General features: G+C 44.5%; 9 protein-coding genes across 28 annotated transcripts; 6 read left to right on the forward strand and 3 right to left on the reverse strand.

The window, feature by feature from the left end:
- Window positions 1–14,679: 14,679 nt before the first annotated feature.
- ncstn (nicastrin) lies at window positions 14,680–35,234 on the reverse strand. The gene is made up of 17 exons (XM_088634020.1): window positions 35,081–35,234; window positions 32,845–32,949; window positions 31,330–31,453; window positions 30,365–30,483; window positions 30,112–30,257; window positions 29,520–29,670; window positions 26,974–27,083; window positions 26,030–26,188; window positions 25,570–25,674; window positions 24,362–24,439; window positions 23,558–23,727; window positions 22,935–23,037; window positions 21,967–22,065; window positions 21,124–21,214; window positions 19,945–20,099; window positions 18,312–18,524; window positions 14,680–17,994 (listed from the first exon to the last, which is right to left on the reverse strand). Exons 1-17 carry the CDS (start codon window positions 35,160–35,162, stop codon window positions 17,872–17,874), a joined length of 2,133 nt encoding a protein of 710 aa, XP_088490146.1. The 5' UTR covers window positions 35,163–35,234; the 3' UTR covers window positions 14,680–17,871.
- A 2,583-nt stretch (window positions 35,235–37,817) lies between these two features.
- copa (COPI coat complex subunit alpha) lies at window positions 37,818–61,662 on the forward strand. 2 transcript variants are annotated; one of them, XM_088634022.1, is made up of 31 exons: window positions 37,818–37,948; window positions 38,038–38,127; window positions 39,057–39,170; window positions 39,635–39,708; window positions 40,881–40,961; window positions 41,379–41,455; window positions 41,920–42,029; window positions 44,968–45,077; window positions 45,218–45,317; window positions 45,937–46,155; window positions 46,826–46,976; window positions 47,300–47,366; window positions 47,555–47,630; window positions 47,886–47,968; window positions 48,540–48,765; window positions 49,351–49,489; window positions 50,477–50,639; window positions 51,120–51,266; window positions 51,939–52,128; window positions 52,743–52,838; window positions 53,443–53,531; window positions 54,139–54,262; window positions 54,788–54,877; window positions 55,670–55,773; window positions 55,954–56,100; window positions 57,076–57,212; window positions 57,908–58,094; window positions 58,716–58,826; window positions 60,361–60,522; window positions 60,812–61,006; window positions 61,352–61,662. In XM_088634022.1, exons 2-31 carry the CDS (start codon window positions 38,088–38,090, stop codon window positions 61,409–61,411), a joined length of 3,669 nt encoding a protein of 1,222 aa, XP_088490148.1. In that variant the 5' UTR covers window positions 37,818–37,948; window positions 38,038–38,087; the 3' UTR covers window positions 61,412–61,662. The 2 variants fall into 2 exon arrangements, with proteins under 2 accessions (XP_088490148.1, XP_088490147.1); XM_088634021.1 differs by having other exon boundaries at window positions 37,887–38,127.
- Window positions 61,663–62,271: 609 nt separating this feature from the next.
- Window positions 62,272–75,185, reverse strand: pex19 (peroxisomal biogenesis factor 19). Its single transcript, XM_088634023.1, has 9 exons — window positions 75,018–75,185; window positions 74,470–74,607; window positions 72,213–72,316; window positions 70,644–70,809; window positions 69,260–69,345; window positions 68,516–68,689; window positions 67,302–67,457; window positions 66,214–66,258; window positions 62,272–64,663 (listed from the first exon to the last, which is right to left on the reverse strand). Exons 2-9 carry the CDS (start codon window positions 74,519–74,521, stop codon window positions 64,583–64,585), a joined length of 864 nt encoding a protein of 287 aa, XP_088490149.1. The 5' UTR covers window positions 74,522–74,607; window positions 75,018–75,185; the 3' UTR covers window positions 62,272–64,582.
- A 2,303-nt stretch (window positions 75,186–77,488) lies between these two features.
- LOC148660003 (uncharacterized) lies at window positions 77,489–172,853 on the forward strand. Of its 11 annotated transcripts, XM_088634024.1 has the most exons (33): window positions 83,284–83,396; window positions 84,645–84,749; window positions 85,492–85,602; window positions 87,216–87,341; window positions 87,465–87,590; window positions 88,179–88,304; window positions 89,286–89,411; window positions 89,559–89,684; window positions 89,999–90,124; window positions 91,902–92,027; window positions 144,394–144,519; window positions 144,666–144,791; window positions 145,106–145,231; window positions 146,077–146,202; window positions 161,579–161,704; window positions 161,851–161,976; window positions 162,291–162,416; window positions 163,264–163,389; window positions 163,944–164,069; window positions 164,217–164,342; window positions 164,657–164,782; window positions 165,630–165,755; window positions 166,310–166,435; window positions 166,583–166,708; window positions 167,023–167,148; window positions 168,003–168,128; window positions 168,385–168,510; window positions 168,677–168,802; window positions 169,394–169,516; window positions 170,100–170,126; window positions 170,728–170,754; window positions 171,472–171,498; window positions 171,672–172,853. In XM_088634024.1, exons 1-33 carry the CDS (start codon window positions 83,315–83,317, stop codon window positions 172,211–172,213), a joined length of 4,194 nt encoding a protein of 1,397 aa, XP_088490150.1. In that variant the 5' UTR covers window positions 83,284–83,314; the 3' UTR covers window positions 172,214–172,853. The 11 variants fall into 11 exon arrangements, with proteins under 11 accessions (XP_088490152.1, XP_088490160.1, XP_088490150.1 ...); XM_088634026.1 differs by lacking the exons at window positions 83,284–83,396; window positions 84,645–84,749 and adding an exon at window positions 77,489–77,582; XM_088634025.1 differs by lacking the exon at window positions 87,216–87,341.
- Window positions 105,244–113,679, forward strand: LOC148660004 (zinc-binding protein A33-like). 2 transcript variants are annotated; one of them, XM_088634036.1, is made up of 9 exons: window positions 105,244–105,395; window positions 106,403–106,507; window positions 107,790–107,879; window positions 108,251–108,376; window positions 108,709–108,831; window positions 109,297–109,323; window positions 110,734–110,760; window positions 111,922–111,948; window positions 112,127–113,679. In XM_088634036.1, the coding sequence occupies exons 1-9, from the start codon at window positions 105,293–105,295 to the stop codon at window positions 112,666–112,668; spliced, it is 1,170 nt and encodes a 389-aa protein (XP_088490162.1). In that variant the 5' UTR covers window positions 105,244–105,292; the 3' UTR covers window positions 112,669–113,679. The 2 variants fall into 2 exon arrangements, with proteins under 2 accessions (XP_088490162.1, XP_088490163.1); XM_088634037.1 differs by lacking the exon at window positions 111,922–111,948.
- On the forward strand, window positions 118,037–129,826 carry LOC148660005 (erythroid membrane-associated protein-like). Its single transcript, XM_088634038.1, has 9 exons — window positions 118,037–118,164; window positions 119,295–119,399; window positions 119,863–119,952; window positions 121,384–121,509; window positions 122,925–123,047; window positions 123,507–123,533; window positions 124,962–124,988; window positions 125,689–125,715; window positions 128,628–129,826. The coding sequence occupies exons 1-9, from the start codon at window positions 118,065–118,067 to the stop codon at window positions 129,167–129,169; spliced, it is 1,167 nt and encodes a 388-aa protein (XP_088490164.1). The 5' UTR covers window positions 118,037–118,064; the 3' UTR covers window positions 129,170–129,826.
- Window positions 172,854–179,494: 6,641 nt separating the features above from the next.
- On the forward strand, window positions 179,495–184,256 carry LOC148660006 (zinc-binding protein A33-like). The gene is made up of 6 exons (XM_088634039.1): window positions 179,495–179,649; window positions 181,024–181,146; window positions 181,652–181,678; window positions 181,921–181,947; window positions 182,506–182,532; window positions 183,440–184,256. The coding sequence occupies exons 2-6, from the start codon at window positions 181,089–181,091 to the stop codon at window positions 183,979–183,981; spliced, it is 681 nt and encodes a 226-aa protein (XP_088490165.1). The 5' UTR covers window positions 179,495–179,649; window positions 181,024–181,088; the 3' UTR covers window positions 183,982–184,256.
- Window positions 184,257–184,718: 462 nt separating this feature from the next.
- LOC148660007 (E3 ubiquitin-protein ligase TRIM39-like) lies at window positions 184,719–196,346 on the forward strand. 2 transcript variants are annotated; one of them, XM_088634049.1, is made up of 7 exons: window positions 184,719–184,929; window positions 187,078–187,182; window positions 187,952–188,050; window positions 189,133–189,159; window positions 190,610–190,636; window positions 191,810–191,836; window positions 192,675–196,346. In XM_088634049.1, the coding sequence occupies exons 1-7, from the start codon at window positions 184,830–184,832 to the stop codon at window positions 193,226–193,228; spliced, it is 939 nt and encodes a 312-aa protein (XP_088490175.1). In that variant the 5' UTR covers window positions 184,719–184,829; the 3' UTR covers window positions 193,229–196,346. The 2 variants fall into 2 exon arrangements, with proteins under 2 accessions (XP_088490175.1, XP_088490176.1); XM_088634050.1 differs by lacking the exon at window positions 190,610–190,636.
- An 869-nt stretch (window positions 196,347–197,215) lies between these two features.
- Window positions 197,216–254,043, reverse strand: arhgef11 (Rho guanine nucleotide exchange factor 11). 7 transcript variants are annotated; one of them, XM_088634040.1, is made up of 43 exons: window positions 251,508–254,043; window positions 241,435–241,467; window positions 238,654–238,668; window positions 235,320–235,411; window positions 234,577–234,675; window positions 233,847–233,896; window positions 233,611–233,668; window positions 233,323–233,522; window positions 230,278–230,349; window positions 229,284–229,391; window positions 226,237–226,291; window positions 225,816–225,853; window positions 224,668–224,760; window positions 224,410–224,478; window positions 223,735–223,839; window positions 222,601–222,699; window positions 221,236–221,278; window positions 220,749–220,845; window positions 219,345–219,467; window positions 218,987–219,010; window positions 218,337–218,472; window positions 217,478–217,583; window positions 217,292–217,321; window positions 216,655–216,778; window positions 215,278–215,472; window positions 214,681–214,728; window positions 213,236–213,390; window positions 212,327–212,467; window positions 212,099–212,175; window positions 211,617–211,742; window positions 210,238–210,355; window positions 209,242–209,420; window positions 208,441–208,516; window positions 207,920–208,090; window positions 207,363–207,444; window positions 206,475–206,555; window positions 206,264–206,322; window positions 205,886–206,077; window positions 205,133–205,381; window positions 203,942–204,061; window positions 203,094–203,404; window positions 201,869–201,998; window positions 197,216–201,162 (listed from the first exon to the last, which is right to left on the reverse strand). In XM_088634040.1, exons 1-43 carry the CDS (start codon window positions 251,540–251,542, stop codon window positions 201,104–201,106), a joined length of 4,473 nt encoding a protein of 1,490 aa, XP_088490166.1. In that variant the 5' UTR covers window positions 251,543–254,043; the 3' UTR covers window positions 197,216–201,103. The 7 variants fall into 7 exon arrangements, with proteins under 7 accessions (XP_088490166.1, XP_088490171.1, XP_088490169.1 ...); XM_088634045.1 differs by having other exon boundaries at window positions 241,328–241,467; XM_088634041.1 differs by lacking the exon at window positions 197,216–201,162 and adding an exon at window positions 201,194–201,426.
- Between the last annotated feature and the right edge of the window lie 1,674 nt (window positions 254,044–255,717).

The raw sequence follows: 255,717 nt of genomic DNA on the forward strand, positions 1-255,717 counted from the left end.
CAGTGTACCTGCCTGTGCCTGTTGTTTGCCGGGACAATGCAGTCTTTTTCTAATTCAGGCTCCGTCTCCCCCACTACCCTAAGTTTAGGCTCTGGGGTACTGGAAAATAGAACTGCAGAGGACGAGCCTGGGCAGGTGGATTTTCGACTCGGGATTCGGGGACACCGGATCTCAAGCCACAGCCAGCCAGCTCCTTCCACCCTCGCCGGACCTCAGACTGCCTGTATCCCATCCGAAACGGGAACAACGAGATCAGGGATGCGACTAGGCCTCATCTTTCTTGGGCTAGAGGGGAGCTGCAGTCAAAGTTGAGAGCAATATTTCTACTGAATGAAAAGAGATGGATTCACAAGCCTGCCTGTTTACAATGTAATAGGGCTGCAACATTACCAGAAGTTGGCTTGTTTTGAATCACAGAACATGGGCACGGCTAGTAATCGCAAAAAATGCATAGCAACAGAGATTTGAACCATTGGGTGATCATAATAATAAAATATGAATAATTGCTTACACCTATATAGCGCTTTTTCTGGACACTCCACTCAAAGTGCTTTACAGGTAATGGGGATCCACTCCTCCACCAATGTGTATCCCCACCTGGATGATGCTCCAGTACTCTCCCCACACACCAGCTCTCAGTGGGGAGGAGAGCAGAGTGAAGAAGCCAGTTCAGAGAGAGGGGGATTATTAGGAGGCCATGACTGGTAAAGAGCAGGGGGAAATTAGGCCAGGACACTGGGGTAACACTCCTATTCCCCCCCCCCAAGAAAAAACTTGCAATTTTTTACAGTATAGTGTCCCCATCACTGCAGGGTGAGCGCCCCCTACTGGTCCCTCTAATACCCCTTCCAGAAGCAACCTGAGCTTTCCCAGGAGTCTCCCATCCAGGTACTGGCCAGGCTCCCACCTGCTGAGCTCCAGTGAAACGCCAGTTGCGAGCTGCAGTTCCTGTGTACATTTTAGTTGCATCGCGGTTTGAAGTGCACTCACCAGTGCCGGGCTCTTTCGAACCCCAAAATACAAAAATAGCACTGCAGCTCCCCTTTAAAGAAAGACGGGCTGGAAAAGAGAACTGCCGCAAAGACCGCAGGGCGTGCGCCGTTGTGATATCGATCGGCTTGTTTGCGCGTGCTAGACGCGGAGTGGTTTTGCAGCACAACAAGCAAACCTGCACGTGGAGCCGACCTGGCGAAGGGGGGGAGGGGTTGTGATTCCGATCACAGCCACCTGTAAACCAGCACGCCTGCAAGGCACCGAGAAAACTCTTCTCGCGGGCTCCATCCGAGGCTGGAGATCTCGATCTGCAGCCCGTCATCTGCTACTTCAAGGGAGACCCCTCTGCTTCCCAGTGATCTAGACTGCACCCCCACCCCGGCGATTTGAATCCCAATAATGAGGGGTTTGCGGCCGCGGTTTACAGCGAACCGCGCGGCAGCTCTGTGGCAACGAGGCCGTCAGCTCTCACGTCCCACCCCGCCCCCCTGCAATTATCACACGGCGAGACGTGCAAACGGTATTTACCGGAGCTTTTTTTTCCCCCCCTCGACACGGCGACTAGACGACGCATTAAAACAAACAACAAACAACAACAACAACAACAACAACAACATCTCCTGCCTCCCGACGAGCTAATCCCCAAACAATAGGAATCACAGAGCTGACACGCTGGTAAACCCCTCTTTCAGAGAGCGGGCCACCGTGCCACCGCAGTGCCGTCAGCCCCAGCGCCAGTGGGCATGACAGCCGGATAATTACACGATCAGTCGTGCTGCCACCACCTCAGAGGGGCTTAGCCGATTTCCCCGACGGGAGCCGGAACGGGGAGACAAATCAAAATACTGACACCCCCGGGCGCGAGTTAAATCCTTCCCACCGCAGAGGAGCTCCAATTTAGGAGCCGGTGATCGGGCACGGCTGGGTTTAATTTGACAAGCCGGATGCTTTTATGGAAATTTGGCCACCACTCCTTGGAGTACACGGCACAGAGATATTAACGGGCTTCATGCTCCATCTACCAGTTCGCCTCCCTGAAACGGACCCCGGGCCTACGAAGACCCCGTCGTCTTCCAGGACATCCAAAAGACAAGTTAGTCAAAGGGAAGAATTTCCATCAACAGAGGTTGTTAAAGCCATACAATGCGCTGGTAAGACCTCCTTTAGAGTACTCTAGAAACGTGGAGTCACTGCCTTTCAGAAAGGGCTATTTGCTCACTAGAACCCATCAAGGATACATTCCTGGACTCAACGTTTGGCAGGTTAAGGAAACTGAACCCTTTCAGTCTTCAACAGAGAAGACTACAAGGGTACCTGCTCCGTGTAGAACAGCCAGCCTGGAAGCCTTCAGAATCAACTCGAGGGGAACCTACTGGGGAGTGCATTTCAAATACTGGGAGTCTTCCTTCTTTTCTAAAAAAAAAAAAAAAAAAGAGGTGGCAAGTTCTAATATGCCAAAGCTCCTGAAAATTTTGGATTTGCGAGAGGTCAGGAAGTTTGAGGACACTGGAGCTGGACGATTCGTCACGATGTGCTTATATACAGGGATACATTTGGATCTTGCTACATATCCCCCGATGTGTAAAGGGATAAATAAAACCCACTGTATCTGGAATAGGCAGCATTCGGGTTTATTGTGGCACTGTTGAGAACTTCCTATCTGGGGTCATCTAAAGCTGGGGTCTCCCTGCTAGGTCCTGGAGAGCCCCAGTCCATTACGTATTCCACCCATTCATTCTTCCAGCCCTCCAGTTTCTAACTGCTTTTCCAATACAGGGTCGCAGAGGCCAGAGTTTATCCTAGCATGCAATGGGTGCAAGGCGGTCCATCACAGTGCACACACTCCCCACCAGGGCCAGTTTGCCCAGAAGCCCATTAACCAGAGCATCATGAGGAAACCCACACACACTCAGGGAGAACATACAAACTCCACACAGACAGCACCACAGATCAGGAACTGAACCTGGGCCCCAGCACCAATGCCTCCCTCACCCATTTATCCCTCCACATTCATCAACTAAGCAGACCTCAATCCTTGACTGCTGGAAGGTGCACCAGCTCCCAACAAAGTAAACCACCCCTTTCACTGATCGGAAAGCGCCTCTAAACTGGAGAAAAATTAAATCGCTCCACTGGGGAGTGGATCGCTGTGAACTGAAGGCCTTGCAATCTCCTCACTCTGGGTGGCTGGAGATGGCTTGTTAATTAAAGCACTGAGCATAAAGGCAACATTGTTGCTTTCATGGGACTCACTGCTTGTCATTAAACTGGCCCTTTGTGGGAGGAGGGGTGAGCCTTTTGCCACTGATCACTGGTTTAAACTGCAGTACAGTTGTGAGAGACAAGGGGGCCGATTACGGGGGGGCACTGTCTCTGCACACTCAGGGATTTGATCCTCCTAGGATGAAGGCCTAGATCGGCACTCAAGGCAAGCCTGGGTATTTTCTCTCCAAAAAACTCAAGTGGTAAATGACTTAGGCCAGATCTCCACTTAATTAAGGCTTTCTGGATTAACAGAGCATGCGAGACTGTTCATTGATCAGCTGTTAACTAGAGGGGAAGACCTAAGACACCAATTCCCAAGCCTGGTCCTGCCGACACCTGCTGGTTTTCATTCCAATCCACCTTCATTAGATAACTGAAGCATCACCTGATCTAAGACGTAGCTTCAGTGGAATATTTGCATTTGGTTTCTCTTCACAAGTTTGGGATTTTATTTGACTTATGAAATACAATGGATAAAGCCCCATCATGCTTAAGAGCTGGGAACACACAGATCAAATGAATCTTCTTATAACTAAATGAACAGTGAAAGGTCTGGCTGTATAACTGAGAGCTCAGCTGGAACAAAACAATCCACAGGCATGTGGGTCAAGCAGGACCGGGAACTACTGAGCTAGAAGCTAAGGAACAGGGGATGTAAATGAAGGAAAAACTTCTCCTCATCTCCGACTACTGCGCAAATTCCCAAAAACCACACCCCAAAGGTGTTGAAAAGCAGCACAGCGAAAATATTTCCTGTGATTTCGTTGCTTACTCTTTGTGCAAGAGGAAGCAGTAGTACACAAGTTATTCATCCACCCTCTTTCGCCTTGGCTTTAACTGCGGCCTTCTGGACAGTTCCAGGAAGTTCCGGGGAAAAAAAGCGCCGTCTACATCGAGGACCGAAGCCTGACAGTCAAGGAACAGGCCAGACGCCGGCTCTTCGGAGCTGCGCCAGCGAGACACAAAACACAGCCACCATCACACGACGACACCCCCCCAAAAAATGTAGTTAAGCACCGCATCACAGACCTCAAGGAAGCACAAACACTGAAGAGCGTGCGCGTTCCAGGTCACCGCCACAACCGATAAACACCCCATCGTCCCGGTTGTGCGCCGTCTTTCAACTGTGTTCCTCTTCAATGGCACAACGCAGGACCGACGCACACCGACTCAAATGGCAGATCCCAACTTACAGGAACACAGAGCACGTAACTTGATTCGCTCAGAGGTCTGACTGGATTGCAAAGTCCGTTTTAGCCCTCCGATAGGTAAACAATGCCGCACGTCTTACGCTTTTCTGTTCCTCTTAAAAGTACCGGCATGAACATCGGCCAAATAGAGTGGCCAGTGCAGTGCTGTCTTTTTCCACTGGAAAAAAAGCATTTCATTGCACTTGTGCTTATGGCAAACTGAACAGCAGTAGAAACAGGCCCAGGGTCTCTGCGATAGCCTACCGTTTTCTTTCAGACACTGTGGGAAGGGGGATAAACTGCATGCCCAGGGCACTGGCAACACTGCCCTCCATGTGATTATACAGCTGCCAGGGGAGAGAAAAACTCTTCACCTTCTTTGGTATATATAAACTGACAGAGATAATTTAAAGTTCCTGTGAGTTTACAAAAGATTTTTAAAGGAATCTAAGGAGTTCCCAAATATAACTAATTAAACATACATTCGTACACTGATCATCATCGAAAACGACCGAATGTGACGTGTTTGGACGGTCGTATCTTTCGCCTCGACATTAGAGACGGTTCAGCATAAAACCTTTTGATCAAATTCACACACCTCTAACTCCCTGCTTGAGCCACCGTCTGAGTGTCTCGCAGAGAATATAGTCTCAGAACCAATTTGGCATTTGGCAAAACATGGAGTAATTTCGCCTTATTTATTTCGGAAGGACCTTAACTGTAACTGCTGTCTCTAATTACTTTGACAACATTTAAAAGCGGAAAAAAGGAGACCCTGCTTAACGGCTCCTTCCTGTCAACAGACAGCCAACACCTCTCCGAATCAGAAGGTAGGCAGCCCAGGAACAAGGCAGGTCGTGTGATGAAAATAAGAGCCGCGGGTATTCATTTGGGCACCCCAATGCCATCTACGTGCCCCCACAGGAAGCAGCAGTACACAAGTTATTCATCCACCCTCTTTCGCCTTGGTTTTAACTGCGTCCTTCTGGAAAGTGCCAGAAAGTTCTGGAAAAAAAGCGCCGTCTACAGCGAGGACCGAAGCCCGACGGTCAAGGAGCAGCCCAAGACGGCGGCTCTTCGGAGAAGCCGACTGCCCTTAATGAAGCGCTAGCGTTAGCCGAGCGTTTTCAGAAATTACAGGCTCTCTTGATGGGACCAGCGGTCAGCCTGTGCTGCGAGGGCAAGTGAAGAACTGCCACCTCCTTTGCCACCCCTAAAAAAAAGGTTGTGCTTACATCGGTGCTGCCGAGCTTCCCTTTCGAAAAGGCACGCCCTGATAGTTCGTACGCCACCGGGAGATGAACCTGCAGGGCAACGTGTTTCAGAAACCAACTGGAGCACGTTTACGGTTGGCACTTGACAAGAGCAGAAGCCCAGGGCGTAATTAAAAAAACAACAACAAAGATTTAATTCCCTCTCACCCAATCCCCAAGCAATTCTATCACTCACCTGCAAAGATGAAGGGCAAACGATAGAACCATAGCCTGAATCGCAAGCCCTTCGATATATTATAATAATAAACGTTATTTTATATAGCGCCTTTAAAGGTGGCTTCTCAAAGCGCTCTACAGGATGACAACAACAATAAATAAGAAGAATACACAAGATAAAACACAATTACAATACACAGAGGAGACCGTGGATGGTGGTACTAGGAAAAGCAGAGGGGTGAAAAATGGAACCAGTTAAGTAAAGGCTTTTATGAAGAAGAGGGTTTTGAGTCTGGATATTAACCTTAAATGATGCCCATGGGTGTGCCGACGCATTGGCACAGATAGAGGAAAGGAGACCGCGAGCGGGGTTTCATCTGTTTCATTCTGTACATCAACCAGGTCACACCCAGCCTTCCACAAACTGTGGTCAACGTACTGGACCGTGCAGTCACGACATAGGGTCACTGCAACAGACTCAGAGCCTTCTCTGGCAGGCGAGCCAATCCCACGTGCCTTTTCCACCTTCTTCTACTGTAAAGCCCAGCCTTGACCACTGAACATTGCAACTGACCGGATAGACATGGCTCATCATAGCAACGGATCATACTGACGGTTGTCAACAAGAGAGGTGGTCCCGAGAACTGCAAGTCTTTGAGATCATTCTGCAGTACACTGGGACAACATTCGCACTTTTTTGAGGAAGGGTGACACCTGGCAGCCGTGGGTTAAGGCTCCAGATTGCACACAAATTATTCCATCGACCTGGGGGTGGCAAGGCCCAGCTGACTGGAATGGGCCAAAACACTCCCGGGAATCATGAAGAAAGTGTCACAGACCATCCAATGGCATATTCAAACAGTAGCCAGGCTATTGTCTACCTTACCCATTTAAACTGAGAACTTACCCCCCTCCATACTCCACCACCCAAGCAGTGCACAAAGGTTGACCTTTGACCTCTGCAGGGCCCATCTGCTGTACACTGGAGAGCAGGTGGGGGCTGACAGAGGTCGCTGGGTCATGAATGTGTTTTTAGAAGCAAGGAAGGGAGGTAGGAGGTGGAGGCTTAAGCTAAAGGCACTGGGAGTCCTAGACAACCTACCTTGAGGCAGTGCTTTAGCCCGAGTGCCCTCATTCATACGCATGATTACACGTAGGACAGCTACGAAATCCGAGTATATAATCAGTGTCAGCGGATATTCTGACCAGCAACGGAATGGAACTACCCTGCAGACAACTATAATAATAATAATTAACTATTTTATATAGCACCTTTAAAAGGTGGCTTCTCATAGCGCTTTACAGGATGACAACAACAATAAATAAGAAAAATACACAATTACAATATATAGAGGAGACTGTGGATGGTCGTACTAAGAGAAGCAGAGGAGTGAAGAATGGAACCAGGTAAGTAAAGGCTTTTCTAAAGAAGAGGGTTTTGAGTCTGGATTTGAAGGAGTTTAGAGAAGGTGACTCTCTGATATCCTTGGGGAGAGAGTTCCAGAGCTTGGGGGCATAACAGGAGAAGGCCCTGTCACCCATACAATGTAGACGGGCTTGGGGGACAGTAAGGAGAGCAGAATTAGAAGAGCGAAGGTTGCGAGGTGGGGAGTAGGGCGATAATAGTTCAGACAGGTACTGAGGTGCCAAGCCATGCAGAGCCTTATAGGTGACCATGAGGATTTTAAAGTCCACATGGAATTTGACCGGAAGCCAGTGCAAGGACTCCAGGATAGGAGTGCTCCCCGTTTGTAAATCAGCCCTCCGTTAAAATGCACTACTTTCACGGGTCTTTAGACCTTGTGTGACCAGATTCAACACTGTCATTGGAAGCCCGGACTGTAGCCGTGTAGACACACAAGATGGGTGGGTCGGACCTGCCCAGAAGACCTCCAGCTTTCGAGAAATGAACGATCCCGTCACAGGCTGAGCTCAGGTTGAACCACCTCGTTTCATTCCCAGAAGCACGTGGGAGGGGCGCATTACTGTACAGAAGGAGCAATGAGAAAACACTGCAGACAAAACCTGTTGAAAAATTTCAAACATTTACAGCAATGCAAGCCAGCATGCTTGTTTGGCAGCTTAGGCTACGGTGCAGACGTCAAGACAAGAATCTGCAGATTTTACACTGGGCTTTATACTATAAACTAAGTAAGACATTAACTTATCTAATTTAGCACCCTGCTTACCCAAGTCTGACTGAGCACATGAACTCCACGTGGATGAAACTTAACTGCTGACATGGTCTGCAGTACACTGCCACCTCTCTGTATCTATTAAACAATGTTTCCTGTCGAATGAGATTGCAGCTTCAGACAATTTCCACTTACGCTGCACCCAACCTGAAGAGTATGACTCTTCAGAGTCACACAACTCTGCCACCACCACCACCATTAACCGCTCTCTATGAGGACTTTAACCAAGCCCATTTAAGAAAAGGCCACCTTTCAGCCTACATTGTTCCCTTTCTTCCCTTTCCAGCACAGGAACAAACCTTTACATGCGCCTCTGCAGCCTACGCCTGCAGACGCAGCTCCCTACTTGAAATATTTAAGAGTAAGCTGGAACGATGGGAATGAGAAAACTCCATTCCTCTTCCCCGCTCCAAGTTATGAACTCCTCGGTATGCCAGACTCACCACCAAGGAAGAAATGACGGGGGAGGTGACGAGCAAGGGAACGCATTTTTTGTCACCGGACACTAATACAATCCAGCCCAGAATAAACAGAAGGCAAAGGAGACGGGCAAACGAGCGAGATCCGGCGGCTTATGAGAACAGGGGAGAGCTGCAGGCACTCAGGGTGACAAAGATAAGATCTAGTCCCGCCGTTAACCACGCTGAGCTGATTCAGGCCAGGGCGGCCTGGATCAACTACAAAACCCCACAAGAACGCAGGTGCAACAGCTCAGCCACTGACTGCCCGGTCGAGTCTGACCAAGGTTACCAGTAGAACATTCTCCAGGGCTAAGGAAGATTAGCCCCAAAGGCACAAGATTGGTTAAAAAGAAAACCGCAGACCTCAAATGAAACTAGGAATGAACCGGTTTCCCCCCCCCTCCTGTTTGAAATCTCAATTCAAGGGCTCGAGGAGTTGTCGCACGTCAGCCAATCCAGTCTGTACCTCCGAGATACAATCATTCCTGGAATCCACGTTATGTGTAGTATTCGGCGCAAAGGCTCAGAAATAACTGCGTTATGCTTTGAATCAGGACGGCTTTTGCCTTATTTTTCGATAATGAATGCTAGATTTGCACCATGGGGCTGTTCCACTGGAACAGAGGCCGGTACGAACGGGACACCAACAGGCGAGACCGAAGTTTTGACGTTTAGGATACCAGTCCATCTCTCCGACGCTCGCGTTAGGGGAAACACAAATAAAGGTTTTTATTGCAGAAGACGAGACAATGGGAGAGCGGCGCCCAGTGATGAATGAGGTAACGACAGTGGTTAATGACGGGGTAGGAAAGTTAATCTTGAAATCCGGGCAAGCTGCATTTTTAATAAGAAGGAGCTCGAAGCAGATGAGGCCGGATACAAGACGCTTGGCGACAATGATTAAGCACCAGGCCAAGAGATGCCATAGCTCGACATTTAAGAATATCCCACTTGAAGGGCCCGGCAGGACAGGAGTGTGCCCAAATTGATCAGTTTTTTTTTTATTTGAAAAAAAAAACAACTTAAAAGGACCTTTGTTCAGTTTTGGTCTCTTCGGGAACCTGGGAAACCATTCATTCCTCTCCGTGCACACAGAAAACAGCTTCTACTTTGTCTTTCCCAAAAACCTTGCATCGACAACAGTAGCTAAGCCTGGATCTAGACACGTCTCATTTCTAGAGTCGGTTGGGCTCCAGACCCAGTGACTGGTAGCCTGGTTTACACCAGCAAACCACAAGCATTTTCATTAACCACAGTGTCATCAACAACCCCAGACCAATCGTCTCCTGCATCAGATTTAATAGCTGAAACGGTTTCTAGTTTTTTCTCAGCTGGAATGTCTTGCATTTTCAAAATCGAGGCCAAAAAGAACAAAAAGCGCGACGCTTCCCACGTAGCACGCAAGAATACTCAGAAGAAGCAGTTTGTGCAAGCTGGTTAATTCTCTTTTAAAGGCTACACCTTGCATGGAGGAAAAGACCCAAGTTAAAAAAAAACGAGTTGTATTTCATTTGAAATGTTATCGATCTTACCCTTACGGCCTGCCGATTTAAAGTTCATTTGAATCTGCTACTGCCTCTGTTTGAACATGCATAAACTATCACTCCGAAGTTACAAATGACACAAAAGGGCACACGAATCAAACGGTTTTGTACATGACTTATCTTTCTGCACGTCGAGGGGGAGAGCGGTGGGGGTTAAGGGACATTTCTTAACTTCAGAAACAAAAATCCCTTTTAAAAAAAAAAATCGTTCGGTTTTATAGCCAGACCCCCTCCAGCGATTCTCTTTTCACGGCTTTTCATTCACCCCCTCCTTCTCCTCCCCAAACAGGGGAGAGCCAAGCCTCCCGGAGGACGGCTACCCCCCATCCCTGCATCATCCACGGCGGCCACCCCCAGCTCGTCCGCCAGGCGAGCTCCAGGCTTTTGTGGCCTTTTGTTTATCTTGGAAACTGAAAAGGAAACAAAAGCCCGTCCCGAACCCGTCAACTCGAAATGAAATCAGATCAAACGTAACTCCGTCCCCACCACCCACCAAAAAATAAATAAATAAATCAAGGGAAGGAAAAAAAAACCTACAAGAAATAAGAGAACGTTTTCTAATGAGATCCTACACACACGCTTTTTCATACGAGCCAGGTGCTGACATTGTCTTAGCGACCAGAGACGTCAGATTTACTTTGTAGCGCTGAGCACCGCTTTTCAAACAATTATGAATTAGTTACAATTCTTGCGGCGTTTTCCCCCATCTCCTGGTTAAACAAGACGAACGTGCGCTGCCTTTCGTTTGATGAACTTTTATTTCGTGCAGGACGTGTTTTCTCACGGTAAAAAAAAAAATCTTAAAAAAAAAACACAGAAACGAAAACAGTACAGAACCGGATTCGACACCGGCGTACAGCATACACCGAAAAAGTCTCCCGAAACGGCGATCGCAACGTGAAAACGTTTCTTTGAGGGGGGAAGAGTAAAGATGAATACTTGAATTTCAACAGGATGTAATTCCTTGTCTCCAGTTACAGAGCCGCATCGATGCATACTAGGTTAACAAGATAAGGGTGTGTGCTCTTCTATATATTACTACGTTTCAAGCACGAAATGCAAACATTTTCGAGCACAGTAACAGGACAAGAATAGGGATAGAAATCGAACAGCTTGTTTTCTGGCTGGACGTTTATAGTGGGTACAAATCAACGAAAGCGCCCCGCATTCAATGCAAACAGAGACCCTTAACAATGAGGGGGGGAAAGGGACTCACCGTAACCTCAGAGCGCCCAGAGAAATCCAAAGGCGACAGATCTTTGACGTTTGTCTCCGAGAGGTAAAAAAGGCAACATTCGGCCACGATCTTCCTTGTACGCCTTAGTCAAGACGCCATACAGAAAACAATGGATCGATCCGGCCCCCCTCCTTTTTTCCCCCGTCCGGCTAGTAATCATATATCCCAGCCCGATCTCTTCTTCCTCAGATCCAAATGGATTCCTTTGGTCTCGCGTTCAAAACGCCGTGGCTTCTTCCTCCTCCTTTGCTGCCTTTAATGTTGCATGTGTTTAACTGTGTGTGTGGAAGGGGGTGGGGGGTGTCACACAATAAGCATTTGACAAGAAAGTCTTTTTTATATTCAACCCCCCCAAAAAAAGCTCGTTACACCCAATCCGACACGAAAAACACACACACACGTGTAATTCCCCTTGGTTGGTTTTGCCTGCCGAATATCCGTTTCTCACCTCCCGATTTTTTTGCCTCTCTTTAAACAACAGTGACCCTTCTTCTTCCTCCTCCTCCTGCCTCTCTTTCCCCCCATTCAAAAGCGAAGCCGGACTGTTCCAGCGTTTAATCCCTCACTCCCTCCCGCCCCTCCTTCGCTTTTACATTCACACGCTCTCCCTCCCCCCGCTCTCTCCTTTTTTTCCACGCGTTCTTCCCCCTTACTCGCTCCCTCGATTCTCCTTCCTCGGGCCCACGTCTTGCTTCATTAAGGAGCAAAGTCGTTTGACTCCGGCTTTGATTTTTAGTTTGTTTTGGCCCCGGCCTGCCCCCTTTATTTGCACCGCGGCGCAAAACTTCACAGCGCGGCTCTTTAAAAGCGCGTATCGCCACCCAGTACCGTACAAACCACTTGTCGTTTTTTTCCCCCCTCCCTCCCAGCGTCTGTAAGCAAAAGCTCGGCAATTCACATTTTGTTCAAAACGCCGGGCCAATTCATCTCTTCCACTTAACAGCGCGGCTCCACGTAACACTATTCAAAAGGCCTTCATTACCCAGCGTCGAATAAAGTATTTAAGCACCAAGTGGCTTCAGGCGTCAGGAGGGAAACGTATTCCTGCTTCTTTGGAATAATACGTTTCCAAAAGCTCAAAGCCACTGCGTTTTCTAAAAAAAAAAAAAAAAAAAGCCGTTCATGTTCTTCAGCAAACAATACAGCTGCACTAAACGAACAGACTACGTAGTGAGGACTGGTTTACATCCAGCAATTAAAATCTACAATTATATCGTATGTGAACTGAAAAAATGATCATTAAAGAACTCCCTGAACACATAAACTAGAACTACTGAACGGCGACTCCGTGTCCAAATTACAGTTTTCTTCTTAACTTATCGCATCCTTATCTGTTTGCAGTGTTTCGTTAGAAGTTACTACAGGGAGTGACTAGTTACCACTACCGGTGCTGATACAGGGACATTCAATCTATTACAAGACGTGCGTGTGTTTGGACTTACAGCATCGCTCCTCGACTGCGGCGTGTAACACCAGGCAGGCGACGAATGGGTGCAGCGGTTTGCAGAAGGGATCAAGTTTTCTTTCCAGTCGATCACACTTTCATGCATCAATGGCGCCTCTGAACCCACGTACTCCCACCCGGCCTGCCCGCAGACAAGGAAAAGGCCGGCGTCCGGCACTTAAAAAGAGTGAAAGTTGAGACTAATCGGTGTCTGCGCCGATCATCCGCAACACGGCTTGCTCTGAGGGTCGGGCTGATCGCCCTGCGAGATTGCGCCGCCGGAGGGGAGTCCGGCAGGAAAACTACAGGCGAGCTCTGTCCACCCAGATCCCCTCCCCGTTGAGAGAGCCGCGGCGCTTGGATGAGATCGGGCGGTAACGGGACTAGGAAAAGACACGATCAAATATTTTGATCGATTCTCCCCCATAAAAATAGATCTCCCCGATGTTTTTATAGGGAAATCGTTGGATATCATTTATTTTTTTATAGTAAACGACGTTTCCACGGGGATTAATTTCACTTCTGTTTGTAAAAACCACTAGGCCACCTGTTAAAAGAACTTTGGATTTCTTTATCCACCCTAACCGCAGGCTTTAAATTGTTTTTTTTTTCAGCGAACAAATTAGCCTTGCATTCTGCTGCTACTTGAAACCAGTTACATGGGATCAAGTGTTTTTTTTATTTACAAACTTGGATCAATACAATTCTTGTACAGGATCATGCCCCAGCTCGAAATTCGCGTTTTTGGTATAGTAACGCGAACATTACACTATTACTATTACGCCACATTGCTTTTGAAGTCTCGGCTTAATTGGGGCACAGCGTTTATGAACCTAATGGTTATTGTAAAATATGCCACTGGGCAGGAGCCGTTAACAGGTTTAAACAAGATGGATTGTCATTAATGCAGACCTATACAGTAATTATGAAGCAATCCAGAGTGGTGTATAACTTTTTCCGTGCCGAGCAGGGGTTTGGGCGCCAAACTCCTAACCAGAAGATTGCCGGTTCAAATTCCGGGTGAGACCTCTGTTGTAACTTTAAGCAAGGTATTCACCCAGATTTCTTCAGTACAAAGACCCAGCTTTATAAATGCGAACGAAATCCACGTAGCTTTGGATAAAATGTATCTAGGATGAAAGAACACATTAACAGGGTTGTTTTTCTGAATGTAAATGTGACAGTTTACCCGTTAAAAACAATGTAGAGGTTTTAATTGAGACGTTCCATATTCCCAGTTTATTGGGGTCATTTCTATAATAATAATAATAATAATAATAATAATAATAATAATAATAATTGCTTACACTTATACAGCACTTTTCTGGACACTTCACTCAAAGTGCTTTACAGGTAATGGGGATCCCCTCCACCACCACCAGTGTGCAGCCCCACCTGGATGATGCGAAGGCAGCCATAGTGCGCCAGAACGCTCCCCACACATCAGGTATCAGTGGGGAGGAGAGCAGAGTAATGAAGCCAGTTCATAGAGGGGGATTATTAGGCCATGATTGGTAAGGGCCAATGGAAAATTTGGCCAGGACACCGGGGTAACACCTCTCCTTTTTTCGAGAAACGTCCTGGGATTTTTAATGACCACAGAGAGTCAGGACCTCAGTTTTACGTCTCATCCGAAGGACGGCGCCTGCTTACAGTCTAGTGTCCCCGTCACTGTACTGGGGCATCAGGACCCACATGGACTGCAGGGTGAGCGTCCCCCTGCTGTTCCCACTAACACCTCTTCCAGCAGCAACCTTAGTTTTTCCCAGGAGGTCTCCCATCCAGGTATATAGAAACCTCCGTGTGCATCTATAGTTTATTTTGAAATGGTCTCACAGAGAAAATTCAGGGGGGACAAACCACTTTAAAGATGAAAATGTCAGATGACCGACCACGAACCAATAACGAAAAACGAAATGCTACCAGTCTTCACATTTTTATTCTCGTCAAAAAAGAAAAGTTGCCATCCTCACAAATATGTACACTCCTCTGCCATTAAACAAGTGTAAAGAAAAAAAAGTACAGTAATATAATCGTTCGCCACTCGCCTCATGTCTACCAGCTGGGGGTTAATAGCGCTTGGGCAGCCTCTTCAAGCGCAGGAACTCGGATTGCTTAATAATAATAATGACACTTAAAAAAAACCATTCGGCTCTTAAATGTTATTTTTTTCAATCAAAAAGACATATCATACCAGTTATCGGTTAATAGAGCCTTTTTCTAAAGATATTAGCAGCTCCGACCTCGAAGCTGTGAGCTGTGTGAACACTGCCGGCAGTCGGCGTGACGGGAGGACTATGAAGGCCGAGGCGAGGCGCTTTCCAAACGCTCCTTCAAGCGCTCGCCGCCGTACTTCCCAGTTTAGAAGCACCGACACTTGAATTGTTCATACACACCTGTCAGTGTAATATTTTACTCCTCTCCTTGTCCACATGCCCTAACCAAATCACTATAATTCGACCGTTTACTAACTGCTGGCGTTCTTTGGGCGAACTTCAACCCCTTTTTCGACCGGTTCGACTGTCATTTCTCAAGTTTTTTTTTCCCCGTTGCCTTTCTGGATGTTTCACACTGGTTGAACTTTCTGTGAAGACCTGCGACGTCCATTCAGCGGTGGAGCGAACAGGAGAAATAGCTGAAAACACGCTCAATCACAACCCAAATAGCTGCGGGCGCAGCTCAAAACTCGTTTTCGTCTGTGGTGTGCTTTGATTCCGCCTTCATCATTTTCCACAGGGCTCTAGAAACACCAAGTTCCATAAACTATAACTTCTAAAATCACGTCTTATGACGCTGCTTGGCCTTTCGGAATCCGCAAGGCTTTTTTTTTTTAATGTGGCCAAGCACCATGTTCGTGTTCATAAATTGCGCTTGAAACTTCCACCTTGAACACCAATTTCGGAAAACGAGCAAAGCCGATACAATCATTTTGGGTGGAAGGATTCAGACTAGTAAGTAAAGAGGGAATCTAGCACTCTGATTCCAAAGAGCCCACAGCCAGCATGGTGTTGGGGCCCACCAGGAAATCCCCAATTACTAAAGATAGTAAACAAATCAAGACAGCTTAATTCAAGACGTGATTTATTAATTTAATTAATTCCGGACATCATTTGAGACTAAAATCTAAGCATTCCAGCTCCCAAAGAACTGAAGCGTTTTTTTTTTCCCAATTGAACAGATTACTGCGGTCGATCCATCGATAACTAACAGGTTAATGTTAGTTGCCAGTATTTGAAAATGTGACCTACTAGATTACCTGGATTTGAGCTCCCCAAGGACCAGGGTTGGAGACCCCTGATTTAGAGTGACCCGTGAAATGAACTGGATTGGGGTTCTCCAGGCCTTGGGGGCAAGACCCCTATAGTACAGATATTTTAAACCGACAGCTTTATATGACTCCAATCTGGAAAAGGTGTGTGTACTTCAGGAGTGCTGAATCATATGTTCTCCGAGAGGAAAGCTATATCTTTCCTGCTTATCGATGGCATACCATCACAGAGGCTGGTTGAAATTTATTTTTACACAAATATGAAGGCGGCAGTTCTGATCAAGTAGTGCATTTTCCTAAGTAGTTCCATATTTTTTTTTTGGCATCCAGCTGGATTCTACTTTCAGATTAACAGCCCGGAGAATACAGAATTATCAGCACAGTGCTAGCGCCAAAATGAGGAGGAAAAAAAAAAAAGGTTGATTCTGGTAGTTGAAAAACATTTTCAAACATTAGTGCTTTACTTCCTCTGCAAAAAAAAAAAAAACAATAGAAGTCGTTGAGAAACGGCCCACTCAAGGAAAGAAAATGACGTTAAAGTATTGCACCAACAGTTTCTCGCACGGTGAGTGAGGATTGCTGGGATAGCTTAGTGCCGCCACCTCTTTTTCCCCAAAACAACAACAAAACATTTTTTCCCCCCCAACACAAACATTGCCAGCTCCATCAAAGAAAAAAAAAATCAAAGTCTCTGCTCACCCTACAAAGTCCTCTACTGTATACAGAAATCTAAAACCTCTTATTTTCCCCCCTCGATCTCGCTCAACTTGATTATTCAGTTCAGAGAGAGGATAAAACAAAAAAAAAAACCCAAGACGTGATCTAGCCCCAGGCTGGAACGCGGCAGTAGTCCAACCTGCTGCTCAGTGGGATTTCTTCAGGCTACGTTCAGCCACGGCGTTGAGGAACGCTTCGCACAGATTAGATCTGGGGACACAACTGCTGCAGGCTGTCTGTTCTAACCAGCTTCCCCCCCTTGCTGCAAAAACAAAAAGACTCAGCTCTGGTGACAGTTCTCTGCCAGGGCAAGTGAGAGATGTATAGATGAATAAATCCTGCACACAGCATTTCTCGGAGGCTCCCGCCTCCTAGTCACGGACGCTAAGAGCGTAGCAGGTGGGTGAAAGGCCCACTCTTGAGCGCCACACATGATCCAAAAACTCTTACTGTTATTGATACAAAAACTGTTCCGTTGCTGTCCAGAGTAAAACGGACACTGCTTTACAGGTTCGGACATGCATGGTCCAGGCCTGACAGACTTTATTTTCCTTTTACAAGAGATTTTCTTTTTGCCAATCCCTTCCACCCCCCCGTTAAATTAGATCAATGTGAGCCGCGGAGCAGAGCAGGAGAGACTTCTGGCATGGAGGCAAGGACAGTCACGACGGGTGGGGGAGGAGCCAAAGGGGAAGAGGCGGAGCCAGTGTAGGAGGGGTGGGCGGGGACATGAGAGAGGCACAGCTCTTTGTTGTTTTTTTTACATTTTCTTCAATTTCACCAATTCGTCGCAGTCGATTCAAACTTTTATCCCCCCCCTCCCCCTCGCTCGTTTTTGGGTCACCTGGAGAATCGCTGGCCAACGGAAGAGGGGACTGGGGGGAGGCGGGTGGGAAGAAGATGCCAATTCCCCTTCCCAGCCAAGATTTCCAAAAACAAGCCGGTAGCTCTTCCAGTGGTTGCCTCTCCTGGCGGCAGACAGTCCATCCGTGCCCCGGAACAGGATGTAAAATGTGTTTTCTTGTCAAGAGTCCAGAGGGATGTGCCCTCTTGCCCGGTCTCCAATAGGGAATGGAAACTCTAGGTCTGGGCCTTTGCTGGAAAAGAGCACCCTTCCCAGGGGCCCTTCAGTAGGCCGCGCTGGCCGGCTCTCTGGAGTTGGTGAAGATGACGTCGGCCTTGGAGCTCACGAAGTACGTCACCAGCAGCGACAGGACGAGGACGACGATCCCCACGGACAGCGTCGTCATCTGCAAAACAGCGGACAGAGGCAGGATTCGGTGTTACCGCGATCGACTTTATTGTTTAGTTCGGAAACTAAACGCATGGGGGAAAAATGAACATCAAAACGACTACCCCCGAATATCAACCCCTAAACCCCTACCAGGAGCAAACCTCATTCCCCCCTCTTGGTCAGAATATGCTATGCCAAAAGACGGACAATCCCAGGGATCCACCAAATTCTCCTTTCAACATGGCAAAGCGTCGCCCGCAAAACGTCCGTTCTGAAACGGATTGCCGGCAGGTTCCCCAGCCCGGAGAGAAGTGAAGGTCTCGCCATCCTTACCTCCAGTTCCCGGCTGGCCACGAGGAAGATGCGCGCTTTGATGAGCTTCCACCTCGACTCCGTCCAGGTGGAGTAGGTCTGCGAGCCGTAATCCTTCAGCTCGAAGGCCGGGGAGACTGCTTTCGAGAGGCGGACTGCGGCCCGCACGCAATGCGGCACCGCATCGGTGGCGTTGGGAGGCACCGAGCCCTGGACCCAAAGGTATTCGTACAGCTGGGGAGCAAAAAAACAAAAAATCCTTACTGGAATGAAAAGTGGGAGGACTACTCAAATCTTCAGTCTATATCCTGTACTAAGTCCAGGCAGTAGATGTCCTCAGAATGAATGGTAGAACCGGAGCATTCAAGTGGACCCAACGTGGATATTTGCCAAAAAGCAGTTTTGCCAGTAGCTCTATCACCCTGCAGCTCACAGCTGGCTGCCGCACTGAAGCTGGCCAGTATCTGGATGGCAGACCTCCTGGGAAAGCTATGGTTGCTCCTGGAAGAGGTGTTAGTGGCGCCAGCAGGGGGTGCTCACCCTGTGGTCTTTGTGGGCCCCAATGCCTCAGTATAGTGACGGGGACACTATACTGTAAAAAAGGTGCCGTCCTTCAGATGAGACATAAAACAGAGGCAGAAGTCCTGACTCTCTGTGGTCTTTAAATATCCCAGGATATTTCTCGAAAAGAGCAGGGGTGTTACTCCTGTGTCTTGGACAAAGTTCCCCCTGACCTTTACCCATCATGGCCTCCTAATAACCCCCCTCTCTGAACTGGCTTCATCACTCTGCTCTCCTCCCCACTGAGAGCTGGTGTGTGGTGAGAGTACTGGAGCATCATCCAGGTGGGGCTGTACACTAGTGGTGGTGGAGGGGGTCCCCATTACCTGTAAAGTGGGGTGTCCAGAAAAGCAATGAATTATTATTACCACTACTACTACTTTGGTAGGGGTGGCACGGTGGAGCAGTGGTTAGCATTGTTGCCTCACTTCGGCTGCTCATCTCATCATCCAGGTGGGGCTACGCATTGGCGTTGGAGGGGAGTTCCCATTACCAATAAGGCACTTGAAGTGGAGTGTCCAGAAAATAACCACATAAGTGTAGTGATTATTTACTAATAAAATCAAGAACAGGAGTCACTTAATTAGCCAAATGGCAGTGGGGAGTATGGGACAAGCTCACCAGCCATGTTGTTGAAGCAGATGCACTGGCTCATCTCATCGTAAGGAACGCCTGGATGAGAACTTTGCATCAATCTATCTGCCTAGACGGGCCAAATAGGTCTCCTCTCGTTTGTAACGTTTTGTATGCCTTCATACAACAGAAAGTCCTGTTGTAACTCCTTCTGACTGACGCTGCAAAGCTGCTGAAGTGAGAGGCCTCTGCATTTTCCCAGCCAAGTGTAGAGTTTATAATTGGTTATCCAATGAAACATTCATTCTATCTTACTCTTTCCAAACTAAGCTGGCACCGCATAATCATGTCACGCATAGCGTGACAATCAAAGCATTAGATCTTAACGCCGTGTTTCCCTTACTGGGAAAAGAACAAAAAACTTTTTTTTTTTTAACAGCATCCTTTGCTGTGAAAGCAAACAAGCACGCAGAGTCGCCAAGTCAAGACGGAGAAGAGCGCGGCACTGCGATCCCCTGACCTCTTTGCTCTCTCCGGTCCCCTGCTCCGGGCTCTGGCACTGCTCCTTGGTGAGGTTGGTCACGGTGCCGGTGAGGTTGGCCAGCACGTACTTCACCAGCTGCGTGGATCTCACCGGTGTGTTCACCGCCACATAGTACTGGGGAGCTCGGTCCTCTGGAACGCCATTTCGGTTTGGGAAGAAAAGAGGGGTGAAAAAAAAAAGGAACAGACTTGAGCAAGCCTCGTTCTCCACCTCTCTTGGGCGGAGTGGTGGCTCTCTGGCTAAGGATCTGTGCCCGTGACTGGAAGGTTGCCGGTTCAAATCCCGCAGCTGGCAGAGGAATCTTACTCCGTTGGGCCCCTGAGCAAGGCCCTTAACCCCAACTGCTCCAGGGGTGCTGTACAATGGCTGACCCTGCGCTCTGACCCCAAGCTTCTCTCCCTGTCTGTGTGTCTGTGTCTCCATGGAGAAAAGCTGGGGTCTGCGAAAAGACGAATTCCTAATGCAAGAAATTGTATAGGGCTAATAAAGCAACATTACATTATTATTATCATTATTCTCCGACTCTAACTAGAGAAGGAGCTTCTATCGGTAACATTCCCAGCAGTGAGGCATAACTGCGCCCAGCAGATGAGGAACATCACCAGCCAGGCACAGCTGCAAAAGGGAAGGTTTAAGATCCATTTAGAGGAACAGTGATTTTAGGGACTGACTTTCAGCCTCTTCCAAAGGCTTCTTCAACATCCCCAAAACAAAACAAAGATTTTCTCTATTCGTTTTCATTTCACGTTACCCCAGATCCGAAATAAGGAGATCACAGCAAGCCCTGCAGTGATGCCCTGATCCCACAACCCTCTGATTCAAGCTTCTCAGCTTCTAAACACCTTTCTAACGGCGGCCCAGTTCAGGCCCTGATAAATGTGGTGTCTCCTTTCAGCCGCTATATTTAATTGAACCATTAATTGAATTGACAGTTTGATTAAATCATACTTTTCTTATTTTCCCCTCTTAAGATTGCAGGTCATTTATGAAAAGGTAATATACCCACACAACACGTGGCACCTCTGGAACTGAAAACTCGGCACAAAGCTCCAATTGGTAAATGAAGTTAAATCTGGGGTTTAATGATCAAGAGCTTGAGAAGCTCTTGGATACAGACTGGGAACCCTGCTGGAGCAGTGAAATAAACTCTCTTACCCAGTATGTCAGAGGGCCGGTCAGGGCTGACCAGAGACCGGAACCATGAGTTGTTCGACTGAATGAGGAAGCCGTAGAGCATCTGGGTGACCTGTGACAACAAAAAAACAAGATAAAAGCAGGCAGCAGACTGGATGTATCTGCTTGATTTCTTAATATAATTGAAATTGAACTCGACAGCTCTACCAATTAGCTATAGAGCCCTTTACAACACTATGCCACAGAGTGCTTTACAGAATAAACAGCAGCTGTTGAGCATGTGGACATAGAGGAGAGGAAAACCCCCCCTATGGGAGAAGGGAAAGCTCTGGGGGTCCCAGGCCTGATGGTTACCCCCACTTCCAGCCAATGTGTTTCTGGCACCATTATCAGATGCATTCCTACAGGGGGAAACCGTGAAAGGTAATCAGCTCTTGTGATACTCCACTTGAGAGCAATGGAGAGGCTGCTGGTGGAACACGTCAATGAAGCTAAATCCATATCCTGCCCTTTAATTTTAGGCCATGTCTTCTGTAAAGAAAAACTCCTTAAATCCTAGGTTGAGACAACATGATGACATTTTACTACAAGAAAGATGTCGGCAACAACAGTCCCACAAAGCCAGGTCTTTTGAGGTTCTTTCCTCAGTATTACAGTATCGTACTCGCATGTCCGAAGCTTTAAAGGACAATGAACCCAACATTTGCATATTTGAGGGATTTTGCATGAAGCTAGGTAAAGAGCTAAGATTCTTACAGAAAAACAGATTGGCCCCGAACAAAAACAAATATAGGTTTAAGAATTAAGCTCCAAGATTGGACATATTTAAGGAAATCCGTCTCTTCGGGTTCCGCCCCAACTCACAGTTTTGGGATCAGCCTGGATGTTGGACAGGTCCGCGTCCGAGCCGCCAGCATGCTTGTAGAGAGCCCGGGCAACAACGGTGGCCACCTCGGACAAGGCCTGACGAGACAGAGACAAGGTAAGTGTCCTCCGAGGGCGGACACCTGGACAGGGTGCTTCCAGCCCGTTTCGTGGGGCCCGCCTCCCGCCACGACGCTCTCCCGCGAGGCCGATGGGCTGAGGAAACTGTTAAGCTTGATACAACCCCCGCCGAGATGCACACATGAGACACAGCAAGAAGATGCCAGCGGTCAAGTCCTTTCCCAACTCGCTGCTCCCAGGAAGAGGCAGACGTCTATCTGTTCCACTGTACTTTCTCTCACTGAGGTTCGAGAGCCCCTGCTTGGCAACAGGCAATGCGCACCTTGTTGTGGCACAATGGAGGACATAGAAACTGTCTCGAGTGCCCTTAAAGATGATTATTAGAGCGCACATCAGGAAATCTGGATCTGCTCTGCTTCTTTGAGGGAGAAACCCCTTCAAGGGCCCTTCAAGAAAATTACAGGGGCACACATCAGGAATCTGGATCTGCTTCTCTGAGGACTCCTAAAGTAGATTACTGGGGCGCACATCAGGAATCTGGATCGGCCTCTCCGAGGACCCTTGAAGACGACTGTTGGGGCGCACATCAGGAATCTGGATCTGCCTCTCCGAGGACCCTTGAAGAAGATTACTGGGGCGCACACCAGGAATCTGGATCTGCCTCTCCGAGGACTCTTAAAGAAGATTACTGGGGCGCACACCAGGAATCTGGATCTGCCTCTCCGAGGACTCTTAAAGAAGATTACTGGGGCGCACACCAGGAATCTGGATCTGCCTCTCCGAGGACTCTTACAGAAGATTACTGGGGTGCACATAAGGAATCTGCATCGGCTTCTCCCAAAGTCCTGGCGGAACAGAGCAGGCTTCCCATCGAGTCAGGGTCTTACCTGGGCTGTGTCGGTGACAAATTCCAGCTGCTGCTCTGGCGTCATCCCACTGGGGTATTTCAGGCGCAGGTTGTCCGCCGTGTCGTACGAGCTCTCGTGGTACCTGCAGGGGGGGGGGAGGTGGAAACAGGGGGGTTCACTCCTGCACCAGCGGGGCCATGGCCCCACGGGCAAGTCGTACAGCGGGGAATTTCGTGGGGAGGGGGCAGGGATGAGCTCTGGCGCTCCGGTCAGGGTGAGAATCTCGGGGATGGAGGGACCAGTAATTCCAGAGTTTTTGTTATTGGACCCGGTTGCCTTGTACAGAAATGAACTGCCCTGTAGTTCACGTGTCATCCCTTCTGTTTCTGTTCGCTTTGGTTTTCGATGGGTGACGAGAACAGATTATGGAAAACGTAAGAATCCAGAGAGCGAGCCCCCCAACAGATCACTGCAGATGATCTGCAATGGTGGATCAAATAAAGCCGAGCTCTGTAAAATGCTAACTGGTACTCAACCTCCCATGACGGTGGGTAGTGTATGAACGTCCACCTTCTTTGGAAAGCGGGTGCATGCCTCCGCGCGAGGAAAGTGACCCACACCTAATCGGGCTGCTTATCGCAGCCGAGGCCCTGCCCACTCACTTGTTCCTGAAAGCGGATTGGTAGTCGGTGAGGACGACCCCTGGGATTGGGCGACCCATGAGGAACCTTTGGAAGGAAGAAGGAGGGAGGGGCTGCGAGACGTCGGGCTGCATCAGGGTGACGTTGAGGCCCGTGCTGGAGCTGCTCAGAGACGACATCAGCTTCTTAACCTGGAGAGGACATGGAATGACTTCAGAGAGGCTCAATATCCCAGAATGCCTGTCTGTCCAGACAAACGTCAAGCTGACACAGTGCGAGGAAGGTTCCTAATCACAACCAAGTTGTCCAAAGTGGCAGAAGGTAACAATTGCCTATACTTAATTGCTTAATAGACCCTAGATCCTGAGACCACTTCAGGATTTAAGGGATCAGCTAGGACAAAGGCCTGCAATGGAAAGAAACAGGTGGTACATATCTGACGTGTATCAGTTTAAAAAAAATAAACCATCCTGGTTTTCAATCTTCACACTCCTGCTGCTTTTCACTGCAGCGGAGGTTTTGACATGAATCGTTCCTTAACTGAATGATCGAGTCTCTCTGGGCAAAAGTTTAGCTCTTCTGCTGAAAGGTTGGAGATTTTACATTACTTGAGAAAGGCGATAGTTAGGAGCCAGACCTCCTTCACGTTTAGGAGGTGAAAACAACCGAAGGGCGATACCTATTATTAGGTGTGATAACCCTTCTTGAATGGGGTGCCCGTGTGAAACAGAGAACCAGGATTGGGAACCCCAGTCTTTGCGTCATGCTGCATCAGGGTCCCATTCACAGCCTGACCACAGTCTTCATCTCCTGAGGGGGTCCTACCTCTTCACTGATGCTGCTGTTCTTCTGGGAGACAGGATCGCTGTGAACCCAGAGCTCGGACCCGCTCCGGAGCCCCACCTGGCCAAGAGAGCACACAGGCGCCGAGACGCCGGAGGCATGAGGCACAAGACAACAAAACAACAAACAGCGCCATCCCGAGCGACTCGCGTTTATACAGCGGGGTACTTGACTAACGATTCAGGCCGAGGACCTCGCTCAAGGTGTACAACAACAGGGTCTCACCCAGGATTTGAACCCACAACCTTCTGGTTACACAACCCTTACCACTGCTCCTCACTGCCATTCAAGCTGTATTAAATTCAGCCCAGGGCCCAGCGATATTTTTATTCTTTGATCCTGGACCAATGGAAAAGGCCTCAGGAACCCAAAAGCTCCACAAAGCATGATATGTATTTAACAATTCACTATTTCACTTGCCACGGTAAGAGTATGAGCCACAGGCTGGAGCTCACCAGAGGTTACCCTTAAATATCTTCAACAGCAGAGAAAAACCAAACCCGTCTGCTGCAGTTCTAGCATTCTTAATGGGGAACAAATTGTACACATGATCAATACAGAGCTTCATGTTCCCACCATGGCGTCTGCTAAAAGCATTCAAACAAGTTGAGAAATATACCAGCAGCCCTACCACCCTGCAGCTCACAGCTGGCAGCCCCACTGGAGCTCAGCAGGCGTGAGCCTGGTCAGTACCTGGATGAGAGACTCCTGGGAAAGCTCAGGTTGCTGTCTGAAGAGGTGTGAGTGAGGCCAGCAGGGGGCGCTCACCCTGTGGTCTGTGTGGGTCCTAATGCCCCAGTACAGTGATGAAGACACTACACTGCAAAAAGGCGCCATCCTTCAGATGGGACATAAAACCGAGGTCCTGATTATCTGTCGGCAATAAAAATCCCAGGGTGTTTCTTCACCTTTCTTGTTACCCCAGTATTCTGGCCAGATGTCCCTCTGGCCTTTACCCATCACGGCCTCCTAATAATCTCCATGATGCTCCAGTACTCTCCCCACACACCGGCTCTCAGTGGGGAGGAGAGCACAGTGATGAAGCACTATAGAAGTGTAAGGAATTTTTAAACTATTATACTGAGAAGGGATATCTCAGGAACAGACAAATCTCATAATATTTAGGCCAAGCATTTGTACGTTCAGGTTAAAAGCTTCCGCGCATGCCGCGCCACGCGTTAACACCGCACCTGTCCGATCTCCACCACGGAGTCCACGTTGTCCAGGCCGACAGGGAACTTCCCGTTCTGCATGTCGTACACCATCCGAGAGCTGCCGATGTAATCAAACGTCTCCTGGAAGAGAAGAGACCAGCGAGGATACCCCAGTGAGGAGCTGCCAGCCGGGATTCTGATGCCGTGAAACCGCCACTGTTGACGACCCCGTTCTTTCGCGCCCCCCGACATCTCAAGGAGCATTCGGAGAGACCGGGGCCGCAATCCCGCCCAGCGGACCCGCGCGCGTGACCGTCGCGGTTCCCCTCGCCGCCCCACCCCGCCGGTTCGTCACCGCAACACCTGGGCCGCGAACCCGGCTCTCCCTGGCGAACCAGCCGAGTGAGCCAAAGGAGACCTCCCCCAGCCCAGGCGGCTGAGGTCCCTGCTACCCGCGGATGGGCCAGGCAGGCCAGGGGGCGGACGGCCGACTCACCCCCTGAAAGAAGGCGAAGAGGATGTTCTTGGGCAGCAGGGTGGCGGACGTCTCGTTGACGCTGGCCAAGGCCTGGGCCACAGCCAGGAGGGTGACGAACCCCGACACGGTGCTCTCCCCACCGGGGGCCACCTCCCAGAAGAACGACCGGCTGTCCAGCTGCATCAAGATCATTCCAGTTAAACAAGATTTCTGTGCACGACTGATGGATTAGTAGTGCCTTAGCCCTAACAACGAGCAATTCATCGACACACGTTTACGACAATGAATTACTGTTGGTATAGAGACTCGCTCCCTGTTCCTCATACTGGGCTGACAGCTCTATTGAGCTCCCTGCCCCCTCCCCCATCTTGTGCTAGGAGAGACAGCTGTTATAGCTGGGGATCTATGATGAAGGATACAACTTCATCGCCATCCAGCAAAGACACCTTAATTGTCACCATATGTGTTTACTTAGAGATACAGCCAGATAAGGCAACCTAGAATTACCCCAAGAGGCACGAGATTGCCAGACTGCACATGGTTACATCAAAGATCCCATCCAAGAAGCATTTTTTTCCCCCTAACTTCTAAGCACCCTGCTCCGGCAAAACATATAATCAGGTGGAAATACAGCCTGAAGGCAAAAAAAAACAAAACAAATACAGGGCCTTAGGCTATGCATCAAGTTTAAATTGATGTATTTGTTGCACAGGATATTATTATTCCCATTTTATGCTATGATTGGTACTGTGGTGCTAGTACTGCCTCCCAACTCATGGGACTTGGGTTCGAGTCTGGCCTCCTCCATGTGTAACCTCTCGTGTCCTTCGATCTTGAATTTATCATTAAAATTAAGACCGTGAGCCTGGTCATACGTGTGTCGTGGTGAATGTCAAACATGCACATGGGGATACACCCCCCCCCCCCTTCACCACCAGTCCCCTTCGGCCGTGCCCACTCACCCTGGCGGCTGCCACGATGACCCGGTCTCCTGGCTCCACCCGCCCGGAAGTGTTGATGGGCCTGACGGAGCTCCAGACGTTGTAGTCGCTCAGGGGGTCGCACACCATATCTGCAACGGCACGAGTGACAGGGGGTCACACTCCCGGCCCCCGCCGGTATTCCACTCCATCGCCAGCGTGGTTATGGATCCGACCAAAATTTGGCACCGAGCTGCCAAACTGCCCGTTGTGGCTCTTTCGGGGTTTTCACTACCCCCCCCCCCCACCCCCCTGCATTGGACTGTCCCGTGACCTCTGCCCTTTCCCATGAGCAAGCTCACCATTTCCTCTTCCTCTCCTACAAAATGGATTGAAAGCCTGTATTCTATCCCTCTGTGCTCACGCCCATGTCTCTCTCAGGCATACCAGCTACAGTGCCTCATGAAAGTACTCCGATCCTCTAAAAGTTTTCAAATATTTCTGGCTGACAGATGATAATTGCACTCTTCCCTATCAGTATTTGTATTGCAAAACTCACATGCTCAAACTGATTTTTTTTTAAACAAAATTATTTGCCAACACATATCTGAAAGAGAGCCAAAAACTGAAATATACAAGGACTCAGACCCCCGTGCTCTGGATTAAAATTCAAATTTGAAAATTGAAAACCTTCTGTTTCAGCCTGTGAGTTTGCAGTAAAAACACTGGTAGGAAAAAGAAGAGTGGGTATCATTTGTCATTCATCAACATTTGAAAACTACAGGAAATAGGTTGTCTTTTCACAACACCATCCCTAGGAAACACCCGAGCTCGCCTCAATATGCAAAACTTTGGCCTGCTTTTCCCCATTTTTTCATACTCCAGAAACTTCTCATTAAAAAAAAAAAGTTTCCACAGCTAACATCTAAAAAAACAGACAACTCTGTTGTGGGGAAAATGACAAGGGAACATTTTGTGCTGCGGAGCAGACAGCAAATACCCAAAAGTGTCTGAACTGCTTCTCCTTTTAACACTGTCGGGTCCTAAAAAAACAAAATTACTGCAGGTGCCCCAAGAAAAGTAGAAGCAAAAGAAGTCACCGCTAGCAGGTGCTTTATCCTGTAAAGTCCTATATTAGAATTACTCTTGTACTTATAAACCTGTAGCCAATTGCTCCCCCTTGTGGATGTTTCCTCCATTTACCAGGTCCCGAGATCTTCGGGCCTACAGCTGTAAGATTTCTGTATTGGCCATATACAATTTCTTGCATTAGGAATTTGTCTTTTCGCATACCCCAACTTGCTCTCCATCAGACACAGACAGGAGAGAAGCCTGGGGTCAGAGCGCAGGGTCAGCCATTTATACGGCACCCCTGAAGCAGTTGGGGTTAAGGGCCTTGCTCAGGGGCCCAAGGGAGTAGGATTCCTCTGCCGACCGCGGGATACGAACCGGCAACCTTCCAGCCACAGACGCAGATCCTGAGCCACAGCACCACCACCGCACCACTAGTAAGCACTAGTCTAAACACTGGGGTTGGGCACCACAGGGCCTGGTTACAAACAAATCCCCTGTTTAGCCTTCCAAAATGGTCAAAATCTTTGTGCAGCACCCCTAAAATCAAGGAACCCTTGATTTGCACTCCCCCTGAACAAACAGCTTAAGTTACCTTTCCTCTTGAGTTACTGTCAGCAATGCAGTGGCCAGTGACATAAAAACGTATTGAAAATGAAACAATGGATACAGATACTGATACCTCTTCCCACAATCATTGGATGACTAGGTTTTCTGCATATTCCATCTGTGTAGCATCTTTAAGTCTAATGAATAATAACTGCAGAGGCAGTCGTGGTTTACATGTTGACTTGTGTATTGTCTACTGTTTGCTTGTATATTGTCTCAATGCACTGTCTGGACTCGAGAGACAATCGAGAGACTTTCTGTAAGTAAGAACTCCATTGTACTAGTACATGCACCGGTTACATATGGCAATAAAGTTCTAGTTCAAGGACGCTACAGGAAACCTGTGCATCCCGTAGATCAGGGAAAACACACCCATCCAGCCATTTTCTAACCCACTTCAGGGGCGCAGAGGAGCCAGAGTCTATCCCGGCAACCAATGGGGGCGCAAGGCAGGTTACACCCTGGATGGGACGCCAGGCCATCGCAGGGTACACAGAGACACACTCCCACCAGGGCCAGTCTTCCCACAAGCCAATGAACCTACCAGTCTGTTTTTGGACTGTAGGAAGGACCGGAGCACCCAGAGGAACCCACACAGATACCACCCAGGAAACTGAACCCAGGGCCCCTAGCACTGCAAAGCAGCAACGCTCAGCGCTGTGCCACCAAAGTTTTACCACCCAAGAGGTACCCATACCTGCTGTTTAATATCAAATAGTTTTGTATGCCATTGGCTGCTGAATCGCAGGCCCTTCTTCTACGAATCAGACCTCATACGCCAGCCATAGGAGAATCGGGGCTCTTTCCCGTGGATTCTCCCCAGAACAGCTGCCCCACCCATCAAGAAAGTCGGCCCTTTCCACCGGAGAGTCAAGGTTTCGGCCCCGCCCCGGACCCCCGCAAAGCACCTGGGTTCATGCTGAAGCTGGTCTGGAGGTTGTTGCGCCTCATGCAGGTGACGGTGTCGGTGACGGCGTGCATGTGGGAGTAGAGCTGCATGGCGCACAGGGGGAACTGGGGCTCCGTGCCGTTCGCTGCCACGTTGTGGTCCCGGAAACACTGCAATGCCAACGTCAAGAGAGATGTCAACCGCCGGGGAGCCGAGCATGCTGGGATTGCTCCCCCCCCCCCAAAAAAGGCAGCACTCACATCTCCCATCTGCCCCGGCCGACGTAAGATTCTACAGGGCCAGACAGCTGAGAGCAGCCGATGCGGTTACGTTTCAAGATCGAGAAAAGATTACAATACCGGAGAACAGAGAGCGCGAGAGAAGGCAGTAAAGGTGTTCTGAACCCATCTTCTGCAATGCCTCTTTATCACATAACTAATCTGGGAATCCAGGATGGTTTTGATTTGAGCAGAAATAAAAATGACATCCCAAGAAACCTCAGCTTCTACTCTCGAGCGACTAACAGGAGGTGGACCTTTCAATCCCATCTTCTGCCAAGGATTCTGGGATGCTCCCGCCCCCCTCCCCTCTGGACCGAGCAGCAGGCTCACCTTCTTGACGACGGCCGTCTCGTTGTCATCGTGCAGCATGAAGACGGGGAACGGGAAGTCCTCGTATGACAGGCCGTTGCCCAGGGGGTTCCAGACGGTCTGATTGCAGTGCGCCAACTCCGGCCCGTACTTCTCCGAGTACACCCCTGAACGGCAGGCCGCCGGAGACAGAACGCCAATGTTAGTACCGCCCGAACTGCCCCTGCTCCGGGCCGGGGGACCAACGGAAGGGAAGGGGCACGGCGGCTCCTACCGGTGGCCTCGTTGGGGCACTTGTGGTGAGGGGAGAACCCTGCCGCGGGGCCGGCTTTCGGGGTAACCACGGCGACGCCCGCCACGCGGGAAGAGCCCTTCATCTTCATCATGACGTCCCTGCGGGAGAAACAGGCAGGGGGACAGGGAGAGGAGGAGGAGGAGGAGGAGGGAGGGCCCCGTTCAGCTCTTTCACTCGACTCGGAAAGTTGCAAGGATGCAACACGAGACATCCCAGGGAGTGCAATTTCCCCAGCAGAACTCACTCTGCTAATCCTAAATCCTAAATCTAACAACATCCCAGGGATTGCAGACCCAAATGCCTGCATCCAGGATTGTGATCCCCTTGGCACCTAAACCATTAATAATCACAGAGGGCCCAGATTTAAACTAAACATCTAGATGGCTGCAAGAGGAAAAAAAAAAATATATATAAAAATCTTATATTTTGCCCGAGTCTCCTTGTTTCTTGTACAAGCTTTGGCCTTTACCAATCATGGCCTCCTAATAATCCCCCTCTCTGAACTAGCTTCATCACTCTGCTCTCCTCCCCACTGAGAGCTGGTGTGTGGGGAGAGTACTGCAGCATCATCCAGGTGGGGCTGCACACTGGTGGTGGTGGAGGGGAGTCCCCATTACCTGTAAAGCGCTTTGAGTGGAGTGTCCAGAAAAGCGCTATATAAGTGTAAGGAATTATTAATATTTTATTAATATGATCACCCAATGGTTCAAATCTCTGTTGATATGCATTTTTTGCGATTACTAGCCGTGCCCAAGCCTGGATCAGAACAAACTGATCGGTGGGACCAGATCTAGGAAGGGACTGACCCGTTCAACCTGATGAAATAATAAACTGGATGCATTATAAATTTAAGAAAAAAAAACAAGAGGCCTGAAGCAGGAGAGGAGCATCACTGGGAAAGAAGGAAGAGACGGAGCCGGAGTGTGGGGAGGGTGGACTCGTACCTGGTGAACAGGTGCGCCTCCAGCAGGACCATGTAAGGCGGGTTGGGCCCACTGGCCAGGACCCAGTTCAGATCCGATTCAGCCTCCACCACATGGATCACACCGGTGTCGCCCGAGATGGAGGCTGAGGGACAGGGAAGGAGAGAAGTCTCAGAACTAGTCTTATCCAACCTTGTCATCGGCATCGAACGCAAGGCGAACTATATAGGCAGCCGCCAGCACCAGCCACCTGACGAACAACTGGGCGACTTGTGTTCAAGGGGGGCTGCCACCCCAGTTTCTCGAACTGGTTATTAAATCTTGGTAAGGAAATAAATTCCTTGACCATACAGAAACAGATGTACAGATTCCAAATGAAAAATAAAATCGGGAAAGTACTGCAAGTCGCCGGGCGAGAGCGACAATTCACTAGAATTGTGACGTGAAGCGGCCCTTCCTGCTCACTAGTCACCGTAATAACTATTGAAATGTGATGTACGAGTGAATAAGTCCAGGTTGTGCAGCAGACATTTCACAGCAGAAATGTTCCAACGTGATCTGCAGGCAGAGTTGACAAGTAAGTAGTATTTGTTGGCAAAACCGTCTCAAAGTCGAGAGCAATGTTTCCGCTGGCTTAAAAGAGATGGATTCACAAGCCTGCTTGTTTACAGTGCAAGAGGGCTGCTTCACCTCACCAGACGTTTCGGTGTCTTGTTCTGAATCGCAGAACATGACGCTGCTCACACGTGGAAATGCTGTCTATTTTGCGATGTGAATTGGAGGTTTTACAAGTTACCGTGTACCGTTTACTCTTATGGTGGTTTGAAAGGCACCCATCAACGCCGATTCTTTCCAACCTCGAAACAGGAAAGGGGCGTTGCAGCTCCCCTTGAAACCCACGCCGTGTAGACTGACCCACCTCAAGCCCGAACCTGCCCAGAGTCAGATCACTCCACTCCGCTTGACAGACTCCTACCGGCAGATCGGCTCGGCTGACTTGCACGAAATGTGACTTGCGCAACGGTTTCCCGGATTAAGCTCTTGCGCAAGTCCGATTCCCCCCCCCCGAGAGCCATGCACGTTCACGGTTTCGCTCACTTTTACTCAGTTTTACGGTAGCAGGTTCCTACCCTGACCTATTCTCTACACTCCTAGGAGCGCATCGAGCAATATATTGAACGCGCTTGCATCCAGCAAGCAAATGAGAAGACAGACGTCAGTCATGGATTAAACAGACTCTGCAGCAATAAAAAGAAAAACCCCAGGATTAAGGTAGCGGACGTTATTTAGTTTAAATACATCAGTTCCGACATCCATTTCCATAAAGATGTCCACAAGCTGGAATTAGCTTGGATTGAATTCCAGGCCATTTTAAGTCAAGTGGAAGAGCCAGAGACCTAATTTTATACAGCGACCTGGAGTTTATACAGCGACCTGGAGTTTATACAGCGCAAACCGTGGCACACCCTGACCCCCCCCCCCACCTTCCTCCCACCACCCTCGCCCACCCGCCAGCCCCCGCCAACCGCTACTCACACTGGCAGCCGATCTGGTGGGTGGAGTTGAGCAGGCGCACGCAGGGGGCCGTGTTGTTCAGGAGCACGTAGATCTTCTGCTCCACCGAGTTGGCCAGGGTCCCCACTGGGGAAGAGAAAGAGAGAGCCGCCGTTATCATCATCATCATCATCATCAGCAGCAGCAGCAGCAGCAGCGCCACCACTAGGGGCCCAAGCGGCTTTGCTAGTGGAACCAATACAGATCCCAACGCCGCCGAGCTCCGCGTCCTGGCTGGAGGAGGGGTTGGGGGGGCTAAACAGGTCGCAGACTTCGAGCGCTTGCTGCACATAAGGGGGGACATAACCAAATACCAACGTTCCATCATCAGACTACCTTCTGCAACAGTTGTGAGAAAAGCTAGTTAATGGTTTCTTCTTCTCCCGAACCCGAACTGATTACTCCAACACCCTGCTTGCTGGGGTACCTAAATCCACACTGAATCAACTTCAGTATGTATTGAATTGGGCAGCCGGAATCCTGACCAGGTCCTGTGCAAGTGATCACATCACTCCTGTCCTGGAGTCCTTGCACTGGCTTCCTGTCAGTTTTCGTGTCGACTTCGAAATCCTCATGCTCACCTATAAGGCTCTGCGTGGCTTGGCACCTCGGTACCTGTCTGAGCTACTATCATCCTACTCCCCACCTTGCAACCTTCACTCTTCTAATTCTGGTCTCCTGTCTGTACACCAAGCCAGTCTACATTGTATGGGCAACAGGGCCTTCTCCTGTTATGCCTCAAAGCTCTGGAACTCTATTCCTAAGGATATCAGAGAGCCACCTTGTCTAAACTCCTCAAATCTAGACTCAAAACCTTCTTTCTTGAGAAGGACTTTTATTGAACTGGTTCTATGTCTGCCCCTTTACGTTCCCACTGTATTCCAAACCCTTATTGTAATTGTTAAAATCCTGCTGTATCCTCTCATTGTGTGCTTTTTTCATAGCGTGATGCGCTTTGAGAAATCACTTCTAATAGCGCTATATAACAAAGTTTATTGTTATTATTCATCCATCTATTTTCTAACATCTTCATCCAATACAGGACGCCAGTCCATCACAGGGTACACACAAATACACACACACACACTCACACCTGGGCCAGTCTTCCAATTAACCTACCAGCATGTGTTTGGACAGTGGGAGGAAATGTGAACAGACAGCACCCCAGGTCTTGAATTGTACTGGTTGTTGACTATTTATTCCCAACACAACCCATCTTCCCAGTCTCATACTGAAACCATAGGACCATTCTCGTGTACTGATTTACAAGAGGGACGGTGAGCTCTTTATAAATAAAAGATGAACGTAACGAGAGAGATTCTCGCCACCGCTCCAACTACGGTGCTTGCTATGTAATGACAGCCAGAATCACCCTACATTTGCTTAACGCTTTTAAAACAAAGCATTTCACATAGATTGAAGCAAAGTACATAAATTAAACTCGTCGCTGAAAAAGAGGACACTGAGAGCGCCTTATTTCAATGCGACATATTTTATTTAAGTATACAACCACCTCGGAAATAATGATTGGTTTGTTTGTTTGTTTGTTTTTTTGTAACGTTTGGATTAGCAGAACACTGCGAGAATTCGCCCGGTACTGCTACAATACTGCTACTGAAATTCGGGAACAGGTTCTCATGAGGCTCCGAGTTCGGGTTTGACACACAGACCCCGAGGTTTGCGTATGACTAAATCATATGACCACCGGCAGCGAGTGAGCCGGAGACATCGCCTCTGCTAAGACACAAAAAAACGCGTTTAATTGAAATAAACGACCACATAAAATAAACGCGGATACGACCAGGCATCTGTCCGAACTGAAGTACCGGGTGACCGAGAAACCAACACTGACCGCCCTGCCTATGTGAACTCTCTCCGGGTTAACACGGGCATGCAGCACGGATTTTAAACAAGTCTGATTTCCTGGTGTCTGGGGGAATGGACTCTAGGGATACACTCAGGGGTTATTAGTAGCAAGTAACTTTATTTCTGTAACAACAGTTGCTCAGCTTCGCACTAAACCTCGGTTGCGATAAATTCGGTATCGCTTATTTGTCGATGTATTAAAGTATACTTTTGTTTAAACTGTCTTGATTCACCTGTACAGAGACAAATGCACAATTTCTTTGGGAAAAACAAAATCTGACCCAAAGCTTCCTACTTCATTTCGCTTTCCAGTCTTTGGTCGACACTGCAGACCGCAGTTGATGCAGCTTACCTGAATTTAAAACGCAGACTACGATCAGAAATAAAATCCACTGTCGTAAGGAAGAAGCCATCTTCCTGATTTTTCGGACCATCAAACAATACACTCACAGGAAACACCAAACCTCCGACAGAGAAGGATGGGCGATCGCCTTTCCTTGTCATAGAAACGCGACGGAGGTGCTTTCCAGACCTCAGTAAAATGGCGGCACTCGCGAGACATCTGTACCCGCAGAACTTGACCTTACCAATATGTCAACTGGCTGGCACTATGTGTCCGGAACACTGAATGTATTTGGTATTTGGAGGTATTTAGGTAGGTCTTACAATAGTGGAATTTAATATATAAACATGATTTTCACTACATAAATATTATATTCTTGCAAACATGGTATAATAATAAGATTTGGTTAGATTAGTCAGATTATAGTTAAATAATTAGTATTGATGAGATGATTATATGTATTATTATTAGTTTATTATCAATTGTTAATTGTTAAGTAATTAACTGTTAATTAATTGATTGATAAACAAAGAGAGTATTCCTTTTTGACTTATGCTTCTTTTTTGGATAGATTCCAGTTACACCCAGGAATATGTTATTCCTGAGAAAGTGGTGAGTTTGTTCAAAGGTAATCGTAACTGTCATTATTGACCTTCCGGCTTTTACAGTGAATCTGTTCTTCAATGGTGTGGAGATAAAAGATAAAAAAAATGCAATAATAACTCCTTAAGGAATCCATTTAAACCCTGCTTCACTCCTCTCTGCATATCCGTCTGGAATTCAAGTAGGGAGCTGTGTCAGCTGGAGAAGAATATGTGAAGGTTTTATTCCATGCTGAAAAAGAAGAGATACATGTGTTCAGCATGGAATAAACCTTTACCCATCCTTCTGTTTGAAAATATGACCTAGAAAAGTAGTTTGGACAACCGTTGACAGATACTTCCTTCCTAACAAGATTAAAGAAATACAATTTGACACTTTTTCTGAGGTTGAACTAACACTTAAAAAGATTCAGAAAAGAAACTGAAGCATTTATTTGTCAAATTAATATATATATAAACAACTTTGTTTTGGATAGACTTGTGAAACATTATATGTAAGCTTTTAGATATGAATCTTAGAATTAAGGAGTTTGATATTAGGTTATACTTTGCAAGATGCAATATGGAAAATGAACCTTTTATTTAGAAGTAATATGTTAGTGCTGCTGGGTAAATCTCACATTTACAAGACAAAATGGTCTAAAGTAATTTCCTCTATAATGCTTATATGGAAGAAATTCAGTATTACTTCAATACCATTCAAAATAGAAAAACAACAAGGCAAAAAATACAGGTGATGTAAGTAAATATATAACATGGTGTTCAGATTTGTAATTACCTCTGGCAGCATATTGTTCTGTGGTTTTATTGATCAGTTGTCTTTTGCACACACCTTTTCACTTTTGTTTGTATTATTTGATGTTCAATAAAATGTTGACAAAACACAAAGATTCTCCCTACAGTGTTCATAATGAATAAATAATGGGTAATTTATAATTATTGATAGTGGGTTGCAATTACCTCCACAAAACACAATGCTCACACCCAAAGAAGGCTCCACAGCCGAAACTTTGTGTTTCCTTTCTTCTCTTTTCAGCAGAAATAAACCTTTTACTTGTTCCTTTATGGTCCCGTACTACTCCTTCTTTAAATGTTTATTCGATGGAAATGCGATATTACTTACTGTACACTCCATGAAAAACATGAACAATAAAAAGCCATCTTATCTTGTTCAGAGTTTTAAATATCTCAGGAAACACAGTTTAAGAGTCTCTTTTGTTGATTTTTCTTGTTTAAGATACGTTTTCTCCTTTAACTCATATTATCTAATGTTCAATAAAACTCAAGAAAAAAAGAAATAAATTAAATGAATGCCATGGAAGAATTTGCAATGTTTGGTGAGTAGTATCTTTGAATTTGTAACCCGTAAGAAAGACACTAAAATTTGAAAAGGTGTTTCCTTGCTTGTGTAAGATTTTCATGGTGTGCAAAATATGAACTAATCCTTACACTTATATAGCACTTTCCTGGACACTCCACTCAAAGCGCTTTACAGGTAATGGGGATCCCCTCCACCACCACCAGTGTGCAGCCCCACCTGGATGATGCTCCAGTACTCTCACCACACACCAGCTCTCAGTGGGGAGGAGAGCAGAGTGATGAAGCCAGTTCAGAGATGGGGATTATTAGGAGGCCATGATTGGTAAAGACCAGGGGGAAATTTGGTCAGGGTAACACCCCTACTCTTTTCAAGCAGTGCCCTGGGATTTGTAATGACCACAGAGAGTCAGGACCTCGGTTTTACATCTCATCCGAAGGATGGGGCCTTTTTACAGTATAGTGTCCCCGTCACTGGGGCATTGGGACCCACACAGACCACAGGGTGAGCGCCCCCTGCTGACCCCACTAACACTTCTTCGAGCAGCAACCTTAGCTTTCCCAGGAGTCTCCCATCAGGGTAGTGGCCAGACTCACACCTGCTGAGCTTTAGTGGGTTGCCAGTTGTACAATGCAGGAGGATTTAGCTGCTGGCCATAAATGTAAGAAGATTCTTCCGCTTAACTACGTGTTAACGTGACTAATACCCACAACAACTATAAGCACATTCAATAGGTTAAAAAAAAAAAGCAAAACAGGTATTCTTTATGTGATAATATACTGCACGGCAAATAACTTCGACCTTCTCAAGATGGCCGACAGCGGAGGTCGTTGAACGCCGGGCGCCAACGTGGAGCGTTTTCCGTGTTGTTTGAATCAGCTTTATTGTTCACAGGAAAGAGGAAGTGTGTGGCGAGGTGACGTGTCAAGGAGTCCGAATCCACTGATGCGGCCCTAGGTGGGTGTCAGGGGAACAGGAGAGGAGATTGAAGTAAAAAATATATAAAACAATATTAGTAGTGTTCTAGTCTTCTTTTTTTGCAATAGGATAGACCTTTGTTGGGCTTGAAGACGAGAGATCCGCGGCAGGTGCGAAGATGCTGACCAAATTTGAGACGAAATCGGCCCGAGTCAAAGGTACGGGGGGCGCTTATTTTTTTTATTTTTGCGACGTCGCGTTTGTCCTTCTTGTCCGCGCACATTTTAAAGACCTCCGAAAATAATCTAAATAAAAGAAAAACACAAAAAGAGCAGCGTTTTTCGTGGCGTGATGACGTGCAGCTGCTGTTGTCTGCAACCCAGCAGCCGGACTGGGTGTGTGACGACTGATTCAGCAGCAAACATGGTATAATAATAAGATTTGGTTAGATTAGTCAGATTATAGTTAAATAATTCGTATTAATGAGATTATTATATGAATTACGAGTTTAGTTTTTTATCAATTGTTGATTGTTACATAATTAACTGTTAATTGATTGATAAACAAAGAGAGTATTCCTTTTTGACTTATGCTTTTTAGTTATTTGACTTTGAATGATGCTTAGTTTGTTCAAAGGTAACCGTAACTGTCAGTATTGACCTTCCGGCTTTTACACTGAATCTGTTCTGTACAGCTTGACCGCAGTGTAAAAGATTCAGCATTTATAATGTAATCTTTCAATCACTGATGCTTTTACGGGGGTCAGCCGAGTGAAAACCACAGAAAACCCACATAGCCATCCTGTTTAGAGAAAACAAATCATTAATCATGTTTTTGATTGACCCGATTTGATGTTGGTGTTTTTATAGTTACCGATCCTTCCTGCAATCTTTCCTAGAACGCAACAGGTAGTTTTCGGCGGACTTCTTTTTTTTTCTCTCCCAATCCCACATGTATTTCTTTAAATAAAAAGGAACTCGGTTTTTTTTTTCTGCATTCGGGTTTAGTTGTAGCGTCAGAAAAGGAAACATTGACGATTAATAAAAAACAAAAACAAAGCAAAGCCGGTCGGAGACGTCGTGTTCTGGATCTTGTTTCCCTGTTGACTGAGCCAGTGTGTGCTCTGTCCGCTCCTCTTCCCCCACAGGGCTGAGTTTCCACCCGAAGCGCCCGTGGATCCTGGCCAGCCTCCACAACGGCGTGATCCAGCTGTGGGACTATCGCATGTGCACCCTCATCGACAAGTTCGACGAGCACGACGGTGAGGAAGGCGCTCCCTCGTAAAGGAGCAGCCCCATCTTTGAATAGTTCCTCGGTGATACTGCAGTAAAGAAGAAGCAAGCGCATGAAACAGATGAGGGACCTTAACAACCGTCACTCTAAGAAAATATTTCACACGTCTGATAAGATTCTATCAAAAAGCCCAAGTCTCTGTTGCACAATGTACAGTGTTTTGATCCCCATTTCTGCTGAAAAGAGAGAGGTCAAAGAAACAAAAAACTGTGCAATAAAGGGTTCATTTATCATTATTAATCCCTGGGGGATATTTTAATGCAGAGTCCTACACTACAATACAAATAATACAGTAGAACGGTGTTTCAGGGGGCAGGAGAGTTATTTCACATGAACAAGTAATCGGTTTATTCCCTCCTAAAAAAGAGCAAAAAGGAAACAACGTTTTGGCTGTGGAGCCTTCTTCAGGTGTAAGCTTCTGTTTTTGTGCAGGCCCGGTCCGAGGGATTGATTTCCACAAACAGCAGCCTCTCTTCGTGTCTGGGGGCGATGACTACAAGATCAAGGTAATCGTGTTGCTGCCACACTGCTATATATGCACCATGCGCGGTGCACGTGCAGAAAGCACTCTATGTGCAGACACGCCGTGTGCGTGCAATCGCAAACCTTTATCCACAGTCACACCATCTCCCCACAGTGTAGACCCACTCTGTTGACCCAAGTCCACATACTGTGAATGTGCTGGCATAGGTCATGTAGAGTCTACAGTTACATGTGTTCTTTGAAATTGTGTGGCAGTAAACCAAGTGGAGTTGTTGGAATATTTCAACTTAAAAAGTTTTCAAAGATCTTTTTCTTATCAGCCTATATTAATGGGAGTGCCTTTCCAGGTTAAGGTGGGCGTGAAGAGGAGAAGGTACACAGAATTATATTGGATGTTAATTAGGCCTTTGTCCAATCACAGTTCTGCCAGAAACATGATTGTCTTCAGTCTTCTTTCTCTGCCGTTTTGCTGCCTGCGTTGTCAGTTAGTTCAGTCTCCTGTAGTGCTGTGATTGGATGAAGACAGGCTGCACTCAAAGACACAGGAGTCATGTGGGCTGCGAGTGAAGGTCTTCAGGTTTGGTGGACGTGACGGAGAAGAACAGAGAATGTCTGAGAGCTCTGTTTCACCAACCCCCAATTCCTGCCAGGATGAGGCCACTGAGCGCTTTGAGGCAACTCAGATTAAATAAGTTGCAATAAGTTTTGATTATAGCTCCATCTATTTTCGAACCCCTTCATCTAATTCAGGGTTAGGGGTGGGGTGGGACTGGAGCCTATCCCAACAAGACATGCACACAGTCACACCAGGAAGTTTTCCCAGAAGCCAGTTCACCTACCAGCATGTCTTTGGACTGTGGGAGGAAACCAGTGCAAACCTTGGGAGAACATGCAGACTCCACACAGACAGCACCCCAGGTCCAGAATTGATCCCAGGGCCTCAGTGCAGCAAGGCAGCAGTGGTCACCATTGCTGCCCCTTTTTTTGTGTGTGATCAGTCAAAAAATAATGTATTTGAGCAGGTGATGTGTTTATGTGGGGATGGGTGTGGTGGGTCCCAAGATTTTGTTTTTTTCAGGGGGAGTGCCATGGGATGGAAGAAGGTTGGAAAACCGTTGTCTCTGTCAGAGTGGTGTGACTGCTCATTGCGCACTCCAATGTCATTCGGTTTCCAATTTCTCTTCCCTCTCCGTAGGTTTGGAATTACAAACTGCGACGCTGCCTCTTCACTCTGTTGGGCCATCTGGATTACATCCGGACTACTTTCTTCCACCATGTGAGTGTCTCCCCTCCGCCCAGCCCTGACATTATTCCCTCTGCCTGTCTGTTCTGCTCATGACCTCATTGAAGTCTATTTAAAACTGAGAACAGGAGGCATGTATTTACACAAAGGGTGGTGGGAGTGTGGAACAGGCTGCCCAGCCACGCTGTCGAAGCCAGTACCCTGGCTTCTCTCAAGAAACATCTGGATGAGATCCTCAGATCGATAAACTGCTAACTATCAACGGGCGAACCTCTGTTAGGTTGTCTCGTTCCTCTGTTTTAGAAGAGCCTTAATCATCTGCACTCGATCTGTAATGTATATCTAACTGGAGCCGACCAGCACTTTTTCTGAAAGAAGGGTTTGCTTGAGTGTTGAACAGGCTGCGCACAGGGTGAGAGTTTCTCTGACAGATGCCTCTTTGCCTTGAAGGACTACCCCTGGATTCTGAGTGCCTCCGACGACCAGACCATTCGCATTTGGAACTGGCAGTCCAGGACCTGTGTTTGGTAAGTGCATTAAAGACCATGAGATCAGTAGTCTGTGCTCTTAAAGAATATCAGCACCATGTTGATACGGATCAGTGGTCTATGCAGTTCTCTTAAAAAATACACGCCCCATGTTAGTGTCGATCAAGAGTCTATACAGCTCTTTTATCTGTCCACAGGTTTTGGCTATTGAAGTGGGCTGTAAATCAGAGATTGAAAAGAGCAGAGGGCACTACAGAACTTGGTCATCTGTGTCCTTATATGCTACAGTCATTGTTCTATTTCATGTGTGTGTTACATAGTACTCTGTGCACAGCTGAGAGGGTGTTTTAGTGAGTAATGTGATTTTTATGTGTGAGGGTCAGTGGGTTTTGCCTTGCTCTGCTTCCTGATGACATTTCCTTTGATACAGACAGGGGGCAGCGGTCAGAGAGTGCCCTTTCCTAACACCTAACCCGCCTTTCTCTCTCTCTCCCTCCCTCCAGCGTGCTGACTGGGCACAACCACTATGTGATGTGCGCCCAATTCCACCCTTCTGAAGACCTGGTGGTGTCGGCCAGTCTGGACCAGACCGTGCGAGTGTGGGATATTTCGGGTGAGCGTGTGGGTGGGGGAGAGAGGGCAGAAGGCCAAAGGGGAGGTAAAGGGGAGACCGGGCTGAGTTTGGGGTAATTTGGGGCTTGGGGGGGGGATATTAGGGTATGGACAAGAAGGTACGGACATCCCCCGTAACGCCTCCTCCGCGGGTGAGGTGATGGGCACCCCCCGAACCCCAGTCTTCCAGACTTTTGTCGCCTGAAAGAGACACTGCTGAGGTAACCTGCTCTGACGCCCCTGTGGGTAACAGGACAAGGCAGTCTTCTAAAGGAATTGAGCCATTCAGAGAGATTTCAGCACAAGGTAGTTGTGGCTTGCTCCATCTCATTTTGCTGTGGAGTCTTTCCACACAGCCCCTGATGGCACGCTGTAATTGGCTAACGATGGCTTCTGTAAAATGGAGCCTAACGCAATGCTTCTGAACATGCTTAATTATATACTAATGCTAATGTGAGACAGATTTAAAGAATCAAGTAATAGGTTTATTCCATGCTGAAAAGAGAAGAAAGAAAACGCAACGTTTCGACCAGACCTGAAGAAGACTCCACGGCCGAAACGTTGTTTTCTTTCTTCTCTTTTCAGCATGGAATTGTGGACTTTCCATCAGTGGCTGCCATGCACAACTGCCTTAAACTGAATGGAAAAATTGATAAAACACTGTAAAGTGGCAGTTTCCTTTTTCTGTCACCCCTTTCAAAAAGATCTACTATATGATTCATCCTTTAATAAGGGAGATATGTTGGTCTAACAAGTGGTTGGATTTACGTGGGCAGAATCAAGTCTGTTCCAGATACCATACGTCGTGTCTCTGGTGATCCAGTGAAGTACTCGCTCTCCGAGTGTGTATTGGAGCTACTGCCCCGTGCGCAGGCAGTGTCAGTGTGTTGTGACCGAAGACTGGGGCAAAGGGTCCACTCTCAAAGTCCCGCGGGAAAGGGGGGCGGAGTCGGGGGGTGAGGTTTTGTGTCGCTGCATGCGTTGTGATGTAACCTTCTCCCCTGCTTGCTGTGTGGAGGATGCTGGGAAGTGACTGTGTGATGTCATCGTAGCTCGTGCCTTCTTTATTTGCCTGCCTGCTTAACTGCTCTTAACACCCAGTGGAAATGGCATTCGGCTGCCTTCACACAGAACAATGCTTTGTACCACTTTTTCCGGAAATGACCAGCAAGGGCTACCACAAGCCTCTTCAGAAGCCCTAGTGACTACAGGAGAGGGCTTATCCTGGTTTGCTATGCACACTACCAGTACATTTGCACCCCTTGGTTGGGACACTGCAGTACTTTGCAGGTCGTCTCCTTCCCCCAGCAAAATTCTGATACTCATTCATACAGTAGCAATGGCGATCAGGGCAAAGTATATCACTTTAATCAAGGAAACTGCAGGATCCAAACTGACCCTCTGGGAACAGGTCTAGATCCCTAAATGCTGTTCTGTGTTACTGCCATCCCTTGCGGTCATGAGATTCTTCCCCCCGATTGAGAAACCAATTTTGTCATTAAGACAGATTTTCCTTCAAAGGATTGACAAGTAAGAAAATATGCTTCAGCGAGCTGGATTTGCAAAGAGCACTGGAGAAAAAGGATTATTTCGGAGAGTGCTCGCTAATGCGTTTCAGCAGGGCCAATAACCAAAGTTAAAATGTTCCTTTAACCAGAATCCTAACGCATGGGCTGCACTGTGCTTTAGAAACTTTGTGATTGGAGGCATGACTGATCACATGACCTTTTCTCTTCTAACATTTCCCCCAGTTATAATAAATTAGTTGGCATGCAGAAAAAGAGGGAATTCTTTCCCCCAGTTTTAGTTGCTGCGTGTCTAATACAGTGTCTTGAGTTTGGATTTGTCTTAACCAGCAAAAAGCCTCGATAGCAATATGTGAACATTGCAGGTACCCCACAAGTGCTCTGAAGGCTTCTTTCTTGTTTTGTTTTTGCGAGAGTTAAACAGTTTCAGGCTGTGCCTGATCGCTAACTGCATGAAATCCAAAACCTATAACTCCTGTACTGACAAGGCCGTCACACAAACCGAAGTCTGTCCTGATCTTAGCCCTATTCCCTCCCCCCCACTATCCACATCCCCACCAGCCGACGGTCCGGCATTGAAACTCTTCCCCCTTGCCCTTCTTCCTTCCTTTTACACCCGCACACCACCGGAAACATCTACAGTTGCGCTTTTGGTTCCTGTTCTACCTTTTTTTTTTTGCTCCTGTTGGAATTCTGTTTATAAATCCCTTTGGATGAACTATAGGCCTGGTGCTCTTCCTTTCCTTTTTGGGCTAGAAGGTACTTGCGTTAAAAGGAGTCAGGTCCAGTAATCTATTGTGTACAGTGGTAAGTAATACATCCTTAAAGCAGTGTTTCCCATCTTTTTATTCATTTAAATATCAATCCCTTTCATAAGGACCCTGTAAGTGTAGCTGTAAGTGTAGTACATAGGTGTTTAGGATTAACTTTCCCCAGTACAGTTTTTTGTTTTGTAAAAGGAAGAATATCAAGGTTCCTACAGCTTATCTGTATAAACAGGTTCCCAACAGGAGTAAAGCTGAGCACTTGATGTCCTGAATTTTTTTTGTTATATGCATTTGGAATGTGTTTTTTTTCCCCCCCCATCATCCAGAGTTTTTTTTTTAAAAGCTCTGCGTGTGCAGAAGGTATGGTGGGCTCGTTCGAGAGATCTCCACTGAGTTCTCATCAAAGCTCACTTGATTTTCTTCGCACGTGCTGGGCGTATTCCGAAGTGTCAATTACCCGATTCGGCGATTGCGTGGCGCCAGACGTCTCGAAAGCCGGGGGGGGGAGATCTGTGTGCGTCCTCGCTCGCCTTGTGCTTGGCTCTGTGTCACGGTTTGACTTCGGTCCCCTTCCCCGCGTTTGGTTGCCTGCGTGTGTAACGTGTATTTTGGTACCCTTCCCGCCTGCCGTGGATCTTGGTTCCAGGCCTCCGTAAGAAGAATCTGTCCCCCGGCGCCGTGGAGACGGAGGTCCGCGGGATTTCCGGGGTCGACCTCTTCGGAGCGTCCGATGCCGTTGTCAAACACGTGCTGGAGGTAAGCTTGGGTTGTTTCCACGTCTTTAGAAATACAGCAGAAATAATGCTGCAGCTTTGTCCCTCCTCTTCCTTGTTCCGCGGGGACTTGGCGGGAGATGGACGGTTGTGCCCTCTGACCTTTACCCTCCGTGCGTCTAGGGCCATGACCGTGGGGTCAACTGGGCCGCTTTCCACCCCACAATGCCTCTGATCGTGTCGGGAGCAGACGATCGTCAGGTGAAGATCTGGAGGATGAACGGTGAGCGGGCTGGGCAGCCTCTATAGCCATGCGTTTCAGCCGAGGGTGTGGGGAAAGGTAGAATTGTCATTTGGTCAAAAGCTCTGTGTGCGGCATGTCATTAACACGTCGAGTAGAAATCAATAGCAAGGCCTCATTTAGAAAGTGGTGTATTGGATTATAGCATAGATGTTACCGGTCTGGGATCAGTTCAGAAATGTGTAACCAGATACATCCTAGGCCTCCAAGGGGATACAAGTATTCAGAATCCCCAAAGGTACTGATAAAGTCAACCCAGCAGACATCTTCAGAATAAAAGAATAGAAGAAGAGGAAACTGTTAAAGAGCATTTAAAACTGAGAATGCGGAACACAGCTTGTCTTTACACAAAGGGTGGTGGGAGTGTGGAACAAGCTGCCCAGCCATGTTCTTGCAGCCGATTCCCCTGGCTTTCTTCACGAAACTGCTGATTGTGGTCCTCCAGTCGGGACAGGAGGCATTTCTCTACATACAGGGCCTGGTTTCTTCCAGGGAGCAGCCGGATGAGAGGCATCCTGGGATCGGTTAGCTGCTGACTAGCAGGCGGGCTGTGATGGGTCGCGTCCCATCTGTAACCATTCTTCTCTCCCGGCCGCCGCAGAGTCCAAGGCCTGGGAGCTGGACACGTGCCGCGGGCACTACAACAACGTCTCCTGCGCCGTCTTCCACCCCCGGCAGGAGCTCATCCTCTCCAACTCCGAGGACAAGAGCATCCGCGTGTGGGACATGTCCAAGAGGACCGGGGTGCAGACCTTCCGCCGGGACCACGACCGCTTCTGGGTTCTGGGGGCTCACCCCAACCTCAACCTCTTTGCCGCAGGTGAGAGTGCCCCCTTTGCCCTCGGCAGTGCACGCTGTTCCCGTTCACTGCCCGCCCTGTTCTTGGGGTGGACATCTGTTGAGCTCACATGGGTATTGGCATTTCTAACCGTATAATTCAATTGTAAATATTACATGTACCCGTGGGGGCGGCACCGTTAAACAGTGGGTTCAGTTCCGGACCTGAGGTACTTTCTGTGAGTTTATATATTCTCCCTCCATTCGCAGTGGGTTTCCTCCCACAGTCCAAAAACATACCGGTAGGTTAATTGGATTCTGGGAAAATTGGCCCTGGTGAGAGTGTATGTGTCTGACGTCCTGTCCAGGGTGTACCCTGCTTTGCGCCTGTTGCTTGCTGGGATAGACTGTGGCTGACCCTGCGCTCTGACCCCAAGCTTTTCTCTCCCCGTCTGTGTGTCTCAGGGAGAGCAAGTTGGGGTCTGTGAAAAGACAAATTCCTAATGCTAGAAACCGTATATGGCCAATAAAGTGATCTTATCTTATTTGCACGTCTCTGTCTTGACTGGAAAGGGAGCCATTTTTGTCTCCTCGGCAAGTCTGAGTGACGTTAACGAGCTCGGGCTGCCAGGTGGGATTATTTTGAGTGTCTGTGCTCCATGGTGTTGACCTGGAATTGACCGGGGTCGCGTCTCTCTCTCTCCTGTCCGTAGGCCACGACAGCGGGATGCTGGTGTTCAAGCTGGAGCGGGAGAGGCCGGCCTACGCGGTGTACGGGAATATGCTGTACTACGTGAAGGACCGCTTCCTGCGGCAGCTGGACTTCAACAGCAGCAAGGACACCGCCGTCATGCAGCTGCGCAGGTGCGTCGTCGCACAGCCGCGCGGGGCGCAGGGCGCGGGGGCGGGGCCGCCAACCGCCGGGGGGGGTCCCTCTGTTACGCCGGCGGATTGGCTGACAGAGCCGCGCGGGAGCTTGGTTGCTATGGTGCTTGGTCGCTAGGCCGCCATCTTGCGGTGTGGCTGATCGGTGAAATCGTCCAGCCCGAGGCAGACGACTCGACAGACGACACGAGTGCACCCCTAGCCCCCATCTTGGTGCCAGCAGTTTTGTTTGTTGTCTTGACCGTGTCTCTCCGGTTCTCCAGTTAGGGTTTTCCAGTAGTAATCGAGTTTCTTTCTTTCAGTGGTTCCAAGTTTCCAGTCTTCAGCATGTCTTACAACCCAGCTGAAAACGCTGTCCTTCTCTGCACGGTGAGCCCCTTTGTAGAGATGCAGGATCTCAAGTACCACATCCCTTCCGATTCGTTATTTCAGCAGCAACGATGAAATTGAAATTGTCGAGTGTTTAACGACCGCTGTATAATGTAGCACAGGATGTTTTCTGTTCATTGCTTTTGCTATTTTTTTTTTTAATTTCTGTCTTATTCCTTTGTGTACAGAGGGCCACCAATCTGGAAAACAGCACCTATGATCTCTACTCCATCCCCAGAGACTCGGACTCCCAGAATCCCGATGGTAGGTATCGGGGTACTCTTTCTGATGTCTCTTTCGGTCATAGACGCTGTGCTGCTGCAATCACTTTGAGACCCTCGTATCGACGTTCTTCGCCGAGAGGGGAGGTTTTAAATGCCTGAGCAGGGTTTCAGCTGCACGGGTTGCACCGGAAACGCGCGTTCGTACACCGTCAACTGCTGCTGCAGGCTGCCCCCTCACGAGAGCCGGAAAACAGGCCGTTTCTTCAATCATTCCGGTCTCCGGATCTCGTTTCAGCTCCAGAGGGCAAGCGCTCGTCGGGCCTTACAGCAGTCTGGGTGGCCCGGAACCGATTCGCTGTCCTGGACCGCATGCATTCGGTAAGTGTGGAACGTCCCCGTCGGCTCCGGGTTCGACAGCGCTGGTCATGAAGGAAGTGGCACGTGATAGAAGTGTTTGAGACCGTGGCTCTGCACACTGTACTCGTAAGACCCCTTTATTGAGAAATGCTAACTTTGAGCTTTATTGCTTTGTCTAACATGAATGTATTTCCACCCTGAGAAGTAGGGAGGTAAACGGTTTGGCTGCTGAGCCCTCTTTAGGTGACACCCGAAGGAGGCTCAACAGCTGTAATGTTATGTGCACTTGGTCCTTGGCAGCCAAGGTACACCACTTGAACCTCCCGAATTTTATTTTCTGTGATTTCCGGTATTTCATTTCACGTCGTCCTCCGCTTAGGCCAACAAGAGCCACTAGTAATCACATCTTTCTTCATTCCCCCCTTATAAAATATGGCATACGTCAGTGTAGCCTATTTTTATACATACAATGTCAGGGCAGATCTTTCCTTTCTTGGCGAACAGGTATGTATTGCCATGACATTGTACGTTCCACGGTTATAGCAAGATGTGAAAAGTCCCGTGTTAAAGTTGGCCCCATGCCTCGTTTCAGCTGCTGATCAAGAACCTGAAGAACGAGATCGCCAAAAAGGTGCAGGTGCCCAACTGCGAGGAGATCTTCTACGCGGGCACGGGCAACCTGCTGCTGCGCGACGCCGACTCCATCACCCTCTTCGACGTGCAGCAGAAGCGGGCGCTGGCCTCCGTCAAGATCGCCAAGGTCAAGTACGTGGTGTGGTCCACCGACATGAGCCACGTCGCCCTGCTGGCCAAGCACAGTGAGTGTGGAAACTGCGTTCTTCGCGGGCAGCCATCTTGGCTCCGCCGTCCCTGGGCTCGACTTGGTGCGGGGTGATTGCATGGTTCTGTGAGCGAGCCGAAATGGAGGTTGTTTGATACACGGCGGAAAATGTTTCTTTGTAAGGGTGGAGAAATGACAGGAGTCTGTCAAAATAAGAGGGTGTGTGTCACTTAATGCTGGTTACTGTTACATTAGATTCAAAAATTGGAATGACTGTACAGAAATGGAAAATCATTTTGTTGAAACGTCAAAACATAGCGCACAATTTCTAGAGTTCCTCTAGACCCTCAGCTTTTTATGCATTTTTTTATTTTACTTTTCTGCTTATATAGATTCTTTGCTTTAAATCTCAACAGTAGCATCAAGAAGGGTCTTTATTTTATAAATCTAAAGCTGAGAGATGTTTCACCTGCAAAAAGCTCAAATTTTCTTTGGGACAAACGAGTGCAAACAGATGCCGATTTACATGCGCTCATATGTGCCTGCTCCCCCTCAGAAAAGGGTGCATTATGGGGATTCACGCTCTTGCCTCATTTTTTTTCCCATGCTCCCGTCCGCCCAGCCATCATGATCTGCAACAGGAAGCTGGAGTCCCTGTGCAACATCCACGAGAACATCCGCGTGAAGAGTGGCGCCTGGGACGAGAGCGGGGTCTTCATCTACACCACCAGCAACCACATCAAATACGCCCTGACCTCCGGGTGAGACCCCTCCCCCCCCGCCCGTCCGCAGACACGCACTCGTGACGCACTCGTGACGCACTCGTGACGCACTCGTGACGCACTCGTGACGCACTCGTGACGCACTCGTGCAGGTGCGCACACGTGGACTCGCGTCCAGACAGCAGCGCTACGGCAGTGCAGGCGAGGAGGCTGGACACAACTACAGACCTCGCTGTCTGCCTTGCATCTTTACCTACTGGCGCCCTATCTCTGCTTTGTCCCAGTTACATACTTCAGGATTCTTATCCGAAGCTTTATAGGTTTCCAAGAAAGGAAGAATTCTTCTGGAGAGCCTAAAATAAAATGAGATTACATCTCTAGGAGGAATTTACATCTTAAATTTTAGGGATATATTATTTTTTAGTCTCCCGGATTGAATTAATAATCCTTATCTTCCAGAGTAACATTTGGGGAAAAATGTGCTTATTAATCTATAATATTGTTTGCGAGAGCTATTCAGGTTACAGCTGCCGATGAACATTACTAAGAACCGCACAGAAGAATTGCTTTCCTGTAGAAAACATTGCACTCAAGTTGAATTGTAATAGAAAAGTTTAACTGAATTAGAAAAAGAATGGGTAATGCTTTAACCCTGCCCGTCTAAAATTTGATTTATTCAAAATCCCCTCCTGTGAGCAGAAATGGTTCTTTTTTTAATACTTGAAGTTATACTGTGTGATGATTGCTTTCTTTTCCTGGTCTTCGTCAGCTAAAGGTTAAAAGAGTAAATACAAAAGTGTTCTGGATCTGTACCCCCACAACTGGAATTTGGGGACCCTTGGGTTTAGTACATCATAAGTATGATACACGACTCTTCACACCGTACTGTGCAGAAATAGTGCAAAATCTTAAACCAGAGACAGGTTATTTATTATTAGAGTGTATTGGCAGCTGTAGTTCAGTTTGAGAAACCGATGCCTTGAGGAGGTAGCTGGCTTTAATTGACACTGATGATTCCCCCCTCAGAGACCATGGCATAATCCGCACCTTGGACCTGCCCATCTACGTCACACGCGTTCGTGGCAACAGTGTCTACTGCCTGGACCGCGAGTGTCGCCCCAGGGTGCTGACCATCGACCCGACGGAGTACCGCTTCAAGCTGGCCCTGGTCAACCGCAAGTATGAGGAGGTGAGCCCACATCGTGGTGGCAGCGGTGGGGTTTGTTTTAGGAAACATGCTAATTAATGGTCTCACTGCTATGTGCAGTGACCAAGACAAATACAGCACAGTGGACAGAAATAATAATAATAATAATAATAATAGTTTACACTTATATAGCGCTTTTCTGGACACTCCACTCAAAGCGCTTTACAGGTAATGGGGAATCCCACTACCACCACCACCAATGTGTAGCATCCACCTGGAAATAGTTGAACAGGTGCTTTTATTTTTTTTTCACAGGGGATTTCAAGTAGGTCTCCAACAGCTCATATTTTAGACCCTCCTCACTTTCTCTGCACCTGTTTTTGTAGACAGATGCATCTTTGCCCCTTCAGCTTTTCAGTTCTTACCCCCCAGTGAGGGCACTACACTCCCCGGGGCGGCTGGCACGGCTCCCCCCTGTGGTGGGGCACGCAAGCCATGCGCCTGTCGTGTTGGTTTCCCAAGGTTCTCCACATGGTGCGCAACGCCAAGCTGGTGGGCCAGTCCATCATAGCCTACCTGCAGAAGAAGGGGTACCCCGAGGTGGCCCTGCACTTCGTCAAGGACGAGAAGACTCGCTTCAGCCTGGCGTTGGAGTGCGGCAACATCGAGGTGAGCCTTTCTCCATCCCGCCCCCCGGATGCCCGGGTACGGACGTGGAACTCCTGCTTCTGTTCCAGCTCCTGTCATTTCTGAGGACAGCAAACCAAAAAGAAGCATTTGGACTTTTTAAATTTTTATGTCCTCAAAGCAATGCAACTCTTTAAAATTAAGGGGTTCCCCTCCCCCCCAAATAATAAAAGACCGGTGAACTTCCTATGACGGTTTTTATGTTTTAAAAGTAGCACTGCAGAATCTTATTAGTCATCTGCGTACCATCATTTCAGCTTCTGTTCTGATGAATTTGCTGGATTCTTCACAGTATAGCTACAGTGGCATCAGTTTCCTAATCTGTCGTTGTCCCTGTGCTGTGGTGGGTTCTCATTTTTAATTCTACAGTTTTGCTTCTATAGCTTCTTAACCTAGGAGGTAATAACCACTGTCTTTACCTCACAGATGTAAAACCAAGAGTCAATTTACCTGTAAAATAATCTGGAAATAAGTACCTGTAAAAGTTATCTGGAAATAAGTCAATTACTGGAAAGTAAATACCGATTACTTGTCAGAAACAGTGCATTGTGGGAATGAGAATTCAGGATGGCTTCTCTGTATTTTGGCCCATTGTCACGATGACCCCAGTGGCATTGGGTTTCCTAAACTCTCTTGCTCTCCCACCGCCGTCAGGTGGCTCTGGAGGCGGCCAAGGCCCTGGACGACAAGTCGTGCTGGGAGAAGCTGGGCACCGTGGCCCTGCTGCAGGGCCACCACCAGATCGTGGAGATGTGTTACCAGCGCACCAAGAACTTTGACAAGCTCACCTTCCTCTACCTCATCACCGGCAACCTTGACAAGCTGCGCAAGATGATGAAGATCGGTGAGAAGCTCTGGCGAGTTCCTGTGTGACGCAGCCTGCAGGAGCTCTTTAAGTGATGGTCCTTAAAGTTTAGTTCCTGAGCATGTGTCGGTTACAAACGTTGGTGGAGGCTGAAGTCGGTCACTTTTGCGAAATGCCCAACCGTTTTTTTTTCTCAAGGTGCTTGGCTGCCTCGGAAAGCAGTTAATACTGCTTCGGTTTCTGCCTGGGGCTGTTCTCCAAGCACCTGCAGGCAATCAGGCAGATCCCCCAGGAGCAAATGCTGTCTCGTCCGTGCCGCCATGCCAGTACACTAGCAGCGTTTGAAGTGCACTGCATGAGGCGTGTTTTTAGGATTTCATTAACCTTGTTCCTTTTGCGATCAGAGATGTTTTTTTAACAGTGTAGATAGAAGAATTTATTTACACACGTGTCTAGAGCAAAAGACACCAGCAATAGCTTACTGCCAGTACAGCCCCAGTCTGTCTCGCCTAAGTGGCTTTGATTGTTTCAAGACGTGCCAGGAAGCTGACTCCCCCTCTCTCGCCTTCCTAGTTTTCCCATAATGCACTCCTTCCGTTGATTTTTTTTTTTTATTTTATGAAACATCTGACACAGAGATCCCTGTTTTCCAGCCGAGATCCGGAAGGACATGAGCGGGCACTACCAGGGCGCCCTGTACCTGGGAGATGTGAGCGAGAGGGTGCGCATCCTGAAGAACTGCGGCCAGAGTAAGTCTCGGACCTTGAAGAACATGTCAGGTTGTCTCTCCGGGACCAGAGACAGGGACCCTAGGTCCAAACGCATGCTGGCTGCATTGATTGGAGTCTCTAAATTGTATCCTGTGAGGGACCTTGGGTTTGCCCTATCTTGTTCACGTTGTCTGGGTTTGCCATTGGTGGACCACAGCCAGTACCCAACAAACCTTTTTCAATAAGTGGTTTTTGCGCAGGGATAGATGTTGTACACAGGTGTTTAATTATCCATCAAGTGCTTTATTAGTACCCACAGATATTGATGAAGCACTTCGACTGAGCTTTTTGATGTTTTGTTTTCTGTTAGAGACACCCATCCATTCCTGCTTTTCAACCAGTCGGATCTTACACCATAGTTTGGGCATGTTTAGAATAATACGAATGGTCGTACTACTCCGCATTTCCTGCGCGGTCCTGACAGGTGGCATGCAGGACTGTCTCTGTGAACATCAAAAGAGTATTGTTTTTCAGGGATCTCGGGTCTCACACCTGCAGCTTGGTGCGCCAGTGGTCACTCGAGCTGGACTCCATCCATTCCTGTCCAGTCCTTCACTCTTTCTTTTCTTCGTTCACCTCACAGAGTCTCTGGCATACCTGACTGCTGCCACCCATGGCCTGGATGAAGAAGCAGAAGCTCTGAAGGCCACCTTCGACCCAGAGAAGGAGACCGTAAGTCCCTCCTGTTGTTGGACAAAGAGAGAGGCCAGTTGGGTCATCTTGACCATCTCCTGGTCAAGGTCCTGACCACAGGTCTGACCACAGACTGGGCAAAGCAGATCTTTCCTTTAGAACAATAACTCCAGTCCTCCAGTGGCCACAGGTTTTCATTCCACTATTCAATGACTTAATAGAGCAAATTCTTTGAACGAGTGTAATTCTTTTTAATGAGGTCTTAACCTGTTGCTGATTGAAGAATACCTGTGAATCCTGCAGGTCTTTGGCCTATAAGGGCTGGAGTAGCCCTCCCCTGCTCTGGAATTTGTCTGAGGTTGAAAGTTTGTAGTTCCGTTTGAGTGAACAGCACTTTCTAACTCAACCACCAATAAATAATGCATTTGAGGCTGAGATCGGGAGGGTTGTGTGTGTCTGAAACTAACTATCCCAGGCAATGTTCCTGAATTCTCCAAGAAAAGACTTGGATGAGGTTGTGTGAGCAAACAACCAAACCAGGAAATCATACAGAGTGGCCTTTGTAGTGTTTCTGGGTTCTCAACACTGGAAAAAAAAATGCACTGTGTGGAATTGTGACAGGTATTTGTGCATTGTAACCAATCAGGTTCCGGAGATTGACCCTGACGCCAAACTGCTGCAGCCGCCCCCTCCCATCATGCCCCTGGACACCAACTGGCCCCTGCTGACCGTCACCAAGGGCTTCTTCGAGGGAGCCATCGCCACCAAGGGTAGGAGGTCTTCAGGGGACTGTGACCAGGCCTAAAACTACTGACTGGACTCTTAGTTGTAATTCGTTTCGAATGTAATTGTTGAATTTTCTTGGCTCTCTAAAAGCTGTAAAGCTGTGAGGATCATCAGTGGGTGTTTTTCTGTTACTTATCATTCTGCTGAGAGTCCAGTGGCACAGGTTTCATTTGCTTTGTCTCCCTTAGGCTTTAAAAAGGTATGAATTGTTGAAGACCTTTGAATTTAAGTCAAGGGTCAGAAACTGGTGTAGGTTTGTCGTGCACAATCATATAATTTAATTAAGTTAGTTTTATGCAGTGGAAAGAAGGAGGGTTCCCCATAGCTTCCTGATGTAGGGTCCCCTCTCTGGCACGGCGATAAGACCTCAGCAACTCCTGAGGCCGGGCCTTCGGAGATGGGGAAAACAAAGTCAAGAGCTCCGAACCGTTCAGTCACCTGAGGGGGCTCCAGCGGCGGCTGTGGGGTCTGCCCAGGCACGAAACGCATCTTCTGGGTCTCCCTCTCAGGCAAAGCGGGGCAGATGGCGGCCGACCTGGACATGGACGCGGCCGGCGGGGAAGGCTGGGGCGAGGACGCGGAGCTGCAGCTGGACGAGGGTACGTGCGGGTTCTGGCGAGTCCTTCGGCAGAGTCGCAGGGGAAACAGGCCTGCGCGGTTCCGGCCCGTGTTGAGCTCAGTTCCCGACGAACAGAGTGGCTGCTAGGGTTTCCCCACTCTTTCGTACAGTACGGTCCCACCGTGGCACATGACAGAGATTGGTGTCACACTTTAGGTGGGTTTCATCCTGTTCTCTGGATGGTTAGTGGCTTGTTTCCTGAACACCTTATTGCAGGAGAACATTATTGGCAGTTTTTGTATATCGGCCCTTATTTTAACGTATGTTAAGGGTATGGTAATTGGACCAGGCTAAGTTAACATATTCCAGCAGTTACTCTAATACTTTTCACAAAATAAAGAATATTTGTGATGTGAGGCCCCAGTCTGACTGCCTGTTTTCCTGCGTGCCGCCCCCTTTGTGGATGTGGCTTAAACGGCGAGAAGATTGCAGTCGCTGGCTGTGGGTGCGAGTCTGAGGAGAGCGATTCATACGGGTGTCTGCCTGTACCCCAGGGCGGGGAATGTGAACCCATGCCAAGACGGATTGAGGTCGCGACAGTCTGTCACAGCGGCTGAGCGAATGCACCAGTTCCATCTGTGTCATCGATGCTTGGCGGATGTAGTCTGTGCTGGCATTTGGAAATTTGTTGCGTGTATGTGCCAGCGTGCATTTGGGGAAATGTGGATTTGCCACAGGCGTGCTGATTTTGGGTCAGATTTTTATTGGCACTGCCTGCGTGGGAAGATGTTCTCATGCTGTCCCACTCCTTTTGCACTCCTTCTCCCGACAGATGGTTTCTTGGATACCCAGGAGGGTTTCGGGGAGGAAGGAGCTGGGAAAGAGGAAGGAGGAGGCTGGGAGGTGGAGGAAGACTTGGAGCTGCCCCCAGAGCTGGTGAGATTGAAGGGGAAGGGTAGCAGCTAGGATCGAATATCAAAAGAGCAGGGCGAGAACCAAAATAACGCGCTTTTCTGCAAGCATGAGTCAGAATCCTCCGTTGTATTTGTAAAATAAAGTCCTGCGGTTCCTTTGCAAGGTGACGTGTTTCACTGGGTCTCTCTTTGTGTCCAATAGGAGCTCCCAGCTGGCTCAGGGGGCGGGGTTGAGGATGGCTTCTTTGTCCCGCCCACCAAAGGCGTCGGCCCCGCCCAGGTGTGGTGCAACAACTCGCAACTTCCTGTCGACCACATCCTGGCAGGGTCCTTCGAGACAGCCATGAGGGTAAGACCAGACGAGCAGTGTCGATGCCCTTCAGAAGCCGTTCCTGCCTTAAAGGGGAACTGCAGTTCCAATTTCTCGGTTATTAAATCCCAATTAATACCGATTATTAAATCCCGGTAACAAAATAAAAGCACAAAATCGTGAGCTTTGTGAAAGTACTGTAAGTCCCCATGTTGTCGCAGACTCGCATTCAAGTTCCCACGAGTTGTGACGCAAAGCAGCCCTTCCTGCTCGCTAGTCACCATAATGACTAAAGTAATGCGATGTACGAGCGAATAAGTACAGGTTGTACAGCAGACATTTCACCGCAGAAATGCTCCAATGTGGTCTGTATGCAGACTTAACGAGTAAGTTGTACTCGTCAGCAAAAAATGTCTCGAAGTCAAGAGAAATATTTCTGTTGGATTAAAAGAGATGCGTTCACAAACCTGCTTGTTTACAATGTAATAGAGCCGCTTCACCTCACCGGAAGTTTTGTTACCTCGTTCTGAATCTGTGCATACCTGGAAAATTCATTTATCTTGTGGTGTGAATTGGAGGCTTTATGAGTAACTGTGCACATTTTACTTTTCTGGCGGTTTGAAATGAACTAATCAACGCTGAGTCTTTCTCACGTGTTGCGGCTCCCCCTTCACAGCGTCACGTTGAGGAGGTGTCTGACTCGGCGCTAGGATGAAATTGTCTCCATAAGGTCGAAGACTACAGCCAAGGCTTTACAGTTCACATGCCATGTTAGGTTTTACCATTTCTTTTCTGAAACTCAACCAAGCATCAGTTCAGGTGGTTAACCTGTGCCCTGGAAATCGTGAATTTGTACTCTGAAACATCTGGGTGATGCATTCCAAATGTCGCCGTGGTACAGATAGGCCATGCGGTGTTACTGTAGTGGTCTAGCCCTTGCTGGAACCCAACCGTGGCCTTGTCACTCTTGACCATGTATCTCTGGCTCCTGATGGTTGACTCTGTCCCCCACAGCTCCTCCACGACCAGGTCGGCGTGGTGGATTTCTCCTGCTACAAGCAGCTCTTCATGCAGACCTACGCCCGCGGGCGAACCTGCTACCAGGGCTTGCCCAGCCTGCCGTCGCTGCATGGGTACCCCCAGCGCAACTGGTGAGTCCTCTTCCCTGCCCCGGGGACTTCCAGAGGCTGTTCTCGAACCGGGGGGCTTTGTCGGTCAGCGTTGAAGGAACGATCGCGTGATTGGTGTACTTTGCCAGTAATCTGAAGCTTCATCTGGAAGGTGTTTAATGCAGTGAAAACGTTCTGGGGAGCGTGGATTGGAAATATTCAAAGACCAGAAAAAAGATGGCTCTGGGTCAGTAGGACAGGTTTTTCCCCACAAGAAAATGATTTGCTTGGGGCCTTTGTTCAGTCTGGAAACAGCGTTTATTACCAGCTGATCACATGGTAGGATGGAAGTTCTCAGTCTTGGGGGTCCTAACATCTGCTGGTTCTCATTCCGTCTCAGCTTAATTACTTCATAGAAGCCTGAATTGAACCGACAAGCTGTGTGATTGGAACACTTTCAGGTTTTAATCTACGCCGAAGTTCGGAGTTTTGTTACTTCCGAAACGCTAGTATGTTTTAGTGCTGAAAACAGTCGATCAGTTTAAACATAATCCTATTATGAAGTCAGCTGGAGGTTCAGTTGTGTTACTGAGAGCTCGGCCGGATGCACACACCAGCAGGTATGTTGGCCCTGAGGGTCAGGATTGGCAGCCCCTGTGGTCGGCCATCATGGTGGTAGAATGGCTTCCGTCATCGGCGCTGGTCAAGTGTTTGCAATTCTTCTTCTCTCTATGCAGGAAGGAGACCTCCCCCAAGGCTTCGCTCCCCGCCATCGGCCTGCGGCTCTCCGACCTCATCTCGCGCCTCCAGACCTGCTACCAGCTCACCACCGGCGGCAAGTTTGAGGAGGCGGTGGAGAAGTTCCGCGCCATCCTGCTCAGCGTGCCCCTGCTGGTCGTGGACAACAAGCAAGAGATCGCGGAGGTGCGCCCGCCGTCCGGGGGCTAGCGTCAGTTGTGCGGAGTCATTCCCGTTGCCACGCGTTGTCCCCCCCCCCCCCGAACAAAAACATCAGGAGTCTGCCTCTGCTTCGTCAGGCGTTTGTCTCTGTTGTGCCGTTTCTACAGTGGCGTTTCCTAATGTCTGACCACCAGGGGGCGCCGCACTACAAGTCAATCCTATTGAGAACTGTAGAGACGAGATCCGGGCATCAGCCTGCTGTACTTTTAATATTTTTCTTACCTGTGCGATAATCTCGCCGTCAAATTTCAACCTTCTTGCTAACTCGGAATAGAGAAAAGTTTCGAACGGGGGGCCCATCTAGCCTGTTTGGTAGTGGTTAATTCATCCCGGGATCTCTCCCAGCCATGTCTTGAAAGAAATCCAAGGTATCGACTTTGAAAGTGTGGCTGGGCAGCTTGTTCCAGAGATCAGGTTAACAAATCTGAAAACCAGGGTGGTTCAGCAGAAGAGAACTGGGGCTGCCGACTCGCACTTCAGGGGAGGAACGTTGTAAAGGGTTTTGATGGGGTGGGCTATTGGATCGTCGGGCTTGGCTTCACTCACGGACAGGCTGCAGTTTTAACCGAGCCGTTTCTTGTGCAGGCCCAGCAGCTGATCACGATCTGCCGGGAGTACATCGTGGGGCTGTCCATGGAGGCCGAGAGGAAAAAGCTTCCCAAAGAGACACTGGAGCAACAGAAGAGGCTCTGTGAGGTGAGGAATGGGCCCAGGAGAGATTGTCTTTTCTTTTCTGGTTGTCTTTACCTGCCACCTGCCAGATAGCCTTTTAACGTGACTTCTTCATGGCATGAAATGTGCTCTTCGGTCTTTTTTTATAACACTACATGGACACCATTAACGAATCATGTTTTCCCAACACAATTCTCAGAGGTGTCACACACGGCCATGACAATCGAGTACCTTGTGGTCCAGATCAAGCTGTGTATGTTTTCTAACCCCATCAACATTCAGAATATTCCCATACTTGCATTTCCAGGCTACGCAGAGAAGCTGCTCTCTGCCAGTGATTCCCGGTATAAGAATGATCGGTATATGATCTGAACATGAAGAATTCGTACCTTGTAATTCGATATCATAACGAAACTTCAGTAATCCGAACTTTGAAGTTCGAAAGCGACTTTGGCCGAGAACCTTCCGCGAATTTTTGAATTCAGAGCCGCCGAACAGCTGCTTGTTTCTGCACGGGTGCAAGACAGGATGCCGTGAGGCAGAAGTGCTTTGTTTACGATCACAGCAGAGCTTGTGCTCTCATTTTCAAATAGTTTTTTGTGTTTTGTAGTTGCTGTTTATTATGGGGCTTAAATCTGATATTGTACGTTAACGATATTGCAATGGTTCGGCGAGGATTGACAGTAATTCAGACTCTCGTTTAAAAGAAAAAACGGCGCTTTTATTGTTCGGACGGGCGTCCAGCAGAAAAGAGAGAGCAAAAGAGAGAGAGAGAAAAAGAGAGCACAACACACTGGGGTCTATTCGTGTATAGTTACACAGGGATAGGGTGGCAGTTGGGCACAACTATAAGAGGGGTGCGAAACCAGGGAACTATTTACACAAATCCGGGCGATCTCACCACTCTGTCCACCCGTTTCACGGTGGGTCAGCTGCACTGGTCAGCGGCCTTCCTAGTCCCCGCCCTGACCACTTCTACTCCCGTCCTGCCCCTCGCCGCGTACCCCAGCCGGCGCTCTTCGGCCACAGCGCCAGGCAAAGGCGCTACAATATCATTAATTATTTTACAGCTATAGTTAGTTTATTTGAGTAGAGCTGTGTTGTTCACTTATCTTGCTATAATGGTCTGTATGGTACTATATGTTTAGGGTGGTTTTTGAGTGAACTTGTCTTATTTATTTAAAAATAATAGAATTTTTATTTTCGATTTACGATCTCCCGCCTTTCCGAACAGATTTTCAGGAACGAATTAGGTTTGGATACCGGGGTGTATACTATTGAACTCTGTAGCATTTCATTATTAAAGTTGTCAGGAAAAATGTGGGAGCAGCATAGCTGGCTAAGGGTTATGTCTCTGGACTCAAAACTGACTCCAGGGGGGATTTATGTGCACTCTAGTCCACTTAACTCTTCAGAAACCGGGAAACGGCATTTCAAAAATCAGGTGGGGCAGCTAGACCTGGAAACAGGAACCAAACGATGGAGGGGGGGACAACGATAACCTCACACGTTTTTCAAAAGCTGAAAATCCCCGACCTTTGCCTCTTCCCGCGCGCAGATGGCGGCCTACTTCACTCACTGCAGCCTACAGCCCGTGCATATGATCTTGGTGCTGAGGACGGCGGTCAACCTGTTCTTCAAGCTCAAGAACTTCAAAACCGCCGCCGGCTTCGCCAGGAGGCTCCTGGAACTGGGACCCAAGCCGGAAGTGGCGCAGCAGGTATACCTCCATGTCTCCAGAGGGGCTTGGGTTAGCACCCGCAGGCAGCAGCTGTTGAATAGGCGGGGCCACGGGGTGACATGGGTCTTATTCACGTTCGATCAGACCCTCGGAAAGGTCACGCACAGCTGGAGCTAAACTCTTAAACCCGGCAGATGTTGAACTGAGCGTTATAAGATTACCGATGGCTGCGTGGCACAGACAACCGAATCTCGGCCAGGGCCAGCTCCGCGAGCTGTGACCGAGGCTCTGCCGCAATGTCACGCGCGGGGATGTGTCCCTTTTCCAGACCCGGAAGATCCTGGCCGCCTGCGAGAAGAGCCCGACTGACGCTCACCAGCTGAACTACGACAGCCACAACCCCTTCGACATCTGCGCCGCCTCCTACGTCCCCCTGTACCGGGGCAAGGCTGTGGAGAAGTGCCCCCTCTCTGGAGCCTGCTACTGCCCAGAGTACAAGGGCCAGGTGTGCCGAATCACGCAGGTAAGGAAGGGCAAGTTTTTCCTTTCCTTTGGCGCTGCAGTTGAACTCATTTTAGGTTTTACAAGGTTCCAGGTTCTTATAGTGCCAAGTTGTGCTTCCCGGCATTTCTTTCTTTTTTTTATTGCAACGTACAGGAACAGCACTCAATCATTTTTCTCACAGATGTATCAATAAATCCGGGCAAGTCAGAAAGTCTCAGCTAGTCCTATGTTATCCTATTAAATGCACATTTTCCAACGATGTAAGATCATGAGCTTGTTTGGAAAGAATTTCAAAAGAAACAGTGGGTTGAGGGCAGTTTTATAGCAACGGTTGCTTGGATGCTTGAAATGTTCTGTTTTTCAGGCCACGGAAATTGGCAAAGACGCAATCGGGCTTCGCATCAGCCCTCTTCAGTTCCGCTAGGGAGCTACACCACCAATCCCAGCTGATCCGATCTTCAGATTCCGGACTGCTTTCTCCCTTGGAACACCGCCTTCTCCTCAAGAAATCTCACTTGACTTCTGCCGCCGCAGTAGCATGTCGATAACCTGTCATGATATATTGTAACCGTATCGGATGTACTCAACATATTCAAGTTGTTGTAGAAGCCTATTTTCCGCATTAATGTTCTTGCTGTAATGCACAGTGAATTCAATAAAGTTCTCTTTGAACAACGGCTGCCTTCCAGCTGGTTTGTGTCAAGATGTAGACCTGAAATGGAAGTTTTTGTGTGTTACCAGCCACCACGATCTGTAAGACAGGTCATTCTATTTGAAACAGTTACATTTATTTTAAGTTGTGTCCTTACCTGAACGCCAAATAAAGATCATCCAGTGGTCCTTAAGGTTCCTCTGGGTCACCCCTGAAATTTGTGTGATCGCTGCTTTTCAAATTGCAATCCTGTTCTTAACTTAGTGATTGACCTGTGATCTATGAAGGGGGAAAAAAAATTGGACTACTGAAAAGCAGTGATTGATGGAAGAGGAGGACAGTGGTGCTTGTAGCTGAAGCCAAGTGCTCTCTGTGTTGGCTGTTAAGCATTGATGGAGGGTGAACGGTTTAACTCTTCCTGCTTTTTTGTTAAGGCTCTTGTCCGACCATCCATCGGTACATGCATACCAGCATTGCTGTGATGGACTAGTGTCGCAGTTAGGGAAAGCTCTGGCTTGATGAGAGTGCCTACACTCCGTCATGGACTTCACTAAAGGTCTTTATTGCAAGATTATCTCCCAAAGATTTATTGCCCATTTCAGAAGGATGACGGAAAAAGCAGCTCACAACACTTTAGCATTCCGCTGTAAATTTTATTGTAGTTTTGATACAGCACTGGGATCACCAATTGAAACTTGAATCTACTCTGGGTCCTACATTTTATATCCAGTACAGAAAAAAGTTATTTACAGATATTTCTTGGAGCCATTCTTAAGACACCCTTGCAAACCGCTGACATATTTGCTATCTAGCAGGATTATCTTAAGGTTTAAAACCATTTCATTTGCATTTAAGTGACTGTAACCTTTGCCCTAAGCCTTTGATGAAGTGCTCTACAGCTCGGGGGGATTTCTGATGAGGCACAGTTTAAGATGTATCAACCAAAGAAACATCCCAATGGTTTTTTTCTTCTGCTGTGCACATTTCAGTCAAGTTCCTGCAGTCGATCAGTCCTAACATTTCCTTTAATGAGTGGCTTTAACTAGTTTTCTCTTTCTCAAAGCCCTGAAATCAACCGTACACCAGGCATTGCTTTAGAGCAAAGTTCTCTTGAGAGCGTGGACTTGAATATCTGACAGAAATTGTGTGTAGTTTGTTCAGAAGGAAGGCACGAGTCCTTCTGGACACTTTAGTGACTTAAGTGTGGTCATTTTACATAAGGGAACAAGTAGAGGTCAATTCCACACTGACCACTGATTCTTATTCCTGTGGAGCCTTTTCTTTTTACTTTTCAATGTGACAGAGACTTCTACTTGTTCCTCTGCAGTGTGCAATTATCACAGCTCCCCAGTCCAAGCACTTGGATAACCATTTCCGCCAAGTTAAAAACTTGTTTAAAAAAATGAAAATTGATCCAGGTTTTGCTTCAAATAAGGCAATTTTAATAAGCAGCTTTAAACTTGAAACTTTCTAGTAAAAAAAATACTTGACCTCAAAGATACTGTAGAATGTAAGCAGCTTTTAGTGTTATAGTATATTATTTTCATTTCTCTCAAACCCTAGGTGAATGTTTCTATGTATCCACTATGCATTGAATTTGACTAAGAAATTTAGTACAATTGTTATTGCCGGCTAATTCCTCTCAGAATATATCACTGTATCTCTGAGAAATGATGACCTACACTGAAACATCACATTTCAAACTAGATCTGAAGATTTATGACTGCTGTCTCAAATGGCTACATGATGCCCTGTTTCGATTCTAAAATATCTGGAACACATTACCAGATCAGATTAAAAATGCAATTGAAAAATGCTTTTTAAAACTTCTTTTACTGAAATAGTGTCTCTTTCAGGCTTTATTACTTCATATTTTAGGCCTTTGATTTAATGAAGGCAACGTTTTTTACAATTCCCCTACCACAAATTTCTGAAGAATTACTTAATTTGTCATTTCTTTTCTAAAATACAAACAGGATTATCCTGGCAGAGATAAAGCGAGAATATTCTCACAGCCCCCGAAGGATTAATTAAAAAGACGTTTCTGTGGGAAGACAAGGGAGATAACTTTGTTATAGCAGTAGGATGTGGGAAAAGATTGTATTGAATCAAATTATCCATCTATAGAAACCTGGATGTATTATGGCTGTGGCAACCAGCTGTACTCAAGTGTCCTTGAATACAGGAACCCCCAAACCCCCAGGATTCTAAGTGCAAGTGTACCCATGTACTGTAGCATCATTTAAAATTGGGATCCCTACTGTCTCTGTCTCGCTGTACCAGTGGCCTTTCAGCTAACTTCTGTATCTGATTTTTTCAAATGCCTCTGAGTCTTTCCCACTCGCCTTGTATTACACCCTCAGACAGCACTGAACACAAAAAGTCTCATTTAATTTGTTTCATTTAAGAAACAGCTGGATGAGATCCTTGGATCAATTAATAACCAACTACAAGGACCATCGTCTCGTTTGTATCCTTTCTTAAGTGCCAACTGCAGTAGAATTGTAAACTCAACACTTCTACCTATACAGGAAGATCGTAAATTGACTCAGATTACCAGGGAAGCATCCTGGTACACACCACAGCATGGAGGGAATTGTAGTTTAGCTGAAACCTACCACACAGATAGGAACCGGAAACTCCATTTCCCATGAACACGCCATGGCTTCCCAATGCTGTGCACTGCAAGACAGTGATGTCCCCACCTAACTATAAATCAGGGGCTGGATTCACTCGAGAGGTATTCAGCGGTGGTCAACAGAGGAACACTGCACTTGACATGGGAAAAGAAGGTGGCTGTGAAAGTTCACCACGAGGGCGGCAGTCTGTTTTAAACCGTTTAATCTCCAGCTGGCCGAGAGAGAGAGGGCGAGCGAGCTCGTGGAAAAGAGTGGGCGTCACCCTTTCTTCCCTCTTTCCCCATCTTATCGCCCGTCCGGGAGGTCACATGATGGCGCACTGCTCGCCACCCGCAGTGGCTCCTGGGAGATGGAGCGAGTCCAGGTCAAAGTTCATGCCCGGGGGCTGTGAAGGGAAACGGGAGATGGGAGTCATCATCCTCGAGATATCTGGATTTCTCTCGAGCAGCAGGGCAGCGGGCGAGGCTGAAACCCAGGTTTGGATCACTATGACCAACCTGTGGGTAAAACCTGGCGCGCCGAAAGACATATTCCCCTGGAACTGGGGGGACATGAGGAGTCTTGAGTGACATAGTGACATAAATCAGTCTACCACTGAAGGCGCAAACGTTCTGACCTGGATTTCTTTGTAGAAGATCTCTCTATACTTTTACAGACCTCAACTTTCATGCCTCTCTCCCCAGATCTCCATTCACTGGGATACACAATCTCACGTACTTTCTTTTCCTGTGCTTTATATCCTACTACCTTATCTCTCCATCTCCTTCACACCCCAAAAAGGCTCAAGAGGCTTGTGTGTTTTTCGGCATGAGATTAACCTTTCCAGCCCGCACACTCGCACTGCTCCTGGCTGGAATATCGCTACCACAGAAACAGGCATGTTCGTGCAGTCTGTCCTATGTTGCATGGGTGCGACCTACTCATCAGACGTCAGAGGGTCCTCCAGTTCCCAAGTAACAAATGGCCTGTTCTGATTAAATCCACTTAAATCTAGATCTTGTGCAACTACTGACATGGGCACAATGCACAGAATAAGGTGTCTGTCGAGTACTGGGGCTCTTGGTCCAGGACACGCTAACACAGTAAGACCAGAACAAAATACAAGATACACAGCTTTGCCGATTAGTGGCTGATGATCCAGCTGGAGGATTAACTAAGAAACTAAAAATGTTCAATGATCTAGAGAGAGAATAGCCTCTCTCTAACCAGAGAAGAGCGGGACTGTATCTTGGTTTCTTTCAAGAAACAGCTGGATGAGATCCTTGGGTCCATTATCAACTAACTACCAAAGGGACCAGGTGGGCAAAATAGCCTCCTCTTGCTTGTAACCTTTGGGTGCTTAAGTTCTTTACATCTGTATGAAGACCAGGGGTCTCAAACTCAGAACAGGAATCATCCTGATTTTCCTATTGTCATCATTTTATTTAGCTCACAAAAGTCCTAGTTCTTCTGTTTTTTGTTCCAACCTCCAATTAAACAATTAACCTAATTAGTAACATTGTTAGACATATACAGGATTTAACTTAAAGTCCTATACAGTCGATTACGCAAAAGCTTTAACACTGACATTGTTAAAGGTACTGTTAGCTACAAAACACCTCAGAGCCTGGTTTAGTGTTACAGTTACTTAAATAATCAGACTAACAATGCAACTGATCCAAAGTGGGGGCAAAAAAACTAATGAAAAATGGGAATTTACAATGTCACATGGGCAAAACACAAGAAGCATATAATTTTAGCTCTTAAGAAGATGGATTTTCAAAATATTTGCAGTCTTTAAAGCAATGAAGCTGTAGTTAAGCCCAGTTCAGTCATTAGACAAGAATCCATAATCGTGCTTTTATCTTCATATCAGACAACTGAAGAACAAGGCCTACAAGGGCTCAGTTGAACACCCTGGTGCATAAGCAGAGCTATATGAAGTGACTGACTCACCGTCTCTCCTGCTAACTCTTTGGGAGGGTGACCAAGATCCTGCAGCTGAAAGAGAAAGCAGAGATTTCAACTGCTACACTCAGCAATGTGTTGATAAACAGGGGAAGCAACTAGAAGCTTAAAAAAAACCTAGGATAGAATTGGCAAACTATTTTCCACTGTCTTGTGTTAATATAAAAAAAGAAAGCCTTATTAAAAATCCCATCTTCCCTGTCTTCTGGGCCTTTCCTCTTTCTGCTAATCAATAAATACGATCACCATGCTCACAATCACGCTGCGTACAATGTAGAGCAGAAAAGAGGTGTTTACTGCCACATGTATATGCGCCGTTCTCTCGGGATATACACAGAACAGCAGACGATACAGTACGACAGACACCACCACACAATCTAGACAGTACATTACAAAAATGATCATTATTTATAAGGTACAGTTTGTATGGTCAATAAACAACCAGAACAATAAGTACGTGGTAGAGAACAATAAATACATGGTAGGGAACAATAAATATATGGTATTCCAAGTCAAAAGTGCACAGTGAAGAGTTCTGAGGCATAAGGATGCGAGCTGCTGTAGATTACAAACTGTTTTTAAGCCTAGTGGTCTGTGCTTCAACAGTGCTGTACCACTTGTCAAAGCAGAGGGGGGAGAACAGTTTGTGGCCAAGATGGTTGGGATCCTGAATGATGGATCAGGGCTTTATTGCGACAGAGGATGGTGTGAATCTCGCCGATTGATGGTAAATCACATCCTACAATCATCTGTGCCGTTGCCACAAGCCTTTGTAGTGTCATGCATGGTAGTATTGCTGTACCACACAGTGATCCCACTAGTGAGCAATGAGGTTTTACAATATGGAGTCAGCACACTGCCTTACAAAAGGAAAACGTTCGTTTTAACTCATTAACCGGACTTACTTTCCTGCAATCTTTATGACACTGGACTTACAGCTTGATCCAAAGTATTAGCTATAGAGTGAAGCTCATTATACAAGCACTGCTCCTGCTAGACATTAAGGCACCAGGGCCCAGAAACAAATCAACCCTCTTAGACACTGCAGGGCCAGGAAAAGGCACCACACGTCTCACCTGCTGCATAAGTTCCAGCACGGTCTCAAAGCAGCCCTGCTCACCCTCGACCTCAAACTGCCGGCAGATTTCTCCCATGAGTCTGTGCTGCTGCTCGTAGCGCTGGTATTGGTCAGGAGGGAGGGACTCCCGGTGGCAGTTCAGCCAATCAGGGTACTGCAAAGAGAGGAGGGGTGGAGGCGACAGAGCAGGAGAAGGGTCAGAAAGGCAGAAGCCCAGAACAAGGAGGAGAGAAAACGGACAGGAGCCATTCTCTGTTGACATCAGGTGTTTTTGTCATGCGGTTTCGATGTGCACTATTGTTTTACTGTATTTTTTGCACCTTCAAAAACTAACTGCCCAGAACATGCAGGACAAGTAATTTTCACGTCTTAGGTTCAAAGATATTCAACAAGGGATTTCTTACAAAAAACTGGGGCACTTCTCATGTCAAGTGGTTAAAATCAGGACACTCACACCATCTATCTGCTCTGATCTCGGAGAGGATCTCCTCATCTTATGTTTTTAATTCTACTATTAATCAATATAGCTGTTGATATGATTTTGTGCTTCAGATAAGGACTCCTTAAAAATACTCAGCAGCTATATCCCCTTGCAGCTCCCAGCTGGCAGCCCCACTGGAGCTCAGCAGGTGTGAGCCTGGCCAATATGGATGGGAGACTCCTGGGAAAGCTAAGGCTGCTGCTGGAAGAGGTGTTAGTGGGGCCAGTAAGGGGCGCTCACCCTGCAGTCCATGTGGGTCCTAATACCCCAGTATAGTGACGAGGACACCGTACTGTAAACAGGCGCCATCCTTTGTATGAGATATAAAATTGGGGTCCTGACTCTCCATGGTCATTATAAACCCCAGGGTGTTTCTCTAAAAAAGTAGGGGTGTCAACCTGGTGTCCTGGCCAAAATTTCCTCCTGGCCTCCTAATAATCCCCATCTCTGAACTGGCTTCATCACTCTCTTCTGCTCCCCACTGAGAGCGCTGTGTGTTGAGTGCACTGGCACACTAAGGCTCCCGTCGCACATTGGTGGTGGTGGTGGAGGAAAGTCCCCATTACCTGTAAAGCGCTTTGAGTGAAGTGTCTAGAAAAGCGCTATATAAGTGTAAGGATTATTTATTATTATAAGAGGGCACTCTAAACCATTTCCCCTTTAGAAAGAGGGCCTGCCTGTCTTAGGTCAGTCCTCCCCACAGTTAGGGGGCAGTGTGACAGCTGCTTTACCTTCTCTGTGATCTCTTTGAGGGAGGGGTACAGCACGTCCTTTGACAGCAGGTTCTGCATGATGGACTGCATGATGGGGAGGATGTTGGCATCCTCCCCGCCTCCTTCGTTGCCTTCCTCCAATCCCAGTCCTTCTAGAGCTTTGGCCAGGTCCTCCCCAGCCAATCCAGAGCTCTGAAGACAGAGTGCATAGAAATCATTAATCTCAGTTCTTCTTCTTCTTCTATTCAAGCAATCCGAAAAAAAAAAGTTAATAAAAAGATCAACTCAGGCTGTCAAGCAAGTTGGTCTAAAGACATTGTCCCTGGAGGTTGGGAAAAATCAGCAAATCAATACTCTTTAGCAACGCTAAAATGATGACAATAAAACAGCACCAAAACTGAATCTTTGTCAAATTGCACACAACAATAAAACACTATAAGAAGGTACCAACACACAAATCTCTTTATTAATAACTTTCCGACTTCTTGTGCACCCAAAGGATAAGGATCCATGGAAATATAATTCCACTATTATGGATACGACATATTGCTGTACAATAAAATGAGGAGGGATTAAGATAGTTATTTTGATGGGCAATTTGAAAACCGAGAGCTCTTCATAATGCATCATGTTAATTTTCTTACTGGAGTACCAAGCGTCTCCTAGTGGTGAAAAGGATGCCTTTAGCGAATTTCCATGAGCTAAAATTGCCTCTCTTAAGCCCAACCTTTGCTGTTTCTGTGTAGAACCCTGTGTGCCTACCTGTAAATCATCTGCATTTTTGGCCAATCCACTGAGGGTATCCTTCAGACAGGAAGTGAACTCCTGCTGTGACGCCGCATCTGTTCCTGTGAAAAGAGATTTATTGAGGGATGCAAAGCCGCAAATCACAAACAGCGTTGACACAAGCATCTAAAGGGCATCTCTAAATACTGAAACCTCCCACCTTTCACCTTTGTGGGTGAAATGTTCATTTAGATCATTTGAAAAGGGAGCTGGTATCCTACATATCATCCTCATTCCTCTGTAGTCCGCTACAGATGTTTTCCAGCCTAAAATCTGTTTTTGTGCTCTTATAGTGAGATGGCAATGTTTTAAGGCAGGCTGCAATTATGTCTTTGTAGAGGATAAGCAGAACCCCAAAAAGAAAACAGTTCCTATTATTGAGGCATCTCCCCTCATCCTGTGCACAGTTGGCTGAATAAAGAAGAGGCTTGAACCATCTCACGCCTGGCTTCTGTATTAACCTGGATCACATACAACAGTACCAGACGATGGACTGTGAGGGACCTTCGCTCATCTGGTCTGTTCCTGATGTGAGGCACTGAGCAGTGGTGAGCATTGCCGCCCCACAGTGCTCAGGCCCTGGGTTCAATCCCAGACTTGGTGTGCTATCTGCAAGGAGTCTGTATTTCCAATGGGTTTCCTACAGATGCTCCAGTTCCTTCCCATGGTCCTAAGACATACTGACAGGTTAACTGGCTTGTGGAAAAATCGGCCCTGGTGCAAGTGTGTGCGTCTGTGTCTGCCCTACTTGCCGATACAGGCTCTGGCTCCGCCCCCAGCCTGAACTGGATGAATTGGTTAGAAAACTGATGGATTGATGGGTTTTGTGTCGACTTCAAAATCCTCATGCTCACCTATAAGGCCCTGCATGGCTTGGCACCTCAGTACCTGTCTGAGCTACTATCGTCCTACTCCCCACCTCTCAACCTTCGCTCTTCTAATACTGGTCTCCTGTCTGTCCCCCAGTCCTGTCTACACTCTCTGGGTGACAGGACCTTCTCCTGCTGTGCTCCAGACTTCTGGAACTCTATCCCTAAGGATATCATAGAGTCACCTTCCCTAAACTCCTTCAAATCTAGACTCAAAACCTTCTTTATAGAAGGGCCTTTACTTAACCGGTTCTTATTTACCCTTTTGCTCCTACCGTATTCAGTACCCCGTCTATTGTCTCATTGTGTCTATCTTGTGTACTTTTTTGTCGTTGTCGTTCTGTAAAGCGCTGTGAGAAGGCACCTTTAAAGATGCTATATAAAATAAAGTTTATTATTATTAGATTCCCGATTCCCAGATTTCCCCACTCCTGGTGGGGGGGTGGGCGATCCCGGCCAGGAGGACAGGTGGGTGGGGGCGGTAGACGTACCCACTTTGCCGGCCGCCTCCGAGAGCTTCTGGAACTGCTCCACCAGGTGCGGCTCCTCCTGGGCCAGCTCCCTCATGGCCCTGTCGAACTCCTCCCGGGCCTGGCTGGCCAGCTCCCCCTCGAACAGCGCCTCGAAGAACTGGTTGTCCTCCAGCAGCGGGGGGCACTAGAGCAGCCGGGGAGGGGCGGGGAGACGGGACAGGTTGGGATCGACAGCTCCCGGTGCACACGGTTGCACGCGGCGACGGGAAACGGGAACGATGGGAGGCCCCGGGATCGGAACGAGCGTGCATCCTTTATCCAGGAGCCAGGGGCGCCGGCAGCCATGATAATTCCGGCTCCAACAGCGTATATTCAAGTGTAAGTCACTGGAATCTATTTATTCACTCTGGGTGTTGCCCTGTCATTAATATGTCCTTTCCAGCTGAGGGCTGAGAGGCGGGGTTGGATGTCTACAGCCACATCCTGCATTCTGCTCAATAAAGTGATCAGGAAGGCGGGCTCTGTGCTGGGGCTGAGCCTTGAGCCCCTGGAGGTGGTGGCTGAGAGGAGAATGCTGACCAAGCTCACAGCGATCGTGAACAACGCCTCTCATCCGCTTCATGGGACTGTTATTGGGCAGCGGAGCACTTTTAGCAACAGACTGCTCCAGCTACGGTGTTCAAGGGAACGTTTCCGCAGGTCTTTCCTCCCGGCGGCTGTCAGGGTGTATAACGCTGCCCTAGGCTACGACTGTCAGCCCTTCATTTGCTCCTCTATGGACAGCATGTTGCTCCATTGTACTTTTCTGGACACTCAATCTATATATACCTATGCACATTTTGCACATATTTTATTGTTTTTACAGTGACTATGATCTATGACTATGACTGTGCTTGTCTTGGGCTGGGCTGCTGTAACACATCAATTTCCCTTCGGGATCAATAAAGTCTTATGTATCTATCTTATCTATCTATAAGTAAGAGGGCTCTACAGTGTAAGATCAGCACTATCTGTGCGTGAAGAATCGTACAATAGAATTGGACCTGACCTGGGTTCACTCCTGCCAATGGTCTGAAAAATACTGGACTCAGAAATAACCCATAGGCGGTGATCACCTTATCACAAATAGCCACTGTGCCAAGTGTGGAAGTATTTTGTCTAGTTCTAATCCGTCTGCCTTGGTCACTAAACACCCATTCATAATTAGGGAGGTGACAGAAAATTCCTGCAAAACTGCTTGGATTCAGAGCACCACAGGCGAGACACCTTATGTGCGTCGTCTTTGATATTCTCTGGAAGTGGCCTGAGCTAACCTGGCCTCACTGAGCTGCGATCCGACTTCTTGCATCTCGGCATCACGGAAATGTAGGCCTGAGACGGACTGCATGAGCAGGAGTGCGTCATTTCAAATCTCAACATGGATCACAGCAAATTTATATACTAGTTAGTCTATCAGTTTAATTTGGGATCCTCTCATCCACTGGAAAAATGGCTGCCGCTTGACGCAAAACAAAACGGGGGCACAGGAGTAACTTTTACAGGACTAGATCAAGGTCACTTAAGCAAAGCCAGTGAAGACCGACTCACTGTCTCCTTGTCACTGGCAGCAGCAGGGGGCGCTGCAGTCGGCTCTCCCTCAGAGCTGGGGGCCGCGGCACAGGGCTTGGTCTTCTCAAAGTCGTCCAGGGCACCTGATCAAAAACGAAAATTGAAAACCGTCAATTAGGAACAGAATCTCATCCGGTCCCGACTCGGGTCGTCTCGCTGGCGGCTACTGGGATTATTCAAACGCAGACGCTGGCACACAGCTGGCAGGAGAGAAGCAGGTTTGCGAGGTCACTGTACAGCTGCAGCGCCCGAGCCGAGGGTAACTCTTCCAGTGGTCCAGCTAAACCAGTAACCAGCCAGTTCTGTTGAGAGCTGGGATGGGAACCAGTGGACACACCTGCACCAGGGATGGACCTCTCTGCTTGGGTCCCGCAGGAATTTAGCTTGAGACCCAAATTCAATTTGAAATGGCTTTATTGGCATCATGGATGAACTGAAGTGCTGCCAAAACTTTCAAGACAGACATTGAGTCTCAGACTGTGACAGGAGATCACATACTGGGCTACAGATCTTTTATTTTTATTGTTATTGGAGATGGTCACTGTCTGATCCTCACGCTGTTACAGGAGATCACACACTGTTTTAGTATTGAGAGACTGGCTTACTATCTGTTCCTCAGGCTGGGATATGAGAACACATTCTGTATTATTATTATTATTATTATTATTATTATTTTTATTATTATTATTTTTATTATTACTGAGAGACAGGCTCACTGTTCCTCAGGCTGGGACAGGAGATGACACACGGAATTATTATTGAGAGACAGGCTCACTGTTCCTCAGGCTGGGACAGGAGATCACACAGTGTATTATTATTATTGAGAGACAGGCTCACTGTCTGTTCCTCAGGCTGGGACAGGAGATCACACACTGTGTTATTATTATTGAGAGACAGGCTCACTGTTCCTTAGACTGTGACAGGAAATCACACACTGTATTATTATTATTGAGAGACAGGCTCACTGTCTGTTCCTCAGACTGTGACAGGAGATCACACACTGTATTATTATTCTTGACAGACCGGCTCACTGTTCCTCAAGCTGGGACAGGAGATTACACACTGTATTATTATTATTGAGAGACAGACTCTCTGTTTGTTCCTCAGGCTGGGACAGGAGATCACACAGTGTATTATTATTATTGAGAGACAGGCTCACTGTCTGTTCCTCAGGCTGTGACAGGAGATCACACACTGTATTACTATTATTGAGAGACAGGCTCACTGTTCCTCAGGCTGTGACAGGAGATCACACACTGTATTACTATTATTGAGAGACAGGCTCACTGTTCCTCAGGCTGTGACAGGAGATCACACACCAGGCTGCAGCTCTATTGAGTTTCCTCCCCCAGTAGGTTCAGAACTGGTTCGGATTCCAGCAGAATTCTAGGAATTCTGAGGATCGATTTGTTATTTTGGGGAAGAATGTACGTCTTACCCCAGGCCCTATCACTCTGCATTTAAACTACACACAGCAGTGGGTTGTGCCGGGGGGGGGTTTCCGAAAAGCACTCAAGTTTTGAGGTCGGATCTGTGATGGGCAGGAGCGACACGTTTTTAAACGCCGCGGTAGTGCTAGACACAGAACAGGGCTGCGAGTCGAAGGACGTATAGGGTCTTGACTGTTCAACATTAACAACAGCCATCATAACCACCAGCAAATATCGATTCCCAGTCGTCAGAGTTAACAATCAGGTGCATCAACTCGGGTGCATTTTACATGCTGGTGCTCCCGATTCCAAAACGGGACAGCGACACACGAGTGTAGTCTTATCTGACATGCATGCCTCACTTACTTCTATATACAGCAAGAGTATTCGCAATCTACTGAGCTGATATCGTTAAATGTGGTTTAAGTGTTAAAATGTTGAAATTCTGGCATCAACATCCGACTTGAAAACATCAGACACTTCTTTAAGTGTCATTTTCTTCTCAAAGCAATGGCAAGTATAATAATAAACTGCTACTACAGCTTCAACTGCCTAACAGAGATAACAATAACTGCGGCAATGCTGATAGAACCAGCTTTAAAAAATAGAAAAACCCTTCTTTTTTTCTCTCTTTCGCAAAACCACTCGTTTAATCATTCTGCGTTTCAACTGTCTTGGGTGACAGGTTACACCGTGTACTCTATTCAGCAGCCAAAATTTTCACACTGGGACGCCCTCTTCTTCACCGATGGACGCCAGCTACTCCCTTGAACATCCGACATTTACAGAAGAAGTACCGTCCTTACTGTCTAACAACTCGTCCAGTTCATTATCCTGCGCCTCTGCTGCCGCCGCCATCTTGAAAGGTGCCCTGGTTAGGTGATGTCAGCGCGGAAGTCCTTTGCCGGCCCTTTGAATTCTGGGTGCTGTAGTTTTTTTCCGATCTATTTTAAACGGGTTTTATTCCAACTGGGCATATAATGAACTATTAACAGTGCAATAATGCATAATATAAAATCTGCATGTATAAAACAAAGTATTCAATACAATCATACAGTACAAAGAGACAATAAAAAAAATCTAAAAATTGTAAGAGATCAGGATTACAAAATTGCAATCCGCAGCATTAAAATTCGTTCGAGGCAAAAACAAAAAGTTTTCACAGACTTAAAAATAAGTGGAGATTCCAGCAGTGTCATGAGCCCTTAAAGGAAGAATATGCAATACCAGTACTTAGTTATTATTTTTAATAATTAAAGTTATGAGGAGCTCCACTCTTTAAAATCCCCCCGCCCAAAAAATTACCTGGGAACAGGCTAGTTGGAAAAAAAAACAGTAACAACCCGTCCCTCACCCCTTCGTTTTTCGAGGATGTAGCGGTCGGCAAAGTTCTCATTGTCCGCTTTGCACCTAATTAGGAGTTTGGTTTTCCTGTCGAAAAAAAGAGAAAATGCTTTACGGATAAGGCGACTTAAGAGATGCCTGACTTCACCGAAGACCTTTCCCCTGTGTGAATGTGGCTTTTGTGAGGCTTCAAGTTCTGTTTCCTACTATTCATTTCCGTGAACGCGATGGCTCATAGCCGGCGACAATTCCCCCGGATGAAATTGTATTGGACGAGCTGCGATCCGTCTCGCTCTGAATACGGACGGTACAAACACAGCACCCCTGGTCGTATGACCACATACGAGATTAATATTTTAAAGACATTACCCGTGTATGAATACAAATCATCTGCTTTCATGAAATAAAGCGTACCGTTTAACCGCTGTTGCGTGTCTGGAAACAACATTTGTGTTCTAACGGTTTGTCTTATCAATAAAGTATTGAAGTATTCTGGCTTCATTAATTTATTCTTCAACAGTTTGTCTTGAATAAGGTACAGATAGAGAAACTGCGCGGGCTTCTTTTTACTGTCTCTGCTCTGCCTCATAGTCTGAGGGCTTTAACGGCATAAATGTACACATTCTGTACCTATAAATACCTGTGCTTCTCCTGAGATTTCACACTGGAGTACCTTGACAGGACTTGTGCAGCTAATTCAGTATACAGATTATTATTTGCAATAATGAAAATACTGTAGTGGTGTATTCAATACAAAAACAGGACAAACGTGTGAAAGGTATCTTGTTTATCTCCTTTACAAATTCTCATTGGAACAGACAACATATGGAATTTTCAAAACACCTTTCTCTTAGCGAGTTACTTAGGGTTAATGACCTTTGTGTTCTCCTTATTTAAACCCTCAAATAAAATTAAAGACATTTGAAGTAAATGAATTAATCGTAACTAATTCTGTGATCAAGCAACATTTTGCATCAGAGTAGCTCCTTCTTACTCCCAGCTAATAAGAGTACCAGGTACTTTTTTATAGACATAGGGTGCCTTCTGTGTGGAGTTTGTAGGCTCTCCCTGTGTTCACAGGCGTTTGCTCTGGTCTCCTCTCACAGTCCAAGGAAATACTGGTGTGTTAATGGGCTTCTAGGAAAGCCGACGCTGGTGGGAGTGTGGACGTCTGTGTCTGTGAGTGCCCTGTGACAGACTGGAGTCCCATTCAGGTTGTAAACCACTTTGCACCAGTTGCTCTCTGGGATGGGCTCCAGCTCCCCCGTGATCGTGGAGTGGATAAAGTGGTTTGAAAATGGATGGGCGATTCACTGGACACTCAGCCTAGGGGACAATCGTCCATTTTCAAAGTGGTTACTTGCCAACCACACCCACAGAATGGATCCAGAAAGAATCCAGAGCTAAACTCTGTGCTCTGTGGCTCAGGATCTGCGCCTGTGGCTGGAAGGTTGCCGGTTCAAATACTGCAGCCGGCAGAGGAATCCTATTCCGTGGGGCCCCTGAGCAAGGCCCTTAACCCCAACTGCTCCAGGGGTGCTGTACAATGGCTGACCCTGCCCTCTGACCCCCAGCTTCTCTCTCCCTGCCTGTGTGTCTCATGGAGAGCAAGCTGGAATATGTGAAAAGACAGATTCCTAAAGCAAATTCATATCTTATCTTATAATCCACAGAATGGATCCAGAAAGAATGCAGAGCTAAACTCCTGCCAAGGGGTGGCAGTGTCACAGGATTCGTGTGGAAATGACGGATGAGCGAAGATATTGCGCAAATGGAATGGAGATGTTAAAGACAGTCAGAGTTCCATAAGAGACAGCGGGTCTAAGCCGAGGGAGAGAGATGTAATGTTCCTTCTCAAGCTCAGGAGACACTTCCAGGCTGTCAGATTGTTTTCCTAAAGAAAATAAAAAAACTAAAGGAAGGGGAGAGTTCTACACATTTCCCCACAACAGCTCTCCCCTCCCCTTGACCCACCCAGGGATAAAAAACATAATTTAAACAAAAAATTACATAAACACATACATAAAAAAACAAAAAAACATAATTTGAAAAACAAACCATATTTCTAAAAATCCATTGCCACGGTATGATGTGTAATTTCTTGCACATAATTTACAGTTACAGTGTGGTTCTTTCTTTTTTGCCTTCTAGTCTCCAATAATATGAATATAAATGAAACATTCAACAATACAATAAAATGTACCAATATAAAATTGTGGTGATACTATAAAATATAAAAAAAATATCACTTTCTACTTCCCTCTTTGACAGCCCCAGTTGCACAGAATACAGAACCCAATTTGCTGAATGAGCGCAGTGCTGTTCCTTTGTTTAATTCTGACAGTTATCTTTAAGTTGATGACCTGTTATAAAAAGATAGCAATGGCAAAAGGACAGCTCTGGTGTTTTCAAGTACTGTACTGGCACTGAAGTCATCAAAGATCACCAAGTCTCTTCTTCCCATTCCCAGGGACTCAGCCGAGCTCAGAGAAGAGAGTGTCATCCTACAGGAGCCTTGCGCTGGTCTTTGCCATTCTGTGGATCAGCACTCGCAGTGCTGGAGTGGGTTTCTACTGTGAGTACCAGCAGGGAGCAGTTCAGTGCTGACACTGGGAAGAATGATCTCTATGGCATATTGGTAAATGTATAAAACAATGCATATGTACGTTTGGTTGAACTTTCTTATACGAAGAGTAAAGTCAGAAGTGTTGCAAAATGCTATGTTGATGTATGCAATATAGTATAGGACAAGCGTAGAAGTATGATGAAAAGCACTGCTCTGTCACAGTCCACGAGAGACTTTCGGCTCCCTCTACCATATGTTAATAAAGTTTATTGTATAACCCTGGAGGAGGGGGTAGCTGTCAGCCGTGGACTCCCGGAGGTTTCCTGACAGATAAATGAGGTTTTTCTTCCCCCCTGTGCTGTGCAGCTTTTTCTATGTGCGGTACTATCTCGGTCGACATCCTACCCCTAGAGGGCACTCTACTTCATTCCTTTTCCTAGTTTTGTGTGATTATTCATGTTCTTCCGGTGTGTCTGGTTTCCATTTCCTATTTAGTCCCTGTGTCTCCAGTGTTCCTGGCTCAGCATTAAGGTACAAATGTCGCGAGGCCCGCTTAGCACCAGGTCACCCCACGTCCGTGTCCTGAGGGCATATGCCTCATCCCCAACACCGCCTCACTCCTGAGCCGGGAGCTGTGTTTGTCCCGCTTTTTGCCGCTGTGCATAGGGTCCCTACTGCTCTTTTGTTCATTCCATGGCTGGCCTTTCCGACATCCATGACTGCTCTATCTGAATAATGTTGATCTCTGGTATAGTCTTTGATCTTCTCATAACACTGGAAGGCTATAGAAAATTGATGGCTATTAAACACAGGTCCCCATTGCTGCAGGCAAGCTTTTCTTTACATCTCCAAAAGGTCTGGATGCTGTCGTGGGTAGTGTGCAGCTTCTATGTATAAATGTGAAACTGTGTGCAGCGCTACCTCACCTCAACTACCTCAACAGCTTCCAGATGTCATGCGTTTTTCTGTGTCCACACCGATTGTCAAACAACAGGCTTCTCAATCCCATGGTTACCACCAATATAGTGCTTTGGCCCTGGCAGTGTGGGCTAGGACTTGAAACATAAATCTAGACAATTAATACATTTCCAGTTTGCAGAGGATATGCAATTTGTCAATGAATGTTTAGAAGAAAGACATTATACGAGCTCCCACCAATCACCGGATCAACAGTGCAGAAATACAAGATTTTTATCGGACAGTTCTGACTGCCACTTCTACATGGCGAGACTTGGGGGTCAAAGTCCCCAGGGTATTAATCAGAGAATGCCAACTTCTCATCGCGCCAAATTGTACTCCAACATCCTTTCAAAGAATCCCACTCTAACCACCAATGTCACTTCCTGGGGAGGGTTCTGACTGGTTAGTCAACAGGTTGGATTACCAAGCTATTGTTCCTCAAGCCTAGTGTAGTAAAGCCTTCATTTTTTGTGTGAATCATTCAACTGCAACACCTTTTAGGGTGACAGTGTGTATCTCTTATAATACCACATATAATGAAGAATCAGTATCTGCAAATGCTGCAATAGATAGATATTCTATTGATCCCGTGAGGGGAAATTGCTAAATGAAATGATCATTTGTGTAATTTGTATCTCTGAGGAGACAGATGATACTCACTTTCTTTTAATATTTTTGGGATTTCAGTCAACCGTGTTTTTGCTGAATTACATAAGTTTATTTTGATTTGAACTATTTTATTGTTATACTTAGTCTTAATACAGCTTTTATATTAGTATTATCTTCAACCAAAAACAAATGATAATAGATTCTTTCACCCAGTAGTAGTAGTAGTAGATTTGTTGTAGATTACAACCAACTTCATTTTAAAAAAGTAAACCAAAAATATAGAAAAAAGAAAGAAAAGCCTTTAATAATATACTGTTCAATAAGTGCTGATGTTCTTGCCAACAGGAAAAGAAGGAGTTGTCCCGACACCAGGTAATTTAAATTGACTATTTCCTACTGACACTTGTTTTTCTCAAAAGTCTACTTAATTATTGTTTGGAATAAAATTTAAGCACACAATTCAGAGGGGTACTAATGCAGATAATACATTAATGAAAATAAACTGGAAATACGAACAATATAAAAGGGATTGGACAGGATTAATGTGTTAAAAATCTATGTAAAAGAATGTGAAAATGACAGTTAAAATTAATTGTTTACTATGTTCAAAAATAGCAAAGCTATAAGGCATTTCAATTAAATTTCAAACTTACAGAGTAGCTACTGCAATGTTTACTGCAATCAGTTTGCTTTTCCTATAGTACAAAATTATTATGGACTTTTATAGAAAAAGTTTTTGGAATACTGTAAAACATTCTAGATTGCCTTAATAGATCATATGATTTCACAGAAGACAAATGATTGATCTTCCTCTTTTCCCCAGTGTGGAGGTGGCTTCGTATGGCTTCAGGTACAGTTTTCTAAATATATCTCTTGGTTAGTGAAATGGCTCACCTGTTTGCAATGAGCCTGGATGAAATCATAGGGTACCTGTTCCGTTTTCATGGGGATTGTAGCACTAGTTCATTCTTGAATCTTTGAAGTCCCAGGCCGATATTCACTCTGCACCTGTAACATTGAAAATGTTCTTTCCTCCAAAGTGTTTCTGATACATATATTAATATCACTCATACCTATATTACACCAGAGAAGATACAATGTTGTTAATCTGAGGTTGACTATAGTCAGGTAACACCTCATCTTATGAGGGTTTTCTAAAAATTAATAAAACTTTTTTTTTCCTGTAACCAGGAGAATTATTTTTAACAATGTAGAAAATCTGCTGGATTGTGCAGGTTTGGCGTTGCACACCTATGATCTAAAATCAGCAATAAGATACTGAGTGTTGGGCCTCATGTGACTTCAGGCTTGTGAAGATGCGAGAGATCTAGTGTCTTCTTTTAGTGAACAGGAACATGGCTGGTCATGTGGCCAGCCTCACCTTACCTCACCTCACCCGCGTCCCTTAGAATTTGGAGGGAAAAATGTGTTTGTGAAGTAAAGATGTAAAATATGAGCATGTGAAAATCTTTCAGGGTCTTGAGCAATAAAAAAGCATCATAAAAGATTTACAGTTCTCATTTGCCATTGTTCTTTCTTTTCTATATAGTTGATGTGACTCTGGACCCTAATACAGCACATCGCAGTCTCATCCTGTCCAAGGATGAGAAACAAGTGAGGCTGGGTGATCGAAGACAGACTCTACCTGATTCTCCACAGAGATTTCACCCTGTTGTTTCTGTGCTGGGCAAGGAGGGATTCTCCTCTGGGAGACTATACTGGGAGATGGAGGTGGGGGAGAAGACTAAATGGACTTTAGGAATTGCGAGAGAGTCCATCAGCAGGAAGGGGGATATTAACCTCGGCCCTGAGAATGGCTACTGGACTATGTGGTTCAGGAATAATGAATATAAGGCACTTGAAGACACCTCTGTTCTCCTGTCACTGAGTACAAAACTCGAGAAGGTGGGGATATACTTGAATATAAGTTACCATTAAATGGGCAATTTGGAAACACTAGAACACAACACATTTAATACTTTAGTTAGTTCTTAGGTTCAATTAAGTCAACCAAGCCAAATGCAGTATCTTAGAACTACAAGCTGCTTGCATTTTCATTCCTTATGATCTTTCAATTCAATGATCAAATTAAAAGCTTTAATGCTCAAACTGAAATTGTTCAGAGTGTTTAGAAATTGCTGATTTTAAGAGTGATCTGTGAAACCTGATCCAACTCCTAGGATGACCAATCCCTGCCTTATAGTAATTCTAATAAGGACAAAAAAACAGCCATAATGCCAAAATTAATGGGTACAGTGGCAAATAAATGTCCTTGTAAGACGGGTCATTTCAGTCTGTACCATAAATAAAAAGTGTCCATTTTATTCTTAATACAATGAGAGCTAAATAAAAATTATCTTTAATGCTAACATTTTAGAAACAGCATACAATAAGAGGGTCTATTAGATGTAAATGTCTATTCAACATCAACTCCCAACTTGGACCTCGTGTCCCACACAAAGAAAAATTCACAAGCTTCAACCCTGACCCGGTCTTCAGCAGGTGATTATTGTGTGTTTTTATCTTACTCGGTGGAGGGTGAAATAGAATATCTCTGGGATAACAACAGGAAATGTCTCAACAATGAGACGAAAACGTCTGACAAATTCAGTGGATATTTCACTCAGATGTTTATCAGGGAAGAAATCAGCAACATGCCTGAGGCTTAGGAAAGACAATGTTCCAAATGAAATAGCATTTGTATAGAAGAGGCAAGACATGCTACAGATACTAGAAGCACTCAAGATTAATTTCCTGGGTATGATGATATCCTATCAATTACTGAAGGAAAACAGAGATATTCCCAGGCTGTTATCAAACCTCTTCCAACAGCTTGTTGAAGTCACACCTAATTTCATTTTTACAGTGCCTAAAGAAAAAGTGGAGAAGTGACCCCTTAAACAGGAATTATTCCTGCCTTGTACTTGGCTAAGGACCTAGCTAATATCCTTACGTCCTTGTCCTTGTCCTCAGGTTGTTTTCATCTCCCAGAATCAGCAGTGCATGTACAGACCAGCAACAGATACTAATGAACTTGAACTTGAACTTTATTGCCATATGTAACATATGTACATGTACTGGTCCAATGGAATTCTTACTTACAGAAAGTCTCTCAATTGTTAAAACAAGTGTAAAAACACAAAAAGCAGACAGTGCATCAAGACAATATACAAACAGTAGACAATGTACAAGTAAACAAGTAAAGAGTTTGAATGTAAACAATGCAGACGTGTAAACAATGACTGCAGATGTGCAATCAATAAGAAATCATAATGAGGTAGATGGTGTAGGTGTGGTCCGAGGGGCATGGCTAAATGTGTTCGCCAATCGCACTGCTTGTGGATAGAAACTATTGAGGAATCTGGTGGTAAGTGTCCGTATGCTGTAAAAAGGCAGCGTCTTTTGGATGACACATTAAACTGAGGTCCCGACTCTGTGGTTCTTAAAATCCCAGGGTGCTTCTCGAAAAGTGAGCGATGGACCAGATGAAGCAGGGGAGCTGCAGGCAATTAGGAAACATCTTAGCAGAGCTGAGCTGAGCAGCTTCTCAGGAAAGCCTAATCTAAGATTAATTAGGTGGATCCTGCGCGTGGGCGGATGGCTGGTTGAAAATAAGGATCCGAAGGAGGCGACGGGATCCGAATCGTTAATCCAGAGAGCAGTCTAGGTCGTGAAACAAAAGGTCGTTATCGGAAGGTCGAGAGAGAACTACTGTAGAAGTCGAGATCTAAGAGGAGGGCAGCTCTTGCTGAGAAAGTCTCAATGATGAGTGAGGACGGATTGAGGAGAGAGGGTTTAAATAGAAAGGAGCGTGGTGTCAACTAGTGCATGAGTGGAGCAGAGTGTGTGTGGATACGTGGTGTTGCCTGCATGCTTGTGTGCGATTTGCGACACAGGGCTGAGCTGAGCAGAGCTGAGCTGAGAAGGGCTGAGCAGGGCAGAGCAGGGCAGGGCTGAGCAGAGCTGAGCTAAACTGAACTAAACTGAGCTAAGCTGAGCAGAGCTGAGAAGGTCTGCGCAGTACTGAGCACACAGGCAGACATGATGCAATAGCAGGCCAAGGAATTGGGTGCATTTCCACACAACAATCCTCCCCTCCCCCTGACCTAGCCCTTCAGAGATAAAAGAGAAGTCCCTCTTGAGACAGCCCGCAGAGTTGGCGCTCAACAGAGATGGGGAATCCTAACAAAGACGTGGAGCTTAAAACCATGAGGAAGCTGACAGAAGGGCCGTCACACACTGGGAAACTTGAAGGTACAGTCCGGACGTCAATCTGAAAAATAGCCTTAATTTCTGAATTCATGAACTAATCTCTGAGGACAAGTAACACTGTTCATAACCTGCATTTTATATAGCAGCTTTCATGGGCCAAATTGCCTCCTTTTGTTTTTAACTGATTCAACACTTATGTTAAAAAATAATTCTTACAATATTATTCACTTCACAAGAATTGTTTTTTTCAACAAAGGCAGGGGGGGCTTTTACTTACAGTTACCCAATGCCTATGTTTCCCATGTTAATAAATTATCATTCATCCATTTTCAGTCCATTTTCCTCATGAGAGTTGTAAATGCTCTTTATTTTCTATATATTAATAGTAATAAAATTGTTCATCTCAATTAGAAATGCCAACAGTTTAGTGTCCAACAGTCCTTGATTGGAAATATATGATAAGGTTCAGCCAGGGCAGAATTTCTGTTATCTGTATCTCATTGATTACAATATTTCAAAGACTTAATAAAGTTGAATTTTTGGATTGACAAAGTCTCTTTTCCATCAACAATAAAGCTCCTAGCTCTGAAATATACTCCTCTGAATATACCAAATTCAGTTTCAGTTTTGGTGAGTTCTCATGCCTGTATCTATCCATTCAGTTTACCACAGGTCAAAATTCTGAGGCAAATGTTTGCCTTAGTATTAACAAGAAAACAACTGGATTCATGTATTTTGTGAAGCATTATTTTTTGCTGCTGTATAGAAACACAAATGTTATAACAAAAAGAAAAAGCTAAAGTATGATTCAGTCATCTCAAGTAAAGTGCTTGAAAACTGGAAACATTGCAAATGAAGTGAAGAGAACTGTGATTATATATTGTCATATTATACACAGTGGAACTACACACGTGCAAAACCTTTGATTCCATTACTGGTACATAAAAATAATGTGAATCATAATTTGAAAAAAACAAGCCACATCTAAAAAAATCCATACTTACTTAATAGAGATTGGCACATTGCAGCGTGCAGGAGTTTTTTTTATATTTGACAATATCAGATATGAGCACTTTCTACTTCCCTGTCAGCCCCAGTTGCACAGAATACAGAACCCAATTTGCTGAATGAGCGCAGTGCTGTTCCTTTGTTTAATTCTGACAGTTATCTTTAAGTTGGTGACCTGTTATAAAAAGATAGCAATAGCAAAAGGACAGCTCTGTTGGTTTCAAGTACTGTACTGGCACTAAAGTCATCAAAGATCACCAAGTCTCTTATTCCCATTCCCAGGGACTCAGCCAAGCTCAGAGAGGAGAGTGTCTTCCTACAGGAGCCTTGCGCTGGTCTTTGCCATTCTGTGGATCAGCACTCTCAGTGCTGGAGTGGGTCTCTACTGTGAGTACCAGCAGGGAGCAGTTCAGTGCTGACACTGGGAAGTTTTGTATTGAATGTACTCTGCTGCATATTGGTGAATGTATAGCGCAATGTATATGTACATTTAAGGAACAAGTAAAGGTTAATTCCATGCTGAAAAGAGGAGAAAAGAAACACAATGTTTTGGGTGTGGAGCCTTCTTCGGGTATCCTGTAAAGGAATAGGAGTTGGTAAGAAAGCCTGGTCTTGGAACAGATCAGTCACTGTGAGGAGATAGAATGATGGTTTGGTGAGAAAAGGGGGCAAGTAGCTCAGGGAGGAGGAGAAGGGCTGACGAAGAGATCTAGAAAAAGATTTAGCAGAAGGCATAGTGGGTCACAGCAGAAGTAGGCTGAAGCAGTTCAGGTGGGGAGCTGTGTCAGCATGCCTAGGCTGCAAAGGAAGAAAAAAAATAGTTTTTTTTCCATGCTGAAAAAATGAAGAAAGAAAACACAACGTTTCGGCCGTGGAGCCTTCTTCAGCTCAAACCTGAAGAAGGCTCCACAGCCGAAACGTTGTGTTTTCTTTTTCCTTTTTTTCAGTATTGAATAAACCCATTACTTGTTCCTTTACAGCCTACGCATGCTGACGCAGCTCCCCACCTGAACTGCTTATCAGTTCTAAGATGCTTTTGCAAAAAACAAATACTCACCAAGCCAAGGAGAAGTTCTGCTGAGTTGTCAGTGAGTTGCTGGTTTTCTCCTGCCTGTTTTTGCCCATTTAGTTTACCACAGGTCAATGGAACATTCTGAGGCAAGTGGCCTTCCTGAACATCCACTAACACTGCAGAACCAACTGGAGGATTTCCGAATGAACACGTCTAACCTCATAACTGGTAAAGATTGCATTTTTAAAAGCTTTGCATTTAAAATTGAGACCTGAATCGCGAACGATAGAATTCAGTAGTCGGTTTGAAAAGGCGAAAAACCTCAGTTCCTCTTCAGAAACCCGCAGAGTTTTATTTTAGAAGCTTCTAAATCTGGAACTAAACCTAGAAGTAACATACATTACACAGTGACTCCATGTCAGTCGTTTCTCTGATCGAAATCAGCTATACCACACTGATGGGCAAAACAGCTATCCGTAGCTGATTATACTGACGTTATTAACTAAAAAGTCAGAAGTAGAACTCTCTTCAGATGGTTCTACCTCTGTCAATGTTGTGGTGTGAGTAAGTTATATTTCTAAAATACACAGTGCCAATATGCAAGCTTATTGGCACCCCCCCATCAACTTTGTAAACCCTGTGCTGTAACCCTATCTGCAGATGGCACTGTACTTGAACTTCAGACTAAATTGAAAAACTTGGGGGAGATATTTGATTCAGGCATGATATTCGACCCAGATGTGCAACATATTGTCAGAAAATCTTTCTTTCACCTCAGTCTGATCAGAAAACAGTCTACCAATTACCAGACTATGTCCTATGTTATCACTAACTGTGGCTGAAAAGCTGATTGCTGGGCTTTCTAAATTCACATTGAACAAACTCCAGAATATCCAAATCCTGAATCCTGACCAGGTCTAGTGCAAGTGATCTCATTACTCCTGTCCTGGAGTCCTTGCACTGGCTTCCTGTCAAGTTTTGTGAACCTATAAGGCTCTGCATGGCTTGGCACCTCAGTACCTGTCTGAGCTACTATCGTCCTACTCCCCACCTCGCAACCCTCACTCTTCTAAATCTGGTTTCCTATCAGTCCCCCAAGCCCATGTACACTGTGGGTGACAGGGCCTTCTCCTGTTATGCCCCAAAGCTCTGGAACTATATCTCCAAGGATATCAGAGAGTCACGATTCTCTAAACTCCTGAAATCTTGACTCAAAACCTTCTTCTTTAGAAGAGCCTTTACTTAACTGGTTCTGTTCTTTACCCCTCTGCTCCTACTGTATTCAGCATCCCCATCTACTGTCTCCTCTCATTGTGTATTCTCATTATGCATATCTTGTGTATTTCTTTATTATTTTTGTTGTCATTCTGTAAAGCCACCTTTAAAGGTGCTATATAAAATAAAATGTATTATAAACCCTAGAAACATCTAGATGTAGTGTAAGACATACAGTATTTTGAGCATATAAAGTATTTGTCTAATGTCTAAAATAATGTTTAGCTAATGTAAGAGGTCAGCCAGGTTTAAGAATTTTAAAGAGGGAGGAGCCACCAGGACATGGAAAATATACGTTTTACACTACATCTGTGTAAGGCAATCTCTATTGGCATGTTCTCAATCTTAACTTGACACCTGCTTAGGAATAACACATGTACAGATTTTCCTACCATGCTACCTAACGCAATAAAGTGTATTACACTGCTGTACAATTGACTGGTTCATATCACCTGATTTCATGTTTTTAAAACATTAAACATGTTTTACATTTTGACTGATCAGCTTTAGCTACCCAATAGTAACAAGATCAATGGAAAAAAACTATTCTTTTGTTAATTCTGCAGAACTACAGAACAAGCTACAAATCCTTCAACAAGAATATTCTGACCTTCAAAAAGACCATGCCGATGTAGTGAGAAACTTCAGAAATGTGACTGAAACTTGTCAGCTTACACTGAACTCCACGACAGGTGATGTTTACAGTTATAAGCCTCCCATTTGTGTGGCTTTTTAAACAATCATTTTGAGGACTTTCTGTACATAACCTCAGGTTTCAAGATCAACTGAAAATATCTCTTATGTGCTTCACCCAGAACTTCTGATGTCTCTGGAGAGCCTTCAAAAAGAGCACTCTACCCTTCAGAAAGACCACTCCGATCTACAGGAAAGTTACAGGAATGTGTCAAACGGCCAATTGCTTACCTTGAGATACAGCACTGGTAATTTATTCTCTAGAGTTTCTATTAACTAATGAAATAATGTAAACAAAAATCTATTAAGCAAATAATTTCTCAGCTACAAATACTGAGTGTGGAAGAGGAGCATGAGTGCTTTGCACTGAGAATATTATGTGTTTGTATAATACTGAAGTATACAGAGCATTCTGGGACTCTAGCAATAGAGTCTAATATAAATAGACATTATCATTGTTTACTTGTTTCTGTAAATAGTGATATGAATGATCAAATTACGACATCAGACATCTTGCAGATGTTTTAGTTCTTCATTTGTGGATAAAAGGAGATGTTAGCAGTTCTGCTGGCTTTTATTCTCCTTAACTTCAGAAGCGAATAAGGATGAAGCCAAATGTGACAATTATTGTTTCCATTACTGTATATCCAAATTTTGCAAAAATCTTCAGACCCATCAAAGGTAAAATGTTGATTTTCACCAAGATCATTCAGTGATGACCTACAACGTAATAGGTTCTGAATTTTTTCCACCATGGCTTTATCAATGATCATCCTGAAGATGTACGCCAACACAGTTTACAAAAGTACATGAAAGTTCTTGTGTTTGGCCTCCAGAACTACAGAATTCACTGAAGAACCTTCAAAGAGACAACTTTGACCTTCAGGGACGTCTTTCCGACCTACAGAGAGACTACAGCAATGTGACGGAACACAGTCAGCTTACACAACAAGCCAAGACAGGTGTAGAACTTTGTGATGGTCTAGATCACATCTCATCCTCTTTATCTACTGAGAAATTGTTATTGACTAAAAGATTTTGACTTACAGAGACTCCAAAATCAGTTTAAATAAGCACTGCATGTTCATTTCTTCATGACTGCAGAAGAAACTGGAGACTCTTCAAAGGGAACATTCTAACCTTCAGAGAGACCATTCAGATCTACAGAGAAACTACAGGAATGTGACCAAGAGCCGTCTTCTCACACAGAAATCCAACACTGGTGAAACGTCAAGTTTTGATATTCATACCTCTCTAGTGGTCACAGAACCTGCTTCCCAGCAGTCTATTGACAATTTCACATCTCAGCCCATGACTGGTTAAAGGGAAACCAATACAGAACTGGAACTGCAGCTACATTGAAGATATCACATTTAAAACATCAAATGTAATAGAAAATTCTTCTTCAACAAAGTGGGGAAAATCTATGCCTTGGTATATTTTTAGCAGATATTTATGATTATAACCTCAAAAAAATATATCTTCTTTGTAGTGACACTAGAGGGATGAATACTATTTTTCTGGTAACCGTGAAATATCCCATATCAAATGACTTCACACTGCCATACATTTTTACAGGCTTTGCCAGATATCGCACTCTCCACAAGACAAAGTTCTCTTAGTGAAAATTGACATGTAATGTCACACCCTTGTGCAGAACTACAGAAAAGGCTGAAGACTCTGCAAAGAGAGCATTCTGATCTTTAGGGAGACCTTTCGGGTCTAGAGAGAAATTACCACAATGTCTCTGGCACTTGTGAGCTTGTGCACAAATCCAAGACTGGCAAATGTTTGATTATCAGTTGCTTCTTTAATAATGACTTTTACATCACATTGAGCTATTTTATGTCTTATGGCTTTTTATTGCTGATCTTTTAAGGACTGCATTACATCATAATTTTTAGCTAAAACAAATTCAAATATGTATTTTCTGGAATATCCAGAGCTGGAGAAGAAACTGCAAACCCTTCAAACAGACCACAGTGACCTCCAGAGAGACTGTTTGGATCTACAGAGAAACTGTACCAATATGACAAGAAACTGTCGGCTCATACAGCAGTCAAAGACTGGTGAGTCACTTTTTGTGCTCTACGAAACAATACAAGGAGATTTCTTTCATGTTCCTCTCTTTACTTCTGTTGATCATCAACTAAAAGTTCTACTCTACCAATGACTCCAAGATTAGGTGAAATTCATTCCTTGTGTTCTATATCCAGAACTGCAGAAGAGCCTGGAGACTGTTCAAAAGCAACATTCTAACCTTCAGAGAAGCCTTTCAGATCTACAGAGAAGCTACATGAATGTGTCAGAGAGCCATCTTCTCACACAGAGAACCAACACTGGTGAAACATCATGTTTTGAAATTCTTACCTCTATAATGGTCAACAATCCTTCTCTCCAACAGTTTATTGACCAATTTCTGGTCTCAGCCCATGCCAGATGTTTATGGTTATAATCTCAGCAAAATATGTCTTGTTTGTAGTTACATTGGAAGGAAAATGCATTTACTGTATTATTATCCTGACAACTGTTAAATATCCATTGTCAAATGACTTCACAGTGTCATCCTCTTTCAAGGCTTTGACAGATTTCACCATTTCCTCAAGACAGATTTCTCTTGGTGAAACATGGCATTTAATGGCTCTCCATTGTGCAGATCTACAGAAGAAGCTGCAGGCTCTGCAAAGAGAGCACTCTGACCTTCAGATAGACCATTCAGACCTGCAGAGAAGATACAGCAATGTCACTGGTACTTGTGAGCTGCTGCACAAATCCAAGACTGGTAAACTTTTATAATTAAATGTTGCTTCCTTTCTAAAGACCTCACATCAAATTGGCCTTTATTCTTGACGCTTTATGGCTTTTCATAGATAATTATCTTGAAGATCGGACTATATCATAATTCCTTACTGTTAAATAGTGCTTTCCTGGACACTCCACTCAAATCATTTTACAGGTAATGGAGACTCTCCTCCACCACCACCTGTGTGCAGCCCCACCTGGATAATGCTCAAGTACTCTCACCACACATCAGCTCTCAGTGGGGATGAGAACAGAGTGATAAAGCCATTTCATAAATTAGTTATTAAGAGGCCATGATTGGTAAAGGCGAGGGGAAAATTTGGCCAGGACACTGGGGTTAACATCTCCATACTTTTCGAGAAATGCTCTGGGTTTTTTAATGACCACATAGAGTCAGGACCTCAGTTTTATGTCTTATTTAAAGGACAAAGCTTATCTTACTATTACGGGGTCCTCGTCACTATAGTGAGATATTAGGACCCACGCAGACCGCAGGGTGAGCCCCCTCTACTGGTTCCACTAACAGCTCTTCCAGCAGCAACCTTAGCTTTAACAAGAGGTCTCTCATCCAGGTACTGACCAGACTCACACCTACTGAGCTTCAGTGGGGCTGCCAGCTGTGAATTGCAGGGTGATAGAGCTGTGGGCTAATATATAATAATGTTTAACTAAAACAAATTCAAATAGGACAAATATGATGAAATATGACAATACAACGAGTTTTTTACAGTTCCTAGTTTCTTTACTTCAGTTGATCATTGTTACGTCCCAGTGTGTGATCTATATGTGTTTTGTTGTTATTTTCCACACTGTTGACCTTGATTGTTCTCCCTTCCCCAGTGGCCCACCATTTAACCACTGTTTCCATATGACATCATCATCAATCAGCCGTCAGCCAATCAGAACTCATCTTTTTCAGTATAAAACATGGGGGCTTTCAGAAGGAAGATGCCTTTTGTTTGACTTCGGTCCCGCTTGGTTTTGGTTATGGCTTCGCTTCGCTTCGCTTCGCTTCGCTTTTGATTTAGCTACGGCTTTGTTGGTTTCTGTTCGTTTCTTTGTACTTTAGTTTGTTTGTGTGTTTATCCTTGTTTTGCCATTACCTTGCCCCAACGTGTTATATGTTCAACCTTTGTGTTTTTTTGTACCCTGTTCCTGTTGATTACTCTCGTTTTCCCTTATTTGTATTCCTAGTTCACTTGTGTTTTTGTGTGAACTTTTGTGTATAAGGTTAGTTTAGGTTGTAGGGTACATTCTACACACTTAGTTGATTTTGTATTAGTAACAGTAGATTAGTATGGGTGAGTGCTGTTTGTCTTGTATGGTTTTGGGTAGTCAGTGCAGGTTAGCTAGGGTGTTGAAGACGCCGAAGACCGTGTGTTTCGGGTTTTCTTTTGTAGTCAGGTCAGCTTTCCCTCACTGTCCTAGCCAGCTCCATTTGTGTTTCTTTTCTTTTCTTTGGCACCACTCTAGTTCCCTTACCCTTGTTATCATGCTTCCTAGTCCCTCACCAGAACCCACATGCTTTCAAAAATTATCCTAAATGTTACACCTCTTTACCCCTACACACTTGGGGTAGTAACATTATCTCCAGTATCCCTCAATATCTGAGTTGACTTCTGATCCCCTAGACTAGTCTAGGGGTATGATTCTCGCCTGGGGTGTGAGAAGTCCTGAGTTCATATCCCAGACGAGCCCCCAATAATGTTATAACCCCAAGTCGTAGGAGAAATAAGTCCCTTGTGTTCTTTGTCCAGAACTGCAGAAGACTCTGGAGTCTCTTCAATCAAAACATTCAAGTCTTCAGAGAGAACTTTCAGATCTACAGAGAAACTACAGGAATGTGACAGACAGCCATCTTCTCACGCAGAGATCCAACACTGGTGAGCTTCATGTTTATCCATTCATAGCTCACTGGTGACCAACAAACCTTCTTCCAACTGTTCATTGACCAGTTTCAGGTCTCAGCCCAAGACTGGTTGCAGGAACCCAATTCACACAATTTCTTCTTTGTACCTGAACTGGCAAGAAAATATAGTAATCATATTTTGTAACTTTTAAAATATCCCTCATTACCCTCTCCTCATGACAAAGTTGCTCTGGTAAGAAAAAGTCATTCACCTTCTCTCCATTGGGCAGAGCTACAGAAGAAGCTGCAGACTCTTCGAAGAGAGCACTCTGACCTTCAGAGAGACCATTCAGACCTGCAGAGAAACTATGGCAATGTGACTGGAAGTTGTCAGCTTATGCAGAAAACCAAGACTGGTAAACATTTATGACTAAATGTTACTTCACATCCCACTGAGCTTCACACTTCAATCCTTTGTTTTTATTGACAACTTAAAGATGCCTGATGGTCACTTCAATGTTTATCTAAAATATATTCCTGTGTTCCATATGTTGATTATCCAGAGCTACAGAAGAAACTGGAGACACTACAAAGAGGACATTCTGACCTTCAGAGAGACCATTCACTCCTAAAGAAAAACTACAGCAATGTCACCATAAGCTATCGACTTACACAGAGCTCCAAGACGGGTGAGCCACATCCATCTTTTTTCTAACCACCTCATCCGGATTGCAGGGAAGCCGGATCCTATTTCAGCAAGCAATAGGCCCCAGGATACACTCTGTAAGGGACACCAGCCCATCACAGGGAAGACAGATACAAATACAAACACATTTCACACCTAAGCCAATTTTCTCAGAAGTCAGTTAACCTACCCCTATGTCTTTGGACTGTGGGAGGAATCTGGAGCACCCGGAGGATACCCACACGAACATGGGGAGAACACACAAACTGCACATTTGAATTCAAGACCTCAGCGCTGCGAGACAGCATTGGTCACCATTTGCCTCTGGGCTGCCCCTGGTGAGTAACAGTTTCTCAATATTCACCTAGTATATTTCGGCAGCAATTAATATGCTTCATACGGTACATACACATTACATCTATTTCCATATGAAGAAATACTTTTCATGAACACACTCTAAACAAGCATTTAGGTGCTACTTCACTCTTGCCAAAGTTACAATCATACTCTCTGCTTGAATAAAGGACTAAATTGAAAATATGTCTTATCTTCACTAAAATGTGGTTTGTGTCACCCAGAGCTACAGAAAAAAGTGAAGAATGAGGAGGCTGAAAACTCCAGACTGCAGAGTCTCTACACCAGCATGAAGGCCAGTTATCTCCCCATAGAGATGTGTTTCCCCAGTGACACCAACAAGACCGGTAAATCACTATGTTATTGATTTGCTCTGTACTACTTCATGTATTTTTGTGAGAAAGAGAATACCCCAACTCCCACCAGCTCACTAAAGTTTAAATACTAGTCTTCAGTCTTCTCTTCCCAAAATTCTTTGCACAGGAACCCTTCCAGCAATAACATCCCACCAATCAGTTCATTTTATAGGAGAGTTATGAGCACTTGCTCCGCGTGGCCAAGTTGCAATCTTTCAAGACAAGTGGGTTAAAGCCAATTGGGTATAAATTGGAGAAATCAGACCTTTCTTGACACCAGTCTTCAGCCAGGCATCCTTCTGCCTATCCCACTAGACCACCAATGTGTCTGTCCCATTGTTAATTTGTAGGAGAGTTCTGACTGGATAAGTATCATGGCCAAGCTGTTGTTCCTTAAGCCAAACATACTGTAGTAAAGCCTTAAAGCTTTGTGTGATTAATTCAAATGCAAGATTTTGCGGGACAAATATGTGTGTCTCCTGAAAAACCACAGGATGAACAGTCAACACCACAAAAACTGAAGTGATTTTATTTGTATTTTTGTAATTCTGAAAAGACAGACTTTATGCTCACTTATTGTTAATGTTCTTTTATTTCAGTCAGACGTGTGTTTTCTGAGTATTCAAGTAAGTTGGTTTTATTTGAAATACTTATTTTAATTTCAATTATAGTTGTAATACAGCTTTTATATTAATATTAGGTCTTAACCAAAAGCACATAATAAAACGGATTCAGTAAAACTAGGGTTAGGACATTTTTCCAGATCACAGCCATGTGGAATATGTTAGTAACCTCTCAATAGAAACATTGTACATACTGACTGGGGAGAAAAAAAGGTGTTGCTTTAAATGTTGAATGAGTAGTATCAGGATTAAATGTGTCCTCAGTGAATTAGGAAAGATTGTGAGATTTAATACTCAGAATTAGGAAAAAACACATCTTCAATTCTCATGTATTCATACTTAAATTGAAATAAAGTAAAGCTGCATGTAACTGCCAAAATAAAGGAAACACTTGAGTAAATGAGAGATTAGACAAAGTACATGGAAAGCAAGTGTTTCCACATGGGTGTGGATCCCTGAGTTAATCAAGCCAGTAACAGCCCATCAGGATCAGGGTCATGTATAAAAATGTAAGGCTGACCTGGTTGTCCATTGTTTTGGCTGCCAGGTCTTGAGAAAGAGATCTCAGTCTCTATGAGAGAGGGGTGATTGTTGGGGCTCTTTTGGCAAGAGATTAGTGATGAAGGCTGCTCAGCTTGTTGATGTTTCATGAGGAACAGTGCCTAAGGTGATGTTGGCATGAAGGTCTGAGGGAAAGACATCATCACTCTGGGGCAACTGTGGACAAATGTGCATAATCCTCAACAGTGATGTCCTTTCATCTGTTTGAGATGCGAGGCAATATGAAAGAATAACTCTGAATCATTGGACTGTAAATGGCAATGAGGCATGAGCAGGCAGTTTCATCAAGTACAGTCCATCAAGAACTTCACAGAGAGGGATACAGTGGTCAGATTGTGATGCATAAACCCCTTATACACCAATGTAACACAGGCAATGGTCAACTGAGATGGTGTGCGGTACATTTTCCTGGCATGGTTTAGGCCCACTCAGCCCTTTAGAAGGCACAGTGAATGCCAACAAACCATCCTGAGTGATCAGGTTCATCCAGGGTGAAGCATCTCTAATAGGAGAGAAATCTTCCATGAAGACAATGCCCCTATCCACAGGGCACAGGTGGTCACTGAATGGTTGGATGAGCATGAAAACGATGCCACTGCCATCCCAGTCACCCGATTTCAACCCCATTGAACGCTTATGGGAGATTCTGGAGTGAGACAGCGTTTTCCACCACCATCAACAAAAACATTCATCTCATTCTTTCATGAGAACACGATGGTTTTCTCTTGAAAAAATGGTGTCCAGTACAGTGCCATTCACTTGTAGAATCTATGTCAAGTTGCGTAGCTGCTCGTTGTTGGCCCAACACCCTATTAAGATACTTTGTCAGTGTTTCCTTTATTTCGACAGTGACCTGTAAGTAAAAACACAGATAGTAAAATAATGAAGAAGTATTATTAATATATTTAATAAGTGCTGAATGTCTTTACAACAGGAAAGGAAGGAGTTACCCACATACCAGGTAAATATTTGTCTTTTCATTTCCTCTTGAAAGGTCTAGTAAATATATTATTGTGAATAAAAATCATAGCATGTGATTGAATGGATTTAAATACATTGATAATAATCGATTGATTAAATAACTGCATTTCATGAAGATAGTTTGTATTAATATTTTAAATATATTTAATGATATATCCGAATATATATATATAATTTAGTTGTATATATAAATATGATTAAAACTTACAATCAACCTTCCCTACTTACATTTACTGTTCTAGGAAGGTCTAGTTATGATTCTGAAATACAAATCATAGAATATGATTGAATGACTATAAATGAACATAATAGTTTGTAGCTCATCAGGATGGCTGAGTGGAATTTAGAAGACAAGGGCTTAACTCTAATCTGCTGTTTTGTTTATAGTAGCATTACTTAGAACATTTGTCATTAAACTATTTTCTTTTTCTATCAGCCTTAGCAAAGTACAGTATTCAACCTGTAGGGCACTTCCTTATCTGTCAAGTTGCTAGACTTTGGAACTACTGCAAACCTTTAAAGAAAAATAATGTTTGTTTTTCTGATAACAAAAACAAATTTGTCATAAACTTTAAGTGCCAGAAAATGCTTTAGGAACACAGCAGTGTGGATTGTGTTAATGGACCTGACTTCACAGCAGACAAATAACTAAACTCCTTTTCTTCCCCAGTGTGGATGTGGATTCGTGAGGCCTCAGGTACTGTTTTCCCATCATCTCTCTTTAATAGTGTTTCCTGTCACCACCACACCAGGTCACACTCAACTCTGAACAGAAGCATTGTAAAAGAAGTAAAAATAGAGTCATAAATGTATGTCAAATCATACAGTACAGTATATGTACAGTTCTCATTGGTCATTGTTGTTTCTTTCCTAAACAGTTGATGTGACACTGGATCCCAATTCAGCGCATCCCAGTCTCATCCTGTCCGAGGATGGGAAACAAGTGAGGAAGGGTGATCGAAGACAGACTCTGCCTGATTTTCCAAAGAGATTTGATCCTGTTTCTTGCGTCCTGGGAAGAGAGGGATTCTCCTCTGGGAGACATTACTGGGAGGTGGAGGTGGGAGAGAAGACTGCCTGGGATATAGGTGTCGCCAAAGAGTCCATCAACAGGAAGGGGAAGATTATACTGAGTCCCAGTAACGGTTACTGGACAATATGGCTGACAAATGCAAATGAGTTTAAAGCTGTAGCTAACCCTCCTGTCCGCCTGCCCCTGAGCCTGAAGCCCCAGAAGGTGGGGATATACTTGGATTATGAGGAGGGACAGGTCTCCTTTTACAATGTGGAGACCAGGAATCACATCTACACTTTCACTGACACCTTCACTGAGAAACTCTACCCATTCTATTACCCTGGTGTCATGGATGGTGGTAAAAACAAAGATCCACTGATCATCTCTCATGTCAGTCACACGGACTGAACATGAAATTGGTATCTTAAGATAATTATGTTTGCATTAATACAAATTAACTGCTTTTATGAAATGAATGCTTCACTGCTGTAATTTGGCATTGTAATGTGGAATCATTTATAATTATTAGACTGCTTTGTAGGAAACATGATAAACGAATCCCCAGATGTGGTTTGTGGTGTGTGTGGCTGAGGGATGAGGTCTACAAGGGCTTTGATCTGTCCTACTTTCACACAGCCCAAAGCCTCAGAAGGTGGGGGTGTATGTGGATTATGAAGAGGGACAGATCTCCTTTCACAATGTAGAGACCAGGAATCACATCCACACTGTCGCTGATACCTTCGCTGAGAAACTACATTCACTCTATTGTCCTGGTCTCAATAAGGACCAAACTCCACCCAGTTGATCACCTCTTTCTGAGAGTCCCACACATTGAATGTATATATATATATTTCTTCTATACACAAAATCCAGGCTGTCTTTGCTCATTGATGTGAATATGGTTCTTGTTCCTGTGGATGATTCTGGCATGAGAACCCAAGCACCTCTGTACTTTCAGTTCTGAATGTTCTGTAGCCTTTGAAAGTGTCAGTATGAAATTTACATACAACATACAGTATGTAACAGCTTTGCAATAAACCTCTTTTAAGTTTGTGTTCACTGTATTTATTAAGCATTCTTACTCTTACAGAATTTAATGGAGTTTACAAGGAAAGTTCATGAGGAAAGCCAATTTCAATCAGCCTCTGCAATCCTAAATTGGGATCATTTCTGATTTATGTTAGCTGTATCTCATTTATATAACAATATTTCAAAGAGTTTTGAATGTACTCAAGAACCAATGTCTCTCGGAAAAGAAAACTTGCGGAAAAAGTAGATTTTTCTTCTAAAAAATGTGAGATTCGAGATTCAACAATAAGGTAGGATGATTGTAGGATTCTACTAATAAGAATCAGTAAAATAATAAGGTTTGTTCTATGTGTATTTATTTAAACTAAACTGTAAAAGTGGAAAAATTTCCTTTGAAATTCATCGTTGTGTTTAAGAGAGCTGATATCAAATTCTTAGCGTGATGGGGCAGAGAGCTTACGTATTTAGTAAACATTTTAATGTAATAACATTTACTCGACTTGAAAGCTTACTTACAAAAATGTATTTGACCTAAGCAGGAGAGAGCCACAGACTTTCTACATTTCTAAAAGTCTCTTTTACTTCAAAACAAGAAGAATTTAAGCATTTAAGCATTTAGCTCTGAAATATATTAATTTCTAGCAGTATGAACAAGAGCTACTAAATTCAGGTACTTTGCAAAGCATTCATTTTTGCTGCTGTAAATCATAACAAAAGAAAAATATAGTGTTTTATTCAGACACCCCACATAAAGATTTTGAAAAATGCGAGCATTAGAAATTATGTGAAGAAAAGTGTGGTTTTATACTGTAATATTATACAAAGTATAACTACACATACTGAAAACCTTAGGTTCATTTGCCAATACATAAAATAATGAGAAACAGAATTTGAAAAACAAACCACATCTCTAAAATCCATTATTACAGTACAATGTGAAATTTCATACACATAATTTACAGTTAGATTGTGGCAATTTCTGTGTTTTTCCTTCTGGTCTTCAGAAATATGAATATAAATTAAACATATAAAAATATAAGAAAATTTGGTTTTGCAGATTAATATAGTAAGACAAAATAGAGTTTTGCAAACAGCAGTGTGCAGATGTTTAATTTTTATACTATAAAATATAAAAATAAGCACTTTCTACATCCCTCTTTGTTCGTTGCACAGAGTACAGAACATGATTTGCTGAATTTTGTACCTCTGAGCAGACAGACTTTATGCTCACTTTCTCTTAATGTTCTTTTATTTCAGTTAATCCAGTGTTTGCTGAATGCTCCCATAACTTTCTTAAAGTCTTGACACAGCTTTTACATAAGTATTAATTTTGACCCAAAGCAAATTATGATACATTCACAGAAACAGTAGAAGTAGAACATTTCTACCAGTAAAGCAAGCCAAAAATCTAGAAAAAGAATGAAAGTGTTTTATAAAAATATTGTTCATTGAGTGCAGACTTTCTTATCAACAGGAAAGGGAGAAGCTGTCCCTGTACAAAAATAATTAAACCTGAAGAAGGCTCCACAGCTGAAATGCTGTCTCTTCTTTTCTTCTTTCAGCATGGAATAAACCTTTACTTGTTCTTTTGCAGCCCACGCATGCTGACACAGTTACCTACATGACCGTAATTAAAATTACCTACTCTACTATTTTGCAGTCCTTTTTTCTAAAAATGTCGTGAATTATTTCAAATTAAATTCATAGCACATGACTTTATTGCTATCAAAGCACATAATGCATACACTTTAAAGATTAAATGACTCCAAAGGAAATGTCAATACAATAATGTCTATTTAGAACGGGGAAGACTGGTTACCTGGTTTGGTAGGATTCACCATGTCTTATAAGTCATCATTGAATAAGCAATTTGGAAAAACGTCTATTTTATTCTACATAAAGTAGTAGCTAAATTAATATTCTTTTACTGTAGAAACAGGGCACAATTAGATGGACTACTTGTAGAGATCTCTATAAATAAACACAGCTGAATGAAAACCACATTCATAGAACCTTACATGTTGCCACTAACAAGAAAGCTACACAAGAACAGACCACAGACCACAGACCACAGACCACACTACGGTTCAGTGAAATCCAAATTTGTATAAGAGCATGACTATTTATACCCCAGAGAAACTGTGACTGTCTGCAGAACATCGCTTCTGAAGGTGGACAGCATTTATGAGCATTCAGAGTTGAAATCAACTGATGTCTATTCAACACTCTCCCAGATTGGACCTGATGCCCCACACAAAGGAAATTCACAAGCTACAACCCTGACTCGGTCTTCAGCAGGTGATTATTGTGTTTTTTTATCTCACTTGGTGAAGGATAAGGTAGAATGTTTTTGGGAATGTTTTTGTAGAATGTTTAGAATGAAAAACATCTTGACAATATGTGATTCATTCAATGTATATTTCACTCAGGTGTTTACCAAGGAAAAGATCAGCACCAAACTTTATCAATACTAGAAACAGTTAAGGTACAATGATGGTCTTCTATCAATTACATTGAAGGAAATGGAAGACACGATTTCCAGGCTGTTGACAAACCCCTTTGAACAGCTACTGAAGTTAGGGATGATATCTACAGTATGGATTAGAAAATTGCTTAAGCTATCTTTCTTTTGTATTTCTTGCCATCACCACCACTCCAAGTCACCCTCAACTCTGAGCAGAAGCATCGCAGTAGGAAATTAAAATGGACCAATACATTTGTTAATAAAAATTGGTTCAGTTCTCACTTGTCAAGTGTAACATATTTGTTCCGAAATACTTAATATAACTCTGGATCCCATTTCATCCTGTTCAAGGATGTGAAAACAAGTGACATTGGCCACAAAAGGCAGAATCTCCCCAGCAATCCACACTTGATCCTTTCGTTTGTGTCCTGGGAAGAGAGGGATTCTCCTCTGGGAGACACTGGGGAAGTGGAGGCGGTGGGGAAGATTGACTGGGATTTAGGTGTTGCCAAAGAGACCAACAGAAATGAGAAGGTTATACTGACCCTTAAGAATGGCTACTAGACTATATGGCTGTGAAATGGGAATGAGTTTAAAGCTCTGGCTGTCCCCTCTCTCCTCCTCCCTCTGAGGGAGATTTATGCAGATTATGAGGAGGGACAGGTCTCCTTTTACAATGTGGAGACCAGGAATCACATCTACACTTTCACTGACACCTTCACTGAGAAACTGTATCCATACTTCAATCCCAGCATGGTCTCACACATTGTCCTGGTCTCACACATGGTGGAGAAAATAGGGATTACAGATCATCTCTCCTGTCAGCCAGATAGACTGAATATAACATTTCTGTTTTAATTTAATTATTTTTGCATTAATATAAAAAAAACTACTAGGATACTACCTAATTCGCTATTGTGCTATATGTGTGTGGAAATGTTAACCAAGTAAAAGGTTTAATTATTGTAATTTATGGTAGGAAGGGGGAGGTTAAAAGAAGCCCAAGTGTGGCTTGTGGTGTGTGTGGCTGAGAGGTAATGCATACAAGGCATTCGGTGGCATCTGTGTCCTCCTTTCAAAACCCAAAACCACAGAAGGTGGGGATCAATGTGGATTATGTCACTGACTTTGTCACTGAGAAACTCCACCCATTCTTTTGCCCTGGTCTCACAGATGGTGGTAAAAACAGAAATCCACTGATCATCTCTCCTGTCAGTCACACAGACTGAACATGAAATTGGTATTTTAAGATAATTATATTTGCATAAATACGAATTAACTGCGTTTATGAAATGAATGCCTCACTGCTGTAATTTGGAACTGTAATGTGCAGTCATTTAGAATTATTCTGCTGCTTTGTAGGAAAGGAGAGGTTATAAAAAGCCCCAGATGTGGTTTGTGGTGTGTGGTTGAGGGATGAGGTGTACAAGGCCTTTGGTCTGTCTTACTTTCACACAGCCCAAAGCCTCAGAAGGTGGGGTGTATGTGTGGATTATGAAGAGGGACAGATCTCCTCGTCTCAATAAGCACCAAACTCCACTCAATTGAGATACATTTATTTAAACATTAAATTGTGCATATAAAAACATATAACAGTCTGCCTGGATACAGATGGCAGATCTTACTGTGAGGGTTACCAAGATATGGAATATATTACAAAAAATACAAAACACAAAGAGATACAAAACAAAGAATATGCATTCTGTATACCATTTGCTTTACCAAATCGTGTCTCACGAATACAAATTCTACATTAGATACTCATAAGTAAATGCATTACTCATAATTGAATTCAATTGAATTGATATCAACCTGTGTTGAGGTCGCAGTTGAATTCTTGAGATAGCCATATAGAATAGTGGGTTACTTATCCAGATATGGATAGCCTGAATTAGCTTTCTTGAAGGTCATCTGCAAATTAAGCAATTTACATTTGCCTATAGGTTCACATATTTCTTGTATTTTTTGTATCTTGTAATTTCTCAGTATTGGTCATTCTAATTAAAAAGCTTGATACAGCAGTTTTAGGAATCAAACAGTGGAAGTGCTAAAAATGTTCCTATCCACACAAAGAAGGTGTAAAACGCACTTAACTTTACGTTACAGTCTTATTTTACTATTAACGACGTATCTAACATGCATCAGAAGATTTTGTAAATCTTGTAAAAATTATGTAAATAAAAAAGACCAGTTTTTGTTACACTTTCTATATCAGTGTGGTTTTAATGACATGAGGATGGCCAACACTCATGAGAACGTGGAGATAAAGTCAGCTCTGAATCTGTCATCATGTTCAAGGCCTTCAGCTGCCATGCAAAGTCAAGGCAAATCAGTAGGTACAGTCTAGAGCTGAGTCAATACAGGCTGTAGACTCTTCTTACAAGTGATCAACAGAATGTGATTAGAGAACGAAAAGTAAACCCAGTTATCTAAACCCAGTTCACTGGGAGTACAGGAAAATAGAGCCGGGACCATGCTGGGAAAATCAGTGGTCCTAATGGGTTGGCTGGTTCAGCAGCCTCCGGGGCCTGAAAACATAAACACCCCTGACCCGCTGAGAGTCACTTTGAGAGGCGCTGCCTCACAACTGGGAGAGAATCCCTCAGAAGTAGGGAAGGAAGAGAGACAGACCCCTCTGACTTGCTGTGAGTCGCTTTGAGAGCCACGGCCTCACAACAGGAAATTGAGCCCTCAGGAATGGAGAAGAAAGAGAAAGATTTCCCTGACTCCCTGAGAGTCACATTGAGAGGGGCTACCTCACGACTGGGCTAGACCCTCAGGGGATAGAAAGGAGGAGATAGACCCCTTGACTCGCTGAGAGTCACTTTGAGGCACTGCCTCACCACTGGGCTAGACCCTCAGGGGATAGAAAGGAGGAGATAGACCCCTTGACTCGCTGAGAGTCACTCTGAGGCACTGCCTCACCACTGGGCTAGACCCTCAGGGGATAGAAAGGAGGAGATAGACCCCTTGACTTGCTGAGAGTCACTCTGAGGCACTGCCTCACCACTGGGCTAGACCCTCAGGGGATAGAAAGGAGGAGATAGACCCCTTGACTCGCTGAGAGTCACTCTGAGGCACTGCCTCACCACTGGGCTAGACCCTCAGGGGATAGAAAGGAGGAGATAGACCCCTTGACTCGCTGAGAGTCACTTTGAGGCACTGCCTCACCACTGGGCTAGACCCTCAGTGGATAGAAAGGAGGAGATAGACCCCTTGACTCGCTGAGAGTCACTCTGAGGCACTGCCTCACCACTGGGCTAGACCCTCAGGGGATAGAAAGGAGGAGATAGACCCCTTGACTCGCTGAGAGTCACTTTGAGGCACTGCCACTTGACAGGAAACAAATCCCTCAGAGAGAAAGAGAAAGAACCCTTGATTGGAGGAATCACTTTGAGAGGTATTGCTTGAGGAGGAAGTGAAAGAAGCCCCCTGACTCGCTGAGAGTGGCTTTCACAGGCGCTGCCTCACGACTGGGCTAGGCCCTCAGGGGATAGAAAAGAGGAAATAAACCCACTGACTCACTGAGAGTTGTTTTGGAGGCGCTGTCTCGTGACCGAGAGGAGGAGAATCAGTAGGTTAAAGCTGCTTGAGAACAGTGAGGCCGGGGGTCCCCTCTGACTCAGACTCACGCTGTGAGGACCTCCACAGGAGGGGTCAAGGTGGTGCTGCCTACCTGAGGTCAGGGAAGTGAGTTTCCCTGACCCCCAGAGGGAACCTGACTGCAAAGGCAACATGAAAGAAAGAGGAGGGGGAGGAAGGTGGAGGGAACTCAGAACTTTAGACGTGAGTGTTGGTGTGGTTAGGGTTTAAACAGTAAATTGAACGATAGGAAAGGGGAGGAGCTCCCCCTAGCATCTTCCCCCGAGCCTTCACTTATTTCCATTGAGAAATGTGCATTTCATGAGATAATCTGATGGTTGTCCGTTGTGTCCCGACGATGACGGTTGTACTTTGTGCAGCTCACCTGTTTGGAAAATGTGCTGCATGAAGAAACCTGTGCAGGAGAGCTTTTTGAAGTGGGAAAGCCGTTGCACTGGGGCAGTCCCACTCTCTTGACCTCAGAAGCCTGGCTCCAGTGGTACGGGTAGTCGTCCCAACTGGAGACTTCCTTGGTTGCAGTGGATGGCCATGACACCTTCCTGTGTCTTGTCATTCCCTTCTCTTTCCACGGAGCATTGCGACAGTATAGTGTCCCCATCACTATACTGGGGCATTAGGACCCACACAGACCACAGGGTGAGCGCCCCCTGCTGGCCCCACTAACACCTCTTCCAGCAGCAACCTGAGCTTTCCCAGGAGTCTCCCCTCCAGGTACTGACCAGGCTCATACTGCTGAGCTCCAGTGGGGCTGCCAGCTGTGAGCTGCAGGGTGATATGACTGCAATGAGATAATCTAAAAATATATATTTTAACGTTGCATCAAAAACAAACACGTTTAAAAAATATTGACAGAAAATGTTTTAATCATTATTTACTCTTGATCATTAATGGTGTCATGTATTCTGTGCAAAATTCAGATATGTTCTGATTTAGATATATTCTTGCAAAAGTGAACCCTGTACTTGGTCAAAGTCAGAAAAACAAAGAAATAGTCAAGTTTTTTATTTTTATTGGTCTTTTATATCTGTATTTGAAACAAAATATACAGAATTACTTTTTCATTTCATGGACATATTTTATTTAGAGTGAATTATTTGTTGTCTATTTTGAAGGCTGAAGTTAAGACTATTTCCCTTCATACTATATACAGTATAAGGTTTTTAAAATTCTATTTCTGTATTGTTATTTGTCATTTAAATTAATAAATTGAGCTTTATCATCAGCCTTTTGCAGTTCACAACTAAATGCAGAGATAACTTGCAAGTATCTGACTAACACAGACGTGGTGTAGTAACTCATCTGCCTCAAATCTGCAAATTAACCAATTTATACTCTCCTTTAGGTATACATATTGTAAAATTGCAAAATTGCACTGGGATGTTTAACCGTCTCAGAACTGGTAACTCTGATTTAAAGGTTTGATTCAACAGTTCTAGGATTCAAACAATGAAGGTGCTGAAGAAGTTGTCCTGTCCATACAAGGGAGATGCAAAACATCATATTTTACATAAGAATCTTCTTATCCTATTAATGAAAGTATCTGCGTCATAAGGCTTTACTGTAAACTTGTAAATAAAGAAAAGTTCCTCTTTCTGTTGCACTTTCTATATCACTGTGGTTGTGATGCCATGAAGATGGACAACATTTATGAGAACGTGGAGATGAAATCTCTGGATTATTCATCATGTTCTCAGCCGACAGCTGCCGTGCGGAGTCAAGGGAGTTCGGCAGGTACAGTCCAGAGCCATGACAATTTAAAACATCCGTGAGGCTGTAGAGTCTGCTAATACCTGTTTCATGTATGAATTGAGATTGAAGGACAAAAGCAAAAAGTGTTTTAAAGTGCTTTAAAGGCAATTGTGTTTGAAAAATACTGACTTAGAAAATCAGATTGATCATTAATGGTGTCGCACACTGTGCGTAATCCTCAGTTATGTTCTGATCTTCTTTCAAAAGCGAACCTTGTACGTCGTCAAAGTAAGAGACACACAGAAATCAATGAGAAAACAATTTCAAGTTCCATTCATTTTTCTTATTTCGCACCAAATAGTTTTTGTTGTTTCATATCTGTGTCATAAATTAAAATCCACTTTTTCATATTATGTACATACTTTTAGAGTGATTTATTTATGACTTTATTTTACCTATTTTTATTTTGATGACTGAATTTAAGAGTATTTGGTTTCCACTATATACTGTATGTAGAAGTTTTTCAAAGGTTCTTTTTTTGTAGTGATCTTTGGCAATTTTTTAAAGTTTTATTTGCAAATTTGGTTTCTCTTTTCTAAAGAGAAAATGCTAGTCTTTCATTTTTTAGGCAGACGCACAGTGAGTTCCTCATTTCAACCACTAACAGCACAACATTCAATATTCACTGTTGTGTGCTTTTTAAATTAGCTGTTGTCTTTACACCCCTGAATTGAGTGTACTTCACATTTCTAGTCTAAGAGAGGTTTTTTAATTACATTATGCCAGATGAGTTTCCTAGTGTAAAACTATTAGCACAATTGGTTGTGATAACACGCAGTGCACAAAGCTTATTCTGTAAATACAATGTCCTCAATTTAAAGTGCAAATCTTCTAAATTGAAATAAATGCCACCAACCTTCTGCTTTTCCCAGCTGGGAAATGAGGAATGTCCTTAAACTGCTATAGTAATGCAGTCAGCCAAACACAGTGAAGCCTACTATAGCTGCTGGTTTCTGAGAGCACACAACCTACTGTATGTTTATTTGCAGCATCCGAGGAAAGACGTGCTGGAAAAGTATCTTTCTACAAGAGGATTACAGTGGCCTTTGCTTGTGTGTGGATCTTCACTGTGATTGCTGGGCTGGGCTTTATCAGTGAGTATTAAAAAACTGTTAGACTGCATGTTTAAAATCTTAATTACTGGATTAAATTTTAGTTTATTTTTCATTTTTTCACACAGTGGCTGATGTCATTTCTGTTTACAATAATTTGTCGATACACATACAGCATTTCACCAGTGCCTTGTGTTTTGGTTAGAATGATTTGTGAATCTTTTCAATCAAGGAACTGTCAGTGACCTACAAGAGACTTTTCAACACAAACATTTAAGACAGCTCATATTTTCAGTTGGGTCCCGTTTTTAACCTCGTCTTGTTTTGTCTTGGATGGATCACCCGGTTCTGGACTTTTTTACTTCTCCTTGGATTACCCCCTGGACTCCTCTGGACTTGTTCACCATGGCCACGCTCTCCCTCTCCCCGAGCACCAGTGCACAGTCGTCATGCCCCCGTTTGTCAACCTGCCCAGTTCCTCGTCGTCTCCTCCCCTTGTCTGTTTCCACTTACTTCCGGATTATACCGTCTGCACAGGGTCCTGACCAACACATAGTTACAGTATGTTCTCCCCGTGTCTACGTGGGTTTCCTCCACAGTCCGAAGACATGTGCAAAGTATGTGAAACACACATACTTGTGTGTTTCCTGCAATGGAGTGGCGTCCTGTCCAGGATGTACCCCGCCTTGTGCCCACTGCTTGCTGGGATAGGCTCCAGCTCCCCTGTGACCCTGATTTGGATAAAGTATTTAGAAAATGGATGGAACACAAGTGCCTTGTGTTCTGGTCAGAGTGCTGTGTGTACCTTTTCAATCAAGGAACTGTTAGTCAGTGAGCTATACAGAGATTTCACAACACAAACATTTCGGGCGGCTTGTGTTTTCAGTTGGGCGTCATGGTTGTGCAGTCATTAGCACTGCTGACTTGCAGCTCTGGGATGCACACACTACTGTGTGTTCCTCATACTTGCATGGATTTCCTCTGACAGTCCAAAGACATGCTGGCAGGTTAATTGGCTTCAGGGAAAATCGGCACTGGTGTATGTGTGTGTTTGTGTTTGTGCCCTCCGAAGGATTGGTGTCCTATCCATTGTGTATCCCACCATGTGTCCTTATCTCACCACCTTGGGCTCCAGCATCCCCTGTGACCCTGTATTAGACAAAGGGGGTAGGAAATGCATGGGTGGTTGGCCAGAAGTCCTCAGTTAATTACAGAACCTTCACACAGTGATTTGTGAAGCTGCATTTGGAAGACCTTCTCCATGAAAGGCATGACAAAAACTTGTAAGTTTTCAAGAGGTTGAGCTTCAATTGCATCTTTTCAGTTCACCGCAGTTCATTGGAAAATAGACGTGTCTCTGAGCTTCAGAATGATTTGTTGGACTTGAAGATGAACAGCTCCTCACACATCACTGGCAAGTACTATTCTGGGTTTATCATTGTACTGTATGTCTTTTTTCTGGATAAAGTTAATAAATAATAGTTGAATAAAATCATATTAAAATTATGGAGCAAAGTTAAGATGCAGTTTTTACCTTCTGTAACACCCCATTTTCATATAACTCAAGATCTAGTACTAGATTTCCTTATTGGCCAGAGGATAGTGAGGATTACATGAAGACAAATATCTATATCTTTTATACAGTATATTGTTACACCTATAGGTGACTATTGAAGTGTCTCTAATACTAGATATTTTTATTGACAAATTTGAGTTGTCTGATGGTCACTTCCATGTTCATCTAACATACTGTATATTCCTATGTTTTATCTGTTGATTATCCAGAGCTACAGAATAATCTGGAGACACTGCAAAGAGAACACTCAGACCTTCAGAGAGACCATTCAGATCTACAGACAGACTACAGAAACATGAACAGAATCTGTCAGCTTACACAGAGCTCCAAGGCTGGTGAGTAACAGTGTCTGCATATTCAGGTTGCATGTGTGTTCGGCGTCACCCCGAACTGCAGAAGAAATTGGAGAAAGAGGAGGCTGAGAACTCCAGTCTGCCAACCTTCACCTTGTTTTCTTACTATCTTATTTGTCCTCCTTTTACAATAAGGATGTGCTTCTGATCTCCATTAATCCAGATTTAATTTACAGACTGTCAACTTTATTTCCATATGAAGAAATAGTTTTCCCATCTTCACACAAATAAGCCTTAAACAAGCACTTTTCAGCACTATGTGATGAGACAAAACATGCCAGACCCTGAACACAAATGTGCTCGGTGTCACCCAGAGCTGCAGAAGAAAGTGGAGAATGAGGAGGCTGAGAACTCCAGACTGCAGCGTCTCTACAGCAGTATGAAGGGCAGCTATCTCCCCATAGAGATGTGCTTCCCCAATGACACCAACAAGACTGGTAAATCACTACTGTATTGGATGTTTTGTGTTTCTAGAGCTCATTTGAATGCATAGGAGTAAGACAAGACACCAATTCACCAGCTCATTAGCCATCTCTCAAGACAAGTGGCATAAAGCATCTAAAGAATTTAGATTTCTCGTAGCACTAATCTTTACTCAAGCACCCTCCTGATCAATCCCATAATTACCACCAATGTGACTACCCATGGTCCATTTTAGGAGATTTCTGACTGGATGGTCATTATGGCCAGGATATTGTTCCTCAAGCCAAGCATAGTAAAGCCCAAAAGCTTTGTGTGATTAATTCAAATGTGACACCTTTTCGGGACAAATATGTGTGTCTCCTGAAAAACCACAGGATGAACAGTCAACACCACAAAATCTGAAGTGATTTTATTTCATTTTTGTAATTCTAAAAAGACCGACTTTATGCTCACTTACTGTCAATGTTCTTTTATTTCAGTTAGACGTGTGTTATCTGAGTATTCAAGTAAGTTGGTTTTATTTTAAATACTTATTTTAATTTCAGTTGTAGTTGTAACAGCTTTTATATTAGTATGAGGTCTTAACCATAAGCACATAATAAAACAGAAACAGTAAATCTAGAGTTAGGACATTTTTCCAGATCACAGCCATGTGGAATATGTTAGTAACCTCTCAATAGAAAAATTGTACATACTATCTGGGGAGAAAAAAAAAGATGCTGCTTTAAATGATGAATGAGTAGTATTAGGATTAAATGTGTCCTCAGTGAATTAGGAAAGATTATGAGATTTAATACTCAGAATTTGGAAAAAACACATCTTCAATTCTCATGTATTCACACTTAAATTGAAATAAAGTAAAGCTGCATGTAACTGCCAAAATAAAGGAAACACTAAATGAGAGATTAGACAAAGTACATGGAAAGCAAGTGTTTCCACATGGGTGTGGATCCCTGAGTTAATCAAGCCAGTAACAGCCCATCAGGATCAGGGTCATGCATAAAAATGTAAGGCTGACCTGGTTGTCCATTGTTTTGGTTGCCAGGTCTTGAGAAAGAGATCTCAGTCTCTATGAGAGGGGGGTGATTGTTGGGGCTCTTTTGGCAAGAGATTAGTGATGAAGGCTGCTCAGCTTGTTGATGTTTCATGAGGAACAGTGCCTAAGGTGATGTTGGCATGAAGGTCTGAGAGAAAGACACTATCACTCTGGGGCAACTGTGGACAAATGTGCATAACAGTGATGTCCATCCATCGGTTTAAGATGTGAGGCTATATTGGTGAATAACTGAATCATTGGACTGTAAATGGCAATGAGGCATGAGCAGGCAGTTTCATCAAGTACAGTCCATCAAGAACTTCACAGAGAGGGATACTATGGTCAGATTGTGATGCACAAACCCCTTATACACCAATGTAACACAGGCAATGGTCAACTGAGATGGTGTGCGGTAGATTTTCCTGGCACAGTGAATGCCAACAAACCATCCTGAGTGATCAGGTTCTTCCTGGGTGAAGCATCTCTAATAGGAGAGGAATCTTCCATGAAGACAATGCCCCTATCCACTGGTCACTGGATGGTTGGATAAGCATGAAAATTATGCCATGACCACCCCAGTCACCTGATCTCAACCCCATTAAACACTTATGGGAGATTATGGAGTGAGACAGTGTTTTCCACCACCATCAACAAAAACATTCATCTCATTCTTTCATGAGAACACGATGGTTTTCTCTTGAAAAAATGGTGTCCAGTACACTTGCATTCACTTGTAGAATCTGTCAAGTTGCGTAGCTGCTCGTTGTTGGCCCAACACCCTATTAAGACACTTAGTTACCCGTAAATAAAAACACAGACAGTAAAATAATGAAAAGGCATTATTAATATATTCAATAAGTGTCGATTTTCTTCACAACAGGAAAGGAAGGAGTTACCCCCATACCAGGTAACTATTTGTCTTTTCATTTCCTCTTGAAAGGTCTAGTAATATATTATTTTGAATAAAAATCATAGCATGTGATTGAATGGATTTAAATCCATTATATAGAACTGATTGATTAAATAACTGCAAAATCATGATGATACAGTTGGTATTAATATTTTAAATATATTTAATACAATATACAAATATATATACTGTATATAACATTTAATTATATATAAATGTGATTAAAATTTACAATCAACCCTTCCTACTTACATTTCCTGTTCTAGGAAGGTCAAGTTAATAATACTTATCATAGAATATGATTGAGTGGCTATTAAAGACCATAATATATAAATATTATAAGTGAAATAACTACAAACATAAGAACATTTATACAAGATGGATTTAACTAGAAAAAATATATAAAATAAATATATCAATAATATGTAATTTAGAAGTCAAGGGCTAAACTCTCATTTGCTAATTTGTTTATAGTAGTATTACTTAGAACATTTGTCATTAAACTATTTTCTTTTTCTATCAGCCTTAGCAAAGTACAGTATTCAACTTGTAGGGCACTTCCTTATCTGTCAAGTTTTTAGACTTTGGAACTACTGCAAACCTTTAAAGAAAAATAATGTTTGTTTTTCTGATAACAAAAACAAATTTGTCAGAACCTTTACTTGTCAGAAAATGCTTTAGGAACACAGTAGATAGATAGATAGATAATACTTTATTAATCCCGTAGGGAAATTGATGTGTTACAGCAGTCCAGCCCAAAACAAGCAAAAACAGACATCAGAATAGACGAAAAGTGATACAAAATAAATATAAAAAAAATAATACATAGGTATGTGCAAAATATGATGATCATAGTCACTGTAAAAACAATAAAATATGTGCAAAATGTGCATAGGTTTATACAGACTGATTGTCCAAAATGTACAATGGAGCAACATGCTGTCCATAGACGAGCAGATGAAGGGCTAACAGTCCTGGCCTAGGGCAGCGTTATACAGCCGCCGGGAGGAAAGACCTGCGGAAACGTTCCCTTGAACACCGTAGCTGGAGCAGTCTATTGCTAAATGTGCTCCGCTGCCCAGTAACAGTCCCAGTGTGGATTGTGTTAATGGACCTGACTTCGCAGCACACAAATAAATAACTCCTTTTTTTCCCCAGTGTGGAAGTGGATTCGTGAGGCCTCAGGTACTGTTTTCTCATCATCTCTCTTCAATAGTGTTTCCTGTCACCACCACACCAGGTCACACTCAACTCTGAACAGAAACATTGTAAAAGTAAAAATAGAGTCATATATTTATGTCAAATCATACAGTACAGTATATGTACAGTTCTCATTGGTCATTGTTGTTTCTTTCCTAAACAGTTGATGTGTCACTGGATCCCAATTCAGCGCAATCCAGTCTCATCCTGTCCAAGGATGGGAAACAAGTGAGGCTGGGTGATCGAAGACAGACTCTGCCTGATTCTCCACAGAGATTTGATCCAGTTATCAATGTCCTGGGAAGAGAGGGATTCTCCTCTGGGAGACACTACTGGGAGGTGAAGGTGGGAAAGAAGATTGCCTGGGATATAGGTGTTGCCAAAGAGTCCATCAACAGGAAGGGGAAGATTATGCTCTCCCCTAAGAATGGCTACTGGACAGTGTGGCTGAGGGATGATGCGTACAAGGCACTTGATGACCCTTCTGTCCTCCTGCCCCTGAGCCTGAAGCCCCAGAAGGTGGGGATATACTTGGATTATGAGGAGGGACAGGTCTCCTTTTACAATGTGGAGACCAGGAATCACATCTACACTTTCACTGACACCTTCACTGAGAAACTCTACCCATTCTTTTGCCCTGGTCTCACGGATGGTGGTAAAAACACAGATCCACTGATCATCTCTCCTGTCAGTCACGCAGAATAAGTATGAAATTGGTATCTTAAAATAATTATATTTGCATTAATACGAATTAACTGCTTTTATTAAATGAATGCTTCACTGCTGTAATTTGGAATTGTAATGTGGAATCATTTATAATTATTAGACTGCTTTGTAGGAAAGATGATAAACGAAGCCCAAGATGTGGTTTGTGGTGTGTGGCTGAGGGATGAGGTGTACAAGGGCTTTGATCTGTCCTACTTTCACACAGCTCAAAGCCTCAGAAGGTGGGGGTGTCTGTGGATTATGAAGAGGGACAGATCTCCTTTCACAATGTGAGATCAGGAATCACATCCACACTGTCGCTGATACCTTCACTGAGAAACGACATCCATTCTTTTGTCCTGGTCTCAATAAGGACCAATCTCCACCCAACTGATCACCTCTTTCTGAGAGTCCAACACATTGAATGTGTGTATATATATATAATATATATATATATTTCTTCTATATAAAAATCCAAGCTGTCTTTGCCCATTGATGTGAATATGGTGCTTGTTCCTGTGGATGATTCTGGCATGAGAACCCAAGCACCTCTGTACTTTCAGTTCTGAATGTTCTGAAGCCTTTAAAAGTGTCTGTATGAAATGTACATAAAACATATGTAACAACTTTGCAATAAACCTCTTTTAAGTTTGTGTTCACTGTATTTATCAAGCATTCTTACTCCTATAGAATTTACAAGGAAAGTTCAGGAGGGATGACTGCCAATTTCAATCAGCCTCAGCTTTCCTAAATTGGGATCATTTCTGATAGTATTTTCCTCAGTTTAAAAAATCTCTAAATATTACTCAGAAGTTTTTTTTTCTCCTTAATGTTTGACTATCTTCTGCTGCCTGCCTCCAGCCCATCTCCAGCTGCACCTTGGTCACTCCTCACTCTGCAGGAGGTACCAGCCTCCTCCTCCCATGACTGGGGGGGGCTGAGCCTCAGTAAAGCAGGTTAATCCAAATTGACTGAAACTGACTGAAACTCTCAATAAAAAAGTTCAGCACACTTAGTTTGTGGTTGTTGTTCATTCCAATGAACTGGTATACTGTAAATAACAAAATGCAACAGAAGAAGTTATTTTGGATGGTTTAGAGTTTCTTTAAGGTAATACAGAATTTACAGTGCATGAGGGCTCTGTTCTTTCTCTTATATATTCGAGTTTTAAAATCTTAATATGTTGTCAGGAAGCAGTTGTTTCCCTTCTTTAGAACCGTTTATAGTCACGCTATGGCAATTTCTCTGTTTTTCCTTATGGTCTTTAAAAAAATGAATATAAATTAAACATAGAAAAATATTATAAAATGTGCTTTGTAGATTATCATAGTAAGACAAAATAGTTTTGCAAATTTCAGTGTGCCTGAGTTCATTTTTTTATTGTATTTTACATTCAAGTCTTCTATCAACAACAGTACCTTATTGACATCATAAGACTTTACTGTAAATTTATTTGGAAATAAAAAAGAAAGCACTTTCTAGATCAGGGCAGTTCAATCGCCATGAAGATGGACAACATTTATGAGAATGTGATAATGAAATCGGCTGTGGATTTGTCATCATGCCCTCAGCCTACAGGTGCCATACAAAGTCAAAGGAATTCAGCAGGGACAGTCTAGAGCCATGCCGATACAACCCATCTTTGAGGACATAGACTCTTCTTAAATCTGTTTCATCTACGACATGTGATTAATGAACAAAAGTAAAAATTGCTCTAAGCCTAGTTAAAACTTCAAAAAAAAGTTTGAAAAATACTGACTTAGAAATTCTGTTTGAACATTAATAGTGTCATATAATGTGAAACACAACGTAAATGAGAGAGAAAACTGTCAAGTTTGTTCCTCAAAATATTTTTATTGATTTTTAATACCTTAGGTGTCTCATATGTTGTACATACTTCATTCTAAGTGACTCTGTTTAATTTCCTGGATGAATTAAGTCTCATATTATATGTAAGGCTTTTAAAGGTTCTATTTTTGTATTGGTATTTGTCCACTGTTTATTATTTTTATTTGTAAACATGATTTATCTGTCTTAAGAACAAAATGCTAGTATTTTGGGCTATCAGGCAGAGGTAGAGTTAGTTCCTTTTTTTGACCACTAAAAATACAACATTGTTCACTGTTCAGTGGTTTTAAAATTTCCTGTTGTCTTGAGTTGATTCTACATCTATAGATATCTGGCCTGACCTCCTCAATTCACAGCTTTAAAGTTACATTAAGACAAACTCACACAGTTAACATCTATTGAACATTTCAATTTAAGAAGTAGAGGTAGAATTTGGCAGTACAACATTATAGCAGATACATTTCCTAATGTATAGCTGTAAGCAATGTTCCTTATGATACTGTTAGCAATTTTGAATGCTGAAAATAAGGACCCTGTGCAGGTTTGAAGTAGGCTTATTTCCCGAGGAGTAATAGGAAAGCTAAATAGGAAAGGCTGCCAAAAAAGAAAATAAGTCCTAGTTCCTGAAATCCAAAGGGCAGGCGACAGTCAAAACGTTACAATACAGAGAGGCAACCAATCCAAAAACCGCAAAGGCAGAAACGTGGTCAGAATCTAGCGAGAGTCAGGAAGTAAAGAACAGAACAAGCTATAGAAGGAGGGGACGTGCACTAAGGAGCTCCAGGGAGAATCCGAAATAGTGAAAAAATAAAAAAAAAATAGTGAAATAGGAAAAGAGGAGGGTTAAAATAGTGACGGGACTGAAAGGCGATAGGAAGATTACTCCTATTACTGTTTAAGTGAGTGCGCGTGGGAATGTGACGGCGTTTGTGAGAGTGTGTGAAATGTGTGACAGTGCGTGCAGAATGCGGAACAGATACCACCATGCAATAAACACAGTCTATTTTGTAAATACTGTATCCATAATTTAAAGTGCTAATCTCTTTACCATTTAATTAATGAAAATGAAATTCTCTCACATACTGCTTTTCCCAGTTGAGGAATGAGAAATCCAGTCTGCCAAACACAGAGAAACCCAGCTGGTGGGAATTTCTGACGACCCACAACCCGTGTTTATTTCCAGCATCTGAGGAAAGCAGTGCTGAAAAACAGTGTCTTTCTACAAGAGGACTTCAGTGGTGTTTGCTTGTGTGTGGATCATCACTCTGATTGCTGGACTGGGCTTCATCAGGGACATGGGTACCACAAGTTAGGCTCCAGCATCCCCTGTCACCCTGTATTAGATAAAGGAGGATTGGCCAGATCTTCTCAATTAATTACAGAACCTTCACACAGTGATTTTTGTAGCTGCATTTGGAAGACCATTTCCTGAGAGAATGAAAGACATGACAAAAATTTGTAAATTTTGAAGAAATTCACAGGCCCAGACAGTTTATCAGCTGCAGCCCTCAGCTATTGTACTGATCAACTGGCTCCTGTGTTTACCAACATTTATAACACTTCACTTCTTCAGCAGAAAGTCTCTCGCCGTTTTAAAATATCCGCTATAATACCTGTTCCTAAATCTTCAAAAATATCCTGCCTCAACGACTATAGTCCAGTTGCTCTGACATCGGTGACTATGAGAGCCTTTGAGTGTCTAGTGCTAAAGCACCTCCAGCACTGTACATCTTCCCTGATGGATCCTCACCAGTTTGCCTACAAGGCCAACAGGTCAGTCGAAGACGCTGTTAACCAGGCTCTCCATTGTATACTCCAGCATTTGGGGAAGCCAAATTCCTATGCCCACATCCTTTTTTTGGATTTCAGCTCAGCATTCAATACCATTAATCCACATAAATTATGGAAAAATTGTTGGCTTTGAACTCTATTCTATCTCATCTCTCTAAAGCTGCACCTCCAGTCGTGCCAAGAAAATCATCTCAGACCCCTCTCGCCCAGCTCATAATCTCCTCCAGCTTCTCCCTTCTGGAATATGTTTCAAGTCAAAGGACTGCCCAACCTCAGCTTATTTCCCACTGCCATATGAACTCTGAATTCACGCTGAACTCTGAATTCCATTGTATAATTTATGCTGCTACACGGAAAGTTGTTTACATATGTATGTGACGATGTTTGTCTGTCTTCTGTCCTATTTAAATTTGTACAGTATGTTGTATGTATGTCTCATCTGTGCTCTTTCTGTATCGATAGCAAATTCCACCAACTATTGTTGAATAGAATAATCTTTATTCTATAACCATTATACATCTTTTTTCTCTGTGTAGATAATAAATAATAGTTGAATAAAATTATTGAGGGCATTAATTATGGAGCAAAGTTAAGGTGCAGTTTTTACCTTCGGTAACTCTCCATTTAACCCAAGAAGCCTTTCTGTAGGGTTTAGTACTAGATTTTCAAATTGGCCAGAGGGGATATTACATGAAGACAAATAGCTATATCCTAGACATATCCTCAGACAGCAGCCTTGTGGGGTGCCAGTGCTCAGGGTGAGTGGTGTTGATGTGTTATTACCTATCCTCACCACCTGTGGTTTCTTGTTTAGGAAATCCAGCAGCCAGTTGCAGACAGAGTTCCACAGTCCTAGTCCCCTGAGCTTTTTCACCAGTTGGCTGGGTATGATGGAATTGAATGCTGAACTGTAGTCCACAAACAGCATTCTCACATATGCGTTCTTAGTGTCCAGGTGTTCCAAGGCTGTATGCAGAGCCAGGGAGACAGCATCATCCACTGATCTGTTGATAGGCGAACTGCAAACGGTCCAGGGAGTCTGTAATGGAGGAGTTGATGTGTGACAACACCAGCTTCTCCAGGTATTTCATCACCACAGATATTAACGCTAGTGGGCGGTAATCGTTCAGGCACGTCACTTTTGCCTTTTTGGGGAGTGAAGCAGGTGGGGACAATGGACTGTGTCAGGGAGGTTCTGCGTAAAATAGACAATGGTAAGGGGTTGATGGTAAAAACAAATATCACAAAGACATCAAAAAGTCAAAATGGTTTTGCAAATAAAAATCAAGGAAGTAACTGTGGTTATTGAGAATCTGAACGGAGCTTTATCTTCAGCCTTTTATGGATCACAACTAATTGCAGAGATAATTTGTAAGTATTTGACCAACACAGACATGTGGTGTAGCAGCTCATCAGCCTCAGTTAGCTGTCTTTAAAATCAGCTGCAAATAAACCAATTTACACTCTCCTTTAGGTATACATATTTCCTGTTGTACAATTGCACTGGGATATTTAGCATTGGAAATTCTGATTAAAAAGGTTGATTCAACAGCTCTAAGAATCAAACAATGAAAGTGCTGAAGAAGTTGTCCTGTCCATACAAGGCAGATGCAACACACCATATTTTACCTAAGAATCTTCCTGTCTATTAATGAAAGTATCTTATTTGCATCATAAGGTTTTACTGTAAGCTTGTAAATAACAAGTTCCTCTTTCTGTTGCATTTTCTATATCAGTGTAGTTTAATCACCGTGAAGATGGACAACATTTATGAGAACGTGGAGATGAAATCAGCTCTGGTTTATCCATTATGTTCTCAGCCTACAGCTGTCATGCGAATTCAAGGGAATTCAGCAGGTATAGTCCACAGGCATGTCAGTATTAAAGATCTTTAAGATTGTAGACTCTGCTTCCAACTGTTGAACGTACTGAATATGATTAGAAAACAAAAGTTAAAATTGCTATAAAACTAGTTAAAATTTTTTAAACAAATGTGTTTAAAAAATACTGACTTAGAAATTCTCTTTGAACATTAATGGTGTCGTGTACTCTGCATAAACTTAACTTACTGTATGTTCTGATAGTCTCGTAAAAGCGAACTTAGTGCTTGGTCAAAGTGAAACAGAAAAAAACTGAGATAGAAAACTTAAATCTTATTTGTGAATAAAAGACACAAAATCTCTTTTTTCAGAACAAAAAATGAGAGAGAAAACTGTCAAGTTTGATATATTTTCTCAAAATATTTTTTATTGATTTTTGTATATCTTAGGTGTGCATAAAAGTCACAAAATGTGTTTCATATGATGTACATACTTCTTTCTGAGTGACTGTGTCTGTTAAATTTCAGATGAAATTAGTCACATGCTATATGTAAGGCTTTTAAAGGTTCTATTTTTGTAGTGGTCTTTGTCCATTGTTTAATTTTTTATTTGTAAGCTTGATTTCTCTTTTCTAAAAACATGATGCTAGTATTTTACACTATGAGACAATGGCACAGTTAGTTCCTCATTTCAGACACCAAACGTACAGCATTAAATATTCACACTTCAGTGGCTTTAATATTTCCTTTGCTTATTATACCCCTGAAATAAGTCCACTTTACATGTCTAAAGAGTTTTAGCCGTTTAATAACCTCCTCAATGGAAATAACATGATTAAAGATAAACTGACAACATTAGAATCTGTGGAACATTTCAATCTAAGAGAGGGTTCAGGGTCTAATTCTAGGTGTACATTAGTGCAGATAAATGTTGTAGTGTAAAACTGTAAGCAAAATCCCTTATGATACTAAAATGCAATGAACAAAGTCAATTTTGTAAATGCAGTACAATATCCTCAATTGTAAGGGCTAATCTTTTTATCATTTAATTAATGAAGATGTAATTAAAGAATTTCCTTAAAATTGCTACAGAAACGCAGTCAGCCAAGCACAGAGAAACCTCCTTGTTGGGGATTTCTGACAACCCACAACCTGTGTTTATTCCCAGCATCTCAGGGAAACAGTGCTGGAAAAGAGTCTTTCTACAAGAGGACTTCAGTGGCCTTCGCTTGTGTGTGGATCATCACTCTGATTGCTGGACTGGGCTTCATCAGTGAGTATTAAAAACAGTTCAGTGACAGACCACTTGGGCAAATTCTTAATGGCGGCGTCGTGGCTGTGCAGTCGTTAGCACTGCTGACTTGCAGCTCTGGGGTTCTGTGTTCTCCCTGTATTTGCATAGATTTCCTCCCACAGTCCAAAGACATGATGGTACAGTATGTAAATTATCAGGTGTGACTGTGTGTCTGTGTTGGTGCCCTTTGATGGCTTGGTCTCCTATGCAGGGTGTATCCCACCCACCCTGTGCCTTTTTCTGTGGGATCCAGCATCCCCTGTGACCCTGTATTAGACAAAGGGGGTAGGAAATGCATGGGTGGTTGGCCAGAAGTCCTCAGTTAATTACAGAACCTTCACACAGTGATTTGTGAAGCTGCATTTGGAAGACCTTCTCCATGAAAGGCATGACAAAAACTTGTAAGTTTTCAAGAGGTTGAGCTTTAATTGCACTTTTTCAGTGTACCGCAGTTCAATGGAAAATAGACGTGTCTCTGAGCTTCAGAATGATTTGTTGGACTTGAAGATGAACAGCTCCTCACACATCACTGGCAAGTACTATTCTGGGTTTATCATTGTACTGTATGTCTTTTTGCTGGATAAAGTTAATAAATAATAGTTGAATAAAATCATATTATAATTATGGAGCAAAGTTAAGATGCAGTTTTTACCTTCTGTAATGCCCCATTTTCATATAACTCAAGATCCAGTACTAGATTTCCTTATTGGCCAGAGGATAGTGAGGATTACATGAAGAAAAATATCTATATCCTTTATATATTGTTACACCTATAGGTGACTATTGAAGTGTCTCTAAAATCTAGATACAAAGGGTAACACCTGGCTATTGTTAACATTTCCTGCTTCAAAGCAAAGGGACGTTTGGCTGAGATGTAGGAGGTCCAGATTCATTGATCAAACCAACCATAAGGTCCATCTTAGTTAATTATGTTCTGGGTAGATGATTAAGTGTCAATCCCCACTCCAGAAAGACACCATTTAAAAGGATGGTGAAGCAGAGAGAAAGGAATAGGAAGAGGTGTTGAAGGTGAGAGCTACTTGTTTCAGATCACCTGGAAAGACCAGATTGGGGTTACGTATTTGAACCTTGTTAAGAGACCCTGCTATACATGTAGCTCCCTGTAGTTTTTAGGGAGCTCTGATTTCCTGTGTAAAATTCCCTTGGTTAAAAACCTCTTCTGGTTGGCGACTGCATTTTTAGAATAAGGAGATATGTTCCCATTCATCTGGTGGGAGATTTAACTGTAGGTTGTATTCTCTTTATTTTAGGATGCAGCCTATTTCTTCTTGGCCTTTGTAAGTGCTATTTAAGAGTGAAATACTAAGCAGCAGTCTGGGTTTTTTTCTGGTTGGTTAGAACATCGACCTCTGGGATACCGTGTTCGTCAAGAAACATTTATGTCTATTTGTTCTTTAATGATCTTGAATGATCTTTACATCACACTGAGCTTCACACTTCATCCTTTATATTTTTATTGTCAAATATGAGTTGTCTGATGGTCAGTTCTGAAGAAAGATATGAGATGTGAAAAAGGGTTAACTGATTTCTTTCTGCACAAAGACCTCTTTTGGTACAAAACATTCCTTAAGCACTTTTGAGTTATGGCAGGGACAGGAGTTAACTGATTAGAGATTCCAAGTGTGAGCTGGAGACTCCCCAACTATGGGAAGATGAGACCGGCCATTCAAAGTGTTCAAGGTCGCAAGAATGTCCAAATACAGGTGACCTCCCTCCATTACCATGGTAAGAATTTGCGTCAGAAACGGCTGAAGTTTGCTATATAAACCGGAGCTCTGCACCTATAATTTTGAACAATTCTTTGATTATATTGTTCCTTGTATGCAATAAAACTCACTTGCTCAGCTTCATCTCGGGGTCCAGAACTTATTTGTTTGTTACAACACTTCCATGTTCATCTAACATACTGTATATTCCTATGTTTTATTTGTTGATTTTCCAGAGCTACAGAATAATCTGGAGACACTGCAAAGAGAACACTCTGACCTTCAGAGAGACCATTCAGATCTACAGACAGACTACAGATACATAAGCAGAAGCTGTCAGCTTAAACAGAGCTTCAAGGCTAGTGAGTAACAGTGTCTCCATATTCATGTTGCATGTGTGTTCGGAGTCACCCTGAACTGCAGAAGAAATTGGAGAAAGAGGAGGCTGAGAACTCCAGTCTGCAGTATATCTACAGGAGCATGAAAGCCAACCTTCTCCCCAAAGAGATGTGTTTTCCAAATAGCACCGAAATGACTGGCAAATGACTGCTGTATTGATTTGAATTGTAATTCATTTTCCTAAATTTCCTGTCTGGAGAGATTTGGAATTGTTTTCTGAAGTTCATCATGAAAGCACAGGAGGAAAACAATATACTGTAGCAACTTCTACCAGTCAGAAGACAAGACTTCACTCTTCCTATGCAAGAGTTATTTGATCATGCCAGCTCCTGCTAAGAGCATTTTACCATCGTTATGGCAAACCCATCAGCTTCTTTTGTAGGGTTTTATTTCTGGGAGGTTAGAACGTAGACCTCTGGGATGCCTTATTTGTACATTTCTACGTAGTGTAACAACCTATGTTGTGTATTGTTTAATGTTGTCACGCCCTCTACAGCTAGAGGGTGCTCCTACTCTGTCCTGTTCCTAGTTTCCCTGTGCTTTGCTTGTCCTTCCGGTGTGTCTTTGTTTTGGGCTTTATAGTTCCAGGTCACCCTTTCCTCCTCGCTCAGCATTGAGGGTTCGGATGTCTTGAGACCCCTCTAGCACCAGGTCGTCTGCTCCGCAGCCGGAGGGCATAGGTTTCTACCCGACATCGTCTGACCCCCTGAGCCCGGGCTAACCCCCGTTTCGCCACTACGCATAGGGTCTTTTTTGCCCTTCCACGGCCTGCCCTTTCCGACATCCATGACAAATGTGTATTGTAACTGTTAGTAAATATTTGTTTAACACAAACCGCCTGAGTTATTACTCTTTTCACCAAGGTTGTGGCAGAGAACAAAGAATTAATGTGCCTTTTTATCTACCACTCGGGTATATTCTTGCAAAATCTTTACAAGTTGGGGGTTATGAAGATTTATTTTACTTTCCGATTAATCCACTCATAGTATTTCTGATTTTTTTCCATTTTCATAATCGCCCATTTGTAACAGTATCATAGCTCTGTAACTTTACCCCATATATCACACTATGCAGTATATGTTTTAATTAATCTACCTTTCTTTGTACATGATATAAGTTATTACACTGCAATCCTGCTAAAATATGGAAAAAAATATTATTGTACTCATACTTATTTTTGTCCTCATTTTACAATAAGGGTGTGCTTCTGATCTCCATTAATCCAGAATTCTTTTACACACTGTCAACTTTATTTCCATATGAAGAAATAGGTTTTCCCATCTTTACACAAATAAGCCTTAAACAAGCACTTTTCAGCACTATGTGATGAGACAAAACATGCCTGACCCTGAACACAAATGTGCTCCATGTCACCCAGAGCTGCAGAAGAAAGTGGAGGCTGTGGAGGCTGAGAACTCCAGACTGCAGCGTCTCTACAGCAGCATGATGGCCAGTTATCTCCCCATAGAGATGTGCTTCCCCAATGACACCAACAAGACTGGTAAATCACTACTGTATGGAATGATTTCCATTTCTAGAGCTCATTATGAATGCATAGGAGTAAGACAAGACACCAACTCACCAGCTCATTAGCCATCTCTCAAGACAAGTGGCATAAAGCATCTAAAGAATTTAGATTTCTCGTTGCACCAATCTTTACTCAAGCACCCTTCTGATCAATCCCATAATTACCACCAATGTGACTACCCATGGTCTATTTTAGGAGGATTCTGACTGGGTGGTCAGTATGGCCAGGATATTGTTCCTCAAGCCAAGCATAGTAAAGCCTTAAAGCTTAATGTGAGTAATTCGACACCTTTTCGGGAGAAATATGTGTGTCTCCTGAAAAAGCACAGGATGAACAGTCAACACCAAAAATACTGAAGTGATTTTATTTCTATTTTTGTAAGTCTTAAAAGAGATTTTATGCTCACTTACTGTCAATGTTCTTTTATTTCAGTCAGACGTGTGTTTTCTGAGTATTCAAGTAAGTTGGTTTTATTTGAAATTCTTATTTTAATTTCAGTTATAGTTGTAACACAGCTTTTATATTTGTATGAGGTCTTAACCAAAAGCACATCATAAAACAGAAACAGTAAAACTAGGGTTAGGACATTTTTCCGATTACAGCCATGTGGAAAATGTTAGTAACCTCTCAATAGAAACATTGTACATACTATCTGGGAGAAAAAAAAGGTGCTGCTTTACATGTTGAATGAGTAGTATTATGTCCTCAGTGAATTAGGGAAGATTGTGAAATTTAATACTCGGAATTAGGCAAAAACACATTTTCAATTCTCATGTATTCATACTTAAATTGAAATAAAGTAAAGCTGCATGTAACTGCCAAAATAAAGGAAACACTTGAGTAAGTGAGAGATTAGACAAAGTACATGGAAAGCAAGTGTTTCCACATGGGTGTGGATCCCTGAGTTAATCAAGCCAGTAACAGCCCATCAGGATCAGGGTCATGTATAAAAATGTAAGGCTGACCTGGTTGTCCATTGTTTTGGCTGCCAGGTCTTGAGAAAGAGATCTCAGTCTCTATGAGAGGGGGGTGATTGTTGGGGCTCTTTTGGCAAGAGATTAGTGATGAAGGCTGCTCATCTTGTTGATGTTTCATGAGGAACAGTGCCTAAGGTGATGTTGGCATGAAGGTCCGAGGGAAAGACATCATCACTCTGGGGCAACTGTGGACAAATGTGCATAATCCTCAACAGTGATGTCCATTCATTGGTTTGAGATGTGAGGCAATATGGGAGAATAATTCTGAATCACTGGACTGAAAATGAGGTGTGAGTAGGCAGTTTCATCAAGTATAGTCCATGAAGAACTTCACAGAGAGGGATACTATGGTCAGGGTGTGATGTATAAACCCCTTATTACACCAGTGTAATGGTGCAAAGAACACAGGCAATGGTCAACTGAGATGGTTTGTGGTACATTTTCCTGGCATGGTATAGGTCCACTCAACCCTTTAGAAGGCAACAAATGTAAGTCATTCTGAGTGATCAGGTTCTTCCTGGGTGAAGCATCTCTGATAGGAGAGGAATCTTCCATGAAGACAATGCCCCTATCCACAGGGCACAGGTGGTCACTGAATGGTTGGATGAGCATGAAAATGATGCCAAGGCCACCCCAGTCACCCGATCTCAACCCCATTGAACGCTTATGGGAGATTCTGGAGTGAGACAGCGTTTTCCACCACCATCAACAAAAACACATGGTGTTCTCTTGAAAAAATGGTGTCCAGTACAGTTCCATACACTTGTAGAATCTACACTATGTCAAGTTGCTTTATGTTGGTGTTTCCTTTATTTCCATAGTGACCTCTAACTAAAAACACAGTAAAATAATGCAAAGGCATTTTTAATATATCGTTCAATACAGTAAGTGCACATTTTCTTCACAACAGGAAAGGAAGGAGTTGCCCCCATATCAGGTAATTGTTTTTTTCTTGAAAGGTCTAGTAATATATTATTTTTAATAACAATCATAGCACATGATTGAATGGATTTAAATATATTACATAGAATTGAATTATTAAATAACTGCTAAATCAGAAAGATACAATATGTATTAATATATTTAATAAAATCTATAATTATATATAAATGTGATTAAAATCAGCTTTCCCTACTTTCATTTACTGTTCTAAGAAGGTCATGTCAAATATTATTTTGAAATAAAAGTCATAGAATATGATTGAATTGCTATAAATGACCATAATATATAAATATTATAAATGAAATAACTGCAAAGATAATATCACTTATAGAAGACGGATTTGACTAGAAAAATGTATTAAAAATACACATTTCAAGAATGTGGAATTTAGAAGTCAAGGGCTAAACTCTCGTTTGCTGTTCTTTTTTATAGTTGCATGACTTTGAACATTTGTCATTAAACTATATTTCTTTTTCCAGCAACCTTAGCAAAGTATTAAACCTGTAGGCCATTTCCTTATATTTCAAGTTTCTAGACTTTGGAACCACTGCAAACCTTTAAAGAAATAGAAAGTTTGTTTTTCCGATAACAAAAACATAAACCTTGCATGCCAGAAAATGTTTTAGGAATACAGCATTGTGGATTGTTTTATCTGACTTCACAGAAGACAAATAACTAAACTCTTTTTTTCCTAGTGTGGAACTGGATTCTTGAAGCCTCAGGTACTGTTTTCCTGTTATCTTTCTTTGCTTTGATAGTTTCCCGTCACCACCACAACTAAATTACACCGAACTCTCTACAGAAGCCTTCAGAGTGAAGAAGGAAATTTTTAATGAAGTCATTATTTGGGAATTAATTCTGAAGCATAACGGTGAAAGGAAATCCTCAAAGTTACCTAAAAATGCATCGTTAAGCTTGGGGCTATGTAAACTTTAAGATCGTAGAGTGAGATATTTAAAATGAGGCACTCCAAAGAAGGAGTACAATGCAGAGGTACCGAAAAACAGGCACCCTAACACCGCCCACTTTGAAAGGGGATACAGATTTCCACGGTATACCGAATTCGGAACGACACTGGTCTCTCGTGTTTTACCAGAATGCTTGTAAGTTACACCTCGTCGCAATTACTGCATCCTAAATGGAATGACTTCCTGGAAAAAATTACTTCCGTCTACTGCTTGTGTCATATAGAATTCGGTATACCGTGGAAATCTGTATCCCCTTTCAAAGTGCGCATGTGCACTGGAAATCGGAAGTATGACACGCAATTCTGAATTTCAGGTTTACTTAAGTATTACAATTATGAGAAATTAGGTGTTACATCAGCAATTACGCCATGTTGTCTGCACACAATAGTATCCCCTTCCATATGTCTGTCTCCCACAGGATACACACTCGAGTGTGGAATGTGGTATCCCCTGCAAATTGTGTGGCTCCTGCCTCCCAAAAAAACGCAACTCACACAGCCAGCAGGCCTCTGCTTCCCACACCCTCACGGCACCTCTGGACCGGATTGGGACAGCGGGTCCCAAGACACACAGGGATACCCTTCTCCGTAGTGTGCATGTGTGGAATCTGGTATCCCCTGCAAATTCCGTGGCTGCTGCCTCCCAACTCACACTTTTATCAAAACCCCCAACTTTATCTAAATTGACCGTACAAAATGGCAAATTTCTAGTAAATTAATCATTATATATTGTTACGAATGCAAATATATTTTGCAAATATATACAAATATATTACAATTGGGGATGCTAACAGGCTGAACAAGCTCATCAAAACAGCAAGTTCTGTCATTGGGTCTGGCCTGGACCCCCTGGAGGTAGTGGCTGAGAGGAGAATGGTGTCCAAATTAATGCCCATCATGGACAACGTCTCCCATCCCCTCTATGACATGCTTGTGAGAATGAAGAGCACGTTCAGCAATAGAGTGATCCAACCACGGTGCGACAGGGAGCGCTACAGGAGGTCATTCTTGCCTTCTGCCATAAGACTTTACAACTCATCCACTGTGTGTCTGGGCAGGGGCAACATTGACCTGTTTTGGGACTAAACATGAATTCTGTTCACAGCTGGTTTTCTGTTTACAACTGGTGTGCAATATATGCTTGTAGATAATGTGCAATATAGTTATACTGTGCAATACATGTTCTTGAGTACTGTACGTTCTGGTTTGTTTTTGTATATTCTGTACTGTGAGCAATTCTCTATAATCCATTTTTATTGCACTTCTCACTGGCTGTGCTTACTGTATTGTATTGTTGTATTATTGTATTATTACGTTATACTGTACTGTGTTGACTGTGCCTGGCTACTGTTGCACTGCAATTTCCCTCACGGGATTAATAAAAAATCTATTTATCTTAATGGGGGGTTACAAAACTGGTGAAAATCAGGAATTGACCAAGCGGTTTAGTCAATAAGTGAAATAATTATTCATAACCCCCAACTTGTACGGGATTTCTAACTAAATTCTTAAGCGGCTGGTATAAGTAGAGGCACATGAATCGTGTGAGTGATCTTATCTTACTAAGATAAACCTTACTACCATGACTTCATAAACATCCTCTCTGCTTTGAAGTTAGAAGTTAGAAGTGTTGACTCTTCCCAGCGTCACAAACTTGATCTAAAATCTAAAAGACACTTCTAAGTCACCTAAAGCTGTAACAATACGTTTCAATAGTACTGAAGATGGTGAAATTTGCAGGGGATATCAGATTCCACATGCGCACACTACAGAGAACGGTATCCCTGTGTCTCGGGACCAGCTGGCCCGATCTGGCCCAGAGGTGCTGTGAGGGTGTGGGAAGCAGAGGTCTGCTGGCTGTGTGAGCTGCGTTTTTTTGGGGGGCAGCAGCCACGAAATTTGCAGGGGATACCACATTCCACACTCTCACACTGTGGAGAAGGGTATCCCTGGGGTATCACACGAGTGAGTATGGCTTCTGGGGAGACAGACGTACAGTATGTAAGGGGATACTATTGTGTGCAGATAACATGGCTAAGGTGAATTTTTCTGCCTACTGATAAAATATTTCAGGCAAAGAGTTAGTTTGTGTAATGCGAAACAAGACAAAATTCATAGGAAGATTCTCATAACTGTAAGTAAACCCGAAACTTAAGTAAACCCGAAATTCAGAATTGCGCTTTTACTACGCGCAAACAATGCTTGTGTGAGTGTTTTGTTTTTGTTCGGCACATGCAAATAATTGTAATACTTATGTAAACCTGAAATTCAGAATCGCGCATTTCCTACAGACAATATGAAATGTGTGCACGAGCAGTCAGACAAATCATACCTCTGATTTCCAGTGCACTTGCACACTTTGAAATGGGATACAGATTTCCACAGCATACTGAATTTGGTACGACACGGTACGGTTTAAAGATCAAGTTGAAGCAGAAGCACAGCAGGTGGGCTGTCAGCAGTTGAAATTTAGATGAGCGGTTGTAGATCGATTGCAAAGATAAGCGATTAATTAATTCGGCGATGAAAGTAAACATTTAGTGGTAGTGGTGAAAAAAAGAAAAAATACACATATACGGATAAAAAATAGAAAACTAGTAAGTAGAAAACATTTAAGTCAAGTATATTCAGTTCCTGTTTAGTCATTGTTGTTTCTTTCCTAAACAGTTGATGTGACACTGGATCCCAATTCAGCGCATCCCAGTCTCATCCTGTCCGCAGATGGGAAACAAGTGAGGCTGGGTGATCAAAGACAGACTCTACCTGATTCTCCACAGAGATTTGATCCTGTTGTTTCTGTGCTGGGCAGGGAGGGATTCTCCTCTGGGAGACACTACTGGGAGGTGGAGGTGGGGGAGAAGACTAAATGGACTTTAGGAATTGCGAGAGAGTCCATCAACAGGAAGGGGGATATTGACCTCGGTCCTGAGAATGGCTACTGGACTATGTGGTTCAGGAATAATCAATATAAGGCACTTGAAGACACCTCTGTTCTCCTATCACTGAGTACAAAACTCAAGAAAGTGGGGATATACTTGAATTATGAGGAGGGACAGGTCTCCTTTTACAATGTGGAGACCAGGAATCACATTTACACTTTCAATGACACCTTCACTGAGAAACTGTATCCATACTTCAATCCCAACACCAATGATGATGGCAAAAACTCTGCCCCACTGATCATCTCTCCCACTGCGATAACAGACTAAACATCAAGTTCAGGTTTCTTGTAGTACTACATATAGACTGCTTCGTTTTATTCTTCATTTTGATGATTCATTGTAACATTTGCAGATTTTGTTTTTAGTTTGGTAAAATAATATAGGTAAATAAAAATGGACACAATGAAATGTTCTTGCTGAAAGAAATGTTAAAAATGGGATATATATATATAATGTATTAACTTAAAAGACATATGTTATAGTTCATACTCATTCATGCTAATCTAATCTGAAAAGGCATTGTACTTCTGTACCAAACTCACAGTTTAGGTTTTTCACATTTCATATTTTTAACTGTTTTTGAATGACTTTGTTGTGATTTCTTTAGCTAATATTGTATATTAGGTATTCATCCCCAGAAGAGTTCCTGCTAGGCATATACTGTAAATAATAACAATTCCTTTCAAAGGCATAACTACAGTATCAGGATGGGTTGCCTGCTTGAATCTAGAAGTTCTTATAAGTTACCATTAAATGGGCAATTTGGAAAGACTGGAACACAACACATTTAATACTTTAGTTGGTTCTTAGGTTAAATTAAGTCAACCAAGCCAAATGCAGTACCTTAGAACTACAAGCTGCTTGCATTTTCATTCCTTATGATCTTTCAATTCAATGATCAAATTAAAAGCTTTAATGCTCAAACTGAAATTGTTCAGAGTGTTTAGAAATTGCTGATTTTAAGAGTGATCTGTGAAACCTGACCCAACTCCTAGGATGACCAATCCCTGCCTTACAGTAATTCTAATAAGGACAAAAAAAAAACAACCATACTGCCAAAATTAATGGGTACAGTGGCAAATAAATTTCCTTGTAAGACTGGTACTTTCATAAATGAAAAGTGTCCATTTTATTCTAAATACAATGAGAGCTAAATTAACATTATCTTTAATGCTAACATTTTAGAAACAGCATACAATAAGAGGGTCTATTAGATGTAAAGACCTCTATAATAAACAGATACAGCTGAATTGAACAGAACTGAAAAGCAGGCTTGATGAGAGTAGTATTCCACGGTATACTGGAATCCAATTTAGTCAGATAAAGGCCTCTGTATACCCAGATACACCAGATAAGATTCAAGCTGTCCATAGAGCACCACTTCTGAAAATGAACTACATTAATCAGAGTCTATTCAACATCAACTCCCAACTTGGACCTGGTGTCCCACACAAAGAAAAATTCACAACCCTGACCCAGTCTTCAGCAGGTGATTATTGTGTGTTTTTATCTTACTCGGTGGAGGATGAAATAGAATATCTCTGGGATAACAACAGGAAATGTCTCAACAATGAGACGAAAATGTCTGACAAATTCAGTGGATATTTCACTCAGATGTTTATCAGGGAAGAAATCAGCAACATGCCTGAGGCTTAGGAAAGACAATGTTCCAAATGAAATAGCATTTGTATAGAAGAGGCAGACATGCTACAGATACTAGAAGCACTCAAGATTAATTTCCTGGGTATGATGATATCCTATCAATTACTGAAGGAAAACAGAGATATTCCCAGGCTGTTAACAAACCTCTTCCAACAGCTTGTTGAAGTCACACCTAATTTCGTTTTTACAGTGCCTCAAGAAAAAGGGGAGAGGTGACCCCTTAAACAGGAATTATTCCTGCCTTGTACGTGGCTAAGCACCTAGCTAATATCCTTACGTCCTTGTCCTTGTCCTCAGGTTGTTTTCATCTCCCAGAATCAGCAGTGCATGCAGAGACCAGCAACAGATACTAATGAACTTGAACTTGAACTTTATTGCCATATGTAACCGGTACATGTACTGGTCCAATGGAATTCTTACTTACAGAAAGTCTCTCGATTGTTAAAACAGGTGTAAAAACACAAAGTGCAGACAGTGCATCAAGACAATATACATACAAACAGTAGACAATGTACAAGTAAACAAGTAAAGAGTTTGAATGTAAACAATGCAGACGTGTAAACAATGACTGCAGATGTGCAATCAATAAGAAATCATAATGAGGTAGATGGTGTAGGTGTGGTCCGAGGGGCATGGCTAAATGTGTTCGCCAATCGCACTGCTTGTGGATAGAAGCTATTGAGGAATCTGGTGGTAAGTGTCCGTATGCTGTAAAAAGGCAGCGTCTTTTGGATGACACATTAAACTGAGGTCCCGACTCTCTGTGGTTCTTAAAATCCCAGGGTGCTTCTCGAAAAGTGAAGTGGTATTACCCCGGCATCCAATCATGACCTCCTAATAATCCCCATCTCTGAACTGGCTTCATCACTCTGTTCTCCTCCCCACTGAGAGCTGGTGTGTGGGGAGAGTACTGGAGCATCATCCTGGTGGGGCTGCACACTGGTGGTGGAGGACAGTCCCCATTACTTGTAAAGCACTTTGAGTGTCCAGAAAAGTGTTATATAAGTGTAAGAAATTATTATTACTGTATATGGTTTTCTCTTAAGAAGTGGTCTTCTTTTAACAGGTCATTTTTGTTTATATAAACCCTCAAAGGAAGTTAAAAACATTCGAAATAAATGAATGGATCTTATTAATTCTATAATTAAGCAATGTATTCCATCAGATCAGCTCTTGTTTACTGGCTGTTGTCACATCTACTAAGAGCACCAGGTACTCTTATGGTGCCTCATAAATATTGCAAGTATTGGTTACAATTCACTGGGTACTCATCTAGGGGGGCAGTCGCCCATTTTCAAAATGGTTCCCTGACAACCATATGCCCAAAAAGTGGGAAAGGTGTAATAATCTGCTGCTTAAGATGAGCGATGGACCAGATGAAGCAGGGGAGCTGCAGGCAATTAGGAAACAGCTTAGCAGAGCTGAGCTGAGTAGGTTCTCAGGAAAGCCTAAACTAAGATTAATTAGGTGGATCCTGTGCGTGGGCGGATGGCTGGTTGAAAATAGGGATCCGAAGAAGGTGACGGGATCCGAATCGTTAATCCAGAGACTAGTCTAGGTCGTGAAACAAAAGGTCGTTATCGGAAGGTCGAGAGAGAACTACTGTAGAAGTCGAGATCTAAGAGGAGGGTAGCTCTTGCTGAGAAAGTCTCAATGGTGAGTGAGGACGGATTGAGGAGAGAGGGTTTAAATAGAAAGGAGCGTGGTGTCAACTAGTGCATGAGTGGAGCAGAGTGTGTGTGGGTACGTGGTGCTGCCTGTATGCTTGTGTGCGATTTGCGACACAGGGCTGAGCTGAGCAGAGCAGCGCTGAGAAGGGCTGAGCAGGGCTGAGCTGAGCTGAGCAGGGCAGGGCTGAGCAGAGCTAAGATGAGCAGAGCAGAACTGAGCTAAACTGAACTAATCTGAGCTAAGCTGAGCAGAGCTGAGAAGGTCTGCGCAGTACTGAGCACACAGGCAGACATGATGCGATAGCAGGCCAAGGAATCGGGTGCATTTCCACACAACAGTCCTCCCCTCCCCCTGACCCAGCCCTTCAGGGATAAAAGAGAGCTGGCGGTCATCAGAGATGGGGAATCCTAAGAAAGACGTGGAGCTTAAAAGCATGAGGAAGCTGACAGAAGGGCCGTCACACACTGGGAAACTTGAAGGTACAGTCCAGACGTCAATCTGAAAAATAGCCTAAATTTCTGAATGCATAAACTAATCTCTGAGGACAAGTAACACTGTTCATAACCTACATTTTATATAGCACCTTTCATGGGCCAAATTGCCTCCTTTTGTTTTTAACTGATTCAACACTTTACGTTAAAGAATAATTCTTACAATATTATTCACTTCACAAGAATTGTATTTTTTCAACAAAGGCGGGGGGGGCTTTTACTTACAGTTACCCAATGCCTATGTTTCCCATATTAATAAACTATCATTCATCCGTTTTCAGTCCATTTTCCTCATGAGAGTTGTAAATGATCTTTATTTTCTATATATTCATAGTAATAAAATTGTTCATCTCACATAGAAATGCCAACAGTTTAGTGTCCAACAGTCCTTGATTGGAAATATATGATTAGGTTCAGCCAGGGTAGAATTTCTATCAGCTGTATCTCATTGATTACAATATTTCAAAGGCTGAATAAAGTTGAATTTTTGGATTGACAAAGTCTCTTTTCCATCAACAATAAAGCTCCTAGCTCTGAAATAAACTCTTCTGAATATATTGTATTCAGTTTCAGTTTCGGTGAGTTCTCATGCCTGTATCTATCCATTCAGTTTACCACAGGTCAAAATTCTGAGGCAAATGTTTGCCTTAGTATTAACAAGAGAACAACTGGATTCATGTATTTTGTGTAGCATTATTTTTTGCTGCTGTATAGAAACACAAATGTTATAACAAAAAGAAAAAGCTAAAGTATGATTCAGCCATCTCAAGTAAAGTGCTTGAAAACTGGAAACATTGCAAATGAAGTGAAGAGAACTGTGATTATATATTGTCATATTATACACAGTGGAACTACACACGTGCAAAACCTTTGATTCGCTTACTGGTACATAAAAATAATGTAAATTATCATTTGAAAAAACAAACCACATCTCAAAAAATCCATACTTAGTTAATAGAGATTGCCACATTGCAGCGTGCAGGAGTTTCTTTTATATTAGACAATATCAGATATGAACACTTTCTACTTCCCTCTTTGTCAGCCCCAGTTGCACAGAATACAGAACCCAATTTGCTGAATGAGCGCAGTGCTGTTCCTTTGTTTAATTCTGAAAGTAATCTTTAAGTTGATGACCTGTTATAAAAAGATAGCAATAGCAAAAGGACAGCTCTGGTGGTTTCAAGTACTGTACTGGCACTGAAGTAATCAAAGATCACCAAGTCTCTTCTTCCCATTCCCAGGGACTCAGCCAAGCTCAGAGAGGAGAGTGTCATCCTACAGGAGCCTTGCGCTGGTCTTTGCCATTCTGTGGATCAGCACACTCAGTGCTGGAGTGGGTTTCTACTGTGAGTACCAGCAGGGAGCAGTTCAGTGCTGACACTCACGCCTGAAGAAGGCTCCACTGCTGAAACGTTGTGTTTTCTTTATTTTTTCAGCATGGAATAAACCTATTACTTGTTCCTTTGCAGCCTTTGCAATCTGACGCAGCTCCCCATCTGAACTACTTATCAGTTCTAAGATGCTTTTGTAAAAAACAAATACTAACCAAGCCAAGGAGAAGTTCTGCTGAGTTGTCAGTGAGTTGCTGGTTTTCTCATACATGTTTTTGCCCATTCAGTTTACCACAGGTCAATGGAACATTCTGAGGCAAGTGGCCTTCATGAACATCCACTAACACTGCAGAACCAACAGGAGGATTTCTGAATGAACACGTCTAACCTCATAACTGGTAAAGGTTGCATTTTTAAAAGCTTTGCATTTAAAATTGAGACTTGTATTCTTTTTTTTTTTATCGAGGGTCAATGTCGACGTAGCTGACTGGTTCAGAAACTTGAGTCGCGAACGGTAGAATTCAGTAGTTGGTTTGAAAAGGTGAAAAACCTCAGTTCCTCATCAGAAACCTACTGTACTTATTTTAGAAGTGAAGAACTTTCGCTCTTCTAAATCTGGAACTAAACCTAGAATTAATATACATTACACAGTGACTCTATGTCAGTCGTTTCTCTGATCAAATTCAGCTATACCACACTGATGGGCAACACAGCTATCCGTTGCTGATAATACTGACTTTATTTACTAAAAATTCAGAAGTTGAATTCTCTTCTGATGGTTCTACCTCTATCAATGTTGTGGTATGAGTAAGTAATATTCCCAAAATACATATATGCAAGCTTATTGGCACCCCCCATCAACTTTGTAAAGCCAGTGCTGTAACCCTATCTGCAGATGGCACTGTACTTGAACTTCAGACTAAATTGAAAAACTTGGGGGTGATATTTGATTCAGGCGTGACATTCGATCCAGATGTGCAACATATTGTCAGAAAATCTTTCTTTCACCTCAGGCTGTTAACAAACCCCTTTCAACAGCTGTTGAAGTTACACCTAATTTCATTTTTACTGTGCCTAAAGAAAAAGGGGAGCGGTGACCCCTTAAACAGGAATTATTCCTGCCTTGTAAGTGGCTAAGCACCTAGCTAATATCCTTACGTCCTTGTCCTTGTCCTCAGGTTGTTTTCATCTCCCAGAATCAGCAGTGCATGCACAGACCAGCAACAGATACTAATGAACTTGAACTTGAACTTTATTGCCATATGTAACCGGTACATGTACTGGTCCAATGGAATTCTTACTTACAGAAAGTCTCTCGATTGTTTAAACAAGTGTAAAAACACAAAGTGCAGACAGTGCATCAAGACAATATACAAACAAACAGTAGACAATGTACAAGTAAACAAGTAAAGAGTTTGAATGTAAACAATGCAGACATGTAAACAATGACTGCAGATGTGCAATCAATAAGAAAACATAATGAGGTAGATGGTGTAGGTGTGGTCCGAGGGGCATGGCTAAATGTGTTCGCCAATCGCACTGCTTGTGGATAGAAGCTATTGAGGAATCTGGTGGTAAGTGTCCGTATGCTGTAAAAAGGCAGCGTCTTTTGGATGACACATTAAACTGAGGTCCCGACTCTCTGTGGTTCTTAAAATCCCAGGGTGCTTCTCGAAAAGTGAAGTGGTATTACCCCGGCGTCCAATCATGACCTCCTAATAATCCCCATCTCTGAACTGGCTTCATCACTCTGTTCTCCTCCCCACTGAGAGCTGGTGTGTGGTGAAAGTACTGGAGCATCATCCTGGTGGGGCTGCACACTGGTGGTGGAGGACAGTCCCCATTACTTGTAAAGCACTTTGAGTGTCCAGAAAAGTGTTATATAAGTGTAAGAAATTATTATTACTGTATATGGAATTCTCTTAAGAAGTGGTCTTCTTTTAACAGGTCATTTTTGTTTATATAAACCCTCAAAGGAAGTTAAAAACATTTGAAATAAATGAATGGATCTTATTAATTCTATAATTAAGCAATGTATTCCATCAGATCAGCTCTTGTTTACTGGCTGTTGTCACATCTACTAAGAGCACCAGGGCTGAGCAGGGCTAAGCTGACCAGAGTTGAGCTAAACTGAACTAAACTGGGCTAAGCTGAGCATGGCAGAGCTCAGCAGGGTTGAGAAGGTCTGTGCAATACTGAGCACACAGGCAGACATGATGCAATAGCAGGCCAAGGAATCGGGTGCATTTCCACAAAACAGTCCTCCCCTCCCCCTGACCCAGCCCTTCAGGGATAAAAGAGAAGTCCCTCTTGAGACAGCCCACAGAGCTGGCGATCAACAGAGATGGGGAATCCTGAGAAAGACGTGGAGCTTAAAACCATGAGGAAGCTGACAGAGAGGCCCTCACACACTGGGAAACTTGAAGGTAGAGTCCAGACGTCAATCTGAAAAATAGCCTTAATTTCTGAATTCATGAACTAATCTCTGAGGACAAGTAACACTGTTCATAACCTGCATTTTATATAGCACCTTTCATGGGCCAAATTGCCTCCTTTTGTTTTTAAATGATTCAACACTTATGTTAAAAAATAATTCTTACAATATTATTCACTTCACAAGAATCTTTTTTTTCAGCAAAGGCAGGGGGGGCTTTTACTTACAGTTACCCAGTGCCTATGTTTCCCACATTAATAAACTATCATTCATCTTTTTTCAGTCCATTTTCCTCATAAGAGTTGTAAATGCTCTTTATTTTCTATATATTAATAGTAATAAAATTGTTCGTCTCACGTAGAAATGCCAACAGTTTAGTGTCCAACAGTCCTTGATTGGAAATATACGATTAGGTTCAGCCAGGGTAGAATTTCTGTTAGCTGTATCTCATTGATTACAATATTTCAAAGACTGAATACAGTTGAATTTTTGGATTGACAGTCTCTTTTACATCAACAATAAAGCTCCTAGATCTGAAATATACTCCTCTGAATATACCATATTCAGTTTCAGTTTTGGTGAGTTCTCATGCCTGTATCTATCCATTCAGTTTACCACAGGCCAAAATTCTGAGGCAAATGTTTGCCTTAGTATTAACAAGAGAACAACTGGATTCATGTATTTTGTGAAGCATTATTTTTTGCTGCTGTATAGAAACACAAATGTTATAACAAAAAGAAAAGGCTAAAGTGTGATTCAGTCATCTCAAGTAAAGTGCTTGAAAACTGGAAACATTGCAAATGAAGTGAAGAGAACTGTGATTTTATATTGTCATATTATACACAGTGGAACTACACACGTTGAAAACCTTTGATTCCATTACTGGTACAAAAAAATAATGTAAATTATCATTTGAAAAAACAAACCACATCTAAAAAAATCCATATTTACTTAATAGAGATTGGCACATTGCAGCGTGCAGGAGTTTCTTTTATATTAGACAATATCAGATATGAACACTTTCTACTTCCCTCTTTGTCAGCCCCAGTTGCACAGAATACAGAACCCAATTTGCTGAATAAGCGCAGTGCTGTTCCTTTGTTTAATTCTGAAAGTAATCTTTAAGTTGGTGACCTGTTATAAAAAGATAGCAATGGGAAAAGGACAGCTCTGGTGGTTTCAAGTACTGTACTGGCACTGAAGTCATCAAAGGTCACCAAGTCTCTTATTCCCATTCCCAGGAACTCAGCCGAGCTCAGAGAGGGGAGTTTCATCCTACAGGAGCCTTGCGCTGGTCTTTGCCATTCTGTGGATCAGCACTCTCAGTGCTGGAGTGGGTTTCTACTGTGAGTACCAGCAGGGAGCAGTTCAGTGCTGACACTGGGAAGTTTTGTATTGAATGTACTCTGCTGTATATTGGTGAATGTATAGCGCAATGTATATGTCCATTTAAGGAACAAGTAAAGGTTAATTCCATGCTGAAAAGAGTGTGTCACTCCAAATGTTTCGGCTGTGGAGCCTTCTTCGGGTCACAGGGGTGTCACAGCCAAAACGTTGTGCTTCTTTTCTTCTCAGCGTGGAATAAACCTTACTTGTTCCTTTGCAGCCTATGCATGCTGACGCAGCTACCCACTTGAACTACTGAACTACATATGTACATTTAATTTGATATTGCTATACAAAGTGTAAAATCATACGTGTGGCAAATGCTGTTTTTGATGGGTACAATATAATATGGGAGAGCTATAGAATTATGATGATGCTCCATCTGAATGATGTTGATAATCTAGTCTCTGGTATAGTTTTTGAACTCCTCATATCACTGGAACAGTACTGAAGACTGTGTTGAGATTGAACCCAGGTTCCTATTGCTGCAGGCAAGCTTTTCTATGCATCTCCAAAAGGCCTGGACTCTGTAGTGGGGTGGGGAGCAGTTTCTTTGTGTAAATATGAAACTGTGTGAGGCACTACCTCACCAGCTTCCAAAGGTTACGCCTTTTGATGGGCTGCATGTACACAACTGATCCAACCACAGGCTTCCCAATCCCAATCTAAACACCAATGTAGTGCTGGAGGGTCTGGTAGTGTGGGCTAGATCTTATACCATAAATCTAGAGAAACCTATAGTTTTTAAGAATGTATCATGAATCAACAGGGGATGGGACATTTGTTCAGCCAACATGGACCAGAGAGCAAGCCCCAGAGAGCAATCTAGGACTGTTATGGATGTCGGAAGGGAAGAACTGTAGAATGGCAGGAGAGCAAAATAGACCCTATGCGTAGCGATGAGACGGGGGTTAGCCCGGGCTCAGCTGGTCAGGAAATGCCGTATAGAAACCTATGCCCTCAGGCCGTGGACGTGGGGCGACCTAGTGCTAGGTGGGTCTCAGGACATCCGAACATCAATGCTGAGCGAGGAGGAAAGCGTGACCCAGAAATATATAGCCCCAGACAGAGACACACTGGAAGGGCAAGCAAAGCACAGGAAACTAGGGACAGGACAGAGTAGGAGTGCCCTCTAGCTGTAGAGGGCGTGACAAGGACTGCCAATCAAACATAAGAACATGAGACAGATTACAAAGTAGAGGAGGTCCTTGGGCCATCTAGTCCTGTTGGTACTTAGTAGCTAACTGAAACTAATCTAACCTGACCTTTATGTCTGGGAGGGGGGAGGAAACAAAAGCGTGTTGTGGAAACCGTCACAGACACAGGCAGAGCAAATTCTCTAACCACCTGAATCCAGACCTGAGACCAACAGGACACTGGTGACACTGCCTGGAGTTGAAAACAGAAATGACCAATAATGGAAAACGGATTTGCTGTGATAACATCACATTACAGAAAAATACTGATTTACTGATTTACTAAGTAAATCTTTCAATGTTTGTCTTATTACATGTTGTTCTATCTAAATGGCTTATTTGGTAGAGCAGACTGAAGTTTGCTTATCAGTTCTAAGATGCTTTTGCAAAAAACAAATACTCACCAATTCAAAGAGAAGTTCTGCTGAGTTGTCAGTGAGTTGCTGGTTTTCTCATACATGTTTTTGCCCATTCAGTTTTCCACAGGTCAATGGAACATTCTGAAGCAAGTGGCCTTCCTGAACATCCACTAACACTGCAGAACCAACAGGAGCATTTCCGAATGAACACGTCTAACCTCATAACTGGTAAAGGTTGCATTTTTAAAAGCTTTGCATTTAAAATTGAGATTACCAGGAATTAACATACATTACACAGTGACTCCATGTCAGTCGTTTCTCTGATCAAAATCAGATATACCACACTGATGGGCAAAACAGCTATCCATTGCTGATAAGACTGACTTTATTTACTAAAAAGTCAGAAGTAGAATTCTCTTCAGATGGTTCTATCTCTGTCAATGTTGTGGTATGCAAGCTTATTGGCACCCCCCATCAACTTTGTAAAGCCTGTGCTGTAACCCTATCTGCAGATGGCACTGTACTTGAACTTCAGACTAAATTGAAAAACGTGGGGGAGATATTTGATTCAGGCGTGATATTCGACCCAGATGTGCAACATATTGTCAGAAAATCTTTCTTTCACCTCAGTCTGGTCAAAAACCAGTCTACCAATTATCAGACATGTCGTATGTTATCACTAACTGTGGCTGAAAAGCTGATCAACACATTTGTCTTCTCCCGAATTGACTACTGTAACAGTCTACTTTCTGGGCTTTCTAAATTCACATTGAACAAACTCCAGAATATCCAAATCCTGAATCCTGACCAGATCTAGTGCAAGTGATCTCATTACTCCTGTCCTGGAAGCCTTGCACTGGCTTCCTGTCAAGTTTTGTGCTGACTCACCTATAAGGCTCTGCATGGCTTGGCACCTCAGTACCTGTCTGAGCTACTATTGTCCTACTCTCCACCTCGCAACCTTTGCTCATTTAAATCTGGTCTCCTATCAGTCCCCCCTTTTACACTCTGTGGGTGACAGGGCCTTCTCCTGTTATGCCCCAAAGCTCTGGACCTATATCTCCAAGGATATCAGAGAGTCACACTTCTCTAAACTCCTAAAATCAAAAAACTCCTTCTTCTTTAGAAGAGCCTTTACTTAACTGGTTCTGTTCTTTACCCCTCTGTTCCTACTATATTCAGCATCCCCATCTACTGTCTCCTCTCATTGTGCATATCTTGTATTTTTTTCTGTAAAGCAACCTTTAAAGGTGCTAAATAAAATAAAGTTTATTAAAAACCTGAAAAATATCTAGATGTAGTGTAAGACATACAGTATTTTGAGCATAAAAACTATTTGTCTAATGTCAAAAATAATGTTAAGCTAATGTAAGAGGTCAGCCAGGTTTAAGAATTTTAAAGAGGGAGGAGCCACCAGGGCATGGAAAATATACGTTTTACACTACATCTGTGTAAGGCAATCGGGGAACTTAGCTGCACCTATACACAGCCTCTCCTTAAAAAGCTATGCAGAGTCGCAGGAGGATGTCTGAATAAACCTGTCACGAACAGTTCTTTCCGGGCCCTATGCGGACGACGCGATCCAGAATAGTGAAGACACAAGGGGAAAAATATCATGCAGGAGTCGGTCAGGAGACAGGGGGGCGTGTCCATGCAGTGCTAGTGTCCGGGGGGAGTGAATCCAGGGCGAACAATCCAAGGGTAAATCCAGAGGAGGAATCCAAGACGAGAGGTTAAGTCTAAGACCAGGGGATCCATCCATAGTTAAAAACCAGAACCAGGTCGGGACCGGCAGGACAAGGAATCAGGAACATGAAACTAAAACCATAACGGAGCCAGACGCAGCAGGACCCCGGGCTCTCACGACACGGAAATCAATGAGAAGCCAGGAGTGAGGTCAGCGTCTGGCTTTTAAAAGGGGAACGGGAATAGGGAACAGGTGCAGAGAATGGGAAGGAACGAGGAAGGGCTGGAGCTCCCTTAAGAGGAGGGGTTAGCGATCGTGACAGTACGCCCCTCCTTTCCAGGGCGGCTCCGAAGCCCTAAACAAAAAATAAAAATAAAAAGGATGGAGTCCAGGTACCAATATGCCGTCCGCGGGGCCCGGGTGTTGGCTTCTCATTCTGTCACGAGCAGTTCTTTCCGGGCCCTATGCGGACGACGCGATCCAGAATAGTGAAGACACAAGGGGAAAAATATCATGCAGGAGTCGGTCAGGAGACAGGGGGGCGATTCCATGCAGTGCTAGTGTCCGGGGGGAGTGAATCCAGGGCGAACAATCCAAGGGTAAATCCAGAGGAGGAATCCAAGACGAGAGGTTAAGTCCAAGACCAGGGGATCCATCCATAGTTAAAAACCAGAACCGGGTCGGGACCGGCAGGACAAGGAATCAGGAACATGAAACTAAAACCATAACGGAGCCAGACGCTGCAGGACCCCGGGCTCTCACGACACGGAAATCAATGAGAAGCCAGGAGTGAGGTCAGCGTCTGGCTTTTAAAGGGGAACGGGAATAGGGAACAGGTGCAGAGAATGGGAAGGAACAAGGAAGGGCTGGAGCTCCCTTAAGAGGAGGGGTTAGCGATCGTGACAAAACCCATATGATTCCTTAGAAGAGTCAATTCAGAGAATCTCAGGTTGAGATTTATAAGTGTGTAAAAAGAAACAAATTGTATTCTGAGTAATAGCCTCGGTCATAGCTGTGTCTGCTGCTAGTAACTAGAAGAATATAGTCAGGCCAAATAGGTTCAACTAGGTGAGAGTCTTTCCACGCTCATTAGTGGGATTCATGTAGGATCCAAGTCAAGTCTTCTTTGGGACTGGCAATTTACTGGGGAGATAGGCATCTCTATTGGCATGTTCTCAATCTTAACTCGACACCTACTTAGGAATTTAGCATAGTAGGTACAGATTTTCCTACCATGCTAAGGCAATAAAGTATATTATTCTGCTGTACCATTGACTGGTTCATATCACCAGGTTTCATGTTTTTAAAACATTAAACATCTTACACAACTTACACTGAACTCCAAGACAGGTGATGTTTACAGTTATAAGCCTCTTTCTTGTGTGGCTCTTTAAACAATCATTTAATAATAATAATAATAATAATAATAATAATAATATTTGCTTACACTTACATAGCGCTTTTCTGGACACTCCACTCAAAGCGCTTTACAGGTAATGGGGACTCCCCTCCACCACCTCCAATGTGCAGCATCCACCTGGATGATGTGACGGCAGCCATAGTGCACCAGAACGCTCACCACACATCAGCAATCAGTGGGGAGGAAAGCAGAGTAATGAAGCCAATTCATAGAGGGGGATTATTAGGAGGCCATGATTGGTAAGGGCCAATGGGAAATTTGGCCAGGACACAAACCTGTACCTACTATGCTAAATTCCTAAGACACCAGGGTAACACCCCTACTCTTTTCGAGAAACGCCCAGGGATTTTTAATGACCACAGAGAGTCAGGACCTCGGTTTTAAGTTTCATCCGAAGGACGGTGCCTGTTTACAGTATAGCGTCCCCGTCACTATACTGGGGCATTAGGACCCACACGGACCACAGGGTGAGCGCCCCCTGCTGGCCCCACTAACACCTCTTCCAGCAGCAACCTTAGTTTTTCCCAGGAGGTCTCCCATCCAGGTACTGACCAGGCTCACACCTGCTGAGCTCCAGTGGGGCTGCCAGTTGTGAGTTGCAGGGTGATATGGCTGCTGGCTATTTTGAGGACTTACTGTACATAATCCCAGGTTTCAAGATCAACTGAAAATATCTCTTATGTGCTTCACCCAGAACTTCTGATGTCTCTGGAGAGCCTTCAAAAAGAGCACTCTACCCTTCAGAAAGACCACTCCGATCTACAGGAAAGTTACAGGAATGTGTCAAACGGCCAATTGCTTTCACAGAGATACAGCACTGGTAAATTATCATTTATTCTCTAGAGCTTCTATTAACTAATGAAATAATATAAACAAAAATGTACTAATCAAATAATTTCTCAGCTAAAAGTGGAATAGGAGCAGGAGTGCATTGCACTGAGAATATTTTGTGTTTGTATAATACTGAAGTATACAGAGCATTCTGGGACTCTAGCAATAGAGTCTAATATAAATAGACATTATCATTATTTAATTGTATCTGTAAATAGTGATATGAATGATCAAATTATGACATCAGACATCTTATAGATGTTTTAGTTCTTCATTTGTGGACAAAAGGAGATGTTAGCAGGATGCACTAAGTTCTGCTGGCTTTTATTCTCCATTATTTCAGAAGCGAATAAGGATGAAGCCAAATGTGACAATTATTTTTTCCATTACTGTATATCCAAATTTTGCAAAAATCTTGAGACCCATCAAAGGTAAAATGTTGATTTTCACCGAGATCATTCAGTGATGACCTACAACTTAATAGGTTCAGAACGTTTTCCACCATGGCTTTTCAATGATCATCCTGAAGATGTACGCCAACAGAGTTTACAAAAGTACATGAAAGTTCTTGTGTTTGGCATCAAGAACTACAGAATTCACTGAAGACCCTTCAAAGAGACAACTTTGACCTTCAGGGAGGCCTTTCCGACCTTCAGAGAGACTACAGCAATGTCACGGAACACAGTCAGCTTATAAAACAAGCCAAGACAGGTGTAGACCTTTGTGATGGTCTAGATCACATCTCATCCTCTTTATCTACAGATAAAGAGAGCACTTTGACCTTCACATAGACCATTCGGGTCTACAGAGAAATTACCATAATGTTTCTGACACTTGTGAGCTTGTGCACAAATCCAATACTGGCAAATGTTTGATTATCAGTTGCTTCTTTAATGATGACTATTATGTCACGTTGAGCTATTTTATATCTTATGGCTCTTTATTGCTGATTCTTTTAGGACTGGATAACATCATAATGTTTAGCTAAAACAAATTCAAATATTTCTTTTCTGTAACATCCAGAGGTGGAGAAGAAACTGCAAACCCTTCAAACAGACCACAGTGACCTCCAGAGAGACTGTTTGGATCTACAGAGAAACTGTACCAATGTGACAAGAAACTGTCAGCTCACACAGCAGTCAAAGACTGGTGAGTTACTTTTTGTGCTCTACAAAACAATACAAGGAGATTTTTTAATGTTCCTCTCTTTACTTCTGTTGATCATCAACTAAAAGTTCTACTCTAACAATGGCTCCAAGATTAGGTGAAATACATTCCTTGTGTTCTATATCCAGAACTGCAGAAGAGCCTGGAGACCCTTCAAAAGCAACATTCTAACCTTCAGAGAAGCCTTTCAGATCTACAGAGAAGCTACAGAAATGTGTCAGAGAGCCATCTTCTCACACAGAGAACCAACACTGGTGAAACATCATGTTTTGATATTCCTACCTCTCTAGTGATCAACAAACCTTCTCTCCAACAGTTCATTGACCAATTTCTGGTCTCAGCCCATGCCAGATGTTTATGGTTATATCCTCAGCAAAATATGTCTTGTTTGTAGTTACATTGGAAGGAAAATGCATTTACTGTATTATTATCCTGACAACTGTTAAATATCCATTGTCAAATGACTTCACAGTGTCATCCTCTTTCAAGGCTTTGAAAGATTTCACCATTTCCTCAAGACAGATTTCTCTTGGTGAAACATGGCATTTAATGTCTCTCCATTGTGCAGAGCAACAGAAGAAGCTGCAGGCTCTGCAAAGAGAGAACTTTGACCTGCAGAGAGACCATTCAAACCTGCAGAGAAGATACAGCAATGTCACCGGCACTTGTGAACTGCTGCACAAATCCAAGACTGGTAAACTTTTGTAATTATATGTTGCTTCCTTTCTAAAGACCTCACATCAAATTGGCCTTTATTCGTGACACTTTATGGCTTTTCATAGATAATTATCTTAAATATCGGATTATATCATAATTCTTTACTGTTAAATAGTGCTTTTCTGGACACTCCACTCAAAGCGTTTTACAGGTAATGGGGATCCTCTCCACCACCAGTGTGCAGCCCCACCTGGATGATGCTCCAGTGCTCTTACCACACATCAGCTCTCAGTAGGGAGGAGAACAGAGTGATCAAGCCATTTAATAAATGAGTGTTATTAAGAGGCCATGATTGGTAAAGGCCAGGGGAAAATTTGGCCAGGACATTGGGGTTAACATCCCCATACTATTCGAGAAATGCTCTGGGTTTTTTAATGACCACATAGAGTCAAGACCTCAGTTTTATGTCTCATTTAAAGGACAATGCTTATCTTACAATATAGTGTCCTCGTCACTATACTGAGATATCAGGACCCACGCAGACCACAGGGTGAGCCCCCTCTACTGGTTCCACTAACAGCTCTTCCAGCAGCAACCTTAGCTTTAACAAGAGGTCTCTCATCCAGGTACTGACCAGACTCACACCTACTGAGCTTCAGTGGGGCTGCCAGCTGTGAATTGCAGGGTGATATAGCTGTGGGCTAATATATAATAATGTTTAGCTGAAACAAATTCAAATAGGACCAATATGATGAAATATGACAATACAATGAGTTTTTTTTATAGTTCCTCCTTTCTTTACTTCAGTTGATCATAAATTTAAAGTTTTATTCTAACGACTCCAAGATTAGGAAATATAAGTCCCTTGTGGTCTTTGTCCAGAACTGCAGAAGACTCTGGAGTCTCTTCAAAGACAACATTCTAGTCTTCAGAGAGAACTTTCAGATCTACAGAGAAACTACAGGAATGTGACAGACAGCCATCTTCTCACGCAGAGATCCAACACTGGTGAGCTTTATGTTTATCCATTCATATCTCACTGGTGACCAACAAACCTTCTTCCAACTGTTTATTGACCAATTTCAGGTCTCAGCCCATGACAGGTTGCAGGAACCCAATTCACACAATTTCTTCTTTGTACCTGAACTGGCAAGAAAATATAGTAATCATATTTTGTAACTTTTAAAATATCCCTCATTACCCTCTCCTCATGACAAAGTTGATCTGGAAAGAAAAAGTCATTTACCTTCTCTCCATTGGGCAGAGCTACAGAAGAAGCTGCAGACTCTTCGAAGAGAGCACGCTGACCTTCAGAGAGACCATTCAGACCTGCAGAGAAACTATGGCAATGTGACTGGAAGTTGTCAGCTTATGCAGAAAACCAAGACTGGTAAACATTTATGACTAAATGTTGCTTCTTCAATAATGAACTTCACATCCCACTGAGCTTCACCTGAAGAAGGCTCCACGGCCGAAACGTTGTGTTCTCTTTCTTCTTTTTTTCAGCATGGAATAAACCTATTACTTGTTCCTACTGAGCTTCACACTTCAATCTTTTATGTTTTTTATTGACAACTTTGAGATGCCTGATGGTCACTTTAATGTTTATCTAAAATATATTCCTGCGTTTCATCTGTTGATTATCCAGAGCTACAGAAGAAACTGGAGACACTACAAAGAGGACACTCTGACCTTCAGAGAGACCATTCAGACCTGCAGAGAAACTACAGCAATGTAACCAGAAGCTGTCGACTTACACAGAGCTCCAAGACGGGTGAGCCACATCCATCCTTTTTCTAACCACCTCATCCAATTCCGGATTGCAGGGAAGCTGGATCCTATTTCAGCAAGCAATAGGCCCCAGGATACACTCTGTAAGGGACACCAGCCCATCACAGGGAAGACAGATACTGTACAAATTCAAACACATTTCACACCTAGGCCAATCTTCCCAGAAGTCAGTTAACCTACCCCTATGTCTTTGGACTGTGGGAGGAATCTGGAGCACCCGGAGGATACCCATGCGAACATGGGGAGAACACACAAACTGCACATTTGAATTCAAGACCTCAGCGCTGCGAGACAGCATTGGTCACCATTTGCCACTGGGCTGCCCCTGGTGATGTCACGCCCTCTGCAGCCAGAGGGCGCTCCTTCTCTGACCTGTCCCTAGTTTCCGGTCTGCTGTCCTTCCTGTCCCTCTCTTTCCCTTGGGCTATATATTTCCGGGTCTTGCACTCTGTCCTCGCTCAGCATTGACGTTCGGATGTCCTGAGACCCGCCTAGCACCAGGGCGCCCCACGTCTGCTCCCTGAGGGCATAGGTTTCTATACGGCATTCCTGAACTCTTTGCACTAATGAGCCCGGGCCTTTTTCCCGTCTCGCCGCTACGCATATGGGTCTTTTTCTGCTCTCCTGCTCCCCACGGTTAGTCCCTTTGGACGTCCGTGACAGGTGAGTAACAGTTTCTCAATATTCACCTAGTATATTTCGGCAGTGATTAATATGCCTCATAGGGTACATACACATTAAATTTATTTCCATATGGAGAAATAATTTACTTTTCATGAACACACCCTAAACAAGCATTTAGGTGCTATTTCACTGTTGCTAAAGTTACAATCATGCTCTCTGCTTGAATAAAGGATTACATTGAAAATATGTCTTATCTTGCACTAAAATGTGTTTTTTGTCACCCAGAGCTACAGAAGGAATTGGAGGATGAAGAGGCTGAGAACTCCAGACTACAGCATCTCTACAGCAGCATGAAGGCCAACTATCTTCCCATAGAGATGTGCTTCCTCAGTGACACCAACAAGACCGGTAAATCACTACGTTATTAATTTGATCTGTACTACTCCATGTATTTTTGTGAGAAAGAGAATACCCCAACTCCCACCAGCTCACTAAAGTATCAATACTAGGCTTCAGTCTTCTCTTCCCAAAATTATTTGCACAGGAACCCTTCCAGCAATAACATCCCACCAATCAGTTAATTTTATAGACGAGTTATGAGCACTTGCTCCACATGGCCAAGTTGCAATCTTTCAAGACAAGTGGGTTAAAGCCAATTGGGTATATACACGGAGAAATCAGACCTTTCTTGACACCAGTCTTCAGCCAAGCATCCTTCTACCAATCCCACTAGACCACCGATGTCTGTCCCATTGTTAATTTGTAGGAGAGTTCTGACTGGATAAGTAACATGGCCAAGCTATTGTTCCTCAAGCCAAGCATAGTAAAGCCTTAAAGCTTTGTGTGAATAATTCAAATGTGACACCTTTTCCTGAAAAACCACAGGATGAACAGTCAACACCACAAAAACTGAATTGATTTTATTTGTATTTTTGTAATTCTGAAAAGACAGACTTTATGCTCACTTACTGTCAATTTTCTTTTATTTCAGTCAGACGTGTGTTTTCTGAGTATTCAAGTAAGTTGGTTTTATTTGAAATACTTATTTTAATTTCAGTTATAGTTTTAACACAGCTTTTATATTAATATTAGGTCATAACCAAAAGCACATTATAAAACAGAAACAGAAAAACTAGGGTTAGGGTTAGGACATTTTTCCAGATCACAGCCATGTGGAAAATGTTAGTAATCTCTCAATAGAAACATTGTACATATGATATTTGCATGAAGGTCTGAGGGAAAGGGAAAGGAAATGGTTGGATGAGCATGAAAACGATGCCACTGCCATCCCAGTCACCCGATCTCAACCCCATTAAACGCTTATGGGAGATTCTGGAGTGAGACAGCGTTTTCCACCACCACCAACAAAAACATTCATCTCATTCTTTCATGAGAACACGATGGTTTTCTCTTGAAAAAATGGTGTCCAGTACAGTTCCATTCACTTGTAGAATCTATGTCAAGTTGCGTAGCTGCTCGTTGTTGGCCCAACACCCTAGTAAGATACTTGGTGTTTCCTTTATTTCGACAGTGACCTGTAAGTAAAAACACAGACAGTAAAATAATGAAGAAGTATTATTAATATATTCAGTAAGTGCCGATTTTCTTCACAACAGGAAAGGAAGGAGTTACCCCCATACCAGGTAACAATTTGTCTTTTCATTTTCTCTTGAAAGGTCTAGTAATATATAATTTTGAATAAAAATCCTAGCACGTGATTGAATCGATTTAAATCCATTATATAGAATTGATTGATTAAATACCTGCAAAATCATGAAGATACAGTTTGTATTCATATTTTAAATATATTTAATACAGTATACAAATATATATATATATATATCATTTAATTATATATAAATGTGATTAAAATTTACAATCAACCTTACCTACTTACATTTCCTGTTCTAGGAAGGTCAAATTAATAATAATTATCATAGAATATGATTGAGTGGCTATAAATGACCATAATATATAAATATTATCAGTTAAATAACTGCAAACATAAGAACATTCATACAAGATGGATTTAACTAGAAAAAAATTTAGATGTCAAGGGCTAAACTCTCATTTGCTATTTTGTTTATAGTAGTATTACTTACTGTAGAACATTTGTCATTAAACTATATTTCATTTTCTAACAGCCTTAGCACAGTACAGTATTCAAGTTGTATGGCATTTAATTATCTGTCAAATTGCTAGACTTTGGAACTACTGCACACACAAAGAGAGTTTTTGTTCTGATAACAAAAACACAATTGTCAAAAACCTTACATGCCAGAAAATGCTTTACGAATACACCAGTGTGGATTGTGTCAATGGACCTGACTTCGCAGCACACAAATAACTAAACTCCTTTTTTCCCCAGTGTGGAAGTGGATTCGTGAGGCCTCAGGTACGGTTTTCCCATCATCTCTCTTCAATACTGTTTCCTGTCATCACCACACCAGGTCACACTCAACTCTGAACAGAAACATTGTAAAAGTAAAAATAGAGTCATACATTTATGTTAAATCATACAGTATATGTACAGTTCTCATTGGTCATTGTTGTTTCTTTCCTAAACAGTTGATGTGACACTGGATCCCAATTCAGCACATCCCAGTCTCATCCTGTCCGCGGATGGGAAACAAGTGAGGCTGGGTGATCAAAGACAGACTCTACCTGATTCTCCACAGAGATTTGATCCTGTTGTTTGTGTCCTGGGCAGGGAGGAATTCTCCTCTGGGAGACACTACTGGGAGGTGGAGGTGGGGGAGAAGACTAAATGGAGTTTAGGAATTGCGAGAGAGTCCATCAAAAGGAAGGGGGATATTACACTGAGTCCCAAGAATGGCTACTGGACTATGTGGTTAAGGAATAATGAATATAGGGCACTTGAAGGCACCTCTGTTCTCCTATCACTGAGTACAAAACCCAAGAAGGTGGGGATATACTTGGATTATGAGGAGAGACAGGTCTCCTTTTACAATGTGGAGACCAGGAATCACATCTACACTTTCACTGACACCTTCACTGAGAAACTGTATCCATACTTCAGTCCCAACATCAATGATGATGGCAAAAACTCTGGCCCACTGATCATCTCTCCCACTGAGATAACAGACTAAACATCAAGTTCAGGTTTCTTGTAGTACTACATATAGACTGCTTAGTTTTATTATTCATTTTGATGATTCATTGTAACATTTGCAGATATTGTTTTTAGTTTGAGTTAAAATAATATAGGTAAATAAAAATGGACACAATGAAATGTTTATGCTGAAAGAAAGGTTACAAATGGGATATATATAATGTTTAAACCTAAAGAACATATTTTATAGTTCATACTCATTCATGCTAATCTAATCTGAAACTCACAGTTTAGGTTTTTCACATTTCATATTTTTAACTGTTTTTGAATGACTTTGTTGTGATTTCTTTAGCTAATATTGTATATTAGGTATTCACCCCCAGAAGTGTTCCTGCTAGGCATATACTGTAAATAATAACAATTCCATTCAAAGGCATAACTACAGTATCAGGATGGGTTGCCTGCTTGAATCTAGAAGTTCTTATACTGTAAGTTACCATTAAATAGGCAATTTGGAAAGACTGGAACACAACACATTTAATACTTTAGTTGGCTTTTAGGTTCAATTAAGTCAACCAAGCCAAATGCAGTATCTTGGAACTACAAGCTGCTTGCATTTTCATTCCTTATGATCCTTCAATTCAATGATCAAATTAAAAGCTTTAATGCTCAAACTGAAATTGTTCAGATTGTTTAGAAATTGCTGATTTTAAGAGTGATCTGTGAAACCTGATCCAACTCCTAGGATGACCAATCCCTGCTTTACAGTAATTCTAATAAGGACAAAAAAACAGCCATACTGCCAAACTTAATGGGTACAGTGGCAAATAAATGTCCTTGTAAGACGGGTAATTTCAGTCTGTACCATAAATAGAAGGGGTCCATTTTATTCTAAATACAATGAGAGCTAAATTAAAATTATTTTTAATGCTAACATTTTAGAAACAGCATACAATGAGAGGGTCTATTAAATGTAAAGACCTCTATAATAAACAGATACAGCTGAATTGAACAGAACTGATGAAAACAAATGAAACCCATGTTCTTAGAGCCTTATATGTTGTTGCCACTGAAAAGCAGGCTGGATGAGAGTAGTATTCCACAGTATACTGGAATCCAGTTTAGTCAGATAAAGGCCTCTGTATACCCAGATACCCCAGACAAGCTTCATAGCTGTCCATTGAGCACCACGTCTGAAAATGAACAACATTAATCAGAGTCTATTCAACATCAGCTCCCAACTTGGACCTGGTGTCCCACACAAAGAAAAATTCACAAGCTACAACCTTGACCCGGTCTTCAGCAGATGATTATTGTGTTTTTTTATCTTACTCGGTGGAGGATGAAATAGAATATCTCTGGGATAACAACAGGAAATGTCTCAACAATGAGACGAAAATGTCTGACAAATTCAGTGGATATTTCACTCAGATGTTTATCAGGGAAGAATTCAGCAACATGCCTGAGGCTTAGGAAAGACAATGTTCCAAATGAAATAGCATTTGTATAGAAGAGGCAAGACATGTTACAGCTTCTAGAAGCACTCAAGATTAATTTCCTGGGTATGATGATATCCTATCAATTACTGAAGGAAAACAGAGATATTCCCAGGCTTTTAACAAAACTCTTCCAACAGCTGTTGAAGTCACACCTTATTTCATTTTTACTGTGCCTAAAGAAAAAGGGGAGAGGTGACCCCTTAAACAGGAATTATTCCTGCCTTGTACGTGGCTAAGCACCTAGCTAATATCCTTACGTCCTTGTCCTTGTCCTCAGGTTGTTTTCATCTCCCAGAATCAGCAGTGCATGCAGAGACCAGCAACAAATACTAATATGGCTAAAGTGCCCTTTTATTTCCCAGTGGCTAACAACATTCCTTGGCGTCCACTCAACACCCAGAGTACACCGGTAAAAGTCGATGCCCCATTTGAGGGGGTGGAGGCACCGGAGTGAGGTTAGCAAAAACCATTAAAAAAAAGGAAAAAGCTCATTGCTTGGCACAGCGACAGCCACACTGGACTGTCCCTATTTATCGGGTCCAGTCCAGGGAGCAAAGAAAGACCACTTGGAACAGTTGTTTCTAGTCTGGACTATCCCTATTTATCGGGGTCCAGACTGAAAGAAAAAGAGCAGGGCAAAAAACAAAAGAGAAGTCAACGTGCCCCGCTGAATCCTCACAGCAGAAGAAAATAAAAAAAAAGATCAACGGAAGCAAAAATGAGGCCTCAACACTCTCTGACTCAATCCCGTCTGGGACTGTCACTGGAATGTTATCTCCTTGCGGGGTATCGGGACTGGAATCATGCTTGTCTGTCCCTCCGGGGAGGTGCTCAGTGAGCTCTTAAGGGGCCTCCACAGCTACGGCTTGTCCTAAATTAGCCTGGTCACCTGTGGTTGCTAAGGCAACGCATCACACTTAATCCAGGTCTCCGCCTCCACACTGAACATGCCCCCGCGTAATGCCACATACCCCAGTGGGCCCCCATTACCCAACAAATGTCCCAAAATAATGCAGTCCTGTAGTTCTATCCTCTGCTGCCTTGGCTTCCTGAATAAAATTGTCCCAGATGTCCCCACCCGCCCCCCAACCTGTTTGTCTCTGAGTCCACTTTAGGGTAGAGTGTAGGGATGATGATGTTGAGGTCTTACTCTGCTGCTCCCAGTCCCTGGTGTCTAGGTCTTTCCTCAGGAGGACTTGATACTGGCGCTGGCCAGTCCGGACAGCGAACTACAGTCCCTCAAGTCCCGGTGCTGGGATATCACGTTCACTTGTGTCTCTCCAAGAAAGTGGTTACCAGCTCCGTTGGCAGGTTGGGGTTAAACATGTGCATTGTGATGGTCCTCTGGTTTCCTTTCCTCATCGGTTCCACCAGAAAATTAGAGAGAGGGGGGTTTAGTTCCCACCCCCCAAATCTCTATGTAAGCACCAGACTGACTTGTCTGGAGGCAAAAGATTTCCTCCACCGCAAGGCGCAGCAGTCCCTCGAGGAAGGATGCCATGGCGTTTCTTCTTCCACCTTCTTCCAGTGGTCCTTGTTTCTGCCATTCTGCCAGAGGATGCAGAGAAAGTGAGAAAGAAGAGTGCGTCCGCAGGCCACGCACACTTTCAGCCTAGAGGCAAAGGAGGTAGAAAGAAAGAGCAGGAAGAGAGAGGAAGAGAAGCTTCCAGGTCTCAAGGGGGGGAGAGAGCATTGTGGTTAGGCCACGCACACTCAACCCTAGCCAGGAGGTCAAGGAGGCAGAGATAAAAGGAAAGGTGAGGAGAAAAGAAGGGGAGAAAATACTGGTTCCCACACAGCTCAGCTGCTGCCTAGCCTTAAACTGATGGGCTCAACCCAAAGTGACACTGGCTCAGGCACGCTTCAGGAGTCTTCGATCTCCGTCTAGACCTCAGGAAGGCCAAGAACTGTGGTCAGGCCACACATATTTGATCTTAACCAAATGGCTGAATAGCGACAAGATCTTGATCTTCATGAGGAGATTTTATGAAGTCATTCCTCAGAGTTCGTCAAGGTGAGCCGCTGCTCTTTCTTGCTGCTTCTGCTCTTTCTCCAGGCCGTGAGGCTGTGCGACTTGGGCGAGGGACTGCAGCCGATATAAACCCTCAGGTACTGCTGATGTCAGCCTTAGGAAATGGAAACTTACTGTCAATCCTCAAAATTTTCAGTTTCATTTCCTCTGATGGAAATGACACAGCATGGCCTGTGTGCAAATAATAAACAACAAAAAAACATTATTACTTATTTAATTATTAACTTTATGAAATATTATTATCCAATAATTTATTAACAAATCTATCAATGATTTTTAACAATAAATTAATAATACATCATTGAATTAGAACTTATTGAAGTGTCTCAGCATTGGTATATCGAATTAAAAAATATGATAGTAGTTTTAGCAGTTTCTAACTATGAAAGTGCTAAAGAAATTGTCCAGCCCACAAAAGGCAGGCGTAAAACACACCAAATTTTATATGAGAGTTTTCTTGTCCTGTCAATGATAGTAGCTTATTTGAATCAGACTTGTAAATGAAGGCAGGTTCCTCTTTCGGTTGCACTTTCTATCTCAGTGCAGTTTAAAGATATACAACATTTATGAGAATGTGAAAATGAGATCAGCTCTGGATTTGTCATCTTTTCCTCAGAGCACAGCTGCCGTGCAAAGTCAAGGGAATTCAGCAGGGAAAGTCCAGAGCTGTGCCGATACAACACATCTTTGAGGCTGTAGACTTTACTTTATCTACAGGATGCAATTAGAGGATGAAAGTAAAAATTGCTCTAAAACAAATTACAAATTGTATCTAAAGGGATAATCTAATAAAGATGTTGACTTTGTTTTGAAAACAAACATACTGTGCAAACCTCAATTATGTTCTGGTGTTCTTGCAAAGAGAACCCAGTACATGGTCAAAGTAAGAGAAAAAAAGAAATAAGATTCTTGTTACACTCAAAATATTTTATGATTCTTCTTTTATATCTGTGTCATGAACAAAAGATACAAAATCACCTTTTTACATTAGGTACATCATTTATTTAGAGTGAGTCTGTGTTTACTTTGATGGCTGAAGTTAAGACTATTTGGTTGCACACTATATATATTACTGTATAAGGTTTGTAAGGTTAAATTGTTGAAGAGGTCTTTGTCAATTGTTTAAATTTTTCCCTGCAAACTTGGATTCTCTTTTAAATTATTTTGGAACTTGTCACTAGAATCCTGACCTATAAGTGGCTAGTGAAGTAATCCAGGCTCAAACGCTTGATCGCAGGAGGAGAAATGTCTTTGCCCTTTGAGCCACATGGAAGGACCCTTGGACCAGTAGGACCTTTGTGACCAAATTCCGAAAGTTAGGGTAAAACCGAAATAGGACAGAAGTTCAATTCATCCTCCTCGTCCATATTTCCCTGTGCTCTGGCCAGCACTGGTCTTCAGCAGACACAAACCAGGTAGGCGCCTGGCTGCCTGCATGCTTGTGTGCGATTTGCGACACAGGGCTGAGCAGGTCTGAGCTGAGCAGAGCTAAGATGAGCAGAGTTGAGCTAAACTGAACTAAGCTGAGCAGAGCTGAGCATGGCAGAGCTCAGCAGGGCTAAAAAGGTCTGTGCAATACTAAGCACACAGGCAGACATGATGCAATAGCAGGCGAAGGAATTGGGTGCATTTCCACACAACAGTCCCCCCTCCCCCTGACCCAGCCCTTCAGAGATAAAAGAGAAGTCCCTCTTGAGAAAGCCCACAGAGCTGGCGATCATCAGAGATGGGGAATCCTGAGAAAGACGTGGAGCTTAAAACCATGAGGAAGCTGACAGAAGGGCCGTCACACACTGGGAAACTTGAAGGTAGAGTCCAGACGTCAATCTGAAAAATAGCCTTAATTTCTGAATTCATGAACCAATCTCTGAGGACAAGTAACACTGTTCATAACCTACATTTTATATAGCACCTTTCATGGGCCAAATTGCCTCTTTTAGTTTTTAACTGATTCAACACTTATGTTAAAGAATAATTCTTACAATATTATTCACTTCACAAGAATTTTTTTTTTCAACAAAGGCAGAGGGGACTTTTACTTACAGTTACCCAATGCCTATGTTTTCCATGTTAATAAACTATCATTCATCCGTTTTCAGTCCATTTTCCTCATGAGAGTTGTAAATGATCTTTATTTTCTATATATTAATAGTAATAAAATTGTTCATCTCACATAGAAATGCCAACAGTTTAGTGTCCAACAGTCCTTGATTGGAAATATATGATTAGGTTCAGCCAGGGCAGAATTTCTGTTATCTGTATCTCATTGATTACAATATTTCAAAGACTGAATAAAGTTGAATTTTTGGATTGACAAAGTCTCTTTTCCATCAACAATAAAGCTCCTAGATCTGAAATATACTCTCCTGAATATACTGTATTTCAGTTTTGGTGAGTTCTCTTGCCTGTATCTATCCATTCAGTTTACCACAGGTCAAAATTCTGAGGCAAATGTTTGCCTTAGTATTAACAAGAGAACAACTGGATTCATGTATTTTGTGAAGCATTATTTTTTGCTGCTGTATAGAAACACAAATGTTATAACAAAAAGAAAAAGCTAAAGTATGATTCAGCCATCTCAAGTAAAGTGCTTGAAAACTGGAAACATTGCAAATGAAGTGAAGAGAACTGTGATTATATATTGTCATATTATACACAGTGGAACTACACACGTGCAAAATCTTTGATTCCATTACTGGTACATAAAAATAATGTAAATTATCATTTGAAAAAACAAACCACATCTCAAAAAATCCATACTTACTTAATAGAGATTGCCACATCGCAGCGTGCAGGAGTTTCTTTTATATTAGACAATATCAGATATGAACACGTTCTACTTCCCTCTTTGTCAGCCCCAGTTGCACAGAATACAGAACCCAATTTGCTGAATGAGCGCAGTGCTGTTCCTTTGTTTTTTCTGAAAGTAATCTTTAAGTTGGTGACCTGTTATAAAACGATAACAATGGCAAAAGGACAGCTCTGTTGGTTTCAAGTACTGTACTGGCACTGAAGTCATCAAAGATCACCAAGTCTCTTATTCCCATTCCCAGGGACTCAGCCGAGCTCAGAGAGGAGAGTTTCATCCTACAGGAGCCTTGCGCTGGTCTTTGCCATTCTGTGGATCAGCACTCTCAGTGCTGGAGTGGGTCTCTACTGTGAGTACCAGCAGGGAGCAGTTCAGTGCTGACACTGGGAAGTTTTGTATTGAATGTACTCTGCTGCATATTGGTGAATGTATAGACCAATGCATATGTACTTTTACAGAACAAGTAAAGGTTTATTCCATGCTGAAAAGTGGAGAAAAGAAACACAATGTTTCGGCTATGGAGCCTTCTTCGGGTATCATGTAAAGGAATAGGAGTTGGTAAGAAAGCCTGGTCTTGGAACAGATCAGTCCCTGTGAAGAGACGGAATGCTGGTTTGGTGAGAAAAGGGGGCAAGTAGCTCAGGGAGGAGGAGAAGGGCTGACGAAGAGATCTAGAAAAAGATTTAGCGGAAGGCATAGTGGGTCACAGCAGAAGTAGGCTGAAGCAGTTCAGGTGGGTAGCTGTGTCAGCATGCCTAGGCTGCAAAGGAAGAAAAAAGAAGAAGAAGGAAAACAACGTTTCTTCTTTTGTTCAGCATGGAATAAACCTATTACTTGTTCCTTTACACCCTACTCATGCTGACGCAGATCCCCACCTGAACTACTTATCAGTTCTAAGATGCTTTTGCAAAAACATCAAGTGAAGGAGAAGTTCTGCTGCGTTTTCAGTTGCTGGTTTTCTCATACATGTTTTTGCCCATTCAGTTTACCACAGGTCAATGGAACATTCTGAGGCAAGTGGCCTTCATGAACATCCACTAACACTGCAGAACCAACAGGAGGATTTCCGAATGAACACGTCTAACCTCATAACTGGTAAAGATTGCATTTCTAAAAGCTTTGAATTTAAAATGAGATTTTTTTTTATCGAGGGTCAATTACGACGTAGCTGACTGGCTCGAAAACTTGAATCGCCAAAGGCAGAATTCAGTAGTTGGTTTGAAAAGGTGAAAAACCTCAGTTCCTCATCAGAAACCTGCTTATTTTAGAAGCTAAGAACTTTGGCTCTTCTAAATCTGGAACTAAACCTAGAATTAACATACATTACACAGTGACTCCATGTCAGTCATTTCTGTGATCAAAATCAGCTATACCATACTGATGGGGAAAACAGCTATCCATTGCTGATAAGACTTTATTTACTAAAAAGTCAGAAGTAGAATTCTCTTCAGATCGTTCTACCTCTGTCAATGTTGTGGTATGAGTAATATTCCCAAAATACACAGTGCCAATATGCAAGCTTATTTGCACCCACCCATCAACTTTGTAAAGCCTGAGCTGTTACCCTATCTGTGGATGGCACTGTACTTGAACTTCAGACTAAATTGAAAAACTTGGGGGAGATATTTGATTCAGGCATGACATTTGACCCAGATGTGCAACATATTGTCAGAAAATCTTTCTTTTACCTCAGTCTGATCAGAAACCAGTCTACAAATTACCAGACTATGTCCTATGTTATCACTGACTGTGGCTGAAAAGCTGATCAACACGTTTGTCTTCTCCCAAATTTACTACTGTAACGGTCTACTTGCTGGGCTTTCTAAATTCACATTGAACAAACTCCAAAATATCCAAATCCTGAATCCTGACCAGGTCTGGTGCAAGTGATCTCCTGTCCTGGAGTCCTTGCACTGGCTTCCTGTCAAGTTTTGTGCTGACTTCAAAATCCTCATGCTCACTTATAAGGCTCTGCATGGATTGGCACCTCAGTACCTGTCTGAGCTATTATCGTCCTACTCCCCACCTCACAACCTTCGCTCTACTTAATCTGATCTCCTTTCAGTCCTCCATTTACACTGTGTGGGTGACAGGACCTTCTCCTGTTATGCCCCAAAGCTTTGGAACTATATCTCCAAGGATATCAGAGAGTCACGCTTCTCTAAACTCCTAAAATCCAGACTCAAAACCTTCTTCTTTAGAAGAGCCTTTACTTAACTGGTTCTGTTCTTTACCCCTCTGCTCCTACTGTATTCAGCATCCCCATCTACTGTCTCCTCTCATTGTGTATTCTCATTGTGCATATCTTGTGTATTTTTTTATTGTTTTTGTTGTCATTCTGTAAAGCCACCTTTGAAGGTGCTAAAATAAAGTTTATACAAAATCTGAAAAACATCTAGATGTAGTGTAAGACATACAGTATTTTGAGCATATAAAGTATTTGTCTAACATCTAAAATAATGTTTAACTAATGTAAGAGGTCAGCCAGGTTTAAGAATTTTAAAGAGGGTGGAGCCACCAGGGCATGGAAAATATACGTTTTACACTACATCTGTGTAAGGCAATCGGGGAACTTAGCTGCACCTATACACAGCCTCTCCTTAAAAAGCTATGCAGAGTCGCAGGAGGATGTCAGAATAAACCCAAATATGATTCCTTAGAAGAGTCAATTCAGAGAATCTCAGGTTGAGATTTATAAGTGTGTTAAAAGAAATAAATTGTATTCTGAGTAATAGCCTGGGTCATAGCTGTGTCTGCTACTAGTAAATAGAAGAATTTCAGGCCAAATAGGTTCAACTAGGTGAGAGTCTTTCCACTCTTATTAGTGGGATTCATGTAGGATCCAAGTCAAGTCTTCTTTGGGACTGGCAATTTACTGGGGAGATAGGCATCTCTATTGGCATGTTCTCAATCTCGAAAAAAAACTCGACACCTTCTTAGGAATAACACATGTACAGATTGTCCTACCATGCTACCTAACGCAATAAATTGTATTACACTGCTGTACAATTGACTGGTTCATATCACCTGATTTCATGTTTTTAAAACATTAAACATCATTTTACATTTTGACTGATCAGCTTTACCTACCCAGTAACAAGATCAACAAAAAAAACTATTCTTTTGTTAATTCTGCAGAACTACAGAACAAGCTTCAAATCCTTCAGCAAGAATTTTCTGACCTTCAAAAAGACCATGCCGATGTAGAGAGAAACTTCAGAAATGTGACTGAAACTTGTCAGCTTACACTGAACTCCAAGACAGGTGATGTTTACAGTTACAAACCTCTTTCTTGTGTGGCTTTTTAAACAATCATTTTGAGGACTTACTGTACATAATCCCAGGTTTCAAGATCAACTGAAAATATCTTTTATGTGCTTCACCCAGAACTTCTGATGTCTCTGGAGAGCCTTCAAAAACAGCACTCTACCCTTCAGAAAGACCACTCTGATCTACAGGAAAGTTACAGGAATGTGTCAAACGGCCAATTGCTTACCCAGAGATACAGCACTGGTAAATTATAATTTATTCTCTAGAGTTTCTATTAGCTAATGAAATAATGTAAACAAAAATCTATTAATCAAACAATTTCTCAGCTACAAATACTGAGAGTGGAAGAGGAGCATGAGTGCATTGCACTGAGCATATTATGTGTTTGTATAATAGTGAAGTATACAGAGCATTCTGGGACTCTAGCAATAGAGTCTAATATAAATAGACATTATCATTATTTAATTGTATCTGTAAATAGTGATATGAATGATCAAATTATGACATCAGACATCTTGCAGATGTTTTAGTTCTTCATTTGTGGACAAAAGGAGATGTTAGCAGGATGCACTAAGTTCTGCTGGCTTTTATTCTCCATTATTTCAGAAGCGAATAAGGATGAAGCCAAATGTGACAATTATTTTTTCCATTACTGTATATCCAAATTTTGCAAAAATCTTGAGACCCATCAAAGGTAAAATGTTGATTTTCACCGAGATCATTCAGTGATGACCTACAACTTAATAGGTTCAGAACGTTTTCCACCATGGCTTTTCAATGATCATCCTGAAGATGTACGCCAACAGAGTTTACAAAAGTACATGAAAGTTCTTGTGTTTGGCATCAAGAACTACAGAATTCACCGAAGACCCTTCAAAGAGACAACTTTGACCTTCAGGGAGGCCTTTCCGACCTTCAGAGAGACTACAGCAATGTCACGGAACACAGTCAGCTTATAAAACAAGCCAAGACAGGTGTAGACCTTTGTGATGGTCTAGATCACATCTCATCCTCTTTATCTACAGATAAAGAGAGCACTTTGACCTTCACATAGACCATTCGGGTCTACAGAGAAATTACCATAATGTTTCTGACACTTGTGAGCTTGTGCACAAATCCAATACTGGCAAATGTTTGATTATCAGTTGCTTCTTTAATGATGACTATTACGTCACGTTGAGCTATTTTATATCTTATGGCTCTTTATTGCTGATTCTTTTAGGACTGGATAACATCATAATGTTTAGCTAAAACAAATTCAAATATTTCTTTTCTGTAACATCCAGAGGTGGAGAAGAAACTGCAAACCCTTCAAACAGACCACAGTGACCTCCAGAGAGACTGTTTGGATCTACAGAGAAACTGTACCAATGTGACAAGAAACTGTCAGCTCACACAGCAGTCAAAGACTGGTGAGTTACTTTTTGTGCTCTACAAAACAATACAAGGAGATTTTTTAATGTTCCTCTCTTTACTTCTGTTGATCATCAACTAAAAGTTCTACTCTAACAATGGCTCCAAGATTAGGTGAAATACATTCCTTGTGTTCTATATCCAGAACTGCAGAAGAGCCTGGAGACCCTTCAAAAGCAACATTCTAACCTTCAGAGAAGCCTTTCAGATCTACAGAGAAGCTACAGAAATGTGTCAGAGAGCCATCTTCTCACACAGAGAACCAACACTGGTGAAACATCATGTTTTGATATTCCTACCTCTCTAGTGATCAACAAACCTTCTCTCCAACAGTTCATTGACCAATTTCTGGTCACAGCCCATGCCAGATGTTTATGGTTATAATCTCAGCAAAATATGTCTTGTTTGTAGTTACATTGGAGGGAAAATGCATTTACTGTATTATTATCCTGACAACTGTTAAATATCCATTGTCAAATGACTTCACAGTGTCATCCTCTTTCAAGGCTTTGACAAATTTCACCATTTCCTCAAGACAGATATCTCTTGGTGAAACATGGCATTTAATGTCTCTCCATTGTGCAGAGCAACAGAAGAAGCTGCAGGCTCTGCAAAGAGAGAACTCTGACCTGCAGAGAGACCATTCAAACCTGCAGAGAAGATACAGCAATGTCACTGGCACTTGTGAGCTGCTCCACAAATCCAAGACTGGTAAACTTTTAGAATTAAATGTTGCTTCCTTTCTAAAGACCTCACATCAAATTGGCCTTTATTCGTGACACTTTATGGCTTTTCATAGATAATTATCTTAAATATCGGATTATATCATAATTCCTTACTGTTAAATAGTGCTTTTCTGGACACTCCACTCAAAGCGTTTTACAGGTAATGGGGATCCTCTCCACCACCAGTGTGCAGCCCCACCTGGATGATGCTCCAGTGCTCTTACCACACATCAGCTCTCAGTAGGGAGGAGAACAGAGTGATCAAGCCATTTAATAAATGAGTGTTATTAAGAGGCCATGATTGGTAAAGGCCAGGGGAAAATTTGGCCAGACATTGGGGTTAACATCCCCACACTTCTCGAGAAATGCTCTGGGTTTTTTAATGACCATATAGAGTCAAGACCTCAGTTTTATGTCTCATTTAAAGGACAATGCTTATCTTACAATATAGTGTCCTCGTCACTATACTGAGATATCAGGACCCACGCAGAACGCAGGGTGAGCCCCCTCTACTGGTTCCACTAACAGCTCTTCCAGCAGCAACCTTAGCTTTAACAAGAGGTCTCTCATCCAGGTACTGACCAGACTCACACCTACTGAGCTTCAGTGGGGCTGCCAGCTGTGAATTGCAGGGTGATATAGCTGTGGGCTAATATATAATAATGTTTAGCTAAAACAAATTCAAATAGGACCAATATGATGAAATATGACAATACAACGAGTTTTTTTTATAGTTCCTCCTTTCTTTACTTCAGTTGATCATCAATTTAAAGTTTTATTCTAACAACAACTCCAAGATTAGGAGAGATAAGTCCCTTGTGTTCTTTGTCCAGAACTGCAGAAGACTCTGGAGTCTCTTCAAAGACAACATTCTAGTCTTCAGAGAGAACTTTTAGATCTACAGAGAAACTACAGGAATGTGACAGAGAGCCATCTTCTCATGAAGAGATCCAACACTGGTGAGCTTCATGTTTATCCATTCATATCTCACCATTCATATATCCATTCATATCTCACTGGTGACCAACAAACCTTCTTTCAACTGTTTATTGACCAATTTCACGTCTAAGCCCATGACAGGTTGCAGGAATCCAATTCTCACAATTTCTTCTTTGTACCTGAACTGGCAAGAAAATATAGTAATCATATTTTATAACTTTTATAATATCCCTCATGACAAAGTTGACCTGGTAAGACAAAGTCATTTACCTTCTCTCCACTGGGCAGAGCTACAGAAGAATCTGCAGACTCTGCGAAGAGTTCACTCTGACCTTCAAAGAGACCTTTGGGGTCTATAGAGAAATTACCATAATGTCTCTGGCACTTGTGAGCTTGTGCACAAATCCAAGACAGGCAAATGTTTATCAGTTGCTTCATTAATAATTACTTTTACGTCACGCTGAGCTATCCTATTTATATCTTATGGCTTTTTATTGCTGAATTTTTAAGGACTGGATTACATTGTAATGTCTAGCTAAAACAAATTCAAATATTTCTTTTCTGGAACATCCAGAGCTGGAGAAGAAACTGCAAACCCTTCAAACAGACCACAGTGACCTCCAGAGAGACTGTTTGGATCTACAGAGAAACTGTTCCACTGTGACAAGAAACTGTCGGCTCACACAGCAGTCAAAGACTGGTGAGTTACTTTTTGTGCTCTATAAAACAATACAAGGAGATTTTTTTAATGTTCCTCTCTTTACTTCTGTTGATCATCAACTAAAAGTTCTACTCTAACAATGGCTCCAAGATTAGGTGAAATACATTCCTTGTGTTCTATATCCAGAACTGCAGAAGAGCCTGGAGACCCTTCAAAAGCAACATTCTAACCTTCAGAGAAGCCTTTCAGATCTACAGAGAAGCTACAGAAATGTGTCAGAGAGCCATCTTCTCACACAGAGAACCAACACTGGTGAAACATCATGTTTTGATATTCCTACCTCTCTAGTGATCAACAAACCTTCTCTCCAACAGTTCATTGACCAATTTCTGGTCACAGCCCATGCCAGATGTTTATGGTTATAATCTCAGCAAAATATGTCTTGTTTGTAGTTACATTGGAGGGAAAATGCATTTACTGTATTATTATCCTGACAACTGTTAAATATCCATTGTCAAATGACTTCACAGTGTCATCCTCTTTCAAGGCTTTGACAAATTTCACCATTTCCTCAAGACAGATATCTCTTGGTGAAACATGGCATTTAATGTCTCTCCATTGTGCAGAGCAACAGAAGAAGCTGCAGGCTCTGCAAAGAGAGAACTCTGACCTGCAGAGAGACCATTCAAACCTGCAGAGAAGATACAGCAATGTCACTGGCACTTGTGAGCTGCTCCACAAATCCAAGACTGGTAAACTTTTAGAATTAAATGTTGCTTCCTTTCTAAAGACCTCACATCAAATTGGCCTTTATTCGTGACACTTTATGGCTTTTCATAGATAATTATCTTAAATATCGGATTATATCATAATTCCTTACTGTTAAATAGTGCTTTTCTGGACACTCCACTCAAAGCGTTTTACAGGTAATGGGGATCCTCTCCACCACCAGTGTGCAGCCCCACCTGGATGATGCTCCAGTGCTCTTACCACACATCAGCTCTCAGTAGGGAGGAGAACAGAGTGATCAAGCCATTTAATAAATGAGTGTTATTAAGAGGCCATGATTGGTAAAGGCCAGGGGAAAATTTGGCCAGACATTGGGGTTAACATCCCCACACTTCTCGAGAAATGCTCTGGGTTTTTTAATGACCATATAGAGTCAAGACCTCAGTTTTATGTCTCATTTAAAGGACAATGCTTATCTTACAATATAGTGTCCTCGTCACTATACTGAGATATCAGGACCCACGCAGAACGCAGGGTGAGCCCCCTCTACTGGTTCCACTAACAGCTCTTCCAGCAGCAACCTTAGCTTTAACAAGAGGTCTCTCATCCAGGTACTGACCAGACTCACACCTACTGAGCTTCAGTGGGGCTGCCAGCTGTGAATTGCAGGGTGATATAGCTGTGGGCTAATATATAATAATGTTTAGCTAAAACAAATTCAAATAGGACCAATATGATGAAATATGACAATACAACGAGTTTTTTTTATAGTTCCTCCTTTCTTTACTTCAGTTGATCATCAATTTAAAGTTTTATTCTAACAACAACTCCAAGATTAGGAGAGATAAGTCCCTTGTGTTCTTTGTCCAGAACTGCAGAAGACTCTGGAGTCTCTTCAAAGACAACATTCTAGTCTTCAGAGAGAACTTTTAGATCTACAGAGAAACTACAGGAATGTGACAGAGAGCCATCTTCTCATGAAGAGATCCAACACTGGTGAGCTTCATGTTTATCCATTCATATCTCACCATTCATATATCCATTCATATCTCACTGGTGACCAACAAACCTTCTTTCAACTGTTTATTGACCAATTTCACGTCTAAGCCCATGACAGGTTGCAGGAATCCAATTCTCACAATTTCTTCTTTGTACCTGAACTGGCAAGAAAATATAGTAATCATATTTTATAACTTTTATAATATCCCTCATGACAAAGTTGACCTGGTAAGACAAAGTCATTTACCTTCTCTCCACTGGGCAGAGCTACAGAAGAATCTGCAGACTCTGCGAAGAGTTCACTCTGACCTTCAAAGAGACCTTTGGGGTCTATAGAGAAATTACCATAATGTCTCTGGCACTTGTGAGCTTGTGCACAAATCCAAGACAGGCAAATGTTTATCAGTTGCTTCATTAATAATTACTTTTACGTCACGCTGAGCTATACTCTTTATATCTTATGGCTTTTTATTGCTGAATTTTTAAGGACTGGATTACATCGTAATGTTTAGCTAAAAACAATTCAAATATTTCTTTTCTGGAACATCCAGAGCTGGAGAAGAAACTGCAAACCCTTCAAACAGACCACAGTGACCTCCAGAGAGACTGTTTGGATCTACAGAGAAACTGTAGCAGTGTGACAAGAAACTGTCGGCTCACAGAGCAGTCAAAGACTGGTGAGTTACTTTTTGTGCTCTACAAAACAATACAAGGAGATTTTTTTAATGTTCCTCTCTTTACTTCTGTTGATCATCAACTAAAAGTTCTACTCTAACAATGGCTCCAAGATTAGGTGAAATACATTCCTTGTGTTCTATATCCAGAACTGCAGAAGAGCCTGGAGACCCTTCAAAAGCAACATTCTAATCTTCAGAGAAGCCTTTCAGATCTACAGAGAAGCTACAGAAATGTGTCAGAGAGCCATCTTCTCACACAGAGAACCAACACTGGTGAAACATCATGTTTTGATATTCCTACCTCTCTAGTGATCAACAAACCTTCTCTCCAACAGTTTATTGACCAATTTCTGGTCTCAGCCCATGCCAGATGTTTATGGTTATATCCTCAGCAAAATATGTCTTGTTTGTAGTTACATTGGAAGGAAAATGCATTTACTGTATTATTATCCTGACAACTGTTAAATATCCATTGTCAAATGACTTCACAGTGTCATCCTCTTTCAAGGCTTTGACAAATTTCACCATTTCCTCAAGACAGATATCTCTTGGTAAAACATGGCATTTAATGTCTCTCCATTGTGCAGAGCAACAGAAGAAGCTGCAGGCTCTGCAAAGAGAGAACTCTGACCTTCAGAGAGACCATTCTAACCTGCAGAGAAGATACAGCAATGTCACTGGCACTTGTGAGCTGCTACACAAATCCAAGACTGGTAAACTTTTGTAATTATATGTTGCTTCCTTTCTAAAGACCTCACATCAAATTGGCCTTTATTTGTGACGCTTTATGACTTTTCATAGATAATTATCTTGAAGATTGGATTATATAATAATTCCTTACTGTTAAATAGTGCTTTTCTGGACACTCCACTCAAAGCATTTTACAGGTAATGGGTATCCCCTCCACCACCACCTGTGTGCAGCCCCACCTGGATGATGCTTCAGTACTCTCCCCACACAACAGCTCTCAGTGGGGAGGAGAGCAGAGTAATCAAGCCATTTAATAAATGAGTTTTATTAAGAGGCCATGATTGGTAAAGGCCAGGGGAAAATTTGGCCAGTTCATTGGGGTTAACATCCCCACACTTCTTGAGATATGCTCTGGGTTTTTTAATGACCACATAGAGTCAGGACCTCAGTTTTATGTCTCATTTGAAGGACAATGCTTATCTTACAATATAGTGTCCTCATCACTATACTGAGATATTAGGACCCACGCAGAACGCAGGGTGAGCCCCCTCTACTGGTTCCACTAACAGCTCTTCCAGCAGCAACCTTAGCTTTAACAAGAGGTCTCTCATCCAGGTACTGACCAGACTCACACCAACTGAGCTTCAGTGGGGCTGCCAGCTGTGAATTGCAGGGTGATATAGCTGTGGGCTAATATATAATAATGTTTAGCTAAAACAAATTCAAATAGGACCAATATGATGAAATATGACAATACAACGAGTTTTTTTTTTTACGGTTCCTGCTTTCTTTACTTCAGTTGATCATCAATTTAAAGTTTTATTCTAACAACGACTCCAAGATTAGGAGAAATAAGTCCTTGGTGTTCTTTGTCCAGAACTGCAGAAGACTCTGGAGTCTCTTCAAAGACAACATTCTAGTCTTCAGAGAGAACTTTCAGATCTACAGAGAAACTACAGGAATGTGACAGAGAGCCGTCTTCTCAGGCAGAGATCCAAAACTGGTGAGCTTTATGTTTATCCATTCATATCTCACTGGTGACCAACAAACCTTCTTCCAACTGTTTACTGACCAATTTCAGGTCTCAGCCCATGACAGGTTGCAGGAACCCAATTCACACAATTTCTTCTTTGTACCTGAACTGGCAAGAAAATATAGTAATTATATTTTGTAACTTTTAAAATATCCCTCATTACCCTCTCCTCATGACAAAGTTGACCTGGTAAGAAAAAGTCATTTACCTTCTCTCCATTGGGCAGAGATACAGAAGAAGCTGCAGACTCTTCGAAGAGAGCACGCTGACCTTCAGAGAGACCATTCAGACCTGCAGAGAAACTATGGCAATGTGACTGGAAGTTGTCAGCTTATGCAGAAAACCAAGACTGGTAAACATTTATGACTAAATGTTGCTTCTTCAATAATGAACTTCACATCCCACTGAGCTTCACACTTCAATCTTTTATGTTTTTTATTGACAACTTTGAGATGCCTGATGGTCACTTTAATGTTTATCTAAAATATATTCCTGCGTTTCATCTGTTGATTATCCAGAGCTACAGAAGAAACTGGAGACACTACAAAGAGGACACTCTGACCTTCAGAGAGACCATTCAGACCTGCAGAGAAACTACAGCAATGTAACCAGAAGCTGTCGACTTACACAGAGCTCCAAGACGGGTGAGCCACATCCATCCTTTTTCTAACCACCTCATCCAATTCCGGATTGCAGGGAAGCTGGATCCTATTTCAGCAAGCAATAGGCCCCAGGATACACTCTGTAAGGGACACCAGCCCATCACAGGGAAGACAGATACTGTACAAATTCAAACACATTTCACACCTAGGCCAATCTTCCCAGAAGTCAGTTAACCTACCCCTATGTCTTTGGACTGTGGGAGGAATCTGGAGCACCCGGAGGATACCCATGCGAACATGGGGAGAACACACAAACTGCACATTTGAATTCAAGACCTCAGCGCTGCGAGACAGCATTGGTCACCATTTGCCACTGGGCTGCCCCTGGTGAGTAACAGTTTCTCAATATTCACCTTGTATATTTCGGCAGCGATTAATATGCCTCATACGGTACATACACATTACATCTATTTCCATATGGAGAAATAATTTACTTTTCATGAACACACCCTAAACAAGCATTTAGGTGCTACTTCACTCTTGTCAAAGTTACAATCATGCTCTCTGCTTGAATAAAGGATTAAATTGAAAATATGTCTTATCTTGCACTAAAATGTGGTTTGTGTCACCCAGAGCTACAGAAGAAATTGGAGGATGAAGAGGCTGAGAACTCCAGACTGCAGCGTCTCTATAGCAGCATGAAGGCCAGTTATCTCCCCGTAGAGATGTGCTTCCCCAGTGACACCAACAAGACCGGTAAATCACTACGTTATTAATTTGATCTGTACTACTCCATGTATTTTTGTGAGAAAGAGAATACCCCAACTCCCACCAGCTCACTAAAGTATCAATACTAGGCTTCAGTCTTCTCTTCCCAAAATTCTTTGCACAGGAACCCTTCCAGCAATAACATCCCACCAATCAGTTCATTTTATAGGAGAGTTATGAGCACTTGCTCCACATGGCCAAGTTGTAATCCTTCAAGACAAGTGGGTTAAAGCCAATTGGGTATATACACGGAGAAATCAGACCTTTCTTGACACCAGTCTTGAGCCAAGCATCCTTCTACCAATCCCACTAGACCACCGATGTCTGTCCCATTGTTAATTTGTAGGAGAGTTCTGACTGGATAAGTAACATGGCCAAGCTATTGTTCCTCAAGCCAAGCATAGTAAAGCCTTGAAGCTTTGTGTGAATAATTCAAATGCAACACCTTTTCCTGAAAAACCACAGGATGAACAGTCAACACCACAAAAACTGAAGTGATTTTATTTGTATTTTTGTAATTCTGAAAAGACACACTTTATGCTCACTTACTGTCAATGTTCTTTTATTTCAGTCAGACGTGTGTTTTCTGAGTATTCAAGTAAGTTGGTTTTATTTGAAATACTTATTTTAATTTCAGTTATAATTTTAACACAGCTTTTATATTAATATTAGGTCATAACCAAAAGCACATTATAAAACAGAAACAGAAAAACTAGGGTTAGGGTTAGGACATTTTTCCAGATCACAGCCATGTGGAAAATGTTAGTAATCTCTCAATAGAAACATTGTACATATGATATTTGCATGAAGGTCTGAGGGAAAGGGAAAGGAAATGGTTGGATGAGCATGAAAACGATGCCACTGCCATCCCAGTCACCCGATCTCAACCCCATTAAACGCTTATGGGAGATTCTGGAGTGAGACAGCGTTTTCCACCACCACCAACAAAAACATTCATCTCATTCTTTCATGAGAACACGATGGTTTTCTCTTGAAAAATGGTGTCCAGTACAGTTCCATTCACTTGTAGAATCTATGTCAAGTTGCGTAGCTGCTCGTTGTTGGCCCAACACCCTATTAAGATACTTTGTCGGTGTTTCCTTTATTTCGACAGTGACCTGTAAGTAAAAACACAGACAGTAAAGTAATGAAGAAGTATTATTAATATATTCAGTAAGTGACGATTTTCTTCACAACAGGAAAGGAAGGAGTTACCCCCATACCAGGTAACAATTTGTCTTTTCATTTTCTCTTGAAAGGTCTAGTAATATATAATTTTGAATAAAAATCCTAGCACGTGATTGAATCGATTTAAATCCATTATATAGAATTGATTGATTAAATACCTGCAAAATCATGAAGATACAGTTTGTATTAATATTTTAAATATATTTAATACAGTATACAAATATATATATATATATCATTTAATTATATATAAATGTGATTAAAATTTACAATCAACCTTACCTACTTACATTTCCTGTTCTAGGAAGGTCAAATTAATAATAATTATCATAGAATATGATTGAGTGGCTATAAATGACCATAATATATAAATATTATCAGTTAAATAACTGCAAACATTAGAACATTCATACAAGATGGATTTAACTAGAAAAAAATTTAGATGTCAAGGGCTAAACTCTCATTTGCTATTTTGTTTATAGTAGTATTACTTACTGTAGAACATTTGTCATTAAACTATATTTCATTTTCTAACAGCCTTAGCACAGTACAGTATTCAAGTTGTATGGCATTTAATTATCTGTCAAATTGCTAGACTTTGGAACTACTGCACACACAGTTTTTTTTCTGATAACAAAAACACAATTGTCAAAAACCTTACATGCCAGAAAATGCTTTATGAATACACCAGTGTGGATTGTGTTAATGGACCTGACTTCGCAGCACACAAATAACTAAACTCCTTTTTTCCCCAGTGTGGAAGTGGATTCGTGAGGCCTCAGGTACGGTTTTCCCATCATCTCTCTTCAATAGTGTTTCCTGTCACCACCACACCAGGTCACACTCAACTCTGAACAGAAACATTGTAAAAGTAAAAATAGAGTCATACATTTATGTCAAATCATACAGTATATGTACAGTTCTCATTGGTCATTGTTGTTTCTTTTCTAAACAGTTGATGTGTCACTGGATCCCAATTCAGCGCAATCCAGTCTCATCCTGTCTAAGGATGGGAAACAAGTGAGGCTGGGTGATCGAAGACAGACTCTACCTGATTCTCCACAGAGATTTGATCCTGTAATTTGTGTCCTGGGCAGGGAGGGATTCTCCTCTGGGAGACACTACTGGGAGGTAGAAGTGGGAGAGAAGACTGCCTGGGATTTAGGTGTCGCCAAAGAGTCCATCAACAGGAAGGGGAAGATTATGCTCTCCCCTAAGAATGGCTACTGGACAGTGTGGCTCAGGGATGATGCGTACAATGCACTTGCTGACCCTTCTGTCCGCCTGCCCCTGAGCCTGAAGCCCCAGAAGGTGGGGATATACTTGGATTATGAGGAGGGACAGGTCTCCTTTTACAATGTGGAGACCAGGAATCACATCTACACTTTCACTAACACCTTCACTGAGAAACTCTATCCATTCTTTACCCCTGGTCTCACGGATGGTGGTAAAAACACAGATCCACTGATCATCTCTCCTGTCAGTCACGCAGTATAAGTATGAAATTGGTATCTTAAAATAATTATATTTGCATTAATACGAATTAACTGCTTTTATGAAATGAATGTTTCACTGCTGTAATTTGGAATTGTAATGTGGAATCATTTATAATTATTAGACTGCTTTGTAGGAAACATGATAAACGAATCCCCAGATGTGGTTTGTGGTGTGTGTGGCTGAGGGATGAGGTCTACAAGGGCTTTGATCTGTCCTACTTTCACACAGCCCAAAGCCTCAGAATGTGGGTGTGTATGTGGATTATGAAGAGGGACAGATCTCCTTTCACAATGTGAGATCAGGAATCACATCCACACTTTCGCTGATACCTTCACTGAGAAACGACATCCATTCTTTTGTCCTGGTCTCAATAAGGACCAATCTCCACCCAACTGATCACCTCTTTCTGAGAGTCCAACACATTGAATGTGTATATATATATATTTCTTCTATATAAAAATCCAAGCTGTCTTTGCCCATTGATGTGAATATGGTTCTTGTTCCTGTGGATGATTCTGGCATGAGAATCCAAGCACCTCTGTACTTTCATTTCTGAATGTTCTGAAGCCTTTAAAAGTGTCAGTATGAAATGTACATAAAACATATGTAACAGCTTTGCAATAAACCTCTTTTAAGTTTGTGTTCACTGTATTTATCAAGCATTCTTACTCCTATAGAATTTCCAAGGAAAGTTCAGGAGGGATGACTGCCAATTTCAATCAGCCTCAGCTTTCCTAAATTGGGATCATTTCTGATAGTATTTTCCTCAGTTTAAAAAATCTCTAAATATTACTCAGAAGTTTTTTTTTTCTCCTTAACGTGTGACTGTCTTCTGCTGCCTTCCTCCAGCCCATCTCCAGCTGCCCCTTGGTCACTCCTCACTCTGCAGGAGGTCCCAGCCTCCTCCTCCCATGACTGGGGGGGGGGGGCTGAGCCTCAGTAAAGCAGGTTAATCCAAATTGACTGAAACTCTCAATAAACAAATTCAGCACACTTAGTTTGTGGTTGTTGTTCATTCCAATGAACTGGTATACTGTAAATAACAAAATGCAAAAGAAGAAGTTATTTTGGATGGTTTAGAGTTTCTTCAAGGTAATACAGAATTTACAGTGCATGAGGGCTCTGTTCTTTCTCTTATATATTCGAGTTTTAAAATCTTAATATGTTGTCAGGAAGCAGTTGTTTCCCTTCTTTAGAACCGTTTATAGTCACGCTATGGCAATTTCTCTGTTTTTCCTTACGGTCTTTAAAAAAATGAATATAAATTAAACATAGAAAAATATTATAAAATGTGCTTTGTAGATTATCATAGTAAGACAAAATCGTTTTGCAAATTTCAGTCTGCCTGAGTTCATTTTTTTATTGTATTTTACATTCAAGTCTTCTATCAACAACAGTACCTTATTGACATCATAAGACTTTACTGTAAATTTATTTGGAAATAAAAAAGAAAGCACTTTCTAGATCAGGGCAGTTCAATCGCCATGAAGATGGACAACATTTATGAGAATGTGATAATGAAATCAGCTGTGGATTTGTCATCATGCCCTCAGCCTACAGGTGCCATACAAAGTCAAAGGAATTCAGCAGGGACAGTCTAGAGCCATGCCGATACAACCCATCTTTGAGGACATAGACTCTTCTTAAATCTGTTTCATCTACGACATGTGATTAATGAACAAAAGTAAAAATTGCTCTAAGCCTAGTTAAAACTTCAAAAAAAAGTTTGAAAAATACTGACTTAGAAATTCTGTTTGAACATTAATGGTGTCATATAATGTGAAACACAACGTAAATGAGAGAGAAAACTGTCAAGTTTGTTCCTCAAAATATTTTTATTGATTTTTAATACCTTAGGTGTCTCATATGTTGTACATACTTCATTCTAAGTGACTCTGTTTAATTTCCTGGATGAATTAAGTCTCATGTTATATGTAAGGCTTTTAAAGGTTCTATTTTTGTATTGGTATTTGTCCACTGTTTATTATTTTTATTTGTAAACATGATTTATCTGTCTTAAGAACAAAATGCTAGTATTTTGGGCTTTCAGGCAGAGGTAGAGTTAGTTCCTTTTTATGACCACTAAAAATACAACATTATTCACTGTTCAGTGGTTTTAAAATTTCCTGTTGTCTTGAGTTGATTCTACATCTATAGATATCTGGCCTGACCTCCTCAATTCACAGCTTTAAAGTTACATTAAGACAAACTCACAAAGTTAACATCTATTGAACATTTCAATTTAAGAAGTAGAGGTAGAATTTGGCAGTACAACATTATAGCAGATACATTTCCTAATGTATAGCTGTAAGCAATGTTCCTTATGATACTGTTAGCAATTTTGAATGCTGAAAATAAGGACCCTGTGCAGGTTTGAAGTAGGCTTATTTCCCGAGGAGTAATAGGAAAGCTAAATAGGAAAGGCTGCCAAAAAAGAAGATAAGTCCTAGTTCCTGAAATCCAAAGGGCAGGCGACAGTCAAAACAATACAATACAGAGAGGCAACCAATCCAAAAACCGCAAAGGCAGAAACGTGGTCAGAATCTAGCGAGAGTCAGGAAGTAAAGAACAGAACAAGCTATAGAAGGAGGGTACGTGCACTAGGGAGCTCCAGGCAGAATCCGAAATAGTGAAAAAATAAAAAGAAATTGTGAAATAGGAAAAGAGGAGGGTTAAAGTAGTGACGGGACTGAAAGGCGATAGGAAGATTAGTTGCGGCGTGAGCGTCTGTTTAAGTGAGTGCGCGTGGGAATGTGACGGCGTTTGTGAGAGCGTGTGAAATGTGTGACAGTGCGTGCAGAATGCGGAACAGATACCACCATGCAATAAACACAGTCTATTTTGTAAATACTGTATCCATAATTTAAAGTGCTAATCTCTTTACCATTTAATTAATGAAAATGAAATTCTCTCACATACTGCTTTTCCCGGTTGAGGAATGAGAAATCCAGTCTGCCAAACACAGAGAAACCCAGCTGGTGGGAATTTCTGACGACCCACAACCCGTGTTTATTTCTAGCATCTGAGGAAAGCAGTGCTGAAAAACAGTGTCTTTCTACAAGAGGACTTCAGTGGTGTTTGCTTGTGTGTGGATCATCACTCTGATTGCTGGACTGGGCTTCATCAGGGACATGAGTACCACAAGTTAGGCTCCAGCATCCCCTGTCACCCTGTATTAGATAAAGGAGGATTGGCCAGATCTTCTCAATTAATTACAGAACCTTCACACAGTGATTTTTGTAGCTGCATTTGGAAGACCATTTCCTGAGAGAATGAAAGACATGACAAAAATTTGTAAATTTTGAAGAAATTCACAGGCCCAGACAGTTTATCAGCTGCAGCCCTCAGCTATTGTACTGATCAACTGGCTCCTGTGTTTACCAACATTTATAACACTTCACTTCTTCAGCAGAAAGTCTCTCGCCGTTTTAAAATATCCGCTATAATACCTGTTCCTAAATCTTCAAAAATATCCTGCCTCAACGACTATAGTCCAGTTGCTCTGACATCGGTGACTATGAGAGCCTTTGAGTGTCTAGTGCTAAAGCACCTCCAGCACTGTACATCTTCCCTAATGGATCCTCACCAGTTTGCCTACAAGGCCAACAGGTCAGTCGAAGACGCTGTTAACCAGGCTCTCCATTGTATACTCCATCATTTGGGGAAGCCAAATTCCTATGCCCACATCCTTTTTTTGGATTTCAGCTCAGCATTCAATACCATTAATCCACATAAATTATTCAGTAAACAGATGGACTTGAACATCAACCTTGCTATGTGTCTTTGGATTCTGGATCTTTTAACACATTTCCAGCAGACTGTCAGGGTGAATAACAGGACACCTTGCCCTCTGACTCTCTAAGATGCTTAGGGCTGTGTCCTATCTCCATGGCTCTTTTCTCTTTTCACAAACAACCTCACCTCTCAGGATGACTCTGTCAAGATGTTCAAATATGCAGACAACACTACCATTGTTGGCTTCATCTCGAATAAGGATGACACTTGTTAGAGAAAGCAGACTGACTTGGGAACAGCCTGGTGTTCGGACAGCGACCTTCTACCCAATGCTTCCAAAACCAGGGAAATCATCATTGACTTCCAAGGCTTCCAGAACTCAAAACTTCCAGTCTTCATTAATGACCTTCCTATAGAGACCACAAACTCCTTTAAATATCTGGGTACATATCTAAACAGTGACCTTAAATGGGGTACCAACACTGACCACATAGTCAAGAAAGCACAGCAGAGGGTGTTTTTTCTTAGGCAACACAAAAAACACAGAGTGAACCAGCAACTCCTCCTTCAATTCTACACAGCCTCTATCAAGATTGTGCCCAAAGCTGCAAAAGTTGTTGGCTATGAACTCCATTCTATCTCATCTCAGTACTCAAGCCGCTCCTCCAGTCTTGCCAAGAAAATCATCTCAGACCCCTCTCGCCCAGCTCATAACCTCCTCCAGCTCCTCCCTTCTGGAATATGTTTCAAATCAAAGGACTGCCCAACCTCAGCTCCTTTCCCACTGCCATATGAACTCTGAACTCACGTTGAACTCTGAATTCCATTGTATAATTTATGCTGCTACAAGGAAGGTTGTTTACATACTGTATGTATGTGACGATGTTTGTCTGTCTTCTGTCCTGTTTAAATTTGTTCGGTATGTTGTATGTATGTCTCATCTGTGCTCTTTATGTATAGATAGCAAATTCCACCAACTATTGTTAAATAGAATAATCTTTATTCTATAACCATTATGCATCTGTTTTCTCTGTAAAGATAATAAATAATAGTTGAATAAAATTATGGAGGGCATTATTTATGGAGCAAAGTTAAGGTGCAGTTTTTACCTTCAGTAACTCTCCATTTAACCCAAGAAGCCTTTCTGTAGGGTCTAGTACTAGATTTTCAAATTGGCCAGAGGGGATATTACATGAAGACAACTAGCTATATCCTAGACGTATCCTCAGACAGCAGCCTTGTGGGATGCCAGTGCTCAGGGTGAGTGGTGTTGATGTGTTATTACCTATCCTCACCACCTGTGGTTTCTTGTTTAGGAAATCCAGCAGCCAGTTGCAGACAGAGTTCCACAGTCCTGGTCCCCTGAGCTTTTTCACCAGTTGGCTTGGTATGATGGAATTGAATGCTGAACTGTAGTCCACAAACAGCATTCTCACATATGCGTTCTTAGTGTCCAGGTGTTCCAAGGCTGTATGCAGAGCCAGGGAGACAGCATCATCCACCGATCTGTTGTTCTGATAGGCGAACTGCAAACGGTCCAGGGAGTCTGTAAAGGAGGAGTTCATGTGTGACAACACCAGCTTCCCCAGGCATTTCATCACCACAGATGTTAACGCTAGTGGGCGGTAATCGTTCAGGTACGGCACTTTTGCCCTTTTGGGGAGTGAAGCAGGTGGGGACAATGGACTGTGACAGGGGAGGTTCTGCGTAAATGTGTGGCAGTTTGTAAAAACAAGTATAGACAATGGTAAGGCGTTGATGGCAAAAACAAATATCACAAAGACACCGAAAAGTCAAAATGGTTTTGCAAAGAAAAATCAATGAAGTAACTGTAGTTATTGAGAATCTGAACAGAGCTTTATCTTTGGCCCTATACAAATCACAACTAACTGGAGAGATAATTTGTATTTGACCAACACAGACATGTGGTGTAGCAGCTCATCAGCCTCAATTAGCTGTCTTTAAAATCAGCTGCAAATTAACCAATTTACACTCTCCTTTAGGCATACATATTTCCTGTTGAACAATTGCACTGGGATATTTAGCATTGTAAATTCTGATTAAAAAGGTTGATTCAACAGCTCTAAGAATCAAACAATGAAAGTGCTGAAGAAGGTGTCCTATCCATGCAAGGCAGATGCAACACACCATATTTTATGTAAGAATCGTCCTATTAATGAAAATATTTAATTTGCAACATAAGGTTTTACTGTAAACTTGTAAATAACAAGTTCCTCTTTCAGTTGCATTTTCAATATCAGTGCAGTTTAATCACCGTGAAGATGGACAACATTTATGAGAATGTGGAGATTAAACCAACTCTGGTTTATTCATATTGTTCTCAGCCTACAGCTGCCGTGTGGAGTCAAGGGAATTCAGCAGGTATAGTCCACAGCCATGTCAATATTAAAGATCTTTAAGATTGTAGACTCTGCTTCCAATTGTTGAACCTACTGAATATGATTAGAAAACAAAAGTAAAAATGGCTATAAAACTAGTTAAAATTTTTAAAAGAAATGTATTTAAAAAATAAATGGTGTCGTGTACTCTGCATAAACTTAGGTTACTGTATGTTCTGATAGTCTCGTAAAAGCGAACTTAGTGCTTGGTCAAAGTGAAACAGAAAAAAAATGAGAGAGAAAACTTAAATCTTATTTGTGAATAAAAGACACAAAATCTCTTTTTCAGAACAAAAAATGAGAGAGAAAACTGTCAAGTTAGATTTTTTATAATTTTTTCTCTGGGTTTATCATTGAACTGTATGTCTTTTTGCTGGATAAAGTTAATAAATAATAGTTGAATAAAATTATATTATAATTATGGAGCAAAGTTAAGATGCAGTTTTTACCTTCAAAGGGATGTTTGGCTGAGATGTAGGAGGTTCAGATTCATTGATCAAAACAACCATAAAGCCCACCTTAGTTTATCTTAGTTAATTATGTTCTGGGTAGATGATTAAGTGTCAATCACCAGTCCAGAAAGACACCATATAAAAGGATGGTGAAGCAGAGGGACAGGAATAGGAAGAGGAAGGTATATAAGGTGAGAGCTACTTGTTTCAGATCACCTGGAAAGACCAGATTGGAGTTAAGTATTTGAACCTTGTTAAGAGAACCTGCTATACATGTAGTTCCCTGTAGTTGTTAGGGAGCTCCGATTTCCTGTGTAAAATTCCCTTGGTTAATAACCTCTTCTGGTTGGCGAATGCATTTTTAGAATAAGGAGATACGTTTCCAATCATTTGGTGGGAGACTTAACTGTAGGTTGTAATCTATTTATTTTAGGATGCAACCTATCTCTTCTTGGCCTTTGTAAGTGCTATTTAAGAGTGAAATACTAAGTAACAGTCTGCGTTTTTTTATTCTGGCTGGTTAGAACGTAGACCTCTGGGTTGCCATGTTTATCCATAAACATTTATGCGTATGTGTTGCTTTTTTAAAAATGATCTTTACATCACACAGTGCTTCACACTTCATCCTTTACATTGTAATTGACAAATGTGAGTTGTCTGATGGTCACTTCCATGTTCATCTAACATACTGTATATTCCTATGTTTTATCTGTTGATTATCCAGAGCTACAGAATAATCTGGAGACACTGCAAAGAGAACACTCAGACCTTCAGAGAGACCATTCAGATCTACAGACAGACTACAGAAACGTGAACAGAAGCTGTCAGCTTACACAGAGCTCCAAGGCTGGTGAGTAACAGTGTCTCCATATTCATGTTGCATGTGTGTTCGGAGTCACCCCGAACTGCAGAAGAAATTGGAGAAAGAGGAGGCTGAGAACTCCAGTCTGCCAACCTTCTCCCCAAAGAGATGCGTTTTCCAAATGGCACCAAAATGACTGGTAAATAACTACTGTATTGATTTGACTTGTAATTCATTTTCCTAAATGTCTTGTCTGGAGAGATTTGGAATTGTTTTCTGGAGTTCATCATGAAAGCACAGGGGGAAAACAATATACTGTAGCAACTTCTACCAATCAGAAGACAAGACTTCACTCTTCAAGAGTTATTTGATCATGCCAGCTCCTGCTAAGAGCATTTTACCATCATTATGGCAAACCCATCAGCTTTTTTGTAGGTTTTTTTTTTGGGTGGTTAGAATGTAGAGCTCTGGGATGCCCTATTTGTAAATTTCTACATAGTGTAACAACATATGTTGTGTATTGTTTAATGTTGTCACGCCCTCTACAGCTAGAGGGCGCTCCTACTCTGTCCTGTTCCTAGTTCCCCTGTGCTTTGCTTGTCCTTCCAGTGTATCTCGGTCTGGGGCTATACTGTATATTTCCGGGTCACCCTTTCCTCCTCGCTCAGCGTTGAGGGTTCGGATGTCTTGAGACCCTTCTAGCACCAGGTCGTCTGCTCCGCAGCCGGAGGGCATAGGTTTCTACCCGACATCGTCTGACCCCCTGAGCCCGGGTTTCACCACTACGCATAGGGTCTTTTTTGCCCTTCCACGGCCTGCCCTTTCCGACATCCATGACAAATGTGTATTGTAATTGTTAGTAAAGATTTGTTTAACACAAAGCGCCTGAGTTATTACTCTTTCACCAAAGGTGGGCCAGAGAACAAAGAATTCATGGGCCTTTAAATCTACCACTCAGGTATATTCTTGCACTATCTTTACAAGTTGGGGGTTATGAAGATTTATTTTACTTTCTGACATACCACTCATCTTATTTCTGATTTGTTTTCCATTTTCATAATCAACTATTTGAAACAGTATCATAGCTCTGTAACTTTACCCCATATCATCACACTATACAGTGGTGTTTTAATTAATCTACCTTTATTTGTACATTATATAAGTTATTACACTGTAATCTTGTTAAAATATGGACAAATATAATTGTTTTCTTTCTATCTTATTTTGTCCTCCTTTTACAATTAGGATGTGCTTCTGATCTCCATTAATCCAGATTTAATTTACACACTGCAAACTTTATTTCCATATGAAGAAATAGTTTTCCTATCGTAACACAAATAAGCCTTAAACAAGCATTTATCAGCACTATTTGATGACAAAACATGCCTTACCCTGAACACAAATGTGCTCGGTGTCACCCAGAGCTGCAGAAGAAAGTGGAGGATGAGGAGGCTGAGAACTCCAGACTGCAGCGTCTCTACAGCAGCATGAAGGGCAGTTATCTCCCCATAGAGATGTGCTTCCCCAATGACACCAACAAGACTGGTAAATCACTACTGTATTGATTGTATTTGTGTTTCTGGAGTTGATTAAGAATATGTAGGAGAAAGACATTACACCACCTCACCAGCGTAGAAGTACCAGACTTTAGATTTCTCTTCTAAGAGTTCTTGACTTGTCATCCCTTGTCCCTTGTCATCTCTCAAGCCTAGTGAATTAAAGCCCTTGGGGTATAAATCAGAAAATTCAGATTTCTCTTGGCACCCATCTTTACCCCATCTCAGTCAACCTTCTACCAATCCCATGGATGCCACCAATGTGACTACCCATGGTTCATTTGTAGAAGAGTTCTGATTGGGTAGTTAACATGGCATCAAAGCTTGGTATGAATCTTTCATCTGCAACACCTATGAGACAGCTGTGTTTACCTTCTGAAGTAGGATAGGATGTACAATCAGCATCTGCCAACAATGCATTGACCATTTTTTGTACTTTGTACGTCTGCGCAGATGGACTTTATGCTCACTAACTTAATATTCTTTTATTTCAGTCAGTCGTGTGTTTGCTGAATATTCACGTGAGTTGGTTTTGGTTGGAGCACTTTTATTGTATTTAGCTTCATCAAGTCAGGTTTTACATCAGTATTTGTTCAAACCAAAAGTAAATTATAGTAGATTCACAGGAATAGTAGCAGTAGATGTTTCTTGCCAGATAAGTAAATTTCAAATTATGTAAAGAAAAGTAAGCCACAAATACAGAACAATATTTGAAGTGTTTATTAATATACTGATTAATAAGTACAGATTTTCTTACCAACAGGAAAGGAAGGAGTTGTCCCAATACCAGGTAATTAAAAATTTCTATCAAGTAATTACAGTTAGTATCTACTGCTGTCTTGAAGTTCTTTTTCTAGAAAGGATTAGTTAATTATTTTGAATATAATTCATAGCACCCAATTTAATGGCTTTCAATGTGTACAATACATACAGTGCATCTTATAGATTAATACCAATAAAAGATGGATTAGACTAGTTTAATACATTTATTTAGAAAAATGTGGAAATTAAGAGTCAAAATAAAATGTTTAATGTGTTTTAAATACTTAAAAAGGCTTTAAGGCATTTTGGTTATCTTTGAAACTCATTGAGATAGTAGCTACTCCAAATGTTTGTATGAGGTTTGAGTTTACTTTTCTAATAGCAAAAATTCTAGTATTAGAGTTAATTAGTAATATTAGAGTTGTATGACATGGTTAAATTAGAGCTTTACATTTTCTATAGGAAAACACAATGTTATTGACTTTGAAATTTAGACTAAGTTTTATGACAGAAGCAGGCTAGATTGTGTCAATGAATTATATAAAGTCACAGAAGACAAATGATTGATCTTCCCTTTTTTCCCCAGTGTGGAAGTGGCTTCATGAGGCTTCAGGTACAGGTTAACAATTACCTCTCTGTCACGAACAGTTCTTTTCGGACCCTACGCGGACGACACAATCCGGAATAGTGAGAAAACATGGGGGGAAAAGTCATGCAGGAGACGGGAATAAAGACAGGGGGACGTGTCTTATTTTAGTGAACAGGAACATGGCTGGTCATGTGGCCAACCTCACCTCACCTCACCCGCGTCCTTTAGAATTTTGAGGAAAAAAAGTGTTTGTGAAGTAAAGGGCTAAAATATGCGCATGTGAAAAGGTTATCTTACAGGTTTGTGAGAAATAGGGAGAAATGTCATGACCCTTTTTGATCAGAGTAGTAGATGCTGCTGTCACAGACATTCTAGAAGGTAATGAAACCAGGGTCAAACAACAACAACAACAACAATAATAATAATAATAATAATAATAATAATAATAATAATAATTGCTTACACTTATATTGCGCTTTTCTGGACACTCCACTCAAAGCGCTTTACAGGTAATGGGGATCCCCTCCACCACCACCAGTGTGCAGCCCCACCTGGATGATGCGAAGGCAGCCATAGTGCGCCAGAACGCTCCCCACACATCAGCTCTCAGTGGGGAGGAGAGCAGAGTAATGAAGCCAGTTCATAGAGGGGGATTATTAGGAGGCCATGATTGATAAGGGCCAATGGGAAATTTGGCCAGGGCGCCATGGTTACACCCCTACTCTTTTCGAGAAACGCCCTGGGATTTTTAATGACCACAGAGAGTCAGGACCTCGGTTTTACTTCTCATCCAAAGGACGGCACCTGTTTACAGTATAGTGTCCCCGTCACTATACTGGGGCATTAGGACCCACATGGACCGCAGGGTGAGTGTCCCCTGCTGACTCAAATGTTGTTTCTCAATTGTTTTGGTTCTTTCTTTCCTAAATAGCTGATGTGACTCTGGACCGCAACTCAGCACATCGCAGTCTCATCCTGTCTCCCAATGGGAAACAAGTGAAAGATGGAGACAAAAATCAGAACCTCCCTGACACTCCACAGAGATTCGATCCTGTTGTTTCTGTGCTGGGCAGGAAGGGATTCTCCTCTGGGAGACACTACTGGGAGGTGGAAGTGGGGGAGAAAACCGAGTGGACTTTAGGAATTGCAAAAGAGTCCATCAAGAGGAAGGGGAAAATAATACTGGATCCCAAAAATGGTTACTGGACAATATGGCTGAGAAATGGGAATGAGTTTAAAGCTCTTGCTGACCCTTCTGTCCTCCTCCCTCTGAGCCTGAAGCCCCAGAAGGTGGGGATCTATGTGGATTATGAGGAGGGACAGGTCTCCTTTTACAATGTGGAGACCAGAAATCACATCTACACTTTCACTGACACCTTCACTGAGAAACTGTATCCATACTTCAATCCCAGCATCAATGATGATGGCAAAAACTCTGCCCCACTGATCATCTCTCCCACTGAGAAAACCTGACTAAACGTGAAATGTATGTTTCTCATTATGCTCCATATAAACAGTTGATTTATACATTTTGATGATTCATCGTAACTTTAAATAACATTTTTGTGCTTTAATCGTAAAAGTAAATTAAAATTAAACTGGGCACAGTGTTTTTTTTAAAGGGCAAGTATACAGTGTATAGTCATCTAGGATTTTTTTTTTCATACACATTCAAGGTAGGAGAAATACAGTAGTTGCATTTCCAAGATGATCCTGTTTTTTTAAAACCTTTTTAGATTTTATGGTTTTAACTATAACTCATCATTAAATAAGCTATTTGGAAAGATTTGGAACATATGCCACTTTGGTTAGGTTCTTGAGTTCACTTACTGTAAGTCAACAAAGCCTTCAGTGGCATTTTAGAACTATAAGGTGCAAGGTATTTTAGAACAAAAAGAAAATAGCATCCTAATACAGCCACACTGCCAGGATTAACAGATGCTGTTGTAAACGGATATCCTTATAAAAGAAGTACTTTCACTTCCATAGCATGAATGAAAAGTGTCAATTTTGTTCTATTTAGAATAAATATAAGTATTTACCCAAGGCTTTAAATTAATATTCTTTTAAATTCTAACATTGTATGAATAGCACACAATTACAAGGCCTACTTGCAGTAGAGGCATCTATAAATAGACACAGCTGAATGAAACCACATTCATAGAGCCTTATCTGTTGTCACTGGCTAGAACGCTGCCCAAGAGAAGACCACAGGACACAGACCACACTGCTATTCGCTGCCCTGCAAATTTGTATGATAAGAGCATGACTCCTTATATCCCAGAGAAACTGTGACTGTCTGCAGGACATCGCTTCTGAAGATGGACAACATTTATGAGAGTATAGAGCTGAAATCCACTGATGTCTATTCAACACTCTCCCAGCTTGGACCTGATGCCCCACACAAAGGGAAATCACAAGGTACCGTCCTGACCCTTATCATGTGGGTTTATCATGAAGTAGAATTTCTCTGGGAAAATAATGGGCCTGAAAAGAAAATGTCTGATGAATCCAATGGATTTTTCACTTTATCAAGAAATAAACCAGCAAAATGTCTGGGGTATAGTATAGACTGTGTTCCATATTAAATAGAAGAGGCAGAGATGTTACAAAAACTAGTACCACTTAAAACAAATTTCGGGGGTAAGACTATAGCCTATCAATTGCAATGAAGGACATGGGAAATATTGTTACAGCTGGAGCAGCCAATGGAAGTGTCTCAAAGAGACAATGGTTAATGCCTACTGTAGGTAGTGTCAACATTTCCAGCTTCAAAGCAAAGGGGGGTGTTTACTGAGATGTAGGGGGTATAGTTTCGTAAATCAAACCAATGGTTACGTTCACTTTGGTTTACCTTGGTTAATTCAGTTTTGGGTAAATAGTTAAGTGCCAATCAGCAGTCCAGAAAGACACCATATAAGAGAGCAGAAGATCAGAGCACAGAACATAAAGCATGCACCAGGCGAGAGTTCCTTGTTCAAGATCACCCGAGAAGACCACACGGAAGCTAAACGTTTGATCCGTGTTAACCTTGATTAAAAGCGACCTTTTCTGCTTTGTGGGTGGATTTTAGAATAGGGAGATAACCTTACCAATTATTGGCATCTGGGTTGAAGATCTGTTCGTAGGTTTATATTCAATTTAGTTTAGAAGGCAGCTTCTCTCTTCTTTGGCCTCTGTAGGCATTGTTTGAGAGTTGAATACTTGGTAGCAGTCTGGGGGTTTTCCGGGTGGTCTAGACATACAGTAGGTCTCTGAAACGCCTTGTCTGTCAGCCTGTAAATAGAGAAATGTGTGTGTTGTGTGTTTATGTTGTGTGTAGTGAAGTATGTGTTTTGCCATCGGAGGTGTCATTAATAAATATTTGTTTAGCCAAGAGTGCCTGAATTATTACTCTTTTCACCAACACTGTGCCAGAGAACAAAGAATGCATGTACTGTAACTATGGCCAGCAGCCATATCACTCTCCAACTCACAACTGGCAACCCACTGAAGCTCAGCAGGTGTGAGCCTGGTCAGTACCTGGATGGGAGACCTCCTGGGAAAAACTAAGGTTGCTGCTGGAAGAGGTGTTAGTGGGGCCAGCAGGGGACGCTCACCCTGCAGTCCATGTGGGTCCTAATGCCCCAGTATAGTGACGGGGACACTATACTGTAAACAGGCGCCGTCCTTTGGATGAGACGTAAAACCGAGGTCCTGACTCTCTGTGGTCATTAAAAATCCCAGGGTGTTTCTCAAAAAGAGTAGGGGTTTAACCATGGCGTCCTGGCCAAATTTCCCATTGGCCCTTACCAATCATGACCTCCCAATAATCACCCTCTATGAATTGGCTTCATTACTCTGCTCTCTTCCCCACTGATGGCTGATGTGTTGTGAGCGTTCTGGTGCACTAAGGCTGCCGTCGCATCATCCAGGTGGGGCTGCACACTGGTGGTGGTGGAGGGGATCTTCATTACCTGTAAAGCGCTTTGAGTGGAGTGTCCAGAAAAGCGCTATATAAGTGTAAGCAATTATTATTATTATTATTATTATACCAACCACTGGGGTTTATTCATGGCAAACTCCTTACAAGACGGAGGTTACAATCTTTTATTTTACTTATTGATTTATCCGTTGGGTCACTTTCTTCTTATTCTCTAATTTGGGAACCCACCATCTGTAACAAGATTAATCACAAGCTTTTAACAAAGCTCTTCCCACAGTTGCTGAAGGTAGGGGTGATATCTATGGACTGGCAATTTGCTGCAGTAGTGCCCATCCACAGGAATGGTCACCAAACTGAACTGAGTCATTGTAAACCGATGCCTTTTATTGCTCTTACATGTTAGGGAAATGAGAGGATAATTAGAACAAAAGCAGAGGATCATCTTTTGATGAGGCTCCTCACTTGCAGCCAGTCCCTTCAGGGAGTCCCTTCTGTCCTTTGGTTTCATTATTCACCGCCCACTTGTGGCCTGTGACTGTGGTGTTTGTCTTGTACCCAACATCTCAGCAAGAGGGATTAATAACCGAAGAAGCAGTTTGATCATCAAAAAACTGATAAAATAATTGTGTTTTTGTTTTCCTCAGGGTCACAGGAGAGATTTGTTAGGACAACGTCTTTGTACAAGAGAGCTGCACTAGCCTTTGCCTGCCTGTGGGTCATCACTCTCATCACCATGCTGGGTGTCATAAGTGAGTTTTGACATGGAAGAGGACACCATCACACAGCTCCTCGACAGCCAGGCTGAAAAAGCAAAATCCTAGAAAAGGGAATGTTTGCTTTTCCAGAAAATCTATACACTTTTACAGCAAAACATTTATAGTTACTTGTATTACAATATTGGGCATCAGAAGAAGACTCTGAAGTTAGAAAAGCAGCCAATTTAACTTTTCTGTTATCTGTTTTTTTGCGTTTCAGTTCACCACACTAAAAAAACTATCATTGTAACATCCTCTCTAGCATTTTATTAATCTAAGCTTTGCATCAGCATTAATTATTACAGCATGGCACATTTTTATTTGGTACTAGAGCTATAATGAATGTACTACAAATTGCAAAGAACATCAAATATTTGAGTTGTTAAAAAATGAACACGTTTTATAATGGAGAACTTTCTTCTTGTTGTTGATGCTGGACTTAATTTATTTCCAGTTTGTGGTAAAACTGAACCAATGAGGCCAATGCTGAAACATGTAAGGAAAACTCACGCTTTTAAAAACCACAGGCGTTCATTGACTAGAACACCATTAGATTTGAATTTGCCATTTGCTGGTATACTGTACAAAAAAATGCTCAATAAAGTCAGTGGTCTTACTGGCAAATCAATGCAGGTCCATAGCAAACTTTTGTCAGACCAGAAGAATAACCCTTGGCACATTTTGTGCCACTGAACGCAAAGCAAACAGAATGAGCAGTTTCACAATTTAACTACCTGTTTTTTCACTTGTGTCCATACTACAGAATACCAGAAGCACCAAGATGGTCATAAAAGTGCCCACAAATGCAGAAGTGTAAGCTGTCCCTTGGAGGTGGTGTTCCCCTATGATAAAAACATAACTGGTAACGTGCTTTATTTTTTATAAAAAAAAATATGTAGCTTCTCTTGTTCCTGCTGTTATATTTCGAAATACAGTGTGGATCCTTTTTCGTCTTTTTTGGGGCTCAGTCCTCAACTTGTCAACTGTTTGATCTGCTCAGGATAAAAGGTGCTGACAAATGGTTCTCAGTTAGAGTGAAACGTTGCTTGTTCTTCATCTTAACTGATGAAAAAGAAAGACCTCCTAATGACATTTCTGGAGACTTGCAAGTCCCAAGGCCACCTAAACGCACGATCATTAAGGCACCAATCCCACTACCAACACCAATACAGCAGCCTTTTGGTTTGTTTCATAGGGGACTTCTGACTTGTCCTCGTGGTCAGAATGTCATCGATTTTATACACTAAGTCTGATCAAGCTGAATAGTGTGCTTAAATCTTCATTCCCTTCGCACAAACACATTACGAGTTGGGGTGTGTCCAAATTTCATAAATGGACACACTAGTGTGCTAAGGTGCAAAAGATTCGGGTTATACATTGACGTACATGCTAACCAAAAGGTTTTTGTCCAAAATATAAAACATCCCTCCATCCCCAAGGTTTTGCAGTGTGCTGGATTTTTAATCTAGGGTTGTTATACAGTATTAGCTTTAGTGCTGTTAATCTGAAATAGACTATATAAATATTTTGAACAGATTTTTATTATTGCGCCACTTTCCTGACAGTAATGCCTCATTTAATTAAAACAGAAACATTTATTCACCATTAAATGTTTTCAAAAAATGCACAACTTTGGATATTTGTTCACTCTCTCATTTTTGTTCTTATAAGACAATAACAAAAACATTTGCATTCACAAAAAAAAATTAAATAAATTAAATACAAATAAATCACCATGTAATGGGAATAAGTGGAATTGAGATATTTAGGTGTAAATTCTGCTGATTCTTAAAGAGTGATCAACTAGCACTGCAGCATTTTTCACCTAGGAAACATACATATATCACCTACTGCAGAACCTTGCATTAAGGCTATGTGATGCAAGCCTGTTTTCCAACTTTGACAATACATCATGGTAATAAAGTACTATGTTTTTTTTTTTAGTCAATCAGGTATTTTCGGCACTGTCAAGTAAGTGAGAATTCCTACCTTTAACTTTGATTTTTGTGTTGCCCTTGTCTTGGATTCAATTCATTTGCGTTCTCAAACCTTTGTCAACATTTCCTTCCCAATTGCAATAATATGCCATGTGAAAGTTTACCATGACCAGGTAGTCATTATATTTTCCCACCCATATTGTCATTCTTTTTCTTATTAAGTTTAATACAAACTAGAAGGACTACAATGAGGGAGCCATCATGTGTCAGGCAGAAGGAATCTTAGTTTCTAATCGGACCTGCGAAACTGTCAATAGATGACATTTCCACATGAGAGTAAAAGGGCCTCAGAACATACCAATAATGACATTTCCCTGCCTGGGTACTCGCACGTTTTTGTTACATATCTATTCAATATCTAATACACATTTCATTTATTAAATATTTAATATATAGCATGAAACATTACTGATAATACTAATAATAAATTAAATACACATACAAAAAACATTAACACATACTTTAAATACTTATTGTCCTTGATCTGAAATTCAGAGAACAGGAAAGCGACAAGCAAATGTACATTTGAGTAGGTTGAAATTCATCCGTTTATAGTTCTCTGTGTCATGCTGTATGGTCTATATTGTGACTTGTCTGTTAGGTGAATGTAACACACTTTAGCTACAGTTTAGTACGAAGACAGTGTATGTGGGTGGGGCCTGTGATGGACTGGCAGCCTGCCCAAGGTGTATCTATAGCAATCTGCCAGGTTAGGCTCAGGCCTAGCACACCGTGGCACTGAATTAAGCAGTCCCTGAAAATGGATGATTGCTATGGTAAACTTTCACAGGGGCATGCCTCTGTAGCAACTGCATCAAAACGTCTTGGCTGATTTGTCTCGCTCGCCTCATGCCTGACACATGCTCAGTAACTTCTCCAGAGACGTTTGCTCACTGCACCACAGCGAGGGCTTTGAGTTTCATTGGCACAGGTAGGAAACAACAGCAGTGCGTTTGCACCACATCGTGTCACCGACTTGTCTTGTCTAATGAATTGCATTCCGATTCCTGGAACGTAGCTCGCTTTCTTTAACACACAGTACAGAGCAGTGTCCACTTAGATACTGTAAGCTGCATGTCAAGATGCCCAAACACAGTGGTGAGCAATAAGCTGCTGTGTTAGCCCACTGGAGAGTCTGACAGGGAGGAGTTCAGGAATAGCTACCACCACAGGGGAAGGAAATACAGCTGTAGCTCTGCTGATAAATGACATGCCAATGTAAGATATGAAGTACATAAATAGAGTAAAACCTACTGTACATTATTTTGCTGAGTGTATGGCCCTCATCTTGCATAGCTGTAATTTCTTAATATAATGTTCTGATCATTTCCAGGGGAAGAAGCCCAGTAAACATTAAACGAAAGCCAACAGATGTCTTTAAACAATAATGCAGCTAATTAATCTGACTAATGATTTCTCTGCAGGTAAAAGGGGGAATACCTTTATGTCAGGTAATTTCAAAAGTTTGTCTCCAATGCCCTTCGATTTGCATTTTTTTTTCCTTTTAAAACTATTACCTACTGTATGCTGAACAACTGTAAATTGGTCTTTATTGACACCTCATGGTACACTAAAATCCACAAATGAATGACCTTTAATGTACACTTGATTTGTGTGTCAGTCAAGAATGATACCTAACACAGAAACAGGGTTAATAGACTAAATAAATAATCTTTACACTTATATAGCACTCTAGACACTCCACTCAAAGAGCTTTATAGGTCATGGGGATCCCCTCCACTACCACCAGTGTGCAGCCCCACCTGGACGATGCTCCAGTACTCTCACCACACACCAGCTCTCAGTGGGGAGGAGAACAGAGTGATGAAGCCAGTTCAGAGATGGGGATTATTAGGAGGCCATGACTGGTAAAGGCCAGGGGGAAATTGGCCAGGACACCCCTACTCTTTTTGACAAATGCCCTGGAACTTTTAAGGACCATGGAGAATCATGACCTTGGATTTAAGTCTCTTCTGAAAGAAGGCACCCTTTATATAATATAGTGTCTTCATCACTATACTAGGGCATTAGGACCCACACAGACTGCAGGGTGAGTGCTCGTTATGGGCTGTTAATTGTGATTTGCAGGGTGGTCCAGTTGCTGAGTAATGTAACTTTGCTTTAGTGAGCCCTCAAGGAAGGGTTCCCTGTCAACAAGGGTGCTACAGCATTAAGGAACAGAAGAGATAAAATACCACTTCTTCATTGCATAAACACTATAAGAAACCTAATTTGTTATGCAGGGTGCCATTCACGTGTGATTGAGGTGTTCTTGTTCAGCAGAGGGAGATGAAGGCATCACCAAAACAATGAGAAAGGTAGAGCTTGAATTAGGAAGTGAGAAAATTATGATTGTAATCCATGGAAAATTCAGAAGGATAAAAGGGCTTCCAAGTTGTCACTGTGCTTCTGTGAACCGTAGAATCATTCCTGTTCCAAAACATGCTTTCCTACTGTTCAGAAGATTTCACAACCTTACCATCATACTTTTCAGGACCTGATCAAATCCTAATCTCCTCTTTTTCAGATTTAACGGGTTATTTTAAGTGGTTGTTTAGGAACTAACCTAATTGTTTCAGTGGCATAGAGTGATATTAATCCAAGTGCTTCTCTCTTTTTGACAGTGTGGAAGTGGATTTGTGAAGCATCAGGTACTGTCTAATAATCTCTTTACAAACCCCTGCTGAAATGTTCTCGAAAGTCAAGGATGTCTTTAAAACTACATTGACTGAATCATGTAGATAGAGCATTCTCATAGCGGCCACTGCACAACACAAAGGGCTGAACACACAGTAATTCAGAACACCTTTTGCCAAGATCTCTAAAAATGCACAGCAATGGTCATTTGCCAGGTCAATATTTAATCACGTCTCCAAATCATTTCTTAAACAGGTCAATGCTTGCTGCTCTCGTAGTGTTAATTCCATACGTCTCCTAAAAGGATAGTTTGCACCACCTGGAGGAAATCTCAGGCAATACAGCAGGCCCGCACATCAAGAGATGCCCTGGCAGCCTCATTGTGCACAATCAGTTGTATGCGAGGAGTCGTACCCCCTGCCAGTTTGCTAGTGATATAACCCAGGCTCAGACTCTCAGGGTCTGATCCATGGAACCGAACCCGTTTGGGGGAAGTATGTTTATTATTGTTTTGAATCTCCTACTGAAAGAATCTGCCAAGGGTGCTCGCTACAAGGAGTTTCTATGCCTACCCCCCTTGTTTGCGTGGGTTTCCTCCAGGTGCTCCAGGTTTCTTCCCTGCTGCGCGTGTGCATGTCTGCCCTGCGATGGACTAGTGTCCTGTCCAGGACGTACACTATGTGCCTCTTGATGGCCAGGATAGGCTCTGGCTCCCCTCCACGTAATGATGGCTTACAATCATTAAAAAAATGGATGGATGGAATCTGTCTACATCTGCTACACGACGCCCAATTAACCATGGGCTAGAGACGACAGGATCGATGAGGCGGTACTCTTCTGTTTCTTCCACAGCTGACGTGACTCTGGACCCCAATACGGCTCAGGCAAACCTCATCCTGTCCGGCAATGGGAAACAAGTGAGACTGGGAGACGAAAAACAGGACTTTCCCAACTACGCAGAGAGATACGACCCGATTATCAACGTCTTGGGCAAACAGGGCTTCACCTCGGGGAGACACTACTGGGAGGTGGAGGTAGGGGAGAAGACGGAGTGGTTTATAGGAGTGGCCAAAGAATCTGTGAGCAGGAAGGGCAGCGTCATACTGAACCTCGAGAACGGTTACTGGACGGTGGAGCTGAGGAACGGAACGAAGCTCAGTGCCAACGCTGCCTCCTGGGACCCTCTGCCACTTGATCTGAAGCCCCGGACATTGGGGGTGTACGTAGATTACGAGGAAGGACAGGTCTCCTTTTACAACATGGAGACCAGGAATCACATCTACACTTTCACCGACACCTTCACAGAGAAACTTTATCCCTTTTTCTGTCCCGGCTTGAACGAAAGGGGGGAAAACTCCGATCCACTGATCATCCCCCCACGTAAGAGACTTAAGGGTTGTTTCTGAGTGTTTTTGGAGTAATTTGGCAAGTGCAGGATAATAATAGTTATATATAACAATGTATTTATAAAGTGCCTTTCCAAACCAGGGATACTGTATTTAGTTAATAAAAAAGCTACTTTCGCCCCTGGGCTCAATAATAATTAACACATTTTGGGTGCAACTAATTATGGAAGCCTGTTTCCACTAGGGAGTAAAAAAAACGTTGCTATGGTATCTCGCAATTGCGACTTTGTAACTCAGAGTTGCGACTTAAAATCTTAGAGTTACGACTTGAAATCTCAGAATTACAATTTAAAAACTCAGAATCGCGACTTTATAGCTAAAAATTGCGATTTAAAAATTCAGAATAATGACTTTATATCTTGCAACTGCAACTGTGAAATAGCCCACATTTCATTGTCTGTCCTTTTGTTATTGTGACGGATTCGGGTTCTAGGGCTTGTGCCCCCGCTGCTCCCACCCTACTTCGTGCCTCACTGCATGGGCTCGAACCCGGCTAAAGAAGACCATTTTTAAGTAAAAAAGGAATTGTACCAAAATTGTTTTGGATAGATTTGCAAAATGTTATTAACATTTACAGGTAAATGTTCAATTTAAAGATTTTTATATTTTATATTTTCATATTTAGATATGATTTGGATAAAGGATATGGTCTTATTATTAATCTGTTAATTATTTTGGCGAAATAGTTCATCCACAAAAGTAAATGGCCTTATACTGCTCCCTCTATTAATGCTTTTAAAGTACAATTCCTTTTTTACTTAATTCTATTAGAAATTTAAAGAATCAAAAGTCAAGACATACAAAGGAAATATGTAAAAAGTATACGTTTCAGTTTTTATAATTGGGAATTCCTCTGGATGTGAAGTGCCTATTTCTGTATCTTTTTCATAGTCTCCTTTTTTGTATTTCTGGTGTTTAAATAAAAACTGAAAAAAGGCCACCGTCCACTATTCCATCCGGGTACTTATGGAAGCATCCCTGGCGGAAATGGGATTCTATAAAAATTGGTGTAATTAATTTGATTTTTATCAGGGCACTGTACAAGACAAGTCTTCAGACCTGTAGATCCTATCATCCTGTACGATTCATGAAAATAGTGTAACGGAACGGCCGACACAGGTTGTACGATCTGGTTGCAGTGTGGTGACGGCACCGCCCTCCCCTGCGCATAACAGAGATGTTGGTCAGCAGGACTAAAGGTCTTCTTTAGCTCAGCTGGCAAGACCCGGGTTCGAGCCCATGCAGTGAGCCATGAACTAGGGTGGGAGCGGCGAGGGCACAAGCCCTGGAACCCGAATCCGTTACAATAACAAAAGGACAGACAATGAAATGTGGGCCATTTCTAAGGCGCAAATGTGAGATAAAAAGTGGCAATTGCGAGATATAAAGTCATAATTCTGAGTTTTTAAATCGCAATTCTTAGATATTAAGTCGCAACTGCGAGATACCATAGCGCGTTTTTTTTAACTCCCTAATGGAAACGGGCTTCCATAACTAATAACCTTGTCTTAATTAACAAAATCTTCTTACTGATTCCTGGAACAATATTATTGAATCAACTAACTGAACACTAATCTTCAGTGTCAAGAGTTTTTAGTGACTAGTGTTACATAGCAACATGACAGTGTGCTACGAGAGGCAATCAGTACTGCCTACCAGACTGTAATTCCTTCTGGTATTCAAGAACCACCTTCTCATACTCCTGTGCTCAGTCTTAGCTTCTGTACTAGTCTGTACAGATGATGTTTCCCATCAGCAGCGTTTGGTGTGATTGTTTGGGTCTGATGAATGCGGGTATGGGCAGGCAAATCAGCTTCCAGGAATTTGATGTCAACCAGAGTTTGACAACTGAAGACCATGTTTGCATATGTAAATAATAAAAAGTAATGGGCAAAAACTGAACCTTGTGGCACACCACGATTGATTGGGGCCATGGGGAATTTATGAGGACAAAGCCAAACAAAATGGAACCTGCCAGTCAGATAAGAGCAGCACCAGTTAAAGACAGCACCACCGACAGAGAAGAATGTTTGAAAATGATTGAGATGTTTTACTGTCTCAAAAGCTGCACTAAAATCAAAGGGGCATGAAAATGCTTACAGCCCCTGAATCAGATGCAACAAGCAAACCATTCAAACCCTTGACAAACAGTCTCAGAGATGTGATTAGAGCGAAAACTAGAGAGGAACGGTTCAAAAAGATCGTTAGCAATGATGTGAGCCTGTAAATGATGTGCATCCAACACAATGTAACTCCTTAGATAGAAATGCTAAATTAGAAATTGGTCGGTAATTCATCATTATATCAGAATCCAAGCCAGGCTTCTTCATTATTACAGTGACGCAGGCTTTAAAAGCATTAGGGACCACTCCTGTGGAAAAGGAACTGTTGATAATATTGACAATAAGAGGGGCAGATGTTAGGCAGGCAAGCTTTCAGTAAAGTGGTAGAAATTAGATTTAGGCAACAAGGGGTTGTTTTATAGTTGTTAGTTAAATCAGGTCAATTTACAAAAATTAGGTTCAATTCAAATAAATCTGGTACAGGGGGAAAGTCAAATAGAAAACTTGTCATCGCAAAATTTTCTCTTGATTTGCCTTTTGTGTGGGGCATGCATCCTGATTCAGATATGTGGGCTTCCTCCTACTTCCCGAAGAAATACTGCCAAGGATAATGAACTAATATTAACTGTTTTGTGTCGTCTGTCACCCAGACTGGCATTCTGTCCAGGGCGAGGTCCTGCCTTATACAGATGTACTTCTGGGTTCAATTCCAGGTTCCTGCAGTGGCCACCAAGAATAAGCAGCTTTGGAGGACTGAATGCTTTAAGATACTATAGGTAGCTAATAAAGGGAAATGCTGGAATTGTGATTTGGATTCCACTACCTACGTGTGGTGAATCATGTGGGTTAATTCAAACGATGATGTGGAGACTTTGGTGACCAAGCCTCAAGTGTTTAAGCTTCATGAACAAATGGCACACCTTTCTCCCATAAAGCTACATTACCTTTGCTTGATACGTGACAGCAAGTGATAGCCAAGTTAATATTGCTTAAGCTACAAAGCACTTGGACATTGTTATTTGTATTTAAATAAAAACATACAACATACAAGTAAATGATAAGGAGTTGTTATTTAATGTATGTGATTTGAGGTTGTGTCCCTGCTCTGTGTTCTAAGAGCATAAGAAAGGTAACTAATGAGAGGAGCCCATCTAAAACAGCGACATTTGGGCTACAAAACCCCTCCTGCTTTCTAAAGGAGAGGTGTTACTGGTTGATTCACATAAGATCCCAAGATACTCCCCCACCTTTCAAGTTAAACACACCTCTAAAAGCTCCCAACACCTCAGGCACCCAGTCCAATCACGGGTCTCTCCTCCTCACCGTAGACAACCCAGTCCAATCACAACTCATACCCCTCCTCCTCACCTCACACACCCCATCCAATCACAGCTGTTTCCTCCTCCTCACCTCAGACAACCAGTCCAACCACGGCTGTTTCCTCCTCCTCACCTCAGGCACCCAGTCCAATCACGGCTTTTTCCTCCTCCTCACCTCAGACAACCAGTCCAACCACGGCTGTTTCCTCCTCCTCACCTCCTACAACCAGTCCAATCACAGCTCATACCCCTCCTCCTCGCACCACAGACATCCCGTCCAATCACGGCTCTTTCCTCCTCCTCACCTCAGACACCCCGGCCATTTTCACCTCTTTTCTGTTTGTGACAGGGTTCATGACCAAGCTGCTGGGTGGCGCTTCACAGTCTCATTTATAGCACTTGGAAGTGAGAACTTTGAAGACCTGAGGGGAAAATAAAACTACATCCACAGGTAACTAACATCCATCAACAGCAGGAGGAAAGTTGTTTTTTCTCAGTGTGAAAGAGAAGTAACAACGGATTTGTCAAACTTCATTTAGGGAAAAAAAAAGGAGAGAGGGGAACAGGAAATCCAAACACACACCGAAATGCACATTTGTGCCATGTTGCATTGTTGTTGTGTTTTTTTAATGTCACAAAACACAAAATGAAACCATAATACACCTCCGTTTGGCATGGCTATTTCTCTTTTAAAAACAAGGAGCAAAACAAAAACAACAACAAAAAGATTTTACAGTCATTTCTTCGTATCTACAAAACGCAAAATAATTCAGGATTTACAGCATTATAGAACATTGACAAAACATTCCGCTGCGGAGTTGCGGCTCGGAGGGGGGCGAGGGGGCGGAGGGAGGGGGCGAGGGGGCTCCGTCACTCTGGAAGGAACAAGATAAAAAACATTCCGATACGGGATACGAACGCCGACGTCGAGGCCGCGAGGGCGAGGGAGGGGAGGCTGCGCTCACTGAACAGAACCACTCCGGCAGCGCGCGGAAGAGCAACACTGACGGCGGATTGAAAAAACAAAACAAAACAAAACACAAAGAAACGGACATCTTGAGGTTCCTCGTTTCCTTCATTCGCCGGTTTCGGGGATGGGTTTTAACCCAGCGTGCTGCTTTGTGAAACTGAAGCACGTGGGCTCGGCGCAAAACTGGTCCCCTTTCTCTCATCGCTCAACTTCCTGCTGCGCTCCGGACTACGCTGTGGATATGGGACTTCATTACCGGTTTGACACAACATCTCTCAACGGCACTTATCCGGTTATTAAAATGCATGTCTTTTAGCTTCCCACCAAATTCTGAATAAATGCACCTAAGTCTAAAGAAACCGTATCAGCACCTGGCGGCTTGAAATAGTTTGGTCCGGCTCGTGTAGAGTTTGAGCTTTTATGGACCAATACACAAGCACCCCGAGAAGTTCACACGGGGACCTTAAAAAAAGCAGGCATAGACAGCATCTCGCTGTGGCTTATACAGTTGTCTTCATCTCCAATTATATTCATTTAGATATAATAAATTTGTTTAGGGGCAACATGGTGGCGCAGCAGTTACTGTTGCTGCTTCTCGGCGCTGGGGCCCTGGGTTCAATTGTGGCTCTGAGGTGCTGTTGGCGTGTAGTTTGTATGTTCCCTTGTGTTTACACGGGTTTCCTCTGGGTGCTGTGATTTCTCCCACAGTCCAGACATGCTGGTAGTTTAATTGGCCCTATGTGAGTATGTGTGTGTAGGCCCCAGGCCAATCTAACCCTGAATTGGGTAAGCGGTTACTGAAAGTATTGTGAAATGCATCTAGATAAAGCTTTTTATAGTGACATCTCCTCCTCTTGTCTGTTTGAAAAGCTCAGCTTTTCAAGTGTGGTTAAGATTTCTAGGGAATTAACTCACTTAAGACAATAAGCGTGAATATGAGGCTTCACAGAAGTCTGCGACATCGTAAAATGAGAACGAACACCTCACGTCTAAGATTTCTAGTGAGTTTACCAAGATCCCATCACCTAGAAGCAGGGCAATGTTAAGGAGTCAGCCATACAAGGTGAAGTAGGGTGGTCGGTGTCACACGGGTTGTGATTGTACTCGAGACGAGAGGCTGGTACAGGCAGGGCTGGAACGATGCAGGGAAATCCCAGCTAACAGGAAGCTGTATGCCCAGGTGAGGTGAACATGCAAACTCCACCCCAATCAGCAAGACGGGACCCAAATGCTCTGGGCCAGCAGAACTACCCACTTTTCCACAGTCCAGAACTTTACTTAATAAAGGAGTCAGAGTGCGGGAGATGAACAGCCTCAACACTGAGCCTACAAATGCAATAAGCACTCCTGCAGTTGGTGCAGCAGTTTAATCGTTATGAGATTTTACAGGAGTCTGACCCTCTGCCCCCGGGCTCACACTTCTGCTGGCAGATTCAGTTAGACCTTACTCCTGCCTCCAAAGGCAACCATTCAACTGCAGCCTCCTGAGTTTGTGTTATGAGAGGTGACTTAAGATGACTGATGCTGATCCTCACAATAATGTAGATTTCACTGAAGAGGCAGGTTAGCTTTGACCGCTGTGAAGTACCGATACGACAGGTCATGCGAAACAGCCCAGTCGCGAGAGAAAGAGAAAGAGGTTCAGACGGACTTGACAGTTTGGAACTGATGTCTGTGCAAGATATCCTGGGTGCGCTGCCCACCAACAACCACCCACTCCACTGTTAGATTTTTATTTGGCGCTCGGGTGAAACATCCCTCAAAGAGGCCAAAGCACTCCGCGGGTGTCCGCTTGAATTCCCTGCACACTCACGTGCACATGGCTCCGCGCCTCCTTCGTTAAGGTTATTGCATGGACGTGGGGTAAAGGCTGCCCCCTTGTGGTCAGTACCGGCGGGTTCAAGGCTGTAGTGTGCCAGAAAAAGCCCCAACTTGGAAGCTCCTAAATCATCCTTCATCACAGTCTATAATAAATAAATTATACCACAGCTGAATAATATGTGCACCTGTTGAGGGCCCAGGGAGACGACTCCCTGGGCACAACCCTTATAAAACTTTCCTAAAAAACAAAGTAAAAGCCAGTTAAAAAATAAAAGAGTACAGTGCAGTAAAGCCCAATAGGAATAGTACTGAAAGCACAGCGAAGCACACCGAGAGACAGGAACCAGGTTGGTCACAGGAAACCCAGGTTGCGAGAGAGCACGACAGAGGCAGACAGAGCACCGAGTCTTTCCCAGAATTCAGACATATCACATGCTTCCAGTATCCTCATTCTCAAATTCTCTGCACTGGGAAAATCTGTAGTAAAGAAAGTTTATATAAAAAAACTCTGGATTAAGTGACTATTAATTAAAAAATTGTTTAAAAAAAGGAGGGTTTAAGGTTTAATGGTCATGTCATGACAAGCAATTCTATTGCTTTCTGGGGTCAAATGGAGGGGTTAAGATGGCTCAGTAAATGACACAAACATGACTTGGATATCCACACTGGTGGGTAAGGAGCTGCACCTTAACAAGACGTTGTAAACGCCTGACACTCTCAAGAAGACTTGTGCTCTTCTGACCTCTGGAAAAGAACAGCGGACAACGGCAGAGATTGGCTAGCCAAACAAACTCAAAGCCAGAGGTTAGCACAGTCTCACACAGGACACTGTGCCCCACTGCCACCGGGTGCTCTGCTGTATTTGGCAATCCGAGGAACCAACATAAGATGGTTACGGCTACAAATGATGGCAAAACCCCATCCCTAGTGTCCACCATGTTGGCTCCAAAGTCTTTATGGATTTCTATAGTGATGCCTGTGGCCACACTGCTCCCCCGCCCTCTCCTGTCAGAGCCAAGATGGCGCTCGTTTCACATATTTAAGGCATGCACCGTGATGGAAAGCCTGCCGCACGCCATTTTACTTAAGAGTTTGCCATGATCTGCTGGACTGGAGCCAAAATGGCGGCCACTTCACAGTTTCAACCTTCCCACGTTGCAAACCTCCCAGAAAACCAGCCTCCACCCCCGGAAAAACCCCACACGTACCCATACGCTGTTAATTCTTCCCGCCATTTTGGCTCAAACTTGGCGGCGGTTCCAGAACCCGTACCCAACTGGAAGCCCCCTCTCCCAGGGGCATCACCCTCACAGTTATATCCTCGAGTACCTGGAAGCCGGGAAGAAAGGACCCCAGCCCTGTACAGCACAGAGTCCCTGGATATGTCAAAGAATCAGCACTGTTCGGCAAACAACACTGCGCCACGGCCCTCTTCTTCTTCGCCTCCTCTTCAGTCCCCCTCCAAAACTTGGCTCAAGTCAATAGAACTGACTTTCAGTTTTCCTTCATGTTTTCGGCTGCTTGTCCCCCTCCCTCCTCCAGGGTTTGCTTTCAAGCAAAGTACATGCAGGGAAACGAAAAGGAGAGGGGAGCTCGGAGTCCGGAGCAAAAGGAATGATCTTTCCGCCTTCCCGACCATTCCCAGAGTCCGCTCCTCTACGTGCGCCCACGGGACGGGGAGAGGGGGGACGTACCGGAAAGGTCAGAACCCGGTGGACTGAATTTCAGGTTGACTCAGCTCGGCCGGGGCGCCTTCTTTACCTAAGAGACGAAAAAGAGAGCTTTAAAAACAACCGCCACGACAAAACCATCCATCCGCTCCTCACTGCTTCGGCCAGTGCACGCTTCGCTTGCAGGGGAGCCAGACTTTATCCTAGCCAGCGAGGGGTGCGAAGCAGGTTTCCTTCTGGGACGAGACGCCAGTCCATCACAGGGCAGACGCACACAGCCACACCAGGACCAATTTCCCCAGAAGCCAATTAACCTACCAGCATGTGTTTGGACTGTGGGAGAAAACTGGAGCACCTAGAGGAAACCCATGCGAAAACAGGGGGAATATTAAATGTCTACACAGATGGCACCCCAGGAATTCATCCCAGGGCCCTAGAGCTGGGGGCAGCAATGCTACCCAATGCACCACTGTTCCACCCTGTAACAAACATATTGTAGGAAAATATGACTCATATGTCAGAAACTAAAGCCATCCATTAAAGAGGAGGTTGATTGAAACAACTGAGTAGATTTAAGGACAGCCTCATGAAATGCTTCCCAAGGGATGAGCACTGTCCAGTGCATGTGCCGTTAATGGTGAATGGATTCGTAAATCACTCATTTGGTAATGAGCATAATTAATGCTAATGAACCAAAGCTCCCGTTAGGTTTCCTGGGGGGTGTCGGATCAAGGACCTGGCGATTCCAACATTTAAGATCAGAAAACGAGAGCGAAATTCAATTCAAATTTTCTTACCGTCCCCTGCGCCCCGGTCAAAGGGGCGTGTCCGGACAACAGTGGACTCTCCCTGGGTGTGGTCACGTTCTTGATTGGCAGACTGTAGCGACAGCCCTTTCAGAAGCTGGTTGTGAGCCACTTCAATTTCCTGAAAGAAGGTGGAAGATTATGAGCCCGGAACAGAAACCATGTACTGTGGATTTTCAGGTCTTCAGATATATACGCCTGCATGGACCTGAGCTCTGTTCTGATCCCTCTGGAGGCCAAAGAGGCACCAACACAAGAAAGGTAACACTATTCGGGTCTTACAGCTTGTTGGTTGTTCATCCATCTGTTTTCTAACTGCTTTTTCCAATTCAGGGTCATGGGGGGAGCTAGATACTATCCCAGTAAGCAAAAGGTGTAAGCAAGGATAGACCCTGGACAGGACGCCACTCCGCTGCAGGGCAGGCACACAGATACAAACACAGACACACACATACACTAACACCTCGGATCAATTTTGCTTGATTTTTTTGACTAGCTCATTGTTCTATGGATCTCATCCAGCTGTGTCCTAAAGGAAGCTAGTTAGATTACCAGTGTTGACAACATGACTTGTTCCCCACAACACTGCACATTGATCAAGATGTGCACATTTCCCATTTATTGTGTGATTTAGGGTGTTATGGATGGTGAGTGAGGGACATAGCTTAATATTTACAGATGAAAAGCTCTTAAAACAGTAATGTTCCATTTAATAAACAAAAGCCCATAGTGAAGGTGAAAAACAAATGTGCAAAAGAAGTGTAAATCACGAAATGAGCTTCTAAACCACGACAGTAGAGTACAAAGGAAACAGAAAGCCAGGTTTTTGATTGTCGTTCTCAAGAGATTTAGTTTTGTTCTCTTCAGTGGCTAGATCCTGTAATAAACTGACTCGAGGTACATGAAGAGTAAATCTAGTAATTAAAATGCTAAGACTGACATTGCAAAGTGCATTTGATGATGGATGGAACACACCCAGGTCTGTGGGAGTAGGGACAGGCCTTTACATTGCCTAAGCTGCTACTCTGGCTTCTATCAAGTGCCCATCAGATGAGATCCTCAAATTAATTACCTACTCACTACCAAATGGGCAGGATGAGTCTAACTGGCCTTTTCTGGTTCGTAACCCTTCGCGCGTTCTTCGCGCGTTCGGGTGTCCTGACAGAGGCTGGCGGACTCGATCTCAGCAGCTCTGACGGGGGAACCTCTCGCTTACCCTTAACTTGTGCAGTTTGGCGGTCAGCTCCTCGATAGCCTGGAATATCTCGTCCACGTTTCTGATGACGTGTCTCTGCGCCCGGGGCGGCTGGGCCTGGCCGAACAGGCGGAGCTGGCTGCGGTCCGTCCCCAGCGCGGGGGCGGCGGGAGCAGCACTGGCGCTAGGGCCCCGCTGCGATGACGTCACATCCTGTTTCGCCCGAGTGTCCGACTCCCCATTTCTCGCCCGGGAGCTTTCCGTGTCCGTGTGGGGATCGTCTGTGCTGCTTTCCTTTAGGCTTTCCGGCATCACCAGATAGAACATATTGCCTAGAATCAGAAACAACAGCTGTAAAACTCTCCAGCGCAACGTTTCACTATGAATCAAACCGACGCATTTGTTGCATACAGATACCTTGGTCACCTTTAGACAGCTGCGTTGTTCTTAAGACCAGTTTCTTTTATATTTTAATAATAAATATTGACTGTAATCCCCAATGTACAGGAAACTTCAAAACTGTGAATAATATCCAGTTTAAAATTTCAATTTCTCCAGTATATCTTACTTTGTAGGTGCGAGATTTCGATTTAAGTCCTGCACTGAACTTTCGATTATTGTACACTTATTTTAAAGGCACATTGGTCATGTAAAATATTTTCTTTCATGTACACAGCAGTATTATAATGTCAACATCAGTAGCCGACTTAACATTGAGGACATGCAGAACAAACTTTGCTTTAATTTGAAAATGTTTCCATGGCACAAGACCCAGTAAAATGACGATGATATTCCATATCTTGCGTTTCCTCAGATTGGAATCGAGAGCTTTCAAAGGATTTGTTTTCCAATGCATAGCTTCCTATTACCATCTACACTGGCTCGGCCTCTCTGTTCCTTGGCCTGCGAGCACTTGGCCGATTGGCTGGAGTCAGTGGCGACATCATCAGTGATGTCATCAGGGAGAGAAGAAGTGCCCGCCCCCTCAGCTGTGCACAAGAGACAGTGTGATTGAAAAGGGGAGGAAGAAGGGAGGTGTGAGTGCATTGGGGGGAGGGGGTTGGGGGGGAGGGTAGGAGAAACAGGAAGAAAGAGAAGATTAAAATCACCACAACCGGAAGAACAGAAAATCACCCCCGAGCACATGCACAGAAAGAGCTACACGACTGTCGCCTGGTTGGTGCACAGAGTTGGACAACAGAGTGAGCAGCTGCCCCCCTAACACTGCAAGTGGAAAAACTCTTGGACAACTACCGAAATCGGGCAAATAACTGGTTGTCTAATTTCACGGACGACAGCTCACGTCACACATGCAACCAATTCAACACAGTACCAGAAAAAGAAAGGGCAAGAGGCAGAAAAGCACATAGGACGTGGCGTCAGCTCAGCTTCATCAAGTGCTCAAATTGCTAGTGAGATTCCTCATTGTTACACACGTTACACTTCCTCGTCATATATTCAACTGTTTCAGTCCCTTGTGTTATTCTGTCTAGGATGAGCTTAGCCAGGGGATTTTGATCAGTTAAGAAGATGAAGCATATACAACCCCAGCGCCTGAAAAGCACCCCACTGTGGGTTTCTTTTTGAATCAGTTTCATGTAAGTTGACAGCAAATAAAAACACATCTGTGAAGTGAGTTAGTGATTTTTGGGCAGCACCTCGTGGGATAGCGGACAAGATTTCAGAGCTCTCCGTGGCTGCACCCAAGATACACCCCATCCCACTTTAGCTGTGCTCTTCTGGCCAAAGAGTTACTGTGGAGACCCAACTAGAAGCCGAGTTACCACATGCACTGCAGTTTCCTCAGGTGCAGATAGTTGAAAAAACTCATTTGACGCACTGGTTAGTCTTGCATGTCCAAAACAGAATATTTTCTAGTGAGTTCTCATGCTCACAAGGGTCAATAAGCTTAATTTGTACCAGCGATGATTTCTGGTCCAAAAACTGTAGAATGATTCACACAGCAGTTACAAATACCTTTGGATCCATTGCTGAGGCTAGAAGTATTGCACATATTGCACATCAGCATCTGTTTAACTTAAAATTTTTAGTGTGAATACCTTTCCGGACCACTTTAATGGGTAACTGGGACTGTGGAGATGGAATTTCAGTTTCTTGGAGCTCTGATTGATTGTTTGAAACAGGCGGGGCATGGCTTCCAGTTTCTCCCCGCCCTCTTTCTGCGAGCTCCTGAAAGGGGCTGATTCCGCGCGGTGTCTCATTGGCTGTCTCGTTGGTGGGCGTGTCGTCCGAGTCTTGGCTCCACCCATCGTCAATGTTTCTAAAAATCAGCAGCCGGAGATTCTCCACTGAAATCAAAGCGAGAGGGGGATACATTATCACAGAGGGAACAGATCTGGAGGCACACTTCCCTGGAAGTAATGGAAGATACAGGCCTAGAGAGAGGCACCATCTGCCCTTCTATATCCAGACCAACATTGCAATTAAAATCATTTTTATTTCTCAGTTTTGCAAATAATAAAACAATTAACTAGAGCCAACAGTACTTTAACTTGCGTAGATACAGAGTCTGTGTTAGTATCAGTTTAGCTTATAAGTTTTTATAAGCAATTTTGGTTTATACACATCTATGCATCCAAGTCCTTCAGTATTTCAGAACCCCAACCGTAATCGCGACCAGATTTGAGCTTCTGGTGATGTAAAATGATGAAAAACTGCAGAACCGTGGATCTGTGAGAGAAGGGTGGACGATCTCTGTTGGGGTGCCTGTCATAGTGCTGCCATGAAATCCAAACCAAAACAAAGATGTCCAGATCGAACCACTACGACGTGATGCTAAAGTTGTCTCTCACCGTCATCCAAAGCCGCATCGGCTATCCCCCTCTCAAACGCCGGGGGAGGGAGAATTACTGCGACCGGCCCACTGATGTCATCGCCGCCGTTGACCGAGGGGTCGGCCGGGGGGGTGGGCGTCAGAACATCGTCGTCCTCATCCTCCGGGGGCTCCGTCTCCATGGAAGCCGAACTTTCGGTCAGAGAGTCTTCTACGGGGGGAGTTGGGGAGGGAGAGCATGACAAAGTCGAGAAGAACTCCTAGCAAGTTTCCACCAGCTTGTTTAACAAATCAACATTCACGGTACTCAATTTTTGAGTACCCCAGGCAGGAGCTAAAGAAGGAGATGTAAGACTTCAAAACTCCAACCCCCCCCCCCTCCGCCTCGATCTCATACCTGATTGGTAAACTCCACTTCCAGGTGAGACTGCAGTGTCCAGATCCAGACTGGATGACCTGGGAGAGGACAGATATCAGTCTGCAAGCCCACAGCCAGGAAGTTTGGAATAAGGAAGGATCCCAGAGGGGCTGAATTCAGACAGCTATACCAGACAACACACAGCACAGGCTCCATTCGGGGAATGGGACAAGGGGAGGGGCGAACTTACGTGACGGGGGCTTCCCTCTGCTCGGCAGGCCCCGGAGAGCGGGAAGCCAGCGCGATGGCCTTCTCCAGCAAATCCTTCCAGCTGCAAACGCAAGAAGACAAAGTAAAAGGCCAGTTCCCCCCCTCAGCCGGGCGGAAACCTCTTCTCCAAAGGAGTGCTAGGGAGGGTCCCGCACAGTCACAGCAAGGACTGTCCTACACGGCCGACCACAAGGGCTGCGCCTTGCTCTGGGTGAATTCCTGCTGGCCTCTTTTCTTATGATTTTACATGTCTGGGTTCCACTCCGCTTTGTAGTTCCGTGGGGTTTTGCTCTGAAACTGAATTGTGATGGTGCACGTATCTGTTTTATACGGCCACCACCACGATTCATCAGGCCGGCGCATTGTTACAGAACATCACAGCTGTGACAGCGTACTCGGGCACTTATCTATTTTATATTGCAACACCACGGGCCGACTAACCGGGCCGAAAATCGTTTCTGCCTTTTCATGACATCTCATTACAGCGATGTCGCCGGCAGATCTCAGGACTGCACTGTACACAGTGTATATGTGCAATACAAAACGTGCGACAGAATATAATCATACAGTTGCATGCTTATATGGAAATATAAACACTTTTATATAGTAGCACTAAAACATCCACAAGCCAATAAATATAATTGTGCACTTTAGGGTTTACTGCATGACCAGACGGTAGAAGAAAGGGAGAAGAAGGCCGGGAAACTAGAAGAAAAGACATGGGGAAAAAGGCAAAATAAAAAAGGACAACAGAAAAGGTTAAAATCCATTAGGAAAAACGCACAATGGAGAAGATCGGGAGGCCAGGAAAAATCCTAGAAAAAAGTGCGGGGAAAATGGGCCAAGTGAAAAAAGAGCAAGTACTCACGTGTTCTTCTCAGACGACGTCCCTGCCACCAGCTCGTAGATCTGCCTCTCGGATGTACTGATGACATACAGGGCCTTGTTGTCTGAGAAATGGAACAACACGGGATGATGGGGTTTCCTGAGGAGGGGGGGGTGGTGCTTAACGGAGGAGCCTTTGAGCCAGCATGTTTAAATTGGGGCTATTTGTGGGTTTAAATTCTTACAGCACCATGCGTATCCTTCCACAGTTTTCCACCATTTTCGCCAGTCACCCAAGTATACCTGCAGGGAATAACCTGTAACGGAACCCAACCACTCAACCTCTTCTTCCAAGAGTCCCATTCAGGATCTTGCAGTCTTAGGAGTCACTTAGGCTCATGAAGGAACTTGAAGAAAAACTGATTTTAGCATGTGAATGTCTTTCGGAATTAAATCTAAAAAGGGTGCTCGTGCCCAAGCCACCCACCTCACCGCAACTTCCAAATTGTTTTGTGAAACTGGACGAAACGGACGCTAAACGGTAAACCTTAACTAGCTTTTAAATAAATTTAAAGCCACAGAGGACAAACGGTGCTTTACCGGTGGCCACGGATCTGACCAGCAAAGAGTCCAGACTGACGATGGGGCTGAAGGACATCTTGACATCGTTGTTCCCTCCCCCCAAGTTCCTGGAAGGGCAGCGGAGGATTAGCCGGTCGTCGACGCGCTGCAGCAGGACCAGGATGTCCTCCAGCAGCAGGGCTTGAATCTCTGGGGGCGAGAGACACGGTTTGGAGAACCGGAGGATACAAAGGGAACGTGAGGGGAAGAGTCTTTAAAAAAAAACGGAGCACAAGAGGCCCTTCTTGACACGGGAGAAGGGGTTGTGGGATTCTGGAACCAACTTCCCGGTCATGTCGTTGAAGCCGGTGCCATCATGGCTATTAAGAAAGGGCTGGATGAGATCCCTGGGTCGCTTAGCAACAAGCGATTTGGGCTCAGCAGCTTCTTCTTGCTTGCAGACGATGTTTCAACAAGGGCAAGGAACCATGTAACAAAGACCGTGGAGGAGAGCATAAAGGAGACAGGACAGGCTAACACAGGGGAGGACAAGGTCTCACCTAAGGCCTTATCTTTACTGACTCTCCATGTCAGCGGACCCTCGTGGATCATCCTTTTCGTCGTCAAGTCCAGGTTCTGCAGGGCACAAAATGGCCAGTTAGACAGCAGGAGTCCCTCATGCCAGCAGAGGCCCGATTTCCCACCTGATTACCTAAGACACTCAGACAGAATTTGCCTAACCCACCACCAGGAATGAAACTCCATGAAGTTGGCAACCCTACAAACAGCACTATGAAATCTGTGCTCCGTTCGTGTGTCGGCTCGTGCGATTGACGGTAGCGCTTGTGTTGCTTTCGTTCCCGAGATGTAGTGCCTCATTCCTACGGGGACGTGACGTCACTCAACTGCCCCAGAGAGAATGTGGGGAGAACCAAACAGGCCTCATTCGTTAGTGCTCTGCCTGTGCTGGTTTGTGCTGTTGAAAGTAGCGTTCTGGATGCTTTCGTTCCCAAGATATAACTACTTTTCTTTCCCCGCAGTGTGACGTCACTCGTCACTCACCCCCCAGCCACTGTGACGGGTCACGTGACTCCCCGAAAAAAGATGGCGCAGTATCCTGGGAACAAAAGCATCTCAGATACTATTTGTCAAAGGCACAGACCAGCACCAAATGTGGTGGGCTTCATTGTTTGTGCTGTTTGTAGGGGTGCTAACTTCAGAGGACCACGAAATGACCGCCATTAAGGATCGGAGGACCAACATAGAGGTTGGAGTTTAAATCAATGGTGGCCATTCTTAAGCAATGAAGGAGAAGAAGGACAGGGGCTGGGGGATGGAGGGTGGTGGGGGCAGGACCGTACCCGGAACTGAGCCGCAATGGGATTGGTCATCCGCTCCAGGACCGTGAGGTCCAGCCTGCGCTGGTATTGGCAGAGCCGGTGCCGGTTCTCCGTCTCCTTCACCGCCTCGTTGACGTTCTTCAGGATGCCCCGGCAGCAGTCCTGGGCACGCTGCAAGGAGGGGAGGTCGCTGCTGGAGGCTGTGGGAGGGAGAGGTGGCGAGAGAATCTGACACAACGGAAAGGCAGGCAGGTACGCGATCTTCGAGAACAGAACTACCCGGGAACGAGCGCGTGGGAATCCTTGTTGTGATCATGCATTTGGTCATTGTAGACACCGTGTTGGAAACTCCACGTGCTGGTCCAGTGTCTTAATGAAGAACACACTGCATTCAGGCTGGACACCGTACACTTGAGATGACCCATTTTGTAACATACTATGCCTGACTCGCAAGTCTTGGTTTTCGGGTTTTCCCATTTTCAAGGAAAAGAGAATGAGAGCAAGCAGGAGAGAGAGTTCCCAAGCAGGGGGGGGGGGTTGAAAGATTAGAAAAGTAGGAGAAGCAGCAGTTCAGAAGTGGATATTAGGCAGCCAGACGAGACCAAAAGGCTATAATGATGCACATGACAGAGTGCATTGAAGATATTGAGACCAGTACAGACAGGAATGGGTGACTCCAGTCATCAAGGGTCAGGCTACTATAGAGGCTTCCAGGTTCTTTCTCATTAGAAGCTGATGCAGGCCTACAACAAACCGACTGCTAAGAGGAATAATCAGCTCAATTAATTAAATTAATTAAAATCACAGATGGAGGGAAAACCAGACAGCTACTTGAGGACTGGAGTTGCGCTCCAATGTACGCGGGTTTCAACTGGAGAGCCGTCAGAGCCAAAACTGGCCGAATCTCAGCTGGAACCTGCAATCTACTGGCTGCAGACCACTTGTGTGTGTAAACACAGCCATTATTTCCAAGCATCCGTCTGGTCAGATAAACACATGGTCCCCACGATCACTCACTGTCCGTGTACTTGATGATGTTGCCCAGCAGCAGAGGGTATTTGGTCAGTCGCTGCATCTCGGACACCAGCAGGTCCTTCAGCTGCAGCCTCCGACACTGTGGGTTGGCCTCGCACTCCTGCGCAAACCAGGAACCAGACCAAGGACTCAGTTAACACATCGGGGGTGACTTGATGATGGCCAGGCGGCAGCGAGAGCCGGGATTAAGACCCGTGACAATGAAGCACGTTGAGTCACCACAGTGAGTACAGGTGAAACTTCACTTTGACCCAAGAGACTTGCGCTCTCGTCCAGCGCGATGCAGAAAAAAAAACAGGGTGAATAAAACCACACAAGATTTTGGAGAACTTTTAAAACTCCTGAGCATGTCAATGCTTTCGGGAAAAGCGTCTCTTTCCGATGTAAACCCAAGAGTGCATACCCAAGTCATCAGCTGCACCTCAATCAAAAAAAAACCTGGCCCAACACTCGTGACCACACACCAAATAACACGTTTGTTTCTCTGCAAGCAGCCCAGCTTGAACATTTGAAGTGTGTTTCCACATGTTACCACTAGATGGAGGTCTACGTCACAAATTAAAGCTGTTCTTCTCCTGCAACTCGTTCAGCTCATCAAAAGGCTTCCCAACTCTCCAAAACATCGGGAATGCCCAGCGAAAAATGTACTGGCAGTAAGAACAGAAAACAATGGAATGGCCTCCTCGTGGTTGTAATGTCTCTTACATGCGTAAACAGGATGTGGTGTGACATGGCTTTTAATGCAATGCAGAGCCATGTCCTTCTAGCACAGTGGTGCCCAATCCTGGTCCTGCTGGCATTTGCTCCAGTCGAGTCCTCAGTCACACAATCAAACCCTTCACTGACGTAACGATAAGAAGAACTTTTTGAACTTGTGTTCCCTGCTCTTAAACATTTTGCAGCTCTAACCGTTGTCCTCTGCAAATGAAATACAAATCCCCAACGTGCGACTAGAAACCTAATTGCAAATATTCCAATGACTCAAAGGAATATGATGAGTCATTGAAGCCTGACTTCTTAGATCAAGTCAGGCTTCAGTTATCTAATGAAGGTGGGATGGGATGGAAACCAGCAGTTTTCACCAGGACCAAGATTGGAAACCACTGCTCTAGCGGGATCTCCAGCAGTGGTGGTAACCAGACAGGTCAATTGTTGGAACCGAGCTACAGACTATGCCGGTCCTCCATTAGGGATTATTATTCCAGGCAGGGAAGGAGAGAGAAGGATCTTGTGCTCCTCAAGCCAGCCATACAAGGCGCGATGACCTCAGCTGACAGAACTATTCGGTGAGGAGCGAGCGGGTGGCGGGAGGGGTGCCGATATGTTAGCCCGGGGGATGTGGAAAAGCTTGCGGTCCTGACCTGGATGAGCTGCTGGAAGCGAGGGTCCTTCTGCTGCTTGCTCTTGATCAGCTCCAGGGCCTGTGCCTGCCGGCTGCAGAACTGCGACACCTTCTCCTGGAACTCCTGCCCCGCCGGGCCCTCGAACTGGCGCGGCGACGAAGAGAGAGGAGAAAAAGCAGACAAGTGCGTGACACATCAGGACGCGGACGAGCAAGGGGCCGGGCGTAGCAAAGAAGGCGCGGGCAGTGGCTAAACATGCCAGTGTGGGAGAGGATAGATAGATACTTTATTGATCCCATGAGGGAAACTGCAGAGCCACGCTGAGTGCTTGCCGATTACCTGTGAACTGAAGATCAATTCACCTGACTGGAATGTTTTTTCTACCATCTACATGCTATCTTGCAAGATCTCCCACTAGCTGGTGCTGCTGGGGTGACCGCTAGTCCTGACAAAAATCAGGTTGACATGCAATGTGGGTGGGGGTGGGAGAAAGTCCTCACCCGGGCCAGCATGATGTCACCGATGGTATTCACGATCAGAGACTCCCTGAGTTTCTTCATCGATTCACAGAGAGATGCTGCGAGGGGAAAAAAACACAACAGGAAAACATCTTTTTAGCATGTTCAGCTATCCACCAACAAGGCCCTTCTCCCCCATACCAAGGGACCCAAAACAACGTTCCCAGGTCTGTCTCTGCTTTTTACTATTCACCCGGACTATTCACTCACAGTGCGCTTCCAAGACTTCTGGCAGGTTGGGGAAGATGCAGCCGAGCTCCTCCTGGTTTAAAACGCCCTTCATCTTCTGCAGGAACACCTGATCGAGAACCCGCAGCGTCCGCAGGTGCGAGGATTCTGTCGTGAACAGCTCTGGGGAAATTAAACGGGAACAGTCAGTGGTTCCGCTTTCACAGGAAAACCCAGTTCAAATAACCCGGTACTGGTTTTGCTTCGAGGTACTGCGTGTTCCTTTTCAAACCCGAATCCGACCCCGGCAGGGGGGTTCTGACGCGATTAAACCGTACAACGTTGGGAATGGAAACGAAATGGTCCATTTCTAAACACTGGCAGTACTGTGTCACAGGAAGTTAGATGAAGCTCTGATGTCGTTTATTGAGGGTGGAACGAAACTTTAAGGTTTGTTGGTGTAACGGGGTTCACGCACTGAGTTACACAAGTGATGGGGCCCCCTTCTGAAATCTAAACTATGGTGGAGGACGTGGGCTTTTGGCTTAGCCGAGTTATCTGCAGTCCAGGGTGTGGCCCAGCCTGCGAGTGACCGGGATCTGCACTAGTCCCTGGTGTCGTGTAGGACTTTCCTGTGGTGGAGGACGTGGGCTTTTGGCTTGGAGGAGTGATCTGCTGCCTAGAGTGTGGCGCTGTGTGTATTTCGAAGTCCATGAGCGACTGGGATTGAATCCCGGCAGGGGCCGGGAGAACTGCAGGGGTTATATATGTAAGCACATCTGTAAGAAATCTAGAAACTGCGACCACTATTCCCAAAGACAACAAAACATGGGGAAATGTTTAGAGAAGAGCATCAGATTTGTTTTTTCCCCCCAAACTTCTCGACTTGCAGACTCACACCACACCCCCCATGCGAGTAATTCCATGTAGACAAAGAGGCTATCGGCGTACCATAAATGACGGCCTGCCGGTCGATCTCTCGGGGCTCCAGCGTGGACAGGACGTCCGGCCCCACCGTCTGCTGCCAGTTCTGGGTTTCGGGGTCGTCCTCTGGGAGGTTGGGGAGAAGGTTCTCGGGGAACAGGGTGACCGGAGAGTCCATGCTTCTGTGGGACGGGAGGGACGTGGCAGAGGTCAGAAAAGCGCCGGCCAGCCCCCAGATGGGGGTCCCCCCCACCCCCTTTGCGTGATGTCGACTGGTCGTCCCGCTGAATTCGAGCTTCACTGTCCCGTGGGGGCAATTCGTTTTACAGCACACTTCCAACTCCCAACATGACAACACGATGACCACTCAAGAAGCCAGAGCAACAGTGTTACCGCAATCAAATCGAAGAACATTCAAATCTGCTGCACAGAGACCTGGGCCCAGAAAATGGCGGTGGTGGGCTGTGCTCCTCATGACGTAAGTAATAATTAATAATAATTGCTTACACTTATATAGCGCTTTTCTGGACACTCCACTCAAAGCGCTTTACAGGTAATGGGGACTCCCCTCCACCACCACCAGTGTGCAGCATCCACCAGTATGATGCGACGGCAGCCATAGTGCGCCAGAACGCTCACCATCAGTGAGGAGAGCAGAGTAATGAAGCCAATTCATAGACAGGGATTATTAGGAGGCCATGACTGGTAAGGGCCAATGGGAAATTTGGCCAGGATGCCAGGGTTACACCCCTACTGTTTTCGAGAAACGCCCTGGGATTTTTAATGACCACAGAGAGTCAGGACCTCGGTTTTACATCTCATCCGAAGGACGGCGCCCGTTTACAGTATAGTGTCCCCGTCACTATACTGGGGCATTGGGACCCCCATGGACTACAGGGTGAGCGCCCCCTGCTGGCCCCACTAACACCTCTTCCAGCAGCATCCTTAGTTTTCCCAGGAGGTCTCCCATCCAGGTACTGGCCAGTCTCACACCTGCTGAGCTCCAGTGGGGCTGCCAGCTGGGAGCTAAAGGGGGATATGGCTCTGCTGGCGTAAGTGAGCTGCCTTGAGCCCTCCATCGTTTACAGATCTAGAAAACCTGCTGGATTCCGGCTCTCGGGGCCCGCAGGCATCTCGAGACACTTCAGGTTAGTGAAAACACAATGCGAGGCAGGAGGACAATCAGGAAGGCAGGAATTCTTTGTGCTCAGTCTCCGTAAAACCGTCAGTGATCTGCTTCTGCTCAGGGTAAAAGAAAGGACTCCGCAGAGCAAGAGATGGAAAAGAGATCACAGCCCGTAGGCTGTCAAATTGCTGCTGCCTTGCAGTGCTTGTCAGTGGTTCGTACATGGTTGGCTACACAGGCTCAAGAGTTCCACAGTGACGAAAGCAGGAGGAACAGGGCCAGTGAAACTGGGAAAAGGGGTGGTCGCCGGGCACAGCTCTGTTGTTTAACGTGACAAAACACTTACTTCCGTCGTGACCTGGGAGTGTACGGCGGAGTGGGGTTTTCCAGAGATCTGAAAAAGAGGAAACCAGGCAGGTGTGAGCGCCTTCTGTCAAAGAACGGCAAGACCGCGCCAGGCTGGACAGAGCTGAAAACCACAGCGGGGGGGGGGCGAGCGGGCGGGGGGGGCGGGGGCAGGTGAAGAAGAGAGGAGAGGTAGGAAAGGAGCAAGGTGTGACGGAAAAGGAGACGCAGCGGAGGAAGGGAAAGGAGCGTGAGGGAACAGGAGCTAGAGGATGAAAGAGAGGCGTGATAGTGGAAAGAGACAGCAGAGAAAGAGAAAATGAGCTGGAGAATAAGAAAAAGGCACCACAGGGGAAAGGAGGCGCAGCAGAGAAAAGGAAAGGAGAGAGAGGGAAGAGGAAGTAGAGGATAAGAGAAAGGTGTGACAGGGAAAAGGAGGCATAGCAGGGAAAAGAAAAGGAGAGAGAGGGAAAAGGAGCTAGAGGATAAGAGAAAGGTGTGACAGGGAAAAGGAGGCACAGCAGAGAAAAGGAAAGGAGAGAGACGGACGAGGAGTCAGAGAGACCGGAGAGACGCCTGGGCAGGGCAGACGGCTGACCTGGCAGAGAGGCTGGAGGCAGAGGAGGAGGCGGACTGGTGCAGCCGGGCCCCCTCCCTCTCCCTCTCCTCGGCCGCGTCGTCCATGTCCACGTCGCTCCGGGAGCGCGGCACGACTTCCACCCGGGGCTTGCGCACCTCGCCCTGTGCCTTCAGCGACTCCGAGCGGGCCAGCTTCACCCCGCCGCCGCCCGGGCTGACGTACAGAGAGCGGAGACAGAACGAGAAAGTCAACGTCGAAGAGTCCAATATGAGACACCCCCCCCAGTCGCTGGCCGTCCCTGGGGGTCAGGGGCCTTCACCCTGTCCCCCAGTGTCTGTCCATCACCCTGTCCCCCAGTCGCTGGCCGTCCCTGAGGGTCAGGGGCCTTCACTCTCTCCCCCAGCGTCTGTCCATCACCCTGTCCCCCAGTCGCTGGCCGTCCCTGGGGGTCAGGGGCCTTCGCTCTCTCCCCCAGTGTCTGTCCATCACCCTGTCCCCCAGTCGCTGGCCGTCCCTGAGGGTCAGGGGCCTTCGCTCTCTCCCCCAGTGTCTGTCCATCACCCTGTCCCCCAGTGTCTGTCCATCACCCTGTCCCCCAGTCGCTGGCCGTCCCTGAGGGTCAAGGGCCTTCGCTCTCTCCCCCAGTGTCTGTCCATCACCCTGTCCCCCAGTCGCTGGCCGTCCCTGAGGGTCAGGGGCCTTCGCTCTCTCCCCCAGTGTCTGTCCATCACCCTGTCCCCCAGTCGCTGGCCATCCCTGGGGGTCAGGGGCCTTCGCTCTCTCCCCCAGTGTCTGTCCATCACCCTGTCCCCCAGTCGCTGGCCGTCCCTGAGGGTCAGGGGCCTTCGCTCTCTCCCCCAGTGTCTGTCCATCACCCTGTCCCCCAGTCGCTGGCCGTCCCTGGGGGTCAGGGGCCTTCGCTCTCTCCCCCAGTGTCTGTCCATCACCCTGTCCGCCAGTTGCTGGCCGTCCCTGAGGGTCAGAGGCCGTCACTCTGTCCCCCAGTCGCTGGCCGTCCCCAAGGGTCAGGAGATGTCACCCCGTCCCACGGTTGCTGGCTATCACCCCTTCCTCCAAGTACCAGCTGTTACCGTCTCCCCCAAGTGCTGGCCTCCAGTCACTGGCCGTCCCCAAGGGTCAGAGCCTGTGATCTCTTTCCAGGTGTCCACCTGTCGCTGGTCATCTCCCTGTCCCCCCCCAGTTGCTGGCTATCACAGAGGGTCAGAAGCCGTGGCCCCTTTCACCCAATCACTAGCAGCCCTCAAGGATCAGGGGTCGTCACCCTGTCCCTCCCCTTCGCCGGCCGTCTCTAGACTCAAGCTCCGTTAACTCAGCCTTCAGGCTCTGTGAAGGTGCCCCCGACGTCAGGCCCCACAGTCCAGAGCGAGTACCCACCTCTCGACCTCCAGCAGCTCCTCGGTCAGGCTCCCCGTCGACAGTCTCTGGGTCCCCGGCTCCAGCCCCTCGTGCTGGTTGTTCTCAAACTGCTGAATTATATTGCGAACACTGCCTGGACGAACTACAAACATCCCGGGGGGAAAAAAAAAGGGGCAGCTTAAGAAACGGGAAAGGCCGAACCGCAATGTACAAACGTGAGAGAAAACACATGACCTGCTTTCCCAAACCTAGGCTGCTTTTAGAATTAGATTCTTCAGAAAAAAATGATTTTCAGATCACATTTTTGGAAAAGGCAGTGCCCCTATAATTTTTTACAATCTGAAAGTAAGATTAATAACTTCATATGAAGGCTTAGCCAGTATCTGAGAAGAGAATAACAGCCCATTTCAAGCACTAATCTTCCCCTATTGCTTCAGTTCGCACAAATATATTAGCTTTTGTGTAAAATACAGATCTGATGAAAATAAAAGACTCTAAAAAGCTTTAGTTTACCCACATTCCTCCTAAAACTAGAAAGGAATTCTGGGTTTCTCAAAGCCTAAGGCTTTCTTGCCCTGGGTGCCCCTTGCCCTTTGAAATGTTTAAAAAAGCAACCCAAAAAGAAAGCGATGCCAATGAATTAAAACAAGATTACCTTCCGTCGGTGACAAGGGAACATGAAAGGCTGAAAAGGCAGAGAAAAGAAAAAAAAAACATCCATGATGAAATTAAAAAAAAAAAAAACTCAAAAAATGGAACAGCCGCAAAGCAACAAAAGGACGTGACTTCTGAGCAAAGGAGAGGCGCAGAGGGGGGCTGGGGGCTCGGGCTGGGCTCTTACTGGACTGGGAGGTGCTCCGGGGCTTGGCGATGTACTTCAGGATGGGGTTCCGCTTCTTCTCCTCCGCGTCCTTCTCCTTCTCCCGCTCCTTCTTGGTCGTGTTGGGCTGGGGAGAGAGAGAGAGAGAGACTGAGACCGCAAGAGATGGACAGCAAGGTGGTGGGCCAGGCGGGGAGACGGTGCTGGGGGTGAGGCACACTAACGCACAACCTGCTCATTCACAGATATTTATCTGCGTCGCCTGTGGCTCAGGATCCTCTACACTGGACCAGGTCTGACTGGGTGATCAGGCCCTGGCCTGAGAACCTGACGTCTTACCGCTAGCTGGTAGGACAACCCCTTTCTTCCTTTCAATCAACGTGATCGCTTAATGGTGTGTTAATCAAGCGTTAAAATCCAATGTGGTCGTATGGGAGTTTCTTTTTCGGGTCCTCGCAGATGAAGAAGAAAAGAAGAGAGTTGTCTCGGCTAAGTCAAGAGCGTCAACTTGACATTCCGTGGCTCAGTTTTCCTCTCTTCCGTTTTCCCTTCTTTCCGTCTGATGGCTGCTTATTCCCCGTTTCCCTGGTGGCTAAGGGGCTCAGGGGGATATATTTCTGATCGCGCTTCTGGGAAATCCACCAGAGCCCAGCTGCGTAAGGGAAGAGAGGGCGAGGAGGAGAAGTGTGGGGCAGGGAGGACAGGGAGTTGGGAAGTGTGTAAAGAGAAAGAGGGCAAATGTGGGACACAGGAAGTGGCAGGAAGTGCGAGACCACACATTTCCCTCCTTGGAAGGAGCTCAGGCACTGAGTAGGCTGGGGGGAGGAGCGGACTTCCCCTCTCGCTGACATCCCACCCAGCTGGCTTCCTGCTGAAGTACCTTCTTGGTTTTGGGAAAGAAGGGCAGCCATTTGTCTTTCTCCTGGGACTTGTCCAGCATGCTGAAGACTCGCGAGTCCCTCAGCTTGATCCCAGCGTGTCGCAGGTACAGCAAGATGGCCGAGGCAATGGGAGCGCTGGGGGGAGAGAGAGAGAGAGAGCACAGGGTGAGGAACCAAGACTCAGGACAGGGCTTTTCTAGGACGGGAACGTGAGTCGTCCTTCGCGTGCAACACTTTGATTTTATTCCAAGCAGCTCACGGTCCAAAAGGAAAGACCCAGAATTTTCATTTCCAGCCCAGAGTATCCTGGCATCTGGCACAGAGATATAGACAGAGAGTTTTACCAGTTTGCAGTTATTTTCTCTCTGCGAGGGTCCCAATTTACACGTATTGACTACCATTCAAATTCCAAAGTCACCTGCAGTCTTGTGTTGTAACACAGAGGATTGCGTACAAGTGCAGTAGAGTAGAGTTTATTGCCACATGTACACGTACATTGGAATTCTTATTGGCTCTAATGTCTCGGGACACACACATACAGCAGACGACAGTACGACAGACAACACCACTATTATTAATAAATGATAACAAGGAGAACAGTAACGACCCATCTACCCACGCACTGTGAGCACGGCAGGGACCAACTTACCTTCTATCCTCCTCATGCTTGGACCTGAAAACAACAACAAAAAACGTTCAAATGAAAGAAGAGAGAAATGGCACTCTTCTCTAGATGCCCACAGAGTGTTGGACTGGTAGCAAGGTCAAGAAAAGGGGGGAAGTCGGGGCCGCCGTGACAGAGGCCTCACATTTTTAAGGTCGAGTCTTGGCGAGGCAAAGCCCTCTGAACAAAGCTCAGTTAAGGTTTGAAACCAAGCGGACAGCGCCCTGTGACCGACTCTCGTGGCGCAATGGCCAAACAGTTAATTGGTCAAGAAAAACAAAGTATTGAGAATGGGTGGTGAAGTCGTGGTGAGGAAGGGTACTGAAAGAGGTGTGCCACTCACAGTATCTCCCAGAGCGCCGTGACCTGGCGGTCCACGATCTGCTTCTCCTTGGCGGGATCTCCGTCCAGCAGCTGCAGGTCGCCCTCTCCGAACAGGGAGCCCAGACCGATCATCTGCTTATTCCTGCGAGAGAGGCGACTATAAATGACACTGACACCCCCGCCAGCTCCCTCTGTACACCCCTCATCTGCAGACCCCAACCAGATAGGCCTTCAGAACACGAGAGCCGAGAACGGGAGCCCCAGGAGAGTCGCCGCGTTCTGAAGGCGGGAAACCGCACGAATGTGAAGACAGATCTGAAAAGGTCAGGAATTAAGATGAAGACGTGTCGTGATCTCGATATTGACGGGCCTGAAAAACAAGGGAACATTCCAGGGAACCTTTTAAGATCCAAAATGATGAAAGCATCTGGGAACATAACACAGGAGAGTCACTCCCCACACTATGAAAGCTTTTTTCGGGGAAAAAAAAGGTTCAATGTGATTTTGAGATCATGTAGCTATCCGACTCCCATTCAAGACTATTAAGACGGGCTTAATAGTCTCCTCATCTAACCTTTCCTGCTTCAGTAGGGGACCAATGGCTGGGGACAAAGGACTGACATCCTAAGAGCTGGGGGACAGAGACACAGATCTCCGCGTACTGGGATTAGTACAGGAGCATTTCTATCCCTCTATTTTCTAACCCCCTTTATACAGTCGGTGGGGGGGGGTCAGGAGCCTATCCTGGCAAGAAACAAGCGTCAAGCAGGATTCACCCCGCAAGGGACACCAGCCTATCACAGTGCAGACACACAGGCCCAAACAGAGACGCACAAGCACTCACACCTGGGGCCTGTTTTCGCAGATGAACCTCCTCGTATCTCTTTGGACAGCGGGAGGAAACCCGGGGAGAACACACAAACGCCACACAGAGAGCACACTCCAGGAACCGAACCCAGAGCCCCAGCGCTGCGAGGCAGCAAGGACAACAACCGCGCCACCGTGCCGCCCTACAAGAGTACTGGCGTTATAAACAGACGGGGAGCTGCGGAGGGGGAACTCGGCAGAGAGAGGAACTGGCTGGGTAGACCCTACGGTTTATCAGTGAGACAGGCGACGAGAGCCCCAGGTTTGTCTGGAATGCAGAAAGAGGGAAGAGTGATAAGAACATAAAGGTTACTACTGACTGGGGGCTACACATAAACAGGGCCTATCTCGTGGCTTGACTGCTACAAGCCTCTCAATCCAAAGACAGCAAGAAAGGACTTTGAGGCACCACTACGGGGAGTCATTGTTCTGGACAGAGGCACGTCGAAGACCCACGGAGTTCCACTTACAGCCGAAGGGAGCTCTGAAGGATCGCGCGATGGAGACCTGTCTGGGGGTAGGGGCATCTCGGCCCAGACGGAGGGCCCCCACTCACCTGTAGTCCTGGATCTGCTCCTGGATTTCGGGAAGGACCTGCAGCTGCATGTCCGACAGCGGCCCGCGGATGTCCTCCTGAGCGTGCAGGCGACCGTCTGGGAGGAAGGAAGGAACAGAGAGAGACGCCACATGATTGTCCCCGTTTCTTACAACTCCAGAGAGAGTGGAGCAGCGCTTTTCTCCGTCCCTGAAATTGGCCATCTGAGGATAATGGTCTTTTTTTAACACAAATACATAAAAAATTGTCCGTCTTAAAAACTAAAAAGAGCGGAAGAGTGTCGCCTACTTACCGTCTCTGTATAGCAGTGTGTGTAAAAAACGGCGCACATAGGGATAAACAGAAGCTGATTTTGCCACGTTTGAGTCGATTTCAGTGGTTTTTGTAGCAAGTATGCGTTTGTACATCCGGTGGATTTCCTATCAAACATCTAAATCAGCTGCGCTTGGCTCCGAAGCTCCATTACAGGGGAAATAAAATGAATTACCTATATCTGCCATGAAGTCGTCGGATACCCGGATTTTCAGAGGCTGCAAAACATGAAAAAATAGCTTAATAAAAAGCACAAGTACAGGGTATTTGCAGTTTATTGATGGCCTGATGTTTTGTGTAAAAAAGTAAGAAGTACTCCTTTATTGTAGGGATGCTCCCTTAAAAAAAACTCCAAAAACTCTTTCTTTCATTCAGGCAAAGGGAAACTCTGCACAGCCTGCACCTTCAATATGGCTGAGATTCTTTTAGCGGCAGGCTATTTCAATCTGGCACTCTGGGAGACCAACTCGAGCCAGCGTCCACCTCTATTCTGCCAGCTAATGTCTTTTGACGTTACTTTGCAGTCGTGTCAAAATTCGCAGGCTTTTCCTGTGGGCTGGTTTCAGGTCAAGGTTACAGGAATACAATGATGAACACACTGCACTTTTTTGCTCAACCCAAGATGTGAAAATCATATTAGAGCAGCACAAACAACTGCATGCTAGGGCAGTGAAGCACACTGGATCTGGCTAGGACTGTGGAAGTCCATGATGCACAAAGGATCAATCAGGTGTGATTAATCTACCTGGTTGGGAGACCTCCTGGGACAAACTAATGTTGCTGCTGGAAGTTGTGTTAGTGGTGCCAATAGGGGGCGCTCATCCTGTGGTCTATGTGGGTCCTAATGCCCCAGTATAGTGACAGGGACACTGTACAGGGAAAAGGCACCGTCCTTCAGATGAGACGTAAAACCGAGGGCATTTCTTGAAAAGAATAGGGGTGTTACCCCAGCATCCTGGCCAAATTTCCCATTGGCCTTTACCAATCATAACCTCCTAATAATCCCCATCTCTGAACTGGCTTCATCACTCTGCTCCTCCCCACTGAGAGCTGCTGTGTGGTGAGAGTACTGGAGCATCATCCGGGTGGGGGGACACACTGATGATGGTGGAGGAGACTACCCAATTCCAGTAATGCACTTTGAGTGGAATGTCCAGAAAAGTGCTATATAAGTGTTAGCAATTATTATTATTATTATTATTATTATTATTATCCGAAACTTCCCCCCAAACCTTCCTTTAATCGTCATCTTACCCAGGGACAGTTGTGCAGAAGTTTAAGATTCACAGGGTGGACAAAAACAGATTTGAAGACAAATTCTCCCTCCCCGCACCGTGTCAAAACAGGGTGGCAGAAACTTCCCTCGTCTTGCAGGGAGACCGCACGCACACAGGGGGCTTGAAAACGAAAACCTTCACACATCGGTCCTGCGCTGGCGTCAGTTTCATTTCTCTCTTTCCACGCAGCCAAATGCGTCAGTGGCATGGAAACGCAAACGTCCCTTCGGCGTGACAGAACACACGACGGAGACGCGGCTTACCGCCTCTTTATCGAGGAAGTTGGCGTAGATCTGAGACGCCATGTGTCGGGCGTCTTTCGGACTGGCACTTAGGTAGGCCTCCACCGACAGGTAGAACAGCTGCCGAGGTTTGGGGAGAGGAGGGAAAACGAAACAGCAGTCAGCCAGGGAGAAAGTTAAAAATAAGACAATGCAACTCTTCGGATAGCGGCTCGCTTCCTTAGAATACAGGCACGAGATGACTCAGTGACTCAGCCTGGAATCTAAAGTCTATCTCACAATGGATTTAGTGGATCACTATTCATCATAGGTGCTGTTATTATCCCCAGTGTGTCTGGATCTCTGCTCAGTGTGAGCGCTGTTATTATCCCCAGTGTGTCTGGGGATCTCTGCTCAGTGTGAGCGCTGTTATTATCCCCAGTGTGTCTGGGGATCTCTGCTCAGTGTGAGCGCTGTTGTTAACCCCAGTGTGTCTGGGGATCTCTGCTCAGTGTGAGCGCTGTTATTAACCCCAGTGTGTCTGTGTCTCTGCTCAGTGTGAGCGCTGTTATTAACCCCAGTGTGTCTGGATCTCTGCTCATTGTGAGCGCTGTTATTATCCCCAGTGTGTCTGGATCTCTGGTCAGCGTGAGCGCTGTTATTATCCCCAGTGTGTCTGGATCTCTGGTCAGCGTGAGCGCTGTTATTAACCCCAGTGTTGGGGATCTATGCTCAGTGTGAGTGCTGTTATTAACCCCAGTGTTGGGGATCTATGCTCAGTGTGAGTGCTGTTATTAACCCCAGTGTTGGGGATCTATGCTCAGTGTGAGTGCTGTTATTAACCCCAGTGTTGGGGATCTATGCTCAGTGTGAGTGCTGTTATTAACCCCAGTGTTGGGGATCTATGCTCAGTGTGAGTGCTGTTATTAACCCCAGTGTTGGGGATCTATGCTCAGTGTGAGTGCTGTTATTAACCCCAGTGTTGGGGATCTATGCTCAGTGTGAGTGCTGTTATTAACCCCAGTGTGTCTGGGGATCTCTACTCAGTGTGAGCGCTGTTATTAAACCCCAGTGTGTCTGGATCTCTGCTCATTGTGAGCGCTGTTATTATCCCCAGTGTGTCTGGATCTCTGCTCATCGTTATTGACCCCAGTGGGCGTCACGGTGTGTACTCACCAGCGGGTTGGGGTCGAGCAGCTGGCTGAAGATGTACCTCATGAAGACGGTCATGTGAGCAGGGCGAGACTTGAGCAACTCAATGTCCTGGAAGGGCCCGTCCATCTGCGAGGGAAGGAGGGAGTCATGGAGAGACAGGGGAAGATGCCCACAAAGGGGTACAAAAACGACAAGTGATAAACAAAAACGAGGGGGAAAAGGGGGTCGAAACACAAACAAAGCACATAAGCACAAACAGTCAGGAATCCTAAGAGATTCCTCAGTGGGTTTTTCTGGCACTTGTTTAAATGTCCAACGCAAACTGCTTAAGGGGATTCCGGTTATTTGTTCATTGAAATGATCCAATCAACCTGACATCTAATATATACTTTGAAATATATATAAGCTTAAATTAACTGCATTTTTTTAAAAAAAAGATCTTAAATATGTTCCAGCTGAGTTCAGACCAGATTAGAGCAGCAGAAAGAATCAGCTCAACATAGAAAGGAAACTTCCAAGAGTAACAAGTCAGTTTAGCTGAAGAGAAACTCGAGCATCTGAAGCATATGAAATAAATCAAAATAATCTCTGCACAACGGAGGCCACCCGGTCAAACACTTCAAAGATATAGTTGTGGGTCTAACCAACTATGATCAAAGATCACACCTTGATTTTTAAGACGGTCCAGCTCCATACCTCGTTCTGTGTTTGAGAATCTTCGTCATCTTCCTCTTCCTCTGGGCCGATGATCTGGGGTCTCGAACCCTAGCGAAATCAATTCTCGTTGTTTATTCACGGTTGACTTGTTGTGTTCACTTGTCTAATAATCTAACACCCTGTGACGTGCAGAACTCAGCCATCAGCCCTTGACAGTTTCTTTGTGATGTTTTAAAGTGGTGTTTCTCCTCTACTGGTATATGTACTGGTACTGGTTATGGCCCACAAGGTCCTCACCTGATCCGACATGAAAATCGTTTCGGATCCCTGTCGCCGGTGCTGGGACGCCCGAGCTGAGAGAGACGGGGATGACCTGGGACTCTCAAATCCCTACAGAAATTTAAAAAAACGATAAGTCGCCAGAAAATCAATCCAGTGAACGCATTCAGGTTACTGTATCAGAAGGAGGTTCAGTTCACTTGGTTATGCATCACTCGAAAGAATACGTTTTTAACAGCAACGAAGGAGAGGAACCCATCGACCCGGGTAGCTTATTGATTGCACAAAGCTGTTTTTTTTCCATTAAGAAGCCAGGGTATCAGCTTCAATAACACGGCAGGACATCTTGTTCCAGACTCCCACCACCCTTTGGGTAAAGAAGTGTCTCCTGCTCTTGGTTTTATAGGCACTTCCACATAGTTGTCACCCGGGTCTCAGGTTTGCGTTTCATCATTCATTCTGAAGACGTCCACGTGATGGAATTTGTCAGTGCCGTTATAAGCAGGTGCATTTATAACCCAATACAAGGTTCTTTATAAGAACACTGGGTCCCCTTGCAAACTTCACAGCTCAAGAACAAAGAACAAATATTATTAAGCTTTGAAGGTCTATAGTTCCATAACTCTTAAAATGCTACAGTTTTGGTCTTGGATGATTTGTCTAGCTGACTGGGGCAGTGTTATTTTCTCAAAGAACAAAGTAAACGACTGGAGCTTCAGGCTGAGCTTAGAGCTATTGCCTTTTTCCAAAATGGCACATTCTATGAAAAAGAAATCAGATATGAGGGGAGGTTGCACATATTTAACATGACTGCAGGATCATGCTGCCTCTTCCTGAGTCACTGGGTGCTTTTGGGGTAACTGCTTTAAGCAATACAGGGTCGCAGGAGAGCCGAAGCCTATCCCAGCAAGCCACAGGTAGAAGGCTGGATACCCCCAGGACAGGACGCCAGATCATCACAGGACACCCAGACACAAACACGCACACACATTCACACCGGGGCCAATTTTCCCAGAAGCCAATTTACCCACAGGCATATCTGCGTACTTTGAGAGGAAACGGGAGCACCTGGAGGAAACTCAGGCAAACACAGGGAGAACATACACACTCCACCCATCGCCCCAGGATCCCCAACATTTTATCAGCTAATAATGATGATCACCCACCTCAAAGTCGCCATCTTGCGAATCCATAGACAGCCGGCCTGTCAAAAAAAAACGGAACGAAACCAGGCATCAGGATTTCTTTCCTATGGCAGACTGATAGCCTGTTGAGATATTGGGCTAGCAAATCATGCTATAGGAAAACAACTAAAGTAAGACAGCAGAAGGAAGAGAATCTGATCAGGCTTGACAATGCCCATCCACAGAGGTCTAATTTCCATCTGAGCAGGTTATATCCCAATATAAAACCAGCTATAAGGGAGATTCATACTATTAATATTCAGAATTTATTCTTGATATCGGTAAGAGGCTACTCTTCGGCATAATTGTGCTCATTCTAGCGTCACTATTACTGAGCCCAGTCTGGGCTCTTGGCATGTAACACGCCACAGGGAGGATCACACGCCTATCGCAGGTCACTCACCTTCTCCGGCTCTCAGGTAGCTGGCTCCGGACTCGGACCAGGACCGCGTGCCCTCCTGAAAGACAGGATCGCACGCAGGGTGTGACGCAGCAGGGCCGGCCCAGGGGCCTCTCCGCGGGGCGCTGCCCATCAACCCGCGGGGAGACCGGGGAACGGTCACCATGGGCTGACAACGTGACGGGTCGCCAGCTCGGCTGCCCGTCTCGTCCCGCTCCTGCTCTCGTTCCTCGAGCGACCCGCCCAGCTGTCCGAGGTTCGTTTTCCCTTGCTCATGGAATATTCCCGACTAAAAGAACGTGGTATCCCAGGAGCCCTCCAGGAATCACGTGACCAGGGAGCGCACTATTAACCTCCCCACCCTGGCCTGGAATCGGCTTCGAGAAGACGGCTCCAAGCTGTTGCTCCTTTCCGCCTCTCTTTGGTGCCGCGCCGTCTTGTGAAAGCAACGTCTTCGGGCGGATGAGAGCGGCGACAGAAAAACAAAACCGCGCGCTACGAGCCGACGGAGGCGCGACAACACCGCCGACGGTGCCCCCTCTACACACCGCGGCGCGGCTCGCTTTCTTCTGCGAAAGCCAGCTTCTGTGGCCGAGAATTCAGAGGAAGGAACTTGAAATGGTAGTGGTGGTGGTGGTGGGGGGTTGGGGTTGATAGGGCGAACGAAGGCAAAGAATCGCGTCACCGAATCGCGTGCCCAAGCCTGGAAAGCCAAAAACTTTCAAAGACTGCCCGCCCCGGCGACGTGTGGTTTCCCAGCTTCTGTGTCAGCCCCGACCTCCGTCGCGCTCCGCCAGGAAGTGCTGAATAAATCACTGGCCAGCCGACGCCGGTCGCACAACACCCTCGCAGGCCGCAGACCTGTCGCCGTGGCGGCGGAGAGGAACCCACAACTCAAGAGGCCGACATCCTCGGGCAGTACTTGCCCACCCCCTGGCCTACAACGACCGATATTCACATACTGCCTGCGGCCAGGGTAGTTTCTAGCTGTTTCTAGGGTAAAAGTCCAGGTCAAAAAAAAAAAGGTACTTCTATTAACAAAGCCTTTTATATCTCCAACCCCCCCCCCCCACCCAGTCATCCCATTTCCTCCTTTCTTACCCTTCTGCACAGGCAAGGCACGCCTGACTCAGTGTTTCTGTTCCTGATTACTTAGCTGGCCCAGCCACAGCTGAACTTCTTCATTTAAAAAAAAAAAGCTTCAGAGGAGCTTTGCTCAAAGCGATTATCAGGACGGACAAAAACCCTTGACTCCCATGGATATCAGCCTGCTTAATTTGGACAACGGATGGGGTCTTTTATTCATCTTTCTCATCGCGCATGTTAATGGGTTGTGTGCCGTTTCCCATCTGGGACAATAATGGAGGAAAGTAAGGAAAAAGGGGAAGGGGGCTGGGGTTAAATCCTCCCTTCGGGAACGTGTCAAGTCGCAGAGGGGGTGGGGGTGGGGGGGGGCAGGAGCGTCCGAAGTTCAACCTGTTGCAGGCCGGAGGCAGCTCGGAGTCTCGAGCCGAACTGGGTTAACGTAAACCTCAGCAGGCAGAGAGTAAACGCAGAGCCTGGCGACACCATGTATGGGGAGAGAGGGAGCCCAGCGACTGGGCGTCTGCTCCCAGTTCGGTTTATCTGTCATGTGCACAAGTGCAGTGGAATGCTTCTTTGCATGTGGGCTCCGATACAAAGACGTTAAAGGAATCACCCAAAACATAAACACAGGACAGCAGCAACAACAACAACAACAACAACAACAACAACAACAACAACAACTAGTTAAATAACATACAACTTAAAAAAAAAACGCCGGCATTTATAAACAAACGAGCCTCCCCTCCCACGCCGCACAAATGTTTAAATAAGGACAGCGCCCGAGACGGGAGCAGCAGCTCCACAGCCTCGCGGCGCCGCCGGTCTTATGGTCTTATTTGATAGTCCTTTCCAGAACTTCCAAATAAGACGCGAGACAGGGATGAAGAGCACACTCGCTCAACGTGCTTTAACAGGAGCAACTCCTACTGTAGCTCCACGTTAATACAGCGCTTGATTTCACCAGCTTGCTTTCTACAGCTCCTCGGTCCTGCGCTTTGAAATATAAAGTCGGAAATATTGAGTATTTGAATAATAATAATAATAATAATATAATAATTGCTTACACTTATATTTATATTTATCGTCAATTTCCCTACGGGATTAATAAAGTATTATCTATCTATATAGCACTTTTCTGGACACTCCACTCAAAGTGCTTTACAGGTAATGGCGATCCCCTCCACCACCACCAGTGTGCAGCCCCACCTGGATGATGCTCCAGTACTCTCCCCACACACCAGCTCTCAGTGGGGAGGAGAGCAGAGCCAGAGGGGGATTATTAGGAGGCCATGATTGGTAATGATTTAGCCGGGACACCAGCGTAACACCCCTAGTCTTTTCGAGAAACCCCCTGAGATTTTTAATGACCCCAGATAGTCAGGACCTCGGTTTTACACTCATCCGCTGAACAGTGCCTTTTTTACAGTATAGTGTTCCCGTCACTATACTGGGGCATTAGGACCCACACAGACCACAGGGTGAGCGCCCCCTACTGGCCCCAATAACACCTCTTCCAGCAGCAACCTGAACTTTCCCAGGAGTCTCCCATCCAGGGACTGACCAGGCTCACACCTGCTGAACTCCAGTGGGGCTGCCAGCTGGGAGCTGCAGGGTGATATGGCTGCTGGCAAAATGCCTAAACCTGGGATTGAACCAGGGACCTTTAGATCTTCACTCTAACGCTCTTCCAACTGAGCTATTTCAGCTGCGTGAAATACATAGCACACGGTAAGAACAAAGTATCTGACATATAAAGGACAGAAGCTGGATCTTGCAGTGTGAATGTGACAAGCACACAGCTCTAGGATCGTAGGCGCTTGGATCAGAAAGTGACTTGATCGGGGACGAGCAATGCGACATGGACAAGGGCTCATTGCCTTATGACACTGTGCTACGTTTCTAAACTAAACGCAGGCTATTTCCCTTCGGCATCTGGACTCTGAAGCAGTGCAGGGTGCTCTTACCAGGTCCTGCTGGATCTTGACTCGGACCTGGTGGGCCCGCCTCTGCGCGCTCTCGATGCGCTCCTCCAGGGACGGGGAGGGGTTTCGGGACTGCTCCTCCAGGAGGGCCTGAGGAAGAGAGGCAGGGGGTCATCAGAGGGCTGCGAGGGGCCCCGAGCGAGATTCGAACTTCGGATCATTGACAGGATACCGCCACCCCCCCCCCAACACGTCCTGCTGCAGGTTTGAGGGATGAGCGCTTGACCATAAAGAGACATTAGAGGGGGGTCCCCAGTCCTCAGCAGGGGAGAACTGGTGTGTTTATGTGTAATTCATCAGTTCATTAGTGGTTTAACTGGACCGGATTACCAGCTGTTCAGGGGTTGGCGCTGCAAAATCTGCACAGCCAGCACCCCGTCCAGGACAAGGACCGGGGACCCCCGCTGTAGACACAGCGCCCCCTGCAGGACCGGGACTGGGGACACCCGCTGTAGACACAGCGCCCCCTCCAGGACCGGGACTGGGGACACCCGCTGTAGACACAGCGCCCCCTGCAGGACCGGGACTGGGGACACCCGCTGTAGACACAGCGCCCCCTCCAGGACCAGGACTGGGGACACCCGCTGTAGACACAGCGCCCCCTGCAGGACCGGGACTGGGGACCCCTGCGCTACAGACATAGCCATTGTTTGGAAGGGGGGCTTGTATTTCTACTGAATGTTTGTTATGAACTCCCCCCCTGCCGCAAAAAAGCTTTACTATACATCTGTTCTCCATTCTCTCAGCATTTGAAAATGACACAAGAAAAGAAGCACAGCAAGCTCATATGCTTCCTGTTCCACATGAAAACTAAAGAAGGAAGCAAATCACTTCGCAGATCTACTGCACTTTCTCTCGATTATCCTGTGTAAAGTATCATAATGTTTTCTCGGCCATCGGCTTCTCAAAGCCCTTGACCACAGGTGAAGTCCTGGAGCCGTTAGCACTGGAGTTGAAGGAGCTGGTTCAACCTCACCTGTAATTCTGCCTCCTCCTGCTGCAGCATCTTCTTCAGAATCTGAGTGGCGTGTTTCTGCACCTCGGGGTCCTAAAGGGAAACGACAAGGATTGCTCAAGAGTGCCTGCTTGAGGCCTAAAAGCGACGACACATCAGAACATGAGCGTAGATGCAGGGTTCAAGTCCGTCTATACTACAAAACATCTGCTGCGGGAAATAGGGCCCAGTTTTGCTCGTTGCGATTGAAAGAAAAAGGTGGTGCTGTGCTTTGTGTGTCCTACAGTGCCGTAACTCTAAGCTGTCAACACAAATGTCAAGGATAAACACACTTTTGACTCTTACACCCCACTTGAGTGCAATGTGTTTTGGGACGTGTTATAAACGTTACGTGTTGTTATGTGTTATACACGTGCAATAGAGAGATGTGCAATGTTATTATTATTTTTTTGTAAGAAAATCACTTGCAATGTTTTTTTCTTCCTTTTTTTTCTCTTTTTTTGTTTGCATTCTATTTAAATGTACAGGAGTGCTGTGTGTCCATGCAAAATTACCCCAGGGGACAATAAAATCTTATCTTAACTCAGCATCTATACCCCAGCCTTGCACTTAACTGTGTTCATCTGATTCAGTCATAACGTTATGCTGCCTAATGGCCACTAGAGGGGACACTTTATCTGGAAACCAAGGCAAGCTCAAAAATAGTATGTGACTGATACGCCTTCCTTTTCCAAGACAACTGGATTTTTGCCATTCCCTGAATTTTACATACAGAAAACAAATACAACACAACACACAATTTTTTTTTATGGAGACAAGTACAGGGTGTAGCAGGGCTCTAATATAAAGATTTATTTCCCTATTGCTAGTGCTCTGGTCTGGAGAAATGACATGTTTAAATTAGTACAGTTTGGGCGTTTAAAAGCCAGACGACCAGGGATGACAAGCTCTTCCTGTTTACAGTGCGTTAAAGAATTAGGGGCTTTCTCCGGAGATGTGTATATTAGAAGACGGAAGGCACCAGACACCCTTCTCAGGACGCATCGCCGAGCACGTTCCCAGCTCGCATCGCTTCCAGCTGCAAACCTAAATTCCCTCTTGACGCGACCCGCTCCATCGCTCACTAGGGCCCAACCCTGCTTTGCTTCTCCCGAGACAAATTTCACTGATCTAAAATTGTTCTCCATGCACACGTCCCCTGCAAGAGCCCCACTGTCATCGATACCCCTACCCTCCTTACCCTGTTCTACGAAAGAATGCCTCAAATAAAGCTCAGCGGCTACAACAGGGGTACCATGCGATGTCAGATTGCACCCCAAGCCTTTTGAAATCCACTCCAAATCGGCAAACCTCCATGGGGCCAAGCAGCAGACAACTCCCCGGAATTCCAGAATCCTGACCAGTTCTAGTGCAAGCGATCACATGACTCCCATCATGGAGTCCTTGCAGGGGCTTCCTGTCAGGTTTCATGTCGACTTCAAAATCCTCTCGCTCACCTGTAAGGCTCTATGTGGCTTGGTACCTGTCTGAATTAATATCTGTCTGAATTAGTATCTGTCTATTCCCCATCGCGCAACTGCTGTTCACCTGACTCCTGTCTGCCCTTCTATGTACTACGGGTGCCTTCTCCTGCTATGCTCCAAAGCTTTGGAATTCTAGCCCTAAGGATATCAGAGAGTCACCTTCCCCGAGCACTTTCAAATCCAGACTCAAAACCTTCTTCTTTCCGAAAGGCTTTTACTTAAATCAATGTCTGTCCCTTCGCATCTTCTACTGCTTTTCTGATCCCTTGTTTTTAACTGTGCTACTTGTTTTATCCACTCTCCTTCCTTTTCTTCTTACAGTACATCAGTTTGTGAAACTACTCTTGAAGATGTCAGATATAAAGCGCCATTTTCTACGCAGTGGTATGCTGGGGCCCTGGGATTAGAGCAGTGGATTCTAAAAGGCTGAACAAGCTCATCGGGAGAGCAAGCTCTGTCATTGGGTCTGGCCTGGACCCCTTGGAGGTAGGGGCTGAGAGGAGAATGGTGTCCAAACTAGAGGCCATCATGGACAACTTCTCCCATCCCCTCTATGACAGGCTTGTAGAAATGAAGAGCACGTTCAGCAATAGACTGATTCATCCACGGTGCGACAGGGAGCGCTACAGGAGGTCATTCTTGCCTTCTGCCATAAGACTGTACAACACATCCACTGTGTGTCTGGGCAGAGGCAACAGCGACAGTGACCTGTTTCTGGACTGAACGCATCTACACATCTACTGCTACATCTGTTCTCTTTCTTTTCCCGTTTACAACCGGTTTTTGTGCAATATATGCCAGGGACCCGTGCAATACATTTATATTTATATCTAAATCTATATTTACATCTATATTTATATTCATATGTGTGATACGATTTTTCTGCGTACTGTTCTGTTCTAGTTTGTTCTTTGTGTGTCCGGGCTGTGAGTAACTCTTTTAGTGCACCCCTCACTGTACTGATTGTATTGTATGTATTGTACTATTATTATTATTGTATCATTCGTTACACTGTGGCTGTGTTGTCTGTGTAAAGCTGCTGTTGCACTGCAATTTCCCTCACGGGATCAATAAAGTATCTATCTATCTAAAGAATATTATTAATAATGAATAACTTAGTAGTAGTAATGTCAGAGAAGGTCCATGTTGGCGGGCGAGGGAATCTGGAGATTCCAGAAGCTGTGCCAAAAGCGTGCTTAGCTTCCATAATCCAAGGAGATGCAAACGCTTAGAGCGGAGTTAAATCAGCAAGCCAGAAAATCACGCAAAAGCACTGATCCCGGGATAAACGTTTCGAGTCTGTGATCAGCTTGCATCCAGCAATCCATCCGTTTAATACTTCATCCAATTCACGGTCGCAGGGGAGCCGGAGCCCGGAGCCTGTCCCGGCAAACAACAAGGCCTTAGATAGGGTACATCCTGGATGGGACACCAGCCCACCAGGAAACGTGGTCAAAAAGCATATAAGATATCTGTGTTTTTTTAATGTACACAGGAAGAGTTAACTCTCCACTGGATCACTGCTGGAGCTGTGATACGTTACCTGCAGGGGTCTGGGCCCGGTGATGCGCTGAGATGAGGTAAGGCTCACCGAAGCTGGAGCTGGGGGGAGGGGGGGCGGAGGTGCCACGCCCCCTGGCGCTGCCCTGTGATTGGGCGAAGTGTCCGTCGGCAGGGGCTGGAGAGGAAGTGAGGCGTTGGAGGGGGTGGGGCCTTGCAACGTGAGCGCCACATAGGTGCCAGCTAGGACAGTAAAAGAACACAGCTTCAGCTTCAGGAGGCCATGTGCCCTGCGGGGCATCTCTTGCGAGATGGGACAGTGTCGACTTACATTTGATCAGCTTCACTACTTCCTGATGAGACATCGAGGACACCAGGGATCCATTGACCTGCAGAAAGAAACGAGCTCTGGAAACGACATTTCAAACAGGGATCCCTCCTTCAGAAGTATTTATATACCTCTTATATACTTTTTTTTAATGTAAAAGTAATAACACTTCCTAACTCCCCCACTCCTTCTTCTGGAGTCATCCCCCAAAAAGTCCTGATTCTTACTCATCTCCTTACCTTGATGATTCGGTCCCCTTCCTGGACCCCTGCCTTCACCGCCGCACCTCCTACCAGAGCAAACAAAAGTGGTATCAGACTGGGACAGGGTCCACCCATGCCCGACCCTGTGCCACTGGTGCCCTGTGCAAGTTCTAGGCATGAGACGATACAATACAAACACCTGTGTTGTACTGCAAAAACTGGAAACCTAACTCACTGGAAAAGGACAAACTTATATTTGCCAATCACTAGATTTTTCGGAATATGATCCTGCACACAGCCATCATCACCTTTCGGCAATGGTCTCAATGGGACACAAGCTTCGCGTCTTCCCAGTCCTCAGAAGCCCCTCAGGGCAGCTGCGCCTACCTCTCATCTCATGTCTCCTCTTTCAATGGTTTGAACTTAAGAGAGGCCAAGCAAGTAAATAACAGAAAATAAACAATAAGTAAAATAAATTGTCAATAGTCAGTTAACATGAAAGGATTCTATAACACTTCCTGCGCTCTGAAGACCAGGCTTCTCCTCACAAAATGGCATCTTCAATGAGGGGGGATTTCATTATTGTTGACGTTGAAGCCTCTATGGCTTTTGTGCAAGATTTCTACAGGCTGTCCAGAAATGAAGTTTCGGGCTTCGGATGGAAACCAGCTCTTGCTGGGGAGCCAAGTACGGGAAAAGGTGTGACTCACAACCCATAGCGCCCTTCCAGGGTTTTGTTTACCGAAGGCAGCAGAGAGCCCTGTACCTGGTCTGACATTCTGCACCAGCTTGATCCTCTCTCCGCACACCGTGAACCCGAATCCCAGCTGGTCCCGCTGCACGATCACGCACCGCTGGACCAAACCTGCATCGGGCAAAGACGGCAAGCGTGGGTTAGCGGCTCGGGAGGAATGCGCTGGGTTTGGCGCCATCTGGTGGTTAAACGCGATGAGCTCGTTACTTGGCGATGTGTTATCCCGCGAGAGGGCCTTCGCCTATCTGGATGAGGCAGTGCTACAGCTCTCCCCTTTTCCTTTGCAGGTTGCTTTGAATAAAGAGGTCAGTGAAGTGACTTGACACCCATCCTCAAGGGCCTCTGGGCAGAACCAGGGGCGCTGCTTGAGGACAAGAGTGCAAGGACCGAGTTCAAACGAGGGTTCTTGCTTCCATTCTAATTTCACTCCCGACAATTGGCCTCGGAAGATGTAATCCAACCCTAACCCCGAACTCTAATGCATTTGCCTTTAGCATCCATCCGTCTCACGCACGCATCTGTCTATAGAAACTGTGAGGGAATCCCTTTTCCTGCACACTTTAAGCAAAAGTTTGTTTTACTTCGCATGACTTCACTGCAGTGCATGCTGGTTGAAAACATCCGTCCGTATCCTCTACCCAACACCAGAAAGCAAGGGACCAAATGGGCTTGATTTTGCCCCTCCCCATTCACTGATCATTGATCATATTCACTCTGGACGTATCCAGCCAGTTATGTTGCCATGGCCTCCAGACCTGTGTTCTCAGTGGCGCAGTCGGACAGCGACTCCCTCTGGTGGCCAGATGAATTCCTGCGATCAGAGTCTCCCATCGAGAGGCTGCTCAACCTGGGAGACAGAGGGAGAGAGACCATCAACAGCGCACCGCGCTCGGCCACACCACGTCAGCACCCTGGACAGCGCTCTGTGGCACAGCCCAGGGGCACAGCGACAACTCAGACGTCCTGTTGAGTTAAATGGAGTTAAGCGGCGATAAGCACCTGGGGATACTTGAGCTCATCTTCAGCAAGGCTCATGCACTGACGAGCTCGGTTCGGCACAAACCACACAGAACGGCGCACGTCCCTGCGAGTAATTCTTGCATAGATCATAACGGACCACGTGATAAAAGATCATGCTCCTCAAGTAGAAAATAACGGCAAAGCATGGAAACAGAAGGGCATGCAAGAATTGTTCGATTCCATGCAACGTGGAAAGCAGCTGGGCAGTAGTTGACAGCAGGTGAAACAGGAAAAACGAAAAGCAAACTAAGACGGCACGTGAATTTGTTAACAGGCAAAGATGCAGAAGCAAAAGCTCTAGCTCAGTATTAGCCTGGGCCAAGCAGGCTCTCCCTCCGTGTTCAATACAGCTGTGAAGGGCCCCTCCCCCCTCCAGGGCTGGAATTCCTAGTCATTAGAATTGCTTACACTTATATAGCGCTTTTCTGGACACTCCACTCAAAGTGCTTTACAGGTGATGGGGACTCAAGAGTCAGGACCCCTCGGTTATACGTCTCACCCGAAGGACGGCGCCTGTTTACAGTATGGTATCCCCGTCACTGTACTGGGGCATTAGCACCCACATGTACCGCAGGGTGAGCACCCCCTGCTGGCCCTACTAACTACTAACACTACTAACAGGAGGCCATGATTGGTAAGGGCCAATGGGAAATTTGGCCAGGACGCCGGAGTTACACCCCTACTCTTTTCAAGAAACACCCTGGGATTTTTTTAATCCGAAGGACGGCAACTTTTTACAGTATAGTGTCCCCGTCACTATACCGGGGCGCCCCCTGCTGGCCCCACTAACACCTCTTCCAGCAGCAACCTTAGTTTTTCCCAGGAGTCTCCCATCCAGGTACTGACCAGGCTCCCACCTGCTGAGCTCCAGTGGGGCTGCCAGCTGGGAGCTGCAGGGTGATAGGGCTGCTGGAACTGTGCACCACTGTTTTCTGAGGATTCAAGCGCGAGCACACCAACCTGCAAATGTTGCAGGAAGAGCAAAAACCACAAACTCCCCCCGCCGTGCTTTGCAAATCTGATGCCACGCGAACGGAACGCTTTTGCAAGTTATTAAAATCTGACCGCATTCCTGACGCCAGACCAATGCAAATGAGAGCACGCGCAAACAAGGAAGTGGCGCCTTTGGAATGCATGTCTTTTTTAAGGTGGAGGGAAGGGAGGAGGAGGCTGTTGGAGGGCGATGGGCCTTCCCGGCAGTCTCTTTTAGGGGAACGGGACATCGAGTGCGGTGCTGGACGAGACTGGTCTCTCTCCGGGGCTCGGGATTAGAGAGCTGTCCTGTCGCAGCAGCAGCATGAGCCCTGACGTGGGATCTGAAACCGAAGTGGCTAACCTCCACCCCCAAATCCCAGTCCCTCTTCCACTGCCTCAAACCTCAGACTCGCACCCTTGATCCCGACCTTCCCGTTCGTACAAAACCAGCAAGGGTTTTTTTTCCCCTCCTGTTCCAGTGACGTCACCCTGCATCGCTAAGACCAGAGGTTCACAGTCCTGGCCCTGGTGTCCCATACACCAGCTGAGCCCTCAGTGACACCATCAAGCCCTTCAGCGTCTTAAGAAGAAGAAGATTCATTTGAACTGTCCGTTCCCAGCTCCTAAACATGTCGCCACTTTAGCCACTGTATTTGGTAAGTGAAATAAAATCCCAAACTTGTGACTCGGAACAAATTGCAAACATTCCAATGAAGCAACTTCTTAGATCAATTAATAATAATCCTTACACTTATATTGCGCTTTTCTGGACACCCCACTCAAAGCGCTTTACAGGTAATGGGGATCCCCTCCACCACCACCAGTGTGCAGCCCCACCTGGATGATGCTCCAGTACTCTCACCCCACACCAGCTCTCAGTGAGGAGGAGAGCAGAGTGATGAAGCCAGTTCAGAGATGGGGATTATTAGGAGGCCATGATGGGTAAAGACCAGGGGGGAATTTGGTCAGGACACCGGGGTAACACCCCTACTCTTTTCAAGAAATCTCCTGGGATTTGTAATGACTAAGGAGAATCGGGACATCAGTTTTACATCTCATCCGAAGGATGGCGTCTTTTTCAAAGTATAGTGTCGCCCCTGCAGGTATAAACTGATCCCCTTTGTTTTTATACTGACTTCATCTGACTTAACGGGATTAATTTTGCCTCTTTAAAGCAGCTCCCAAAGCTGGGAGTTGATTTTTTTTTAATCAGTCTGCGTGTATTTTCCCAGGTTTGTGAGCAGATGAGAACCTTGGGAAGGGTCCAAGGAAACAAAGTATTTGCTCCACCGCAGAGTCCAATCAGGTACCCAGGAGAGGCTGGGCCAGAAGGCCCACACCCCTGCTGGGTCTCAATCCAGTCGAGCTCCATGACCTACTCAAGGCCTTCATCGAAGGCTCCCTGATCGGACCGTCTGAGATATTTCCTTCCGTTGGAGCGCTTGGGATTTTGCTTCACGCGGGCGATGCGGGAGATAAAAGGCAGCCTCCGACATCTTTCGGGGCTGGAAGCAGTCGAAACTGTCCAAATGCATCCTTTGACTTAATCAATGAAGGCGCGGTCAGCTGGGTAACTGAGAGCTGGGCTGCAGCACAAACCTGGAGAGCGGACCTCCAGGACCAGGACCAGGATCTGGCTCTGCTACACCGCACGCAGTGTGTTACCCGCCACTCCGGAAAAGAGGCCGCTAACACAAGGTCGCAGGAGAGGCACAAGCCATTCCGCCCTGCCCTGCCGTGACACCGCTCTCGCCCTCGCCCTCGCCCTGGCCTGTCACATCATAAGAGATTAGCGACGTTTCAGCAGAGCTGAGGTTCCAGCGAGGGCCCACCAAATCAAAGAGGCTTCGGCCCCTCTAGCGGCGGAGCGACACCGCGGGAAACCCGCGGCGTGCAGCGAGGGATCGGGAACAGGAAAGCGCGGACGACCGCGCGTCGGGGAAGAGGCTGGAGGGGAGAGGCCCGTCGCACCACGAGCTGCAGGCTGTTCTCCCTGTTGTGTGGATTGCTAAGCCGTGCACAGACAGACATGCGTCCGTTTCCGCTGGGAAGGCCGGGGGGGGGGGGGGGGGAGGGGCGGGCAGGAGCACTTACCAGGCTGCTAGGGGGCTGATGGCAGGCATGGAAAAGACAAGACAGAAAAACAAAGAGAGAGAGAGGAGGGGGAGGGGAAAATGGGGGAAAGAAAGACATTGAAGATGATTAAAAACTCCCAACGCCTACCGACACACACACAAATCAAGACCCCGAAACACTGATTTTTGCCAGGGTTATGACGTGGGGCTGCAGACAGGGGGCGCTACAACGGGGACGGGGGGGGAAAGGCATAGACTAGTACTGAAGCCTGGTTCTGCACTGGGCCCAGTTCGGCCCGAGTGGGGAGAGCCGGGCTCTGCTGTGTGTTTAAGTCGCCGTATCTTAATTGGCCCCCTTTCGAAAACTCCTCAGACGGAATGAGAATCCCGGGCTGTCCAAACCCCTCAAAACATGAATCCCTGGAAATCCGACACCAGCGCTGGTTTAAACACGAACTCTCTGTCAGCACGCGCATCAGGGCCCTGGTGCAGACACAGCGCCCTGCACTCCTCAACCCCCGACAAGCAAAAGCAGAACCACTGTAGCTCCGTTCCTGTCATAACTCAGAAAAAAAAAAGGAGCCAGACAGAAGTCGTTTCTAATCTGATGAGCTCTTTTGGGGAAAAAAAAAAATAGAGAAAAAAAATTGCAATGTGATCTCTTCTTATCCTCACAGAATCTCATATACCGTATGAGGGAGGGAGGGTGTGACGTTGGAGCGTTTCTACACGGAAGCCGGCTTGATCAAGATAGTATCAGTGTGACATCACACCAAGCACGAAAACGCTGTCATGGCAAGGGAAGGAAAACTGGACGATTAAAACAAACCGGAACAACGACAGGACCCCCTTATCCTTCTGTGGATTTGATCAACTCTTCGGTTTAAAAAAAAATAAAAAGTGTTCTAAAATGTAACAAGTGTCAGTCTAAACCTCTGTAACTAGGATTCGAACTCATGCCGACCCTGGTAGCATTTCACTCCTACACCTGCGTTTCGACGCTGGTTGTCTATAAGTCACAGAATCGATACAAGATCTTGTCCCCGACTTCCAAGGCTCGAAATCATCTGGCTCCGTCACACATCTCTGAGCTCCTCTGTGTTTACACTGTCTCACGCAGGGTCTGTCCTGTTGACCTGTTGAGGCTGGCCCTTTGCTCGCTGTACCCAGGACCTGCTCTTGGTCCTCTGGAGACCACTGCTCCACGGTAAGGGTATTCCCTTTCTCTGACCTTCTGAGACACATGATTTGACTCCCTTCAAATCTTCAAAACTTAAAACTTAAAACTCACCATTTTACTAGGGCCTATGTCTGATCGTCTTACAGTTTATCCTGCATGTTCTTGTTTCACTGTATTTACTTGTTAATCTTCTTTTTTTCTTCTTCTTTAATAATAATAATTGCTTACACTTATATAGCGCTTTTCTGGACACTCCACTCAAAGTGCTTTACAGGTAATGGGGATCCCCTCCACTACCACCAGTGTGCAGCCCCACCTGGATGATGCGACAGCAGCCATAGTGCGCCAGAACGCTCCCCACTCATCAGCTCTCAGTGGGGAGGAGAGCAGAGTAATGAAGCCAGTTCAGAGAGGGGGATTATTAGGAGGCCATGATTGGTAAGGGTCAATGGGAAATTTGGCCAGGACGTATCACTATGTACAGCATCCTTGGGTTTGGAAGGGTGATTTAGAAATAAAAGTGATTTGTATCATTAATTTCGAGATACCCTTTAAAAGGGAACCAAGACAATCAACAAAAGCTGTGTCTATCAGAATAAATGGCTGCCTAGCCCAGGGACTCAAGTGTACAAACAGCAGTGTCCACAGCTGGGACCCGAACCCACAACCTTCCAGTTAGGATCCCAGAGCCCTAACACTTACTCTGTGCTGCCCCCACCTCTTTCCATTACCAAGGGATGGGAGGAACCCTAATAAAATATATATAGTTGCCAGCAGGTAAATCTTGCCCAGGACACTGGGGTAACACCCCTACTCTTTTCAAGAAACACCCTGGGATTTTTAATGACCACAGAGAGTCAGGACCTCGGTTTTACGTCTCATCCGAAGGACGGCACCTGTTTTACAGTACAGTGTCTCTGTCACTATTCTGGGGCATTAGGACCCACACAGACCGCAGGGTGAGCGCCCCCTGCTGGCCCCACTAACACCTCTTCCAGCAGCAACCTGAGCTTTCCCAGGAGTCTCCCATCCAGGTACTGACCAGACTCACACCTGCTGAGCTCCAGTGGGGCTGCCAGGATGGAACTGCCGGATACATTTCTTTTTTAAGGCGGAACTGCAGGATGATATAGCTGCTGGCTATTTATATATAAATGGTAAGTCTTTGTTTGAAGACATGAGACTGTAAAGAAAATAGAGATTCCAGCCCGGGCTTTATACTCACTATATACTCACAGGGTCTTTTAGGTTTAAAAAAAGCATTTTAACATGCAGGTGTGTAAAAATCACAACACAAAAATCAGAAAACAAACATGTGTTGCATTTGCATTGGGGGGGTTCACCTACTGCTGGCTGATCTGAAGGGAAAACGACAAATGATCAGCGTTATTTTAAAGCAAGACTGTCAAGTCAACAACTAAAGCGTTGGTTCAGCAGTGCATTGGAAAAACCACAAAGGTGGGCTGAGCCTTGGAGAAATTTCAACTTATTGCATTGAGGGGTTTCCACATACGTGTCTGAATCTGAGGACGATGAAGAAGACGATGACGACGATGATGGATTGCTACTATTAGTGTATGCTGCTGATGCCACTTTCTCCAGGTCTTCTGAATAGCCTACCTGGGCAGGTAAGTGTCTCTCTTACTGGCTGTCCTGGTGCCATGGGGGGGGGGGGGGGGCAGGAGAGGGCAATAAGGACAGGGAGGGAGAGGGGCAAGACATTGGGAACAGAGGAAGTGGGGGAGAGAAAGAGACACAGAAACAGCATAAAAGAAGAGACACAGCGACGATGGACACACCACACACCCGACACCCGCATCGATGAAGGGAACCTGTAAGCATTCCAACAACTCATTCCAATTTAACGAGCTAAATTAGATTATTAGTGGCTTAATGGGACCAATTCAATCGTTATATAGCCGGTGAGCTCAGCTGGTTAAAGTGAGGTGCTAATACCGCCAAGGTCACGGGTTTGATCCCCTTTATGGTCCGCTGCTCTCTTAAACTGCCCCCACCCGGGGATGAATAAAGTATTTTGAATTTTAGAAGGGATTTAAGTCCAGTAGCCTGTCACAATTCCTCTCTACACATATCTGCCCCGAGCAAAAGCACAAGCGGTACCGATCGTGCGAGCGCACAACGCAGCCCCGAGCAAACGCACAAGCGGCACCGATCGCATACACAACACAGCCCCGAGCAAACGCACGCGCAGCACCGATCGCAGCCCCGAGCAAACGCACCAGTGACGTAGATTGGGCAGGGAATCCAGCCCATAGCAATCATACCAGCAACATTGCAAAGGCACTGGGCAAATGCAAAGTGGTTAATGGAAAGCAGAAAAAGGAAAAAAAAGGTTACAGACCATGGTAGAACTCATGCAATGGCAGCTAGGTGTAGAAAAACTCAAACGACATATTAACACACTGTGGTACAGTGGTCCCCAAGCTTGGTCATGGAGGAACTCTGGCTCTTTTTTAAATTTGCTCTCAGCTCTTAAAAGACATTGAAAGTGATCATAATGGGGATCATCCCTTTATCGATACCCAAGGTTCTGAACTACCCTCAACGAGCAGGTCAAACTGAAATGGAACCAGCTGGACCTCTGCAGAAGGCAGAAGTTTGTTGTGGGCGTGTCTAGTATATTACCACGCCCCAATGTGGGCGTGTCTGTTGCTATGCCACACCCATTATTGGCATTAACGGTGCAATGTCCCTCTCATTCATTTCTGTTCCAACACAAACTGATCACCCGCCAACAGCTGTTAAAAGAGAAATAAGGGAGAAACATCTTAATAAACGAGCAAAGGAGAGCACCAGTGATTACAAGCTCAGCTGGAATGAAAACCAGGATACATGGGGATCCCCCAGGATCAGAAACTGGGGACCACCTCTATATTGTGCAACGTGCAAAAGCACAATGAAAGCAAATGGCCCCCCCATAAAAGCCCCTAGCTGCAGTGCTGTTGCAACTCACTTGACAAGAACACAGACTCATGACTCAAATAAAATCAAGGCTGCAACAATAAAAAAAAAAAACAGAGTGCGTCAAAGAGTTGAGCCAACACAGCAAATAAGAACAGCACTCGTAACCGGGGGTGGTAACTGGAACAGAGACAACATTTCAATAATTGCAAGCCTAATGAAATCAATCAGAGTTATGAACAGGAAGCCGCTGCCTCAGCTTGAGTGTCCTCGGTGCTGCCCCTAATCACACTGGCACTTCTCTGTCACAGAGGGCACAAAAGCTACGCAGCTGCATCTCTGTGTGAACAGCTGTCACATGCATCACTGGAAGGCAGGGAAAAAAAAAATCACGCCGCACAGTCCTGCTCTCTGACGCAGTTCCAGTAAGTAAGCAAAACTGTTTGTCCAGACTTGGAAGAGCAAACAGAGGGTGGGTGGGTAAAACTCTAAACAACGCCAGCCCGAACAGTAAACTTCCTTTTACACACACTTGGAGCTCCGTCATGGGCAGCCACACACAAGCCCCGGTGCCTGACTGGAAGTCATTAACGAGTCACTGGTGAGCAGGTAGCTCCCACTCACAAGAGTTACTGGTCCAAGTTAGGGCGGACGATCTGGATCCCCTGCCTTCTACTGTCATGTAGGTCCTCTTGGCAAATTTTACAGCTGCAGAGATAAGCTGCTTATAATAATAATAATAATAATAATAATAATAATAATAATCCTTACACGTATATAGTGCTTTTCTACATTATACAAGCCCGTCTACATTGTATGGGTGACAGGGCCTTCTCCTGCTATGCCCCCAAGCTCTGGAACTCTTTGCCCAAGGATATCAGAGAGTCACCTTCTCTAAACTCCTTCAAATCCAGACTCAAAACCCTCTTCTTCAGAAAAGCCTTTACTTAACTGGTTCCATTCTTCACCCCTCTGCTCTTCTTAATACCATCTTCCACGGTCTCCTCTATTGTTATTGTTGTAATTATAATTGTGTCCTGTCTTGTGAAATTTTCTTATTTATTGTTGTAGTCTTCTTATTTATTGTTATTGTCATCCTGTAAAGCGCTTTGAGAAGCCAGCTTTAAAGGCGCTATATAAAATAAAGTTTATTATTATTATTATTATTATTATTATTATTATTATTATTATTATTTTCTGGACACTCCACTCAAAGCTCTTTACAGGTAATGGGGATCCCCTCCACCACTGCCAATGGGCCTTTATCAACACCAATTTAATACTACTGGAGCTCTCATGGTACAGTGAAACCCACACAGGGATGACCTGGTAAAGTACACTTGATTTGTGCGTCACTCATGGATGATACCCAAGACAGGAACAGGGTAAATGGACTAAATAAATATACAAATAAATTTTCCTTACACTTATATAGCGCTTTTCTAGACACTCCACTGAAAGCACTTTACAGGTAATGGCGATCCCCTCCACCACCACCAGTGTGCAGCCCCACCTGGATGATGCTCCAGTACTCTCCCCACACACCAGCTCTCAGTGGGGAGGAGAACAGAGTGATGAAGCCAGTTCAGAGAGGGGGATTATTTGGAGGCCATGATTGGTAAAGGCCAGGGGGAAATTTGACCAGGACACCGGGGTAACACGCACTCCTACTTCCAAGAAGCGAAAAAGAGATTTTTAATAACCATGGAGAGTCAGGACCTCAGGTGAGCGCCCCCTACTGGCCCCACTAACACCTCTTCCAGCAGCAACCTGAGCTTTCCCAGGAGTCTCCCATCCAGGTACTGACCAGGCTCACACCTGCTGAGCTCCAGTGGGGCTGCCAGCTGGGAGCTGCAGGGTGATATGGCTAGAGCTGAGCAATGTATACATCATCCATCCTTCCATTTTCTAACCACTTTTTCCAATTGAGAGGCATGGGGGAGCTGCAGCCTATATCCCAGCAGGCTATGTCCCAGCTATACAACATTCTTTGACATAGTTAGGATATTACCCCCGCTGGCCTGAATAAATTCCACTTTGGCCCATGTAAAAATGCCAGTCAAGTAATATAGCTCCTTCTTTCAACTGGTGAAACACGTTGTCTTTTCTCAATCTTAACTGCAATGTGGTGGGGCTACAGTGCCTGATGTAGCAGCACCCCTCCAATTTCTGCAAGACGGTCTGGGATCTTCTTGAGTAAATATTATAGCAGACACACCTAAAGAAGGCTCCACAGCCGAAACATGGTGTTTCTTTTCTTCTCTTTTCAGCATGGACTAAACCTTTACTTGCTCCCAAATATTACAGCTGCGATTCATTCTGAATGAACCCCTTATTTGTTTTCTGGTGTTTTACACCAATACAGCCTGAGGCCATGAGCCCAGCCTCCCTGCACAGAGCAGCATTCCAACGGCACGGTTTCTCAGAGGTCGTTCAGCCCATGTACTGTACTTCGTCCGACTGCCAACGGTTTCTAGAAATCAGACAGGAACAGCCAGCTGTTTCCTGGAGGACCCCGGGGAATAAGCTTCAAGCGCACAGCGGGCGGTTCGTTGCAGAAACCGCGTTCCCCAATGCTTAAAAAACCCCGACCGTCAGCCCCCTCTCATCCCCCCCTCCCCTCCAAAAAGTGGACGACAGTCGGGTTTCCCCACGTTGGGTCGGGAGACCGGAAGGGCGACCCCCCCCAAAAAAAAAACAGGCCGAAGCTTCTCCCTCCCTCCTCGCATGGAACAGCGCGCGAAAGACACTGCGATGTCATGTTGAAATTCGGAGGGTCCCGACCTGAGAGGGTTGTCGTGCTGATGGAAAACGCAGAGACCCCCTCTCCGGAAAGGGGGGCCAACATGATCTGCCTGACGCTGACGGGGAACGAGACTGCATCGCTGCCTCCCCCATCTAGAAAAGCTCCTATCAACTCAAACTCGCCACATCAGCCCGAGACTTACAAAAAGGATTCACACAAGAGGTTTAATATTAGATTGAGGAACAGAGCCTTTGGGAGAACGGGAAACTGATCCCGGAAGTGGAGCAAGTTCATGCTCTTACTGCGAGGTCCTGATTAACCCTTTTTAGACCACAGCTCGCAGTCTGAATTTCCCTGTGGGTCTAGTGCGGTGATATTAACCTCTGGTAGTTCTCGCTCCTCTCTCCCAGCCTTTGTTCTCCCGCTACATGACCTTTGCTTACTGCCTTGTCTTGCTCACACCTGAAAAAGGCTCCACGGCCGAAATGTTGCGATTTCTTTCTCCCTTTTTTTCAGCATGGAATAAACCTATTACTTGTTCCTTTTTAACCTCTGGTAGGCCACTTTCTAGCAAGTTTTCCAGCCAACTTCCAACCCTCAGTGAGCGGAGATAGGGCAGGGGTGGTAAATCAGATCTTTAAGAGTCTGGGCTGGCATGAAAACCAGAAGTCACAGCGCCCCCTCCAGGATGAGGAGTGAATTGCGGCGATCTCACGTCTTGTGGCTTTTGTTGAAACCCGGGCTGTCAAACAATTAAGCCAATTGCTATTTAACCCGTTTTCTTAAACGGATGGAAATGTAGGACGTTTCTCAACGTCTTGTGACAGCTGACTGCTCAAACATTCCCTTCCCTGTGCAATGGCCCACAACGCCACCCATGTCCTGACTGCTGTATGTCCTGACTGCTGTATCTAAGTTTGAGATCAATCCCTGGATGGGACAGCGGGCCATCTCAGGGCCCACACACACAGAAACACACTCTCAGACCAGGTCCGGTTTTCCCAGGAGCCAATTAATCTCTCAGTATGTCTTTAGACTGTGGGAGGAATCCCATCCTGGTTTAGTTCAATAGACCAGCTGTGTAACAGAGAGCCGGAAGAACACAAAGCAGAAGAGATCGGACACCTGGTCTGTAGCCTCATCTTCAGGAGGGGGTAGAGCAGCCGATTATCATGATAAATCACAGCATGTGCCGCAGACTGAAAGGGTCTTTTGAAAGGGAACCCACTGACTTACTGGAACAGGGCAAGCCTGTGAACCCAGGGGTCCTACCCAGGATTGGATATCCCTGCTTAAACAAGGCACTCAATTAAGGCTTTACAGATCCGAAAAATGAAGGGTGGTGGGAACGAGCTGTCCAGCCATGTTGCTGAAGCTCATATCCTGGCATATTTCAAGAAACAGGTGGGGGAGATCCTACTACTACTTTACACAAAGGGTGGTGGGAGTCTGGAACGAGCTGTTCAGCTATGCTTTTGAAGCTCATACCCTGGACTGTTTCATGAAATGGGGGGGTAACATTCTCCAATCAAGACAGAAGGCACGACTTTACACAAAAGGTGGTGGGAGTGTGGAACAAGCAGCCAAGCCATGCTCCTGAAGCCGATACCCAGGCTTCTTCTAAGAAACAGCTGGATTAGACCCCTGGGTCAATCAACTACTAACTACCAAACCATCTAGATGGGATGAATGGCCTCCTCTATGTTCTTAATTCCTAATGCCCTGGCATATTATAATAATAATAATAATAATAATAATAATAATAATAATAATAATAAATTGCTATACTTATTCAGAGCTTTTCTGGACAGTCCAGAATCTGGACTGTGGAGGGGAGGGGATCCCCTCTACCACCACCAGTGTGCAGCCCCACCTGGATGATGCGATGGCAGCCATAGTGGGCCAGAACTATGGATTTTTAGGATTTTTAATGACCACAGAGAGTCAGGACCTCAGTTTTACATCTCATCTGAAGGAAGGCACCTTTTTACAGTATAGTGTCCCCGTCACTATACTGGGGCATTAGGACCCACCCAGACTGCAGGGTGAGCGCCCCCTGCTGGCCCCACTAACACCTCTTCCAGCAGCAACCTTAGTTTTTCCCAGGAGGTCTCCCATCCAGGTACTGACCAGGCTCACACCTGCTGAGCTCCAGTGGGGCTGCCAGCTGAGAGCTGCAGGGTGATAGGGCTGCTGGCATAAAGTTGATTTTTCCCCCCCCCAAAAAAAACACACAACTTCCCAGTCTGGCTTTTGCCGAAAAGATGAGAAGAAATAAATCCGAGGGCGGAGCACAGCAGCCCCCTCCACCCCTCCCTGCCTCCGCTCCCCCCACCCATCCGCCTGCACCCCAAAGTCTCCCATCCAACTGCAAGAGGAGGACGCGTCCCAGAACGGGAGGGGCCCCCCCCTCCTTCCGCATCCGAGAACACCCCTCTGGACCTCTGCCGTCGACCGGGAAAAGTCAACTCCTGCCCGCGGCAGACGGGGTTAAAGTCTCCGCATTCCCACGGACTCCTGAGGTCAGGGATGTCTTTCCCGCCCCTAAACCACGCGGCTCTGGAAAGGGGGCCGATGGGGCTTGGGAAAGGAGGAGTGTGGACGTCACGGACGCTCTGCCAGGACAACCCCGTCACCACCCCCCCACACACACACACACCACCCACACACGCGTGTGCGCGCACTTCATATACCGCCAACTGGCTTGGGTTTCCTCCGCGGGACAGAGGGAGGGCCGCAGCACCAGCAGGCCTTCCCATGCCTTCCCACTGGGATGCCACTCATCCACACTACCGCAGCCTTTGACTGGGAGCTGCAACGCTATTCCTCCATTTCGGGGTTAGAAAGAATCGGCACTGATGAGCGCATTTCAAACCAGGATGAAAGCACACGGTAACTTGTGAAACCTCCATTTTCCATCACAAAACAGAGGACATTTCCAGGCGTGCATATATTCCTGCGGTTCAGAACGAGGCAACAAGACTTCGGCTGACGTGTTGCGGCCCCATTGCGCCGTAAACGAGTGGGATTGCGAATCCATCTCTCTTAATCCAAGAGAAATAGTGCTCTCGCCTTCGAGAGGGTTTTACCGACAAATACTACTCGGGAGACTGTGCGTGCAGAGCACGTTGGGACATTTCTGCGCTGACATGTCTGCTGCACAACCTGGACTTATTCGTGCTACATCACAGTACAGCAGTCATCACAGAGACTAGCGAGCAGGAAGGGCTGCTCCACGTCACGATCCGCAAGTGATCAGACCAGCAGTTTGAGAGACCATAGAGTATTTTCACACAGTGGACGATTTTGTGCCGCGGTCGGGATTCGTCACACTTTTGCGACGGCGGCGGCAACGGATTTATTTTGTCACTGACATCTAATAACCAGTCTGAGAAACTGGGACGACAGACCCCCCCATCCGGCTGGCTGCTAATTAAATAATTAAGGATCTCCACGCAGCCACACGGACGCAGTGGCGAGCACTGCTGCCTCGCAGGGCTGCGCGGTCCCGGGTTCGATTCCTGGGGTGCCGTCGGTGCGACCTTCAGCCAGCGGGTTCAGTCCGATTCGACGTTCCAGGTCAGGACCTGGAATACTTTTCTGCAATCACGAGCTTGCACCTCACTTTTAAACCCAGGGTGATTATCAAGCCATGGTTTTTATTAATTACTAGCGGGGTGGTGCAGGCGGTATGAGTGCTACCTCACAGCGCTGGGGGCCCAGGTTCAATTCCCGGGGTGCTGTCTGTGTGGAGCTTGCATGTTCTCCTTGGGTTTGGCTAGGTTGCCTCTCGGTGCTCCAGTTTCCTCTCACCGACCCAAAGACATGCTGACAGGTCAGCTGGCTTCTGGGAAAACTGGCCCTGGTGCGAGTATGTTTGTGTGTGTGTGTGCCCTGCGATGGACTGGCGTCCCATCCAGGGCGTACCCTGCCATGGACTGGCGTCCCATCCAGGGCGTACCCTGCCATGGACTGGCGTCCCATCCAGGGCGTACCCTGCCATGGACTGGCGTCCCATCCAGGGCGTACCCTGCCTTGCTGCTCCTGTTGCTTGCCAGGATAGGCCCCAGCTCCCCCTCGAGCCCGTACTGGATAAAACGTTTGAGAAAAGGTTGGATGTGGCAACATTCCCAAAGTAAGGGAACCGGGAGCGCAGCTGTAATAGTGCAAGAACGAGAAGCAGGACGAGGACGGAGACCCTCTCATCCCCTGTGGTGACTAGTTTTCTGGCTCAGGACTGATGATTCACATCTATCACCGCTCACGGTCTGCAGAACCGATAGACAGGGGGGTTCCAGTCCTGGTCCTGGAGCGCCAGTGCGTGTATCTCAATCCAACTCAACTGAACCAGCTGGTTACTGGGATTAATACTGGACCAATTTGCCAGCTCTTATAGAGACCTAGAAAACATGTCGACACAGCTCCCCCTCCAGGAGCAGGACTGGGGACCCCTGCTGTAGACACAGCGCCCCCTCCAGGAGCAGGACTGGGGACCCCTGCTATAGACACAGCTCCCCCTCCAGGAGCAGGACTGGGGACCCCTGCTGTAGACACAGCACCCCTTCCAGGACCGGATTTGGGAACCCCTGCTATAGACACAGCACCCCTTCCAGGACCAGGACTGGGGACCCCTGCTGTAGACACAGCACCCCCTCCAGGACCAGGACTGGGGAGCCCTGCTATAGACACAGCACCCCCTCCAGGACCGGGACTGGGGACCCCAACTGAGACAGAGTACCCCTCCAGGAGAAGGACTGGGGATCCCCGCTGTAGACACAGCACCCCTTCCAGAGAACTGAGGACCCCTGCTGTAGACACAAAACCCCCTCCAGAAGGACTGGGGACCCCTGCTGTAGACACAACACCCCCTCCAGAAGGACTGGGGATCCCTATTGTTAGACACAGTACCCGCTGCAGGACGAGAACTCCACCAAGTAGAAATCGCTGCCCCCCTGCCTCAGGTCTCCTACTTCCCTAGAGAACCTGTCCTGATGCTTTCCAGGAACCCCGACCAGTTCAGGGAAGCAGCACCGCAAACATAAGTTTTGTTTTTTTTTCTTCTTCTTCTATTTTTAGACACCTGCTCACACCTGTTCCTCCACAGCCAGGTAGGTACGCGCCCCCGAATGCCAAGAACGCGGACTGCGGAATACGCCGAGAGCTTCCTCCTCAACCTAGGCCACACTCGCCCCTCGTATCCCTCCCCGTGCAACAGCCTGGACAGGGTCCGGGGTCCGAAAAGGAGACGTTCAGCGCCCAGCTGTGACGAGGCGCCATGACATCGCGGAGTTTCACTACAGCGCAAACCTGCCCGCCCTTCACCTCTCCTTACTGTAATACGATATATATGGAGAAAGTAAATAACAACAACAAAAAAATAACTTACAGGCGGATATTCGGATATCTGCATTACAGGGGTAGTGGTAACCCTGAGGAATGGGGAAGCCCGTATTAAAAGAAAGGCTTATTTAACGAACTCTGTGTCAAAAAAAAAATAACAGCTCTCATAGCATACTCGTCTGGAACAGGGATTCTTCGACCCCGGATCCTGTTTTCCAGGTCTCTTTAAGGCAACAGGACCAGCAGAGCTGGGATAATTCGGTAAACTGGTGCAATAATAATAATAATAATAATAATAATAATAATAATAATAATAATAATAATAATTGCTTACATTTATATAGCGCATTTCTGGACACTCCACTCAAAGCGCTTTACAGGTAATGGGGATCCCCTCCACCACCACCAATGTGCAGCAATGAAGTCACATAATTGAAAAGAGCCCCAACTAGACTGAGACCCTGAAGGCACACCAGCCGGGGACCCCTGACTGAGAGACTGAACGCGAGGATTTAAAGCCGGCGGGCCGGTCTGGAAAAAGCCCAGACATAGCTGGAGTCCACAGCTGGAGGGGTCGGCAGCATAACATTTGGAAAATGTCCCCCCCCCCCCCCCCCCCCCAATTCCAACCCCAAACCCCGAAACCCGAAGAGCGGGGTCACCCTCAACGCGGGTTAACCCTTACCTGTCCAGAGCAGAGGAGGGAGGCCGGACGCTCATGACTCCGGTCCCCTGTAGCCCGTCTCTCCCTGCCGGAGACCGGATTCCCAGAAGAACCAGACAACACAGAAATATCCCTTCGGAGGCGCGTCAGGATTCTAGGATTTTAGGCATTTTTTTTTGGTTATCGTTCCGCCTTTCTGCCTGTCCGGTTATTGCCGCTCCGTCCTCAGGTTAAATGCCAAGGTCTGTGGTCTGCAGAGGGGCAGCACTCCGGGTCAGTCACGGTGCCTACGGGCAGATGTGGCAAAACAGCTCCCAGCTGGTTGCCCAGTGTATCGGAGATTCAGAGTCGAAGCGCCGGGTAAACGAAAAAAAAAATGCTTTCTAATTTGCTTCCAATGTTTCCAATGAACCGGGAGTGTGCGCCAGGATGTTCAAACTTATTAGACCCAGTGTAAAAAAAAAAAAGGAATTACCACAATCTATTTTTCACTTAAAAAAAAAAACAACGCGCCTTCACCTAAAATTTTTAAAACTGGAGCTAAAATGTGTTTTACCACAGAAAAAAAAAAATTAAACTAGCATATACTTGGCGTCACAAGAGATGCTGTCCGTTTGGAAATGGTATGTCGCTTGAGACAACTACAGGATCAATAAACTTCTTTTTTCCTCCCTAAATTTCTGTATTTCACCTGTAAGGCGTAGTTAACTCAAACTTCAGCTGTGTTTTCCTTCACTCGTTAACATTTCCAAGACCCCAGACGTGGGTCCCCTCTCATCGTCCTGAACTCGAGCATTTCCTATAAGTCTCTAAACCTATTTAACGAGTTTATCCGGCGACTTTCTCCCCCGCGACTGCGGCGCTCCAAGAATTAAAAGACCTGTCAGGCTTATTTACAAAACCAGATTAAGAGAGATGGCTCTGGGGATTCAGACTTCAGCTCGGTCTGAGTCACTGCCCGGCCTCTTTTCGCTAGAAACGTAAACGACTGCAATGGTGTTTCTGATCTTTTTAGGACAAACACAAACCAAAAGAGGGAGGAAATAGGGTGAAAGCCCCAAGTTCCCAGCGCCGCCTGGCCTCACCGGGACGCGGTAACCTCTTGGGGGTGTGTGTGTGTAGGATTTTCTTATTAAGGGCTAAATTTAGACAACTGTTCCTCCCCACCACCTCCACAACCCTGAGCTGCTGGGAGTCCGTTCAGGGATCGCTCCGCTGCCGGCAGCCTCGGGCAAAGACGATTAAAACTGTCCCGGCAGAAAGCATGCGGCTTCACTTCACTTCCCGCTAGACAAATCCTAAACGACAACAACAACAACAAAAACAGCAGCCAGTCGGATATCCCCCCCGCAAAAAAAAAAACACGACTTGATGACCAGCAGTTCCCTTCAGGTCTTCCAGTACACAATAAAAGCGATTAAAAATGATCTCCCAGTGTTGTTGTTTTTTTTTTTCCCCTGATCTTTTTGCTTCCAGTTTCGCCCGGGGGTGACGGGGTCCGAGGTTGATTGAGAGTTAATAGATGCTGCGGCGAGTCTCCAGTTTTGTTTTGGTTTTGTTATTTGGAGGATTAAGGGGAGGGGAGAGATATATGCGGCAGGTGTTGATGTTGATGATGATGATGATGATGTTCCACAGAGATGTTTTCCTCCTCTCGTCCCCACAATCCACAGCAGAAACCCCCTCACCCTTAGTGTCCAATTCCCCCCCGGATTACGTGCGGTTCCCAGTCGCGGTGGGAGCCCTGGGCGATGCGGGTCCTTGCATTTCTCCAGGAAGACGAATAAGGAAACCGCGCATGTTTCGCCGAACACCCCGTTTGCAAAATCCCGCAGGGAATCTGATCCTCTCTCTCTCTCTCCCTTACGACGTATTGCTGCTATTATTGTTTTCGCTCATGCCTGCCTTTGCTTATTGTTTTTTTTTTGTCTTTGTATGCGTTGTCGTGTGTCCTCTTTTTTTCCCCCCGAAACCAAACTCCGCCGCATCCCCAATTCCAGTTTCCTGCGCCGGAGGCCGATCCCCGCTCTCGCTTTCCCAGGACTCGCCGGCTCTGCCTTCCTCCCTGCCGGCTGGCGGATCCACGCCGACGCCGGGGACTGCGGCGCCGCCCCCTCCTCCTCCTCCTCCCCCTCCCGTCCCTCCCGCTTCCCAAACCGCTGGGGAGGAAATCAAAGGAGGATGGCGGCCAGGGGACAGAGAAAAGCTGCCGATCTCCCCCGGTTGCGCCCGCAGGGTGTAAATCCAAAGCGATTCTCAAATGCTCATCCTTGCAGGACGCGTCTAGTCCTGGTATTATTTCCCTGGCTCCATCCCGGGCAGGAATGATGGTGGTGGAAGGGAGAGGAGACGCGAGTGTCTGTTGCTTGGTAAATTCCGCTGTTTAATTTTTATTTTGCTTCCTTCCCCCACAGCCCGGCTTGCAAATGTCGGCTTTTCCCAAAGAATTTTAAAACCCTCAGCCACTCCGACCACAGACACAATCCGCCGCCACCGCACTGCTCCTGCCCCCTTTGCGACACACACACTGGCCCAAACCGAGGACCTCTCAGGCGGCTCGTCTCCCCCACCTGCTGTTCGGCTCCAGTACTGCAACTGGAGAAAACGTACAGAACCTATAGGATCCAGCTGGAGCACTTTGCCCTGAGACAGTTCTGCATCTTCTGGTCAAAGCGCTTGAACTACTGGAGGGGACACTAGTCCATCACAGGACGGTTGACACAGACACAAGCATGCACACACTCCCACCAGGGCCAGTTTTCCCTGGAGTCAATGAACTTCAGCAGCCATATCACTCTGCGACTCACAACTGGCAGCCCCACTGGAGCTCAGCAGGTGTGAGCCTGGTCAGTACCTGGATGGGAGACCTCCTGGGAAAAACTAAGGTTGCTGCTGGAAGAGGTGTTAGTGGGGCCAGCAGGGGGCGCTCACCCTGCGGTCCATGTGGGTCCTAATGCCCCAGTATGGTGACGGGGACACTATACTGTAAACGGGCGCCGTCCTTCGGATGAGACGTAAAACCGAGGTCCTGACTCTCTGTGGTCATTAAAAATCCCAGGGCGTTTCTCGAAAAGAGTAGGGGTGTAACCCCGGCGTCCTGGCCAAATTTCCCATTGGCCCTTACCAGTCATGGCCTCCTAATAATCCCCATCTATGAATTGGCTTCATCACTCTGCTCTCCTCCCCACTGAGAGCTGGTGTGTGGTGAGCGTTCTGGCGCACTATGGCTGCCGTCGCATCATCCAGGTGGGGCTGCACATTAGTGGTGGTGGAGGGGAGTCCCCCTTACCTGTAAAGCGCTTTGAGTGGAGTGTCCAGAAAAAGCGCTATATAGGTGTAAGCAATTATTATTATTATTATTATTATTATTATTATTATTAATAATAACTTACCCGCATGTCTTTGGACTGTGGGAGGAAACCCATATGAACCTGGGGAGAACATGCAGACTCCACACAATGCGCACCCCCGGGTCTGGAAATGAACCCAGGCTCCCACAAGGCTGCGAGGCAGCTATGCGCGTCACTGTGCCAACCCAAAAGTGATTATTATTTTCTTATTATTGTTATTGCACGATTTCATAATGCTCCCGTGAAGCTGTCTTTATCCAAAGCTAGTCACATTACGAGCAGTGTTCCAGGTGTACAAGAGCTCTGCACAAGAAGCCGTGTTCTAATTTTTTTTTTTTAAAAAAACACCACAACAGCCCTTTTTTACTGGTTTAGATTTTTTTAGAAAACTGCTACAGAATCCTTCACTCTTCCCTGATACACTTTTAAGGCGGAACATGTTTAATGCGTTTTAAAACGCAATTAAAAGCAGGAAATCATAGCGGAGCACGGAGAGGAGTAGTGTTATACCATTTTATGGGAAACAATGAAAAAAAGTGAAAATGGCAAATAAAATGCAATCCGTGTGAAAAGAATGCCAGGGTACGTGCAATTAATAAATGTCCACAATATATTTCAACTGATCTTGATAGCGACTGGACTTCAGGTTCACGGATTAGTAAACTAAAGCTCAAGAATGAAAAGGCGGAACATGTTAACTGAATGACTTCCTCTTGTTTTTTTTTCCCTCATTTCCTTGTCTATCGAAAGCAGTATTGCAGAATTAAGCTGTAGCGAGTGGCGCGACTGGTAACATTTTCATCTCTGGGTTCGATTCTGAAATAGGGGACCGTCCGTGTGGACTGTGCTGAAACCACACAGTGGAGGAGGCTTGAAGGGCG

The sequence above is a fragment of the Lepisosteus platostomus genome, chromosome 6 (genome assembly GCF_059453375.1).
Source record: "Lepisosteus platostomus isolate fLepPlt1 chromosome 6, fLepPlt1.hap1, whole genome shotgun sequence".
Taxonomy (NCBI): Eukaryota; Metazoa; Chordata; class Actinopteri; order Semionotiformes; family Lepisosteidae; genus Lepisosteus; species Lepisosteus platostomus.

Coding starts and splice junctions, on each gene's coding strand:
- ncstn (XM_088634020.1), bottom strand. CDS start 35,162: ATGGTCCGAAAAATCAGGAAGATGGCTTCTTCCTTACGACAGTGGATT. Junction 29,671..30,111: donor AGACGGCCGTCGTCAAGAAG/GTGAGCCTGCTG, acceptor TTGGCATTGCAG/TGTTTCCGGGACCACAACGT. Junction 18,525..19,944: donor GGACCGGAGAGAGCAAAGAG/GTCAGGGGATCG, acceptor TTTGCTCCCCAG/CTGTACGAATACCTTTGGGT.
- copa (XM_088634022.1), top strand. CDS start 38,088: ATGCTGACCAAATTTGAGACGAAATCGGCCCGAGTCAAAG. Junction 41,456..41,919: donor CAGTCCAGGACCTGTGTTTG/GTAAGTGCATTA, acceptor CCCTCCCTCCAG/CGTGCTGACTGGGCACAACC. Junction 47,367..47,554: donor ACGCTGTCCTTCTCTGCACG/GTGAGCCCCTTT, acceptor CTTTGTGTACAG/AGGGCCACCAATCTGGAAAA.
- pex19 (XM_088634023.1), bottom strand. CDS start 74,521: ATGGCGGCGGCAGCAGAGGCGCAGGATAATGAACTGGACGAGTTGTTA. Junction 68,690..69,259: donor AAAATGCAGATGATTTACAG/GTAGGCACACAG, acceptor CTCTGTCTTCAG/AGCTCTGGATTGGCTGGGGA. Junction 64,664..66,213: donor AAGAGTTAGCAGGAGAGACG/GTGAGTCAGTCA, acceptor TTCCCTTCACAG/CCCCCGGGCATGAACTTTGA.
- LOC148660003 (XM_088634024.1), top strand. CDS start 83,315: ATGGGGAATCCTAACAAAGACGTGGAGCTTAAAACCATGAGGAAGCTG. Junction 83,397..84,644: donor ACACACTGGGAAACTTGAAG/GTACAGTCCGGA, acceptor TCCCATTCCCAG/GGACTCAGCCAAGCTCAGAG. Junction 167,149..168,002: donor GCTACACAAATCCAAGACTG/GTAAACTTTTGT, acceptor TTCTTTGTCCAG/AACTGCAGAAGACTCTGGAG.
- LOC148660004 (XM_088634036.1), top strand. CDS start 105,293: ATGAAGATGGACAACATTTATGAGAACGTGGAGATGAAATCTCTGGAT. Junction 106,508..107,789: donor TGCTGGGCTGGGCTTTATCA/GTGAGTATTAAA, acceptor GCATCTTTTCAG/TTCACCGCAGTTCATTGGAA. Junction 108,832..109,296: donor CAATGACACCAACAAGACTG/GTAAATCACTAC, acceptor CTTTTATTTCAG/TTAGACGTGTGTTATCTGAG.
- LOC148660005 (XM_088634038.1), top strand. CDS start 118,065: ATGGACAACATTTATGAGAACGTGGAGATGAAATCAGCTCTGGTTTAT. Junction 123,534..124,961: donor TGTGTTTTCTGAGTATTCAA/GTAAGTTGGTTT, acceptor TCTTCACAACAG/GAAAGGAAGGAGTTGCCCCC. Junction 125,716..128,627: donor CTGGATTCTTGAAGCCTCAG/GTACTGTTTTCC, acceptor TTTCCTAAACAG/TTGATGTGACACTGGATCCC.
- LOC148660006 (XM_088634039.1), top strand. CDS start 181,089: ATGAAGGGCAGTTATCTCCCCATAGAGATGTGCTTCCCCAATGACACC. Junction 181,147..181,651: donor CAATGACACCAACAAGACTG/GTAAATCACTAC, acceptor CTTTTATTTCAG/TCAGTCGTGTGTTTGCTGAA. Junction 181,948..182,505: donor AGGAGTTGTCCCAATACCAG/GTAATTAAAAAT, acceptor TTTTTTCCCCAG/TGTGGAAGTGGCTTCATGAG.
- LOC148660007 (XM_088634049.1), top strand. CDS start 184,830: ATGGACAACATTTATGAGAGTATAGAGCTGAAATCCACTGATGTCTAT. Junction 184,930..187,077: donor ACACAAAGGGAAATCACAAG/GTACCGTCCTGA, acceptor TGTTTTCCTCAG/GGTCACAGGAGAGATTTGTT. Junction 189,160..190,609: donor GGTATTTTCGGCACTGTCAA/GTAAGTGAGAAT, acceptor ATTTCTCTGCAG/GTAAAAGGGGGAATACCTTT.
- arhgef11 (XM_088634040.1), bottom strand. CDS start 251,542: ATGAGCGTCCGGCCTCCCTCCTCTGCTCTGGACAG. Junction 210,356..211,616: donor GCTTCCAGCAGCTCATCCAG/GTCAGGACCGCA, acceptor TGGTTTGCGCAG/GAGTGCGAGGCCAACCCACA. Junction 201,999..203,093: donor CCAAACTGCACAAGTTAAGG/GTAAGCGAGAGG, acceptor ACCTTCTTTCAG/GAAATTGAAGTGGCTCACAA.